Genomic DNA, 288,358 nt, shown 5'->3' on the forward strand with positions numbered 1-288,358 from the left:
GGTGTCACATAGGCTTTTCTTTTGAAAAAACTGAATTTTGAAAAACCCAAAAATATAGGAGCCTTGTCCCTGGATTGGCACCACTTGTCTTTTTCTCTCTCCTCCCATTTACCTGCCAAGTGTCAGCGTGGGGTTCACCTAGAGGTGGCACCACATGTCATTTCCTCTCTCCTTCCATCCTCCGACACGTGTCAGTGTGGGGCCACCTTAAGATGCCGCCACATGTCATTAGACATCCTCTTCATTCCATGCCACGTGTCAGTGTCCACCATCTTCACCTTGTGCCATGTGTCATTCCAAAGTCACCATGAGATGCCAAGTGTCATGTGTTGCCTTGTCCAGAAAAAGTAGAGTTGTCTCCTTCTGAGGTGGCGCCACCTGAGGTATTCTCTCCTGCAGCAAACATGTGTCATTCTCTGCTTTTCTCAGAAAAAGCAAATGACACATGTCATTATCTGCTTTTCTAAAAAAAAGCAAGTGACACGTGTCATTCTCTGCTCTTCTCAGAAAAAGCAAATGACACATGTCATTCTCTTCTTTTCTCAGAAAAAGCAAATGACATATGTCATTCTCTGCTCTTCTCAGAAAAAGCAAATGCCACATGTCATTTCCTGCTCTCTTCAGAAAAAGCTAGAATTCAAACATTTAAATCTTTTCAGAGGTGGCGCAAATCCTGAGCTTTACCTTTTCTAGTTGGTCTGAGATGGCGCCACGTGTACTTGTCTGTCCTTCTCTTCCCTCCGCCAGGTGTCAGCCTCTGCTCCCTCTAGAAAAAGCAGAAATTTGAATATTTGAACTCTTTAGAGGTGGCGTCACATGGCATTCTCCCCTCCTTCCAGCTTTAAATCCCAAACACCTTTTGAGGTTCCAAAACCCCACTTGGCTTTATTTTTTTGTTTTATTTTATTCAAAATAAAAATAGCCCACCATGAGGTGGCACCACATGAGGGCTCCCTACAAAAAGCAAACTTTGAATTTCAAACCCCAGGTAGCACCCTCTGAGGTGGCACCATTTGGGAGACTCCTACAGAGAAAATCAAGCTACATTTTGAAAATTTCCAAAAAATCCCCTGCTAAGGTGTCTCACCCACAAAATTCTCATTTTTATTTTCTCAAAAATCAAAATGGCATACCCTGAGATGGCGCCACATGAAAGGTCCTGATTCACTGTGTTTGAATTTTAAAAATCTCCAAAATTTCTACAAATACCCTAGCCCACGCCCAGCTCAGGGGGAGCTCTGGTTTTTTAGAACTGAACTTCATAATTCCATTTCTTTTTCTTTCTTGGTTTCCTCTGGATTCACGCCCCTCTAGAGCCCATTATCAAGGTAGTCACTCATTTTGGGAGTTCCAAAACTGCAGGAGAACACAAGGTAAGCCCCTATTCCAATCAATTTTATCATGATTTGATTCCTGTTGTCGTTTGAAGAAAGAGCTCATCCGAGGGATGGATCGAGCTATTCTCATAAAATGACATATATCAAAAATGTTTTTAATGCTTTCTTGATTAGATTTCATGCATTCATCATGTTCATGCATTAAAAATAGGTTAGATTTATGTTTTATTTTATTTAAATATCATGTTCCATGAATTTATTTAATATCTTATGCATTCAGCTTCATTTATGTAACTCTCTGTTTTTGTCAGTCAGTCCACACGTCATTTTAAGCATTTATTTTTCGTTAAAAATGCTAAAAAAATCATGGTATGCGCCCTTAGCTGTCCCTAACAATGTGCCAAAAAGTCGGAATGATTTGAAATTGTTTACTGCGTTAAAAGTGCAAGATGGTAGGTCGGGTTTTGTTACCCGAGATACGTTTTAAAAAGTTATCTCCGATGTGTAAAATCGATCTCTCTCTCATATGAGGTCCGATGTTCGATCTGAAAAATGTCCTGAACTTGGGATGATGTCTAGTATTTAATATGTGTTTCTCGGATTTTTCTGAATTTTTGTGATATCTGACAAAAATCTGAGAGTTTGGGACACGTGTCAGAGCATGATTTGGGACTCTGAGACTTTGGATCGACTTAAGTCGATGGGTTCTCTTTGGGTGTTAATCCAAATCCGAATCTATAAAAAATGAATGTTATTTTAGGGATGTCCTCTATTTGCATATGAAATTTTATGATTTTTAGAACAGTCTTATTATCAGTTTCGGATTTTTCTTGTCAGTCTCCTGTTTTGTGATATTTATCTACTTTGTTGATTTAGGCATGAAAAGTCGTATTTTTATCTCTGTTCCTGTTGATCAAATGCTGAAATTATAAAAATAAAAGTTGTTCCTGTGTATGTCGTTAGTTCCTTAGTTAAATATCAGAAATTTTTATAGTAGGATGATATTTTTTATGCAATTTTACATTGGATTGAGTTGATTTTGCCTTCATCAGAACCAAATTCTCGTTACCGAACTCACCGTAGTTCGAATCCCGGGTCTGTAAAAGCCAAAATTGTTTATTTTCATGTCATTTAGCAGTTTGCAAAATCTTAGATGTTTCTATGGTGGAATTCTTGTATTACTGCATTAAGTGTTACATTTGGTTCGGGTCCGTAGGCGAAATCCGCCCATTTTAGGGTTTTCTATAAATTTTCGCACCCAAACCATGTCATTTCGTGCGTTTTAGCATTCTAGGCTGTTTATCAGAATAGGTAGATGCTCCATACCGAATTTGACAACATTTAGAATTCGTTTGATGTTTGGTTTAACCGTATCATCAAAACAGGGCCCCGCGAGACCCTGATCCAAGCTAAAAAACAAGTGAAATTCGTTATTTTGGATGAGTTGCAAAATGTCAAATTCTGATTTTACAGTCCTAAGGTGTTAAGCAACATGTCATCATATCTCATACTACATTTCATCATCATTTGTTTCAATTCGAATTTCAAAATCTCAATTTTACCAAAATTTCCTTCAAAAAACCCTGATTTTAAAGATGTAACCTTAATATTAGGGGTATTTTGGTCATTTTGACCACAATTTCGAATTTCAAACTATTTCTTACTGAATTTCTTGCATTTACATCATTTCAAATATCAAGAAAGCATGAAAATAGGGTTTATATCCAATTAAGTCCAATAATTTCAGAATATTATTGGAAAATGTTGGAAAAACCCACATATTTGAGCTAACCCCATTTCCAGTTTGGCAGGGACATTCAAAGGAAGGAACTAAAGTCTGCAATTTCCCTTTCTTTCATTTATTTAGTGATATAATAATGTAAATTTTGGAATAAGAGATTTGATTTTCTGCTTAGACTAGGATGCATATCATATAGTTTAAATTCCTGCAATAGCTTGTTTATGTGATTCATGCATTTTATTTCAAAAGCACTATGGATGTACATGAATGGCACATGCACCAACTCTTAGGGAGTTAATGAACTCGGTGGAGTCCATATTTACAGCCCTAGTCGAAATATGGACGAGACCCAGATCCATCATCTCTCTACCAGTCACATTGAGCCTACACTCTTAGGCTACCTTAAAATGCACATCATATTTCCAATTTTGCAAAGTATTGTGCATTAAATCAATTAAGCTCTAAACATATTCATGGCCACAGTCAGAATATGTGAAGAATTTACTTTGGTTTAATACACATTTTTCCAACAAATTTCTTAGAAAATCTTTCCAGATATCTTTTCCAAAGTGCATTCATACATTCATATCATTTGCATCATGAAATCATTGGTTTTCTCATGATTTTCTTAAGAAAATTTCATTCTCAAGAAATTGATTTCTCAAGAAACTCTAAGAATTTTTCAAAATCAGTTTTCCCAAGTCAAGTTTTTCCACAGTTTTCCATGGAAAAGGTTATTTTCTCAAGATTTTCAATAGAAGTCTCTCACCTTTCTCAAGAATCAAAACCAATTTTCAAGGGTTTCAAGTCTAAGATTCCCAGGATTTCAATTTCCCAAGTTTTGATTTTCCTTCTCCATAGGGGTTTTCTGATGATTTTCAATCGTTTTCAAAGAAAATTTTCAAAAGTTGGGAGTTTCCCTGACAAGCATTTCCCTTCAAATGTTCATCCTTTTCCTAAGAATTACTTACATTTTCTCCGGATTTTCAAACTATTCATGATTTTCCCACATCTTTATGAACTTTTTCAAGATTTCAAATCTTCTTCATTTGAGTTTTCTGAGAAATTGACTTTCACCTTCTCCCTGAGAAATATCTTTCAACTCCAAAGATTTTCTAAGCATACATCAGGTTTTCCCAAGCCGCATTTTCCAAAATCTCATAGCACATGCCTGAATTCTCTGTGCATTTTATGATAGAACACGATTTCGATGATTTAACTAAGTCAAGCACAATTTTGGTCCTTGCTTCGATTACCTCTGTTAAAGGCAGTAGGAACGGTCGAACCTCGTACCGACAGGTCGAGCCCCATCCCATGGATTTTCCCGCAATTTTCAAAATGGAGGCGAGTATTTCTAAACAATTTCCAAAATCCGGTCAAGTTTGAATCGCGAAAGCATTTTCCTCTCTCTTCTGCAAGGAAGGGAAGACGGGAAAAATTTTTGTGACGATAACAGTTGCGAAAAATTGTTGAGGATTAGTGATAAAGCATGTCTTTCTGATATGGGATCCCTCATTTTATTGCAAGCTAACCTCCATCTATGAATGAAATCCCGTGCTTTTTCATTCTCATTCTGCCTTAGATTGCAGAGATAGATTAATGTCGGGAGCGCCTCTGTGTTGAACAAGAAGCGTTCAATAAACAAGTTCACCAGTTTATCAAACTCTTTGAGCTCGATAGGGTTGATACGCTCAGCATACCATTTAGCGGCAACTCCTTCCAAGCTGCGGGGGAAACACAGAAATAGTGCTCTGTTGTCTCTCTTGAACCTTAAGCACTCTGCGAAAAATGTGGCAAGATGAGCTTTTGGGTCGCCAGAATCGTCGAACTTGATGAATTTTCGGGGAAGGTTCTCCAGATCATTGTCCCCTTCTAGGCCATCATAGAAGTCCTCACTGGTGAAGACTTTCTTGCCCTTGTCGCGGGCTTGAAGATCTTTAATCACTCTGGCCATTTCTCGGAATTGTGAATGCAGGGGGTCTTCTGTGGCTTGACTCTTTGGTTTGCGATTTCTCCTTTGTTCTCGACCATGTTTCTGAACTGTCGGAGGTACCTCATATTCTTCCTCAGTGTCTTCCGCTGATTCTGATTCATCTAAAATTTCTTTTGGCTGAACCTGCTTCTTGGAAGTCTTCTTATTCATATGCTTGTGGAACTTCTCTCTGAATGAATTCTTCTCTTCACTGGTCCCAGCCTGTTCACTCATCATTTTGTTCATCATCTTTTGGAACATGACATACATTTGCGGGTCTATGTCATCATCCTCTTGTTGCTGATCTTGATTCACGGGAAGATCTATTTCTCCTTCTGAGGCTGAGGAGTTTTGTGGTGATGCGGTTCTTCTTCCTGATCTTGTTCGAACCATTAAATGCTGCAGATGCTCTTTGCAGGGCAAAAACCTGATTAGATTCTGAAGGAATTGGCTTTTGGAAGAAATATTTGCTGGAACTATGGTAGACAATTTGAAAAAGTTATCCCATTACTAGGGAGTGAGTCATCGCAGGAATCACGACAATTGTGTTGTCATTCTTTTGCAAGCGAAATGAACAACGGAAAATGTGCCTTGTTACCTAGGCGAGGTCGTCAAACCATAATAGAAAAAGAGAAGATTTTATTGAAGTAAGAAAATTTGAACTTTTTATTGATCTCGACAGAGAGGTGTAGGACAGACAATTTGCCACCATTCACGATAGTCAGCAGACACTCTAGGACCACGAAAGATTTTAAGAGAGACAAGGAATCTCAGCCGTAGCAGGCAGAATGATATGCCTCGGACCATTGTGTGGAAGTGAGATCAAATTCTGCCATAGCTCCTGATAACAGTCGGGCTTCGACGTACTGCTGCCTCTGGGAGAACTGTCGAACACATCACTCCGGTTTGTTGTAAGTGCAGAAGAAAGGTCCCAACAACTTGAACTACTTGCCATAAGCGTATGTATATCTGGGAGGAGATAATTGTCGATCAAAATAGTCCCAGACTATATCATATTCTTGAATACTGTCAATCATGGATCGGTACTATGCCACTGGAAGAAGCTCTTGGCCATTGTATCTGAAAGAGTTTGCTCGGGATGGAACATGCTGGAAGAACCAGGATTGATGCCCGTAGATGCAACCTTCGACGAGAATAGACTCTCCAAGTGAGAAACGGGTCAGACCCTGATACAGGAAAGCAAGCACTGCCATGGCTATGGAGAGACGATTGGTCTGTCGACTTCCCCATCTTCTCATAAGCTGGATTATTCTGATGTCCATGTAGTTTTGTCCGTTTGAGAAGATGGCTAATCCTACAGTGCATAAAACCATTGCATTCTGAATCCTTTCTCTAACTGTCCTTGATAGTGAGCTGACTTTAACGAAGGTCCCGTACTAGCGGTACAACTCGAGCAGGTTGACATATTCATTTCTGTCCAACTGAATCATGGGCCAAGATCGATGGCCTATCATGCGAGCTAAGGAGTCTCGGGGGTCCAAACCCTTGACATTGATCAAGAATTGATGCTCTAATGGATCTCCTAGCTGACCTGGTTCTGATAATCCCATAATTTCTGAAAATTCATCCATTAAAATGGTCATCTCTCCCCACGAGAACCAGAAAGTGCATGTCTGTGGATTCCATCACTTTGCCATTGCGTGGATCAGGTTGCCATTGATGGTCTGTTTTCCGACCGCTGATGCCAATTCTAATCCACACTCGCTTAAATGGTCCGGAAACATTCGAGAAAAGCTTTTGAGCCATGAATAATACCACCAGGGAATGAAAGTCTCGGTGCTAAGGGCTCGATGTTCAGGACGACCTTGTCGCACCTCGTAGGAGATATGACCTTCTGGAAAGATAGGATCGAATTGACTGGATGCCATCGGACTGAAAAAAAAGAAAAACTCGGAATCAGACTTAGGAAAATTTTGAAAATTTTTCAGGCAGGATATACAATGCAGCTGAAAATTTGAGATCCAGTGGAACGGGAGAATGGAAAATCACCTGGAGTTTTGAAAGAAATTGGATACTTGAGAAAATTATCCAGGGTTTTGAGAAAATATCTCGTAGAAAATAAGGATATTTTGAAAAAGGCCTAATAAGTTGGAAAAAAATTAAGAAATATGAAGAACTGAGGAAATAAGATACATACAATCACATCCTGCATAAACATTCATGCGCATACAACACTCCCTAGAAGGCTGACTCTAGATGCATCATTTTAAAAACAGCTTTAGGACCCTAATCCTAACTCTAGGTTCAGATCATCTTTGTCCAATCTAGTTATGTCGATATACCCGAACCGAAATCCGAGGTACGTGGCATATAATTTCAACTTCGGTTCTAAGGTAAGGTTTTCCAACATCCTTGAGCACCTACCGATATACTTCGAACTGTGGCCCGCAGTACGTGGTAGGGGGGTGTTAACCCAAATAAGTGGCCCAGTTGTGAGGCTCTGTCCCGAACTAAGGTTCTAGAAGAGAGCCCAGCAACGTGAAGACCGGGTAATGATAGGTACGGGAGGTTTGAAAAAAAAATGATCACATGCAAGAAATAGAGGGCTCTAAATCCTAGAGAGATAGATTTTAAAAACTTTGAAGAAGCATACATTGTTTGCATTCAGATCCTAAATTGAGGAGGGTTGTGTTTAGACCTAAGTCTATGTGAGCATGAAAATATCTCCTCAATTTGGTCCTACCAAACCATGCCTAAGCTATATGCAGTCTATGTCAGCTAGGTCAGAATCTAGGCTCCTAGGTTCAAATGATATTAAAAAGTAAAGAGGGCTGACAATTTGTGAACACAATTTTGATAATTAAACTAAGTCAAGCACAATTTAGGTTAGATAAGGACAGTCCCATCACGGTCGCCAAACCTATTATCGTCGCAAAATTTTTCCCTCTTCCCTTCCCTTGCGGGAGAGAAAGAGGAAAAATGCTTTCGCGATTCAAACTTGACCGGATTTTAGAAATTGTTTTGAAATACTCGCCTCCGTTTTGAAAATCGCGGGAAAATCCATGGGATGGGGCTCGACCTATCGGTACGAGGTTCGACCGTTCCTGCCACCTTTAACAGGGGTAATCGAACCAAGGACCAAAATTGTGCTTGACTTAGTGAAATCATCGAAATTGTGTTCTATCCTAAATGCACAGAGAATTCAGGCGTGTGCTATGAGATTTTGTAAAACATAAGTTGGAAAAACACGATGTATGCTTAGAAACATTTGAAGTAAAAAACATTTCTCAGGAAAAAGATGGAAATCAATCCCTCAAGAAACTCAGATGACAGTATTTGGAAATCACCAGAAAGTTTATGAAGATGTGAGAAAATCATGAGAAAAATGAGAGAATTCTCGAGAAAAGAGGAACATTTAAATATATATATATATATATATATATATATTTGTCAAGAAAACTCTGACTTTGAAAAATTTCTTTGGAAAACGATTGGAATTCATTGGAAAATTCTTTGGAGATGGAAAATCAAAACTTAGGAAATTGAAATCTTGAGAATCTTGTCTTTGAAATATCTGAAAATCGATTTTAGTTCCAGAGAAAGATGAGAAATTCCTTTTGAAAATGAATCTTAAGAAAATAGCATTTTCAGGAAAAATCATGGGAAAACTTTGGTTTGGGAAATCCAACCTCGAAAATCTTCATAGTTTCTTGAGAAATCGATTTCTAGAGAATGAAATTTTCTTGAAAAAATCATGAGAAAAGCAGATGATGTTATGATGCAGATGATTTGAATGACAGAATGCACTTTGAAAAGATTTTCTGAGAAATTTGTTGGAAAAATGTGTATTAAGTCAAAATAAATCCTTCACATATTCTGATTGTGGCCATGAACATGTTCAGAGTTTAATTGATTTAATTCACAATATTTTGCAAAATTGAAAATATGATGTGCATTTTTAAGATAGCCTAAGAGTGTAGGCTCAATGTGACTGATAGAAAGATGATGGATCTGGGTCTCATCCATATTTCGACTAGGGCCATAAATATGGACTCCACCGAGTTTATCAACTCTCTAAGAGTTGGTGCACGTGCCATTCGTGTACATCCATGGTGATTTTGCAAAATGAGATAGATGAATCATAGAATCAAGATATTGCAGGAATCAGACTATATGAGATGCATCCTAATCTAAGCAGTAAAAGTAAATATTATTCCAAGTTTGATTATTACATCTCTGACATAAAAAAATAAAAAAATACATAGTGTAAAAGAATCAGCATCCTCCAGATTTTTCTGCAAAATGAGAATTAGTACAAGATACCCAAGGAAATGGGTATATATATAATATATACAACGAAGATATACATGTGTATATCTAAATGCTTGAATTTGTGTTAAGTGGCATGTGATAAAGAAGATGTATTTACAAAAAGAAAAAAAAATCTACATAAATACTTGTTTGTGAAAACAGGTGCACATGAAGATATACATATATATTTATGTATATATATATATATATATATATATATATATATATATATATATATATATATATATATATATATATATATATATATATATGTGTGTGTGTGTGTGTGTGTGTGTGTGTAAATATACATAGATATATATATATAGATATATATACGTATAACGAGAAAATACACATAGTAATTGGAATTCTATATGTAATGGGTAAAATCAGAGAATACAGGGTATATACAGTTTCTGTATATGACTTTGCCAAGTCATAATTCCTAAATTATAACATAATTTTCAGTAAAATTTGGTATGGAGCTTCCTTGTATATCAATAACAAAGCATGCCAAAGATGGTCCAGAGATCATGAATGGATATGGATATATCCGTTCATGAATATGGCTACTTATCAAGACTGGGTACCTGCAGAAAAAATGAATGGGTATAGTGGAATACGTAGATAGCTAAAGGGTAGGACTCAAGTGAATTGCCAGCTACTGTTGGGTTCATATGAAACAGATTACTTTCAGCTCTTATGATTCATACCTACAGACAATATATAAATTCCATTAAATCCAGCTGAATTTTTGATTTCTAGTAGTTCAGTGATCATGACATCAACAAAACCTATATGATAAAACTCAGAATTAATGAAATGAAACAAATTTACTGTTTAGTAACTAATGTTTCATCATTTGAGATGAAATGAAAAACAACATCTGTTATATCCTGGCTGCCAAAGGGGGTAGTGCCAAATAATGGCACAGTACTCCTATAACAAAATAAAAAGGTTAGTAATATATATAGGATAATGGATATATTACAGGGAGTAGGACATTCTAAAAAAAAAAATAGATGGATGGGTCATGCATGATAATTTGTAAAGAGGTTCAACTGCTAATCCTTGGGTCATAGCTGTTTGAATGAAGAATCTTATGTAATTTTCTGTATTGATATGTACTCAAAGTCTGGTGATATGCAAAGTGCATCTCTTCTGTTTTCAATGGACTTCTCAGATGGTTAATGTTATTTCCTGCAATTCACTGATCGATGGGTTTGCTGAAAATGATGAAATTGAGAAAGTTGTGGATATTTACCTTGACTTGCGGAGGCGCGTTATTGCTCCTAATGAATTTAGCTTCTCTAGCTTGCTAAAAGCTTGTGCTAGCTAAGCTGCACTTGAAGATTCCCTGCAGGTGATGATCTCCTGCAGCTGATGGATTCCCTGCAGCTGATAGATTCCCTGCAGCTTGTGGATTCCCTGCAGCTTGTGAATTCCCTTCACACGACCTGCTATATCCCCTGCGCTGGGCTGAAGGAAATGTGGAATGGGCCTTGCTGAGCTGAAGAAAATGCAGCAACCTGCTGATGGGCTGAAGATAGATGGGGAAAAATGCTGGGTTCTCTGCACCAAATGCCCTTTGCATCCAACAAGCAGGGATCGATTCCCTGTTGAGGCTGAAGGAAAGAGGGAGCAGCTGAATCCCCTACACTGTGTGGCTTGTTGCTAGGCTGAAGAAGGGGCAGCAACCTTCTGCTAGTGGGCTGAAGAAGATGCAGCCTCTTGGACCTTCGGCTGGTGGGCTGAAGAAGGATGGGCAGCAGCCCCTTATGGATGCTCAAGACCAAATCCCCAATGAGGATACCCTCCACGGCAGAGTTGTTCCTACAATAAGAAGGCAAATCCAGAAAATCAATCGGTTTTCCTCCTCCTTTTCGATCAATAGCCCCCTCTTTTAAAGAAATTTTCAGCCTCCTTTAAAAAAAAATCGCAGTTTCCTTTCAGAGATTCCGTTACATCTCTTTGAAATTTTTTGAAACTGAAACTTCAATGTAGCCGTTTTCAAGAGGGGCGCATCTTGTGTTTTTCAAAATTTTGTTTCATTTACCTAAGTTTTAGGTAAGATGAAATTTTTTTTGGAAAGTATGGTTGTGGCGCCATTTTGAGGCCGTTTCTTAAAAAAAAGGAATAGTGAATAAAAAAATAAAAATAAAAAATAAAATTAAATGGGAGATACCACCTCAGCCAACTTTTTTTTTCTTAAATTCTTTTTGAAAATACAGTTTTATTTTGGTTTGGTTTCTTCTGTAGGGAGCTTAGTGGGGCGTCACATGTGTGTGGGCCCACTAACATATTTTATAAGATGACTATAAAAAGAAAAATACAAATATGTTTTTGCACAATTGGTGCCATGTCCGGGTGGGTCCCGCTTGAAAATAAGAAACTTATCTGGGAATCTCAGTATGATGCTAGTTCAAAGGCAGGTCCCGCTCCATTTTATTGAAAATAAAAACAGAAGAAATAAATTCTTTTTTTTTGGAATTTTTATAATACGAGATAAAACTTTGTTTGTTTTCAAGAATTTGGAAAAAAATTAGTTTTTCAGGGCAAAAATATGGATAAAGAAAATACAATAATTTTGTAAAGATATTTAAAATCTTTTTGCAAAAAGTTTTGAGATAAAATCTTTAAAATCAATATCCAAATATCCATATTATTTTCCTAAGAAAAGCTTTTGTAATTAAAAAGTCCTGGGGGTAAAATGAGAAAGATTGGCAATTTTGAAGACTTAGGGTTTTGAAATCAATTTTGAAAAGAGTTAAAACTCGAATCTGGATTGAAAATTTTTGAAATCGAGAGTTTCTGGACCTCAAAATGACATGATATGAAATGTTCATGCAATGCTTTGGAAAGACATGTTCTATGAAATGTCATTCTGAATCTAGAATTGGAAATTCTAACTTCTTGTCAGGAATAGGATTTTGAAAATTTGCAGTTTGAAGATGTCTCTGAACTTAAATATAGAAATTTTGAGGCTCAAGAATGAAATTTTAGACTTTCTGCAAGGTTCAATCTCAGAAAATGACCATTTTTCCCTTTATTGATTCCAAAGAACTGAAATGTGCCGATTGAGGGAGATGTCAGGGAGGTGAGTGAAAAACAAAGAGTTAAAAACTGAAAATTTAACTCTTGACTCTAAAAAAAAAGTGTTACTTCAAGAGATAGAAGATCTCAAGAAGAAAAACTCTTGTCAAGCATTTGAGATAAAAGAAATTGGAACAAGAACCAATCTCTTACAAAAAGAAATAACTAGTCTAAAAGAAAAATCAAATGATCTTCTTTCTATAGTGACCAAATTCACAAATGGTCAAGAGAATCTAGAAAGACTTCTTGGTTCTCAAATATGCTCGGTTAATAAAACTGGATTGGGATATAACTTCTTTGATACTCAAAATAGACCAAACTATGTTATGAAAAATCAAAGACAATATTCTCAACCATTTGTTCATAGAACTAAATTTTTCAGTTCTAATAGAAATGCATCTAATCATGGAACTTATAATGCTTATAAGCTTAGACATGATTACTCTAGAAATGCTAAATATTTTTATAGAAAGAATATTTATTATCAAAGGAAACCAAAATCCAAATGGATATGGGTTCCTAAGACTAACTCTCATGGACCCAAAAATAGAAAGGAGTCAAATGCTTTGTCTTCTAATTTTGTTGTAGGTACACAAATTAAGAAGCAAATGGATATTGGACAGCAGTTGTTCCAAACATATGACTGGAAGGCCGGAGTTATTTTCCACCCTTCAAAATAAGGGTGGAGGAACCGTCACCTTTGGTGACAATAACAAGGGAAAAGTAATAGGTATTGGTAATATTGGTAATCCAAAATTTCTCTTGATAGAAAATGTTCTTTTAGTAGATGGTTTAATGCATAATTTATTATCTATTAGTCAATTATGTGATAAAGGTTTTCATGTTTCTTTTGAAAATGATTTATGTTTAATTTCTGATTTTTAATCTAAAAATATCATTTTTAAAGGTAAAAGAAGGAACAATGTGTATGAACTATATCTAGATGAGTTACCCACTTTTAATGAAAAATGTCTTATTGTTTCAAATGAAATTCAATGGTTATGGCACAAGAGACTTGGACATGTTAACTTTAAAATTATTTCCAAGTTATCCAAGAATGATCTTGTTAGAGGCCTACCTAAAATACCATATAAGAAAGATCACTTATGTGATACTTGCCAAAGGGGTAAACAAATCAAGAGTTCTTTTAAAGCAAAAGATATAGTTTCAACAAAACGTCCTCTTGAACTTTTACATTTAGATCTATTTGGATCATCTAGAATTCAAAGTTTGAATGGTAGCAAGTATGCTTTGGTTATAGTAGATGATTATTTTCGATTTACATGGGTGATTTTTCTAAAAAGCAAAAATGATGCTTTTTCAGAATTTTCCAAACTTTGTAGAAGAATTACAAATGAAAAATCTACATCTATAACTAAAATTCGTAGTGATCATGGTGGTGAATTTGAAAATGAATATTTTCTAAAGTATTGTGATTTACATGGTATATCTCATAACTTTGCTTTTCCTAGAGCGGCTCCACAAAATGGAGTTGTTGAAAGAAAGAATTAAACTACTTCCTTGGACTTCAAATAAAGCAAACTGAAGAAGGAATCTTCATCAATCAGGTTGAGTATACAAAAGAACTTCTCAAGAGATTTGGGATGGACTCATCGAAATCAAGAAGGAATCCTATGAGTACAACTATTTCTCTTGATAAAGATGAAAATGGTAAAAATGTAGATACTAAGCTCTACAGAGGTATGATCGGATCTCTATTATACTTAACTACTAGTCGACCTAATATAATGTTTAGTGTTTGTATGTGTGCAAGATTTCAAGCTAATCCAAAGGAATCTCATTTAACTGCAGTAAAACAAATTCTTCGATATTTGAAAGATACTTCAGATTTTGGTTTGTTTTACCCAAAATCATCTTCCTTTGATTTAGTTTCATATAGTGATGCAGATTTTGCAGGAAGTAAATCTGATCGTAAGAGTACTAGCAGAACTTGTCATTTCTTAGGAAATTCCTTAGTCTCTTGGTTTAGTAAATAGCAAAATTCAGTGTCACTCTCAATAACTAAAGCAGAATATATAATAGCTAGTTTAGCGTGTTCACAAGTACTATAGATGAAGCAGACCTTAAAAGATTTTGGTTTGAATTACTCCACAACAACTATTTATTGTGATAACACTAGTGCTATAAATCTTTCGAAAAATCGTGTTCAGCACTCAAGAACTAAGCATATTGAAGTTAGACATCAGTTCTTAAGAGGTCATGTGTTAAAAGGAGACATTTTGTTAAATTTTATTTCCACTAATGAACAACATGCTGATATCTTCACTAAACCACTTAAAAATGAAGATTTTATGAGAATTAGGAGAGAACTAGGCATTTGCTCATTTTTGGATTTATAAAAATGTTGTTTTTTGAACAAAATCTCAAAATCACACATTATTAGTCGATCGATAAAATTTTAGTCGACTGATGCTTTTTAAAAAATTTAGAATGAATCGCACCATATTAGTCGACCGATAAATTTCTAGTCGACTGATGCTTTAAAATTTTTTTTTTTGAAAATTTTAACTGAAGGGACCCGATACCCCTTGGATTTTTTAACACCCGTTTTTTTTTTTGGCATCGTTTCATTTTTTGTACCTTTTCATTTTTTTTTTAAGAAATGAAACCCTCTCTCTATCTCTTTCCTCTCTCTCTCTTCCGAAAAACCCTCGGAGTACCGTTCGAACCTATCCTCGCCGGAATTTTCTGGCCGTGACAGGGAAACGCCGAAATCCTCTTGCAGTAACCGGCACATCTTCAAATCTCGCTGGAATCCTCTTGCCGTGACGGTGTATCTTCAGTCCTCGCCGGAATCCCCTTGTGGCAGCCTCCTCGCATCTGTCGTCATCCACTGCGGACTCCTCCTCGTCTATTCACTGTTTCTGTTGCATTGGTTCTCCCTCACAACACCGGACAACATCTTCCTTCTGCCAGAAGTCATTTGGAAGTCAACATCATTCTCTGCAACTATTTTTTTGAGGTGAATCTATTTTTTTAACCATGCCTCGTTCGAAGACTGCATCTGCAAAAGGTTTAGGTTCTCCTCCTCCTACACCTTCTTCAAGACATGGATTTTCTCTCAGATTACTCTGAAATCCTCTTTTATATGATACTTTTGGATCGATTTCTGCACTACCTATTTTACCAGGCCAAAATGTACTGTTTCACCTATTTTTTTGTTACAAAATAAGAGAATTATTTCCAGGAATTTCACATCTTTTTTATGCATGTGCAGACACCCTTCACTATCCTTTTCTGATTCACTTGTTTTATACGAATTTACATTTTGATCATGAAACTGGAGTTCTTTCCTCTCTTGTTTGTGATGTTGAAATTGAGTTTGATTCTAAACTACTTGGAGAAATCCTAGAAATTCCATCTTCAGACACTCTTTTCAATACTGTTGAACTAAATGATGAAAGAATTTTTGAACAAATTCTTCTTTCTGGTGCACCTCATTGCCCTCCTTTCAAAAATACTAATCTTCAAACTTGTGCACGCATTGCTGGACGAATCCTTGCCCACAATGTTCTACCTAAAACCGATTCTTTTGATTATTATTCCACAGATCTTTCTACGGCTCTTTATGTTTTATTTGAAAATATTTCTGTAAATTGAGCCAATGTGTATTTTACTAATTTGTGGAAACAAAAACCATTTCTTCCTTATGAATGTCTTCTAACTCGTATTTTTAGACATTTCAAAGTTCCCTTAACTAATGAAAAATATATTGAGCAAAAGGAGTTCTTTGATCAAACTATTTTTAAAAGGATGAAAATCAAATATCTGCCTCCTTTAAATGTTGATCAAACTGGACCATCTGATCCTACTAAACCATCAATTTCTAAACCCTCACCATCTTCTGCGACACCTTCATCTCAAGCAAAAAGAAAAAAAAATTCTACAAGTCAAGACAATGATGAAGTTTTGCAGCGACTGGAAGCTTTGGAGCTGCATCAATGCACTTTTCGTGAAGATGTGACTCAACAACTTTCTTCGATTCAGAAAGATGTGACTGCAATCAAGGACTTGCTCAACTCACTTTTCTGATCTTTATGTTCTGTCTTTACTAAACTTTGATACTTTATGGGTTGTAATATTTTAAACTTGTATTTACATTTTGCTTATGCTATTTCTACCCTTACTCTTTTTTATTATGACAAAGGGGGAGAAAAAGATAGCATTTAGCATGAGAAATTTGAAATTAAGAGAAAAAGATAGAAATTACATATTGCATTATGACATGGAAATTACATCATGTGAAAACACTGAAAATTTCATTAAACACTGAAAATTTCATTTATGAAAAAGATATAAAATGCATGAAGTAATGATGGAAATGCAAACCAATCAATATGTGATATATGTGCTTTGAATGTTTTGCAGCATATTGATAGGGGGAGTAAAATCTCCATCTATGCATCTAAATGCTTCATCTTTGATTAAGTTTGTCATCATCAAAAAGAGGGAGATTGTTACGACAATGAAGCCATATATGATACTTCAAGTACAAGGTTTTGATGATAAGCAAGTGAAATCAACTGCATTTCAGCTAAGGCAATGAAGACATTGAAGAATTCGATGAAGAATCTTTGAAGACTAGTGTGCAAATGTTAAATTTATTTAAAGTCTTAGATTCTTGTAAGAGCCTTACTTAGAGTGCATATTTAGATTGCATTATACCTAAAAAGTCTTTAGAAAAACTTTTCTAAAAGAACCCTTCATGAAAATCTTTTTAGAAAACTCTTTTCTTAAATTTTCGTGTTTAATAGTCGACTAATAGACTCACCAGTCGACTAATCCTTTCGTGCCATATTTTCTAAAAAGTCATTTTTGTCAAATTAGTCGACCGAAGGTTTTATCAGTCAACTGGACAGAATGTCTGTTTTCTGGAAAATTTAGCAACAGTCGACTAATGACTTTATCAGTCGACTGGACAGAATATGTGTTTTCTGAAATTTAGCAGCAGTCGACTAATGCTTTTATCAGTCGACCGGACAGAATGTATGTTTTTCAGAATATTTTAGCAGCAGTCGACTGAAAGGTTTTTCAGTCTACTGATGATATTATCAGTCGACTAATTTTATCTCTAGTCGACTAAGTTTCAAAAGTTCAGATTTTTAAACGGCTCGATAAACAGATCAGTCGACCGACGATAACTGTCAGTCTACTAATAACTAACTATTAGACAACTAACTACTGTTCCAGTCGACTAATTTTGTTGTTTTTCCTGAAACTTCAAAAAGGTGTGTGTTTTCATTTTTCAAATGTTTTGATCGTTCAAAATGGACTGTTTTGACACCCTTTCATACCCTCAACGTATGGAATCTTTTAACTATAAATATGAGTGCATTTTACACTCAAAAGCACTTCAATTCAATCAATTTGAATCAATTACTCTTTGCTTTTCACTCATATTCATTTTCTCACTCACGTGATATTTTTCACTTCAGTTTTTTACTCAAATTCCTTTGAGAGATAGTGAATTCATTAGTAGAGTATTTCAACAACCTCAAAATTCAATTGCATCTCATTTGCATTCATAAGAAGGGCTCATAGGTTGTTTTGTAAGTTGTTACTTATTTCAATTTTTCTGTAAAAGGAAGGACTCCTTGGTTTAAAGGAGTTGTTTGCTTTCAGTAGGTGTGTTACTGAAAGTGGGACCGGATTTGGTTTGTATGATCTTGTAGTTACACAAGGTTGATAGTGGAAATCTCAAGCGGGTTCTGCTTGGGGACTGGATGTAGGTCGGGAAAGACCGAACCAAGATAAATTTTGTGTTCTTTGTGTGTTTGATTTTCAAATTGCAAAATCCGTCAATATTCCGCAAACAATTTTTTTTAAAAACACTATTCACCCCCCCTCTAGTGCTCGTTGCCTCGATCCTACTGCACTTTCAGTAATTCTTTGTCCATGCGAAAGGTTTCTCCTAGTTGTGTGCTGCCCGCAGGTGGTTTGTCTCAATCTGTAGCATCCTCGGTTATCATATTAGAAATTGAATAACAGACGTCGGGCGCATGTCTCACAGAATGCGAGGTTCCTTCGCGTACCCGAATGAGTAATCAGAAGAACATAAATACTAACCAAACAGACTAACGTTGTAGTTGTTTATTTGCTTTAGCACTGCTTGTACTTTTGTTTAGTTGATGTACTTGGCTGCTTAGTTCTCGTTATGTTACTGTAGTTGTTGCACTTGTTACTTACTTCGTAGTTTTACAATCTTGTAACACGTGCACCTACTTGACATGCACTGGTACTTTTATTTAAATGTTTCTAATTGTTCCATCATGCTAGTTGTAGTCTGTTGCTTAGCATATCTGTAGCATGTTGTTTACCCTATGCTTTCTATAAAAGTGACAATGTATGGATGGTTTGTCTCACCAACTCGCAAGAGTACTGACCCCGTTTGATGGGGATACAGGTGACGAGTAGTCACAATGCGATACGACGGCGCATAATAGAAGGCTTGAGACCCACACTTAGCAGCGGATCCTGGCTTCTTCTGGTTTTGGGGTTTGAGGGATTTTCCCTCTATTTTGAGAGACTGCTTCTTTTGTTGTATTCAGTCTCATTTTGTAATATTGTAAACATTGTGGAAATGAAATATACGTTGTTTTGATTCGTGGTTTGGTTTTACTTACTGTGGCTCGCTCAGACTTGCGGCCTTTGTTTTTTCCTATGTACTTTCGTTGTTTGTTTTCAAACTGTATATCCTTCAAAAAAAAAATTTGCTAAAAAACCAAAGGTTTTTATAAGGTCAGGGTTTGGGGCATCACAGGTGCGCTTTAAGGTCGCCAAAACCGTCGAACTTGATAAATTTTTTGGAGAGAATTTTGAGGTTGTTATCCCCTTCCAAGCCATCATAGAAGTCCTCATTTGTGTAGACCTTCTTGCCCTTATCGCGGGCCTACAAGTCTTTGACCATCCTGGTCATTTCCTTGAGCTGCACTTGAACTGGGTCATCCTCAGACTGATCTTTGGGCTTATTCACTGACTTCTGAAATACCTGCTGAGTTGAGATGAAAGCTTCTTGTTTTTCATCGATGTCACCCACTGACTCGGTTTTATCAGAGGTATCCTCGTACTAAACTTGTTTCTTTAAGATTTTTAGGTGCTTTTTCATGGTACAACCTTTGACCTTTTTCTTAGCGGGGATTTTGCCTAAACTGGCCCCTGCCTACTCAGTCATCATCTTACTCATCATTTTCTAGAACAATGAGTACATATGAAGATCAATGTCATCGTTAGCTTGCTAACTTTGGTCCCTAGCTGATCGCGGGGAACCCATTGCTTGCTCGGATGCAGAAGAGTAGCTGATGTGCTCGATGGGTGTGGTTTTCTTGTCGGACCTTGTCTGAACCATACGGAATCGCTAGTGCTCTCTGCAGAATAAGACGGATGATTAGATTTGGAGGATGACAATTTAGAAATGAATATGAGAGAAATATTCGATGAGAATAAGGTCGACAATTTGAAGGATATCCCATTACCAGGAATTAGGTCATCGCTGGAATTGCGACAATTGCGTTGCTATTCTTGTAAAAGAAATAAACAACTAAGATATGCCTTGTTACCTAGGCAAGGTCGTCAAACCATGATAAAATGAGAATTTTTGAAGGAAAATGATTTTATTAATAATAAACTTGACTAAAGGGAGGTGGACAAACAATCTTCTATCATTCAAGATAATCAGGGGACATTCAAGGACCAGGAAAAACAGTAAGGACGACAAAAGAACCTCAGCTATATTTAGGAGAGTGGTATGTTTCGGACCACTGAGCAGACTTTAGATCAAATTCTGTCACAATGCCTGATAATAATTGAATGTCAATATGCTTCTGCCTCTATGAGAACTGCCTGATGCATCACTCTGGCTAGTAATAGATGGAGAAGAATGGTCCTAGTAACTTGAGTCGCTTGCCATGAGTATAAGTGTATCGAGGCGGCGACTCTCGTCGGTCGAAGTAGTCCCATACGATTTGTTTTTCATGGAGGTTCTCAATTAAGAATCTGTATCGAAGAATAGATAGTGGTCCCTTGCTGTTATATCTGAATGAACTTGCTCAAGTTGGCACGTGCCGGAAGAACCAAGACTGCAATGCGCATATACACCCTTCTACTAAGATCAAATCTTTAAATGTGAAGCATGTCAATCTGTGGTACAAGAAGGCAAGTGCGGCCATGGCAATCGAGAGATGGTTGGTCTGGAAGAAGGCTAGTCCTACTGTGCACAGAATCATGGCGTGTTGAATCCTTTCTCGTGCTGCTTGGGATAAGGAATTGACTTCTTCAAATGCCCCATACTGTCGGTATAGCTCAAACAAGTCTACACACTGGCTCTCATATGCTTCTATCAGTGACCAGGATCTGTGTCTCGTCATCCAAGCTAAAGCATCTCGGGGGTCGAGTACCTTGACGTTGATCAGAAATTGCTGCTCTAATGGATCTTCTGGCTGACCAACTGGCTCAGGTAAACCCATAATCTCTGAAAATTCGTCCAGTAGTAGAGTCATCTCTCCCCACGAGAACCAGAAGGTACAGGTGCATGGATTTCACCTCTCTGTCAGTGCTTGAATTAAATTGCCATTGATGATCTGCTTGTCAACTGTCGTTGTCAGCTCTAATCTGCAGTCGCTTAGATGATCCGAGAACATACGAGAGAAGTTTTTAAGCCAGAAATAATACCATCGAAGAAGGAAAGATCAAGTGTTTAGAGTCCGATGTTCAGAGAGACATTGCCGCACCTCGTAAGAGATATGGCCCTCAAAAAAGTCAGAATCAAGGTGACTGGATGACATCAAAATAGACTGAAAAATAAAGAGAAAATCAAGACAAGACTTGAGGAATATACATGATTTTTAAAAAAAAAAATCGTAGGCAGGATCAAAACAAGGCTGAAAATTTGAGATTCAGAGGAATGGAAGAAAAAGAAAAATCGCCTGGAGTTTTGAAGGAAAATAGAGGATTCTTGAAAAATCGTCTAGGGTTTTATAAAATCATTGAAAAAAAATATAAGAAAATAAAGGGAAGATAATTAAAAATGGCTAAGATAATTCACTTCACATCCTGCACAAACAAGTATGCACATACAGCATTCCCTAAAAGGTTGACTCTAAATGCACAAGTTTTGAAATAGTTGTAGGACCCTAATCCTAACTCTAAGGCTTAGATCATCTATGTCCATTCATGCTATGCCAATATACTCAAGCCAAAGCCCAATGTATGTGGCATAAAAACAATTTTCTCTGGTTCTAGGCTCATGTTTTCCAACATCCTTGAGCGCCTGCCAATATGCTTTGGAGTATGGCCCTCGGTACATGGCAGGGGGGTTCGACCCAAATAGGTGGCCCAGTTGTGAGGGTTTGTCCCAAACTATAGTTCTAGAAGAAAGCCCAGCAACGTGGTGGCTAGGTAAAAATAGGTGGGGTTGTTTTTGAAAAATGATCAACATGTAAGAAACACAAGGCTCTAATGACCTAAAGAAGTAGATTTTTAAAAATTTATGAGAAGCAAACAATGTTTTCGATCAGATCGTAGATTGAGGAGAATTATATGAGACCTAAGTCTATATGAGCATGAATAATGCCTCCTCAATCGGTCCTACTAAACCATGCCTAAGTCTACATGCAATCCATGTCAGCTGGGTTTGATTCTAGGCTGCTAGGTAAACATGAAATAGAGTTGACATTGTCGAACACGATTTTGACAAGTTAAATAGAGCATCAGGCAAAAACGGGTTCCATCACGGTCGCCAAACCTGATATCATTGCAAAATTTTACTTTTGCAAGTCAAACTGACCTTTTGAAAAGGTTTTAAAAATAACTCGCCTCCATTTTGAAAAATATGAGAAAATTAAGAGATTGGGACTCGTCTGTTGGTACGAGGTTCAACCATTCCTGGCGCCATATCCAGGGGTAATCGAACCAAGGATCAATCGTGTGTTTTGCTTTGCTCAATTGTCTAAATCGATATTCTATTCCTAAATGCACAAAGAATCAAGCATGTGCTATGAACTTTGGAAAATTTTGACTGAAAACATGATGTATGCTTGGAATATTTTGGAAATACTTGAAAAAGGATATGCTTTGAAAATCCTGTGCCAGACCTAGAAAACACTTTGAAAATGGGAAGCTATTATGAGAAAATTGATTTTTGAAAAAAGAGAAATCCTAATGCTTTTGAGAAAATTGACTTTTGAAGAAAGGAAATTCTAGTGCTTTTAAGAAAATCGATATCTGAAGAAAGGAAATTCTGGTGCTTTTAAGAAAATCAATTTCTAAAGAAAGGAAATCCTGGAAATCGATTTATGAAGAAAGGACTCTGAAATAAATCAAAAGGGATGGGCGTGTGACCCTGTGAACTTTTTCATGATGCAATCTAAACCTAGATGATGCATGAATGCAATTTATGAAAATATTTTCTGAAGAATTTGAGAAAATCATTGGTAAAAGGATTTTTGTGCCTTATAGAATTTATATAAAATAAATTCGCTATATATCCCTGACTATGGCCACGAATATGTATTGAATATATCTCATTTGATTCTAAAAGGAAAAATACTTGGAAAATCTTTTAAAAATATGCAATGCTCTATGAAGATAGCCTAAGAGTGTAGGTTGTTTGTAACTTAAAAGAAGATGATAAATTTGAACATCGTTCGTATTCTGACTATGGTCATAAATACGAACTCCACTGAGTTTATTAACTCCTTAAAAGCTGGTGCATGTGTCATTCATGTTGACCATTGTGGGTTTGAAATATACATGTGAATGATCAAACAATAGCAGTGATATATCAAAATCAAACTATATGCCAATGCAGCCTAAGCTAGGCAGGAAAGAAAATTTTCTTATTCCAATATTACAGTTTCAATTTACATCCACAATTGAAAAGTAAATTAAAGAAAGGAAAAGAGGAAATAAAAAAAAATCTAATCTTGAGCCTCCCTGCAAAATTAGCAAACTTGTTTGTGAAAATATGTAGGCTTTTCTGGAGTTATCCAACAATATCTGGAAATTGAGGGATTTATCCGGATATAAGCCATTTTTTGTGCTTCCCTGAAATAAAACTAATTAAATAACATAATAGATGATGCATAACTAAATGAATAATAAAAATAAACAAATTGAAAATTCAGAATTGAGGGGAAAATGACCAAAATACCCTTAAAAATTAAAGTTAATTACAAAATAGGGTTAAAAATAGAATTTTTTAGAAAAAATCATTATAATACGCTTAATCCAAGGACCAAACAGATTCAAAAAAATGCCAAATCAGATAGAGAGCACCGTGATATTATTATAAAGATGATCAAATCCTAAAATCACAAAAATAATGTATGGAAATAATAAAATATACAAAAAAGATGAATTTTGCCCATAATCTGTTTGAATCGAAACTTCGTGGGCATCCTGTTTTTATGATTGTAAACACCCCAAATTTTCCTCATCCATTCTCAAACAACCCTTCTCATGCAGTGCCAACCTTGTTAGGTCAGTGTAGGAGTCAAACCCCGAGTCAGTTTCAAAAAATCACCAATTTACCCATTTTTATTAGAAAAAATACCATTTTACCCCTAGGTCATCCTAAACCCCAGTCAGTCGGAATCAACCAAACTCATTGGTTAGTTCAAAACATTTAGAATATTTGTCATTTCAAATTCATTTGAGCTCACAGTGAGAAGGCCATTTTCATTTCTGACCATTCTTGCCAAAATGGGATCATTTCCTCAGAAATGAGCTCATTTCTCACTCAAATCCAAGTCAATTGTCTCTGAGTCAGTCATTCATAGTCAGTCATACTCCCCAAAGTTTAACTTGATCTCACCAGAAGTTCAAGCACTCCGGTTTTAGTTCAAAACCATTTCTAAGTGTCTAGGAGCCCATTTTAGTCTATTTCAATTCTTTCAACTGAAATTAAGCTAAGTTCAGTCAGTTGAGCTAGTGTTCAAGCTTCAATTTTAGTTCATCTCAGTATTACTGACCTTTGTTTCAGCTCAAACCCAGTTCAGGTTCGTAATTCACTTCATTCCAGTGATCATTCCATACCATTTCTCTAAAAATGGTAACTTTTCTTGAAAATTCAGTCGGAAAGGTCAGTTGAGTCAGTATCATTGTCAGCTCATTGGAGTTCTGAAACTCTAAAACCCAGCTCAATTTAGCTCATCTCAATTTAATCCAGCTTGAACCCTAATTTCCAGTGTCATTCTAACTCAGTAGAGTCCAAAAACCATTTCTTCAACCATTTTGCAAATTTTGTCAATTTTAACACTTTTTGAGTTACTACAACTGCCAATTGGAGTTTAAAATCCAAAATTCTTCATTCAGGGTTAGCATTTCGCATGTCATTTCATGTCATTTCTCATTATTTCATATCATTTCTCAGCATTTCATTTCATTTTTGAAGTCCAGAACTCCAGTTTTATAAATTTCAATCCAGATTGAGTTTTAAAAGTTTTCAGAAATCAATTTCAAACCCCGAGTTTTCAAAAATTGACATTTTTACCCATAGGAATCTAAATTTGGAAATATTTTCTCAAGAAAAATAATCTGGATTTATTTCAAACTCAAATTTTTAAATTCTACACTCGATTTGCTTCGCAATGGGGTATTGAACTTTAAAATCCGAGCTCGTTTCAAAAACTGCCAAAAATAGCTCGTTTCGTCTGGAAATAAATTTGGAAGTATTTTCTCAAGAAAAAACAATCTGGATTTCTTTTAAAATTAAATTTTCAAATTCTATACTGGATTTGCTTCGCAACAAGGTATTGAACTTCAAAATCCGAGCTCGTTTCGTATAGAAATTTTCTGAAAAGACTATTTTGCCCCTCCAATCGTCAAAATGAGTTTCAAAAGTGGAATTTAGACCCGCTCTGAGATGGTCCATCCATTTGCATTTTTTTGTTTTAATTTATAAAAAAAAATTACCTTTTTCTTTATTTTTTTGTTTGTTTTATTTTTTTTTATTATTATTTTATTTTTCCTAAGGTGGGACCCACAAGGGGGTCGACCACCCTAGCCCTCAATCCAACCCATTTCCTTTCTTTCTTCCTCCATTTTCTTTTTCCATTTTTTTTTCTTTTCCTTCTTTCTTTCTTTTCTTCCTTTTTCCTTCCTTTTTCTTTTCTTTCTTTCTTTCTTTCTTTCTTTCTTTCCTCCTTTCTTTCTTCTCCAGCCCACTCACGTACAACCTTTCCTCTTCTTCTTCTTCTCTTCCTTTCCCTCTCCTTTCCCTCCTTTTCTTTCCTTTTCTTTCTTCCCCTCTTCTTTCCTTTTCCTTCCCTTCCTTCTTTCCCCTTTCTTCCTTACCTCTTTTCCATCTTTTTCAAAGGGAGAAGGCTACAACCATTTACGTGGGGCTCTACCCATGGCATATTAGAGGAAACTTAGGTTTTGATTTTATCAAAACCTAAGTTAGCATAAAAGAAAAAAAAAAGGAACATACGTTGGCTATCTCTTCTCTCCATTTAACGCCTCTCTTTCTCTCTCTCTCCCTTGGTTCTCATTCCAGCAACATAGCACTCCAACCCCATCGTCTTCAACCTCCATTATTGCTCCAGCCACCATCATTGGCTGCAGCCACAACATCCAGCAGCTGCACCATAGCCCACCTTGCAGCATCTTCAGCCAACAGCTGCACCACAGCCCACCTTGCTGCATCTTCAGCCAGCACCTGCCAGCACCTACCACCACAACCCACCTTCAACGCAGCTTCAGCCACTTCCTTCACGCCAGCCACCCTTCTTGGCAACAAGGCAGCACCACTTCTCCTCTCTCCCAAACGTTTGAGTATTTGGTAGCAGCAACATCCTCCAAGCCACAACACCTCCATTCACGACAGCAAAACCTCCATCTTCTTCAAGTTAGCAGCAACACCATTGCCATAGCTTACCTTCAGCCAACCCAAGGTAAGATCTTCATTTTTTTTTTTACTCTTTTATTTCCTTTATTTTCATGCTTAAGGCTACATGGAGTAGGGAATCCGTCCAATGAATGGACTGGATCTTCCCTTTTCACAGCAACATCAAACATAAGAGTTCGTGTACCCCCTCATGATGGTTTTGATTTTCATATTTTATATAATTTCATATTTAAAAATTGCATTTTCATTATGCATTTTATTCATTTTATATAGATTTATTAGTAGTTGATGTAGAATCCATAGAATTTCAGTTTTATGCAAAGTCTATACGTTATGTCATGTGAGTTATTGCACCAGTAAATTTTGTAAATTTTAGAGTAATTGGGTTTACCTGTTTTTGTTTTTCTGCCAAAAACTCAGGTTCGTTCGGGTTTTGGAACCCTTCTAAACTGATCAAATCCCAAACTGAGATTTCCCATTTCCAGAACTTCCAGTTTCAGCTTTAGCAAACTTTAACCTCCGGAATCACCCCTGTGGGAGATCCAGATTTTCCCCTAAAAATTACAGTGGATTCAAAATTGAATCTACTAATGATCTGGAAATTTTAAAATTTTTCCAATTAGTTTTGATCTCTATCAAAAATCGGATTTCTCAGACTTATGGGAAAATCTTGATTTTCCTTTGTCAGGGTATAGACAGACCCTAATGCATCACGTTCGCCCAATATGTATCTTGTCTGCAAAAACTTTCAACACAAAAGTTATTCCTAACATGTTTTCCTGTCATTTCCCAAAATTTGGGGATTTTCGAAACTGTTTCAGTATTTTTCCTGAATTTTTTTTTTTTTGTCTGACAGATTTCAATATCCCAAAATTTCAGAGATTCGGGTCTCTGATAACAGTGTGTCATTTTCCAAACCGTAACCCAAATACCAATGGTGTCAAAATATAAAATTTTCCCCTATTTGTCAGAGACACTTTCCCACAATTTCAGCCTTTTTCCCATCTGTTTATTATTTTTCCCACATTTTCTACCTAAACCTGTCTGCTTCCCCCAAATCCTAGAGTCGCCGGATTTCGATCCGACTTGCCGGAGTGGTACAGCTCCGACCATAGGTCAAAACCAGAAAGTGTAAAAGAAAAATTCTTTTCTTACTGTCCTCTGTCATCCCATAAAATTAGGGAATTTTTTATGGAAGTTTGATATCCGAAATCACCTTTAGAATCAGCATTTTAGGCAAAATTTTGATTTTCTTAGGATTTTAACTATTTTTCATATTAAGAAAATACAAAAAAATAGATTTTTGAGCTTGATTCTGTTTTCAGGGTTATTTTAGGTGTCCATGCCAAATTTGGCTTAATTACAAGTTCATTTGCTCCATGTGTTAGTTTATCTTTAAATTCAGAAGCGAAAATCAAGTTAAATTTGACATTTTATGATATTTTTGCCATTTTAGGGTTTTTATCATGCACATATGCATGTAGAATCATATTAGGGTTAATTTAAATATCATTTGTATTTCATATTTTTCAATTTTGCAAAATTTATTTCAGAAAACCCTGGTTTCAAGGCCATAGTCTTGTTATCGGGGGTATTTTGGTCATTTTGACCATAATTTCGAAATTTCAATTTCTAATTCCATAAATTTTCATGCATATCATCATATTTTATCATATTGTGTTTGATTTATTTCATTTGATTTTCAAATTTCCAAAATTTATAAAAATTCTTTCAGAAAACCCTGATTTCAAGGTCATCAGGGGTATTTTGGTCATTTTGACCCCAATTTCGAATTTTGAAGTTTATTTTAAAAATTTATTCATTATTTATCATGTTTATATCAAAGGGGGTATGAATTTGTGTTTATATCTGAATAATATCCGATAATTTCCCATATTTTTGGATAAATTCAGAAAAACCTACATTTTTGTGCTAACATTGTTTTCTAGTTTTGCAGAAACATTCAAGAAGAAGACTTAGTCACTTTATTTCTTTATTTTATTCAATTTAATATAAAAATCCATGTAATATTTAGAATAAGAGTTACTTTTCTGCTTAGAATAGGGTTGCATTGCATATAGTTTAATTTCTGCAAATTTCAATATGTGATGTATGATTCATGCACATTTATTTCAAATTCACTATGGTTTACATGAATGACACATGCACAAGCTCTTATGGAGTTTATAAACTCGGTGGGATTCGTATTTATGGCCATAGTCAGAATACGAAGAAAATCAAGATTTATAATCTTCGTATTAGCCACATTCAGCCTACACACTTAGGCTAACTTCAAAATACACTGCATTTCTCAAAGTTTTAAAAGGATTTCCCAATTCCTCAATTGAATCTCCCTTTCAAATTCATATTCATTCATTCATATTATTCAAATTGCAAATTCATTTTTTTCAATTTCAATTTCAAAAAATTCAGTTTTCTCAAGAATTTTCAAGTCTTTCTCAGGATCTGATTTTCTCAAAATCCAGAGTTTTCAAAAGAGATTTCAAAGCATTTCCTAAGTTCAAACCAAGATTTTCCAATGTTTTAAAATTCTCAAATTTCAAAATCTCAAGTTTTCAAAAAAATCAATTTTTTCAGATTTCCCATTTTCCTGAGAACCCAGTTTCCTGAAGATCCATTTTTCATTTCAAAAGTCATTTTCCAATGAATTTCAGAGATTTTCTCAGAATTCTCAAATCCTTTTTCTCAAAAAAGCAATTCCAAATTTCAAAATCGATTTTCTAAAGTTCAAATTTTCCTAAGAAATCACTTTCCAATGCAAATTTCTGATTTCCAAGGAAATTCAATGATTTTCCCGAGAATTCAATTTTCAAGTACTTTTCCAATCAATTTTCAAGCATATTTCAATTTTTCAAAGCAAACATCATATTTTCTCAAACATTGCATTATTTTCAAAATTTCATAGCACAAGCCTGATTCTCTGTGCATTCTAGGAAAAATAGAGCATAATTTAGATATTTGAGTCAAGTTAAAGCACGTAATTGATCCTTGGTTCAATTACCCCTGGTAAAGGCGTCAGGAACGGTTGAACCTCGTACCGACAGGCGGATCCCATTCCACGGAATTTTCCCGCAAATTTTCAAAACAATTTTCAAAACTTTGGTCGAGTTTGACTCGCAGAATCGTTTCTCTCTCGCAAGAGAGGGGAAAAATTTTGCGATGATAACAATGATATAACTAAATAACACATCAAATGAATTGCAAAAATCATGAAAATAGACATAGGTAATAACTCTAAAAATAACATGCAATTGAAAAATATATTTTTGTAATTTTTGTATATCAATATTAAATAAAAAAAGGAAAATATGCTATTTTACATGCTATTTCATACCTATCATGGTGTCAGACCAGAACCACATATCAAATAATAATGAAAATTTATAAAATTTAACAAGAAAAAACTAGACAGATCAATGAAAATAACTCTTTTTACAAATTGGGAATACGATCTTTGGTTAGGGATAAATCATTTCGGCAAGTTGCACTTGATTGTGGCCAACATATAACAATTCAAGAAAAGCAAGTTCTGATTTTGAGTTAAAGAAAAATAATAAATACTTCAAAAATCACCAAAATCATACTGAAAAACCTAGACATGTAGACAAATATGACCTATTTTATGGATTAGAGATATGATCTCCAGTTAGAGAGAAATAACTCTGACAAGATGACCTAGGGTTTTAACAATAACTAACAGTTCCAGAGAAATAGGTTTTGATTTTGGATAAAGTAAAAATAGTAAGCAACCAAGAAAAATTTTCAAAATTTCACATAATAAACTAGACACACTTATGAGCACGCCGCTTTTTACGAATTTGAAATACAATCTCCGGTTAGAGAGATACGACCCTGACAAACTGCTCTTGATTTTGCACATTGTTTTAACGGTGCAGAAATCAGGTTTCGGTTCTTGAAGTTATGAACAGAGTTATAAAACTAATAAAAATCCAATTTTTTTATTGGAAACCGTAGACATATGCATGATTCTACCATAAAAAAATCAGATTTAAACTACGAATATAAACTAGTAAAATAATGGCATTAACAAGCGCTAGAATTGAAACTAAAACCCTAGAACATGAACAATCTAATTAAGCATGATAAAAGCTAATAAAATGTGTAACCAATGCCATGGATGATGATTAAACATATGAAAATATGCATGAGCATGGTGAAAAAAAAAAAAAACACAGGGAAGCATGATCAAGAATTTGATTTAGCTATTAAAAGAGGGATTCGACCTATAGAGAGATTGAATCTCGATCTTTTTCTTGGCATCAATGAAATAAATGAAAGATGAACATTGTTAATGGATCAAAAATGTGTAAAGCACATTAGGCATTCGGCTGATCGTATTCTTGAAGCTCTCACACAGTTTCTTGAATGAAAAGAAAAAGAAAATCTACACTATAAGGGGCGGCAATGGTAGTTTTAATGAAAAATAAATAACAATTAAAAAAGAGAAGAAGACCTTACCTTGGAGCTTCAATGAAGGAGGCTGATGGAGGAGAAGGAGGGTCTAGGAGAGAGAGAGTTCAATGAGAGGTAGAGAACCAGATGGGTCAACCCTTAGGGGTGGGCTCTATTTATAATTTTTTGCAACTCTTAATTAAGAGAGTTAGATTAGCTTTAAAGAGTTTTGAAAAATTAGAACTAAGGGGGGACAATTTTTCTTGGAGAGTTCTAACCTAACAAAACTCTAACCAATTAGTCCTAATTGACTCCTAAATTAACTCTGAAAATTCTCAAATGTGGCGCCACCTATGTGAGCCCACATTTGATTTTTTTAAAACCCTAAATAAAAGTTAAAAACAAGGTTAAAATGCTAAAGCAAAAATGGAGTTTTAAAATGAACTAGATTTTGACTTTTCAAACTTCAATTTTATTAAAACTCTAACTAAACCTAAACTAACTAAAATACCTTTAAATGTGGCACCACCTAATGTGGGCCCCATTTGATTTTTCGAAAATGATTTTAAAAGAGTGAAAATAAAGGGGTTAAAATAAGATTTTCAAGAAGCTTTAAAAAAACACCTAGAATCACTAAAAATTTTGTATTTTTGAAATAAGCAAAACATGGAATAAAATGAAATTGAATAGGGATGGAAAAATTAGGGTTTGGAGCACCCTGCAGGGTGGGCCCCACTTGAAGAAAGTTGGCAAAAATTGGAAATTGGTTTAGGAATCAAGTTTAAAATGAATCGAGATCATTTTTCTAAGGAAAGTGCTTTGAAATAAGGGGATATAAAGCCCTGGGGGTTGGCCAAATGGAAAAAATATAGATTTAAAACCCAGGTTTTTTAAATTGATTTCAAAAGAAAGGTTTTAAAATCAAGTCTGGATTCGATATTTTGAAATCAAGAGTGATGAATCTCGAAAATAATATGCAATGACATGAAATGTGATAAAATGATATGAAATGATATGAAATGGTATGAAATGCAAACCCTGGATGAGGGATTTGAAGTCCCAAACTCCTGGCAGAGACAAAGAATTGGAAATTTCCGTTTGAGGATAAGAATTAGGTATTGGATATCAGTTTCGATATTGGATCTGATCCAAATGTCAATTGGGTCTCAGATATAGCTAAAATTTCAGGAAAGGAATTGATCTGAGCCTAGATTGATATGTATACTAGCTTAGAAAAATGATAGAATGATGTTCTAGATGAAATGATCTGAGAAATGATTTTGCCTCTGCAAGGCAAAGAGTGACACTAAAAAATGAGGTTTGAACTAGTTTAAACTGAATCCTAGGCTTTCTAAACTCAAAGTAACTAAAAAGACACTTACTTGACTAAGGTCCTAGACTAGATTATCGAGAAATAGCCCAATTCTCAAAGAAACGGTGAAAAATGAACACTGGGATGAAGTAGGTAACAGGAATGTTCTAGATTTGAGCTGAAGTGAAGGTCAGTTACACTAAGATGAACTAAATTTGAAGCTCATACACTAGCTAGACTAACTGGATGTAGCTCAATTTCAGCCAAAACGAGCTAAAATAGACTCCAAGACTATGAAAATGGAATTTGAACTGGAATTGGATCACTTGAACTCTTGGTGAGCTCAAGCTAGACTCAAGGAAACATGATTGACTGAAATTAACTGACTTAGGAATAATTGATTGGGATTCGAGCTAGAATTGAGCTCATTTCTCAAGAAATAGATCAATTTTAGCTAAAATGGTCAGAAATGAACAAGATTCACTCATTGTGAGCTCAGGGGAGCTAGAAATGACATACATTCTAACTGCTCTAAAATTAAAATGAGCTTGACTGGGTCTAAGGTGACCTAAGGGTAAAATAGTAATTTTACTTGACAAAAGGGGCGAAATGACACCTAAACTAGACTTAGGGGTTAGACTCCTAAGGGGATTGGCATCTGCTGAAAGAGGGTGTTTGAAAATGAATGAGAAAAATTTAGAGTGTTTACATCATGATATTCAAACATTGTGATGTTTCGCATTATGCTTAATGAAGCACACTACTTGGCACAATTACGAATTTTACATTATAAGCATGATGATTCAAGTTTTGTAAATTTTCACATGTTTTATGAATTACACTATGACACATGCACATCTCGCACAAGTGTGATACAGATGCGCATTGGCCATAGAGCCATGCGTAAAATGGACATGACTTGCTCAAAAAATATAGTGCATGCATTTGAATCATGGAAATATAAGATGCGCATTGGCCATAGAGCCATGCGTAAAATGGACATGACTTGCTCAAAAAATATAGTGCATGCATTTGAATCATGGAAATATATATAACTGCATGCTTGAGGATAGTTTCACATGCACATTGGCACATCATGTCACTGAACTAAAATGTGTTGAATTGAGCAGGTTTATAAATCAAGTGTCTTATATTTAACGATGTTTCTTAGCGTGCAATGAATTCTTAAATGAACTTGTGTGCATTCATGCTTGACACATAATGCACACTTGATACTTGATTTGTCCCAAAAATGCAAAGGGGACTTGGGGCACATTGTAAGGGTATGATTGTCTTTTGAGACTTGTCGAATGTTGAAAACTCCATGGCGAGTTATGTGTGGGCAATAAACCCACCTTGTGAGTCGAGCTCACTTGTGAAGAATGTCATACACCCCTAAAATAATGATTGATTGATGTCACCTTCACTGACGAAGTACTCCTCTTAGCTTGCTGTTCTAGAGCACGTGAATGGGCAGGCTAGACCTTGTTGTGTTGCTCGTGTTGCCCTGCGGGGAACACAAGGCCACTTGGGCCTAAGTACCTCGACAGGAGGGAAAGTCACTAACTGAAGCCCTAAAAAGATAAACCACCCAGTTGCTCATTCACAAAACGGTTCACCTTGGAGAGGGTGGATGGTACAACCCTGAGTGACCGGTCGATTTTATGACATGTTTTAAGGAACAATGGCATCCTTTGGCCTTCAGTCACTCAGAGTTAGGAAGGTCGAGGTTACCTATTGAGGTACCTCAACTATTGCAGTAGTATGAGTTGCAATTCGTTTCCTATGTGAGGTTTTCTCTCAGCCACGGGTCGCTTGCATGAGGTTTACTCGGTCGGTAGGTATCCCAGTTATCACATAAAATAGAATAACAAACACCGACGATATTTCTCACAGAATGTAATGTTCCTTCGCGTACCCAAAGGAGTAATCAAGACAAAACAATTAAGCAAACATGTTAACTACTAACTTATGAGTTTGATGTTTATGTTATAGTTTGTTTCTTAGTTGTTTAATTTCTTGTTTAATTTCTTAAATGCATTGTCTAAATCATGCTAAATACTTGATGTGACACTGTTTAGATAAGATGTTTATCTTCCTTTGATGTTTCACACTTTTAGTTATAAACATGCTTAACCATGCTCATAGATTAAATACATTACATGCAAATGTTTCTAACTGTTATGTCATGTTAGATTTACTTATGCTTTATTTATGGTTAGCTATGCTGATAGTTGTACGTCATGCTATTACTTCTTATATCTTTCATAAAATGGTAAGTTATGGATATTATCTTACCAACTTGCAAGAGTACTGACCCCATTTTATAAGGATGTAGGTGATAATTGTTAGAGGTGAAATGGCGACGGATGCACGGCTGAGACTTTGTGTAAGGTCCATGATTTATTTTGTAATAATATTATGTAAAGTGTGTTGAGACCGATGGAATTTCGTTGTTCTGGCGATTTCTGTAATTTTAACCTACGTTGAGATACGGGTAAAATCGCGTAATTTTACGTAAAAAGGCAATTGAGGGAAATCTAGAGCAAATTAACCTCTAAAATTTTTAAGGTAAGTTTATAATAGGTATATTGTGATTTACCCCAAATTTGAGGTCCGAACAACACAAAAACCCTGTCAGTGCATGTGAATTACGGAAGATCGCTTAGAAATTTAGCGAGGGCCTAAACAAGACCTAATTAGTTCCAAACGAAGATTTCTTTGCTTGAGTAGCCTTGTAATGTCATTTACATTGATAATATAAAATAAAATTATTGTACATCATGGAAAAATAATTGAAATTCAATTAAAATGAAAAATCGATAAGATAAATTACCTTTTCTTTCATTGGTCAAGGTCGACCAAGGCCATATCCCTCCATTCTGGATGGCCTTGGGACAACCATGGCCATGGAACCAGCTGGTCACGTTGATCATCTGGGTTAGTGGCAACCTTGTAAAGAGACTTTAGTAAGTCATAAAGGGAGGGCCACGATTGGCCCTACCCAAATCATTAAAAAGAAAATTTTAAATTCTAAATAATAATGTCTTGTCATTAAAGAAGTTGATTAGGAGATCTTGCATGGCATTAAGGGGCGTCATTCCTGGTTGATCTTTTTGCAGTGGTATTTCTAAACAATATTTTTCAATAAAACAATTGAAAAATCGTCAACCAAAAGTAATAAAAACCGACTTTCCACGAATATGGCAAGTACGGGTCGAATCCACAGGGAACGAAAACTATCCAAATTACTTCTAAAAATTTTAATTTATTAATATCAAACTCTTAAGCTAAGTTAATAGATACAACTCTAAAGAAATTGCAACTAAAATTATAATTAACTAGAAACAAAATTCTAAATTCTTCTTCAGATCGCCAAGGGCAATTTCATCCTTTTACCAAGTATAACTTTTTCGCACTTGACAAGATTAACCTTGTAATATGTAGTAAGCTTATCAACTTAACACAAAGAAAAGAACAAGTCAGTACACAATTATGGTAAATAAATCTAGAAATGATGCTAAACCTAATTCTACAAAGAATTAATACAATGAAACTTCAAAATTAACTAAATATCAAGTCTAATTATTTCAACTAGTTATTCTAGGTTTAACTAAGTTAATTATTGCAATTACACTAACTATTCTGCAGAAAAACACTAAAACTACCGAAAATCACAAAACTAAGAAAATGATTGTTTTACCCTCGACTAGTGCAAAAGTGGATTCTAACAGCTTTTTGCAAACAGAGAGTTTGAAGGGGCAAACAAAGTCCGATTTTCACAAAATTTCTTTTGTCCTGTTTCTGACAGATTCAAGAATCCGTCAAACTTTACGGATTTGAAAATTTTCTCCTGAAGCTCCATATATAAGCGTTTCAAATTCATGAAAATTCTGGAAATCGTATGTCCCGAAACTGAAAAACCAAAAAACCTGATTTTGAAAAACGCTTAAAAATCAGACCAAATCAACTTGAAATGAGCTGATTTTTGGTCTGCTGATAGTGAACACACAGATGAAGAGAATAGAAGAAAAATTATAAGAAAACTTTAAAAATTTTCACATAAAATGACGAGTGCAAGATGCAATAAAAATCGGGTTTTTGAATCAATGCACTATTCACGTGGAAAAACCATCTAATTGCACTATGGCCTTGAATGATCTGTAAAAACAGTCCTAAACACTGCTAATCGACTGTTAAACTACCGAAAATAAAAGCACTTAAATTAATTACACAAGCATATAAATGAACTACTTACGCAAAGGATAAATCTAATCTACACAAAGCATTAAGCTTGAACTATCATAAACGAATATGCAACACTATTTGGAAAATCTATATTAATGAATGTAATTAGTTCTAATGGACTCTCTCTAATGCAAAATAACTAATTAACTAAAGACCCAACAATTAACTACAAAACCAATTTGAAACAAGAGTATCAATCTAATGTTAATATTTTAACTTATCTAAAGTTAATTCGCTAACTAGAATTAATTAGGGGAGACGATTTATAATTGACCTTGACTAGACTCACGTCCCACCTCAATGGACCCACTAGGTTGACTCTATTTGAGACTTAACTAAATTAGACACCTAATAAATAGAGACTATCTATTAAACCCAAAAATGAAGAAAAGGAATTAAATGAGTCTATCTAAGTTACCCTCCTAAATGGAATTTGAATAACACTAATAAAAACCTACCTAAATTGCTACTCACGATTTCTAAAATCTAAGTCTAAGTGAATACCTGCTAAAATTAATGAGATTCTATCTATGCTATGTCAAGATAGGAAGTTAGTAAATGAGCTTATGAATGATAAGCACGCTTTTGGAAAGGACTTTATTCACCATAATTGCCTCAATAACCCAATTGGAAAGATTGTAATTGCAACAAAAACGTCCAGCTTAGGGGACCCACACGTTTTTAGGTTTTCATTAAAAGAAAATAACCCCTTTTTAAAGTCTTTCCCAAAGTTTGACAACAAATTTTAGAAAGGGATTTAAAACTCAAATTTGTTTCCAAACTTTGAAAGGATAAATATTTCTATGTTGACTGGACTAAAAGGGGGTTACAAATTCTCCAATTGGATTCCACGAAATTGGGTGAGCTTTTCAACCTACCAAAATCATTTTTCAACCAAAATTACCCAATTGCCTTTCTTCTGAAATTCAAAATTACCTAATTAATTAACCTATGCTATTACTAACCTAACTAAACTAACAGCTACACCAATAAATTAAGGGTTACGAATGGTATATAAAATACTAATTACAAAAGAGCTAATTTAGCTAACACATATTCAAATCAAATTTACTGACTTAGACAAAACATTACTAAAACAGAATAGAATGAAGACACACTTTCCTAAAATCTAAGCTACAGCCATGGCTACCTTCTCCATGAAGGAAATGGCAGCCATTAACACCCAAAAATCAAGTTTTGCCTAAACTTTAGAAAACGAGAAAACAAAAATTCTTTTTCTGCAGGACAATTTCTCTATTAGCTAAAACACAAAGACAAACCAACTCTTATGCAAACGAAATTTAAACTAACTGAATGAAATTCTAATAAATCTGAAATGTTGAACTAAACTAAATACTGTAAAAAAAATCTTTTATTAAAACTACAAAACAGACTACACGTCCCAATCGAATTTACCCTAAAATATAGAAAACGATAATTTTTTTTTTCTTTTTCTTTTGAAACAGATTGCAAACTCAAAAATCAAACTTCAACCTACTTGCTGCTACACCAGTTTAGACAATACACAGCCGACTGAATTAAATAACTAAACTAAACTGAAATCTAAAATCTCGCTAGACTTGAACCAGACACACACTAGCCGATGGACTCAATGTGACACAAATATAAGACACGAACAGAAACCCAACATGAAATTAAACTAAATTAAACTTTAAATTACTTGAACCAATATCTGGTTAACACACTATGCTGCCAAAAAAAATCAGAAACCAGAAAATGAGAAAACGCTAAAATCAGCTAGAATAGATCTAGCCGATTTTAGCTTTTGGCTAAAACGATTTTTCAGAACAAGGATTAACGACAACCCTAAGACCAGACCCAACTTTCAAACACAACCAAAACTCAATTAATGACAGTGGTTTTGCTGTCAAAGAAAGAGAAATCAGAAAGGGGTGGAGGTTAGAGAGGCACGCAATGGGTAGACACGATTTTATCTAAAAGAAAAAGAAGGGAAAGACCTACCTCAAGGGTGATCCGACGAATGTGGAGGTGGAAAGAGCGGCTGATGCTCGGGATTCACACTGTTGAACTTGTTTATGGGCTGCTTTCAAGACCATGTGACTGCTCCAAATGCAAGATTTACACCCAATAGAGGTGCCGAAGGATGGAAGGTAAACTGAGTCACGCTCGGGTGGAAAAGAAGATCGGAGAGGTAGAGCCGATTGATGTCTTATTTTAAATCGTTGTAATTTTGAAAAGATTTTTATATGAAAAACATGTGAAAACCAGACATCAAATAATAAAAACCGGTTCTCACTAGTGGATGAGACCGGGTCGAACTCAGGGAACGGGAATATGTTGTATTCAAACACACAATTCTAAACTATTCTTTATTGCCGAATTATTGAAATGTAAAGTGTTCAAGAAAAGTAAAAACAACTAACTATTACAACAAATGAATACCCTTCACAGAGGGCGTAAAGTACAATATTTACAAACCCAATTTCAAATTTCTAATTCTAAACTAAAAAGTAAAACGAAGCTTTATTCTTCGTACTTCGTGTCATGTAATCAATTCCGCTCCAATCCTATGCTATCCTGCACAATTCAACTGAACACGAGCAGTACCAGAGATAGAAGTAGAATTATACTAAAAAAATACTAATTACATGCTAGAAATATGAAAGAAATCTAACTAACTGATTACAAGCACTTAACTAACAGTTTACTTAACAAGAATAGGAAAATGAAGGAAAAATTAAAAGCAGGAAATCAAGGTAAATGAAATCAAAATAAAAACCAGAACTAATGAATGACAAAACAAAATATGCAGACTACGAAGAGAAGTAACAAATAGAAATGCAGTTATCAGGAAAAAAATGTAATGAATGAAAAAACAAGAATTCAAATTAAATGAGACATCAAACAGAAATTCAGAAGAAAAACATGATGAAAACAGCAAAAACTATATTCTTAGACAACTATGAAAACATTATAAAAACATTATGAAAACATTAAAACTCAACATTATGAAAACATTAAAACATTATGAACACATCATTATAAAAACAGTAAAAACAGGAAACTATACTAAAACATTATGAAAACAGTAAAAACAGGAAACTATACTAACAACTAATGTACGAATTACAAATTAAGAACAAAATATGAATCAAAAACAAATTTAACTACAAATGAAATACAAAATAGAAGATCGGATGATGAAAAAAAACATAAACTGAAACAACATCCATCGATTTCTTTTTTTTTCTTTTTGTTTTTTCGTTTTTTTTTTTCTTTTCTACAGAACTAACACAGCACAACCAATCAGAAGAAGATTTGAAGAATAAGAAAGGAGAAGAAAAATAGGATTTATTGAAGAAGAAGAAGAAGTAAAAAAACAAAAACAGATCCGAAGAAGAAAGCGGAAGAAGAAATCAGATGAAGAACAAGAAGAGATGAAGGAGAAGAGTCAGAACTTACCGTGATGAAGAAGAAGCTGAAGAAGAGGTGGCGGCCTCCACCACCTGTCGCCGGAATAAGGATCTTCCACCAATGCCGCCGGCTGGAGTGTAGATAGAGAAAGAGGAAGAAGGAGAAATTAAGGAAAAGGAGAGCCACCGGCAATGGTGGAGGGAGGAGAGAAGAGAGGGAATAGAGGGAAATAGGGGAAAGAAGGGCTTCAGGCGTGAATGGAAGGAGGCGCCCGATTATTTTCAAGCTTTTGGGTTTTAAAAACCCCAAACCGGCTGGAACCGGTTTGAAACAAATACAAACCGGTTCAAGCCGGTTACTTATTTTTTTTTTTGGTTTTCTTTTTAAAATTGCAAACCGGTTTGATTTATTATATTTTTTTTATTTTAGTTTAAAAACCAAATGCAAACCGGTTTGAACCGGTTTGGTTTATTATTATTATTATTTTTTTTTAAAAATCTAAAAACAACAAACTATTTAAAAGAGTATAAAAAAACATACTATTTACTAAAAACCTCAAACGAACTAACTATTCTAAAAAAATTATTTACACTAACCTTATTTCACAATATATCTAACTCTATTTTTTATTTTATTTTTATTTTATTTTTATTTTTATTTTTATTATTATTTTTATTGAAAACTAAAACTAAAACTACTATGACTATAACAAAAACTAAAATATGCATAAAAATGTAAAATAAAACTATTTTTCATGCATTTTCTATTTTTAAATCATTTTAGCATATTTACTCGAAAACTATCATAAAATTGGGTTTTTGAAACATTATTTTATAAAATCATGCATATTTAAATGTTAATAAACCCTGAATTATATGCATGATCAAATACCCCCATGCTTATGTTTTGCTAGTCCTCGAGCAAACTAGAAAAATGCAAGAAATGAGACTATCATCTAACTCACTTTCGTAGGAATCACGGTTGCATTTAGCTTATGCAACAAGCCCTTTCAACCCCTGGGTTACCCCAGTGGACGAGTAAGGTCTCGTGAGGGTTTGCAGTGATGCTACCCACAAACATCTCTGTCATGTATACATAATATTACACATCCTCACAATCAGTAGGTAATTAAAGACTTTATTTTCACAAATATTTCCTGTTATTTCAAAATCATAATATAATTAGAATCTTTTATGTACCACCACAGAAAAAGAATTTCTTTCACTTTTCTAAATATCACAGTTATTTATGTTTTATTCTTAGAAAATCCAATAAAAACATATTATTATTTACTTATCCTCACTCATATGTTTTCTACACAGGTTTTCTCAATCACACTTCTAAGCATTGAACTTTTCTTTCTTTTTAAGCTCTTTTCTCTCTTTTTTTTTTCTTTTCACGCTTTTTCTTTTTGCGCACTTATTTTTCTCTTATAGCTTGCGTGTGGTCTGCTTTTATGCCTTGTGCAATGTCAATATCTTCTATACATACAAAAAGATATCAACTAAGACATAAAAGTGACTTTCTTCATTCACCTTTATAACATGAGAGTCAAATATTTCAACTTGTATCTGTTCTCAGTTACTTATGATCACAAAGTTTTCCACTCTCCTTTTCGAAATGGAATTAAAAGTTTCAACTTACATCTAAGTTCCATCTACTAAGGATTGTGGAATTATCCAAACAACCTAACACATGCTATATTTTTTCTTTTGAGCTCATTTTTACGCTTTTGTTCATTTGCTTAGTTTTTAAAAATAGAACTGTGCATATTCATATTTATGATTCAAAATAAATTCTAACATGTATTTATCCTCATTTCTTTGAAATCCGCATAAACAACTATAATTTTTAGATCTATGTCAGAAAAAAATTTCGTGGGGGCTTAAAAAAAATCCTCTAAAAACATCAGATTTGAAATAACATTCATATAAGTTCAAACTCTTTCTTTAAAAATCTACTTTTCATGAAATATGTGTAAACATGTGCAAGAACGTAAACAGAAATATCAAGGTGTGCAAACTACACCCTCCCCCATGCTTGAATGACACTGTCCTAGTGGCACTCCCCCATGCTTATATGAAACTATGTGAATGCACATGAGAGAAAATAATTGAGGGAAAAGAGTAGAATGACCTGACATGAAAAAATACACGTTCTATGAATGTAATAAATGCAATGTATACATGACAAAACACAAAACTCATGAAAGAAACAAAAAGAACATGAAAAACTCATGAAAAAGTAAAAACAAAATAAAATCTATAAATTCTAAACAAATATACAAGATATGGGTTGCCTCCCATAAAGCGCTAAGTTTCACGTCCCCAGCCAGACGGATCCCTGGAAAAACCTTCATCATCCATGAGATCAATGGACATGAAGTCAGACTCAACCGGGCTCTATGAAGAAAAGAGTGTCATCTGTGACACTACGCACTGTGTTTCCATCCCGTCTACCTCTAACTGTAGTATCAAAACTCTCTCGACGTGAAGAACAGAGATTAGTCTCATCTGAGAGACTGGTCAAGAATCGAGAGTCTAGGACCGACCGACTATCAATGAATGCAACTTCAGACAAGTGGTGAATATAATCAGGCTTGACTTGGTCAAGCACCTTCTGCATCTGCACCTCTTGCTTAGTAAAAATTGGTGATCCTAAAGGTTGAGAAAATGGGGATTTATATGAAAATGCATGCTGTAGATCAGGCCCCTTCTGCTGAGGTGTCATGGAGATTGACTCGACAGTGGAAATGATATGGGGCTCATGAGTCGATTCCTGAGTGGAGTGACACGCCTTCCCATACTGAAGGGGTGTAATAGATTTGACTTGATCATGATGTGAAGCAGTGGGTTGCAAGTCAAATGACATGGAATCCTCTCTCTTGGATGTGACAACAGAATGACTATGAAGGTTCCCCTGACTTTGTCTACTCAATGTCTGAGCTAACTGTCTCATTTGAGTCTCTAGCTTGGCTATTGACTGCGTATGGGAACAAAGAGTGGCCTTGATATCAGAAAAGGCTTCTAACATCTTCTCTTGAAATGATGAACTTGGAATGGGCTCCTAAGGATGGGGTTGACAATACTGGGGATGAACCTGTGGAAATATAGGATGCGAGTAACCTTGTGAAGGGTTACTGGGTCTATACTGTATCTGGGAGGGCTGATGGGATAGGGGGATGGATTGGTTTCGCCAACCTGGGGTATATGATGATGTAAACGAATCAGGCATGGGTCTAGCGAAACCTTGGGCAGCATTCACCTGCTCCTGAACGAATTCAGGATATAATGGCGCTGCCGGACAATCTGAAACACAGTGTGCAGGGCTAGCACATAGCTCGCACACTCTTTCTACTTGATTTCTCAAAGAATTGGCTAGGAATTGATCTAACTTCCTAGTCAACTGGTCAACCTTGGTACGCAATTCTAATTCGGACCCAACTTCGGAAATCCCAACCTTCCTAGGACCACTAGACAGAGATGTAGTCCTATCGAGCCGTGAAAACAAGTTATGATGCATCGTGTTTTCACTCAAGGTCTCGAATAGAGACCACGCCTCGTCCTCACTTTTGAGCATAAAAGTGCCCCCACAAGACGAATCAACCATTTGACGATGCTTTTCAGTAAGCCCGTCATAAAAATACTGCACCAACTGCCAATGAGGCACCTGGTGATGGGGACACTTGTGGAGAAGATCTTTCAATCTCACCCAAGACTCGTGAAACTGTTCTCCCTCAAGTTGAGAAAAACTGGTTATAGCTTTACGAAACTGGTTCGTCTTACCACTTGGGAAATATTTTTTTAAAAATTATCTTTGCATTCCTTCCCAAGTAGTAATACGAACCGTCTCAAGAGATTTTAACCAGTGCTTGGCTTTATCTTTGAGAGAGAACGGAAACAAAGTTAACCGCATAGCATCTTCTTGTAAACACCCCAAATTTTCACTCACCTCCCCGACATCTCCACCAAACATCATCATTCAGCCTCTGAAATCGCTGGAGGGCAAAATGGTCATTTTCTGAGCTCGGACCTTGCAAAAGTCCAAATTTCATCTGCAACTCTCAAATTTTCTCTATTTTTATCTCAGATGTTCAAGATTTTACTCCTGACAAAAGACAGGAATCCTCAAGTCTTGGTTCAAGATTCCATTTCATAAGACATGACATTGCATATCATTGCATGAACATTTCAAATCACTGCACTGCACAGCATGTCATTTCGAGGTCCAGAACTCTTGATTTCAAAATTTTCAATCCAGATTCGAATTTTAACTATTTTCAAAATTGATTTCAAAACCTCAGGTCTTCAAAATTATCAATTCTTCCCATTTTACCCCTAGGGCTCTGAATTTCAAAATATTTTCTCAGAAAAACGATCTGGATAGTTTTCAATATGGATTTCAGTCACTTCACCTCAGATTTTGCCCTTTTTGACAATTTCAAATATCTTTCTTTTACAAAATCGCCCTACAAGGGCCAACTCTTTCCAAAATTCCTGTTTTGCCCATTAGTCCAGATTGTATGAAAATTCCAAAAAGAAGTTGTGGTTTTATCCTTATTTCAATAAAGAAGCAATGTGGGACCCACACTGAGGTGGTGTCACACAAGCTTTCCTTTTGAAAATTTGAATTTTGAAAAACCCAAAAATATAGGAGCCTTGTCCCCTGGATTGGTGCCACTTGTCTTTTCTCTCTCCTCCCATTTCCATGCCACGTGTCAGTGTGGGGCTACCTTCAGAAGCCGCCACATGTCATCCCATTTTATCTGTCATATGTCACCCTATCCATCCTGCGCCATGTGTCATTTCAAAGACTACCAGGAGATGCCCAGTGTCATAGGTTGTCCTCTCTAGAAAAAGTGGAGTTTGTCTCCTCTGAGGTGGCGCCACTTGAAGTGTGTCTCCTGCAGGGGACACGTGTCAACCCCTCCTTCCTTCTAGAAAAGTAGCCTGACACATGTCCTCTCCCTATTTTTTTTCAGAAAAGTAGGAGACATGTGTCACTCCTAAATTCCTACAGAAAAGGTAGGCTTATCTCCTCTGAGGTGGCGCCATCTGGAGTGTCTCCTGCAGAGGACACATGGCAAGCTCTCATTTCCTCAGAAAAAGTAGACGCCATGTGTCATTTTCTGTTTTCTTCAGAAAAACTAGAATTCAAAAGTTCAAAACTCCTCATAGGTGGCGCAAATCCTGAACTCCTACCTTTTTCATCCTGTCTGAGATGGCGCCACATGGCCTGGCCCACCTTCTCTCCCCTCTGCCACGTGTCATCTTCTGCTTCTTTCAGAAAAAGCAGGTGACACATGTCTCCTTCTCACTCCTTCAGAAAAAGTAGAGGACACATGTCTTCTCCCTACTTTTCTCAGAAAAGTAGGAGACACATGTCACTCCTGGCTTTCTTCAGAAAAAGCAAACCATTCAAAATTCAAACAAAGCCTAGGTGGCGCAAATCCGGAGCTCTGATTTTTCCAGATGGCCTATGAGGGCGCCACATGTCCCTTCCCTCCTTTTCCTCCCTCTTGCCACATGGCATTGTAGGAGCCACCCTGAGGTGGCGCCACATGTCCATCCTCCATTCCTCCAGGGCCAACCTCCATTTGAATTTCAAACTTCCCCTTGAGGTGGCGCCATTTGAGAAAGCCTCTCCAGACAGCTGACACTTGTTCGCCACATGTCCAGATCTCCTTTCTCCAGAAAAGGTAGAATTCAAATTCCTCTGAGGTGGCGCCTTCTGAGCCCACTGCTCTGACCTTCTGATATGTGTCAAACACCTTTTGAGGTGGCACCATTCCAGGACTCCACTTGGCTCCATTTTCATTTTTTATTTTATTTTTAATAAAGGTAGCCCACCATGAGGTGGCGCCACCTGAGGACTCCCTACAAAAAGTGAATTTGAAATTCAAACTCCAAGAGAGTACCCTCTGAGGTGGCGCCTTCTGGGAGTTCCCTGCAGAGAAAATCAAGCAAACTTTTGAAAAATTCCAAATTCCCCCTGCTGAGGTGTCTCACCCACAAAATTTCCATTTTTTATTTTTCTCAAAAAATCAAAATAGCCTTTTGAGGTGGCACCACCTGAGGGCTCCCTGCAGAAGACAAATTCGAATTTCAAACCCCTCAGATGGCACCCCCTGAGATGGCGCCACATGGAGGGCTCAGATCCAGCCTGTTTGAATTTCAAAAATTTTCAGAAAATTTATAAAAACAAGGGTTCACGCCCAGCCTAAGAGGAGATCATTTTTTAGCTCTGGTGAACTTGGAAAATTCGACCTAGCCTTCCTAGAATCAGATTTTGAACTTTGGAAATCGTGCCCCCTTTGGCGCATTGAAGAAGGTGGAGTAGAGCTCGTGCTGTGGCCAATTCAATTCCAACAGAGGTCGATTTTGGTGGACCATCCGAAGCTCGGAGCGAAGGACGAAGGAAGCTCGTGATAGCTGCCCCTTTCAAGAGCTCCTACTCTGCGTAACGAAGCAAGGTGCACTTCTTTTCCCCTTGATGTGATTCTATAATTCGAATCGGGAGTCGTTTGAAGAAAGAGCTCATCCGAGGGATGGATTGAGCTATTCTCATAAAACGACATACATAAAAATGTTTCATTATGCTTCCTTGATGATTTTTAACATTCATATAGTTAGCTAGGTTTAATTTGCATTTTATTTCATTCATTTAGCATATTTCATGAATTAATTAGGATTAATTTAGCCTTTTTTTCAATTCTGCTTATTTTCAGTAGGTCTCTGTTTTTGTCAGTCAGTCCATACGTCATTTCATGCATTTATTTTTTATTAAAAATCCCAAAAAAATCACGGAATGCGCCATTAGGTGTCCCTGAAATTTTGCCAAAAATTCGGAGGCATTTGAATTTGTTTACTGCGGTAAACATTCAAAATTGCAAGTCGGGTTTTGTTACCCGGGATACGTTTTGAAAATCATTTTCCGATTTGTAAAATCGAGATATCCCTTATAAGAGATCCGATTTTCGATCCGAAAGATGTTTTGAACTCGGGCGAATGTCTAGTTTTTAATATGATTTTATCAGATTTTTTTGATTTTTTTTAATGTCTGACAAAAATCCGAGATGTCGGTACACGTGTCAGAGCCTAATTTGGGCCTCTGAGATCTTGGATCGACTTAGGGCTATGGTTTCTCTTTGTGTGTTGCTCCAAATCCGAAACTGTAAAATGTGAAAGTGGTGTCCGAGATGTCCTCTGTTTGAATCTAAAAGCCTGTAATTTTTAGAACAGTGTTGACCTCTGCTTCGGATTTTTCTTGTCAGCTCCCTGTTTTGCTACATTTGTCTGTTCTGTTAGTTTAGGCAGGAATAGTTATATTTTTATCGGTGTTTATGTTGATCAAATGCCGAAGTCATAAACATGAAAGTTGTTCATGTAAGTGTCGTTCATAGCTCTGATTAATTTCATAAATTTCCATGGCAGTTTTGTATTGTTTTAGCATTTTACATCAGATTAGTGTGATTTTTACCTCTATCTGAATTAAATCCCTGTTATTGAACTCACCATGGCTCAAATCCCGAGGCTGTAAAAACCAAAAATGTTCCATTTTGGGTCTTTTAGCAGTCTGCAAAATATCAGAAGTTTCCATGGTGTAAATCTTGCATTATCATATTAGGCATTGCATTTGGTTCGGATCCATAGGCAAAATCCATCATTTTTAGGACTTTCTTTGAATTTTGGCATTTAAATCATATCATTTCATGATTTTTAGCATTCTAGGTTGTTTATCAAAGTAAGTAGATGCTTCATACCGAATTTGGTGCAATTTGGAATCCATTTGAGGTTCGTATCATCCATAATACCAAAACAGGGTCCCGCAGGACCCGGATCCAAGCGAAAAACAAGCGAAAATCGTTATTTTTGATAAATTGCAAAATACCAAATTCTGATTTTACAGTCCTAATGTATTTAGAAGCATGTCATATTGCATTTCATCATCATTGAATTCAATTTGAATTTCGAAATCCCAATTTTACTAAGTTTTCCTTCAAAAAAACCCTGATTTTAAAGGTGTAACTTTAATTTTAGGGGTATTTTGGTCATTTTGACCCCAATTCCGAATTTCAAACTGTTTTTCACTGAATTCTCTGCATTTACATCATTTCAAATATCAAGGAAGCATGATCATAGGGTTTATATCCAATTAAATCCAATAATTTTATAATATTATTGGAAAATCTTGGGAAAACCCACATATTTGAGCTAACTTTATTTCAAGCTTGGCAGAGACATTCCAAAGAAGGAGCTGAAGTCTGCAAATTTCTTTTATTTTTTTTATTTAGTGATGTAATAATGTAAATCTTGGAATAAGAGAGTTAATTTCCTGCTTAGACTAGGATGCATATCATATAGTTTGAATTTATGCAAATATCCTGATTATATGATTCATGCATTTTATTTCAAAAGCACTATGGATGTTCACGAATGGCACGTGCACCAACTCTTAGGGAGTTGATGGACTCGGTGGGATCCATATTTACGGCCCTAGTCGGAATATGGACGAGACCCAGATCCATCATCTTTCTACTAGTCACATTGAGCCTACACTCTTAGGCTATCTTAAAAATGCACATCATATTTCCAAAGTTTTCAAAATCATGTGCATCAAATCAACTAAGTTCTGAACATATTCATGGCCACAGTCAGGATATGTGAAGGATTTATCTTGACTTAATGCACATTTTCCAACCAATTCCTCAGAAAATCTTCTCAAAGTGCATTCATTCACTCATGTCATTTGCATCATGAAATCATTGATTTTCTCAAGATTTTCTCAAGAAAACTTCATTCTCAAGAAATCGATTTCTCAAGAAATTCTAAGGATTTTTCAAAATCGGTTTTTCCAAGACAAGTTTTTCCACAGTTTTCCAAAGAAAAGGATATTTTCTTAAGATATTCAAAAGAGTTTTCCAATCTTTCTTCAAGATCCAAAATCGATTTCCAAGTATTTAAAAAGGTAAAATTCCCAGGATTTCGATTCCCCAAGTTTTGAATTTCCTTCTCCAATGAGCTTTCCTATGAATTTCCATCATTTTCCTAAGAAAACTCTCAAAGTCCAAGTTTTCCTAAGAAGTGTTTCCCTTTTCAAAAGGTTCATCTTTTCTCAAGAATCACTTCCATTTTCCCAGGATTTTCAACCATTCTTAATTTTCCCAAGTCTTTATGAACTTTCCTGAGATTTCAAATCTTTCCCATCTGAGTTTCCTGAGAAATTGCCTTTTTCCTGAGAAATTCTTTCCAACTCCAAATGTTTTTCTAAGCATACATCATGTTTTCCAACTGGCATTTTCCAAAATCTCATAGCACATGCCTGAATTCTCTGTGCATTTAGGATAGAACATAACTTCGATAATTTAACCAAGTCAAGCATAGTTTTGGTCCTTGGTTCGATTACCCCTGTTAAAGGCGGCAGGAACGGTCGAACCTCGTACCGACAGGTCGAGCCCCATCCCATGGATTTTCCCGCAATTTTCAAAACGGAGGCGAGTATTTCAAAACAATTTCCAAAATCCGGTCAAAGTTTGAATCGCGAAAGCGTTTCTCTCTTTTTCTCTTCCGCAAGGAAGGGAAGGCGGGGGAAAAATTTCGCGATGAGAACAGGTTTGGCGACCGTGATGGGACCTGTCCTTGTCTGATTAAAATTATGCTTGACTTAGTTCAATTATCGAAATTATGTTCACAAAATGTCAGCTCTTTTACTTTCAATATCATGTGAGCCTAGGAGCCTAGATTCTGACCTAGCTGACATTGATTGCATATAGCTTAGGCATGGTTTGGTAGGACCAGATTGAGGAGAAATTTTCATGCTCACATAGACTTAGGTCTAAACACAACCCTCCTCAATTTAGGATCTGAATGCAAACAATGTATGCTTCTTCAAAGATTTTCAAAAGTCTATCTCTCTAGGATTTAGAGCCCTCTATTTCTTGCATGTGATCATTTTTTCAAAACCTCAATTACCTATCATTACCCGGTCTTCACGTTGCTGGGCTCTCTTCCAGAACCATAGTTCGGGACAGAGCCTCACAACTGGGCCAACTATTTGGGTTAACACCCCCCTACCACGTACCGCGGGCCACAGTCCGAAGTATATCGGTAGGCGCTCAAGGATGTTGGAAAACCTTACCTTAGAACCGGAGTTGAAACTCTATGCCACGTACCTTGGATTTCGATTCAGGTATATCGGCATAACTGGATTGGACAAAGATGATCTGAACCTAGAGTTAGGATTAAGGTCCTACAGCTGTTTTCAAATGGATGCATCTAGAGTCAGCCTTTTAGGGAGTGCTGAATGTGCATGAATGTTTGTGCAGGATGTGATTGTATGTGTATGATTTCCTTAATTTCTTATATTTCCCAATGTTTTCCAACTTCTTAGGCCTTTTTCAAAACATCTTTATTTTCCACAAGATGTTTTCTCAAACCCTGGATGATTTTTTCAAATATCCCATTTCTTTCAAAACTCCAGGCGATTTTACATTCTACCATTCTACTGGATCTCGAATTTCTAGCTGCATTTTTATCCTGCCTGCAAAATTTTTCAAAATTTCTCACATTTTCCTAAGTCTCATTCTGAGTCTTTCTCTGTTTTCAGTTCGATGGCATCCAGTCAAGTCGATCCTATCTTTCCTGAAGGTCACATCTCCTTCGAGGTGCGACAAGGTCGTCCTGAACATCGAGCTCTTAGCACCGGAACTTTCATTCCCCGGTGGTATTATTCCTGGCTAAAGAGCTTTTCTCGAATGTTCCCGAACCATTTGAGCGAGTGCGGATTAGAGCTAGCATCAGCAGTCGGAAAGCAGACCATCAATGGCAACCTGATCCATGCAATGGCGGAGCGATGGAATCCTCGGACGTGTACCTTCTGGTTCCCATGGGGAGAGATGACTGTTTTAATGGATGAATTTTCAGAAATCATGGGGTTGCCAGAACCAGCCGGTCAACCAGGAGACCCCTTAGAGCATCAATTCCTTATCAATGTCAAGGGTTTGGACCCCCGAGACTCCTTAGCTCGTATGACAGGCCGCCGATCTTGGCCTCTGATCCAGTTAGAAGGAAATGAATATGTTGACCTACTTGAGTTGTACCGTCAGTACGGGACCTTCGTCGAAGTCAGCTCGCTTTCAAGAACAGCCAAAGGAAAGATTCAGAATGCAATGGTTCTATGCACTGTAGGACTGTCCCTTTTCCCAGATGGACAGAATTACATGGACATCAGGATAATCCAGCTTATGAGGAGATGGGGAAGTCGGCAAACCAATCGCCTCTCCATAGCCATGGCAGCGCTCGCCTTCCTTTATCGAGGTCTGACTCGATTCTCACTCGGAGAGTCCATTTTAGTTGAAGGATGCATCTACGCACTTCAGTCCTGGTTTTTCCAGCACGTTCCATCCCGAGCAAGCTCTTTCAGATACAATGGTCAAGAACTCCTTCCAGTGGCGCAGTACCGGTTTATGATCAACAACATTCAAGAGGATGACGTTGTTTGGGACTATTTTGATCGGCAAATATCTCCTCCCAGATATACCTACGCTTATGGCAAGCGGTTCAAGTTGCTAGGACCATTCTTCTGCACTTACTACCAACCAGAGAGATGTGTTCGGCAATTTTCTCAAAGGCAGCAGTACGTCGAAGCCCGCTTGTTATCAGGAGCTATGGCAGAGTTCGATCTCACCTCCGCACAATGGTCCGGGGCATATCATTCTGCCCGCTACGGCTGGGATTCCTTTGTCTCTCTTAAAATCTTTCCAGGTCCTAGAGTGTCTGCCGACTATCGTGAATGGTGGCAAATTGTTTGTCCCCCACCTCTTTGTCAAGATCAATAAAATCTTATTCTTCTCATTTTAATAAAATTCTATTTCCTTCCATTGTGGTTTGACGACCTCGCCTAGGTAACAAGGCACATTTTCGTTGTTTATTTTTTTTGCAGAAGGAATGGCAACACAATTGTCGTGATTCCCATGACGACTCAGTCCCTAGTAATGGGACATCTTTTCCAAATTGTCTACCATATTTTCAGCAAATATTTCCTCCAAAAGCTAATTCCCTCAAAATCTAATCAGGTCTTTTGCCCTGCAGAGAGCATTCATACCATTTGATGGTTGAGACAAGGTCAGGCAAAAGAACCATGGCATCCCAGTACTCATCAGCCTCGGAAGAAGAAATGGGTTCCCCTCGATCCGAGAAGAGTCAAGAACAACAGCAAGAAGACGATGGCATAGACCCTCAAATGTATGCCATGTTCAGAAAAATGATGAACAAAATGATGAATGAGCAGCCCGGGACCAGCTCAGAAAGGAACCCATTCAGAGAAAAGTTCCATGGTCACAGGGGTAAGAAGGCTCCCAAGAAGTAGATCCAGCCAGAAGAGATTTCAGATGAATCAGATTCAACTGAAAACACAGATGAAGAATATGAGGTGCCTCCGGCATTTCAGAAGCGTGGCCAAAGTAAGAGCCGCAGGTCAAAAAGCAGAGATAAAGAAGAGCCTTTGCAAGCGCAGTTTAAAGAAATGGCCCGAGTTGTCAAAGATCTGCAAGCCCGCGACAAGGGCAAGAAAGTCTTCACCAGTGAGGACTTTTATGACGGCTTAGAAGGGGATGATGATCTGGAAAATCTCCCCCGAAAATTCATCAAATTTGATGGTTCCGGCGACCCAAAAGCTCATCTCGCCACTTTCTTTGCTGAATGCTCTCGGTTTAAGAGGGATAACCGAGCATTATTTCTATGCTTCCCCCGCAGCTTGGAAGGAGTTGCAGCTAAGTGGTATGCTGAGCATATCAACCCCATCGAGCTCAAGGAGTTCGATAAAGTTGTAAATCTCTTTATTGAACGCTTCTTGTTTAACACAGAAGCGCTGCCTACATTAAGTCATCTCTGCAATTTAAGGCAGAATGAGAATGAAAAAGCACGGGACTTCATTCACAGGTGGAGATCAGCTTGTAATAAGATGAGAGATCCTATCTCGGAAAGGCATGCATTGTCCTTAATCCTCAACAATTTCTCGCAGCCGTTAAGAGGATTAATCTCCACAGCGCCGTCCAGGACCTTCATTGAGCTGACTGAACGAGCCGAATGGCTCGAGCTGAGTGTGGAAAATGGAGTCTATGAAGGCTTCACCTTTTCCAAGAACAACTCCCATGGTGAGCAGAAGAAGAAAACTCACTTCACTTATTCTACCAACAACAACAGCAAAGGCCGTAATCAGCACAAAGGGCAGAAGAAAGATTACTGCTACAGCTCAGGCAGTTCGAACAACAAGGATCAGAAAGCAAAGCCTGCTCCTCAATACAGCAAGCCTCCTCAGCAGGATCAAGGGCCGAAACTGCGTGAGAAGACCAAACATGAAGGATGGAGTTACGACAGAAAGTTTACTCCTCTTGACCAATCACTCGAAGACGTGCTCGAATACATGCTATCAAAAGAGATGGTCAAATTGCCCAGATTGGCCGATCCCCCTGTGCCCATGGGGAAATGGAAAGATCAGTTCTGCAAGTTCCACAGGACAGTGGGACACAACACCGAGAACTGCTTTGTTCTCAAAAACATCGTGCAAGATCTCATTGAAAAAAATCTATTGGTAGAAGGAGAAGAAGAAGAGAAAATGGACATTCTCAACCACCCCTTCCCTTCGCACACCACAGCAGTAGTGTCTGCACAACCCTTTCTACCGCATGAACATATCAAGCCATGTTCTGCGCAAGATCTCCAAGTTCAACATCAGGTGACGGTGCTACGACAAGCAGCTCCAGATTCTAAGAAGATGGACTTAATTTCAGCATTCAGTAAAATGAGAGTTGCGGAAGCACCTGTGAAGTCAATTCCCAAATCAAAAGGAACTCCTGACTTCTTCAAGCAAATCGTTAGACCCAGGCTGGAGAATTCAAGTCAGAAGCCTCTGACCGCTTTATCCAATGTCTCCATCCTTGACTTGGCCAAGAATTCCAGCAAGCACCGACAAGTACTGGATGATCTGCTCAGGAAAATCAAAGTTAAGCCCAGTACCACTCCTGAAGACATGGCACAGATTGTGAACTCTGCCATGACCAATGCACCAATCACCTTCTCAGATGAGGACCTTCCAAAGCCTCATTCCTTCCATAATAATGCCTTGTACATTGTCGTTCGAGTCAGAGGAATGACGGTTCCCCATGTGCTGGTCGATGGAGGCAGTAGCCTCAACATATGTCCTGAAATGACCGCAAAGGCATTAGGGATCAAGGATGAAGAATATATTCCAGACCCCATCACTATCTATGGGTTTGACAATCATGGTCAAACGGCCAAGGGCAAGATATTCCTGGAGGTGTTCATTAACTATTCGGTGCACTCCGTCCTTTTCCATGTGGTTAATGTACCACCAACCTACAACTTGCTGCTCGGTAGGACGTGGATTCACAATGCTAATGCAGTGCCTTCTACCCTCCATCAATGTGTAAAGTGGTCAAAAGGTGGAATGATTACCACAATACTGGGAGAAGACCCAGAAGAAAGGCTCCCGCAGCCCATGATTCCCCGGCCATCATTCAATGCAGATATTCCCAGCATCAGGGAAAGTGAAGAGATCAACCTCGGGGAGAATCGAGAAATAATTCAGGCACCATCAGAGCCATCTCTGCACACAGTAGCCACGACACGATGGAAAGGTCCTCAATTCTTCAAGGTTGGAAGTCGAATCGATTACAGCACCATTAAGGATCATCCCTTGTTTCCTCAATTCATGAAGTCAAGAAAAGTCAAGTTTTTCCACAGTTTTCCATGAAAAGGTTATTTTCTTAAGATTTTCAAAAGAAGTCTCTCACTTTTCTCAAAGATCAAAATCGATTTCCAAGTGTTTCAAAGCTAAGATTCTCAGGATTTCAGTTTCCCAAGTTCAGTTTTTCTTCTCCAAGGAGTTTTCCTATAAATTTTCCATCATTTTCTTAAGAAAATTCTCAAAGTCCGAGTTTTCCAGAGAAGTTTTCCCTTTTCAAATGTTCACCTTTTTCTCAAGAATTACTTCTATTTTCCTAGGATTTTCAACCATTTATGATTTTCCGAAAACTTCATAAGTTTTCTCGTGATTTCAAAACCCTTTTCATCTGAGTTTCCTGAGAAATTGACTTTCACCTTTTTCCTGAGAAATGTTTTTCAACTCCAAATGTTTTCTAAGCATACATCATATTTTCCAACTGGCATTTTACAAAATTTCATAGCACATGCCTGAATTCTTTGTGCATATAGGATAAAAACATAACTTCGATAATTTCGCTAAGTCAAGCATAGTTTTGGTCCTTGGTTCGATTACCCCTGTTGAAGGCGGCAGGAACGATCGAACCTCGTACCGACAGGTCGAGCCTCATCCCATGGATTTTCCCACAATTTTCAAAACGGAGGCGAGTATTTCAAAACAATTTCCAAAATCCGGTCAAGTTTGAATCACGAAAGCGTTTTCTTTTTCTCTTCCTTAAGGAAGGGAAGACGGGAAAAATTTTGCGACGATAACAGGTTTGGCGACCGTGATGGGACCTATCCTTGTCTGATCAAAATTGTGCTTGACTTAGTTCAATTATCGAAATTATGTTCTCAAAATGTCAGCTCTTTTTTGATATCATGCGAACCTAGGAGCCTAGATTCTGACCTAGCTGACATTGATTGCATATAGCTTAGTCATGGTTTGGTAGGACCAGATTGAGGAGATATTTTCATGTTCACATAGACTTAGATCTAAATACAACTCTCCTCAATTTAGGATCTGAATGCAAACAATGTATGTTTCTTCAAAGTTTTCAAAATCTATCTCTCTAGGATTTAGAGCCCTCTATTTTCTTGCATGTGATCATTTTGTCAAAACCTCCATTACCTATCATTACCCGGTCTTCACGTTGCTGGGCTCTCTTCCAGAACCCTAGTTCAGGACAGAGCCTCACAACTGGGCCAATGATTTGGGTTAACGCCCCCCTACCACGTACCGCAGGCCACAGTCCAAAGTATATCGGTAGGCGCTCAAGGATGTTGGAAAACCTTTCCTTAGAACCGGAGTTGAAATTATATGCCACGTACCTCGGATTTTGATTCGGGTATATCGGCATAACTGGATTGGACAAAGATGATCTGAGCCTAGAGTTAGGATTAAGGTCCTACAACTGTTTTCAAAATAATGTATCTAGAGTCAGCCTTTTAGGGAGTGTTGTATGTGCATAAATGTTTCTGCAGGATGTGATTGTATGTTACCTTTATTTCCCTCATATTTTCCCAAAAATATTTTCAAATTTCCATATTCTCATCCTTCCCCTTAACTTTCTCAAACTCTGGATGACTTCTCAAAATATCCAATTTCTTTCAAAACTCCAGGTGATTTTCCATTCTCCCGTTCTACTGGATCTCGAATTTCCAGCTGCATTTTAATCCTGCCTGCAATTTTAAAAATCATATGTTTTCTCTCATTGGATTTTCAATCCTTTTGTCTATTCGCAAAATTCTTTACCTTATTGTCCTCATGCATACCTTGATTATTGCGGAGGAAATTGTTTACCCACTTGCCTTCTCCTTATTCTAAATCCGTTTGTGAATTGTTTTCCAAGAGATATCTTTTTCCTTTAAAAAAATGGTATTTTCCTCGTGGTTGATGACCTCGCCTAGGTAACAAGGCACATTCTCCGTTGTTATTTCTCTTACAAAGAATAACAACACAATTGTCGTGATTTCAGTGGTGACTCCATCCCTAGTAATGGGATAATCTTCCAACGATCTACCATATTTTCTTCAATATTTCCTTCCAAAAATTCAAAAAAAAAAAAATCTCAAAGTCTGATCCTGTCTTTGTCCTGCAGAGTCTTGCATAGAAAGAGAGAGAATACAAGAAAGTCTTCACAGCATTTGATGGTTCAGACAAGGTCCAGAAGGAAAACATCATCGCAGCGCATCAGCTACTCATCAACATCAGAAGGAGAGATGAATTCGCCAAGGTCAGACAAAGACCAAGAGCAGCCAGAAGATGACGGTATCGACCCTCAGATGTACGCGATGTTTCAGAAAATGATGAAGAGGATGATGAGTGAGCAGGCTGGCACCAGCTCAGATAAAAATCCTTTCAGTCAGAGAATTAGAGATCATGTGGCCAAGAGATCAACCAAGTCCTCTGAGAAGAATGTTCAAGACACTTCAGACGAAGATGATACCGAGGAAGAATGCGAGATCATTCCATAGATCACTCGCAAGACAAAAGTTCAAGCAGTGACAGATCATTTGCAAGCGCAGTTTAAAGAAATGGCTAGAGTGGTAAAAGATCTACAAGCCCGTGACAAGGGCAAGAAAGTATTTACCAGTGAGGATTTTTATGACGGTTTGGAAGGGGATGAAAATCTGGAGAATTTGCCCCGCAAGTTCATTAAATTCGATGGTTCTGGTGATCCCAAAGCCCACCTTGCCATGTTCTTCGCCGAATGCTCCAAATTCAAGAGAGACAATAGAGCCCTATTTCTCTATTTTCCTCGTAGCCTAGAAGGCACTGCCGCCAAGTGGTACTCTGAGCATATCAATCCAATCGAGCTGCGAGAATTCGATAAGGTGGTCAACCTATTCATTAAGCGGTTTCTGTTCAATACTGAAGCGCTCCCAACATTGAGCCATCTCTGCAATCTAAGGCAGAATGAAAATGAAAACGTAAGGGACTTCATTCGCAGATGGAGAGAGACCTGCAACAAAATGAGGGATCCTATATCAAAAAGGCATGCTCTATCGCTGATCCTCAACAATTTTTCGCAACCTCTGAGAGGATTAATCTCTACCTCACCCTCTAAATCTTTCATTGAACTCATTGAGCGAGCAGAATGGCTCGAGCTTAGCATGGAGAATGGAGTCTATGAAGGCTTCACATTTTCCAAGAATAACCCTCAAGGTGAACAAAAGAAGAAGGCTCACTTCACTTTTGCAGCCAAATCTTTCAATAATAGCAAAGGCAATAAGAATAATCATGACAACAGTTCGGAGAAATTCAAAAGGCAAAAAGGGAAGGACTTCAATAGTGATAAACCTCTCCAATCCAGCCCTCAGCATCAAAAGAAAGATCAGGAAAAATCAAAGCACAAGGACTGGAGAACTGATCGAGAATTCACTCCTCTGGATCAGACACTCGAGAGTATCCTCGAGTATATGCTTGCGAAAGACATTGTCTGGTTGCCTAAAGCCACCGATCCTCCAGCAATTATGGGCAGATTAAAAGAACAGTTTTACAAGTTTCATCGAGCAGTAGGGCACGATACAGAAAACTGCTTCATCCTTAAGAAAATTGTTCAAGACTGCATTGATAAGAAGCTCCTTGTTGAAGATGAAAAGGAGGACTAGTCATCTTGACTAAGATTTTCTCACAATCATTCAAGAAGATGACAATGCCAACAATTTCCCATTTCTCATCTTGCTTTTTCAAAAGAATAATGTAATCTCATTCTCTTTTCTTGATTTTAAAGCATCAATAAAGTCATTAAACTTTTCAATAGTTTGGTGCCATCTTATTTGTTTCTCCTTCCTTTTCACAATGTCTTTCTTGTGAGGAATGATCTTGAGGACATCTATCAGTCAAGAAGTTTGTCGCCTTATTCATCAATTATCCTTCTTTTATTCAAAATTTTCCTCCCTAGTCACACTGGGGCATTTTTTTGAAAATTTATCTCTACCTCAAAACATCCTGTATGCAGGCAGGATAAACCAATCTCTCATTTTGCATATATATGCACTCATTTGCATTAATTTTGCATTCATTTGCATCAATTTACATTCAATCATATTCATTTGCATCTCATGTGCATATACATTGCATTTGCATTAACTATGCACCCAATTCCATTTCCCTTTCAGGTTAAGGGATAAACCTGAGATTTCCCCTTCAGGTTAAGGGATAAACCTGAATCATTTTCCATAATTCTTCAATTTTGACACTCGGGTCATTCAATTCTTCAATTTCGACCTCTGGGTCAGCCAATTTTCAATTTTCAAATTTCAAATTACAAAAATTTTGACCGCCAGGTCATCCAATTTTCATTCCCCTTCAGGTTAAGGGATAAACCTGAATCATTTTCCATGATTTCTCCAAAATTCGTCTATTCATATTCCTCGTTCAGGATAAGGGGATAATCCTGAAGCCATTCACAGAAGCGATCCAACTCTCTATAATGGTCCTCGTTCTTCATTGAACTGATATTGTTCCCAAGTGAACTGATAGTCGTTCTTCATCGAACTGATAATGTTCCAAGCGAACTGATAATGGTTCTTCATCGAACTAATATTGTTCCCAAGTGAACTGATAGTCGTTCTTCATTGAACTGATAGTGTTCCAAGTGAACTGATAGTTGTTCTTCATTGAACTGATAGTGTTCCCAAGTGAACTGATAGTCGTTCTTCATCGGACTGATATTGTTCCCGAGTGAACTGATGGTCGTTCTTAATTGAACTGATATTGTTCCTAGTGAACTGATAGTCGTTCTTCATTGAACTGATATAGTTTCTAGCGAACCGATGATCGTTCTTAATTGAACTGATATTATTCCCAGCAATGATCGTTCTTAATTGAACTGATATTTTTTCCACCGATGGTTGTTCTTAATTGAACTGATATTGTTCCCAGCGAACCGATGGGTGTTCTTAATTGAACTGATATTGTTTCCAACGAACCGATGGTTGTTCTTAATTGAACTGATATTGTTCCTAGTGAACTGATAGTCTCCTCTTTTGAGGAAAAAGAGAGGAGAATTTTCGTCACGGATGTGTTGAGCCGGACTTCAAATACTCTCCTTCACCAAGGATTTCGAGAAAATTTTGTCAATCTATCAATTAATTATTGATTTCAGAATCTTTATTATACGAATCTTTACCTCAGTTTACCTTCAGCATTATTTCCAAAAGAGTGAAGCTTTTGCGAAAAGAGATTCAGAATTCAAATTCTTTTTATTGGCCAACCAAAAGGATGAAGGATAAATCCTCGATATGGCCAGAAAAGAAGATTCAATGTTATTGAAAAGCCGTAGATGATCGATATTGATCGCAGTCAATGGCACATCTTTAAGGACTATTCTTGTAAAAAAGAGGCAGTGAAAATATCCTGAGTGCTAGAAAAGAGAGCACTTATCCAAGCCATGCCTCCTCCAAATCACCTAAGCTGCAGTTAAGTATCCGCAAAAGGGATTTTTCACTTGTCGTCAAGATGAAGGCGAATTAAGCGAATAAACCCCCTGGGCCAAAGAAGATTTGAAACATCTTCAAGATGACGGAGTTTGTGACGGATCCTTCCAGGGAAAGTCCAAAGCACTGTCGAGATGAAGGCAGATGTGATGAACCTCCCGACAATCCCTAAAAGATATTTAACTTCAGCTATCATCCAAAAGATCTCTAACCCATAAACCAACATCGTCCAAGAAGGATCGAAACATCTCCAAGTTGAAGGAGTTTGTGGCGTACCCTTCCCAAAAGAGAGCAAGAGAGGAAAAAGAGAGAGAGAGAAAAAGTCAGAACAACTCCAAAATGAAGGAGAATGTAGCCAAAAGAGTGCAGAAAGATTATCATGAGAGAAGCTCTCAAGATATCAAACTGCCAAATCTATCAAGAATCCTCTTTAAATTTGTGAAATTCTATTATCAATACTCTTTCATCAATTGCTTTCATAATATCAAATTCTCTTTCCTGTTCATATCAAGGAAATTGATAGCTTCCTTGAAGAAGGTCAATTGAAAGCGATTTGGATTTCAAGTCTCGATTCTACGAAGTGAACCTTGTTTGGAGGTAATGCTTTGGGTAGAAAAGAAAGAATATCTTTGCAATAATGTTCAAAAACTTTGAATCAACAACAGAATTCTTAATATTTTGACAATATTTTCTAGGTATCTTGACGTGAAGTGAGAGCTTCATGTCCGTTTTTGATACATCCTGACACCAATTTTAAATCCCTCCTAAGGACTTGATTCCTTCCCTTCTTTGAGAGCGTGAGCTCTCAGATCCGCACACTTCCCTGTGTCCCCACTGTCCCACCATAGACAGTCCCATTTCGGTTCGAGGTCGAACCACCAATCATTTCTCGCAAAAGGCAATTTCAAATGCTATTTAGTCTCAGCAATGAGACGCCCAAAATCAACCCCTTTTCAAGCTTTAGGGACCTCATTTTCCTTCCTTTTGCAAAACCCCTGTCGGATTTACTGTGCAAAATCCGAAAGTTCCATCATGGTCTCTTCCAAAGAGGTATTCCATTTTCCGCCCGATCAGGATAAGGGTATAAACCTGAGCCTCAATCAAAGAGGTATTTCATTTTTTGCCCGATCAGGATAAGGGTATAAACCTGAGCCTCAATCAAAGAGGTGTTTCATCTTCCGCCCGATCAGGATAAGGGTACAAACCTGAGCCTCAATCAAAGAGGTATTCCATTTTCCGCCCGATCAGGATAAGGGTATAAACCTAAGCCTCAATCAAAGAGGTATTTCATTTTTCGCCCGATCAGGATAAGGGTATAAACTTGAGCCTCAATCAAAGAGGTGTTTCATCTTCCACCCGATCAGGATAAGGGTACAAACCTGAGCCTCAATCAAAGAGGTATTTCATTTTCCGCCCAATCAGGATAAGGGTATAAACCTGAGCCTCAATCAAAGAGGTATTCCATTTTCCGCCTGATCAGGTTAAGGGTATAAACCTGAGCCTCAATCAAAGAGGTATTTCATTTTTTGCCCGATCAGGATAAGGGTATAAACCTGAGCCTCAATCAAAGAGGTGTTTCATCTTCCGCCCGATCAGGATAAGGGTACAAACCTGAGCCTCAATCAAAGAGGTATTCCATTTTCCGCCTGATCAAGTTAAGGGTACAAACCTGAATCTCATTTTATGAGATATTTGATTCCCCAATCAGGTTAAGAGTCAAACTTGAGCTTCGTTCAAAGCGAGGTATTTCTGTCCCATCCAGGATAAGGGCAAAAACCTGAATTTCACTCTCGTAAAACAAATCTTTCCTCTTCATTCTCCATTTCATATCTACCATGATCACCGGGCTAATTTCTCCACACTCAGCTAGATCCTTTTAACTGCGGCATTTTTTTTATATATAGCCCAAATTTGGTGTGTTTTTCTTTGCCACTAAGCTCGGCCAAAAGCCGGCTTAGTAGCAAAGAGGGGTATCTGTAAACACCCCAAATTTTCATTCACCTCTCCAGCATTTCCACCAAACATCATCATCCAGCCATTGAAATTGCCGAAGGGTAAAATGGTCATTTTCTGAGCCCATACCTTGCAAAAGTCTAAATTTCATCTGCAACTCTCAAAATTTCTCTATTTTAGCTCAGATGTTCAAAATTTTATTCCTGACAGAAGACAGGAATCTCCAAGTCTTGGTTCAAGATTATATTGCATAAGACATGGCATTGCATATCATTGCATGAGCATTTCATATCACTGCACTGCACAGCATGTCATTTCGAGGTCCATAACTCTTGATTTCAAAATTTTCAATCCAGATTCGAGTTTCAACTCTCTTCAAAATTGATTTCAAAATCCTGGGTCTTCAAAATTATCAATTCTTCCCATTTTACCCCCAGGACTCTGAATTTTAAAATATTTCCACAGGAAAACGATCTGGATAGTTTTCAATATGGATTTCAGCCACTTCATCTCAGATTTTGCCCTTTTGTCAGCAATTTCAACTATCATTCTTTTACAAAATCGCCCTACAAGGGCCAACTCTTTTCAAAAAAAATTTGTTTTACCAATTAGTCCAGATTTTATGAAAATTCCAAAAAGAGGTTGTTGTCTTGTCCTTATTTCAATAAAGAAGCAATGTGGGACCCACACTGAGGTGGTGTTACACAGGCTTTTCTTTTGAAAAACCTGAACTTTGAAAAACCCAAAAATATAGGAGCCTTGTCCCCTGGATTGGCGCCACTTTTCTTTTCTCTTTCCTCCCATTTATCTACCAAGTGTCAGTGTGGGGCTACCTTAAGAAGCTGCCACATGTCATTCCATGCCATGTGTCAGTATCTACCATCTTCACCCTGCGCCATGTGTCATTCCAAGGTCACCCTGAGATGCCAAGTGTCATATGTTGTCCTGTCCAGAAAAAGTAAAACTTGTCTCCTCTGAGGTGGCACCATTTGAAGTGTGTCTCCTGCAGAGGACACGTGTCAACCTCTCCCTCCTTTAGAAAAGTAGACTGACACATGTCTCTCCCTACTTTTCTCAGAAAAGTAGGAGACACGTGTCGCTCCTAGCTTCCTCCAGAAAAGTAGAGTTGTCTCCTTCTGAGGTGGCGCCATCTGAGGTATTCTCTTATGTAGCAGGTGACACATGTCACTCTTTGCTCTTCTCAGAAAAAGCAAATGACACATGTCATTCTCTGATCTTCTTAGAAAAAGCAAATGACACATGTCATTCTCTGCTCTTCTCAGAAAAAGCAAATGACACATGTCATTCTCTGCTCTTCTCAGAAAAAGCAAGTGACACATGTCACTTCCTGCTCTCTTCAGAAAAAGCTAGAATTCAAATATTCAAATCCTCCCAGAGGTGGCACAAATCATGAACTTCACCTTTTCTATTTTGTCTGAGATGGCGCCACATGGCTTGGACCTCCTTCTCTTCCCTCTGCCACGTGTCAATCTCTGCTTCTTTCAGAAAAAGCAGGATGACACATGTCTCCTTCTACTTTTCTCAGAAAAGTAGATGACACATGTCATCTCCAGCTTTCTTCAGAAAAAGTAGATGACACATGTCACTCTTGGCCTTCTTCAGAAAAAGCAAACCATTCAAAAAATTTCAGACAAGTCCTAGATGGCGAAACTCCTGAGTTTTGCCTTTTCCAAATGGTCTATGAGGGCGCCACATGTTCTTTGCTCCTCCCAACTGCCACATGGCATTGTAGGAGCCACCCTGAGGTGGCGCCACATGTCCACCCTCCATTCCTCCAGGGCCAACCTCCATTTGAAATTCAAATCCCCCTCTGAGGTGGAGCCATTTGAGAAGGCTCCTCCAGACAACTGACACTTGTCAAAACCAAGGAACATCCTGAACTGCCACATGTCAGCCTTTCCTTTCCTGTAGAAAAGTAGAAATTTGAACTCCTCTGAGGTGGCACAGTCTGCTTCTTCCATTCCTGTACTTCTGACATGTGTCAAGAGCTTCCAAAGGTGGCTCCACATGGCATGCTCCTACTGTTTCCAACTTTACTCCTCAGAACCTCTTTGAGGTGGCGTCATTCCAGAACCCCACTTGGCTCTATTTTGATATTTATTTTATATTTTTTTAATAAAAGTAGCCCCTGAGGTGGCGCCATTTGAGATGCTTTAGAAAAGCAAAGTTTGAATTTCAAACTCCAAAAGAGCACCCCCTGAGGTGGCGCAATTTGGGAGCCTCCTGCAGAGAAAATCAAGCAAACCTCAATTTTGAAAATTTTTAAATTCTGCTGAGGTGTCTCACCCACAAATTTCCAATTTTATTTTCTCAAAAAAATCAAAATAGCACCCCTTGAGATGGTGCCACATGGAGGGCTCAGATTAAGCCTCTTTGAATTTCAAAATTTTCCAAAAATTCTATAAAAACAAGGCTCCACGCCCAGCCTAGGGGGGCTCCTTTTGGACTTTGAAATTCAACCTAGCTGAACTTTGAATTCACGCCCCCCTTGGGCTCAGTGGAGAAGGTGCAGTGAAGTACCTACATTGCTCGTGCAGTGGCCAATTCGATTCAAGCGTGGGTCGATCTTGGTGAATCATCCGAAGCCCGGATCAAAGGATGAACGAAGCCATTGGAAGCCGTCCCTTTCAAGAGTTTCAAAGTTGCATAACGAAGCAAGGTTCACCCCTTTTCCTCTTGATTTCATAATATCATGATTTGATTCATGTGTCGGTTGAAGAAACAGCTCATCCAAGGAATGGATTGAGCTATTCTCATAAAACGACAAATATAAAAATATATAATTATACTTCCTTGATGATTTTTAGCATTAATGCATTTAGTTAAATTTAATTTGCATTTTATTTCATTAATTTAGCATGTTTCATGAGTTAATTAGGTTTAATTTAGCATTTATTTCAATTCTGCTCAGTTTCAGTAACTCTCTGTTTTTGTCAGTCAGTCCACACGTCATTTCATGCGTTTAATTTTTGTTAAAAAATCCAAAAAAATCATGGAATGCGTCTTTAGGTGTACCTAGAAACGTGCCAAAAATTCGGAAGGATTTTAATTTGTTTACTATGGTAAAAATTCGAAATGGCAAGTCGGGTTTTGTTACCCGGGATGCGTTTTAAAAACTCATTTCCGACTTATGAAATCAAGATCTCCCTCATGGAAGATCCGATTTTCGATCCGAAAGATGTTTTGAGCTCGAGAGGATGTCTAATTTTAAACCTAATTTGCTCATATTTTTCTGATTTTTTTTTATGTCCGACAAAAATCAGAGAGTGTGGGACACATGTCAGAGCCTGATTTGGGCCTATGAGACTTTGGATCGACTTAAGTTGATGGGATCTCTTTGGTTATTGCTCTAAATCCGAATCTGTAAAAAGTAAATATTATTTCCGATATGTCTTATGTTTGCATATGAAATCTGGTGATTTTTAAAACAGTTGTGATATCTGTTTCGGATTTTTCTTGACAGTTCTCTGTTTTGTTATATTTGTCTGTTCTGTTGATTTAAGCATGAAAAGTTATATTTTTATCTGTGTTTATGTCGATCAAATGCCGAAGTCATAAACATGAAAGTTGTCCCTGAATGTGTCTTGAGTATCTCAGTTAAATATCAGAAATTTCCATGGCCTTTTTCTATTTTTTTTAGCATTATTTATTAGATTAGGTCGATTTTGCCTCCATCAGAACCGAATCCCCGTTACCGAACTCATCATAATTCAAATCTCAAGGCTGTAAAAACCAAAAGTGTTCCATTTTGAGTCCTTTAGCAGTCTGCAAAATATCAGAAGTTTTTATGGTGTAAATTTTGCATTATCATATTAAGCATTGCATTTGGTTCGGGTCCGTAGGTGAAATTCATCCATTTTAGAATTTTCTTTAAATTTTAGCATTTAAATCATATCATTTCATGAGTTTTAGCATTCTAGGCTGTTTATCAGAGTAAGAAAATGATTCATACCGAATTTGGTGTAATTTGGAATTCATTTGAGGCTCGATTTAGCCATATCATCAAAACAGGGCCCCGTGGGACCCGGATCCAAGCGAAAAACAAGCGAAATTCGTTATTTTGGATAAATTGCAAAATGTCAAATTCTGATTTTACAGTCCTAATGTGTTTAGCAGCATGTCATCATGCCTCATACTGCATTTCATCATCATTTGATTCAATTTGAATTTCGAAATATCAATTTTACCAAATTTTCCTTCAAAAAACCCTGATTTTAAAGGTATAACTTTATAATTAGGGGTATTTTGGTCATTTTGACCACCAATTTGAATTTCAAACTATTTTATACTGAATTTATTGCATTTTCATCATTTCAAATATCAAGGAAGCATGAGAATAGAGTTTATATCCAATTAAGTCCAATAATTTTGTAATATTATTGAAAAATCTTGAAAAAACTCACATATTTGAGCTAACCTTATTTCAAGTTTGGCAAGGACATTCAAAAGAAGGAGCTGAAATCTGCAATTTCCATTTATTTCATTTATTTAATGATGTAATAATGTAGATTTTGGAATAAGAGATTTAATTTTCTGCTTAGACTAGGATGCATATCATATAGTTTGAATTTATGCAATATCCTGTTTATGTGATTCATGCACATTATTTCAAAAGCACTATGGATGTACACGAATGGCACGTGCACCAACTCTTACGGAGTTGATGAACTCGGTGGAATCTATATTTACGGCCCTAGGCGGAATATGGACGAGGCCCAGATCCATCATCTTCTTACTAGTCACATTGAGCCTACACTCTTTGGCTATCTTAAAATGCACCTCATATTTCCAATTTTGCAAAGTATTGTGCATTAAATCGATTAAACTCTGAACATATTCATGGCCACAGTCAGAATATGTGAAGGATTTATTTTGACTTAATACACATTTTCCAATAAATTTCTTAGAAAATCTTTCAAAGTGCATTCATTCACTCATATCACTTGCATCATGAAATCATTGTTTTTCTCATGATTTTCTCAAGAAAATTTCATTCTCAAGAAATCGATTTCTCAAGAAACTCTGAGAATTTTTCAAAACCGGTTTTCCCAAGTCAAGTTTTTCCACAGTTTTCCATGGAAAAGGTTATTTTCTTAAGATTTTCAAAAGAAGTCTTTCACTTTTCTCAAAGATCAAAATCGATTTCCAAGTGTTTCAAAGCTAAGATTCTCAGGACTTCAGTTTCCCAAGTTCAGTTTTTCTTCTCCAAGGAGTTTTCCTATAAATTTTCCATCATTTTCCTAAGAAAATTCTCAAAGTCCGAGTTTTCCAGAGAAGTTTTCCCTTTTCAAATGTTCACCTTTTTCTCAAGAATCACTTCTATTTTCCCAGGATTTTCAACCATTTATGATTTTCCGAAAACTTCATAAGTTTTCTCGTGATTTCAAAACCCTTTTCATCTGAGTTTCCTGAGAAATTGACTTTCACCTTTTTCCTGAGAAATGTTTTTCAACTCCAAATGTTTTCTAAGCATACATCATATTTTCCAACTGGCATTTTACAAAATTTCATAGCACATGCCTGAATTCTCTGTGCATATAGGATAAAAACATAACTTCGATAATTTCGCTAAGTCAAGCATAGTTTTGGTCCTTGGTTCGATTACCTCTGTTGAAGGCGGCAGGAACGGTCGAACCTCGTACCGATAGGTCGAGCCCCATCCCATGGATTTTCCCGCAATTTTCAAAACGGAGGTGAGTATTTCAAAACAATTTCCAAAATCCGGTCAAGTTTGAATTGCGAAAGTGTTTCCTTTTTCTCTTCCGCAAGGAAGGGAAGACGGGAAAAATTTTGCGACGATAACAAGGGCACCCAGGCCATGTGTGGCCGCCCTCTTTTTGGTCCAGGTCTGAACCAAAATGTTCAGACTTGTGTATGTGTTTGACAGCGTGGTCCGGTCCCATGGACCAGACCCCTGTCCAATGTTCCTTCGGCACCTAGTTTTGCAGAGTTACCCGCGGCTGCCCTTTTGGCAGCTTGTTTTAGCCCCAATCGAGCCACATCTGTGGTCTGGTCCCAACTGAGAATCGGACCAGATTCTCGTGGTGGATTCAACAGTCTGGTCCAGAGGACCAGACCTGCATATGCACATAGGCCCCTTTGACAGCGGGTGCGTGATTCCTTTTCCGGAAACCCACGCAGCCTAATTACCCCACCTAATCGGTTGTCGCTAGAAAAGACCTTTTTTTTTATGTCCAGCACGAAGCCTTACGTCTAGTCGAACCTCAATGGGTCCAAATTTGTGTTTTGTCGTACCCCACACCCTTTTACAGTTCGGTTAGGGTGTTTAGCATGCGTGCACATGCCTCGTGATGCACATGTTTTAGATAACCTATATATAGGTATATACATATATAAATATGTGCATATACATATATGTATATAGATGTCGGGGGGTAGGCATTGTTGAGTATATATATATATATATATATATATATATATATATATATATATATATATATATATATATATATATATATATATAGCAGTGAATCTCGTAATATATATATATATATATAGGTTAATGCACATAGTTGAGGGTTTCAGTGCGACCGAATGGACATGCGACACTCTTGTGTCCCGTCCAAGTGTTTCCTCAGATAATTTTACACTCCAAACTGGGTATGAGTTACTTAGTGTTATTTTACGTTCATCTTGCCAAATGGCTCATTTCGGGTCTGCGGGCGCGGCACCCCGAACAGTGGTAAGACCAATGTAATCCCCATTAGATGGGTTATTTCCAGTTTTCATTTTTGACACGTATGTGTGTGTCATACTGCGTAAGGAAATATTCACACCGTGGAAATGCTAATGTTATTCCCATAAGTTGGGAATATTCCAAAATTCCTCAATAATACGTAAGTGTGTTAAATCAAGTATGATGGTCCTTCGTGTCGCAATTGCATCTTTTCTCTGCAAGAGCGACAATCCACCTTAGAATGCGAATGTAAGTCTCATACGTATGGGAATATTGTTAAATTCAATCTCAACACTTAAGTACGCAGAATCATGAATTTACCCTACAAGAATGATTTCATGTTATGCAACGTGCCAATGTTAATGATTTAGAGACAACTACTTAAGTGATGAAAATTGATGAAATTTCATATGCATGAAACTGTAGACTTGCTTACATGTTTCCTTGTTTCTCAGAAATGAAATCATATAATGCCTCTGTTACTTATGTTTGTGCAAAAGATAGAAAGCATGTGGTATTCTTACACTTTGCACGTGGCACATCCTGACACTTGTACTGAGTAGTGCGTACCTCGACTAGTACATTGTTTGAGGCATTGGTGAGTGCACAGGGTGCACTTACTTCATGAAATGAAAAGACTGAAACTTGAACACTATAGGGTATAAATGAGTATGATGTGTTTTGGACTCAGTTGGAGTCTTGGGGCAATGGCCCTTTTGTTGTGAGTGGACTCACATGTTACTATACCCTGAAATAGAAAAGAAATAATATGGTGTTGTGATCGCTTTCACAAGCGAGGTGCTCTTGTTGGCCGCGTGAGGCTGAGCACGTGGATGGGCAGGCCAAGTCCTCGTTTGCATACTCTGCGGGGACCACAAGGCAAAATCCTCGTTGAGAGGTATGACTAAACAATGAGCCTAAGAAAGATAAACCTACTTCGCCCTATTCACAAAACGGTTCACCTTGGAGAGGGTGGATGGTACAGCTCTAAGTGACTTCTCATTACTACGACACGTGTTTTGACATGAGCCCTAGCGCCCTTTGGCCTCCAGTCACTCAGAGTCAGGGAGGTTGAGGTTACCTTTTTAGGACCTCACTACTGCAGTAGTATGGATTGCAATCCTTGTCTATGCGAGAGTTTCTCTCAGTTGTGTGTTGCTCGCATGAGGTTTACTCGGTCTGTAGCATCCCCGGTTACCACATTAGAAATTGAATAACAGATGTCGGGCGCATGTCTCACAGAATGCGAGGTTCCTTCACCTACCCGATGGAGTAACAAGAAGAACTTAAAGACTAACCAATCACAACTGACTTAGTATAGTTGCTACTTTAATTGTTCAGTAGTTTTCCCTTCAGTTACTTACTTGTTCAGTACTTGTTACAGTTCTGTTACTGCTCTTAGTTACTTGCTTTACAGTTACTTCAGTTACGTTACTCGTTTCGTTTGTCACGTACGCACTTACCTGACACAGACACCTACACTTGTTAGTTCTTGTCTCTGCTTCATGTTAGATTGATATATATAATTGTGATTGTTTCTTCACCACCTCGCAAGAGGACTGACCCCGTTTTATGGGGATGTAGGTGACGAACAAGTGCAGTGTTGATGCGACGAAACACGGTGGAGGCTTGGAGACCCACACTTAGCTGCAGATCCTGTCCCAGTGGTTTTGGGTGTTAGTTGGGATATATTCCCTATTTTTGGACATTTTGTACTATTACATCTTGTAAACCTTAAACTGTTGGGTTGTATACCCTCTTTTTATTTGTGGTTGTACTTTTATTTACACTGTTAGTTACTTTTGTTGTACTCTCCTGTGGCCGTCCAGACTCGCAACTTTGCCACTTTCCTTACACTTTGTTTTCCACTGTTTTTCAGTAAAACCTTTAAAAAAAATCATAGAAAACCTTTAAAACCTTTTCTAAGTTTTTCCACTGTTTTTCAGTAATGTTTTGGAATTCTGGGGTGTTACAGATACCACAATGGATTTTGTCACAGGATTTCCAAAGACTAAGGAGGGATTGAATGCGATCTAGGTGATCATTGACATGTTAACAAAATCTGCACATTTTCTTGCATATAAGACAATATGTTCTTTTGAACAGTTGACTTGTCTCTTTATCGGAGAAATAGTAAGATTGCACAGAGTGCCAGATTCTATCATTTTCAAAAGAAATTTAAAATTTAGATGATAAAGACAGTTGAAAATGAGTACAGCATTTCATCCTTCAATAAACGGACAGTTAGAGAAGACCATCAAAACGCTGAAAGTCATGTTGTGAGCTTGTATATTAGAATATCATGACTCATGGCACGAAATTCTACCACAAATGGAGTTCGCATATAATAACAATTTTCAAGCTAGTATTGGTATGGATCCCTATGAGGCTCTATACGGAAGATGTTGTAGAATGCCACTATGTTGGGATGAGGTAGGTGAGAGAAAGCTCTTTGAGCCAGATTTAGTGCAGTAGTTGGAAGAACAAGTCAAATTCATTCGTAAAAAACTTTTAACGACTCAGAGTCGTCAGAAGAGTTATGCGGATCAAAGGCAACAAGAGTTCGAGTTTGAATAAGGTGATCATGTTTTCTTGAAAATATCACATTTCAAAGGAGTAATGAGGTTTGAAAAGAAAGAAATTGAGTCCAAGGTACATTGGACCGTTTGAGATTTTACAGAGGATAGGCCCTATAGCCTACAAATTAGCATTATCTTCATCGTTGTCCAGGATGCACAATGTATTTCATGTATCTATGTTGTGAAAATATGTGTCAGATCCCTCACACATATTAGGTACGGTAGGCTTGAAGGCCACACATTACGAAAATATTTAAAATTTAACAAATAATCAACCATGCATAAAATAACTCAATTAACGACACATGTCCAAAATTAACTACATTTATCATTGAATTAAAACTTAAAGATTAATTAGAGTCCAAAATGTCTTGAAGGCAAAGGAAAGGTAGGCTCAGTCCCCGTCACAACTTTTTGTCTTCGCATGTAAGTTGCTACTCACTTCCTGAAAAACATAAAGTCAAAGGGGTCAAACGCAACTTGTCTCAGTAGAGTAAAATATACTAAACTTGTAAAACAGAACACAAAGTAGGAATTTTATCAGATTTTTATATATATGAATTAAAATTAATTAAAATACTTGTACAACTGACATATGTATTTAATTCGCTAAATTAAAAGGTGTGCATCAATTAATTCATTCGAAGCAAATGAAATGCATGAGCAGTTAATATGCATGAACTTACCATATGCAGAAACTATTGAATGTATGTGCAATTTTTTATCTTCTGATTAAATGTTCTCTCTTTAATGATGCATGCAAACCACTGAAATGCATGAGCTGTTAATATGCATGAACTTACCATATTCAGATCCTTCTGTGAGAAAAGGTATTTGAGGCTCTTATGATCCTAGAAGACCTCAAATTGCTCACCGTATAGATAATGTCGTAAAACTTTAAGTACAAAGACTACGGCAGCAAGCTCCAAGTCGCGAGTGAGGTAATTATGCTCATACACCTTTAGTTGGCATGATGTGTAGGCGATAGCTTTATCGTTCTATATCAACATGTATCCCAATCCAGTACCTGATGCATCGCTGTAAACCACAAAACCTCATTTTTGCTAGCCTTGTACTCAAGTACATGTTGGTCGGTGTGAGTAAACTGGATGTGTCGCTCATGACAGATCAAGCATAGTACTCATACATCCAATCTATGTTGAGTATAACATCGTAACCCACCATATCCAACGGGATAAGGTTGGTAGGGAGGTTTTGCCCAGAAATTATGACCTCTACCTTCGGTAGGTAGGTACGAGCGATCGAGCTACCACTCGATGGTGTGATTACTTCAAGAATATATCCAAGTGGAATTGGTGTAACATCACTCAAGTTGGCAAATTGTGCAGACACAAAAGAATGTGTAGCTCTACTATAAAAAAGAACTTTAGCATCAAACTTTGCAATAAGGATTGTACCTTTGATAATGTTTGCATCCTTCTACAACTCATCTGCCAAAGTTGTATAGACGTGTCCTATGGCTCTCTTCTGTCCCTGTGCCTGGGACTGCTGGGGTTGTTGTTGTTGGGGCTCCTGAGCTCGCTGCATCCCTCGAGGTGTAGAAGTGGCTCCCTCTTAAGTTGGCTTCTTCGGGCAGTCCTTGATGAAGTGCCTCATCTTGCCACATCTAATGCACGCTTCTGATGCTCTGTAGCAGACTCCCGAGTGAATCTTCTTACAATGCTGACATACTGTAGGTGTCTGCTGGTGTTGGACACCGCCCTGTTGCACCTTGGCCTTCTTAGCAAGCGGTGCTCTGTTGGTCTAAGCGGCTGGTCGAGGGGCCTTGTTCCCACTACCCTTCGACTTGTCGATCTTAGAAGACTCCCACTTGTCCTGTGACACAAAAAAACATCGTTACTACCTATAGGGGGGTGTCTTTGGGAACTAAAGGATAAAGTTTTAGTTTTTTCACCTAAAGTATTGTGGCCATCTCAATGGCTTGATTGAGATTTTAAGGACGGCTAGTCAACACTCGCATCCTCAGTCCTGTGTATGTACTTCTTGGCTTGTGCTTTATTAGTGGTGTATGTATGCAGGCAATACTTCTTCAGGTGTCAGAAATGAGTGGTGTATTCTGCCACCTTCATCGAGCCCTGACAAAGATCCAGAAACTCTTGCATCTTGCGATCACGTGCGTACTGAGGAAAATAGTTGTCCAAGAACATCTCTGTGAACTCCTCCCAGGTGAGGGTGTGTCGCTCGTTCAGGGTGTAGCGCACCTCGCGTGTCATCTTCCACCAACTCTTGGCATCGCCCTGGAGCCAGTAGGTAGAAAAAAAAAACCCACCTCTCAGCAGGAACTTCAAGATACTCAAAGATCTCACCGATGGTGTGTACCCACTCCTCTGCTGCGTCAAGATCCTCCTTTCCAGGAAAGCATAAGGGCTCAACTCCATGAAGTGTTTATAAGATGCTCCATGGATCATGACAACAGGTGGTGTTGCAAGTGCGTCTGGCTGATAGCCAACGTCATTGCCATTACCCGCATTGCCAGCAAGGTTCTGGCAAGTGGCGGTCAGGGTCGAGAGAGCTTTCAAGATACAGTCCCTCTATGCAGTCCAACCAGGGGGTTGTCGGTCGGCCATCTACAAACACATACATGGATTCAAATTACTTATATGTTTGACATAAATAAAACTTCTTATTCATGTGACCCTATGAAACATCTATGTTCTGATTTTGGTAACAATCAATCAAGTAAATAATTTTTAAGCATAACATAACATTGAACTAAAATAAATGAAACATACTTACAGCGATGGAGGTCGGTTGGACGAGCTTTAAGTCATTCTTTTCTTATGCTCTAATACCAAGTTGTAACACCCTAATTTTTATAACCCGAAAAATGGTAGATTTTTTTTAAATGTTTTTAAATATTTTAACAAATAACAACGAAAAAACTCATCGGGTTTAAAATTTGGCGTGCTACTACACATGCATCACTTATAATCATACAATTGTAGAATTTAAAATTTAACAAATAATCAACCATGCATAAAATAACTCAATTAACCACACATGTCCAAAAATAACTACATTTATCATTTTATTAAAACTTAGAGATTAATCAGAGTCCAAAACGTCTTGAAGGCAAAAGAAAGGTAGGCTCGATCCCAGTCGCAACCTTCCGCCTTCACATGTAAGCTGCTACTCACTTCCTGAAAAGTATAAAATCAGAGGGATCAGACACAACTTATTTCAGTAGAGTGAAATATACTAAACTTGTAAAACAGAACATGAAGTAGGAATTTCATCAAATTTTTCATATATATGAATTAAAATTAACTGAAATACTTATACAACTGACATGTGTATTTAATTCGCTAAATTAAATAGGTGTGAACCAATTCATTCATCTGAAGCAAATGAAATGCATGAGCAGTTAATATGCATGAACTTACTATATGCAGAAACCATTGAATGCATATGTAAATTTTTATCTTTTGATTAAATGTTCTTTCTTAAATGATGCATGCAATACCTAACTAATGCACATACATCGTAAGTTATCACTTATTAATCTTGTGGGTACAACACAAGCAGAAAACTAGTTCAGGGCCACAGCCCAGGCAGTGTTGTACATACATGGGTGGCTTTGGCCTGGCCGATCACCTTTCACTAGACCGAGTGCAGGACGACAAGAGCGAGAGAGACTCCTAACACCACCAACCCGATGCATCAGACTTCCAGTCATGAGTTTCTTACCCTCTACGCTGCAGTCTATTGCAGAGGTTTCTCCTATCTTCGTGGGTGGGGAGGTGCAACCTTCCATGCTCAAACAAAGTTCAACGAAGCTGGATGTACCGCTCGCCCTCTCTTTGCAAACTCTAACTTTAATGTCATATGTTTTACTTAATTGCTTTAATGGCTTACATGCTACATCGTGATTGAATCCGTTACAAGGATTCAACCACTTTTTGGGCAATAGATGCATTCTTTGATGCATTGCATTCGATTACACATTCGTTCTCATGCTTTGGTTAACATATATGCATGTACATGGGCAATGCGGTAAAGAAACATAATTTTCATGCATCTACATAACTACAACTTCACATCATCATGATTATCATCATCATCATCATCATCATCATCAAATAATAAGATTAGATATGCAGACAAAAGACTACATTCAAGATTTACATTGTGCATTACATGTTAGACCATTTGGTCCCTTAATTATGATTAGCCCCTTTTTGGGCAATATGTTTAGTCTTTTCCAATATTCATTCATGCCTTAGGGTAGACATATCATGCCTTAGGGTAGGCGTATCATACGCTGCACAAAATCAGGCCTAAAAATATACTTACACATTCTTCATGCTATTTATAACAAAAAAATTACACAAAACACATGTAAATAATGCAAATGTCGGGTTTCAGTCATTAGATCAGCTCAAATTTGTGAAACTTCTAACTCTGTTCGACTGTTACAGGGTTAATAGAAAATTTTATTAGTAAATAGAGCTAAAACTTTCACAGACTAAAGAAAATTTCGTCAGCTTTTCGTATCCATGAACTGTTCATAAAAATTCTTCTGTATGAGAAAGTTGTGAATGTTTTACCACAGACATATCATATTTTGTTCTAACTATCACAGAATTGTGCTCAGTCCATGAATAGATCCTAAAATTTTATAAAAGGTAGAAAAAAAAATTAACTTTCCAACACAATAAACCACTCATCAAAACTCCTCTGGACGAAAAAGTTATGAGTATTTTACTGGCCGGATGTCTAGCCGAAAAACTATAATTTTGGGTCTATGCATTCGGGTGAGCCCAAGCTGGGTCACCCAAATCCGTACACCTATATTTATTTGACATAAATTTAATTAAAAACTAAAATAAAAATACACATCTAAGTCTGATATACTCTAATTGAGACAAATAATATTTTTCCTCATCCGTTTGGCCGAAAAAATCGACCAGTCTCTCACATGCATTATTTTCTCAGAAATTAATTTGGGGAAATACACAATTAATGAACTAAATCATGAAATTTACATACAAATAAAATTTTAAAAAATCTACAAAAATCATAGAGTATCTATACAAACATAATCTACAAACTATGATTAAAAATTACATGGATCTAACTACGATATTCATGATTTTCCTAAATTTACCAATTTCTTTTCTGAAAAAACCGATATGACTAAAATTGTGATATCTCAAAATTTTGATCATAAAAAATCACCATTTTTTTACAGAATGTCTACAAAAACTTAATCTACTAATCCAAATAAATACTTTCAGGAAAATCATGGCATAATTTACATATTTTTAAAATTTATAGATTTATTTTCTGAAAAAACTAGTTTTTAAGAAAAACACGTTTTTAAAAGAGGTTTTCTCTCGCAAAAACATTTTTTTCATAGTTTGATAGACCTAATCCAAACCCATGTAGGTGAGGGTTTTTTTAGGGTCTATGTTCATGAAAAACCTATGGAATTCGTACCATGAATTCCATTTCGCAAGAGGAGTATAAATCACCTACCTTTTTGTCGAAAAAATTGCTTCTATGTATGCCGATGAATCTTTTTGCACGTTCTGACCGATCCATGAACACTATGACCTCAATAAGATGCTCTTAAAGCTATCCTCAATCACTTGGATCCCTCTCTTGTTGGCTCAAGAGAGAAAATACTAAGGAAAGGGTGTGAAAGAAAGAGAGAAAAAGGGGGAAAGGAAAGAAATTTGGGAAAACAAGGAAAAAGCTCAAAAAAATCAAAGGGGGTCCAAATGGTGGGGGGGGGGGGGGAGGGGGGGAGCCCCTCCTCTACCTTTATAGATTTTTTTATAGGGGGTGGTCAAGGGCTGGATTGATTTCTAGCCCTTGATCAAGATCAAAATAAATTTCCAAATCCCATTGCCCCTTACTTTCCTTTTTTGTTTTTTTCTCTTCTTCTTCTTTTTTTTTTGTTAGCATAAGCTACATGATTTATATTATATACATAACACAATATATAATATATAATTTATATGCTATAAGGTTGGTCGACCCCTCTATGGGAGCCAACTTACAATATTTCAAGGATTAGGAACTTGCTTGCTTGGCAAGCAAGTTGACTAATTCAATTTTTTTTTATTCTCTTTTTTTTTCTATTCCACACTTTCTAAATCCCTCAAGGAGAGGGGAGGGGGGTCCAGCTCTTGATGGACCCTTCTAGGGTCTTCCAAACTTGACGCCTCCCCTATGGGGATCATTTTAAGAAGTTTGGAAACTTTTGACTTTTCAAACCTTCACTTTGTTTTTTGGAAACTTTTGATTTTAACTTCAATTTCTAGTTTATTTTTGTTTTAAATCAATTTAAAACTTTAAATAGGATGCCACATAGGATGGTAGGGCCCACCTATGGACTCCTACCGTTTTATAAACTTCAGTTAATTTTTGAAATACATTCCCTGAAATTCAAGTCAAATTCATTCTAAATTAATTAAAATGCTTCATAAATTAATTCAAAATTCCCATAAAATACTAATGCATTTAATTTAAGTAAATTCATGCCTAATTGAATTTTATTAATATATTTTCAAAGTTTTAAACTTCTTAATTATATATTTTTAATTAATTCAACTAAGATTAAAAATCTGAATTTTACCAAAATATGCCTAAATGTCCAAAAACTCTAGCCATGTGGGGTTTTATTCATTTTTTCCATTTTTAAATTTTTTCAACTAACCTCACAAACCTCTTTAGTGCATTTCTAGCTAAAAAATTTAAATTTAAAATTTTGCACATAATACAAAAATTGAAAATTTTATGAAAAGGTTTAAAAAAAACTCGGATATTACATATACAGTGTTTTTAATTAATTGCTTTTTTATATGAATATCTAGTGTTTTTTAATTAATTGTTTCTTTATGTTTATATCTAGGTAGTTCAAGATGTATGGTCATATACGTTCTTACAAAAGAAAGGGATTAAAAAAGCCTCGAGTTTTGAAGAGCAAGGAATAGCTGGTTGTACATGAGGTACAACAATGTCCTAAATCATGTGTGTATATTTGATCTTAATTTTATACAATTTATTTTATTGTTAAGAACAAGTTAATGAAAAAGGAAAAGCTATAAAAGAGATCACTCTAGAGCCAAAGGAGTATGTGTTTAACAAAGAAACTCTCTTAGTAATTGATATAAGTGTTAGTTTTGTACGTTAATTTGTTTATTTTTTGTTACCTTTGCACATATTTTTGTTTATTTGTTTGTTACCGCACTGAATTTACTATGTAGCATCTAGCAAGATTCATAGAAAGACTCCAAGTGGCTCACAGCGAGGATAGGGAAAGAGATAACTTGTCGAAGACTCTTTTCCTTACCCAGTATTTCTCTGTGAGTTATAAAAGTGATCTTTACATTGTTTTACGAGCGATTAATAAAAATTAATGGTAAACTTTGTCTGTTCACAACAAATGGTCGCAACTAAAGGGCATCAAGGTAGGGCAACTAACTGCTTTGAGAGCAATGACTTGCTGTATCATTTTCTTGATGTTGACAAGGTATGTTTTTACACAACTTTACATACTTATAAATTAATTTTTACATGCACATCAACCTTACACTAGATTTATGTTGCAGCTCTTAATTCATTTAAACTGGGCAACAAACACTAGGTTCTTTGGGAAATGGACATGAAGGAAAAAAACTTCAAGTTATACAATTTCATGCCAAACACATATTTAGCAGATAAAGACCTCCAATAAATAGTACGATAACATAACTTACTCAATAATATACTTGTTTTTTTGTGTATGTTTGTTATCTTTTTTTTTGTGTATGCTTGTAATCTCCTATTCATGCATATGTGTTGTAGGTTCATTTTTTTTAGCGCAATTTGGGTTCAACTGTTACAAAGATTGGATGGCGCAGAGGATGGAGGGTATTCCTCAACAAGAGAACGAGTAATTACTTTGTATTCATTTGTTAACTCATTTCTTACATGTACATATTTTTCACTTGGAATTTTCTCATTTTATAGGTATGATTGTGGTATATTTGTTATATAGTATATCAAGTATTTGGGCAAAAACTGAAGATTGAAATTCACATAGGTAGGAGTTTATACGTCAGTTGTTCACCAGTTTAAGATGTTCGTTGTAGTTAGTTGTTTGCTAATAAAGGGTTATTTTTAGCAAGATGTCACAGATATAATGAATTGTATGTTTAAATTCTACAAGCACATAAAGGAAAGGGCTTCCAAGGGTGCAAAAGACAATGAAAATGTGAAGACATCGGTTAGCGAAGTATCAAAAGAGTCTGTCCAGCTGGCTGAGTTGTGGACAATTATACACCTTTGTAATAGATCAAGTTAAACTTATATTTAATTGGATATATCAAGTTAAACTTTGTAATTGAATAGATCAAATATAACTTTCAAATTGTTAAACTTTAAGTTATCTGATTTTGTGCAAACCAACTGTACTTAGTTCTATGTTAATCATATTGATTTATCTATACATCGAAAAACAATTTTGTAAAACTATCCAATTTTTGCCGATCAATAGGATTCTGGCAAATATACTTCATGCGATTTCAGAACATATATGTGAACAAGTATGATATACGCAAATGAGTTGGAAATAATTGTTGAAAGGAAAGCAAGTTGGGGACCACTAGTTGAGAAGAAAAGACAAAAAAAAACCTAGACTATGAAAAAATAAGTAGGTTGGGGACCACATCTGGTTTATATATGATTCGAGAAATTCGTAAAAAATAAGAAATATCGCATATTTTTTATATTTTTGCAAATATAATAAGTATGATATTTGCGATATCCGGAGATTCGCAAATAACTTCATGCGAGAGCGTGCAATATATGTGAAAATGTAAGCTATTTGTGAAATTCTTGTAACTGTTTCACATATAAATTTATGTGATTTCGCAATATATGTGAAACATTATGTTATTTGCGAGAGGTGTTTCACAAAAATTTTATGCAAAATTTTTTATTATATACAAAAGAGTCGAATATTTGTGATTTTGGTGGTTTCAATTTCACCAAAAAATTATTAATAAATTTATGCGAGTTCATGAGGTCTAAATTCACATAAAAAAACTTGTGATTCTGTATTTAAGTGAGAGTTAGACCTAGCCGACAGACGATATAATTTTATCACAAAAAGGCCTCGATTCACACTTACGAAGGGTAAAAGGGTCCTAATGATGTCAAATATTTATGATTTTGGACATCAAGAGAATATAAAAATTTTTAAGGTTTTTAAGGAATTGGGTCAAATTACCCATATAGTATGTTCATTTTCCGTTAAAACATACTACATTTATATTTTTATTTTAAAATATACAACTAAAAGGACAAAAGAAAACAAATACTGTTTACAGGACTCGCTATATATCTATTTAAAAATATGAAACTAAAAGAAAGCAAATAAATATCATTGCAAAAAAGATTGTGTTATCTTGCAATTGGAAAGACGTATGGTGGAAGGAAAGGACAAAATATTTTGAAACAAAATTGAGCCAATGTAGGCAAACATATAGGAGGCTCTGGATCATTCTATTTGATAAGGCAGTAATTAATTTTGACAAAAAATAACTGTTACTAATTAAGTTAATTAACAAGGAGAGCGTAGGGGTGAAGAATCCCATGTTTTGGACGGTAGATGTTATATTGAGAGAGAGAAGGGGGGAGGGGAGGGGAGGTGAGGGGCGGGTTTCACCCTTATTGTGGTTTTATTATAACAATTAAGAAAGAGAGGTAGTTGGTTACATTATTGTGGTTTAAGAAAAAATACAATATTTTCATGTAAAATAATGTTTTTTTTTTTTTCTGAAAAGCTCTATAACATCGAATTTTTGGCACATACTCCTGCTTTTTCCTTAAAAATATTTAGGATAACGGTTGGAGGGATCAGGTGCGATCACATTGCATGACTCAACAAGACTTGTCTGATTCAGTCTGTGGGACCACACAATAACCGGCTCGCTAACAACACCGATCGCTCAGTGAGGCAGGACGCCACCATTTTCCGTGCAATGTGATATTGCAATGAGCACAGATATCATTTGGCATGTGATGGGATTCATCCTACATCTAATCCTAGCCATCCAACCAATGGCTACGATTAGTTCACATTCTTACCTAGATGTGGACTGATCCTAGCCGTCCAAATGCATCAGCTGGACGGCTAGTATCAACATAAGATCCCATATATCACATATCAAAAGATAGGATATAATCTCAACACCTGTCTGGTTAAGACAGCTCTCACGGGCTGTGCGGATGGTATTTGTTTGGCTTGGTTATGGGCTCGTCCAGCTTGTAAAATCAGTTGGCTTATGCATCCTATGAGTTTGATATTTCAAGCTTGTTATGATTGATTAGCCGATAATGAACACCAGGAATTCAGTTTGGCTCGGTTCTCAAGTCAATTATACCTGAACAAATGAAGCGCTCTCTCTCTCTTGGTTCCTTCAACTGATAATCTGCAACTCATAATGATGCTTAAAAAAAGTTTATGGAGCAAACTTGAAGAAGCAGGCACATCCATGATGGCCAAAAGTTACAGAAAGACTGAAGCACAATACCCTTTTCATAAATAAATTTGCAAAGTTTTGCTGCAATGTCTTGTCTCTTTTTTGGATTCTATGCAGTACAAAGCAGCTGTACACAAGCGTAAAAACTTTAATCATTTTCCAGTGTGAAATGCGAGCAATTCTGAGTCATATTCATTCTGGAATAGCTGCATCTTATACCACAAAAAATCCGTAGGATTGAGGTATCTAACTGAAGCAATTCTTCCAGAATTTCTCATAACAAAAACTAAATGCCAAGCGCAACCTAAATGCCCCCTGCAGTGTGTCTAATCAGACGTAAGAAAATTCATATTCCAGGAGTTCAATCAGGAGCAGGAGGAAGACAGAATGAATGAAAAGGGACTTCAACATTCTTTAATGCTGCATTTACCCAATTCTCCAAGCTTGTATAACAAAACAAGTGCAGCTGAATCCATTGAACTCTTTTTATCAGTTTTCTCCTCCCCTTCCACTTCAATATCATCAGAATCAGGCAGATGCAAGATAACCTTTGAAATAAATCTACAAGTGGCAAATCAAAGATAAATGGCAATCAATGTCGATTCATTACCACAGTTCAGATGAACAATGAACGGACATTGAATTTCTACAAACCTCGATCCAGAAGCTCCAGGTTTAAAGGTGGGCCTGACCCAGTGCATAGCTTTACAGAGCTGGAAAAGGCTAGCTCTTGGTCCACCCTTTTTCATATTTAGGCACACATTTGCTGCAATTAGCAAACGCAAACTTATCAGGCACAAAAGAAAAAAATTCAGCAGTTTTATTATTTTAACATATAGTGCAGATTAATAATTTCTTGTCCTTGGATCTCATGCAAAATTTATAGAATCCATCATTCGCCAATCTGTCTACCTCGAATCATTGTACAATAAAGCACATAACAAAAGTCACAATTACTAGAAACACGCATTTACATCAGTTGGGCATTCAAAAACATAAGAAAGTTGCAGCACTCTTTAACAAACTCGAACATGACAACCACAACGATGAAAATCATTTGGTTGAGGGGTTTTCTCAAAGATATGGGCCTAATCATCTCTAGTCCTTCGTAGTCCAATATCTAGTTGGGCTGCCACTTTCACTCCCTCTTGTATTATAAATAGGGGTTGAAACCCCTTTTTAATATCAATGCTTTTCTAAGCATTTCTTAGTGGATTTTATTTTTTTTACATTCTGTTATGTGTGCCCTTAGTGGTTATTGTGTATGCCCTTAATGGCTAATTGTGTTTGTGTTAGTTTCTTGAGATTGTTCTCACTTTGTATCATCTTTAGATGAATTAGTGGTTGTGCACTTCATTTGTATTTGTGTTGATCCTTGTTTCATTACATATTGAATGTTGAGATGGGCTTAGCAAGCTATTATCATGCCAAAATGTTGCATAGAGCCAATGAATGAAGAGGAAGTTAGAGGAAAAGTTGTTAGACCTTCTATGAGGTCTTGACAACAAATAAAAAAATGTCAAGTATCATGGGCCATGAGGAATTACCCTTGTTTGGAACAGCATTCACCCTTTGCCACAGAGAGCAAGGGAAAAAAATGGTGGCATCTAGTGGCCCAGGTGTAAGATCGGTCCTTATAATAAGTGACAACAACCACTATAACACTAATATTCAAAGGGAAATCAAAAGAGGAGTTCAACATTTGTGGACATGGAAGAAAATTTGATGATAGTGATGAAAGGAGAAATCGAAGGGCACACTACTGTGAAAAATATCAGCACGATAAAGAACAAAATGGGATTTAATGGGATGGCTTAACGTGAGAAAAGATTTGCTTATCCTGCTTCACTTAATAAGCCTACCAAAAAAATATAGAGAAATAGATGGAGATAACATAGTCTAGCTAAAGAAGAGGATTCAATAATTGAAGCTTCAAGGAACCACAAACTAGCTCCTCCCAATTTCTATGCTGAAGAGGGTATTGATGCCTTTACACACATGGTTTCTATATTGGGTCATAAACATAGGAGCTATTGATCAATATGGGTATGAAATCTTTGATCAATGACTACTACGATTTCTGTGCCACTGGTAACTTGAAGATTGTCATATAGATCCTTGTCTACTATTCTTGAAAAGGGAATCATCAATCTACATTTGTTTCTATTATACTCAGACCTTCCCTACATTTGTTTCTATTGTACTAACTATATTACATATTTATTGGTAGGAATAGGTATAGTAAGGAGCATCTTGATCAATCATGTTAGAAGGAAAATTATAATGGCTGTTTAATTCATTAGAGGGGCATTTATGTAATTCTTCATAAGATCAGTTTAGGGATGTCCTAGGCCTCTTTAAAAAGCCTGGGTGTCCTTTTTTATTGCAATCGTCTTCTTCCTTTTGTTTTCTCTCTTTTACAGGTCATGTATTACAAGGCTACGGTAAAATCAATCACTCTAATCAGATCATGTTCCAATGGTTCAACCCATGGTTACCGGAAGCACCGTAAGGCATGGGGAAGCGCATTTCAAAAGCGTGAAACATGGCGCTTCCGACACGTGCTGTGAAGTGTCAAAAAATTAGGAAGCACTCTTCCCAATTTAGGGGAAGCTCACTTTCCCCTCTCTTCCCCTTCTTTTTCATTCTTTTTGTGTTTTTATTTTAATTTTTATTTCTTTCTCTTTTTTCACTTTCCCTCGCTTCCTAGGTCGCTTCCGAGACGATTCCTAGTTCGCTTCTAAGTCGTATCACTTTTTTTTTTCTAAAATTTTGAAAGTGCCTTGCTTCCTTCTTCCGCTTCCTGAATCGCTTCCCGCTCCCGCTCCCGCTTCCCTGACTGGCAACTCCGGTTCAACCTTATTTTTTTTCCCTTGTCTTAGGCTTTCTTTCTTACCGATATCGTAAAATAGCTGATTTCCTTTGCTTTCTTCCATATTTGCGAAGAAAAAAAATCCAATTTCTCCCATTCATTTAACTACAAAGTGCTTTTTTTTCCCTCAATGTTCATCATGTTACTATCTCAGAAAAACAAAAAAAGAGCTCGTGCAGATCTCAATGATAATGTTGACCAGAGCACATTCATACACACATAAATACATACATACATATATATATATATATATATAGTGATTTAGGTGTCATCTTTGATGACATCAGGTGAAAACAAAAATAATGTTTTCCGCTATCTTGGATGGACCATAACTAATCATATGTATTGGGCCTACCATGATTTCTCTGCTTGCATGACCAAGGTTGCCAGACTAGGAAGCGGAAGCGGGAAACAATATGGGAAGTGGAAGCGAGAAGCGGGACATTTTAAAATTTATGGGAAGTGAGAAGCGAGGTTTAAAAAAGAAAGCCACAATAGTGGAATCGAAATAGAACACAAATAAAAATGACTTCTTAAATTTCATGACTTTTTTGGTTTAAGAATTAATTTGTTGTCAAAAACTAAAAAAGATGACTGCCAATTTAGAGAAAGCACATGAGAAGTGTGAGAGAAAGCACATAACAAATACGAAAAGAAGCACGAAAGAACATAAAAGAAGCATGGAAAAAACATATGGAAAGCATAAAAGAAGCATCAGAAAATTGAGATTCCCATCAAGTTTCAGAAGGGAGAAGTATCGTGCTTCCAAGCGAGTTTCCAGGAAGCGCGCTTTTCACCTATCTAAGAAGCTTCCGGTAACTCTGTGCATGACCCATGCCTATTGCCCTAAATGAATGATTTCTTACTGAAAACAGAAATCTCCTTGGTATAGAGGTCAATCACAACAGTTCAGCTTTGCAAAATCTCACTTATTATCAGATATTATAATTAATGTGAACAAAGTTCTCCATTTATGACCACCCAGAATAGGTCAAACAGGTGAACTAAACACATTTTTGTGCATATTGAAGGCAGGACCACCAATATTCTTATTGATTAGGCCTCACATAACGCTTTTCTTCCGAGCATGGACTACATTATATCATCAGAACTTGCAGTTCTACATCTGATAATAGTATCCAACATATTGACAAACTTATTTCCTGGAATGGGTGAAAGTAAGACTATCCGTCAGTGGAAGACACCACTACATTCTCCATACCTATACTTGCCGATGGAAGAACCAACTAAAGTTACCCATCTTCTCAGAAACTGCAGACGTAGATGCTCTCTCTCTCTCTCATAGCATAGCTGAGAAACATGGATGAAGACCTGGTAATGGTGAAAAACATATGCATGATTTCACCTTCAACAATCTTAACAAATGAACCAGATAGCTATGGACTTGAAGAGTACAAATGGAAATTTTTTCGAATTATCGACCATGAAGATTTCCCACAAAATACAAGTTCATGTTAAATTCTCTCAAACAAATCAAAGAATGTAACTCTATTTCAAAATGTGGGAATAAATGCCATATGGTAGTACAGAACAAAGTGTGCCCGAGATAGCTTTAGAAGATTCAATTTGCAGTATAAAGCATGCTGCAGACAATTGCAAAAAAATAGTTCTATCAATGCTTACAGAGGGATGGATTAGGTAATGCAGTAGAGCTGTCTTTCAAATGATGCTTTTCAACAGGCGAAGGAGCTAGTGTCTGTTCTGATAAAGATGGTGAGCTGTCTGGAACCCTTTCCGATTTCTCCCTCCAAACGCTTCTTTTATGTGAGATGCCCTTTTTCTGACATCAAATATCACCCCCAAGGAATGTCAACAAGAAAAACACTGATAATCTATGGACCCAAAACATTGACATTGCAAGTTAATATACCAAAAGTAATGAAAAAAAAGCAGCATAAAACAACGAAAAAAAAACCTCCATTGCAGCTAACAAAAGGAGGGCAGCCTGTTCCAATGCAGCATTCTTAGTTTTCCCACATCCCACTGCGGTCAATTGGCCATCCTTCAGTTGTACCATGAGCTTTGCAGTAATCCGCTCACCCTCCTTTCTATACTCAGTACTTAGTGGAGATCCTGTCTCACTGCATATTTCACTTAACTCACGCAGAGGATGCAACTGTAATTCTTCAGGCATTGTGAAGGGGGAAAGGATTGGTTTAAAAACCCTCCAGACTTCTCCAATATCAAGTTTGCTGTCAATTAAGATCGCTCCAGCGATACTTTCAACCAAATCTCCAAGAACCTAAAATTAAATGAAAAGATTATTCTCAGTATAGGTGTTAACATAAAATATACAGAGAAAAGCAAAGAAATACACATCATTTAACCATTGAAGGTATGCATATCAACGAGAGCAATTGAGCATCGAAGTAAGATGGAAAAACATATTATGTATGTGTATGTCTGTTTATTATATACATACACACATGGGATAGCATGATCCAAAGATCAGTTTCTACTGAGCTTAATATGTAGGCCGTTGATTTTGAGGTTTGAAAATTTGGTACAATGTAGGCTGTTAATTTTTCACTCCTCGTAAAATCTGACATAGATGTAGAACAACATGATCCAAAGATCAGTTTCTACTGAACTTAATATGTAGATCACATCTGAAGGGTCAAATGTGCCAAAAAACTAAAAAAATAAAGAAATTACATTTTCCCACTAGGGGGTTCCATACGCACGAGAGTAGCAAACATTGCCCTTATATATATATATATATATATATATATATATATATATATATATATATATATATAGAGAGAGAGAGAGAGAGAGAGAGAGGGTGGCAGTTGCAAACCGCTTTTCTAGCTCACCAGGCTTTCGAAGGGTTTTTCCCATGTATTACTTAAATCTGACCGTACAGATGTGTTCGGCACTGTTGATTTACCAGGAAACAATACTTGGATCATGTTTTTTCGATGAAAAACATGATTTTTTAAGCCTGGAATATTTAGGAAAATCTTAGACCATCGATTTTTTAAACCTTATAAAAACCTACCTGCATATCTGAATCGGATGATCCAAGAGTTGATTCCTATAGAATCAAGCATGTAGAATAAATTTGTATGGTCAGATTTAAGGAAAACATGGAAAACCCCTTCAAAAGCCCGATTAGCACCACAGTTAGCAGCTACCACCTTCTCTCTCTCTCTCTCTCTCTCTCTCTCTCTCTCTCTCTATATATATATATATATATATATATATATATATATATATATATATATATATGTTCAAAACATGATTACCTTTGGTCCTTTCAATTTATTATAGGCTGGTATGCACTTGTTTTCAGGGAAGCTTTTTACAAATTTCACATATTCTGTCATCTGCACCAGAAGCAACTCGGAACCATGTTGTAAATGCTGCTGAAGATTATGCTTAACTGCAGCTTGAGCAAATTTTTCGTTGTTTACTGAAGCTGAACGTAAATCAGTCAACTCTCCTTGATCGATGTTTTTGTGGCTCTCAAATAGATGCCATGTGATGAGAAGATCCAACACAGAATCACCTAGAAACTCAAGACGCTGAAATTTTCCAAGAAGGTAAGTTTATAAGCTAAAGTTCCAAACCAAAAGTAATATATAGTGAATGGTATACTGATTTTCTACTGACAAAGTACAGAAAGATAAGTATGAGGCAAAGAAGCCTCTCAGAGTGATGGCAAACAAAGTGTTTCGTTTATATAACAAACCTAACTAGGGTTGACAACATATTACAAGAGATAGTAATGTGTTTATCACAAAAGTACACAATAATATTATAAAACATATCAAAATTACAAACATGCTACTGCCGGTTACATCATAAAATATTTCAATCATGCCAACAATTAACTAGCATGGTGACAATTATTTGAAGAGTACCTGATAGCAACAACCTAGGCTGGCATCCTGCTTAGAAGCATGAGTAATGGCTTCCAATAAAAGACCTCTGTTCAAAAATTTGTATCCAAGTTTTGACTCCAAAGACTCAATATCTTTGTCGTGTATGACATAACTTAGTCTTGATGCATTCCTAGTGGCTTCTGCAACCAAGGCTTGTTCATGTTCAGAATCAATACCAACCCACGTCATAAAAAAACGTGCAGCTTCCAGACCACCACTAACATAGTATGCTCCTATCAATGCCTCCAGACAATCAGCAATTGTTTTGGAACACAACCACCTATGTCCCCGATCACAAGTAGCACCAATTTTTATAGCATTATTTTCAATATCAGTAGGATGCGTGAGAGGAACTTCACGAGTATCAACACCACATTTACAAGGAACAGGGTGCAAGGTACATTGACCAGGAGCAAGCCAACGAAGAGGATCAAATGGAGCATCTCTAATATAATTCTGCACATAAAGAGACACATGCACAAGGAAAAAAGTTCAAAAGAAAGGAGGAAATAACTGAAAACACTTTAGATTTGTAAAGTTCAGGTCAGAAAATATAATTGATCGATGGACTTCTTTTATATCTATTTCAGTGTTTTCCTCCTGAAGATGCCCGTCCTACATGTCAGCAAAATGACATCTACACTGATTTTGACAATCCGAATTAAATTAATCAACATTTTTTGCCATAAGCTGATCATACTTAATGAAAAGATTTTTTTTCTTTTCTTGAAACAAATGAAATTATTTTTATTGGAATAAGTCTTCAAAGGATCAGTATTGAAGCCCACATATATAAGGTATGATGGTGTTGAGGCTCAAAAACTTTTTCAGATTTGAGAGACAAAAGGAGAATAATACATACAAAAACAAGCATGAAACATGAAATGAGTAAATGAACTAATCTATGCATATTTACAAAATAATACGTGACAAATATAACAAGTAACCTAGCAACCTACTATTTCACTCCCTTTCAAACTTGAAATGGAAAAATCGGAATAATCATGAGTTTGAAAATGGAAGTGAAAAATTGATTGGTTGGCCAAGTGTTACCAAATACATCAGCAATCTGATATGCAAAATGAACATATAGCAAGGAATAATGTCATCAAAATACTCCAAGTGTACAAAGTAGCAATCCATGACTATATATCTGGTACGCTCATGAAACTTAGGATTCATGGCAATATGGATAGCACTCTGATTGTCACAATGTAGAGCTATAAATGATGACAATCTGACACCCATATCTCTAAGTAGCCATCACAACCAAATAATTTTCGCTATAGTATGTGCCATAGCTTGATATTGTGCCTCTGCGATAGATAGTGTGATTTCTTGCTTCTTGCTTTTCCAAGACATCAAAGAGTCTCCAAGAAAATACAAAAGCTAGAAGTTGATTGTTGATTACTACTGAAACCACCAAAATCAGAATCACAATATGTCTGAAGCTCAAGTGAGGAAGCTGAAGAGAAAAACAACACGTAATCCATAGTATCTTCAGCATAATGAATAATCCTGAATGTGGGCCGTAAGATGAACTGTACATGGTGCACTTATAAACTGGCTAACCAAATATTCTACATGAGCAATACCAGGCCATGAAATGGTCGAATAAATAAAACTCCTCTAACTGCCGATATGTAGGATCACTGAGAGGCACTCCATCCATCGATCTAAGCTTGGCATTAGCTTTAATAAGTGTGTCCACATGCTTACTATCATCAAAACACTCTGGCTTGTGTCACTAAGTCTACCGCATACTTATGTCATGACAACAAAATACCCTATCCTAGAGTAAACAACCTCAACTCCTAAGAAGCAGCTAGTAATATCTAAATCCTTTGTCTCAAGATTTTGCTTCACACTAACCGCCATATGGGTATCATCACTTATAATGATCACATCATCAACGAACAAAAGCAAACACTGTCCCTGTGGTGATAAAGGAACAAATATGGTTGTGAATTGTATGAACCCAAGTCTCTTCACTGTAGTACTAACTTCGCAAACCAGGCAATAGGTACTTGTTTGAGTGCTTGCAAAGTTGATATATTCTCCTTTTGGACTCTGTCATACTAGGTGATTACTACATACAAACTTCGCTCTCCAAATCTCTATTGAAGAATGCATTCTTTACAGCCAACTATCACATGTCTCATTATCTAGCAACAACAATTGCAAGTAATTTATGAACCCTAGTCATGTGAGCCACTAGAGTAAACATCTTTATATAATCAATGCTAAATTATTTGTGATATCCCTTAGCCAAAAATCTCCCCCTATATCATTTAGTGATTCCATTTGACTTGTCATTATCTTGTATACTCGCATCCAATTGCCTTCTTCCTTTCAGGTAGCTTAGTCAAGTACCAAGCATGCATCCTTTTACTTTAGTCAACTCTTCGGTCATAGACTGTTTCCACCTAGGTTGAAGAGCATTTTCATGATGCTCAGCCAGTGTATGATGAAGGGAAGAGAGAGAGAGAGAGAGAGAGAGAACTCAATGGGTCGTTCCTTTGTTTTTCATACACTAGAGGACAGCCTTATGTATCTATTTATAGAAGAGATGCATTCAGACTTTGAGTTACAATAGAATTAATATACAAAGTTTGTGTTTCAGTAAAACTGATTCAGCATTATGACTGTTGAGAAAAGGTGGTGTTTAGTTTAAGTTCTTTTATATTAGAGTTTTTTTTGAAATTTTGTTCTCATAAGGACTTAGATGTAATTTCTCTTTTTAGCCTCTCTCTATTTAATATAGAGAGAAGCCCTAATCTAAGGGTTAACGAGTTTTCTATTGTGCAACCATCTCTCTCTCTCTCTCTCTCTCTCTCTCTCTCTCTCTCTCTCTCTCTCTCTACACACAGGTGGCTGTGCATCGCATCTTCTTCTATATGGTATCAGAGCCCTCGATCTCGGGAGCGTGATCAACAGGGACTGATCTTCATCAACAGGGAGCGTGATCTACGACTTCTTAAAATCAGGTTTGGTGTTGTTTGATTGTGGAAGATCTGATAACAGATCTGGGATGTTACCCAGATTTGTCGTCAGATCTAAGGAGAAGATGTGGAGCCGTAACCCTTGAGCTCCTCATCTGGATCTCCTGCCGTGACCTTTTGTTGCCGAGTCCTATTCCTGCCATGACGTGAGATCTTTCCTGTGTTCGTGAGTTGTCGAGTTGTGTTCCTGCTGTTTGGGAGCAGCAGAAATCTTCATTTCCTGTGTTGTCGTGATTACTGAGTTCTCTCCTGTGCTGATTGCGTGTGATCAAAATTTTGCTGAGTTCTTTCCTGAGCAGATTGTGTGTGATCAGAATTCTGCCGTGATTACAGATTTCTTTTCTGTGCTGATTGCTTGTGATCGAAATAAAATTGATCTGTCTAACTGTCCCCTGAAGACTTATTGGATGTCGTGTCTTATATGTTGGGAGAATAGCAGGTGTAGTGAATATTTGTTTTGCGACTGCATACTATCATTGGTCGTGATGTGTTTGGGCGCAGCAATGTTCGTGTTTCCTGAACTTTAGTTGGTTTTTTGTTGGTTGGTTTACTTCAGAATGTGGATTTCAACAGTCGTGATTCCCTGCTGTGTCGAGTTTTTTTTTTGGAAAGAAGCATGGTAGTTTAAGTTATCCTTCTGTCGTGGAAAACAGCAGGTGTGATTTCCTGCTGTGTTGAATTTTTTTTGTTTGTGGGCTGCTGTTTTTGTGGAAACAGCAGGTGTGATTTCCTGCTGAGTTGAAAATTCCTCTTGAACACTTGTTGTTCAAGTGAGGTAATCTGGGTTTTTTTTAATCACATCTTCAGTATGGCTGAAACTTCGAAATGTGATTCCAAAATGGAACATATTGGGGAGTATAAGGCTTTTGCCAACCCCTTCTCATATGGCTCTTCCGTAAGGTTGAATGAAACCAACTATGCCAGGTGGTCCAGAACTTTTATGATGTCGGTATCTGGACATCGTCGAAAACATATTTTGTTGGAAGGCGAACCCTCTGAGAAATTGGGAAAATATGTTACTTGGGATGAAGATAATGACATAGTTATGTCATGGATCATGAATAGTGTCGAACCCCATATTGCAGATGGATTGATCTACTATAATACAGCCAAACTGATGTGGGACAATCTTCGTGATACATACTCACAAGAAACGAATGTGAGTCGTATCCTGCAAGTCGAACAGGAAATATATAATTTGTAACAGGGAGATCAGACCTTGGCCCAGTACTATGCCTCTGTTAAAGCTGCGTTTGAAAGACTTAATGCTCACAGGCCTCTTTGTTGCTCGAAGCAAAAGGATCATCAAGAACAAACCATGGTTGCTCGTTTTCTTACAGGTCTTTCTTCAGATTTTTCTGTTGCAAAAGTTCAAATGTTGACTGGATCAGATGTTCCCACTCTTGCTGATGCTTACAATCGTCTGAGTAGACTTGCGATCTCTCTGCCACAATCTCAACCTGTGACTCAGTCATCTGCTCTTGTTGTCTCATCTGGTTATGGGCGTGGAAATATTCAGAATATCAGAGGACGAAGTCGTGGACGTGGTATAGGAGGCAGAGGAAAGCTTCAATGTATATTCTGTGGAAAATCTGGACATTTAGAAGATCGTTGCTGGGATAAGCATGGTCGGCCAACCTCTTCTTCATCAAAGTCATATACTCCTAAAGCAAATATTACTACTATCGAGGCAACAAATGTACAAGAGAATATCTCTGCAAATGAAAGTAGTATCACCCTTAGTCGTGCGGAATATGATGAGTTGATAGCTCTTCGACCTTTGAGTTTCACCCCTCATGTAGCTGGTGTTGCCTATTCAACCGGAAATCATCTTCATCCGACTGATAGTAAGTGGGTCATTGACTCTGGTGCATCCAGACATTTGTGTGGAAATTCACGTATTTTTTCAGATCTAAAGGATATTAAGGCTCAGCTTGGAGTCTCATTAGCCGATGGGAGCTCCTCCCCGGTTGTTGGTCAGGGAAATATTTATATATCCTCCTCATTACAGTTGAAAAATGCTCTTCATGCTCCAAACTTTCCTCAAAGTTTACTCTTTGTTAGTTGCCTTATAAAAGAACAAAACTGTAGAGTAATATTTGATCCAATGGGTTGTCATTTTCAGGATTTGCTGACGGGGAAGAAGATTGGTGGAGGCTATAAAGAAAATGGAATTTACTACCTACATCATCCAATGGGTATTGTTCATGTTGCAGTGGAACATTCATTCAGTCCTGTTCAGTGGCATCGTCGTCTTGGTCATCCTTCATTGTCAAAGCTTCGGTCGGTCTTTCCTCAGATTCCTTCCACCACATCATTTCAGTGTGAAGCATGTCAGTTGGGCAAGCATCATCGAAGTTCGTTCCCCTTCGAGTCAGAGTCAGTCTAGTAATAAAGTTTTTGAACTTCTTCATGCAGATGTATGGGGTCCTAGTATTGTTGATGATTTCTCTAAGTTGTCATGGGCTTTTTTAATAAAAGAACGATCTGAAGTTTCAAGTATTATCAAATCTCTAATTCTTGAAATAAAAACTCAGTTTGAATCTATTGTCAAGATTGTTCGCACTGATAATGCTCTCGAGTTTAAATCAAAAAGTCTGTTACAATTTTACCAAGATCATGGCATCCAACCCCAAACTTCCTGTGCCTATTCATCTCAACAAAATGGGGTGGCTGAGCGAAAACATCGGCACCTGCTTGATGTTGTCAGGACCATTATGATTTAATCCAATGTTCCTGCGTTATACTGGGGTGATGCGATTACCACTGCTTGCTATCTGATCAACCGCATGCATTCGTCTTTTGTGGATGATCAAATTCCATTACATATCCTAAAACCTAATGCCCCACTTTTTTCTTTCTCACCAAAAATATTTGGATGTGTTTGTTTTGTACACAAACTTGGCCCTGACCGTGATAAATTAGCCGCTCAAGCTACAAAATGCATATTTATAGGTTATCCAAAAAATCAAAAGGGCTATCGATGTTATGATCCTATTTCTCGCCGAGAGTATGTCAGTGTGGATGTATCTTTCTTGGAATCCTCTCCATATTACTCTATTTTTGGTTCCCCGCTGCAGGTTGATCCAGCTGAGTCTTTTCCATTACCTATACCTCCTTTTCCTTTGGAATTTGTGCCCTCTTTACCGAACCAAACTTCATCCTCTTCCAGATTTAATAATCCTCCATTGGTATATATAGAGCTCCACTTCCGCAAGAGCCTTCATCTTCTTCTTCTCCTGAGGTAAGTTCTACTGACAATAGTGATCTTCAGGATGATGATAACTGGCCTATTGCTCTACGAAAGGGGACACGACAATGTACCTTATATCCCATAACTCATTTTGTCTCCCATGCCAGAATTGGACATCAGATGAAGTCTTTTATTTCAGCCTTATCTGCTGAAACTATTCCTCTGAACTATCGACAGGCAGAACTTGATAATTGCTGGAAGCTGGCTATGCAAGAAGAAATGAATGCTTTAGTATCTCAGTATACCTGGGATCTAGTTGATTCCCCAGCAGATGCTGACATTGTTGGATGTAAATGGGTATATACAATAAAGTACAAATTTGATGGTTCTATTGAAAGGTACAAGGCCATATTAGTAGCGAAAGGGTATACTCAGACATATGGTATTGACTTCTTTGAAACTGGAATGTTGGGAGCTAAACCAACAAATATTCTCATGGATCATAAAGTTCAGTTGTTCGAAGAAGGGTCAAAACCGGTTGATAGCAAAAGATATCGCTCACTAGTAGGGAAGATACTTTATGTAACTGTGACCAGGCCGGATATTGCTTTAGCAGTACGCAAAGTTAGCCAATTTATGGACAAACCAACTGAGGTACACTGGAATTAGGGGTGGCAATTTCTGACCCGACCCGCCAACCCGCCTCTTAGGCGGGTTCGGGTTGGGCTTAAGCCAACCCGTTTAATAAACGGGTCGACCCATGTAACCCGTTTATTAAACAGGTCGGGTTCGGGTTGGGGGTATGCCAACCCGCCAACCCGGCTGACCCGTTTAATAAACGGGTCAGGCGGGTGGGTCAACCCGCCAACCCGTCTGCCCGACCCGCCAACCCGACCCGCCAACCTGCCTACCTGCCAACCCGATCCGTCAACCCGCCAACCCGACCCGCGAACCTGAAAACCCGTTTACCCGACCCAACCCATTTATTAAATGGGTTGACGGGTCGTGTCGGGTTACCCGTTTATTAAACGGGTCGGGTTCGTGTTTGCCACAGCCGACCCGTTTAATAAACGAGTCGGGTTCGGGTTGAGGTATGCTGACCCGCCAACCCGCCAACCCGACCCGATTGCCACCCCTAACTGGAATGCAGCTATAATGATTCTTAGGTATTTAAAATCTTCTCCTGGAAAGGGTTATTATTCAGGAAAGGTGAAACTCTAGAGATAGTGGCCTACTCTGATGCTGACTATGCAGGATCTGTAGTTGATAGAAAATCTACCACAGGATTCTGTGTGTTTTGGGGAGACAACTTAATTTCATGGAGAAGTAAGAAGAAAAATGTGGTTTCTAGGTCGAGTGCAGAATCAGAATATAGGGCTCTGGCCCAAACAGCTGCTGAATTAATGTGGGTTCGTATTGTTCTTCATGATCTTCAGGTGAAGGTTTCCTCTCCTATGACCATGATGTGTGATAACAAGGCTGTCACATATATAACGAACAATCTTGTCTTTCATGAGAGAACAAAACACATTGAGGTTGATTGCCAATATGTAAGAGATATGGTTCAAGCTGGTCATATCACTACCAAATATCTAAAGTCGGAGGACCAAGTTGCAGATATGTTTACAAAGTCTCTTGCTAGACCAAATTTCTCAAAATGTTGTGACAAGTTAAGCATGATTGATATCTATGCTCCAGCTTGAGGAGGAGTTTTGAGATTAAGAAGTTTTAAGTTTAAGTTTTCTTAAACTAGAGGTTATTTGATATTTAGTGTTTAAAGAGAGGCTTGTGTGTAAAATTTTACATTGGCCTCTCTCTATTTAAACATAGAGATTAGCCCTAATCAGATTAACGAGTTCTCTCAACGGATCTCTCTCTCTCTCTCTCTCTCTCTCTCTCTCTCTCTCTCTCTCTCTCTCTCTCTCTCTCTCTCGGGTGCTCCTTATTCAAGTCGCGACAGAGAAGAATTTGAATACCTCAGATTTGTATTTCATAAAATAAATCCAAGTGTATCTGGTATAACTATCAATGAATGTGACATAGTAATGACTACCAGACAAAGAGGATTGTGGAGCAGGTCCCCAAACATCAGAATGAACAAGTTCAAAAGGAAAAGAAGCTCTTTCATTTATTGAATTAAAAGAAAGCACATGACTCTTACACGACTGACAACTAAAACAAAGGAAACTATCAACCTTATTACACTGACTTGACTTTCAAATAAGATCACTCAACACTAATTTCTCAAGAGAAGAATTATTACAATGACCCAAACGACGATGTCAAATATTTGACTTATTATACGAGGACAGACTTAAATAATCTTTAGATGAATCCAACTTGAATGGTTGACCAATGGACGATTTTGGTCCAGCTCTACTAACAGAAGAAGGAGCTTCTTTTAGGATATACATGTTTCCCTTTCGTTCTCCCTCAACGAGCGTCTTCTTCGTGAGTGGATCCTTGACACAAACAGAAGAAAGAGTAAATTCGATGCAAGAATGAATGTCATCAACTAGTTTAGAAACAGAAATGATGTTTTTGACAATATTAGGAAAATGAAAAACATTGGACAATTTTAGGGAACCATCGGAAAGAGGAATATTCACATTTTCAGTGTAAGTTATTGGATGAAGAGCTCCATCTCCAGTTTTAATACTTGCATTTCCATGATAAGGGATGGGTTTCAAAATCTTACCAATATCGCCTGTCACATGTGCTGCAGCTCCAGAATCAATGTACCAAGTTCCTTGATCACCCTGTTTAAAATTTAATCCTGACTCATTTTACCTTTGTTTTGCAGGTTGTGCCAACAATTTGCCTTGATATGTCCCTTTTTGTTGCACAAATAACATGTTGGAACATTTTTAAAATTGTGATTTCGAGAAAAGCTCGGTGTGCTAGGCGTGGGTAACAATCCACGCCCCCCTTGATTATTCCTTATTTGTCCATGTCCTCAGAAGTAACCACGTCCTCTCCCTGAATTTGTCACTGCAAACAGTACTTCTTGGTTTCTTGAATTGTTGCCTACATCTTCACCTTTGATGGAAATTTCATATTGTAGTAATTTCGCCCAAAGATCCTCAAAGTTAGGAAGTGAAGGAAGACACAAGAGAGATGTAACCAGCATGTGATAATATGACCTAAGCCTGTTTAGCACTTGTTGAACTTTATCCTTATCAGAAATCATACAACCCACCATAGCCAATTGGTCTGTGATGATTTTCACCTTGTTCATATACTCTGTAACAGTCATGCTCCCCTTTCTTAGGAGTTGAAACTCCCTCTTCAAATGCATAATTCTTGCTTCTGAAATTTGTGAATATGTTTTTGCAAGTTGTTCCCACAGCTCCACCGCTGAACACTCATCTGGAATACCTACAAGAACCTCTTGTGAAAGAGTAGAGGTAATGTAGGCTACAACAGCCTGATCTCGTTTTCTCCAAACAGTAAATTCAGGGTTTTGAATCAGCCTGTTAGAAGCCTCTCCTTTATCATCCATAACTTCCTGCACAATAAATTCTGGTGGTGCAGAAATCATTCCATCTAGGTGTCCATAGAGGTCGAGCCTCTTAATAAAAGGCATTATCTGCCTTTTCAAGGTCAAGTAGTTGTTATTCAATTTTTCAGAGATAAGTTGACCTAGAAAACTAGATGGCAGGGTAGGAGAATCCATGAAAACTGAAATTGAAACAAGGAAAATATGGCAAACGAACCTGTCTGACTGATGCCAAATACTCAAGGATTAACGTCAGATCTAAGATAGATTCTGACGGATGGAATATGAATGCAGGAGAATTCAAGCTGGATTGTAGGAGAAGTTTGGAAGGAAAACTCAAGGTGGATTGTAACAAAGGTAGAAGGAATAAAACTAGAAGAAAGAATTAAGATCTGAATTTGGGTTCAGATCTAAACAAAACGAGAATATTTAAACTGGTGAAAGAAATCACGCCTTGACAAATTTAGGCGGGAATCTTCAGATCCAAGACTGATAAAAGAAATCACACACGATCTGATCTAACGATCAGACCTAGAGTCAGATCTGCAGTCACGCAAGATTTGGGTTCAAATCTAAACAAACGAGAATGTTCAAAACTGATAAAAGAAATCACGCCTGGATAGATTCAGGCCTCGGGAGTCTTCAGATCCAAAACTAATAAAGGTAATCATGCATGATCCGATCTAATTGATCAGATCTAGAGTCAGATATGCAGTCACGCAAGATCTGATTCTAGGATCAGATCTGGAATTGAACGCTCAGAACTATGAACAGACCTGCAGTCACACAGGGTATGATCCAATGATCAGATCTGGGATCAGATCTATCACGATCGAGGGTACAAAAATCTATATTGAGATAAGAGAATAACAAGACCTTAAACAGAAAAATATTGGTGAGAAATAGAAGGACTGGGGAAGGATTCAGATAGTAGAAGAGAGAGGAAGACAAAAACTGGAAGGCACTACTCACCTGGAACGTCGGTCTCACTCGACACCTTCTTTGGAGACGATTCAATGCACAGAGGCCTGTTGCTCTGATACCATGTTAGAATGGACCACCGTACACGTGAAGTGCAAGAAGGAAGGAGGCAGGATGAAAAGAAGGGTTGTGGCAGCAAAGGGAGACTCCTTTCTCTTAGGAGTCGTGCCCTATTCCATGTATGTATTTATATACAAAAAACAGAAAGTGGGTTGGATCAATTATGATTTGGATCCATACCCGAATACATTAAAATTACATACGTCAGAAACAGAAAACCCGATCCATATTAGAGACCCAACTTCAGTTTTATGATACAGTCTTAATAGATCATACACGCCCTCGCAGATAATCCTTTGGAGATCAGGTCCTCAATAGACACCCTACTCAGTGATACATGCATCAATACAATCGACTGCTCCGAACAATTGACCACTCTTGGGGTCAGTAGCCACCAATATGGGCACAAGCATGTATACCTGTAATATGCATCGTATCACGCCACATGGTAAAACAAAACACAAGATCACCCATTCCTCCAATAAGGTTCCATGAACCATGAACATATTATCGCATACTTCTAACATTTCTTATCACGTGGCATATCAATCACATCACACAAAAGCATATAATACTACGCATCATATTATTGCCACAAGGAACATTACAATCCTCAAATAAGACCTCAAAGCATACGTAAACGACACATGAGAACACGCAGATATGGCAATCCAGTTGATTCTATAGGCGAAGAGTAACTAACTCTATCCGACAGCCAAACAAAACAACTGAATAAGACAAGCACTCATAACAATGCTCGAGAAACATACAATTATCATCAAATGGCTCAGTCCATCAGCAAGTAATTAAATTAATGGTAAGGCATAAACCATTTCATCGCAAGTCATTAATAAGTTATACATAAGCAATCATACAGCAGCAGTTATATCACAATATGTAAGCAGCTTATAAGACAAACGGCCACATCAATCCTAGTTGCCACCAGTTTGTACATTACAAGTTGTATGCAATCATATCAATCATAAGAGATGCAAGCCAACGTCTTACATTACAATAAGCACCAAACAGTTCGACCAAGGGGTAAAGCAAGTCACATGCTAATATGTAGCAAATGGCATAATGCTATTATTATAAGCATTTAACTAGTATGAGAAGCTAGATGTTACTTAGCAAAGAACTGCATAAGCAGTTTAACAAACTAGAGTAACGCCTCGACAGACGGGTACAGCTCAACGAGTAGCATACTGAACTACCTAGCAAGCAAGCAATCGACCAGTGTGAACAGACTTTATATTTCGATATTACTGGCCTGCGGGTACGCGTAGGCAAAACATAGAAACAACTGAGACTAGTTCGGGCGTCTATTATTCTTTGTATTTTCAATAACTCGAATAGCTAGTTGATTCCGCTCCCAAAGGGACGGCTTTAGCCGAGAGAGGATTCCCCAAAAACTGATAAGCAGTGTCACGGATGCATCCAACTTCTGCAGAAGTGTTGAGCTAACTATCGTAGCCCCTTTCCCTTAACTCCAATGACTGGAGAGGCCGGATCATTGCCCGTGGGGTGGTTGTTAACAACCTGTCCATTGGAGTTTTGTACCGCTTTGTCCTCTCTCTTGACAGACAACAAGAAGCGAATGGGTGTGTTAGGGGTTGCTTAACTAACGACCCATTCTATGTTGTGGTCTTTAAATCACTCGAGCATCTTGCCTGTGAAGGCGAATGTGAGGCATTTTATGTGATTACAGCATTGTGCATTTAGTACTATTCGAGGTCGCACGACCGTCTCATTCGATCATCGCAGTACTAGCGTATAGTGCACGACTACAAGTACTCTAGGATGAAAGGGGTATACTTCCTCAATAGGAACCTCAACAGAAGTGTTTCACAAAGACGTAATGTTTCTCAAGCTTTACTTTTGACATTCTTTATCTTTTGAAAGAGCCAACAGCTTTTGCCAACATTTGGCATGTGATTATCTCGAATCTCATCCGCTATCGGGGTATCCACATGCCTCGCATGACTCGATACCGACCTCGATAGACGGGATACGGGTTTCTCAATAGAACCAGTCAATCACCTCCTTCCAAATGCTTTGATTTGGGTAGTCTTTAATGCTTTTGCGCAGCTCCCTAAAATCTCAAGTCGACTCTGCAGGAATGCGTACACGAAGAGCCAGGATCCTTGCGAGGTATCCCTCTCCTTAGACGAAGATGTATCACTAGCTCCCGACTCAACTCTTGTCGCAAGAGGGAGAGTGGTAGATGCCTCTTGCATCCTCCACGAGGATGCCTCAAACGCATATGCAATGAGCGAAAACCTGAGCATCATCTACAATAGCAAGGCAGTAACACATATGCAAAAGCAAAAGCATGGGCACAAAGCGCGACGGCAAAGTAAAGGACTGTAAGCAGGAGTACAACACAAAACCTTTGCGTGATGCGCGACGAAAAAGTAAAGGCTGTAAGCAGGAGTACAACGCAAAACCTTTGAGCAATACGTAACGGCAAAGTAAAGGACAGGGATCGCGAAACCGCATCCTTGAGTTAAATGCGTACTCGTATAAATATATATGATATATACATGCATATATATTTATTTAATTATCCTTTTTAGTTAATTGAACTCAATTCAATTGTCCAAGTCTTCTGTGCAATCTTCACCTACCTTGAGGGGTTGCGGTCCTCGTATGTCAGCGGTGTAGGTAAGCACGAGCTCAAGCCACGAAGGGCGAGCAGGATCCACCGTTCAACCTGTGATGCTAAAAAGGTTAGCATGCCAAAATACAAATGAGAAGTAGGTCCGGTAAGACCTGCAGCAGTACCGGACCCCGATACGAGGGTAGGTAGGGAGCTCAACTCCCTGCAGAATGCAGAAGAGCAACAGAGGCAGCAAGGCTTCCTGCCTGCAGGCTGCAGAGGCAAGAACTCTGCACTCTGCTGACCAGGGTGCCAGAGGCAGGGAGGCCTGCTCCCAGACGCCAGAGATGCAGAGGCACTGCACCCTGCCTGCAAAGGTGCAGGAGGCAGGGGCCTCACCCTTGCCGACAAAAAGCCACAGAGGCAGGGGGCTCATGCTCCCTGCCTGCCAGGACAGAAAAGGCAGGGGAGGGAGCAGAGGCTCCCTGTCGAACCTGCCTCAACAGGAAACAGGACAAGGGGGCGCAGCCCCTTGCTGAAAATGAGAAAGGCAGGGGCTCTGCCCCTGCCAGCAACAACCAGAAAACAAATGAGGTGCAGGGGGCTTCGCCCCCTACCCAGAAACATCAAGAGCCTTAAGTATATTTTCACGCAGTGTGATTTGAATTTTAGGCAAGTTAGGTGGTTGGAGTTCCTTAAGGACTATGAGTTCTCCATCGCCTAATACCCTGGTAAGGCGAATGTAGTGGCAGACGCACTCAGTACAAAGACTTCAGTCACGACAACCTGTTTGATCGGGCGTAGTTGGGATGTGATCGAGAAGTTTGCCAGATGGCAGCCGTTTGCAGATGATTCTGAAAGCATGCTTTGTGTTGGGATGCAGGCGCAACCTGAGATTATAGATTGTATCGATGAGCTTCAGTCAGCCGATTCGGAGTTCGAGAGGTTGTGCGTGAGTGCCCAGAAGCCTAACACGTAGTTTCGTCATGTGGAGGACGGGACCATCATGTTCAGAGACAGATGGTAGGTTCCGAAGGCACTACGGGAGGAGCTGATGGAAGCCCACAAGTCGAGGTATTCTGTTTACCCTGGTTCCACCAAGATGTTCAGGGATCAACAACGGACTTATTGGCGGAACAGGATGAAGCAGGATATTGCAGAATTCGTGTCTTGGTGTCTCTCACCTGCCAACAGGTGAAGATCGAGCATCAAAGGCCTGGTAGACTTCTTCAGCCACTAGACATTCAAGAGTGGAAGTGGGACGACATCTCGATGGACTTTATCGTAGGGTTGCCGAGGATCCATCGTCAACACGATGCCATTTGGGTGATAGTGGACAAGTTGACGATGAGTGCCCACTTTCGACCGATCAAGATCAGTAAGAGCTTGGAGAGTCTAGCATATCTTTATGTGGATGAGATAGTCCAACTTCACGAGGTGCCATGTTCGATAGTGTCTGATCGAGACCCTCGCTTCACGTCTCGGTTCAGCACGACTTTCCACCCACAGATTAAGAGGCAGACAAAGCGCACGATTCAAAAACTTGAGGATATGCTTAGAGCGTGCGCGTTGGACTGAGCAGGAGAGTGGAATAGGCATGTGAAGCTTGCAAAGTTCTTGTACAACAACAGTTATCATGCTAGTATTGGTATGGCCTCGTACGAAGTTCTATAAGGCAGACCATGCAGATCTCCGGTATACTGGGATGAGGTTGGAGTGAGAGCAGTGGAGCCTCCAGAAGCCATTCAGCACTACTCGGACCAAGTGTGGTTGATTCGATAGAGGTTGATCGCAGCGCAGAGCAGGCAAAAGAGTTATGCCTATCAGCGGCGTAGGGAGCTCAGCTTTGTCGTGGGTGATGACGTGTTTGTATGGATCTCGCCCACGAAGAGTGTGTTTCAATTCGAGAAGAAGGGGAAGTTGAGTCTTTAGTATGTAGGACCCTTCGAGATTCTTGAGCATGTTGGGGAGACCGCGTAATTTGTGGTGCTTCCTCAATTTTCTCAGATTCACGTCTTCCACGTCACGATGTTGAGAAAGTATGTATCTGACTCCTCATATGTGATCCACTACGAGGCGGTTGAGGTGCAGCCGAACTTGACGACAGAGGAGAGACCGGTGGAGATTGTGGATCGCCAGGAGAGAACACTACGCAGTAGGATGATCTCGTTCGTGAAAGTGCGTTGGCAGCATCACGGATTGGATGAGTGCACCTGGGAGCCTAAGACTGATATGTGTGAACACTACCCACACCTTTTTTGTATGTTCTAATTTCGTGGACGAAATTCTTTTAAGAGGGTAGGAATGTAATACTGTATATTTTTACACTTAATTAAGTGTTATAGAAAAATCGATAAATACTCGATATTAGGTGGCGTCAATTGAATCTAAGCTTGGCCTAGGTCTCATTGACAACACCTAAACGAGCCCAATAAGATATGATAAAAACTTTTATTTTTTAACCTTTAAAATCAAGCGAAATTCAAGCAAAATTCGAAGGTAAGTTATACATCATTAGATGCGCCTCGAAATGCTGAATTCAACGATATTTTATTTTCCTGAATTCGGGCTACGGTTGGCCTGAAAATCACAATTTTTCAAAAAAGGCCCATCTCGTTGGGACCGGTCTGGGTTGGATCAAACCGGATTCGATCTGTATGATCCAAACTAATATGGATCTCGATTCAATCCAAGACCCATATTAATTTGGAGTTGATCCAATTCAAGATCCATATGGATATTGGATATAGATTTGGATCCGGATCCAAATCCAAAATCCAGTTCCAATAAAATTAAAGCTTTAAATTCAAAATACAGGTTTAAGTTAAGAAAATTTGAAGTTAAGAACTTAAGAAGACTCTCAGAGAGATAAGACACCCTCTAGAACTTTCTGGATATTTATTATGTAATAAATAATTAATTAAATATTAAAAATAATTAATTCTAAAATTTTATTTCTGATATGGCAGAGTTCTACATTTGTGGAACTCTACCAAGAATTAGGGATTCTAGAAGAGCCCACATGTAGTAAAAAGTAAAAACAATAAAGTAATAAATTTGTTAAAAAGTAGAAAAGAGGTTAGAGATAGAGTTCTACACTGGTAGAACTCTATCTCCAAGCCAAATGGGTAAGAATCTCGAGAAGGACGTCACCCTCTCTCTAGAAGACCAAAAATAAAAAATAAAAAAAAAAATTATAAAAGAGTTTAACTCGCCCCTCTCTCTAGATTTCATTTTCTATATATATATATATATATAGAGAGAGAGAGAGAGAAGGAAGAAGGGAAAAGAAAGAGAAGAGAAGAGAAGGAGAAGGAGAGGGATCTCCTTCCATTCCGGGCATCCGAAGTATACAGTGTTATTAAAAACGCGCCTCAAGGTGCAAAAAGCGTGCCTCGCCTCAAGGCAAGGGGCTTTACGCCTTGAGGCGCAAGGATAAGGCATAAAAGCCCTGAGGCGTGCACCTCATAGGCCTTGAGGCGCATGCCTCGAGGCGAGGCGCGCCTCAAGATCAGGCGCATATGCCTCATTGCTTTTGGTAAAATAAGGGTCAAAACCCTTATTTGACCAAAATTTAGGGCTTAAACCCTTTTATTTTGTTGGTAGATCTCTCACACAGCCTCTCTCTCTCTCTCTCTCTCTCTCTCTCTCTCTCTCTCTCTCTCTCGTCTCTCTCTCTCTCTCTCGTCTCTCACGCAACCTCTCTCTCGTTTCTCACCGAAAACTGGTACTCTCTCTCTCTCTCTCATCTCTTTTTTTTTCACACGCAGTCTTCTCTCACGCAGTCTTAGCGTAAGTTGATTATTTCAGAAACTTTGGAGAGAAGGTTTTTTTACAATTTTCAATGTTTAGAGTCTACGTGTGAAAAAAAACATGTGAACTTCTCTCAATTTTTTTTTTACACACATGTTGATGATTGTGCTTTGCAATTTTGTTCTGAATCTGGTGCTCTTTAAATTTACCCTGCTTTTCCTTAAATATGAAATGATGCAACAAAAGCTTAAAGTTTCTACGGTTACACACTTGCAATTTAGTCAATATCATAAGAAAAATATGTATTAGACTGGTCATAGCCTGTTCCATTCAAGAAAGTCAGATTATGTGAACTGTATTGTGTGTGCTTGTGCACGTAAGTCTCAAGCTACCCTTATCACTCATTCTTTTCCCTTTCTATTCCTCCAAATTTTGAACTTTTTTTTGTTGGCAATGCCAAATGAGAACTTGTCATTTGTCTGCCTTCATGCTGCTTAAGCAGTAAAAATGAGTCAGATGATTGATGAAATACAAACTAGTATGCAATATTGAATATTTACTTTGCAGATTATTACAATTTATGTAGTATGGATTTAATTATTGATGAATATTATTGTGTTGTATGACTGACTATTTGTTTATTTTTTCTGAAACCATTATCACAGTTTAACCTTTTCTTTTTTGGGGGGGAGGGGGGGGGGGGGGGGGCGTAACTTTCAGTCATAGTCATGTCTTGGTTGTAGGTAAAATCTTTGTTCTTGGGATATTATAAGCTTTTAGATAAATCTTGACAAAAATCTTTGTACTAAAAAATACAATATAACAATAATAGTAAAATAGGTAGGTTTCAGTAATTTTCTTTTCAATAATGTAAAGAGAACACGAAAAATCTCTTAAAAATAAAAATAGAAACTAAGAGTACTTGTATTTAAGATATAGGAAGCATAAGCAAGGAAAAGTTTTTTAAATGTAGTGATAAAGATCAGGGTATTGTAGAAATATTTTCAACTTCTAAAAGTTTTAAGCTTTTAGAAGTGATAATTTTTTTATTTATTTATAATTTTAGAAATTTTTTATAGTTTTTTTAAGTTTAAAAAAAAAATGAGGCTTACGCTTTACGCCTCGCCTCAAATTTTGGTGGAGCGCCTCGCTACGCCTCAACGCTTTTCACAACACTGGACGTATATTTTCGGTCTTTTTCCATCTCCGATCGAAGGTACAGATTCCTCTCTTAATTCGAACGGGGAAATAGCCTAAATTAAGTTTATGTAATGTTTTTGGTGGAAAAGAAAAAGAAAGAAAGAGGACAATTTTGATTTAGAATATAAGAATATGTATATATATACGTAACATTACGATGATTATGGATATATATCTATATACATATGTATGAAATGATTTTCTTCCTTTTTAGTCGATATATATATATATATATATATATATATATATATATATATATATATAATGCTAAATCAGCCATTTATTTTCTATCATGGCATGTATTCGATTTTCTAACTTTGTGCGTATAGCTAAACATGTCCTACTGTCCATATGGATAGATTTGTCCCACCGTGCATATAGATATATTTGGCTAGATCTGTCCCATCACGCGTGTGGACAGATCTGGTTAGATATGTCCCACTATGCATATGAATAGATCTTGACAGATCTGTCCCACCATACCAGTGGACAGATCTGCAGATTTCTTCCGGTACGTAGATTTGGTCCAGATCTACCGATTTTTTTTTGGGTGCACGTGAATCTGACCAGGCCTGCTGCATGTATATATATATATATATATATATATATATATTGACCGTGCATCGTCTGGCATGTCATACTCTGATTTGGACCAAATCTGGTCCAAACCAGACCTGACGCCGATTTTCAGCATAACTGAATACATTCTTTATTTTTCTTTATTGTTGTCATATAGATGTGTTTTAAGCTGACATATTGAATATGTTTTTTTTTAAGATTATTATATTGGTTGTCTTTTTTTTAAAACAGGGATGATTTAGGGTGACTGGTCAGACCCGAATACGCGTTGTATCGGGTGCTGACAAGACCCAAAAATATAGCTATTTCGGGTGACTGGTCAGACCCGAATATGTGTTGTATCGGGTGCTGACCAGACCAGAGTTACCGGAAACGCCTATAGAATAGGGGAAGCGCGCTTCGGAAGCGCGAAACGCAGCGCTTCCGAAACGCGAGGGGAAGCGCAGGTTCAATTGAGGAAGTGTGTCCCCCTTTAAAGGGAAGTGTGTCCCCCTTTAAAGGGAAGTGCATACCTCTTTAAAGGGGTACACGTACCCCTTTAAAGGGGGATGCGTACCCCGATAAAGGGAGACGCGTACCCTGATAATAAGAGACGCGTACCTCTTTAAAGGGGTACGCGTACCCCTTTAAAGGGGGACGCTATTGTGGAAAGGCCGAATTTGCCCTTAAATTTTTTTTTTACACATGAATATATTTTTTACTGAGGATAAAATTGGTATTTTACAAAACCCGTGAAAAAATAAAATCGAAAGGGGCTTAGGGTTTTGTGCTCTCTCTCTCTCTCTCTCTCTCTCTCTCTCTCTCTCTCTCTCTCTCTCTCTCGAGTTTTCGGCGAGCTCCGAGTTCCGGCGAGCTCCAAAAATTCTGGAGGCCTCCACCGACTTCCGACGATAAAGATGTTCAGGACCTTCAGGTACGCTATCTTCTCTTACCCCCTCTCTCTCACACTCTGTCACTCTCTCTATCTCGAATCTGGATTTGTCGAGTCCTTGGTGAAAAGGGGACGGCAAGAAGCAAGGGTTTGTAACTTCGGTTGGAGGGGTTGATGGCGGTTGGGTTCTGCCAGCTGCGAGCCCTAGGGAGAGGAGGACCTCTGTCTGACCACCTGTGCATGGCAAGTGGCTTGGGCATGGGGGAGGTGGCTCGACAGAGACACACAAAGAGGGAGAAGGTTGGGGGAGGAGGCTCCAACAGGGAGCACCACCAGCAGTGGCGTAGCTAGGATTCATGTGAGGGGGGGGGGTGCAAATAGGGGTGTAGCAAGAAAAAAAATGGTGTGATAGGGGTTCGGGGGCAGCGTCCCCGTTTTTTTTTTTTTTAGATAAAATAAAAATGGCTACAATTATTAATAAAAATCTATTTCATATGGACAAATCAAACTATTTGTTGCAGTCAGGGCTGGGCTACAAAAATGGATAAAAATCTATTTCATATGGAATCGGAGCTGGGCTAGGACTGAGCTTTTAAAATTTTTTTTTTTTAACTGGATCGGGAGGCCCATATTTTGCTTTGATGAAGAGTTTTTGAGTGATATAGGGCTGGTGTCTGACTTGTGTGGTGTGAGGTTCAGCTCGTGAGTAGAGGTTTGATTCCTTCATTCTCTCTAGAAAGTACATTTAGGGAACAGGGGATTGTTAGAGACTATTTGTTTCATTTTCCTGTTGCAATAACATGATGGTCTTTATCTTTTGTGTTATCAATATGATGATCATTTATATTCTTATTTGAGTCCCATGAATGAATAGTATATTGGTTGAGAAACATTTCACATTTTGTGGTTTAACTGAGTTTATTTGGTCGTCTTTTTTAGAAATAAGGGTTAATGAAGTATTTTTTTATCATTCTTGTAGGTTTTAACTTTAAAGTCATTTTGACGATTGCTTGAATCCTGATTCCTGATCAGATTGACTGGATCACTTTTATTATTCCTTTACTGTTGGATATATATGGATTATTGATTTATTGTTTTCAATTTCAAAGTCAATGAAAAACATGTTCTGCCTCCACAAGTTGTCTTATGGTTTCATTATGGTGTTTGATCTTGGAGACTTCTATTCTCTCCTTGATCTCTTGAAGTGACTTTGCTTTATGTGAATTATGAACTTACATGTTGATCAAGTGAACCAAGCATGATAAAAGAAACAAAACAAAAGAGATACTTATAAGTGTCCTATAATATATAAAAAATATATTATAGGAAATTTCTTGAATTCATATTATAAAAACATATTATACAAAATGTATACCAAGCATGATTGAGCTTATCATCCCTATTAAGTATGAATTCCTTGATATACCGAGCGTGGGCACACCCAGGCTCGGCTCTTTACTCTATCAGAAGAGTGGGGCAACTAGTATGCTGCAGCTAGTTGTTTAAAATTTTAAATAAATATCATTATTGCTAGTAACAGTCGGCCAATATGAATTTTGTTTTTCTTCATTGTTATGTTATCTTTCTTTAGCATTTTTTCATAAATGCAAACTTTTGAAAGAACTTTTTTTTTTTAAATTTTGCCTGCTTTATCATAGTATATTATAGAATCATAGATCTTTCACCTCCTTAAATGATGTTTATTTATTTGTTTTAGTAATTGGTAAATTATGAGTAATGATTTGTGTTCTTCACTCTCCATCATTTACTGTTAATAATAGCTTTTTTAAAGTGTTTTAGGTTGATTCTTACACTTTTATGATGCAGACATATTTGTATGCTCTTTGCTTCATTAATGACCATCTCAAGCTATGATCACGATAATTATGATGACGATGACGATTCTTTGTATAATTTGGAGCATGAATCATCTAGCGGTGTTGGGAAGGGCAAGAAGAGGTCTTCTGCTTGTCCATATCAGTTTGAGGACAGAAAGGAAAATTGTTTTGATGAGAAAGATGAAGAATAATATGACTTGGATGACTACTATTCTGAAGATGACCAAGATGATGAACCACCTAGCATGCATAAAACAAGAGTGCTATGGCGCCATGTATTGAAACAAAAGAAGAGTGGGCAAGGAAAACAAGGTGGAACCCAAGTTTTTATGTGCAGGCACTGCAAAAATATTTATCATGGGTCATATACTCGAGTTTTTGCACATCTCATGGGATCTCCAAAGGGACAAAGTGTTGGGATTGCCTTTTGCCCTGTAGTTGCAAAATATGCAGAATTGGCAAAAAAAATTAAGAGACAAGTTCGTCGAGTGGAGGTTTCATCAAGTGCATTTGAGTTGAGGAGATCAAGAATTGATACTCCGAAAAAGCCTATTAGTATGACTACATCATCTAGTGGAAGCCGAAAAACAATTGGTATTCGTGATACCTTTAAAAAGGTAAAAAGAGATGATGTAGATCACAAAATTATCAGATTTTTGTGTGCAAATGGCATACCTTTCAATATGCTTCGATCACCATATTGGGAAGAGATGATATCTGCAATTAATAAAGTGCCCGGATATAAACCCCCATCATATGAAAAAGCGCGAACAACGTTGCTTGACAGTGAGAAAGAGTGTGTTCACAGGGAGTTAAATGAATTTCAAGAAAAGTTTGAGGAGTTTGGAGTTTCCATTGTCTCAGACAGTTGGACAAATATCCAGAACAAACACTTGATAAATATACTTGTCTCAAATTGTTTTGGCTCGATGTTCTTATATGCAAGCAATTTTTTTAATATGCAACAGTCAGCTGCAAACATTGACGAGTTTTTGAAGACGGTATTTAAACTTGTGGAGCCTTCTAATGTAGTGCAAGTGATTACAGACAATGCGGCAAATTGCAAGTTAGCAGGTGAAGAATTAAAACAAACGTACAAGTATATTTTTTGGTCACCTTGTGTTGTGCACACACTTAATTTGATTTTCAAGGATTTGGCACATGAGTTTCATTGGTTGGGAGAAACATATTTGCAGAGTAAAGAAATTGTGAAGTATATCACAAATCATTCAAAAGCACTAGCAATCTTTAGAAGAATGAAAAATTAGAATTAATAAAGATTGCAAAAACAAGGTTTGCTTCACATTATACTACTTTGAAACGCTTGATTGATGTGAGGGAGAGCTTAAGGCTCACAGTAATTTCAGATAGATGGAGCGATTGGAAGCAATCATGCACGGATGAAACTATGGAAAAAAGGGTTGTTAAAACAGAAACAACTGTTCTTGATGAAGAATATTGGGATTCTGTACGTTTAGCATTATTGATTACAAAACTCATCTATAAGATGATTAAATTTTGTGATCAGGAAGGCCCTATAATTGGTGAAGTGTACGAAGGCATGGACAACATATTGGGGGAAATCAAAGACAATATAAAAGGACAACCAGATTTATATGAAAAGATTCATAAGATTGTCTCAAATAGATGGGATAGAATGAATGTGTCTCTCCATAGTCTAGCCCACATGCTTACTCCAAAATATTACGAGTCGGAGTATCTCAAAATCCCAGCAGCAGGAGGGGTCAAACGAGTTTCTCCTGGTAAAAATTTAATTCTATCTATTTAATAAAGTTTAAAGTTAAATGATTTAATTATTTTATTATTTCATTTGCATTTTCTTGTTATAGTTACTAAACATTTTTTTTTGCAGAAAAGGATAATGATATCTTAGACGGTGCAATGCTCGCGCTTGAAGTCATATCTTCTATAAATGAAGAGTTATCTACACTTTATAGGTCACAACTTTGGCTTTTGCATCAATAAGTGGAAGATTTAGCCGAAATGCAGCAAGAATAGATGCACTGAATCCGAAAATGCCAGTGCTTAATTGGTGGCGTTTTTATGGTGGTGATACACCTGAGTTGAGAGCATTAGCCATTAAGGTTTTATCTCAACCTATTAGCATATCTTCTGCAGAAAGAGTGTGGAGCACCTATAGTTACATTCACAATGTTAAAAGAAATAGGCTCAATGAAGATTGTTCTGATACCTTAGTGTATATTCATTCCAATCTTCGATTGATTGACAGGTATAATTAAACTCTGTTGTACTTTTGTTTTGGTATTTTTTTTTCTTTTTTTCTATCATTGATTGTTTATTAGCATTCATATTTTATATTCTTGTTATAAAAGGTGCAACAATCGCTATAAAGAAGGGCCTAGTCGAAAATGGGATATCAATCCAGAACTTCCTATTGTAGAAGAAAATACGTTGAGATTAGAGGATATGCGATGGAGAGATTTGGATGATAGTGCACAACAATGAAGCACTATTTCCAAATCCAAACATAAACATGCACAACCAAGAGCTCCATTACCTCCAATAATTATACGTACAAATGAAGTTGAAGAGGATACAAATCAATCCATCAGAGCTAGTAGAACTGCAAATATACAAGAGCGACCATCAGTTCCTCATAGTCGGATTGATCGTTTCTTTAGCCGGAGACCTAGGCAAGGTACGTTGATATTGTGTTTTTTATATTTTAAATTATGGTTTTTGAACATTTTAATTTTTTAACGTATTCATTATAGGAAATGAAAGGAGCAGAAGACATGGTCGTGGAGGACAAGAAGCACGTGATGATGCAGAAAGTTCGTGATCTATTGCTGACTTGAAGGGGAAGAGAAAGATGACAGATTAATGAACTCTTGAATTATTAATTTTTTTTATGATATAGTTGGGGAAGAGAAAGAAGACATGGTCGTGGAGGACAAGAAGCGGGTGGTTGGTCAGACCCAGCTACGAGTTGTATCGAGTGCTGACCAAACCCGATAAATTATTGTTTTCGAGTGACTGGTCAGACCCGAATACTTGTTGTATTGGGTGCGAACCAGACCCGAATATATGTTAATCAGATTGATCACACAATGATGTTGACATTAGTAACTATGCATACATGTTATTTCCTTGCTTAAATATGCCTCAGTAAAGTAATTCTAGCATGTTATGCTTTTGCATATGTAGATGTATTAAACATGTGATCGGTTCGGCTCTTGGTGGGTTGTTATAGGGCAGAACAAGGTTACACATTTATGTGCAACATTGTTCGTTGTCCACTGCTTTGTCAGCATGCTTATGCATGAGAAACATGTTGTCAATAGCTCGTCTCGTAGCAAAGGGATTCAATCAAGAGTTTGGACAGGACTATGATAAAACCTTTAGTCCAGTTGTGAAAATGGGCACAATTCGCATTGTTCTTTCATTGGATGTGGATTATGGTTGGAGAATAAGTCAGCTAGATGTGAAGAATGTCTTTCTTCATGGGGATTTGAAGGAAGAAGTATACATGGAACAACCGCCAGGATATACAGAGAGAGATTCAAAGGAGTATGTATGCAGATTAAATCGAGCACTCTATGGACTGAAACAAGCATCTCGATCATGGCTTGAGAGTTTCTCCCTAGAAATTCAAAGACATGGTTTTTATCGATCGCAATTGGATCACTCCCTATTTATTCTTCGAAGTAAGTTGTTTACTACCTTCTTGTTGATATATGTTGATGATATAATTATTACAGGTAGTGAGAATCATGTTCAAGAAACTAAAGATCTTCTGAGTCAAAGGTTCAAAATGAAAGACCTTGGGAACCTTCGGTACTTTCTTGGAGTAGAGGTGGATAATCAAGGAAATAAACTTACTTTGACCCAGCATAAATACACCCTAGATCTATTAGAAAAGGGTGAAATGAAAGATTGCAAGCCTCTTGCTACTCCTAGTGTGCTTAACCAGAAACTAAGTGTGCAAGACAGAGACTTGTAGCATGATCCCACCAAATATCAGAGTCTTCAATATCTTACCTTTACCGGGCCCAATATTACATACTCAGTCAATCAAGTTTCCCAATTCATGCATGAGCCAAGGACGGGATACATGGATGCAGTAAAAAGGATATTGAGGTACTTGAAGAGTACTGTTGGAGATGGACTTTTGTACACCAAAAGCAGATCCATGAATATTGCTCATGACATCATTGTTTATTCAGATGTTGACTGGGTCGGGGATCCTGATGATCGAAAGTCAGTTTCAGGGTATGGCGTTTTCATTGGTGTCAATCTTGTTTCTTGAAGTAGTAGAAAACATAAAGCAGTGGCTAGATCTAGCACAGAAGCAGAATACAGGGTGATGGTTGCTGCTACAGCAGAAGTAACATGGACTAGACATTTGTTGATAGAGATAAAAGAGCCGATTGTTAGTTCTCTCTTTTGTGACAACCAAAGTGTTATTCAAATATCTCTCAATCCCATTCATCACAGCAAGACCAAGCACATTGAGATTGATCAACATTTTATCAAGCAGAAGATTGAAGAAAAAGAGATTGAGCCTCATTATATTAGAACAGAAGACCAAGTGGATGATTTGTTTACTAAAGGACTCACAAAGTGTCATTTTTGGTTCCTAAAGAGCAAGTTGTCCATGATCCAAAATCATGCACAACTTGAGGGAGACTATTAGACAGTGTATTGTTTTCTATTTAAGTTTGGATCTGGATCCAAACTACTTGTATGTACCATGTCCACAACATAATGGCATACTTGTAAATACCCTCAACCTGTATTAGGAATTTTGCCTATATATTAATGAAAGAGGTCAAGATTTCTCTTTATGAAAACTGTGACTCATTATAGCCTCTTTCTCTCTTTCTTCTCTTAAATCTCTTGTTCGCAGATTCTGGAGAAAGCTAATAGTCTCTTCCACAATGTGGGAATCCTGGATGGCGATTTTGGGGAACTGTGAGTATACTAAAACTTCGTGTGCGACCTGAACCCGATATGGTGGTTCGTATTCCGACTATAGTTTTAGAGAGTTTTCAACTACTTTGCCTGGGGGTGGTGTTGTAGATACAGTTGTTGTTATTGGTATACCAAAAAAGTGGAATCAATAGATGTTGATTTTTCTTGTGTCCTGACATTAGATTATGATTTCTAATGTTCCGATGGATGGTGTTGATTCCTGATATCGATCGAGGGCCAAGTAAGGAACCTAGTAATAAAATACAAATTGTGTGATAAGCTACAACTTGAAACTTATCTTGAACTTCGGGAATTGTTGTGCCTGTTTTGAGTATCTGCGGGTTTTAATGAAAAGTGAAACTAAATTTGTGTGCATTTAATAGGGACATGCATACAAAAGAAAACTCTGATAATAACTTAAAAAGTTATTCATGCATGTGTATTGAAATCATGCATATTTACTGTTCTGCATTAGTTCATGTAATTTTACTTGTTTTATTCTATGCTAACTGTTGTTAATGTATGATATTTGATCCTAAATGCTTGAATGGTAAGAAAATTATGAAGTTGTAGTTATGTTCCTTTAAAGATATTATATGAATTTGATTTATGATTTTCTTGCCTATTTGGATATTTAGAGAAATTCGTACGCAGGATCTTTGATTCTGACCCTATGCTCCTTATGTTTTTTACAGGACCTGAAGCCCAGTGATGAGGATGTCTGCTTTATGGGGCTTACCAGAGTGTGTGACTACTTTCTGATATTTCCTTTGGGATAGTGTGGCTCCATAATTTTGGATATTTATTTGATTATATTCTTAAACATATGTCACACGGACTCGGCTAGGGAGGCACTGCACCCGAATCGACACGCCCCGACACGGGTGCAGCTTCGGACACGGCCCGGACTCTGTCAACGCCGAGTCGGACTCAGTCAACGAGTCGATGCCGAGTCCATCCTTGTTTTGGACTCAGTCAACGTTGACTGAGTCCAAAAATGTTCATTTTTAGGGCAAAAGAAATGATCTTTTTATATATTTTTTTAAAAAATATATATATAGCATGAGTCTCAAACATAAGCCCCCGAACCCCCCTTTCTGCAAGGGCAAAAGTACAATTTGCAAAGTTTGTAAAAACACTCACGTTGGTATATGCACACACTGGATATATTATTATATATATTAAAAAATATCTATAGATATATAGTCGAGTCCCTGTGTCCAAAATTTTTAAAATTGCGCCCCACCCGTGTCGCACCCGCACCCATGTGACATAGTCTTAAACTTTAATTATTGATGAATAAAGTTAATTAGTTGATTGTTGGGTTAATGTAAGATCCTTTGTGGTTTGGTCCCGAATATCTGGGTTTAGTTTTTGCAATTGTTAAAAAAAAATCCACTTTTCAACGAGGATGAGTTGGGGTCGTTACAATTATGTTTCTCAACTGAAACTGCACACTCACCTTCATTGAATATAACATGTCTGAAAATAACGAGACGATTAGTCTCCAAATTATAACACAAGTAACCTTTAACCTCATCGTCATATCCAACAACGGGCAAACTTGAGCTTTCAAGGCAAACTTGTTCCAAAGGGAATCATCAATGTGAATGTAACACTTGCAACCAAAGGCACAAAGTATAAAATAATTAGGATGCTTTCCAAACAAGCTGAAGAAAGGCGAGTCACCATTTAACCATCCAAAGGCATCCAATTAATAAGGAACACGGTCCACAAGCCTGCTCTCAATTTAGAATCATTCATCACAGTGAGATTTGTTTTTGTCACATGGCGATGTTTTCTTTCAGCGGTTCCATTTTGAGCTGCAGTTCTTGGGCAGGACATTTCATGCATAATGCCATTATCGCGTAGATATCCAATGAATAAATTTGAGGTGAATTCACCTTCCCAATCACTATGAAAGGCAAGAATCTTTCTAGAAAATTGAGTTTCAACATAGGCTTTGAATTGTTTAAAAATAAGGAAAACTTGATCCTTAAACTTTAGAAAGAAGATCCAAGTGTATCTAATAAAATTGTGTAAAAAAATAACATAGTATTTGGATTTACAATGAGACATAACAAGTGTTGGGCCCAAAACACCATAATGGACAAGTTCAAAGGGGAATGAAGTTCTTTTATTAGAATATCCAAACGTAATTCATGACTCTTACAAACGCGACAACTATCACTTAAAAATAAGACTCTTTGACTTTCTCTCAATAGAATGAAAATTTTATTACACAAAAGACTCAAGAAACCAGAATGACAATGACCTAACCTACGATGTCGCAACTCAACATCACTAATAGGATGAGTTACTCCATGTACAAGTTTATCTGTTTGCTTGTCATCGGGAACAGTTAGAGTCTCATCGAGATGCTCAATCAAACCATGGCTGCAGATAAAGAAAACGATTTGTTTCTGCCAAGTGACAAAGTTGGAAGAGTCTAACTTGTCAAAGACAAGTTGACTAAGAGTTGATGGGAGAGCTAGAACTTAGGGTAGCTATGATGAAAAGGCTATTAGGTTTTTGAGAAAGAAAGAAGAGGAAGTAGGAAGTAGAAAACCAGCACCGGCCTTTCTTTTTTGTTGGTCGATTACAACAGCTGAAGGCTAATGAGATTATGCAAACTCTATGCTGGTGATGTATGCTAAAACAGAAAAAAGAATATATATATATATATATATATATATATATATATATATATATATATATATTCTTCCCTCTTTTTTTTGTATAATGAAAGAAAGAAAGACTCCAGAAGGAATGAAAGAAAGGACTTGAGAAAGGAAACAGTCCAATACATCCAGATCTGGAATAAGGTTGATTCAGATTTGAGTCTTTTAAGATTTGTTTCCCCTCTCTTTTTTTTAACGATAGTTTGGTTTTTTTTTTGGAGTAACGATAAAAGAAAGCAGGGCAGTAATAAAAGAAGAAAAGAAAATAAATGGACGATTCAGATCTGAAATAGAACAAATCAGATCTGAATCGTTTAGAGTTCAAGGTTTTGTATTTGGAAGCGATAACAGAAATTTTGTTTTTATAAAGGAACAAGAATGAAAAACAAAATTTGAGGAGAAAGAAGATGAAGAAAGCAGATCACGTTACCAACAACCTTTGATTTGATTAGGTGCTTATTCTCGCACCTATTCTCGTACCTGCTCTGATACCATGTCAGATTCGGCGGAGGCTCAGCCTGTGTATGATGAGAGAGAGAGAACTCAATGGGGCGTTGCTCTTATTTTCATACTGTAAAACCCACTTAAAAAAACGTATCGGACACGTGTCGGATCCAACATAGCATGTTGGACTCGGGTCGGATCTGGGTCTGATATATCGGACTTGGATCAGACCCAGGCCCGACCCGAACCCGATTAGGGTTCGAGAAGGTTTGAGTCTGCGTCTTTAAAAAGACGCAAGCCCAGTGGACGAGGGGCAAAACCCCTCGCCGCACTCTCTCTCCTCCCCGTCTCCGATTCACTTCCCTGTAGCCGTCGGCGACCACCGACCGTCGGTGACCACCGACCGTCGGTGACCACCGACCGTCGGTGACCCTTCCACCGACAAGAGCACCACCGGCCCTTTCCGCCACCCACTCTGCCTTCTCACGAGGTTTTTCCGACCGACCCCCGCAACCACCAAGCTCCTTCTCGATTCTTTTTCCAGCAGCCCTCGCCACCGACGACAGAGCTGCCAATCCTATTTCCATACTACCCCTTTCCTCTGATCGGCGACCATCGCGGACGACCGTGAATCGCCTTCTCATCTCCCTCTTTTCTTTTTTCGTCTAACATCGGAGTTGTCGATGTCGGCGTCCATCACCCTTTGTCGGCCGTAGGTATCGATCTTCTTCTTCTTCTTCGTTTCCTTTTTCTTTTCTTTTTTCTTTCTTCTTTTTGTTTTTCCTTCGGTCTTCCTCTTCGTCTCGCTCTTTTCTATTTTGGTCAAGCGGCAGGATCGTTGTCTGCCTTCCTCGGCAATGGCAACACCTCTGCCGCTTGTCTGTCTTCTCCGACAGATCGGCAGGGGCGACGCCCCTGCCGCCTGTCTTGGTTGTCAGCATGATGGCAAGGGCGATGACGCTGCCACCCATGCCTCTCGGTAAGGTAGGGGATCGACCCCTGCCTGCCTTCGTCTCGGTCTGGCAGGAGCTAGCCCATGTCGACCGGTTTTTCGGCAGGGGCCGAGCCCCTGCCTCAACATGCTTTTAGGAGGTGGCAAAGCCCCCCGTCGGTTGTTTTTCGACAAGGGGGTCGCCTAGACGACTGCTCTTCGAGTAAGCAGGGGCAAAAGCCCCTGCCTGTGTGTACTTTTTCCGACTGGGGCTGGCCCCTGCCGACTCTTCTTGAAAAGAAGTCGTCATTATGTATATGCAGGATCCGACCCGATTTATATACTGGATCGGGTCCAGACCCAATCAATGTATAATGTAAATTAGCATGTTATTAAGGGGTATTTCTGTACCCTAGAATTTTATACTCAACATATTAATAGAATGAAAGGCGCAGCCACAAGGCTCTGACGCTCTCTCTCTCTCTCTCTCTCTCTCTCTCTCTCTCTCTCTCTCTCTCTCTCTCTCTCTCTCTCTCGGTGACAGGAATGTGTAGAGATCAAGGACTCCTTTCTCACATGGTATCAGAGCAGTGTGACGTCTGGGAGTGAAGAGCTACCTTATTTTCATCCTATCAACGTGAAAGTCGATAGGCGTGTGGATCTAATCAAGTCTGGGTGTGAAAAGTTTGATCTCGGTTTCACGGTGACAGACCTCGTTTTGGTTTCACGATGACAGGCACGTAAATCTATGAAAAACTCGACCTCCTGTGTTTCTCGGTCACAGATTCCACTCTCTTTGTCAATTTATTCACCTTTAATCTGAAATCATACCTTTGTTTTTATTTCAGATCACTGTGGTTCTTCTGTTTTTCTACAATCTGTCATTTTCTACAATATGTTTACCAGAACTTCCAAAGTTTAAAGATCTTCGTGCGAAATTATTGCAATATGAAATGACTCTGAAAGGATCTTCTGAAGATTCTCATGGACATTCAGGAACCCAAGATGTGCTAGCTACGAGAATGAGTTATGGTCGAGGACGAGGAAGTTCTTTTCGAGGAAAGAGAGGCCAAGGGAGAAATACCTATGGAGGTCGTAGTATACTTCCAACACCCAATATACAAGGACAAAGACCCATTCCCACCTGTTTTCTATGCAACAAGAAAGGGCACATTAAAGCAAATTGTTGGTTTAATCCTCAAAACAAAGGGATAGCTCAACAAGCAGAGGCTAGGAAGGATGGAGAAGTAAAGGAGTTGTTGTTGGCAGCCTTGGCAGGATTGAATATGAAGCAAAATGACAAAGGCATTTGGTATGTCGACTCCGGAGCTGCTACTCGTGTCACAGGTGATGTAGGTAAACTCTTGACTCTTACTCTTTATGTTGGTAAGAATAGCATAGTCACAGGAGATGGATCTCATCACTCAATCTCACATATTGGAAATGCCATTATACCCATGTCAAAGTCCTCTCTTAAACTTCCAAGTGTCATCTATGCACCTAATATTCAAAAGAACATTGTTTTTGTCTCAAAACTCGTTGATGATGATAATGCTTCAGTTGAATTTACTCCCTCTTCTGTTTATGTCAAGGATTTTCGCACGAGGAAGACATTCGCTGAAGGAAAACAATGGGGCAACATGTACATCTTTCAAGAAGATCCTTCCTCCATTCATTCTGACTATTCATCCTTGAAGCCTCACCAACGTCAATTTTTTTATCCTGATTTTATATTTACTATTTCTGAATGTAATAAGTCAAGACTTTGGCATAGTCGTCTTGGCCATTGTGCTCGCCATTTTATTGAAAAATTTGTCTTGAATAATCTCATTCCTAAGTCCAGTCTGAGTTCAGAGGTCGTTGATACAAAGTGTTCTAGTTGTCATTTATGAAAGAGCTTCAAGGCCATTTGAGGTCATTTGCTCAGATGTCTGGGGTCCTACCCCAATTACTTCTCTTTCTGGCAGTAAATACTATCTGATTTTCATGGATAGTTACTCGCGTTATACTTGGATATTTTTTATGAAGCACAAATTAGAAGTATTTGGATTGTTCCAGAGATTTCATTCTTTTGTTCAAAAACATTTCTCTACCAACATTCTCAATTTCCAGTGTGATGGAGGAGGTGAATTCTCCTCGAGTGACTTTGTTAGTTTCCTTCAACATAATGGGATAAAGAGAAGAGTGTATTGCCCGCATACACCTCAACAAAATGGGATTGCTGAGAGGAAGCATCGACATATTGCTGAGACTGCAATGAGCATGATGCACGCGAGCAATCTCCCTGTATCATTATGGACTGAGGCTTTTCACTCCACAGTTCTGTAATGAAGTGCCAAATGAAAAGAGCAATGTCTCCAAGCGAAAGCACGGAAGCACGCACATACACAAGATGCCACTAAAGGGCAGAATAAACCACAAAAGTGGTCAAGCACAAAAAGAAGATAAAAAAATATATCTCACTTCATAGAATGCTTCAAAAGAAGCTTAAGGAATACATGGGGCTGAGCCCCTTATTTATACACAGCAAGGGACCCAAAGAGGGGCTCCCATAGAGTCGTTGGAGCCCCTCCAACGGTCATATTTATGACCGTTGGAGGGGTCCAACGACTCTATGTGGACCCCTCTCAAATGTAAAAAAAGAAAAAGTAAAAAATACAAAAAAGGAAAAAGAATAAAGGAAAAAGAAAGAAAAGAAAAAGCATATCAAGGATATGCATGTATGGGTGAAATGACAGAAATACCCCTGTGGGGTTTTACAAAAAAATATATATATATATATATATATATATATATATATATATTTATATATATAGATAGACACGTAGACATATATATATCATATATATGTATATGTGTCGTAATCGATATATATAGATATATATATATAAATATACATCATATTTTAACACACCCCCTCAAACACACGGTGAAATCACCGAGAGTTTGCTAAGGAGGAAATAGAAACGAGGCGAAGGCAAGGCTTTGGTGAAGAAGTCCGCCAACTGATATTCGGTAGGAACATATGGGAGTTGAATGGTGCCATGTAGGAACTCATCTCGAACATAATGACAGTCCATCTTAATATGCTTCGTTCGTTCGTGAAAAGTGTGATTGTTAGCGATATAAATGGAGCTCTTGTTGTCACAGCATAGCTTTGAGGGAGTTGAGAATGAGACACCCATATCTTTAAGTAAGCTTCTTAACTATATAATCTCAGTTGTGGTAGTAGCCATCGCACGATATTCAGCTTCAGTAGATGAGAGAGAAACTTTACGCTGTTTTTTACACCTCCAGGAGATAAGTGACTCCCCAAGAAACACACAATAACCTGTGGTAGAAATACGATCATCGGGGTTACCCCCCCAATCAGAGTCAGTATACGCAAGTAAAGTAAGAGGTGAAGAAGAGGATAAGAATACTCCCTTAGTTATGGAATCTTTTAGATATCTGATAATCCTCGTTACTGCTGCCATATGAGTGGTGGTAGGAGCAGTCTGAAATTGGCTTGCACTATGAACTGCATGGGAAATGTCAGGCCTGGTAATAGATAAATATGTTAATGATCCAATCAATTGACGCTAAGGCGTGGGATCTGCTAAAGGAGTGCCATCATTGGCTCTCATCTTGGCATTGATCACTTCTGGAGTCTCCACCCTTTTGTCATCTGTTAGCCCAGACCAAGCAATAATATCAGAGGCAAGCTTCATCTGAGATAGGACATACCCCTTGGGGGAGTATGCAACTTCAATTCCTAAGAAATACCTCAAAAAACACAGATCAGACATATCAAAATTTTTCTTAAGAATATTTTTAATAAGATCAATACCTTTCTTATCATTACCTGTGATAATCATATCATCAACATATAATAACAAAATGGTTATGTATTCATTAGAGGATTTAACAAACAAAGCAGTATCAGTGTAACATGAGGAGAAACCATTATCAAGAACTACTTTGCTAAAAAGATCATACCACGCTTTTGGCGCTTGTTTTAACCCATAAAGAGCTTTATTTAATTTTAGAATATTGTCTTTCCCAATTTCAAGACCCGGCGGAGGATCCATAAGAACTTCTTCACATAAAGTTCCATTTAAGAAAGCATTTTTAACATCAAGTTGGTATATAGGCCATTGTTTGATAGATGCTAAAGCAATTAAGGTTCGTACACTAGTCATTCTGGCCACGGGAGCAAAAGTTTCTTTATAATCAATCTCATATTCTTGGGCATAGCCTTTTGCTACCAAACGAGCTTTGTATCTTTCAAGAGACCCATCACATTTAGTTTTGACTTTATATACCCATCTACACCCAATTGCCTTCTTCCCTAAAGGTTGAGGAATAATGCTCCAGGTTTGGGCCTTGTTAAGGGCTTCTAGTTCGACTTTCATGGCTTCAATCCAATGTGGGTGATCTTTAGCTTCCTTAAAAGATGTAGGTTCGTGATACGGATGTATTAACATAAGACAGGCCCTATAATTCGGAGAAAAAGATTCATAGGACACAAAATTTTGTGGTGGCCTACTGGTACGAGAAGATCTCCTAGGTAGATTGTTGTCAGTAGATTCTTCTAAAGAGAAGTCTTGAGAGTATCTGTCAATAGCAGGTTGATGTTCATTTCCTATCCGTCGGGTATAAACATTTATATCATTAAGGTTTTCATTTTGGGAGGTATTGTCATGTTGTTGTATATCATTATAATTTGAAATTCCATCACAACTAGTATCACAAGAAATAGCCTCAGGAGACTCAATTCTAGGAGCTAAGTCAAATAGAAAAGAATAATCGATGTCTTCCTTAGATGTGTGGATATCGAAACCATTTTGTTCTTCAATAAAGTTTACATTTCTCGACACATATAATTTATTGTTTCGAATATCAAAACATCTATAGCCTTTTTTATTCTCACCATAGCCAATGAACACACATTCAATAGCTTTAGGTGACAACTTATCTTGTCCTAAACTAAGTACAAAACATTTGCATCCAAAGATTCTTAATCTATTAAAATAGGGAGTAATTTTAAATAATTTTTCAAAGGGCGAAACATTTTTCAAAGAGGAAGAGGGCATACGATTCACAAGATATGTTGCGGTAAGAAGAGCTTCGGCCCAAAAGTTTTTAGGAACACATTTAGACACAAGAAGAGTTCTTGTGGTTTCAATTAAATGCCTATGTTTCCTTTCCGCAAGACCATTTTGTTGCGGAGTTTTAGGACAAGATCTTTGGTACAAAATTCCATTTGTTTTAAAATAATTTTGGAAGTCTTTAGACATGTATTCTCCTCCTGAGTCGGATCTAAAAATGGCTATATTGTGTTGGAATTGATTTTGAACAAGAGCGTGAAACTCTTTAAAATTAGTGAAGACATCAGATTTATTCTTGATAATATAAACCCATGTGTATCTAGTAAAATCATCAATAAAAGAAACATAGTAAGAGAAGCCTCCTTTGGACATAACGGGTGCCGGTCCCCATACATCGGAATGCACAAGTTCAAAAGGCCTTTTTGACACAAAATTGCTATGAGAATATGGAAGAGAGTGAATTTTCCCAAGAATACAATCATTGCATGTAAATGTATTTGTATTACAAAATTTTTCCAAAAATGGAAAAAGGTACAATTTGGAAATACTAGGGTGCCCAAGTCTCTTATGCCAAGTCTCAATATCTTTGGATTGAACATGATTACAAAATGATTTGGATGGCAAAGACAAAAAATCCATATAGTAAAGGTCCCCTCTTCTATGGCCTTGCCCAATCCGCTTCCCGGACCGGAGATCCTGCACATAGCAATGGGTTGGTGAAAAAGAGACATTACACTCAAAATCGGTGATTTGAGAGACGGAGAAAAGATTTAGATTAAGTTTTGGGATGATTCGGAATTTGGGAACAAAAAATTCTTTGTTTTGGTCATAAATTTTCTCAAGGTTTCCAATACCCTCAACATTTAAAGAAGTTCCATCGGCGGTGGATACATATGATTTAAACTTATTGAGACTTGGTTTTGACAAAAGTGATGCATTTGGAGTCATATGGAAAGAGGCACCCGAATCAAGAATCCAAGAAGACATACCTGGGAATGAAGAAATGGCGGCACCGGAAGTGGAAGGTGAGGATGATGATGTAGAGGCGTTCATCTTCATAAATTGTTGGAGAGTTTCGGTTAGATGAGCGATGGAATCCTTTATGTCACCATCCTTCTTTGAATCTTCATTGATGATTGAAGGAGTTTCTCTCACGGAAGCTACCTTCTTCTTGAATTTAGGACAATCGGGACGAATATGTCCCGGGTTCATTACAATTATGACAAATGATTTTCCTTCCTCCACCATTATTCTTCCAAAAATGTGGTGGTTTATATGATCTTACATTGTTGCCGGGTCTAGACACGGCATGTACTTCATCAACATCCCTTTTTAAGGTCAAACGGGTTTCTTCTTGACATAAATCGGCCAAAATATCGCTTAGAGGAGTAGAGGCTCTATGAAGTAGAGATCCTCTAAGTTGTTCAAATTCGGGACGAAGCCCATGAATAAATTGAAAGAACCTCTCTTTTTCCATTTGCTCTTGTCTCATAGCAATAGCACTTCCTTCCCATTGCGGTTCGAGAAGGACAAGTTCATCCCATAAAGAGGATAGGGCACTATAGTAGTCCCTAATGCTCATATCACCTTGCTTGGTAGCTCTTACCTTTTCTTGAAGAAAAAAAATGCCTAGCAAGGTCTCTTTGAGTGTACATACCTTTCATGAAAAACCATGCTTCATTAGCCTTCTTGAATTTAGCAAGATTTGCACAAATCTTCAATTCGACGTTATTCATGAACCATGCTAAGATTTTAGCATGTTCACTTTCCCAATCTTCCATTTTAGAAGAGTAATCAAGAATAGCCTTTTCTTTTTCTTCTTCATTCAAGGCCTTTTCTTCACCTCCTTCAAATTTAGTTAACTTAAGTTGTGGTTCCGGAATGGTTCCACATACATAACCCCAAAGCCTTTTACCTTTGAGATTATTAACCATAGTGGCCGCCCACATGCGATAATTGGTCCCATCCAATTTGAATGAGAGATCGATTTTTGCATCTTTGTTGGCCATTAGAAGAAAAATTTATAAGACAAGAGAGAGGAGAGGAATTACTTGTCAATGGAGGATCCAATGAAGCCTTCTTAGCCAAGGCTCTGATACCATGTAATGAAATGCCAAATGAAAAGAGCAACGTCTCCAAGCGAAAGCACGGAAGCACGCACATACACAAGATGCCACTAAAGGGCAGAATAAACCACAAAATTGGTCAAGCACAAAAAAAAGATAAAAAAATATATCTCACTTCATAGAATGCTTCAAAAGAAGCTTAAGGAATACATGGGGCTGAGCCCCTTATTTATACACAGCAAGGGACCCAAGGAGGGGCTCCCATAGAGTCGTTGGAGCCCCTCCAACGGTCATATTTATGACCGTTGGAGGGGTCCAACGACTCTATGTGGACCCCTCTCAAATGTAAAAAAAGAAAAAGTAAAAAATACAAAAAAGGAAAAAGAATAAAGGAAAAAGAAAGAAAAGAAAAAGCATATCAAGGATATGCGTGTACAGGTGAAATGACAGAAATACCCCTGTGGGGTTTTACAAAAATATATATATATATATATATATATATATATATGTATTTATATATATATAGATAGACACGTAGACATATATATATCATATATATGTATATGTGTCGTAATCGATATATATAGATATATATATATATAAATATACATCATATTTTAACAAGTTCATGTGATAAATCGACTGCGCATGAGTATCTTAGAAAATAAGTCACCATATTTCTCTTTATTTGGCATACAACCTGATTATCATGAATTACGTGTGTTTGGGTCTGTTTGCTATGTTCACATTGACAGCTCACTAAGGCACAAGTTCCAAGATAAAGCCTTAAAATGCAGGTTTATAGGATATGCGGAAGACTACAAAGGGTACAGGTGCTATGATCCCCTGAGTAAGCATGTCAAAATATCAAGGAATGTACTTTTCGATGAAATGAACTTTGATGATTAGACTGCTAATTCAACCCTTCATGCTGATAACTCAAGCCCCAGCATTGAGGTATACTACCCATGGTTAAATTCAGAACTCTTTTCCAATGGTAGAGTAGACTCTCCAGCAAATTGCAGTAAAAAAGAGACACATGAGGAATCAGTCAATGAAACTCAAACGGAAACCGAACCGCCCCAAGGTAGGAAAAAGTTTGCGCAAAGGACAATGGACGAACTAAAATAAAGCAGTTAAAAATGAAAATGAAAAAGAAAAGACAGTGGACGAACTAAACTAAAAGTAATTAAAATAAAAAAGAAAGGACAATAGACGAACTAAACTAAAGAGATTAAAAAGAAAAGACCAAGGACAATATATATGTATACGTATATCTATATATGCATGTTTTTAACTCAAGGACGTTGTTTCGCGATCTTTGTCCTTTTTACTTTTCTGTCTTTATTACTTTCTGTTGCTGCCACGCTTTATATGCCCAGGCTTTTACTTTTGCATTTACTTTTTGTCTTTACTTTCCTGTCTTTACTTTGCCGTTGTGCTTGATGTGCACAGGCTTTTACTTTATGTCTTTATTTTCCTGTCTTTACTTTGCCCCCGCGCATGATGTGGCCAGGCTTTTCTTTTCACATTTACTTTCCCGTATTTAGTACTTTTCGTTCTAACTGTTCTTGTTTTCACTTTGCCACCGCGCTTGATGTGCACAGGCTCTTTTCATATTTACTTTCCTCTCTTTACTTTCTTGTCTTTACCATTTTCTGTTGTCGATTTTGCTTTTGTACTTTTATTTTATGTTTCTTGTGACTCCTCCAATGCATGCCCCCGCAAGGACACCTACCAACTTCCCTCTTTTCAAGAAAGACGTGAAGTTGCATATAGGTGCTTTAGTCTCGAGAAGAGAGTTCCCCATACGGGGCTTTGAATTTTCGAGCGCAGTTGTGCAGGGCCATTCTAGCATATGGCCCCTCTCCGAGTCGATGTACTCAGGAGAGATATTTTGGATCCATGGCGATCCTAGAACATGTATGATGTTATCAGTTTCGTAAAGTTTTAGCATGTCAGACTTGCTTGTTATACCTCATGTTGTGAAACTCTGTGCTGGGTTGTTCTTGAGAAACCCATACCCCTATCATCATAACTATTGAAACTTTAATGGAGCACACAGGAACCGAGGCAGAGAGAGAGAGAGAGAGAGAGAGGTCGGCAGAGAGAGAGAGAGAGGGAAAGTTGTTAATTTATTAGGGCTAATCTCCTCTAGTTTAAATAGAGGTTAGTCTAAAAAGAAAATTACATATGGGTCACTGATTATATATAAAATACTAAAAAACAACTTTAAGAATAAAAGAAGCTTCAGATGGTCGACTAATCTTAACACTCCCCCTCAAGCTGGAGCATAGATATCAATCATGCTCAGTTTGTCACAGCAATGAGAGAAACTAGGCCTCGCTAGAGCCTTGGTGAAGACATCAGCTACTTGATTTTCGGAGGATACATGATTTGTGCAAATATAACCAGCCTGAACCAGGTCACGTACGTAGTGACAGTCAACTTCAATATATTTGGTCCATTCATGAAAAACTGGGTTGTTGGCAATATATGTAGCAGCCCTATTGTCACACACCATCGACATAGGTAGGGATACTTTCACCCACATAATTTCAGCTGTTGTCTGAGCCATGGCTTGGTATTCCGATTCAGCACTCGACCTGGCTACAACAGTTTGTTTCTTACTCTTCCAGGTAACAAAATTTTCTCCCACAAAAACACAAAATCCCGTTGTTGACTTTCTATCTTCAATAGACCCCGCATAATTTGCGTCAGTGTAAGCAACAACGTCTAAGGAAGAATTTTGTTTAAACAACAGTCCTTTACCAGAAGATGACTTTAAGTACCTGAGAACCATCATAGTTGCATCTCAGTGAACTTTGATAGGTTTATCCATGAATTGACTGATTTTACTCACGGCTAATGAAATGTCAAGTCTAGTAACAGTCACATATAACAACTTACCCACCAAGGATCTGAAACTGGTACTATCCACATATTCAGACTTTTCCTCGAACATATGAGTTTTGGGATCCATCGGAATACTAGCTGGCTTCGCTCCTAGCATTCAAGTCTCTTTTAATAAATCCAAAACATACTTTCTTTGCGACAAAACTAAGCCCTCTTTGTTTCTTGCCACCTCGATCCCAAGAAAATAACGGAAGGAACCAAGATCTTTAGTAACAAAATGTTTCAGAAGATGATCTTTTGTTGCAGAAATATCTTGGGCACTGCTCCCTATCAATATAATGTCATCGACATATACCACCATAACAACAATTTCAGCACTAGTTTTCTTGATAAACAAAGAGTGGTCTGAAGCTGACCTGACAAATCCAAAATCCGACATTACCTCAAATAATTTGTGAAACCATGCCCGAGGGCTATGCTTCAAACCATAAATAGCCTTCTTCAACTTGCACACCTTCTGACACTCACCATGAACCTCAAAACCTGGGGGTTGTTGCATGTAGACTGTTTCATGCAAATCCCCATACAAAAAGGCATTCTTGACATCCAACTGAGACAAGGGCCAACCATAGTGCACAGCAACAGAAAGCACGAGACGATTAGTGCCAAGGCGAGCAACTGGGGAAAAGGTTTCAAAAAAGTCAACACCATAAGTCTGAGTATAGCCTTTTGCAACCAACCGGGCTTTATACCATTCAAGTGACCCATCTAAGTTATACTTAATGGTATATACCCATTTGCAACCAAGAATATTTGCATCAGCAGGAGGGTCAACCAAGTCCCACGTGTCCCGAGAGCATAGGGCATCCATCTCATCCCGCATAGCATGCATCCATTTCGGGTCGAGTAGAGCTTGACTGTGATGAAGTGGAACGGAGGAGGGAGATAGAGCCAAAATAAACTTCTTCATAGATGTCCCAAGATTAACTTCTGAAACAAACTGAGCAATTAGATGAAGAGTGCATTGTCTCTTTCCCTTGCGCAGAGGGATAAGAAGGTCATCATCAAGAGCAGAAACTTTAGTATGCTCAGAGATACTTACCTCAGGAGAAGGAGAGTTTAGGGAGGTAGGTGGTATCCTGTGAGTGTATACTATGGGAGGGTTTCAGTAGCGAGACACACCAGAGGATGGAGCCAAGGACTGTGGAGGAAACGACTCTAACGGAAAAGGAGGAATTGGTATGAAATGAAATGAAATGCGGATCTTCGAAACACGAGCTTAGATTCACAAGGGCAAGTGTCAAGAATGACACTAAAGCATAACCCTTAAAAAGGGTATAACTGGAAACAAAATAAAAATAAAAATGTATTCTTTATTGACATGAAAAACCAATTGCTTAAGAAGCATTGGGATAAAATACAAGAAGGGTCGCAACCCTTTATATACACAGCTGAAAGAGGGCTCAATAGAGTTGTTGGACTGTGTCAGTCTGTTGGACTGTCAGTCCAACAACTCTATTGCTAGTCAAGTCTGGACAGGACTTGACTAGCAATGAACTAGATGACATAAAGAAAAAATAAAAATAAAGGAAAAAAATTATAGAAAAGAAAGAAATGAAAATATATTTATATATATAATAATATATATATGTATGTATAATTTTACATTTTAACACTCCCCCTCAAACCTACGGTACAATGAGCGAAAGTTTGTCTAAGAGAAAGTGAAATCGAGGAGCAGCGAGAGGCTTTATAAAGAAGTCTGCTAACTGATATTCTGAAGTGACATATGGCAGATCAATTATCCCATCTAGATATTCCCCTCTGACGTAGTGACAATCCATTTCGATGTGTTTGGTGTGTTCATGGAATGTTCTGTTACTGGCAATGTAGATCGCACTTTTGTTGTCATAACACATTTATGAAGCCTTTGTTGCTTCAGCTCCCATGTCAGCAAGCAGTCGTCGGAGCCAAACTACTTCCATGGTCGTGGTTGTCATGGCTCTGTATTCAGCTTCGGTGGATGAGAGAGATACCTTCTGCTGCTTTTTACACCTCTACGAGATCAATAATTCCCCTAAAAAGACACAAAAGCCAGTGATTGAGTGTCTGTTATTAGGATCACCTTCCCAATCAGCATCGGTATATGCAATTAAATCAAGAGAAGAGGAGGAAGATAAGAAAAGTCCTCGTGAAAGAGAGGACTTGATGCATCTGATAATACGCATGACTGCTCTCATATGAACAAAAGTAGGAGCATGTTGAAATTGACTTGATGTGTGAACAGCATATGCTATATCTAGTCTGGTAATGGATAGATAGGAAAGTGCCCTGACAAGCTGTATGTAAGGAGTAGGGTCTGCAAGAAGTTCTCCATCATCAATCTTCATTTTAACATTAACAACTTCTAGAGTGTCAACTTTCTTATCATCAGTAATACCAGACCTGAAAACAATATCAAAAGCAAATTTAGTCTGACATAATAAATATCCTCTAGAAGAATAAGCAACTTCACTGCCTAAAAAATATCTCAACAAGCCCAAATCAGTCATTTCAAAATGAGATTTAAGAAGTGTTTTGATTGTTTCAACTCCCTGTTTATCGCTTTTGGTGATGATCATATCATCCACATAGAGAAGAAGCACAATGATCCCTGCATCAGAATTCTTAATAAACAAAGCAGTGTCAGTTAAACAGAATTGAAAACTAATATCAATCATAACACGACTAAACCTATCATACCAAGCTTTTGGTGCATGTTTAAATCCATAAAGAGCTTTTTCTAAGCGAAGTACTTTACCCTTAAGAATACTTAGACCAGGAGGGGGGTCCATATATACTTCTTCAACTAGCTTTCCATTTAAAAAAGCATTTTTGACATCCATTTGAAAAATAGACCATTTTTTGATAGAAGCTAAGGCAATTAAGGTTCGGACAGTTGTCATACGAGCCACCGGAGCAAAGGTTTTTTCATAATCAATCTCATATTCTTGGGCATAACCTTTGACTACTAAACGGGCTTTATATCTTTCTAGAGTACCATCACTCTTGGTTTTAATTTTATAAACCCATCGACATCCTATAGTTTTCTTCCCTAGAGGAAGATCTTGAATATTCAATGTAGAAGCTTTTTCAAGTACATCTAATTCAGCTTTCATGACTTTTATCCATTTGATATCATTTTTTGCTTGAAAATATGTGGATGGTTCTTCATATGAGTGAATTAATGCAATAACTGCCCTATATGTGGGTGAGAAAGACTCGTATGATACAAACTTTCCTAGAGGCCTCGAAACTCGAGATGATTGTCTAGTTGGAATGTTAGAATATTTTTCAAGTGCACATGAAGGATTAGACTCTTGTCGCTTGGAATATTAAATATTAGTATCTCTATGAACTTCTTCATTTTCAACATTAAGATCAATAATTCTTTGATCATCATCAAAGTTACAGTTAAGGTCATATTTATCAGATGTTGATGTTAGATCTAGAAAAAATGAATACTCAGTGACGTCTTTTAATTTTCTAAAATCAAATAAGCTCTCATTTTCAAGAAAGGAAACATTTCTAGACACATATAGTCTATTATTTTTGAAGTCAAAACATTTATAACCTTCCTGTTTTTCAGCATATCCTAAAAAGGCACAAGGAATCGCACGAGGGGAAAGTTTATCATTTTTGTCAGTAAATATGAAACATTTGCACCCAAATATTCTTAGTTTAGAGTAGTCCGAAGAAATGTTCATAAGTTTTTCAATGGGAGTGATATTTTGTAACGAAGAAGATGACATCCTATTAATGAAATAGGTGGCAGTTAAGGCAGCTTCTGCCCAAAAGTCTTTCGGGACTTGATTTGCTATTAATAAAGTCCTAGTGGTTTCTATAATATGGCGATGTTTTCGTTCTGCCAGTCCATTTTGTTGAGGTATATAAGGACAAGATCTTTGATGTGTGATGCCATGTAATTTAAGATAATTTTGAAAATCTATGGATAAATACTCTCCCCCTGAATCTATGCAAAAAATAGTGATATCATTTTGAAACTTGTTTTTAACCATATTATGAAAAGTATGAAAGTATGAAAATACTTCAGACTTATGTTTGAGAAAGTAAATCCACGTATGTTGGGCGAAATCATCGACAAAAATAACATAGTAAACAAATCCTCATTTAGAAATTACTGGTGCAGGACCCCAAACATCCGAGTGTATTAATTCAAGTGGTCTTGAAGAGAAAAAGGTTTTGTTCTGAAATGGTAATCTTTTCATTTTGCCGAGAATACAATCTTTACAATCAAATGATTCAAAGTTACAAAATTTTCCTAGATTTGGAAAATGTTGGATTTTGGTTATGTGTGGGTGACCAAGTCTCTTATGCCACAGTTTCAACTCTATTTTTTGAATATTATAACAAAAAGCTTTATTCGGCATTTCCAAAAAATCCATGTAATAGAGTTCACCTTCTCTATGGCTTTCCCCAATCAGCTTGTCTGACTGGCGATCATGTACCCAACAACCATGAGAAGAAAAGGAAATATTACACCCATAATCAGAAATTTGAGATATAGATAAAAGATTTAAATTTAATTTGAGAACATGTCTAATTTCTATAATAGAAAATTTCTTTATTTTATAAATTTTTTCAAAATTTCATATTCCTTCTATTTCAAGAGAAGTCCCATCAGCAGTAAAGACCTTTGACACACTTGTTTTATTTTTAACACATTTGAATAGACTTTGATTATTTAGGGTCATATGAAAAGATGCACTAGAGTCAAGGAGCCAAGAAATTTTACCTGGATCAGAAAAAGAGGAGGTTGTTGCACCGGTTGAAGCTTCAGATGAGAAAGAGGCACCTTTGATGAGAGGCTGAAGAATCTCCATTAGTTGAGCTAGGGAAACTGGTGCATCCTGATCTTTAGGCTCCGATCCAACAATTGCAGCTCTTTTTTCTCTCAGCTCCTTAAGTTTGGGACATTGTGCCCTGTAGTATCCCGGTTTATGATAGTGATGACAAATAACTTCCTGCTTATCATAGTCACCATTTTGTCGGTTAAAGTGAGGAGACCTATATGATCGAACATGATTCCCTGGTCTAGACACAGCTAAAACGGAATCATCTTCAATTTTTTAAGAACCTTTCCGGAGACGATTTTCTTCTATTGTTAACTCTTCAATAGTTTCAACAATAAAAGGAATTTTTCCCCGGTGAAGTAGGGTCGATTTAGTGGTTTCAAATTCCGGCCTTAATCCAGTGATAAACTGGTAAAAATGTTCAGCATCGAGTTGTTTCTGACGAAGCTCGATGTCTTCGGCACAATGCCACTTTGGTTCTAAAAGGGAATGTTCTTCCCAAAGTTCGGACAACCCATTGTAATATTCATGAATAGTTTTGTCTCCTTGTGTCATCATTCGAACTTTTTTTTGGAGGTTGCACACGTGTGCAATATCTTTAAGGGAATATATATTCTTAAGGTATTCCCATGCCTTATCAGCATGATCAAATTTGGCAAGACTTGAGCATTTTTTAATGTCAACGCTATTAATAAGCCATGACATTATCTTCGCATGAGATATTCTTCATTCTTTCCATTTCTTCTTGTATAAGGCAATAGCCTTGATTTTCTCTTCTTCCGATAGAGGGACCTCTTTATCTCCCTCCTTTTTAGTAAGAGATAGCTTAGGTTCCAAATCAGAACCATCCACAATCCCCCATAGGCCTTTTCCCTATATACGATGCTTCATGATTGAAGCCCATGTTACATAATTCGTATCGCTTAGTTTCATAGGCATGATGGTGACTTTATCATTGTCATCCATCGATTACAAGGAGAGAAAGAATAGGGATAAAAAAGAAATAAGAAGGAAAATGAAAAAGAAAAGAAAAAAAACAATACAACAAGATGTGAAATCTTTCCCAATGAAGTGATAAAACACTTCTCTTCAAGTAGCGAACACTTTTGCAAACGGGCATGAAAACCGAGGCAGCTTTTCCTCGAGATTTAGTACTTCCGCGGCTCTGATACCATGAAATGAAATGGGGATCTTCGAAACACGAGCTTAGATTCACAAGGGCAAGTGTCAAGAATGACACTAAAGCATAACCCTTATAAAGGGTATAACTGAAAACAAAATAAAAATAAAAATGTATTCTTTATTGACATGAAAAACCAATTGCTTAAGAAGCATTGGGATAAAATACAAGAAGGGCTGCAACCCTTTATATACACAGCTGAAAGAGGGCTCAATAGAGTTGTTGGACTGGGTCAGTCTGTTGGACTGTCAGTCCAACAGCTCTATTGCTAGTAAAGTCTGGACAAGACTTGACTAGGAATAGTCATTCTAGTTCAAACTGAACTAGGTAACATAAAGACAAAAAATAAAAATAAAGGAAAAAAATTACAGAAAAGAAAGAAATGAAAAATATATTTATATATATATAATAATAATATATATATGTACAGTTTTACATTTTAAAATGGTAGAAGGATATCTCCATGGCTCTCCTATAGCCTTGGAGTAGTACTCAAAAAATATGGAATAGACTCAAAGAAAGTAACATCTGCACTGACATACTCTTTATGGAAAGTGGGGTCATAGCAACGATATCCTTTTTTATTCTTAGGATACCCAAGGAAAACACATTTAATGGACTGTGAATCACGTTTATCTCGATTAGGACCCAGCTTATGTACAAAACACACACATCCAAAAACTTTAGGGGGAGATAGGAAAAAGAGAAACCTCTAGATGGAGAATTTGAATTGAGATCTGGTCTTCTACAAAACTTGAAGGCATGCGATTTATGAGAAAGTCGGCAGTCAAAACCGCATCACCCCAGTATGACGCAGGCATATTGGATTGAATCATTAGGCACCGAGCGACATTGAGGATTTGTCTATGCTTCATCTCCGCCACACCATTTTGCTGGGAGGTATGGGGACATATAAATTGAGGTTGAATCTCATTAGCAGAATAGAATTGAAGTAAGTCTTTGGATTTGAATTCAAGAGCATTATCAGTGCTAACAATCTTAACACACAAGTCAAATTGAGTCTTTATTTCAGTGATTAAAGATTTAAGAATGATAGAGCCTTGAGATCGATCTTTTAACAGGAACACCCACGATAACCTTGAGAAATCATCAACAATAACCAAATAATAACGACACTGAGTCCTACTAGGAATCCTACTCTGACCCCATACATCGACATGAAGGAGATCAAACAATCTTTGACTTGACGGACTCTGACTAGAGGGAAAGGAGTTTCGGCAATGTTTTCCCAATTGACATGTTTCACACTGAAAAGAAACAGAAGGAGGTATATGAGGAATGACACGATGAAGTTTTAGCACTGGAAGGTGACCTAGACGACGATGCCACAATAGAGGACTTGAGGATGATGTAACAGCAGAATAGACCGAACCCACTGGTTGATGTAGATAATACACACCACCTTCCTCCTAGCCGCCACCAATCCTCTTCCCCGTCAGCAAGTCCTTAAAAGTACAACCCATAGGATAAAAAATCACCCTATAATTAAGCTCTTTTGTCATTCGACTGACAGATAATAAATTCTGTGAAAAGGAGGGAGCATGAAGAACATTCGACTATTGAAGAGTAGGGGAAATAGACATGTTTCCCTGCCATACGATTGGGGAAGAGCTGCCATCAGCAAGAACTACCCCTTTTTTATCAGACATAGGTTTTAAACTTAAAAAGTTACACGAATTTTCGCACAAGTGGATGAGCCTAAATCAATGATCCACCTACCACCTTGGTCAGATAGGCCATCATCTGCTGAGCACGCAACCTCCGCAACAGAAGATTTCGAAATGGATGAGCGTAAAGCAAGGAGCTCGTCATATTTAGCCCTGCTAAGAGTTACATAATCATTCGAGTAATCTGCATCTGATTTAATCACTTGAGCCATAAGATAAAATAATGGGCTTGATTCAAAAACGCAAGTACAACCACACGTGCACACCAACAACGAACTATGAAACCGACTCTAGCAAGTTTTGATTTCACCAATGAAATCTGAGATGCACGACCGTCGACTGTTCAGATCCAAACTTCAAATATAATTTTAAAGAAACTTGACCAAAACCTTCCACCTCAACAAATGATGGCTATAGGTTGCATATCAAGACCACACATCCAACACGATAAAGATGTGTCTGGTTCATGCCCGAAACTGTAGAATTATTCAACCTCCACTCTACCACTATTAACACGCTTTGAGGACAGATTCAACTCTGTTGATTCAGTAGCAGTTACCTGGCTTTCAGACTATTATACTCTCCGACTTCAATCTCGAAAATTCTAACTGACGAACTCATGGCTGATTGAATCACCATATGGAGGACGCGATCCAACACTGTCACAACTTAAAAAATCGATTATCCAAAAAAAAAACTCTCCACTCCACAAAAAAAAAAACTTCACGTACTAAAGATCTGCTCCACACTACGCAGATCAACGACTTTTATAGGCCTTCACCATAATACCCAGATCTGTATCAGATCAACTTCAAAAAAAAACTCCACAATACGCAGATAGTGGTCTGTAATAGGCCTTCACCATAACACCTTGTTGTTTCTGCGCAACTTCCTTCTAGATCTTTCTTCCTTTTGCGACAACCGGACCTGACGTCAAATCTGATTCCATATCAGCATCTGACAAAAGAAAATACCTTCAACAGTCCAGATCTCCATTTGATATGGTTCCACAATCATTGGGTCTTTCTCTCCACCTTCACACGATTTCCACCTTCGCGCCCGATCTTCTACACACGATCTGTCTTCATGCGATCCACCTTCACACGATTTTCATGTTGGGTCTTTATACAGCTTCCAGATCTTGGCTTCAGATCTGAGTCATGATCTCTAGTCAGATCTTCATAGTCGTGACTAGGTCTGACTGCAGATTTATCGCCAGGTCTGATCTTCACAAAGAAGGACAGAACGCTGATCAGTAGAGAAAGATGTTGATCTTCTCTGACTATCCGATGAGATGTTGCTCGAGGAAAGATGATGTTGGAACTCAGGCACCCAAGATCGCACGTTGCTCTGATACCATGTTGAAACTTTAATGGAGCACACAGGAACCGAGGCAGAGATAGAGAGAGAGAGGGAAAGTTGTTAATTTATTAGGGCTAATCTCCTCTAGTTTAAATAGAGGTTAGTCTAAAAAGAGAATTACATATGGGTCCCTCATTATATATAAAATACTAAAAAACAACTTTAAGAATAAAAGGACCTTCAGATGGTCGACTAATCTTAACAATAACCATACCTTTGGACAAGTATGATTCTACGATGAGTGGGATGAGAGGTCGTTGGTAAGCTCGAAGCGTGCAATGTGCACTTGTTGAAACACATAAGAACAGTGATGATTCGCCTTCACAGGCAAGATGCTCGAGTGGGTCTAAAGGACCAGAGCATGTGGAATGAGGCGGCAGTTAAGTAACCCCTGTCGCGCCCATTCGCCTCTTTCGGTTCATCAAGAGAGATGATGCATGGTACAAAACTCTGATGGATAGGTTGTTAACAACTATTCCACGAGCGAATGACTCAGTTTCCACAGTCATCGGAGTTAGGGAAGAGGGACTACCAAAAATTATTTTAGGTAGTAGCTGTCATAGACTTCTGCAGAAGTTGGATGTATCCTTTGTACGAGTAGCCTTTGGAGAATCCTCTCTTGGTCATTGACCGTCCCCTTAGGAGCAGACTCAGCTAGCTATCCAAAGTATCATAAAATATATAGCATAACAAACCCCCGATTCAGTCTCGGTTGTTTCTACGTTTCGCGTTTGTGCGTACTCACAAGCCAACTAATATCGAAACAATAAATATCATGTTCACAACACTTGTTGGCTCAAGTCTCTTATGATTAATAGAATTGTTTTTTATGCAATTGTTTACAGCTCGTAATCTATGAACTGTTTACAACTTATGACTAATGTAACGGCTTGTATCTTGTGATTAAATTAATTGCTTATTGTGCAATTGCTTTATAGCTTGTGATTTACAAACTGCTTACACATTGTGATTAATAGAACTGCTTGATGTGCAATTGCTTGCATCTTATGATTAATACATCTACTTGTCGTGAAATTGCTTATGCTTATATTCTGTCAATTATCGTAGTTTGTGGAATCAATTTTTCATGCTAGTATAACTTAATTACTGATTTAAACTGCTAGCATAATTCAGATTGCCTTAATTTTTGTTTCATATTGTCTCACTTGCGTACCTATCAATTTCTCGCGAAACTGACCCATTTTATAGTTGCAGGTGACGAGTAGTTTTTTCAGACAGCCGATGGCGAGGTGCGAGATGGCCTGAGACTTCACTACTCTGTTCACAGTCTTGTCTTCGGGATACCTGATCGGGTTTAAATTTGGTATAAGGGGAAACCTAAAATTTTGTATAACTGGAAGTTTTCATTAATGCATTCTTGACTCACTTGTTGTTTTGCTAAACTGGTTTTGATAATGATGGTTTTCGATGATGGATTTCTACGCTAACGTACCCAAAGTTGTCAACTTGTTTGTCTTACTTTTCAAAATCGTTTCTGCTGATTCTTTAAAATAAAAACTCTGAAAAATAAAAGGTTTTCTAAGTATTTTTCAAAGGTTTACAAGTTTAAAATTTTGGGGCGTTAAGGGGGAGCACTAGTTTGCCATGATAAATACGAAAAAGAAAATTGAGAATACGAAAGAGACATAAAATGGAAAAGTACCTATATGAAGAGTAGTATTTACATGTCACGCTAAGAATAATAAAAAACAAGAATTGTTGCCGGGATAAAAAATATTACTTGACCACATCACCACTGGGGGACTTTGTCCAACAAATACAAAGAAGCTATCACAATTTGTGTACCGGTATGGATGCTACCTGCAACTTGCGATCAGTTGCCAGTCTATGAAGTGTTGCATTACATACAGCCCATGATCTACGAGCAGACAATTGTCCTTCATGCTTCTCTGGATATTTCAGAAAAAGATTGCAGCTGACAACATATTTTAAAACAGAATCTCCAAGGAATTCCAAACGCTCCAGGGAGAAATCTTCTGAACACCTTTTAGTTGTAAGAGCCTCCAAAATCTGAACACAATTCGCATGAATCATCAGAAACCAGAATTCATGCTCTTGATATATACTGAAGAGGTATATAAAAGAAGCAGATTGACAGTGGTACAGGTAATTACCAAACTAGATGGAATCTGACAACCACTTGAATGACTGCAAACTTCCCTTCGAAGCTGAGTGGCTAACATCATTGATTCCAACCGATGGATCAAAGAAGGCAGCAAATACAATGACCTTAATATATCTCTTGACATATCAAGACTAACTAATAGTTCAGGAGGCATGTGAATGTGGCCTTGATGCGCTTTGGCTGAAGGGGCTGAAACTGATTTTCCATTCCCATTGACTGAACCATCAGCTTGTAAACAATATAATGCAATTAAAACACCATATCTTATGAAAAAAACAATAATCTTTTGTAATTAATCAAGAACCTATTTTCAAAGAACTGAAGCTATGAAAGAAATAAACTGGGTGGTCCATGATTTCTAAGGACCAGCAGGGAAAAGATTGTACGCGAAGCAGTCCCATTATAAACACTCAGCAAAGTTTAATTGATCATCTTGAAATACTTCCTCATTGTGATTCACTCGTTGAAAATCATGTAAGAGGAAATGGTAGATGTTTTGAAGCATTAAAGCACAATGGTTTACTAATACAACAATCTGCTAAGTATTTCTTTGTCATCTTTTAACAGCCCTGTGAAAAAAATTGAATTTATTTCTCCCAAGCTATTATTGATTTCAAACAATTGATCATCTTGAAGTGCTGCGTCATATTGTGATTCACTGGTTGAAAAATCATGTAAGAGGAAATGGTAGATGTTTTGAAGCATTAAACCACAATGGTTTACTAATATAAAAGGCTGCTAAGTATTTCTTTGAAATCATTTAACAGCCTTGTGAAAAAAAAAACCATTAACAGAATTTATTTCTCCCACTTAGCTTTATCTTGCTATTGACAGAAAATTTTGTAATGTATGTTCTCTCGTGCAACTAGATCAACCGTGCATTCGGGCATACACTCATACATATTGGCATGACATGCACATTTATGTTGGGAACTCCAGTAAGTGGCATAGTTTAGGTTGTCAGCAAAAGAATCATTAGTATAGATCAAAGAATCAAGCAGAAAGCAAACAATAATGTACATAAGCACAAAAACAAGCCCTACAAGGGACAATACAAATGCCAAAGGCAATACAAAAGCACCTAAGTGCATACAATGGCTACAAAGAGCCTAAATGTACACAAGCACAAGTCCACAAAGGGAAAATACACAAGTCAATCAATGACAAATATATGAGATCATAAGAAGCACCAAAGAGCATACACAAAAGAACATAAAAAGCATAAAAAAATAATAATCTTTATTCAGACAATGCTTAGGAAAACATTACATCTAATGGGACAAGAGGTCTCTATTTATATATAAACAAGAGGGCCAAGAGGACCCATATAGCTGTTGGGAAAGGCTAACAGCTAGAAATATAGCTGTTGGAGATTTCCAACAGCTATATTCAATAAAAGACAAAACTGAATATAGTTGTTGGAGATTCCCAACAGCTATATTGACTAAAACACAAAACTGCCCTTTACAAAAGTACAAAGGACAGAATAAAAAAGAGGTCAGTTCTGCCATTAAAGGGCAGAGCCTATTACATGTACAGAATTACCATTCTGCCCCTAATGGGCAGAGCCTATTACATAAAAAATTACTACAATACCCCTAAAGGGTATTACCTATTACAAAGGAAAGAAAAAGAATTTACAACAAACAAAAACAACAACAACTACGCCTTCATCCCAAAACAATGGGGGTCGGCGATATGAACCAACAAAGAAAATCATTCTGGGTCTTCCACATGAATCCTTCTCCTCCATTCATTTCTATCCAATGCCATGTCCTCGGTGAGGTTCAAAGCATTCATATCCTTTCCTATCACCTCCATCCATGTCTAACTAGGCCTACCCCGACCTCTTTTAACTAATATATTCTCCCATTTCTCCATCCTTCTAACTGGAGCATCATTAGGCCTTCGTCGAATATGTCCAAACCACCGTAAACGATTCTCTCTCATCTTATTTTCAATGGTTGCAACGCCTACCTTCTTACGTATCTCCTCGTTCCGAATCTTATCTTTTATTGTATTTCCACACATCCATCTCAGCATACGCATCTCAGCTACACTCATTTTTTGAATATAATGTCTCTTGGCAGCCCAACATTCCATACCATATAGTAAAGCGGGCCTAATAGTCGTCCTATAAAACTTTCCCTTCAACCGCAATGGCATTCTACGATCGCACAACACTCCAGTTGCACTCTTCCATTTCATCCACCCAACCTTTATCCTATGATTTACATCTCCATCAATTTCTCCATACTTTTGAATGATAGATCCCAAATATTTGAAAGAATCATCCACCGGTATTTCTTGCTCACCAAGCTTCACTACACTCCCATCACTATTTTGTTGCTTACTAAATCGACATTCCATGTATTCTGTCTTACTCTTACTCAACTTAAAACCTCTTGCTTCCAATGTCTGTCTCCATAATTCTAACTTAGCATTAACCCCAGCTCTAGACTCATCAATCAAAACAATATCATCAGCAAACAACATACACCACGGCACATTTTCTTGAATTGATCTCGTAAGCTCATCCATCACTATAGCAAATAGGAAAGGGCTTAAAGCAGATCCTTGATGTAACCCAACCGTTATAGGAAAATTGGTTGTCACCCCTCCACAAGTGCGGACATTGGTTACTACTCCTTCATACATATTTTTAATTATACTAATGTACTTGAGAGAAACACCTTTCTTCATCATTGTCCACCAGACAACGTCCCTAGGTACTCTATCGTAAGCCTTCTCCAAATCAATAAAAACCATATGCAAATCTTTGTTCCTCTCTCTATTTCTCTCAATAAGTTGTCTAAGAAGATGTATAGCTTCCATAGTAGATCTTCCAGGCATAAAACCAAATTGATTCTCCGATATCATGACAACCTTCCTCAACCTAGACTCAATCACCCTCTCCCAAAGTTTCATAGTATGACTCATGAGTTTTATACCACGATAGTTTGTGCAATCTTGTATATCACCCTTATTCTTATATAGAGGCACCAAAGTACTCTTCCTCCACTCATTAGGCATCTTATTTGTCCGCCAAATCTTGTTAAAAAGATTTGTCAACCATTCTAAACCTTTCTCTCCTAAGCATTTCCAAGCATCGATAGGTATACCATCTGGGCCAACTGCCTTCTTGATTTCATTTTCTTCAAAGCCTCTGCAATTTCTTTCTTTTGAATCTTGCGCACGCATGAAGTCACGATTCATCTCATGAAAAGGAATGGAAAAGTCTCCAAGATCCTGAGCATGACTTTCATTAAATAGCTCATCAAAATAATCTTTCCATCTCTCCTTAATCTCCTCATCTTTGACTAAAACCCTTTGCGTGTCATCTTTGATACATCTAACCATACCCAGATCCCTCGATTTCCTATCTCTCATTTTTGAGATCCTATAAATATCCTTCTCACCCTCTTTGGTATCCAACTTGTCATAAACCTCCTTATATACCTTATCCCTCGCGTTCCGAACTACTTTTTTAGCTTCCTTCTTTGCTATCGTATACTTCTCCAAATTCTCATTATCACGACTTTTACTTAGATTTTTATAACTCTCTTTTAACCTTAATAGCTAATTTGACATCCTCGTTCCACCACGATGTATCCTTACCTAGCGGTGCACCGCCTTTAGACTCACCCAATACCTCCTTAGCCACCTTTCTCATGCCACCCGCTATCTTATTCCACATAGATTCTGAATCCTCCTCGAGACACCAATCAACTTCCTTAACTACCCGCTCTACAAACATTCCTTGTTTAGCTCCTTTTAGTGCCCACCACTTAATTCTAGGATCTATCCTATGTCTATCCCTTTTGCGGCATTGTCTAATTCTAAGATCTAAAATTAAGACTCTATGTTGTGTAGCTACACTTTCTCCCGGTATAACCTTACAATCGATGCAACAACCCCTATCTCTCTTTCTAAGTAGGAAAAAATCTATCTGACTCGTATTAACCCCACTTTTAAATGTTACTAGGTGAGACTCCCTCTTCCTAAACCAAGTGTTTGCTAAGATCATATCATAGGACAAACCAAAATCTAAAATCCTTTCTCTACTATCGTTTCTTTCGCCTATACCATAGCCTCCATAGATACTCTCAAATCCATCCCTACTAATGCCTACATGCCCATTAAGGTAACCGCCGATGAAAAGTCTTTCTCCATAAGATATCCCTTGTACTACTCCATCTAAATCTTCCCAAAATTGACGCTTAGTGGAATCATCTAAACCTACTTGAGGTGCATAAACACTAATAATATTAATAATATCCGTACCTAATACTAATTTAATAAGTAAAATCCTATCACCCTTCCTACGGACCTCAACTACATTATCTATAAACTCACGACTCATAACAATCCCTACTCCATTCCTATTTCTATTTATTCCTGTATACCAAATCTTATATCCCTAAGGTTCTATCACTTTTGCTTTCTCACCTACCCATTTGGTCTCTTGTAGACATAAAATATCAATCTTTCTCCTACACATAACATCTACTAACTCTACCAACTTACCAGTTAAAGACCCTATGTTCCAAGTGGCTAACCTAATTTTCTGGTCTTGGACTAACTTTTTTACCCCCACCCGTCCAACAAAGTGAGGGAACCCTTGCCTATTTGACACCACACCCGGGCGCCGGTGTGACGCGTCGCTTCTGGGGGACGACCTAGCATCCCTTGCCCATTTATCACTGCCTCCGGGCCTATAGAGTACAGCGCGTCACTCAGTAGGGAACGCCCCAACGAAATTCTCATATTGGTTCATATTCATAGGGTATGACAAAGTTTTTATGCAGGCTGTCACAGGCCTACCGCAACCCTCCTCCTTGATCCGGGCTTGGGACCGGCAGTGTATAACTTAAAATAATAATACATACATATACACTCATATGAATATAATATATATATATATATGAAAAAACAGAATTTTTATCACTTAAAAAAGGCATTTTTGTTACAACAGTCATATTTCATAGAAGGGGTATTTGTGTCATTTCTTACATTGGAATAATGTTGTATTATTTGTTTGTTTGAAAGGGTATTTTGGTACCACAAAGAAATATACTTTAATATAGAAGGACGTGACCCAAGGGATGAGGCACGATCCATTGAGTTCTTCTCTGTCCTTTCTACTTTCTTATTTCTCTCTCATTCATATAGTGAGAATTGCATGGCACACATCCCGAGGCAATTCATGTCATGGTATCATAGCAGGGTAAGGATAAGACCTTGTCAAGTAAAGGTTGCTGAATCTTCAAAATATCTCCTTCTGGTCTCTCATCTGGTTGGTATTTTCCCCTCTTTGATAAAACCCTAGTCTTCCTTTCTTCTCTTTATTCTCTATTTTTACGCTTTTATTCTCATCGTCATTCCTTCCCTTCTCTTAGTCATTCAGCTTCATTTTCATGTGTCAATTTCTTTATCTACTTATTCTTCTCTTGGTCACAGCTAAGCAATATTGATCTGCATATACATATATCTTTAGGGTGTGCCTCCTTGAAAAAAAAAAAGAGGCCAAAAAAAAGGAAAATCAGATCTGATCAGACCTATCGGCAGTGATATAGATCTGATTCAAAAAAAAAAAGGAAAATCAGATATCTCGACCATAGTGACAAAAGTTTAAAAAGGCAATTTTTCGGTTGTGAATTTCTCCGGAGATTTTCAACTTTATAATATATCTCCAGTTTTTCAGCAAATTCTCAGGAAAATATTAAAAAATCAAATAAAATCTCAAAAATCTAAACAAATCAAAAAATTCAAATAAAAGCAAACTAATTACACAATTAATTTTACATGCAATATATGTAATCTACTTTCAATCCCACTAACCATATCTATTGTATGTCGTGCACGGATTGCTATCACAGGTTTAACTATTCTATTATATACCAACAATCCTTAACAGAAATTGTTTTCATTTTTAACATTCTTCATATAAAAACTTCTCCTTGTTCCTCTTGCAGAAGCCATAAAACTATGCTTTCATATTCCTAATATTTCTTGATGTAATATCTCGCAAATTGAGTCTAGTTTTAAATTCAATAAATATGATTTTTTATTTAATAAATAAGATTTTTTTATTTAAAAAAAATATTTTTTTTTACTATTTGAAGTGATGTAATATATATATAGTGGTCGCCGCACTATATATATATATATAGTGGTCGATATTGAGATCGTGGGCCTATTAGCGAAAACCCATAATCCATTCACGATAGGATAAACCAGCTTCAAAACTAATAATTATTATAATAATAATAATAGAAATATAAGATATATATTATACTAGAGTCTAGTTAGAAAGAATCTCTATTTCCTTAAGGAAATAGAGTTCTGTCTATTTTGATAAGGATGTCCCCTCAAAGGGAGGAGTCCTATTTTGGGTATAAGAAGGTTGTGACCCCCTCTCTCTCAATATCGACCTAGAGAGAAAGGGAGAGAGTTGAACCGTGAGAAAGAAAGGAAGAGAGAGAGCAGCAAGTGGGGGGAAGCAGCGTGAGCATCTCCAATGCCTTCTTCAGCGTCTCCTTTCATTTCTTCATTGAGTAGCAAATCAAGGTATGGGTGTAAACACCCCAAATTTTCCTCATCCATTGTCAGACACCCCCTCGTGCAGAGATGCCAACCCTGGTAGGTTAGTATAGGAGTCCAACCCCGAGTCTGTTTTAGAAAATTAACATTTTACCCACTTTAGTTAGGAAAATTACCATTTTACCCTTATGTTATCCTACACCCATATCAGTCAGAGTCAATCAAGCTCATTCTTAAGCTCAGAACAATAAGAATGACAGTCATTTCTAGCTCACCTGAGCTCACAGTGAGCTGGTCATATTCATTTCTAGTCATTCCTGCCAAAATGGGATCATTTCTTCAAAAAAGAGCTCATTTCTAGTTCAAATCCAAGCCAATTGTCTCTGAGTCAATCATTCTCAGTCAGTCATATTCCATTTAGTCTAGCTTGATCTCACCAGAAGTTCAAGTGCTTCAGTTTCAGTTCAAATCTATTTTCCAGTGTCTAGGAGCCCACTATAACCCATTTCAGCTCATTTTAGCTGGAATTGAACTAAATTTTGTCAGTTGAGCTAGTGTTTGAGCTTCAATTTTAGTTCATCTCAGTATTACTAACCTTTGTTCCAGCTCAAACTCAGTTCTTGTCCACAACTCACTTCACTCTAGTGACCATTTCTTACCATTTCTCTGAAAATGACACCAATTCTCGAGCATTCAGTCCAGAAGTTTAGTTGAGCCAGTGTTTTGTCCATGGTTGCCAGTTGAGGAAGCGGGAAGCGATACGGGAAGCGGGAGCGGAAAGCGAGGCACTTTCAAAATTTTAGGAAGCGGGGAAGCGTGGGACCACTTAGGACCAATTCGGGAAGTGTCTCGGAAGCGACCTAGGAAGCGTCTCGGAAGCGAGGGGGAAGCGAAAAAAATAAAAATAAAAAATAAAAAATACAAAAAAATCGAAAAAAAAACAGGGGAAGCCAGGGGGAAGCGTGATGGGAAGTGCGCTTCTCAAAAAAGGGGGACGCTTCCCCCACGCTTCGGAAGCGCGACGTTTCGCGCTTCCGAAGCGCGCTTCCCATTTTAGCTAGGCGCTTCCGGTAACCCTGGTTCTGTCAATCCATTTGAGTTCTGAAACCCTAGAACTCAGTTCATTTCAATTCCAATCAGCTCAAACCTCAATTTTTAGAGACACTCTGGCCCGGTAGAGACCAAAAACCATTTCTTGAATCATTTTGCTCATTTTTGTCAAAATTATCACTTTTAAACTGGTACAACTGTCAATCGGGGTCCAATACTTAAAATTTTTCGTCCAGGGTTAGCATTTCATATCATTTCACATCATTTCAAGTCATTTCATTACATTTCATTTCATTTTCGAGATCCAGAACTCCAGTTTTTAAAATTCCAATCCAGATTTGAGTTTCAAAAGCTTTTTGAAATCAATTTCAAACCTGGGTTTTCAAATTTACATTTTTACCCCAGGACTCTAAATTTGGAAATATTTTCCCAAGAAAACAATTTGCATTTTTTTCAAACTCGATTTTCAAATTTTTATATTGGATCCACTCTGCAAAGGGGTATAGAATTTCAAATTTCGAGTTTTATTTCAAAACTACCAAAAATAGCTCATTTCATCCAAAAAAAATTCTGAAAAACCATTCCACCCCTTTGGTTTCCAAAATTGGTTTTCAAAATAATAAGTGGGACCCACTCTAAGTGGTGTCACATTGAAGCTTTTTGGGTTTCAGTTATTTCCTTTTTTAGAAATCGCGTGGGCCCACTCCCATGTGGCGCCCACTTTGAAAACCCTTTTTGAAAAACCGCGTGGGCCCACACCAAGGTGGCACCACATCTAAAAAAAAGAAAAAAAAAATTAAGATTTCTTCTTTTCCCTCCTCTTTTTCTTTCCTTTCTTCTTTTCTTCTTCTTTCTTCTTTTTCCTTCTTCTTTCTTTCCTTTTCTTTCTTTCTTCTCTTTCCTTTCTTCCTTCTCCTTGCTCCCTCTTCCTCCTTGGTCGACCCCCTCTTCCCCTTTTTTTTCTTCTCTTTCTTCCTTCTTCCCTTTCTTCTTTCTTTCCTTTTCCCTTTTCTCCTTTCTATTCTTTCTTCTTCCTCCTCTTCTTTCCTTCTTTCTTTCCCTCCCTTTCTTCCTTCCTTCTTATGGCCTTCCTCTCTTTCCAAAAGCCATAAGCATCATACGGCAGGTTATCTTCCCCATTCATTGATACTCTCTCTCTTCTCTAACCTATCTCTCTCTCCCTCTAAGATCTATCACACGGCTGGGGCAAAAAACCCTCTCTCCTTTTCACGCCTCTCTCTCTCTCTCATTTTTGTTCCCTCTGAGCCCTAACACTCTCAAGAACTTTCTCCTCCCTCTCCCCCCCGCTCTCTTGGTTCCCCTTTGGCTCCAACCACCGGATCCCCCCCCCTTTGGTCAATAGCCCCAACCACTTCTTATTTCAACTTCATCATTGCAGTACATCCAGCCTGGTTGCAGCCTTCTCTACAATCGGTCCAGCCATTGCCCAGCCTCCATCAAAAGCAGCAAGACCAAGCACTTCTAGCCATTACTGCTACTTCGAACCAACTCCACCACAGCTACCACCTCCTTGGTGACGCCCAGCAATATCAAGCCTCAGCCACCTCCAACGCCCTCTTGCTTCAGTCTTGAAGCAACATCAAGCCTGCGCCACCTCTTCCAAGAGCATCTCCAGACGCAGCCACCCTCCACTAGTAGTGGCTTCACTACTCAAACTGTGCAGCTCTGTTTCAACCTCCAGCTTGTAGCAGCAAACTGTGTCCAACACCTTCCATTGGCGGCATCCTCACCCTTGGCGACAGCAACTCTAGCTTTCCACCACCGCTCCAAGCTCAACCATACCTAGTTGCAAACCCAAGGTAAAAATCTTTCCTTGTGTTTTTCTAACATAGCCGGTGAATCCAACTTAAAACAGGATTCATATGTCTGGGAAAATCATATTCTTTAATGGCCATGATGTAAAATTTAGATTTCTAGTGAAAATGCTATGAAAGAGGGGTGATCCATCCGACAAGTGGATCGGATCCCTCCTTTCAATAGCAAATATCAATAAAATGTCGTGCCTCCCTTTTTTATTTTTTATTTATCATCATATTTTATAAAGTTTGCATATTACCATATTGCATTTAGGATATTTTCATCCTTTCATAATAGCATTATTCATATAGTACAGTCTTTGTTAGCATTTAGTTTAGGGTTTATAGATTTCATTTTATGCGCATAATCCAGTTGTTATTTCGTGGGAATGTTTTCGTTTATAAATCGTGAACCTCTGTTTGTTCGTGATCTCCTGCAAAAAAAATTGAATCTATTTGATGTGTGCAACCCCGTTTTAAAAATCCAAAGTCGAATCGGGTTTTAAACCCTATGGAAACAATAAATCCCCTGTAGCAGACTTGCGGACTCGAGATCTCCCCCATGGGAGATCCTATTCACTCTCTAAAAAATGCAGTAGATCCGTGGAAGAATCTACTATTTTACTGTATTTTAGGAGATTTTTCTAAAAGAGTTTGTTATCTGATAAAATTTGAATTTTGCAGACCCCTGCGAAAAGCCTGCTACAGGCTTGTCTGGCTCCAAACCGACCTTAATCTGTTGTGGCACTCCAATCCGTAAGTCGGATGCTTTAACTGTCAAATAAGGAATTGTTCCTTAGAACATCCTCTATCATTTCCCAAAAATTCAAGATTTTAAGACTTAGGTTTCTGTTATTTTTAGATTTTACAAGTTCACCCGTCAATTCCCTATTAGTTTAATTTTGTCAAAATTAGGGGCCTCATAATTCAATGTGTCTTTTGTAACCATAGGTTCAATGCCAAAACAGTAAAAAGAAGAATTGTTTCTCTGTTTGTCAGAGAGATCCTCCTAAAAATTCAGAGGTTTTGGCCACGGTTTGCTATTTTTCCCTTAATTTTTACCAAACCTGTCAATTTGCCTTCAATCCCAAACTCACCTGATTGTGATCCAACTTGCCGGAGTTGTAATTCTCCGACCATAGATCGAATCCTAAATCTGTAAAAGGCAAAAATCCTTGCCTATCACGCCATAAAATTTTGTGCATTTCCATGGTAAGTTAATATTCGAAATTAGGTTGTCATTACGGCAAATGTAGGCTAAAAGGCAAAAATCATGCATTTTAGGGTTTTTTTATTGAATTTTCATATTCGAAAAATATCAAAAAAAGTTGATTTTCGTATTATATTCTGTTATTGGGTTTAATCTAGGTGTCCATGCCAAATTTGATGCAATTTCAAGTTCATTTGCCATGTGTGTTAGTTAAACTGGCGAAATTCAGTGTTTTGTGATATTTTTGCATTTTTAGGGTTTTATCATTCATATAATCATTTCATATCATACTGTGTTTGATTTCAATTTCAATTTCATTTGCAATCATTTGAATTTCAAAATCCCCATTTTTACAAAATTACTTTCTGAAAACCCTGATTTCAAGGCCATAGTTTTGCTATCAAGGGCATTTTCATCATTTTCACCTCAATTTTGAATTTCCAACTTTCATTTTTCATATTTTCATGCATACAATCATGTCATATCATATTATGTTTGATTTTGTCTTCATTTGAATTTCAAAGTTATTATTTTACAAAATATCTTTCTGAAAACCCTGATTTCAAGGCCATAGTCTTGCTATCAGGGCAATTTGGTCATTTTCATCCCAAATTCGAATTTCCAAATCTTATTTTGATATTTTCAAATCAATTTATTTCTTATGTTTATATCAGGGAGGTATGAATCAGGGTTTACATCTGGATAAAATCCGATAATTTTCCGATATAGTTTTGCTCAGGGGGAGAGAGAGGAGAGATTACGGCAAAAAAAATTTTTTGCCCTAATCCTCCTCCTTTTCATCGGGGGGGGGGGGGGAATTTCGCCCAAAAATTTGGACAAAAATGACCCAGGGTCGTGTTGACCGCACCCGGTGCCGCACCCGCACGCGATCCCGCGTCGCGTCGACGCGGGTGCGGCACCTGTTTTGCCGAGTCCCTGTGACATAGTCCACCGCACTGTCAAGGACTTTCGTCGAACTGACGGAACGAGCCGAATGGCTCGAGCTAAGCATGGAAAATGAAGTTTATGAGGGCTTCATCTTTACCAAGAGCAACAATCAGAATGAGCAGAAGAAGGCTCACTTCACTCTTTCTGTCAATGATAACAAAGGCAACAAGAAAAATCGTGATAACAATTCAGAGGGATCCAAGAGCCAAAAAGGAAAGTTCTCCAACAAAAATAAGCCTCTTCAATCTAGTCCTCAGCATAAAGAGAAAGATCAAGAAAAATCAAAGCGCAAGGATTGGAGTACTGATCGAAAGTTCACCCCTCTAGACCAGGCACTGGAGAGTATTCTGGAATACATGCTCACAAGAGATATGATTTGTTTGCCTAAAGCAGCTGATCTCCCAGCAATCATGGGCAGATTCAAAGAAAAGTTCTACAAATTTCATCGAGTAGTAGGGCATGACATCGAGAATTGTTTTGTCCTAAAGAACATCATCCAAGATTACATCGACAAGAATCTCCTTATTGAAGATGAGAAAGACATCAGTCGATCATCCTAATCAAGTTTTTCTAAGAAATTGACAATATCAAGGCTGTCACTTTTATCATTTTGTCATAATTGTCATTTTGAAGGGACAATGCAGTCTGAGTTCTCTTATCAATCTGTTATTTCCCTCTTTAATGCATTAATAAATTTATCAATTTTCCTCATGGCTTGGCGCTATCTTTTATATTCCTCCTTTGCAAAAGGCTTCCCGAATCAATCAATCAAGAAGCAGACTGAATTGGAGAGATAATAGCGACTGAATTGGTTAGCAAGAGGAATCCAGTTTAAACTGAACGGGGTTTGGTTCGAGCACCCTAACAGGTGGACAAAATCGGGTTTGGTCAAAATTGAACTGGGGTTTGTTGAGCTAGGTTTGGACTGGGTGCAGTCCGGGCAAGGTTTAATAGGGGAGACTTGGTAAGTGGGTTAGGCTAGCTGGGAGCAGTTGGCTTGGTTGAGTGCAGCTGAGGTGAAGGTGCAGGTTGGCTGAGTTAGGTAGCAGTGCTGAAAAAGGTGGCTAGAATAGCCACCAATTAATGGTGGTTAGAGGAGGGGAGAGAGACTGAAATGGGAGAGGGAGGAAATGAGGAGGAGAGAAGTGGGTCGAAGGAGGGGGGACTGGTCCTATTTATAGGACAAAGAGTGAGCCTTGGTGTTGCCAAATGGCAACACCAAGAGGGTCACATTTTGGGTTGGCCATATACAAGTGTTGAACAAGTTCAATACTTGTATACTTTACCAATACCATGGGATCCAAAACAATGGGCGCCCCATGCTCTAGTATAAATGGGTCTATGGGTTGGATCTTCGTGATCCAACCCTAGGTCCAGCTGGCCCAATCAATTGAGTTGGCTGAACTGGTTGGTCAGCCACTTAGTTACACTAACTAAGTGAGCACTTAGTTAGTGTAACTAAGCCTAGTTAGGCTTAAGTACTACATATATATTGTATATATATTAAGGCACATGAATGCCCCCGCCCCTTAATTCATAAAACCTGGTTGACTGACTCAGTCAACTAGGGAATGGACAAAAATGATGTCATAAATGTCCTGCGATAATTACAAAAATGACTGTTTTACCCTTGACACATTCTGAGCATGTTTCGAATGAGTTTTAACTCCGATTTCGAAGAAATCAAAACTATTCTTCTTGGTTTTTCAATACGAATGCAACCAAGTGTCCAAAACTCATAGAGGGGCCAACCCAAGGTTACCAGAAGCGCCATAGGACCTGGAGAAGTGCGCTTCCCCAAAGCGCATTTCGGTAGCACGCGCTTCCCATTTAGAGGAAGCGCAATTTCCCTTTATTTTTTCCTTTTTTTGGTTTTTTTCTTCTTGTTTTTCTTTCTTTTTTCCCTTTTTGTGCTTCCCCGCACTTTTGCCTCACTTCCACCTCACTCCCTAGGTCGCTTTTTGTTCGCTTCCTAGGTCACTTCCGTTCACTTCTCTTCTCACTTCCGAGACGATTCCTGGTTTGTTTCTAAGTCGTTCAGCGCTTCTCGTTTCCTAAAATTTTGGAAGTGCTTCGCTTCCCGCTTCCCGCTTCCCGAATTGTGCCCCGCTCTCGCTTCCCTGACTAGCAACTTTGGGCCAACCTCCTTTGTTGTTGTAACTATGTTCTTTAAAATGGATGAAGCATATTGGTTTCTTATTTCTTTGTTCTTGCCTCTTGTTTCTTCTTCTTTCCTAACCATGGATTCCCAAGCATGAATATATACCTATCTATAATGTCTTGTGTATTTTAGGTTTGATATATTCTAGGTACACCCATTAACATTAGTTTAAGCCCACCTAGTGTATACTTAGGTTTTTCCTTTTATTTATGTTACTTTTATTATTATATTTTTTGGTCATCACTAAGATGACCAATTATCTTTTTGGCCAGCTAGCCATGGGATATAGCCTGACGCCTAGTTGGAGGAGGTCCGACTAGCGGTTGGATCTTCCTCCAACTAGCCGTTAGGCTAGTCCCTTTAAGTTGGTGTGTGTGTGTCCTATGTAAATTATGAGGGACCGATAGGGTATGTGAGCATAATGTGTGCAAGTATACTATGTGTAATGAGTATATGATGTATGAGTGTGTGGTGTGCATGATGTATGTATGAGTGTTAACTGTAGCGAGAATGGGTTTTGTATATATATGTGTGCTTTGCAGAATTAAAAAAGTAAATTTTCTTCTTTTTTGCTTTGTATTTTATATGTAATTGTTATTTTGTCTTTGGCGAAATGCATTATTATCTATCTTGTCTTGTGCCTCGAATTCCATGCCATTTCATGACAGTTACAGCATTTTCAACTGTTAAAATCAGTCGTCTGAAGTCTCTTTTATTCTTAAAGTTCCTTTTTTGATATTTCATATATAATGAGGGACCCATATGTAATTTCCTCTTTAGGCTAACCTCTATTTAAACTAGAGGAGAGTAGCCCTAAGTGTGAGAATAAGTCTCTCTCTCTCTCTCTCTCTCTCTCTCTCTCTCTCTCTCTGTGTGTGTGTGCTCCATTCAAGTTTCAACATGGTATCAGAGCAGTAGGTCTTGGGGAGCGTGAGCACTTCTTCTGTCTGCACAAAAGCTCAAAAAAAAAAGTGTGCGTGTATTTTGTTTTTTTACGAGTATACAGATCTGATGTCTTGACACAGATCTGTAATCAGATCTAAAGACCTTAGTGGATATTTTGTTTTTGTCATCTGGATCGAGTAGCGGCTGGTATGGGTGATGTGTAAAAGTCGTGGAAATTTTTTTTTGATAACGGATCTAAGTGGGGTGAAGAAAATCTATTTTGTTCATGGATCTGGATGTCAAAAATATTTTGTTTCAACTGATCTAGTGCTGCCGTGAAACATGTATCGTGGGGAGCAAAAAATGATCCGAGGATTGCCGTGAGACATCTATCTTGTCTCGTGGAGGATTATTTTTTTTAAGATTCTTTTGGATTTATGAAGAATAGTTCAGATCTGATCTCAGATCAGGGGTCGTGTTTCATCACCGCCTCTAGTGCCGTCTCTGGTGGTGTCGTGGTTTCTGCATTGTGATTGAGCAGATCGGGTGGTCGTGCAGTATTCAAAATTGAACCCTTAATGTATAGAATCTGATCTGACGTTCCTTCTCCAGCAAAAACACAGATCAGATGGTGATCGTTGACAGCATCTACAACGACTGGTGTTCGTGTGTAATCTGGATCGCATTCTCCTTATTGTGATCCGATTGTCCGACTGTGTTGGATCTGACTTCAAAGTGCGTCAATGGTGGTAGAGTGGATGTTGAATAAGTCATCAGTTTCGGGCATGAACCTGACGCATCTCTATCGTGTTGGATGTGGTGTCGTGGTATGCAGCCTGTCGTAGTTGTGGTATGCAGTCTGTCGTGGTTGTGGTATGCAGCCTATCGCAGTACCTTGTTAAGGTGGATGCTTAGTCAGTGGTTGTGGATCTCAGATTTTATCTGTGAAATTAAATCTTGATATTCTCGGTTTTATAGCTGGTTGTTGGTGTGCATCAGATCTGGACTTTCAGCAGGTCGTGTAAGTGTGTGGTTGTACCTGCGTTTTGAATCAAGCTCATTATTTTATCTTATGGCTCAAGTGGTTAAATCAGATGCAAATTACTCCAATGACTTTGTAACTCTTAGCAGGGCTGAATATGACGAGCTCCTTGCCTTACGGCCATCCACTTCGAAGTCTCTTGTTGCAGAGGTTGCGGGCTCGGCAGGTGATGGCCTTTCTGGCCAAGGTGGTAGGTGGATCATTGATTCAAGAGCATCTAGACACTTGTGTGGAAATTCGTGTAATTTTTTAAATTTAAAACCTGTGTCTGATCAAAAAAAGGTAGTTCTTGCTGATGGCAGTTCTTACCCAATTGTAGGGCAGGGAAACATGTTTATTTCCCCTACTCTTCAATTGTCAAATGTTCTTCATGCTCCTTTTCCACAGAATCTATTATCTGTTAGTCGAATGACAAAAGAGCTTAATTGTAGGGTGATTTTTTATCCTATGGGTTGCACTTTTCAGGACTTGCTGACGGGGAAGAGGATCAGTGGCGGCTATGAGGAAGGTGGTGTATTATCTACATCAACCAGTGGATTCGGTCTATTCTACTATTACATCATCCTCAAGTCCTCTATTGTGGCATCGTCGTCTGAGTCACCTTCCAGTGCCAAAACTTCATCGTGTCATTCCTCATATACCTTCTTCTGATTCTTTTCAGTGTGAAACATGTCAATTGGGAAAACATTGTCGAAGCTCCTTTCCCTCGAGTCAGAGTCTGTCGAGTCAAAGATTGTTTGATCTTCTTCGTGTCGATGTATGGGGTCCGAGTAGGATTCCTAGTAGGACTCAGTGTCATTATTTGGTTATTGTTCATGACTTCTTAAGGTTATCGTGAGTGTTTCTGTTAAAAGATCGGTCTCAAGGCCCTATCATTCTTAAATCTTTAATTGCTGAAATAAAAACTCAATTTAACGTGTGTGTTAAAAGTGTTCTCACTGATAATGCCCTTGAGTTCAAATCCAAAGACTTGCTTTAATTCTATTCTGCTAATTGGATTCAACCTCAATTTACATGTCCCCATACATCCCAGCAAAATGGTGTGGCTGAGAGAAAACATAAACAAATCCTCAATGTCGCTCGATGCCTAATGATTCAATCCAATATGCTTGCGTCATACTGAGGCGATGCGATTTTGACTGTTGGCTTTCTTATAAATCGCATGCCTTCAAGTTCTGTAGAAGACCAGATCCCAATTCAAATTCTCCATCCAGAGGTTCCTCTCTTTCCTATCCCCCCTAAAGTTTTTGGTAGTGTGTGTTTTGTGCATAAGCTAGGTCCTGATCGAGATAAACTTGCTTCGCAGTCTATTAAATGTGTTTTTCTTGGGTATCCTAAGAATCAAAAAGGATATCGTTGCTATGACCCTATATCCCATAAAGAGTATGTCAGTGCAAACGTTACCTTCTTTGAGTCTATTCCATATTTTTCGAGTACTACTCCAAGGTTACAGGAGAGTCATGGCGATGTCCTTCCTCTGCCAATTCCTCATTTTCCTTTAGAGTTGTTTCCTCCACAGTCTTTGGCTCCATCCTCCGAGGAGTCTCACTACCAAAACCCTCCTATAGTATACACTCACAGGTTACCCCCTACCTCCATGCCCAAATTATCTCCTTCTCCCGAGGTAAGTATCTTTGAGCATACTGAAGTGTCTGCTCTTGATGATGATCTTCCTATTGCTGTGAGCAAGGGAAAAAGATAGTGCACCTTCATCCCATTTCTCACTTTGTTTGAGAAATTAATCTTGGGGCATCTATGAAGAATTTTATTTTGGCTATGTCTGCCTCCTCTATTCCGCTTCATCACAGTCAAGCTTTATTCGACCCCAAATGGATGCAGGCTATGCGGGATGAGATGGATGCCCTATACTCTAAGGGCACTTGGGACTTGATTGATCCTCCTACTGATGCAAATATTGTTGGCTGCAAATGGGTATATACCATTAAATATAACTCGGATGGGTCAATTGAACGGTACAAAGCCCGGTTGATTGCAAAAGGCTATACTCGGACTTATGGTGTTGACTTTTTTGAAACCTTTTCCCCAGTTGCTCGCCTTGGCACTAATCGTCTCGTGCTTTCTGTTGTTGTGCACTATGGTTGGCCCTTGTCTCAGTTGGATGTCAAGAATGCCTTTTTGAGGTTCATGGTGATTTGCATGAAACACTCTACATGCAACAACCCCTAGGTTTTGAGGTTCAGGGTGAGTGTCAGAAGGTGTGCAAGTTGAAGAAGGCTATTTATGGCCTGAAGCAGAGCCCTCGGGCATGGTTTCACAAATTATTTGAGGTAATGTCGGATTTTGGATTTGTCAGGTCAGCTTCAGACCACTCTTTGTTTATCAAAAAAACTAGTGCCGGAATTGTTGTTATGGTGATATATGTCGATGACATCATATTGTTAGGGGGCAATGCCCAAGATATTTCTGCAACAAAAGATCATCTTCTGAAACATTTTGTTACTAAAGATCTTGGTTCCCTCTGATATTTTCTGGGGATCGAGGTGGCAAGAAACAAAGAGGGCTTAGTTTTGTCACAAAGAAAGTATGTTTTGGATTTATTAAAAGAGACTGGTGTTAAATATGTATATGTAAATGAATATATTTTTGTACTGTATTGTACTACTGTACTGTATTGTACTGTATTGTACAGCATATTGTACTGTATTGTACTGTATTGTACAGCATACTGTACTGTATTGTACTATTGTACTGTATTGTACCACTCGTACAACATATAAATATCAATGGAAAGGGGAGAAGACATCATTGCCGCCCAACATTTTTTTTTCTCTCTTCCCTCTTACCTCTCTCTCTATCTCTTGCTACGATAGTAAGGTGACTCCCACATCTGATTTCTCACATGGTATCAGAGCCAAGGGCGTGGTAATCACGATCATCTGGAAGGCCCCTAAGGACCTTGACGTGCGTTTTTGGGCGTTCTCAAGGAAAGTGTTTTTTTTTCATCTTTTCTCTGTTGTTTCTCCGTTGAATCACTATATTTCGACGTCGTTTCTTCATTTCCTCATATCGTGCATCTTTTCCTTCTTACATATTCTGTTATCCCCAATTTTATCAACCCTAATTTCTGTTTTCCCCAAATTTGGGAACCCTCATTTCTCAAAAGTGCCTCTTTTCTCAAACTTCTTGTGATTTCTTATCTATTTCTTACAATATAGTTGATAAATCGTACATTCTGCACGATTAACTAAAAAATCGTGATTTCCAAAACTCAAAAATTTCTGTTCGTACGGTTCTGTCCGTACAACCTACGAATTTCTGTCGTGCTATTTGATTCATCTTTGATCTTCTTCCTTATGGATTCTAAAATCAGCCCCGGATTTCTTTCTCAACTTGTTTCTCACAAATTAACTCATGATAACTACTTACTTTGGAAACGCCAAATTCTGCCGTTTATCCGAAGTCATGGTCTTTCCGGGCATCTGGATGGGGGATCACCCGCCCCACCTATGACTATTACGCAAGAGGTAACTGGTAATGATGGGAAGGTGAGTTGCATTGCTATTCCAAATCCTGCGTATGATGTTTGGTTTCAGAAGGACCAATCTGTGGTTGCCTATTTGACTGCCACGTTATCTGATCGTATATTACAAACTATCTCTGACCATTTTACTGCTGCAGAACTATGGAGACATCTTGCTCACTCTTATTCACAGGTTTCTGAATCACGTGCACTTCAACTGAAATGGCAGTTCCAATCTATGCGAAAGGGAACTAAGACCATTACTGAATTTCTAGGGGATATCAAAATTATCATTGATTAGTTGGCTAGGAATGAAGCCAACTAACATTCTGATGGATCCCAAAACTCATATGTTCGAAGACAAGTCTTAATATGTGGATAGTGCCAGCTTTAGATCCTTGGTGGGTAAGTTGTTATATGTGACTGTTACTAGACCTGACATTTCATTAGCAGTGAGTAAAATCAGTCAATTCATGGATAAACCTACCAAAGTTCACTGGGATGCCGCTATGATGGTTCTCAGGTACTTAAAGTCATCTCCTGGTAAAGGATTGTTGTTTAAACAAAATTCTTCCTTGGACGTTGCTGCTTACACTGACGCAGATTATGCGGGGTCTATTGAAGATAGAGAGTCAACAACTGGATTCAGTGTTTTTGTGGGAGCAAATCTCGTTACCTGAAGGAGTAAGAAACAAACTGTTGTAGCCAGGTGGAGCGCTGAATCGGAATACCGAGCTATGGCTCAGACCGCAACTGAGATTATGTGGGTAAAATCAGTTTTGACCGACCTTCAGGTGAAAGTATCCCTACCTATGTTGATGGTGTGTGACAATAGGGTTGCTACATATGTTTACCTAGGGTTCGATGCATCTCATTGATCCTTCAACATGGTATCAGAGCTTTCGAACTTGGGAATCTGATTTCTGTGTGTTGTGCCAGACACTCTCTACCTAAGTCGTTGTTCAAGGGTGCTGGTGCTAACATCCTGCGTGTTGTAGCTGGTGCTGGTGTGCTTGCTGGCTACGACAAGCTGCAGCTGATCGTCTTTGGTAAGAAGTACGGATCTGGTGGCGGTGGCTAATGGGTGTTCTTGGTATGACCCATTTCACAGATACTGATGAAATACAAGAGCTCCTTGGAGTGCTTCTCGATTATCTTGAAGAACGAGGGTGCTAAGTCGTTGTTCAAGGGTGCCGAAAAATGGTCGTTGATCTGCATATTGTGGTGCATACCCAAATAGGAAATCAGGTCTGATCGTAAGTGCCTGTGTCGTTTGTGGGTGCCGAAAAAAAAAAAGGAAGGCAGTTGCTGATCTGTGTGTCGTGGGGAAGATCAAACACAGTTGTTGATCTACATATTGTGGTGCAGTCCCAACAGGAAATCAGGTCTGATTGTAATTTCCTGTGTCGTTTGTGGGTGCCGGAAAAAAAAAAAAAGGCAGTTGCTGATCTGTGTGTCGTGGTGAAGATCAAACATAGTTGTTGATCTACATATTGTGGTGCAGTCCCAAACAGGAAATCAAGTCTGATTGTAATTTCCTGTGTCGTTTGTGGGTGCCGAAAAAAAAAAGGCAGTTGAGGAAGAATCAGATCTGACTGAGTTTAGATCTGATTATTTAGTGGATCGTGGGAGTAGACTTGAACAATGCTATTGTTGTTGTACATTCTTTGGAATGTGTGAAGGCAGAGCTCGTGAAGGTTGATCGCGTGAAGGTGATTTCTGGATTTCTTTTTGGACAGATCGTCTGTAAAAGATCGGATCTACAAGTCGTGATGAATCCATGGGTTCCTGATCTGGTGAGTGGTATGGATGTTGCGCAGACGTCGTGAAGCAGAGTAACAGTTTTTTTTGTGTGTGGACCTGCATAGTGTGGAGTTTTTTTTTGTCGTAGTGGAGACAAATTAGTGTCATCAATCTGAGTCCTGTTCGTTTTTAACCCATTCTTTTCCTTATGGCTCAAGTGGTTAAATCAGATGCGGATTGCTCCAATGATTATATAACTCTTAGCCGGGCTGAATATAACATGCTTCTTGCTTTACGCTCATCCTCTTCGAAGTCTTTTGTTGCTAAGGTTGCCTGCTTGGCAGGTGATGGCCTATCTGGCCAAGGTGGTAAGTGGATCATTGATTCTGGAGCATCCAGACACTTGTGCGGAAATTCAAGTAACTTTTTAAGTTTAAATCCTGTAACCGATCAAAAAGGGGTAGTCATTGCTGATGGCAGTTCTTCCCCAATTGTAGGGCAGGGAAACATGTTTATTTCCCCTACCCTTCAACTGTCAAATGTTCTTCATGCTCCTTCTTTTCCACAGAATTTATTATCTGTCAGTAGAATGACAAAAGAGCTGAATTGTAGGGTAATTTTTTATCCTATGGGTTGCACTTTTCAGGACTTTCTTACGGGGAAGAGGATCGGTGGCAGCTATGAGGAAGGTGGTGTGTATTATCTACATCAACCAGTGGGTTCTGTCTATTCTGATGTTACGTCTTCCTCGAGTCCTTTGTTATGTCTATTCTGAAGTGTTCGCACTGATAATACTCTTGAGTTCAAATCCAAAGACTTGCTTCAATTCTATTCTGATAAAGGGATTCAACCTCAATTTACATGTCCTCATACATCCCAACAAAATGTTGTGGCTGAGAGGAAACATAGACAAATTCTCAATGTCGCTTGGTGCCTAATGATTCAATCCAATAAGAGAACTTCTTAATCTCAACAACATATATTGCCAACAACCCAGATTTTCATGAAAGGACTAAACATATTGAAGTTAACTATCACTATGTACGTGACTTGGTTCAGAGTGGTTATATTTGAAAGATCATGTATCTTCCGAAAATCAAGTAGCTTATGTCTTTACCAAGGCTCTCACGAGGCCTAGTTTCTCTCATTGTTGTGACAAGCTGAGCATGATTGATATCTATGCTCCAGCTTGAGGGGGAGTATTAAGATCAGTCGTCTGAAGTCTCTTTTATTCTTAAAGTTCCTTTTTTGATATTTCATATATAATGAGGGACCCATATGTAATTTCCTCTTTAGGCTAACCTCTATTTAAACTAGAGGAGATTAGCCCTAAGTGTGAGAATAAGACTTTCCTCTCTCTACCGACCTCTCTCTCTCTCTCTCTCTCTCTCTCTCTCTCTCTCTCTCTCTCTCTCTCTCTCTCTCCATTCAAGTTTCAACATTAACCATACTTCTGGTTATGACCTGAAAAAAAAAGAGCAGCAGAAGTAATAAATACATATCAATCTTTAGCCTACATATTGATGTACCTTCACGGCTTTCCTTCGAAGAAAGCAGATTATGTGGATTATGACTTTGTTTCAATAGAAACAAGGGCTGTTCGCTATAATGAAGTTCAATTCCATACCTGGGCAACAATGTAGTTATGATCAGCAAACTTAATGGATTTACAAAAGCAGATATTGCAGTAGAAACTTACTTTTTCTTGAAATAATCTGTGTAGGAACCATAAATTGATTGCTTTGAATCACATGAACCTTCAAACGGACTATCAGCAGTTGCATCATGCACCACATCAGTAACATAATAAATTCTTCCAGTATGGATGGCTAAAACAACCATATCCTTAAGGTCAAGAAAGCCACAAAAAGTATTGGCCAAATGAATATTTTCTGATTTCTTGGCATCCTGCCTTTGTATGGTTTCTACGTGGAAATTACTCATAGTCGGCAAATGATTAGCCTTCAGAATTTCAGATACTGAGAAACAGGTGTCAATAGTGTTCCAATCAATGGTTGGGTTTTCTTGGGATTGTACAGTTTGCTGAGCCATGGGTAACACCATGTACATATTTGTAGAAGGCCACAATGCTGTGTTGTCCATTGCCAATATCTTTTGTCTTTCGCCAGAAGCTTTTGATACATGAATCAACTTTCCAAAGAGTCCATTAAAGAAAAGTTCATGAAATATTTTTGACCTCTTCAACTGATGACAAGTAGGAATCAAGTCAAACAATATTAGTAAATAATGCAATAAAAACAGAAAGAAGGTGAAGAAGATAATACAGAGTTAAAACCAATGGCAAATTTTTGCAAGAAGACTTGACATGTACCTGATTCATGTCCAGGTGGACCTGACCACATGGAGAAGCATGCGTCTTAACCACTTTGTTATTTTGTAAATACAGATATATCTCGGCATGTGAAACATCATCATCTAATTCCTCTTTGACTAAGAAAATGAATCCTGGATATTTCTCCTCACTGTTGCAAACGAAAAATAAACTATATGCATATAAGGTGATGGAATCAAGCACATTTTCCCATGTGCCAGATAAAACATCTGCAGTGGCTGAACCATGTAACTCCTTCCTCTTTGTAGTGCCTTCAACAACAGGAAAAAGAAAAAAGGGTAACGTCAACAAATTGGGGGGAGAAAGGCAAAAAAGCCAAACACATAAATGGCCATTACTGAGTTAAATGCATTCAGCTAGCATATACAACATAAACATTCAGGCAAATATATTTGTTAAGTTATGTGTAACCAGTTTGTGGAATCTTGATGTGCATATTATGATATTAAAGAAACAAATGTTTAGCCAACCTATTTTCAAATCACATACACATGGATGCAACATGAATTGCTACATAAGACATAAAAACCAATAAATGCAATAGATGTGAAAGCACAGAAATCAATAACCTAGGAAACATGTGAAAGGCAATCCAGCCATGAGAATGCAAACTACAAGAACCAAAAAACAAGCATAAAGAGTGCCATATCTGGCAACCACATGCATGTTCCATTGAGCAGGATCATCATCCTGATCACTATTTGAACAAATTAATGCAAACGCAAGCTTAATCAAATAACAAAAAGATATTGTGAGCATGCACAGGGCATGCAGCATTACTTCACTCAAATGGTGAAAGTTGACAAATAAAAGCATATCTTACTTGTAAAGGGCCATCTAGCAAGTAGAGTTAACAAGTCATGCTTATCACAAGATACCATGCTTTACTTGAAATCAGCCATTGAGTAAACCAGCTAAGCGGCAGCCAGGTTTAAAGCTCATTTAGTAAACAGATTCATGCTGAAATATGAGACTGGGTTCATTAAGAACTTGACATGCAATGCAAATTCGATGCCACTTGTATATAGGATCTCACATGCCCAAATACTATCTCACCTTTTAACTGCCATGGGTTTTTCCTTTTTCCTCTTTTACATAATTAACCAATTAAAACTCAACCAGGACAAAAAAGGTAACATGAGCTTGGTTCAAGCTCGAGCGTGCTAGAACTAGGCCAGCTTAACAGCACTGCCTTTAGGCTAGCTCTATTAATTACAAACCTACTTGTTTTAGAAAGTGGTGTCAAGGATATCTAAAAAAACATACATATGTGATATGTCTTAATGTGTTGCAAATTCTAAATCTTGTAACTGTATTTTGGTAAGCATATACAAAAAATCATGTGAATCTAGTATAAAAAAGACCAATGCAGCATTCAACTCCATATTTAACAGATTTTACACTTGGACCATGTTTTGCTTATACAAACACAAATTCGCACAATGAGAAAAGTATACAAACAGCACTAAATCTGATCAGTAATGAGATATTTTAGTTAAGAACCTACAAAGAAGTCATATTTTCCATTAACTAAGTGAAAGCACAGTAGGTTACTTAGTCTAACACATACAAGTCCAAAACATTATTTGGTGTAACATTATTTACATTTGTAACATTCAATCTTTTTGGTGAAGACTTAAATTACGGAGTAAGATAATATGTCTTCATTCCTGGCATGAATGGCCCAGGCAAATTCTGTTTACTTGATTAATTTGCTCGCCTACTAAAGTTTTGGGGTTCAAGTCTCCTATTGAGGTATTGTTCATTATGAAACCGATGCTCCTATTATCCATGATTGCGAGAATATAGACATTATAAAGTGGAATATAAAACATTATTTGGAATATTATCCATGATTACGAGAATCAAGGCTGCTAACATTTCCTCTTGATCTGGTTATTCTTCTCCTTTCAATCGCTTTGATCTTCCTTTATTTGTTCTTATTACTTCTCCTTTAAATTTTTTAATTCTTTCTTCTATATTTCCCTATTCCTATAAATCTTGGCTCTTCGCGCATCATATGGCCAGATCAACCACCATTTGTGTTGCCATGGTGGGCCTCACAGAAACGCAAGGGAGTGAGTGTGTTTTCAGGGAAAGCCCACGTTTTATGGGGCACGCAAGCATGCCCATAATGCCTTTGTCAAGTCCTATAAACTCGTCCTTCTTGAGTCAATTGGTCACAGTCAAACTCAATGCCCTGGATCCTTGGGAGTGTTTTCTGCAATTGATTTAAAAAAAAAATCCACTATATTTTAGGGTCAGTTGGGGTCGTTACAAGAAGCATATGTGCAAGAAAAGATACAACAGTAGGCAAGAAAATTTATGGTTTATCAAAGGAGAGAATAGTAGTAGAGGCTAAATGCATTCCTTCATAGATTAAAAGTTTTATGACTATTGGTTTTAGGATGCATAAATCTATGACATTTTGTGATAAAAATAGAGTTATTGTGTCTTGTGTTGCATAATCATTAAGAGCATTTTCAAATTGACAACTTCAGAGAGGAGAAAATAGAAGTAGGAGAAGTAGAGGCCAAATTCATTTATTCAGATCAGGTGGCTAATGTATCCACCAAAGGTCTTTTGCCAGCCTTAAGTGACCATTCAACCCACTTTCAAACGAGAGTTCACTTTCTCCTTTCCATAAAAGCATCATTTCATTTTACAGTTCCGACTGACCCCCAAATCATTTCACTAGTATCTCAATTCTATCTCTTCTATTAATATAATTGGATAATCAATAGTCTCACCCCTTCTTCAGTGCATGTGAAGGACCTTCTTATCAAAGAGATACGCTGAAGGGGCAAGAATGAAACCATTTACATGCCCAAAGAAACGTAGAAAAGTGAGTTGAAGTCGGATTGTTTGAAGATAAAAATGATGGAGACTACCATTTGCTTGATAGGACTTCTAAGAAGAGGGCAACAATTTTTCAGAGGCATGAAACCCCATATCAAAACAATTCATGCAAGGATACAGTGGCAATTACGAATTTGCATTCAGGAGAAATGGCCAGCAACTGATAGTGCATGGATCATCTCCAATAGACAAGGAAACTCAAAAGACGTTGTCACTAGTGTGTCTTGACCAGATTGTTTTTCTTGCCCTGCTTTAACTTTTTCTTGATTCCTGACTTAGTTCAAAATCCTTCATGACCTCCCATCACTAGGATTTTTCCTTTTTGAATGTAAGTAATCTTCACCTAATAACAAAATATAAAAATAAAAAAATCACAATTTTTGTTTCATAAATTGTCTTAAATAAAGCATCTATGTGTTGTTAATTGCTTTCACAAAGGATCTTTTGCCAAAGTCATGAAGTGAAGGTCAATAAAATGAATATTGTGTTCAAGTCATCAAACATGTAATAGTCATGAACTCCCTTTTCAAGTTCATAACAAAAAGGCTTATTTTACTTTTGAAGTTGTGTACAAGTGTAGACCGTTAGGGTTGCGCAATAATAATCTGCACACCACAGTTCACATTATAAACATGCTACCCATTGAGAATTTTAAATGATACATCCCACTATATGTTGTATGATAAACATCTTTGTTATAAAGACTTGAGGACCAGGTGGTATTACATGCATGTCAGTAAATCATTAAGGAATAATTTTTTCCAAGGGCATAAGTGTGTTTATTCGTAGGACTTGAAGATGTTTACAAGGTACATCATTGCTGGGATTCCACAAAGCAACAGATCATCAGTTCACAACCTGTTACATTTATGAAAATAATTTTAATGAGGAAACTAAGGTACGAGTGGTTTTAGAAGAGAGATGTGGATGCCTCATAGTAAGGCAGGCGATGATCATGAAAGTCATCATCAAAGGATTAACATATTGCTACTTTAGGACAACAAGCCAGCACATTGGGATATACCTATAAGTGGAGGTGTGAAGCAGCATAAAGTGCATACATAACATAGTGGAGAAAGAGCAACAACTGAAGTAGGATACATTGTAGCATGTAGATTCAAAAAAAAAAAGGTAGTGCACACATGGATTATTTGAACAGGTTCATCAAACAAAAAAATTAGTGGAAGCACAACAAAATGATAGTCCAAAACAAATGCAATAGGTTCAGAATAAATAAGGTAAAATGTTCTGGAAGAATGAATAGTTAATGATAGATTATTTAAGGTGGCCAAGAAGGGTTATATCCTATCAACAGAGAGGTTAGTTATGAAACATTTAGCACAAAAAAGTTGATGGAACAAAGGAAACTCATCTTCAAGCCAATGAGGATTATAAGTGTTTGAAGCCATGATTGAAGAAAGAAGTGCATTAATATATGTGATACTTGAGATATGCAGTCGACACAACCATCAGTCAACATTCTATGCATTTTAGTTGTGATCACTTCCAGCAATAAATGACTCATATAAAAGATGCAACATGGCTTAATGCAAGTCATTACATAATTACAAGTCTGAAAGTGGATTTTTGGGTACAATGAATTCCAACCTTGATATCACACTCCCAAGCGTTTATTTTACAAAATTTTGGTTTTTTGGATACCAACCTACTTGGATGTGAGCTTAAAACCTGGAACATGAGCATTTCTGGGAATTTTGCTGGAAACCAATTTACAGGTTACGGAATTTCAATTTCAAAATTGGAATTCCAGGCAACCCAAATGCATCCTTAATGTTGGGCTTAAACTTGGACATTTGATTCTATAAGATCAAAATAGTTAATCATGAGTTTATTTTAATGAAAGAGAATAAAAAGGGAATTGTTTCCAGTAGTCATTATCTCCCACCTGCCCCGGATGCTGATTTTACTTCTATTTTTGTCAAACTATTATCTGACAACTCTACATTGAGTGGAAGCAAATGATCATCCAGTTCTCCCATTTGATGCAACCTTTTACATGCTTCTAGACATGCAAGTTGCTTTGCATAATGGATCTTTTTAGCAGGCGGCCCTTTTAGAAGTTGAAATGCAGCATTTGGGGGCAAAGTTATTGTACACTCATAAAGACCCCCACATAAATCATAGAAAAAATTTGGCCTAGGACTGAAATACCTGCAGCCAGCATTAGTCAGAAGAAAATCATTTTTTGTGGTCAATCCTAGTTACAACAAATAGTAAATGACACAAAATTTGCAATCAAAATAGCAGATCGAAAGTAAGATATGGAAAAATAAAATCTCACACGTCTCCGGGAAGCTTATGGCAATAATTATAAAGGAGACCAACACTGGCATCAGGAGTTATGGTTGCGCTTGTGGAAGACACAGTATATACGGGTGTGTCATCTTTGGAACATAATTTTGGAATGCAAGCATTGGAGTCTCTATTTGAGGTTGCATCCCACATCGACCTTTCAGTCCTAAAAATATCATATAATGAATCCCTGTGCTGTTCATTTCCCCTGACAATTTCCAGATGTTAGAATTATGTCCACCATCAGTGAAACAGAATACTTGATACATGAAGCATATCAACAAATCAATCTAGGGAAACTGTCATTCATAAGCTTGAATAGGCATCTAAAGCCTGCAATGAATGTGAGTGAGATATCAACTGTGCCACCATCCAAAGGAAAAGAGTTTTATGCTCATAATGCCAAAGTCCTGGCAGCTATGACATATTGACTGGTGTATAAAATGCCATACAGGAAGAACTCAGATGTGCTAGATGTTAGAATGTAGATTTTCCATAATTTATTAGGTTAGCATGTAATGCTATGCCATAATCTCTATAGACTCTAGACCAAGATAGCTTATGAAAATCTTTTTGCTATGTTATAAGGTAAGAACACTGTAGTCTAGGATGGTTTAGTATCCCGCTTTGCTATGTTCACATTATAGACTAGGATAGTTCAGATATTTCTTTTTGCTGTCATAAATTATGTCCTAACAGCTAGAATATGCTAGCTATTATAAACTCCTTAATGACTAGGTGCTTTATTGTGTATATACAGGGGGCTAAACCCCCTTTTGAAAAAGATGAATCTTGTATGCATTTCAAGCATTGCCTTATAAATAAATTTCTTTATTTTTTTAGTATGTTGTTTGTGAGCTTTGCTTAAATTTATGAGTTGTGAGATATTGATTGAGAATACTTAATCTTTGTATGACATTCTTTGGAATTTCATAAAACTACATGGTATCAAAGCTTTTGTCTCTTGCGGTAATATCGTGTGTTTTTCTACTATGTTAAATTCTAAGATTTCAGAAAATTTGGCTAAGTGTTTTGGTAAAGTTGATAAAATCCGTGATTTTAGGTGGCGTCAACCGAGTCTGGGCGTAGCCCAGGACTCATTGACAAGACCTAAACGAGCCAATTAAGATTTGGTAAAACTTTTTATTTTTGACCTTTAAAATCAAGTGAAATTCAGGTTAAATTCAAGCAAAATTCAGAAGCGTAATTCAGATAATATATCATTAGATGCGTTTCGAAATTCTGAAAACATTGATATTTTGTTTTCCTGAATTCGAGCTACGGTTGGCCCAAAAATTGCATTTTTTCAAAAATGACCCACCTCGATATGACCGATTCTGGATTGGATCTGATCCAATCCATTTGATACAAGTTTATATGGATCTGGACCCCATATAAGACTCATATTAATTAGGATCTGGTCTAGATTGAGATCCATACGGATATTGGATATGGATTTGGATATTGAATATGGATCCAGATCCGAGATCCAATTCCAACCAATTTAAAGTTTTAAATTCAATATAAAGGTTAAATTGAGATAAAATCCATGTTATGAAGACTCACTGAAAATTCTGATATAGCAGAGTTCTACATTTGTGGAACTCTACCTATTACCTAGGGATTCTAGAGGGGGGTGTCACCCTCTAGAAGAGCACAAATGTGATTAAAGTAAAATAGTAAAATAAATAAAATAAAATAAGAGAATAAATAGGAGTAGTTAGAGGGAGATAGAATTCTACATTTTGTAGAACTCTATCCTCTATAGAAGGACTCTAGAAGGGATGTCACCCTCTCTCTAGAAGACAAAAAAAAAAAGAATTTATAAAAGTGTCTAACTCGCCCCTCTCTCTAGATTTTGTTTTCTAGAAAGAGGGAAAGAGGGAGAGAGAGAGAAGGAAGAAGGGAAAAGAAAGAAAGAAAAAAAAAAGAGAAGAGAAAAAGGAAAGGAAAGAAGAAGAAGTAAAGGAAGATCATTTTTTATCGCCAACATAGTCTTTTTTCGATTTCTTCCGTCTCCAATCAAAGGTACAGGTTCCTCTCTTGATTCGAACGGGGAGAAATAGTTTAAATCCAGTTTATGTGAGTTTTTAGTGAGAAAAAGGGGGAAATCTGAACTGGAATACAAATATATATATATATAGATTGATTTTCCCTTTTTTCCTTTTTTTCAGCTTGTGTATATATACATATACATATATATGTATGTATATATATATATGTTGTTAAATAAACCATTTGTTTCCTTTTGGCATGTACACAATTTTTTATTTCGTAATTATAGTTTTCATGTTTTAAAGCTGAATCTGACTTGCGAGTTATTTTTCTGCATAGTTCTTTGTTGTAAATATGTTCTGCATATTTAAAAAAAAAAACTCTTAAATCTGATCTGCCACTGTCCATGTGGACAGATCTGAACAGATTTGTCCGACTGTGCAAGTGGACAGATTTGCAAATTTTCAAAGGTGCGCAAATCTAGTCCAAATCTGTTGATTTTTTTTTTGCACGCAAGCAAACTGGGCCTGCTGTAGGGCCCAGTATACATATATATATATATATATATATGGGAAACCAGACAGGGATATATTTAGGCCTTCGAGGTCTGATTTGGGATCAAATCTTATCCAAATCAGACTTGTCGCAGTTCCATACTGTTGTTTATAACTATTGAAACGTTATGTTTTAAAACTTTCGTTAAGCCATGTTTACATGTGCTGGAACTCATTGGTTGTTAATAGAACTTTTGAAGACCTGAATTTCTAGTATGATGTATAGCAAATTCACTTTTTTTCCAGCATGATCATAGGTTCCATAATATTGTGATGTGCGACCATCATAACTGTTTTATAAAAAACTGTTACAAAAGCACATGTACATGTGTTAAAAATCGTTGGTCGTAAAAAGGAAAGAAGTGAAACCGATTTTCTGTTATGAGATATAACAGCGTATATTACATTCTTCTTTCCATCACTTTTAATGTTTTGTGACTGTCATGGTTGTGTTATATTAAAGCTATATTGGACCGTGTTAGGCTGTTTGAAACTGGCTTGGACATCGATACGTGATCCGTTAAACCAAACTGTCAGAACTGTGCAAAGTTGTGTATTCCCATCATGATGTATTCTGCATTTAGTGGTTGGTATGATTGTGCACAGCCATGTATCTTCTGGCATGTGAGTTCTTTGCATAAACATGCCCAACTATGTATTTTTCCAGCATGTAATTTCTTTGCGTAAGCAAGCATCAACAGAGTATATTTTCAGCATGTTATTCTCTTACATATATGTATGCTAAACATGTGAATTATCCGGGTTTCGTTGGGCTGTTATAGGGCAGACAAATGTTGCACATTTAGGTGCAGCATTATTTGTTGTCCACTGCCTTTGGCTACATGTGTATGTTGTCCACTGCCTTTGGTTGCATGTTTCTGCATAAGAAACATGTTGCCAACAGTATGCTATTGTTGTCTTGCGCTTTGCGGCAGCATAGCTATGACTCAGTAGTTATATTCAGTATCCCGAGGATGCCCAGTTTTGGGTGCATGTTAATAGCAAAAGTGTTTATTGATTATGTATGATCATGCAAATGATTATTATGTTGGCATAGATGTGCATATCATGAACACGAAATTTCTGAAGTTATTTTGATGTTGCACTAAAATAATCATATGCATGTTGGGATGTTATGCATACAATGAATCATGAAATAATGCATATTGTAAGCATTTGTTAGTATGCATATGCAATTTGTGTTGTATGTACATTCTTGTTATGTATGAATGAATGTGCGTTGTGGACATGTTTCAATAGTTGTGTGTGCATATTCACTGAGGATTTTGCTTAAGATGCATTGGTGGTCAGATGTGAACCGTTGTAGGCCATGTGGGCCAAGATCATGTGTTGCTCCAAGATTAGTGTTTATGCATTGCAAAATTTACTCTTGATATTTTTTGCTTTCTAAATTAATTGTACTGTTAAAATTGTAGGGGATCAGGTCTAGTGTTGTGTTTGCATGTTGATTTGAAAAACGATTCTCATGTAGAGAATTTGACTTTTGTTAAAAAGATAAAAGATATAAAGTGTAATTAATTTCTTTTCTTCCTGGATGTCCCTTACACAATGTGGGAATCCTAGATGGCGATTTTAGGGAAACCATGAGGATACTAAAACTCTGTGCGCGTTTGTGCCCCTGAACCCGATAGGGTGGTTCACCTCTCGGCCACGGTTTTAGAGAGCTCAACAACTTTGCTTCGAGGTGGTGGTGTAGACACAGCTGTTGTTATTGATATAGCAATAAAGTGACATCAGTGGATATTGATTTTCCTGGTGTCCCGACATTATATATTGATTTCTAATGTTCTGGTGGATGGTATTGATTCCTGATATTGGTCGAGGAACAAGTGAAACTCAGTAATAAAATACAAATTGTGTGTAAGCTACCACTAGAACCTAACTTGGACTTCAGCAACTGTTGTGCCCGTTTTGAGTATCCGCGAGTTTAATGAAAAGTAAAACTAAACTTGTGTACATTTAATAGAGACATGCATGCAAAAGAGAACTTTGATAATAATTTAATAAATTATTCATGCATGTGTATGGGAATGATGCATATCTACAATTCTACATTTGTTCGTGCATTCTTACTTGTTCTGTTTCATGTGAGATATTGTTATTGCATGATAATTGTTTTTAAATGCTTGCATGGTAATTGAATTATGATATTGTTATAGTGATGTAATTTGATTTATGTTTTTTCTTGCCTATTTAGATTTTTAGAGGAATTCGTACAAAAAAATTTATTCTTACTAAGTACTTCGTAGGTTTTTCTCAAGACCTAGAGCTCTGTGATGGGGATGACTGACACAAGGAGCCTACGAGATCGCATGACTTGCTTCTATTATTCTGGACAGTGTGGCTCAATGATTTTACACTTCATTTTAATTATGTTCTCAGACATTGATTTATTGATTAATAAAGTTAGTTGTTTTGATTGGTTGGTTCAATGTAAAGATCACTTGTGGTTTGGAATGTTGTTAAGTCTGTGAGGGCCCAGATCCTTGGATTTTGGTTTCCGCAATTGTAAAAAAAAAAAATCACTTTTCACGGAGATGAGTTGGGGTCGTTACACTTGCCCTTTTGATTACATATTTCTTGAAAGGGTGCTCATGTTGACAAATCCATGTAAACTAACCTCTCTTTTGGAGCTTGTGTCATCCTTCTTCCTTCTTCACTACGGTCGATAAGGAAGCAATCTTCGTTCTCCCCTTCAAACTAAATTCTTGCAACTATTTGGTGTAGGCTTTTGCCTTGAATCACATGGCTGGTAAAGGACTTTGGAGGAACATAGATGGATCCATTCCCAAGCCCCAATTAAGGATTACCAAGTTTGAGAATGGAGAAATTAAGCTGACTAGCAATGAAGAAAGGAAAAGGTGGTCCAAGAGTATGAGAAGAGCCTTAAAGAATGGAGAGTAGATAATGCAAGATTCTATATTGGTTGATGAATAGCGTTGATGTATCCATTTGCTCTAACCAGAAGAAATTCAAGAAGGCCAAGGAGGCACGGGAATTTCCCAAAGGAATATACACACAAAGGGACCTTGTGCATAGGTTCCATCTTCGAGAGAAAGATGGAGCAAACAAGCAAAGGAGATAAGAACATCCAATAGTATTATGGCATACTATCCCAATCGGAGGAGGAGTTGATAATGCTTGGCCCTAAGTGGGAGGGTGCCAAAGACCTTAAATTAAGACAAAATCAAATTAGAAAAGAACATTTCCTGCAAATTCTAATAGCCTATAGCTTGATTTTGAACATGTCAGTCATCCTTTACATTGTTTTGTGTTCCACTTATTCACGACATTACTACATTGTTTTGTGTTCCACTTATTCAGGACACTAACTGAATTGAATCTTTAGGAGACCTGATTGGGTATGCTTGACAATAAGAAGGGTGGAGACAGTGTCTTAGCAGTCTCAAGACCAGGAGCCACCGTTAAGACTTCCAAGCCTCCTTGCTTTGCAAAACAGAACAATGGAGAATAAAAAAAGGTTACTTTCATCACTATGGAAAAGTTGGGCATATTAGGCTTGAATGCATAAAACTACAGAAGAAGAAAGCTAAAGGCAACTACCTTGAATATAGTTATGAACTCAACTTAGTGGAAGCTCTTTAGCATTTTTTAAAGAATTCATCTTCTATGACAGGAGCAGCTGCATCTAACACTTCAACTCCTAGTATGCCAACTTGAAGCTTCTTTTCATGTGTAATATCGTGTATTTTCATATTTAGTCAAAGTTGAGATTTTCGAAAATTTGGTTAAGTATAGGAGAAAAATCGGTAAAACCTTGTGATAGAAGTATGTCCTTTGAGTCTGGGTTTGGCCCAAGTCTCAGCGATAAGGCCTAAATGAAACAACGAAAAGATGAGAAAAGTTTTACTTTTGACATTTAAATTTGTGCGAAATTTGGGTTAAATTCGGGCGAATTTCGGAGGCGAAATTCGAAGTAAATATCGTTGGGTGCGTCTCGGAATCTTGAGTCCAATGGCAGAGGACTTGGGGGTCTCATTGAAAAAAGTGATCCTCAATCTCAACTCATTCTCACCAAGACTAAAGATCGAGCAAAAAAGGATTTGGTGATTAAAGAAACAAAGTTATTTTTTAGTATGATAAGAAAATGAAGGCATGGATTCAAGGACACTGCAAAATTATGATGTGGACCATGAGTAGTGTGGAGGTTCGTATTTGTGCCAATTTAGCTAAGTTTAAAAAAGCCAATGAAGCATTGGAGTACATTAAGGGTACGTTTACTCGAAAAAATCTTGCTTAGAAATGGCATCTTTGAGAGAAAATTGGACTCACCAAGCAAGGGGAGATGAGTATTCGTGATTACTTCTCCACTTTATCCTAATTATGGGATGAGTTAGCACTCCTTAAACCCACATGGGACACTCTTGGACACATGCAAAAAAGGAAAAAACAAATTGAGGAACAATTATTCTAATTCTTGCATGGATTGAGACGTGAATTTGAACAAGTTTGATCAAGTATATTGCATAGGACCAATGTCCCATCATTACATGAAACTTTGGCCGAATTGAGCATGGAAAAGACTTGGTGGAAGGATGTGATTGACTCCAAGGAAGATTTTGTTCTTGTCATGGCCAAAATCAAGGAAACTATTAAAAACTATAGACCTCCTCACTTCAAAAAACCTAATCAAGGAGGAGCAAAGCAAGTTTTTTTTTGTTTGCCACTATTGCAAAGAGCCCAATGTCCTAAGCTAAAAAATAATAATAAAGTAACAACAATGAACAATGAGACTCTTAAAGACTTTGGAGGATTGTCAATGGCACAACTCTCGAAGAATTTGCAACCTTTTCTTAAAGGAACACCTTCAATATCAGGTGCCCACATGGTTAGTTCTTCGATTCTAGGTATGTCTACTTTGCTTATAGATTCCAGAGCATCGTTTCATGTGAACCCAAAGCTATTTCTCATATCGGGTTGTGGCACTAAATCAAGTTAAAATTGCATTTCTACCGCAGATGGCACTTTCCTTGATGTCAAGAGAATCTAAAATTTTGTTAAAATTTTTGAAAGCTCAAAAGATTTTAGTGTTCCTCAAGTTAATTATCTTCCGAAACTAAAGCTAAATCGTTTTTTAGTTTCACAAATTTCTAATCATGGTTGTAATGTCTTATTCTCATTAACTCGATGTTAGAAGCAGGATCGCCTGACAGGGAAGCAGATTCGAGTAAGCAATACATGGATTTTTTACATTTGTTTATTGGTAAATCTTATGCTAATTTTATACACCAAATTATGGGATATCTTTTTGGCAGAAAAGATTAGGCCATCCTAATGTATTTAAGTTGAGCCTTTTTCCACATTTAAAAAAATTTTGTGATGTAAAAGAATAAACTTGTGAAGATTGTACCTTGAGACAATAAAAACTTTCATTTAGGTCTCAAAATTTTGTCTTCTAAACTATTTGAATTAGTGCATTCAGACACTCCTGTTCCCTCTAAAGGAGGATTTGTTTACTATGTTATATTTGTGAATGGTTATTCTAGGTATACAAGGATCTATTTTCTTAAGCATAAGGATGAGGTACTCTATGTTTTAAAAAGTTTGCAAATGTTCGAACACACTTCCAAACCAGTATTATTAGTCTTTGCTCAGATTTACGAGGAGAATATTTATCCAATGTTTTTTAAATGTTTCTTGACTCTAATGGAATTACAAGTCAAAGGTCATGTCTAAATACCCCTCAACAAAATGGTTTGGCCGAAAAATAACACAAGCATATTATTGAAACCACAAGAACTCTTTTGATTTCAAACTATATACCTAAAATTTTTGGGGTTGAAACCGCCCTTAATGCAGTTTATCTTATAAAGAGAATGCCTTTTATATCATTTAAAAATATAGCGGCTGTTCAAAAACTTTTTGAAGTGGCACCTGACTATTCTGGTAAAATGAAATGAGAGAAGAAGAAATAAGGAGAAATAACGACAGATGACAAAACTATAGAGGGAAGTAAGGATATGGAGTCACAAAGTTGATGGGTTCTCACCTTAGGTAATGCTATGTTATCAAGTAAAATCCTGGAATATAATACATTTTGCTTGAAGATTGAGCCAAAAGCATAAGAACAAGCATATAAAATAAGGAGATAGAAGAGGAAGAGCGAAGAACTCTTTTAGAACAGCCACACTCCGAATTAGGGTTGGACTTCAGCAAAATACCCTATATACTACCAATGTACAAAGAACCTTTTGAATAACCACTATGCCCCTTCACTACCAATTACTTGACAAACTAAAAAAGAAGGCATTACAACCTATATACAGTGAATAAAATACAGCGTATAACACATGCAAAACATGAAATAACATCAATAACGCATGGACATGAAATCAGGTCTATTCTTAACACAAGTAGCATTGACGAATGGTCTAACAGACTGGGTTTGGCTGGGCAAGCATTTTTTAAACCCATGGCAGTAATTTAAGAGCTTGAAGGCCAGAAGTCATAACTATACTGCACAGATCCAAACCTGGAACAAACTTTATCTTGCCTGGGAAAAGTTAAGAACAAAAAAAAAAAGATTCCCGACTTAACACGGTAGCCCTAGGCAAGGAAGAGGACAAAAACATAATGGACCAAGTCTTCAAGCATAAAATATTAGGCTTAAATCTCACCCCTAATGTGCCTATCCTGCTAACTAGACCAGCCTAGGCCATAGAAGAGATGAAAAAGGGGGAGGAGGATGTTATCCCTTCCAAGCCATAATTGGTTTGAATTTAGCATTTTTTCAATGGACAATAAAATTTAACAGAAATCTCTAGTTTCCATTTGCCTCTTTTCTCTACAATGAGATGTAATTCAAAATGTTCGCAGAAGTTTCAATAGTGCCCAGATTTTTATAGCTTTTGCTTTTGCCTTTTTCCCATATTCTAAAGACGTTTAGTAGCAAACTATCTTGTGCTTCAATGTAATAAGGGCAATTTTTTAGTGCTCTTGGTGCAACATTACCTCAGCACAATTAGTAGCATGATGACCTCCAATATTGATATCAAAAGGAACAATGATATTTACAAGTACAGCTTCTACGAGATTATTGGTGTAACTAATCCTATCATGAAATAGACATGTTTTACATGAAATCTCAAATTTGAAGGTTAGATTTGCATCTATGTCACACGGACTCGGCTCCAAGGTCGACGCACCAGCGTCGACACGGGTGCGGCTCAGACTCGGCCAATCCGACCCTGGGTGCGGTCAACGCACCCAGGGTCATTTTGGTCCATTTTTCGGAAATTTTTTTTTTAAAAAAAAAAATCTGGGCTACAGAATTTTAAAAAAAAAATCTTGAGGGGGGTGCTGCCCCCCTATAACCCCCCGCCAGGGGCGGCCCCCCCCTGGACCCCCTCCCGCTGACCGCGCCGGGGAACCCCCCCCCCCTCCTGTAAGGAAAAAAACCCAGAATCAGGCTTCACAACTCATCACTTGTCCCCTAATGGGCACAACTTTGACCGAGTCTTTTATATATATATATATATATATATATAGAGAGAGAGAGAGAGAGAGATAGATAGATAGATAGAGCCGAGTCCCCGTGTCCAAAATTTTTGAAATTGCACTGCACCCGTGTCGCACCCGCACCCATGTGACATAGATTTCCATAAAGATATGCCATGCCTTCTTGTCAGTTTCTATCTTCATATAATGACCAATTGTAACCTTAATACTGATCTTGGGTTCTCACAAGTGCAAGGTTTTATCTGGTGATTCTCATTTTTGGAACTTACGCCAGAAGAAGTCAAACTGCAATCATGCTCTAGGGATAACCAAGTCAAGAAATATAACACTTTACTCTTCCCCTTAACCATCAGATAGTCTAATAACCATCTAAAACACAAGAAAACAAGTTACAAGCTGAAACTTCAGCTTGGGAGACATGATATGCAAATGACAAAATTTATGCCGTGTTGCTCAAACAGATAACTTCCGCCCAGAATTTTCAATAATTCAAAGAGACGAACTTGGGAACATCAAAACTCAGTTGACAGATTACCATCTATTGGAGTTCCAGATTGCTAAAAAAATAGCAGTGGGAAAACAAGGGGAAAACCTTTCAAGCATGAGGATATATCGAGAATCAGCTTGACGAGCACGACCACGTGACTGGATGTAGCTTCGAACAGATTTTGGTAAGTCAAACCTTATAACACAGGAACAGTTATGCACATCGATGCCTTCTTCGGCCACATCAGTGGTGAGCAACAGGTTCACCTACATTAGAATCCAACATTTTTATCTTTTTGGAAAACAAAATATAAGACTTTAAAATAATGAAAAACTAGTGACACCTTACCTTCCCTTCACGAAAAGAATCCATAAGAAGTTTTTGTTTCTTAGCTGTCAGTCCATCAACAGCAGAGGTATTTCCAGTCAAGTATTCACAAGATAGATGGGACAAGAACTTGAGCCTTTTTATCAACCACCAGATAACTTTAGCTGTAACAATTCTCTCAACAAAAATCATGCATAGAACCTGCTCTTGGTTCCTATATTCCACAAAACAATAACAGATGCTCATTACAAAAATCATAGAATCAAAATTGTTCCTAAAATGCACATTCCAACAAACTCAATCTTACCCAAGTGCACAAATTGTGCTCACAAGTTCACATAGCTTAGGAGAAATGTAATCCTTATATACAGGATCTAAATAGGCTTCTGTCTCCACTAAATTCCAGATTTCTGAGAGGAATCGAATAAACTTTCATCAAGAATCATTTCACCATACAACAGCACAATATGGTGAAGAGTATCAGTTCAAAAGAAATATTTCATTATAAGTTCAAAGCAACACTTGTTCTCATTCCAACATAGTTTCTTGGTATATCTTTAATCTTATAAAAGCAGAAACAGAGATAGTGGAGACAAACAAATCCATCATTTGTTACTTTTTCTTAAAAGACACACATGTCAAGTAGTTTTAAAAATGTTAATATTATTCATTTTTTTGGAGTTGTAATCCTTTTTTCCCCAAGAATTATGTGTTACATGGCACTATAATAAATTTTACCAAAATAGATAAAGAGTTACAACAGCTCATTGCAATTAATGTCTCTCTCTCTCAAACTCTTTCCATAAAGCTCTTCTCTATCTAAGATGTCCCTCCCTTTGTGTGCACATAAGCAATTTGGCAAAGAAATAGGCTTCGCAGTGCAAGCAAGTCATATCAATCAATCACTTGTTCAGTATGAATAGTATTTCATGCGTTTTATATATTTATGTGTTAAACTAAAGAAACAGTAGGTGCTACCTTGACAATAGTTTTCATTTTCATGTTATAGCAAATTGTCTGGTTGTTCCCTGGCATGTAGTTATTTTAGTTTTTCAGAAACAAAATATGAGAAACTGATAACACCACCATCAATTTTTCTTTCTTTTTTCTTGTGTGCTATAGTACCTAAATGACCCAAACTAAATTTTGCACCCACTATCAGATGATCAACAGAAGGGGCTGATATAATGCCATTGATGAGTCATGACAGGGCTGCTTTGCAAAGTCCATTAGTTAAAAGAAATAAAACAAAAATGTTCATATATGATCTATGACTCATGGATATGGATACAGGTACGTGGCACAACATGTGCATTTTCAAAAAAGAGGCACGTGCATAGCTCTCTCTCTCTCTCTCTCTCTCTCTCTCTCTCTCTCTCTCTCTCTCTCACATGGTGTGAACAAGTGAACTGAGTGTTTCCAACACTTTTTCACAAATCTAATCTTCCAGATGTGTTTAGTAGGAATCAATTGTTGGATCATGTTGTTTCGATGAAAAAACATGACTTTTAGATGCCCGAATATTTATGAAAGTTCTAGGCCATTGATTTTCAATGGCTAAAAATGCTTACATGTTGTAATCAAATGATCCAAGTGTCACAAAGTAGCACTCTAACACCTAAGATTTTTTCATAATTTTCTGAGAAATAATGATGAAATTTATGTCTCAAATTTGGTTTGAATTTCAATTTGGGTTTGAATTCCAATTTTTGTTTGAATTTCAATTTGGTTTGAATTTCAATTTCGATATGGACCCTAGATATGGAAATTTGATCCATAGGGTGGGATGCCCATTGGGTGTGGGGCCAGAGTTACCGGAAGCGCCTAGGTAAAAGGGAAAGCGCGCTTCCGAAGCGTGCGGGGAAGCACCACTTTTAAATGGGAAGTGTGCTTCCCTTTTATGGGAACCGTGCTAGCTTCCCCCGCGCTTCCCCAATTTTTTCAATTTTCTTGTATTTTTTTATTTATTTATTTTCAATTCCCCATCGCTTCCTAGGTCGCTTCCGAGATGATTCCCGACTCGCTCCTAAGTGGTCCCACGCTTCACGCTTCCTAAAATTTTGAAAGTGCCTCACTTCCCGCTCTCGTTCCCGCTCCTGCTTCCTCAACTGGCAACCATGTGTGAGGCCCTCTTGGAATGAGACTCCAAGATGGGAAGGACCCAAATCTAATCAACAAGGTGGGAGATCCCCACTTCCCTTTTCAGCCTATCTTGATCTTTCTTAATAGTTTCCTTATTTCATTAAGAGACCTAGTTAACTAAATTGGTAAATTGTTTTCTTATTGCATTAGGAATCCTAATTAGCTAGGATTCATACAACAACAACAACAACTACGCCTTCATCTCAAAACAATTGGGGTCGGCGATATGAACCAAAAAAGAAAATCATTCTGGGTCTTCCACATGAATCCTTCTCCTCCAATCATTTCTATCCAATGCCATGTCCTCGGTGAGGTTCAAAGCATTTATATCCTTTCCTATCATATCCATCCATGTCTTCCTAGGCCTACCCCGACCTCTTTTAACTAATATATTTTCATATTTTTCTATCCTTCTAACTGGAGCAACATTAGGCCTTCGCTGAATATGTCCAAACCACCGTAAACGATTCTCTCTCATCTTATTTTCAATGGGTGCAACACCTACCTTCTTACGTATCCCCTCGTTCTGAATCTTATCTTTTATTGTATTTCCACACATCCATCTAAGCATACGCATCTCAGCTACACTCATTTTTTGAATATGATGTCTCTTGGCAACCCAACATTCCGTACCATATAGTAAAGCGGGCCTAAGTGTTGGTGAAGTTATATCCTGGTCGTACAGGCATCTTTTGCGGGCGGCACCACGGAATGCTCGAAAAGTATGAAAGACCCTTCATCATCACAAAGAAGGTGGGCAAGCTGGCATACAGGTTGGAGTTGCCCCCAGACTTCAAGGTGCACCCGGTGTTTCACGTGTGCAACCTCAAGTAGTTCCATCCGGATGATGGAGACCCGAAACGCAGTGTGCCACAGCGCGCTTCCATCATGCAGAGGGCCCCGGCAGTACAACGAGCCGAAAAGCACCTTAATCGCATCATTCGCCACAAGGTCAACTACTTGGAGGAGGCAAAGAAATACTTGGTACAGCGCAACGAACTAGAACTGCTCTAATAACACTTGTCACGGGCCTATTTCCTTTAATGGGCCAGCATGGCGCGACGGTCCCTCCTCACCGCCGCAAGCCTACTTGTCAGCTCGCTTGCCGATCGCGGAATCTTGTAATGAGAGAGCAAGAGATAATAGTGGGAGAGAAATTACAATCACAAGAAGCAATCACTACGAGGGTGAACAAAAGAAAGTTCAACGTATTTCATTCACAATTTCGCCCGCAGGCTATTACAATTGAAGTATACGGGTTGCCCCTTCGAGGTATTGATTCATCTGAACTGGGCAGCTTACATCAGACTCAACAAAAGCAAAACAGACTCTAAGCGCAACTGTACAATGTAAGTCGCAAGGAAACATGTTCCCTCCTTCAAATCATGCGCCGTCCTCAGCACTATCTATTTCGTGGTAAGCTCTGACTTCAGTCGGGTAGCGGTTGTTCATTCGGAATGCAGGCTCCCACGTTGGTTCTATTGGTTCCATTGTTTCCTCCCACTGTACCAAGTATTTCTTCGCCTCCCACAAGTAGTTGACATTATGGCGAATGATCTGACTGAGGTATTTTTCGGCCCGTTGTACTGTAGGGGGGCTCTGCATGATGGGAGCGCGATGTGGCATACTGCGTTCGGAGTTTCCATCATCCGGATGGAACTACTTGAGGTTGCACACGTGAAACACCGGGTGCACCTTGAAGTCTGGGGGCAACTACAGCTTGTATGCCAGCTTGCCCACCTTCTTTGTGATGGTGAAAGGTCCTTCATACTTTCTGAGCAGTCTGCGGTGCCGCCCGCGGAAGATGCCTGTACGACCAGGATATAGCTTCACAAACACTTGGTCCCCAACTTGGAACCCCTGCAGGCCGACGATGCTTGTCCGCCCACTTCTTCATTCTCTTTGCCGCCTTGTGTAAGAATCCCTTCGCCAACTCATTCTGCTCGTGTCAATCGCGGACAAACTGATAGGCGAAGGATGGCCTTCCCTTTTCTTGTACGGCAAGAGTGTGCGAGGTCAGTGGTTGTTGCCCCGTGGCTATCTTAAATGAGTTGTAGCATGAAGACTCGTTCTTCTGTAGATTGTAACAAAATTGTGCCACATCAAGAAGTTTCACCCAATTTTTTTTTATTGACACTAACAAAGTGTCTAAGGTACTGCTCAAGTATCCCGTTGATGCGCTCTGTCTGCCTATCTGTTTGCGGATGGAAGCTTGTTGAAAACAGCAAATCAAAGCCAAGTAGTCGAAATACTTCACGCCATAATTTTCCTGTGAAGCAAGCATCGCGATCACTCACAAAGCTCTTTAATATGCCCCAGTACTTCACCATATGCTTTACGAACAACTCTGCAGTCTTCTCTGCAGGGCACTCCTTGAAAGTTGGGATAAAGGTGGCATACTTTGAGAAACGATCTACCACAACCAAAATAGAACTGAGGCCCTCAGCCTTTGGCAGACTAACAATAAAGTCCATGAAGATGCTATCCCAAGGACGTTCTAGAATTGGTAGAGGCTCAAGAAGACCAGCAGCTTTCTGGTTTGTCCCCTTATCTTGTTTGCAGATGAGGCATGTCCGCACGTACCCCTCAACGTCGTCTCTCATCTGCGGCCAATAGTAGCCACGCTTAAGGAGTGCTAAGGTCCGCTCTTGGCCAGGATGGCCGGCTGATAGTGTATCATGGCACTCCTTAAGTAGTTCTCGACGGAGGCTTCCCCACCGCAGCACGAAGATGCGTCCCCTTTTTGTCACAAGGAGGCCATCCTGTAGCCAAAATCGCCAAGTCTTCCCTGCCTGCGCTAGACAAATAAGGTGTTGTGCAGTCGGATCCTACTGCGTACCTTCGCGGATGCGGCTCAGCAATGCGCCCTCCAAATGCACTTCAGAAGGTTCCGTGCGCGCAACTGCCAGTTCAGCCCTACGGCTCAGAGCATCCGCCACAACATTGGTCTTTTCAACCTTATACTCCAAGGCAAAGTCAAACTCAGCCAAAAACATCTGTCATCGAGCTTGTTTAGGCGTCAACTTCTTCTGTGTTTGAAAATAGCTCGTGGCAACATTGTCCGTCTTAACGACAAACTCAGCACCCAAGAGATAGTGTTGTCAGGTCCTGAAACAGTACACAATGGCGGTCATCTCACGTTCATGCACTGTGTAACGCCTTTCTGCATCTTTCAGCTTACGACTCTTATATGTGATCGGATTGCCATTTTGCATAATAACTTCGCCAATGGCAAAGTCTGAGGCATCTGTGTGGACTTCAAAGGGTCTTGAATGATCAGGCAGTTGCAGCACTGGCTCCCTCACTAAGGCTTTCTTCAAGCCATCAAAAGCATCTTGGCACGCTCCTGTCCAGAGTCATGCCAAATATTTCTTTAACAAATCGGTGAGGGGCGCAACAACGAGAGAATAACCTTCGATGAAACGCCGATAGTAGTTTGTCAAACCAAAGAATGACCGCAATTCTAGTGCTTTGCTTGGCGAAACTCATTCCTGGATGGACTTTATCTTTTGCCCATCCATACGCAGCGCACCATGCCCCACAACGTGGCCAAGGAAGCTGATCTCCTCCTGTCCGAAGAGACACTTCTCTTGTTTAACACAAAAGTCATTCTCCTTCAGCACCTGAAACACGGTTCGCAAGTGCCCGGCATGTTCCTCCATGTTGTTGTTATAGATCACGATATCATCCAAGTAGACTACCACGAACTTGTCTAAGGGTAGAAGATCTAGTTCATTAAAGTCGTGAACGTGGCAGGAGCATTTGTCAACCCAAATGGCATTACTAAGAATTCTTAAGCACCATAGTGAGTGACACAAGTTGTCTTCGGCTCATCACCTTCAGCAATCCTCATCTGTTAGTAACTCGATCGCAGATCTAACTTAGAAAAAATACGGACACTGCCTAGCTGATCAAACAAGACTGCTATCAATGCAATGGGTACTTATTTTTCACTGTGACTTTGTTCAAAGCACGGTAATCCACACATAACCGCTTGGAGTCGTCGTGTATCATCTGAAAAAGGACCGGGGCACCAAATGAGGCTTTCGATGGACAAACAATGACTACATCGAACATCTCATCTAGTTGTTTGCGCAGCTCCTTGAGCTCAGCGGACCCCATACGGTATGGAACCATTGCAGGAGGCTTCGCTCCCGAGGTGAACTCAATCTTGTGGTCGACCTCACATCTTGGCGAAAGACGCTTTGGCAATTCTGGAGCAATCACCCCCCGAAATTTATCTAATAGTGGGGCTAGGGTCGGCGACACTTCTGCTTCTACCTTCCCTTTTGCGCGCACTGCAACTAAGAATGTTTGTTCCCTATGCTTGGCACCCTTCTTTAGTTGCATTGCCGATAGCACTGAAAACTTGCTTTTCTGCGCAAGGCACTGCACTGTGTGGGACAGGTCTGACCCCATGATCGTCAACGTGTTAAGCTTTGGCAGCATCATAACATTCTGGCTTCACAGAAACTCCATACCCAAAATCGCCTTGAAATCGTCCAGGGGCACCACAGAGAAGTTGTTTTGCTGACCCAACTCCCCACCTAAATAGCCATGTCTCTTGCTTCACTAAGGATGGGCTTGGCCTCAGAGTTTACCGTTTTGATGGTCATCTGCTTTGGCCCAGGCTTCAAGCCCAACCACTCTGCCTCTTCTCGCGAGACAAAGTTGTGTGTGGCCCCTGAGTCTATCATTGCAGTGATTTCAGTGCAGTTGTGCGCCCTTCTTCAAGTTGTGCGAGAGAGAGAGAGGGTAAGAAGGAGAAAGTAAGGAGAGGGTTTTAAGAAATGTGAGAGGGAGAGAGTCGGTTGGAGAGAGGGAATGGGGGGAGGAGATCGTGGGGGAGAGGGGTCGGTTACCCATCCTCCCTGATCCACTTCTGGCTGTGTGAATGAGGTTTCACGCAGCCCCTCCCTTTTTCACCTTAAGAGTAACCCTTGGTTTTAGGGTTTACAATTTTTTTTCTCACCACTTAACAACAACAACAACTACGCCTTCATCCCAAAACAATTGGGGTCGGCGATATGAACCAAAAAAGAAAATCATTCTGGGTCGTCCACATGAATCCTTCGCCTCCAATCATTTTTATCCAATGCCATGTCCTCGGTGAGGTTCAAAGCATTCATATCCTTTCCTATCATCTCCATCCAAGTCTTCTTAGGCCTACCCCGACCTCTTTTAACTAATATATTTTCCCACTTCTCCATCCTTCTAACTGGAGCATCATTAGGCATTCGGCGAATATGTCCAAACCACCGTAAACGATTCTCACTCATCTTATTTTCAATGGGTGCAACGCCTACCTTCTTACGTATCTCCTCGTTCTGAATCTTATCTTTTATTGTATTTCCACACATCCATCTAAGCATACGCATCTCAGCTACACTCATTTTTTGAATATGATGTCTCTTGGCAGCCCAACATTTTCTCACCACTTAACGTGTTTTAGTTTTTAACGAGTATTTTTTTTAGTGATTTTATTTTAACGCACCATCGGGTGTGGGTTGGGTTCGACCGAACTCGTGACCCGCGACCTACTTATTGTTTGGGTCCTCCTTTTGGAACTTGTCTCGAATCCATCCGTGGTCTGGATTTTTTTTAAAGGTTTTATTAATAAAATTTCAAATAAGGATCCAACTTAATTTATATGGATTTCAAGTAACTTATTATGGATCCAAGATCTGCTGGATCCCTACCCTATTTACCTCTCCGATGTCCAGGATCCAAATAGAGTAATATGGATCCAACCATCGTATATACTATTACGGATCCCTCTAAAGTGTTATAGGTCCAATATATAATTTTTTCTTATTAAAAATCTGAAGTAAACTCCGCAGATCCACTCAATTCGACATGGATACAATATCAAATTTGACCATGATATTGTGGATCTAAAACCAGAGACCCGATCCATTTGACCAAAATCTATTATTAAATATTCAATTTAAGGTTCACGATCCGATATCTAAGATCTAAATGGAATATCGAAGTTCTGAATAGGATATTAGGGATCCAACATTGAAGATCCAAATAGGATATCTGAGATCCAAATACGAATAAACAAATACGACACTAAAAATATCCTTGTACCAGCTTAAGGATATAAATTTCAAGTTTATTTATCTGATAAAATTCTCGGGTATTACATTTTTTTTTGCTTCACACTCTTCCACAATCGCTTCCAAAAAGAATCTTGCATCCCACTTCGCAATACTTTTTAGCACTTGGTTCCTCGCTTTTGCTTAACGCATCGCTTCCCGTATCAATTTTGTTTCCTAGTAACTATGGGTAAATCTAACCATACTGATGTAGTTACCATGATTTAGTATTTACTATACTAGAAGGTTTTATCATGTTTAACATTGATGATGATGATGAGGATGAGGATGATTTTATTTTTGAGATGGTGAAAATCAATGGCTCACAATTGATGAAAAAATGGCAGTTTAGAAATGGTATAAAACATCATATTTGAATCAACTTTAATACATGAAAGTAATAAATAGAATATGCTAAATATGATCTAATGGTTACATGTTGCTTGTGGAGGTTGTATTTATATAAATCAAGTGTGTACCACCACACACACACACACACACATATATATATATATATGGGCCATTGGAATATGAAAAGTAGAGTGTAAACTAAGCATTTCAGATGCTTCTTTTTGCAAATCTGACCCTGCAGATGTGTTCAGAATGGTCCATTTGCAAGGAATCAAATGTTGGATCATGATTTTTTGACAAGAAAAATACGATTTTTGGGTGCTTGAATATTTACAAAAATTTTGAGTCGTTGGTTTTCAAGCCTTAAAAAATCCTGCTTATGCATCGCAATAGGATGATTCAAGAGCTGGTCTCTTTAAAACCAAGCATATATCCGTACGGTCAGATTTAAGAAAAAAAGAAAAGAACCCATGAAAATCTCGGCTCACACTCTAATTTTCATATTTCCAGTTCTCATATTCTAATGGCCCAACAAGCACATAAGATACATCATCCAGACTATCTTTGCATGTATCCAAACACATAAATCAGAAATATGTGTGTATGTATACATACACATACATATACTCTTCCACTCGCACAGATATATATATATATACTAAATGCGCGCCACTGATCATGCGCATTAAAAATTGCTTTTCGGGACCTTTAGAGGCGGTCAAGGACAGCAACTAACGTTCAAAAAAACAAAAAAGATACAATCGGATGCGCTGGGCGCGTCCGACCAAGTTCGACGCCCAACGCGTCCAATGCTATTCTGTATTATATATACGAGTAATGCTATGGTGCTCCCAGAGTACCTACTCCCACATACTAAAAATGATGGTTGTAGGTTGTATCTTCTCAATTAAACCTTATGGATGCATTCAACATAGTTTATTTGATAGGAATCATGCTTTGGATCATGTTTTTTGGACATAAAAGTAGGATTTTTTTAAGTCATAAAATTTTGATACATTGTGAGCCATTGATTTTTAAAGGTCTTAAAAAATAGACATATATGATATAATCACATGATCCAAAACTTGTTTTCTACTAAATAATGCCTATAGATCATATCTATATGGTCTGATTTTAAGAAATTGGGCAATCTAAAGCTTCTATTAGGTGGGAGTAGGTACTCCGGGAGCACCCTATCATTACCAATATATATATATATATATATATATATGAGTCACTAGAATATGAGAACTGAATTATGAGAAGTAGAAATTTGGGCATTTACAACACCTTTTTTGCAAATCCAACCGCGTAGATGTGCTTGGCATGGTGAATTTGCAAGGAATTAACCATTGGATCCTGTATTTTCGATGAAAAATGTGATTTTTGAATGCTTGAAAATTTATGAAGATTATGGGCCATTGATTTTAAAGCCTATTTATGCATCAAAATCGGATGATTCAAGAGTGGGTACTTATAAAACCAAACATGTAGATCACATCCGTACGGTTAGATTCAAGAGAAGAACAAAAAATCCATGAAAATCACTGTTCACACATTTGTTCTCATATTCTAGTATATATATATATATAGAGAGAGAGAGAGAGACATACATATACACACATATATATATATATATGTAATTATACGCATATTTATGTAAATACATACCGTAATATATGTGTGCATGAATGAATGCACAGGTGTGTATATATACTTATAAACATACCAGGTAGTAAATGCCTTTCAAAAATGTGCAATGCCTCCTTCAAGTAATCCTTCAAAAGAAAGCTCGAAGTAGGACAGACGCTTTCTTCAAAGTTATGCGCAACTCCATCCTTTTGCACGCACACTTTAACAGCCTTCATATATTTCCAGGCAGCACGCATTAGAACAAGGAACGTAGTAATTATGCAAACAGATAATGCAACTGAGATATTAGCTTCTATTGAAATTGCAAAGTCAAGGATTCACATTGAGAAACTCATAATTACAAATATGAAAACCAATCAAAAATGGCACAAAATATATCAAAAAAAAGACAGATCTAGCATCTTATTAAACATTTTCCACCATGTGTAGCAAATGGATCAGTGTTGTGGAAATACAAGGTGTATAACTGGAAGTCAAAGAATGTTAGGCAGGTATATATAGGGGTATTTTTTCTAAGGATAATTAGAGAACTTATTATGAATGCAATTTACAGTTTTGATCTCAGATTGTTGGCCATTTATAATGCGGGAGCACGTGCATATATATATATATATATAGGTGATTTCTATACTTCTTTTCTGTATTTTGTATTTTTTATTGTAATATGAAATGCCCATCAGGGGTATTTTAGTCATTGTTTTTCTAGCTGTTAGGCTAGCTAACATCTAGTCAATCTAGCCATTGGCTAATGGCTGATTGAGCGCTTTGCTCTCTCCTTCCTTCATGTATATATATGTATATGTGCTCCCTCCTATTATGCATGCTTCTCTTGACCATTATTTGATAATAAAATTATATTTTTTTAATTATGCTCTTGTGCCCTTTTGTGGCTTGCGATAGCATGCTCTTTTGAGGTCTTGTATTTGCCCAATAGTGGCTTATGTGTGTTGACCTTAGTGGCCTTGTACAAATGTATCTCTTTTCGTTTTATTACATGGTATCTGAGATATAGGCTCTGTTATCCTTTGTAATCTCCTTTTGTTGAGGGGATGACTTGCACTCTTTCTCGTGGTTCGTGGTTGTGAATTCGAAGCTCTTTTTTGTGTGAAGGTGCTCTTCTACTTGCTTGTGGTTCATTGCCCAAGCCTCTTCACATCAAGTCTCCTTCCACATCATGACCGAGAAAAAACCATGGCTGTGATCAACTTCAAGTTTAATGATTTCGGTTATGTAATGTGAGCGGCCAACATAGAGAATCTGTAATATCTCATAATTTTTAAGCTCAAAAATATAATTTGAATTTAAATATTTATATTTAATATGACAAAATTATAGAGAGTACTTAAATATGGGCTGACGTCAACCTGGGTCTAGACATGGTCCAGAGCCCACTGACAAGATCTATCCCACGAAGGATTGAAAATTGATCAAGAATCATCCATTAGGAACTTCCTATAGAAAAGCAAAATATCAATCCATGGCTCATGGATGTTGTGAAGGTCTTGACAAATCTCCTTATTCTTTAACATGTTGCAGATTAAGTTGTATTGGAATAACATAATAATCATCTCTATTGCAGCACATGCAGTTTATGACAACAGAATTAAACATAATGAAATAGATTGTCACTTGATAAGGGAAAGGATAGAAGACATTGTTTTCTACTTATGATTATTTTTATGTCCAACAGGTGGACATTCATACGAAGGGCATGGTAACTCACAAGCACATCTCAGCCACAACCCCATGCAGCAAATCCTTACAGTTGGAGAGCCTTTAGTGTGTGCACATGAATGCATGCACTAAAAGCGCACACACAAACATATAATGAATACTTGTTTGTTAAACATGAAGTTCCAAAGAACTACATATACCTCGTATGCACACAACAAGCCAAGATTTTCGAGGCAGTACAAAATCTTGTGGTGAAAACTAGAGAACCTAGCCCTCAATACATGATATCTCTCTGTTTTGTCCATAAACTGCTTCTGTGTTGTATCCTCAATTGGTTTTGCAGATGTGTCAAACTGTTTAAGAAAATAGTGAGCGATGAAGGAAACAAAACAAATCTGTTAAAGCTCAATGAAAATTAAGAGAACCTTCATCCACAAAGAAACTAGCTCTCCTTTGAGGCCCTCATTGACAGACCATGAACTATAATATCTTTTAATTTCTTTAGCCATAGGGACATGCACTTCTAGCTCGCTTCTATCTTCCAGAGCAAAGACCTAGTCAAAAAATATCTTAATGATACTAGCTGAGATTAACTCTTGGAGGCTGCACCAGAACCAACTTATCAAAGATGAAAACATTGAAACAGAGGAAACATAAAAGCTTCAAAAAAAACCTTCGAGTCCAAAATTCCTTCCAGCTCAGAAATTTGATACTCACAATCCACTGCTGATGAAACACCTATAAACAATAGCATATGGAGTATATGTTCAGACAAAGTAACCATAACTTTGTAGGTGTGAGAATATATATAAAGGAAGAAAATACAGAGGTGCCACACATATTGTTAGCTAGAAGTCAAGAGAGTGACATTTTTAGTCGTCCTCAAGTTTTCAATTTGGAGGATTAAATGAGCATAGTTCATCTAAATGAAAGTAGACAATAAAAATGTAACCAGTTAAGCAGTTCCAATCTGTCACGAGGCCAAAATAGCTGCACATGATTTGTTCTAGTAAACCATTTAAGGGCATCAGATAATAACTTTAATGAAACAACTATATAGCAAGAAACCATGTTATATAATTTTCATCATAAATGTGATGCTTTACTACATTCAAGACTTCAGTAGAGTACGCCTCTGACAGCTTTAGCTAATCATCTCTATGTTCCTCAAAGGTCTGAATCAGTCAGCAATGTCATGCCCAACTCAACTATGTCATTATGCTTGCTTTCAGCTATGCCATTTCATGCCACAATCCAGGGCAAGATATTTCATGCAGTATTCTATTATCATAGAGGTATTTTATAGTCATTGGAGAGGCATTTCCACCACCACCACAAAAAATGACTTACCGAGCAAATTTGGTTTCAACATAGGCCTTAAACCGCTTAAAAGTGGCAAAACCTTGACTCCTATTTTACAAGAAAAATATTTAGGTATATCAACTATAATAATAAACACAAAATAACAGAACACCTGAATTTAGACAGACATAATTGAGGCAGGACCTCAGATATCAAAATGAACTAAATCAAACGAAAAGATGCTCGTTTATTTGAATTGACAAATAGAAGATCATGATTTTTACAAATATGACAACTAAAACAAAATTAATTGAATTTTCTTGCTTATTCTTCAAAGAATAAGGCCCTTATTACATGAATCAGCCAAGAGGCTAAAGTTGCAATAGCCTAACATATGGTGCCAAAGGCCAACAACTTTATTAGTAACTTTTATTCCACACATGAAAGAGACAAAGATGAAGACACAGAAGGACCATTAGAAGATACACCATGAGCCTCATAAACAACATAAGGATCTCCACATCTTTCCCCTTCAATGCATGTCCCCTTCATGTGAAAATACTTCGCTGAACAAAAGGCGAAGAAAAGAAAATATGAGAATTGGTTTATTAATTAATTGAGATACATAAATAATTTTACTCTTTATGGTAGGAACAAGTAAGGTGTTAGGCATTTGTGCAAGTTCAGGGATACATGGTAGAAGCATGGAGGAAGAAAACAGAACCTTCATTTAGAAAAATGAATATGGTTACAACAATATCAATGTTGACCGCTCTTCACTAACTTCCGTTTACAAAAGGGACTAAAATAACTATCTATCTTGGATTGTTTCTGAATTATTGCATGAGTACAAAAATATCCTGGTAAATAAGAGGAATTACACATCACAGGAGTACTCTAATATTATATTTCTTACACTCCACTTCAAACTTAGGATGATGCAAAAAGAATCATGCCAAGTTTGGAAAGAAATGCTTTGAAGTGGGAATGAGCAAGGCTCTTAGTAAACATATGGGCAACTTGCTCTTCGAAACATATATGCTCAAGAGAGATAACTCCATATTTTCATATGTCCTCTTTGTGAAACGACAATCTATTTCAATATCCGTTGTCCTTTCATGAAATTTTGGATTCTTTGCTATATGAATTGCACTCATATTATCATAATATAAGGAGGTTCTCTCATGCACAGACTCCAAGCTCCCCTAAAAAACATCTTATCCATATGATCTCTACTCTGATTTGAGTTGTAGCTCTATATTCTGCCTCAGCTGTAGACAGTGGTAAATTTTGTTGTTGTTTTACTCTTCCAAAAGATAGAAAACTTTATCTGGTAGTAGAGAGTGTATCACGAGTGAATGCTCCAAGGCCAACATCATAATAGTCTCTAAGCTCTACGAAAATCAATGATAAAAAGAACAGATCAAAGTGCATAGTATCTCGCATATATCGAATGAACCTCAGCACTGCAACAAGATTAACTTATCAAGGTGAGCTCATAAACTGGCTCACTTCATGAGATGTGATGTTTGGCCTAATAATAACCAAATATATCAAACTTCCAACTTATTGTTTATAAACTGGACCAACCAATTCTTACTCATCAATAGACTTTAGATTCATATTAGGCTTGTTACTCTCTTAGTATCTTATGCCAATCTTTCCTTTACTACAAGCTCAATTGAATACTTGTGCTATGACAAACAAAGCACTCTTTTCAAGTATGCAACTGCAAGAACAAGAAAGTACCTTGAGTTCCCCAAGACCAAAGCATATTTTTGACAAGATCGCAACATTTACAACCTTACTGTCCATCAAGAAATCTTAAGAAGCAACGCCTTCACAACTTGAACAGAAATTTTGTCTTTATATGCTCAAGTAATAGGACAAAGCAATTACAACAAAAAGCATTCAACAAAATGTAGTTAGGAGCGACATCATACACAAAGGGACAGACACCTTTGAGGACTCTAGAAAGCTATGTGACATGGGTGCGGGTGCGGGTGCAGGGATTCGGCACTTCCAAAAAACCCGGGTGCAGGGGTGCGGCAGGGGCACAAATGTAAATATATATAAGAGGGTCTAGGGGTTCCCCCCGGCGCGGGTCCCGCTGTGCGGTCAGCGGGCAGGGGTCCGGGGGGGGGGGGGGGGGGCTGGCGGGGGGTTATAGGGGGGCAGCGCCCCCCCCCCAGAATTTTTTTTTAAATTCCGCAGCCCATTTCATTGGGCAAAATTTAAAAAAAAAACAAAAAAATGGACAAAAATGACCCTTGGTGCGGTCAACACACCCAGGGTCGGGTTGACAGCACCCGCGTCGAGTCGCGTCGACGCGGGTGCGGCACCCTGCTAGCCGAGTCCCTGTGACATAGCTAGAAAGCATATGATTAATTCGGTAGCTTGTAATATAAACAGCATCCGCAAAGTAACTCTTAGGTATAAATCCCAAAACAAAAGAGCCCCAACAGTTTCCAGAATATGTCCAATATTCCTTTACACAACTCCACTGTTTAGGTGTGTATGAACATGATTTCTTATGAACTATTTCTTCTCTTTCAAAAAACCTTTAAGCATATGGCTAAATACTCTTCCCCTAAATCTAAGCAAAAAAAAATAATCTTAGCAAAAAACTGAATCTCAATTATAGCACAAAACTTTTTAAAGATCTCAAGAAACTCATTTTTGTTCTTCATAAAGTAAATTCAAGTGTATCTTGTACAATTACTAATAAAGGCGACAACTAAGTAAATCTATGCATAGACAAAATTTATGAGGGACCCTACACAACTGAGCTATGTCACAGGGACTCGGCCAACTAGGTACCGCACCCGCGTCGATGCAAAGCGATGTGGGTGCGCATGCAAGTGCACCACCCGGTGCGGTCAACCTGACCCTGGGTGTGGTCAACGCACCCCGGGTCATTTATGTCCAACTTTTGGACTTTATATATATATATATATATATATATATATTTTTTTTTTGTCGTACCCCCGCACCCAAGCTTTTGAAAGTGATGCACCCCCGTACCTAGGGTCCCCATAGAAATGGGAAGAAAATTCTCTGCTTCCATAACACTGAAAATTGAGAATACGAAGCCCGAACTGGTTTTAAACATACATGTGAAACCGTTTGAATAGACCAAACACCTCCAAATTTTGTTTTATAAAAAATATCGAAGTATACCAATTGAAGTCATCAATAAACAGGACATAATAGTTGCTTGAAGAGAAGGAAGCAATGGGGGCAGGTCCCCAGACATCTGAATGAATAACTTCAAAAGGAAAGGAAGTTCTTTTATTTATGTAATTGAAGGGTTACTAGTGACTTTTGCAAATTTGACAACTCGAGTATAAAGACTTGATCACCAATTCCTTACATAGACTCTTTGACAAGAGAGCTTTATTAGACAATGATTTCAAGAAAAAAAGACTTCAATGGACCAAACGCCAATGTCACAAGTCATATGCTACTCGATCGATATCTGTTTCAGAAATCAACAATTGTGACTTGAGAATTTCAAGGACATCACAAGCTCCTCTCTCGGACTCAGACAACACACCACTAGGAGCTTCCTTGCTAATGTAGAGGCCTTCTCATCTTACCCCTTCAATGTACATTTTGTTCGTAAGAAGATCATTCACCAACAGAGGAGTAAAGACAACACAAGAATTAGATTGGTCACACAATTGAGAAACAAAGGTTAAATTTCTTTGATACCTGAAACAAGAAAAGTGTTGGGTAAGGATAATGAAAAGTTGACCTGGGCATTACCTATTTGTATGATGGAATGGGAAGTCTTGTCTGCAGTTATTATTCTACCATGGCAATTATGAATTTTAAGATTGGAAATCTTACCAGCATTACCCGTCACCTATGTCGCATGGGTGCGGGTGCGGATGCGGGTGCGGGGGTGCGGCACTTTCAAAAACCTTGGGTGCAGGGGTGCGGAAAATATATATATATATATATAGAAGGGGGGTCCAAAATTGAAACTTCTAAATAAAATCATTTAAAACTTCAAAATATGGGTTTAATTTACACGTTGGACTTTAGGAGACCTTTCCTATTCTCAATGAAAGCTTTTAATTTCCAAGATAGATTTTAGGAAACCGTTTTCTATTATCAACACTTTCCAAAGCTGCCTTGTTGAGAAACTCGTTTTATGTTTTTGGTGGATGAGAGGAAGTTTTATTACTATTAAATGAGAGAGAAAGAGAGAGAGAGAGAGTTTAATGAGAATTTATTCACTTGAAAATAATGTTCAATGCATTTTAAATGAATTTAAAGCAAGGGTCGCTTTTTTTTATTTTCCAAAGCAGATTTTTTTAATCCAAAAAATGGACCAAAATGACCCTGGGTGTGTTGACCGCACCCAGGGTCGGGTTGACCGCACCGAGTGCCGCACCCGCACACACACCTGTGTCGCATCGACGCGGGTGCAGCACCTGTCTAGGCGAATCCCTGTGACATAGCCCGTCACATGGGTTACTTGCTCCCGAACCAAAGAACCAAGCTTCTGAATTGGATTCCTGTTAATTTACCTTCAAGTTTTGGAAATCCACAACCAACACTTTGCTATTATCCGCTTGCTGCTCGCTGCCTTCTTTGTTTTGCATATAGTTGGCAGTATGTTGTCCATCTTTCTTAGCACTAGCAGCAGCCCCATAGGATGGGAGATCCCAACTATCTCCTCTCGTCTTACATAACTGGCACACTACTACATTCTTATACTGATTAGAATTTTAGCTGGTATTTTGGTTCAGATTCTAACCACAAACCAAAACCCCCTTTTACAAACCAGGGTAGAATTACAGAAAACCAGAAGTAAAGCAACTAAATCCCAACAAGGAGGCAGCGTTGCCAAGTAGGCGAGGTGGTTGCCGGCTGATGTGTCAAGGGCGCAAACTGCAAGTGCACGGCCGGGCACGCGGTGTGCGTCTGATGGGCTATGCGTGCATGCATCGAACTGCAAGGTTGTGAGCCGAGCTCCCATGCGTGCCTACACTGTGGTTTGTATCACATGTGGCTGTGGCACGAGTGTGTGCAGCTGTGTGATGCATCATGTCACAGGCCTTTTTTTTTTCTTAGGACCGTGTGGCATCTAGGATGCAGACTAGGCAAGCCTTTGGGGCGAAGCGGCACGCCGGAGCAAACTCGGGAGCAACGAGAGACGGTGCTTCGTGAGTGGGCACCGTAGAGCGGAACCGATGTGAGGAGGCAACTATCGAAGGCTCTGGTGGTTTTTCCATTGATGTAGACGTCGAGGTACATGAGGTCTTTGCTTACAGGAGGCCGAGGGGGAGGCACAGCTCCCCTAAGTGCATTGAGCATATGAAGGGCCCCCATCTTTGGTTCATCATCTTGAGTCCCTTCTTCGAGTTGAGCCGCATTGACATTGGGTAGACAGTCGATGCGCTTGGCGCATTTGTTCATCTAATGCATCACACCGCAAATTAGGCAAGGAGTGTTAGGGCATTGCAAACATCCTGTGTGGTTGGGCTTGCCCTTATGCTAATGGCTATCCTCACGTTTATGAGGAGGGTGGTAAGAGTCTTGCTTGGCATCCCATTTGGGTCCCCCATACTTCGCTTTGTCCCCCTTCTTGTGCTCATGGGGACGTTTATCCTGGTGCCGATGTTGGGGTGCACTAGACTTACTGCGGTTATCAGTCTGACATTCAATTTTGCGGTAGTCCATGAGTTGTTATGCGGCAGTAATGGCACTTGCCACAACTCGAATCTGGATTAAATATTTTGAAAACAGGAGTGCTGGATCTCAAAAATGAGATGCAATGACATGCAATGCTATGCAATGCAATGAGATGACATGTCAAATGGATGAAATGATATTGCGATGATATATGAAATGTAAACACTGGATGAGGATAAAAATTTGGGGTGTTTACAATGATGATTATAACATGTTCAAAGTCATGTATATGGGTCTCAGAAAAGAGGTAACTTTGATAAACTTAGATCCATGTTACTTGAGTTTGAATCCAACTTCGGCATCTCAACAAAGAAAGAGGATTCTCATCCTAATCATGAAGTGATGATGGTTGTCACCTCAAACCGTGGACACGGAAGAGGCCGAAATCAATATGATAATAGGGCTGCAGGGATTCTTCCTAATCCCAATGTTCCCAGTACAAATGAAATCGTCATAATGTGATAAGACAAATGTGTGGAAAACGGAGACATTTGTGTTGCAATTGCTATTGGAGATATGTTCCAACATATCGTCCTCCCACAGTTACTTATCCATCATGCTTTCGCCGGTTTGCACCACAGGCCAACGGAATGACTGGGGAAGATGTCCACGACCAGCAGCTTTTAATACAGTTGTTGAACCCGGATCTTATCTTTCGAGACAGAATCAGGATATGGATGCCTTGAGTGCATCGTTTTCTCAGATTGGCAGGAATGGCACCGGAAATTCTTATGGTTTACTGTGGATAGCAAAGCAATATCAGCAGCACATGACTCCTGTCAGATCACCATAGCCTGTCAGTTGATATCAGTCCACATGGACTGGCCCTATCACACCTCAGATCTCGCAGTCGAGGGCTTGGTTTCAAGATTCGGGTGCAGCGCATCATGTCACAGGCTATGTCACAGGGACTCGGCAAAACATATGCCGCACCCGCGTCGATGCGACGCGACGCAGGATCGCGTGCGGGTGCGACACCGGGTGCGGTCAACACGACCATGGGTGAGATCAACGCACCCAGGGTCATTTTTGTCCACATTTTCGGGCGAAAAAAAAAATTTCCCCCCGATGAAAAGGAGGATTAGGGCAAAAAAAAAATTTGCCCTAATCTCTCCTCTCTCTCCCCCTGAGCTCGAGCTCTCCCATCGCCGCCCCAGCTCCGCCGCCCCCAACTCCGCCTCCCAGACTCCTCCTCTCGGCTCCTCCTCTCCTTTCGCAGGTATGTCTCTCACTCTCTTCTTGGGTCGGCTGGGGAGGGGCCGAGCACCCCCCCCCCTCTCTCGGTCTCTTGTTGGGTCGGCAGGGGAGGGGCTGAGCCTCCCCTGCTCCCTCGTTTTTCGGCAATGGAGGGGTCGAGCCCCTCCCCCATCTACCTCTTTTTTTGGGTCGATTGGGTCGACAGGTGAGGGGCCGAGCCCCTCCCTTTTATGTTTTTCTTTTTTGGGTCGACAGGGGAGGGGCCGAGCCCCTCCCCTTTATGTTTTTCGTTTTTGGGTCGAGAGGGGAGGGGCCAAGCCCCTCCCCCATCTGTTTTTTTTTTCTTTGGGTCGACAGGGAAGGGGCAGAGCCCCTCCCCCATCTGTTTTTTTTTGGGGGGGGGGGTCAACAGGGGAGGGGGCGAGCCCCTCCCCCATCTGTTTTTTTTTTTTTTTGGGTCGACAGGGGAGGGGCTGAGCCCCTCCCCCATATGTTTTTTTATTTGGGTCGACAGGGGAGGGGCCGAGCCCCTCCCCCATCTGTTTGTTTTTTTATTTGGGTCGACAGGGGAGGGGCCGAGCCCCTCCCCCATCTGTTTTTTTTTTTTGGGGTCGACAGGGGAGGGGCCGAGCCCCATCTGTTTTTTTTTTCTTTGGGTCGACAGGGCGCCCCTCCCCCATATGTTTTTTTTTTTTTGGGTCGACATGGGAGGGGCCGAGCCCCCCTCGCTCTCGCTCTCTTGTTGGGTTGGCAGGGGAGGGGCTGAGCCCCCCCTTCTCCCTGTGTTTTCGAATTGATTTGAAAATTATAATGTATTTTTTTTTGTGTTTTCAGGATAAAAATGACGGATAAAGGGAAAGGACTTGCGTCATCCTCATCCCAACATGTGAGTTCTGCTGCTAGTTTTGCTGATAGTTGCAGTGGGATTGATGATGTGGGGCCACTATGGATACATGTAGATGAACTTGCAAAAACTTGAGAAGGAGGTGGTAAAAACAAAAGATTTCGATGCAAGCTCTGCGAAAAAGATTTTGTTGGGTCTTACACAAGAGTGAAGGCTCATTTGTTGAAGATACCAGGACATGGCATTTCAGCTTGCAGAAAAGTTGATGAGGCAATGCGAAGGCAATACAAGAAAATACAAGAAAAATATGAGAAGAGAAAGGCAATGGTCGATTCTTCTGCACTCAGTGTGCCATTTGCAAACCACCAAGAAGATGCTGAAAAAAAAAGAAAAGTCAATCTAGGAGGTAGAGGAACGATACAAGCAGCATTCAATACATATGGAAGAGAAGAATTGGATAGAAAAGTTGGGAGGTATTTTTATTCTGGTTCACTCCCATTTAATGCGGCTAGAAATCCTTATTGGAAGGATTTAGTAACATCCTTGGCAAATTGTAATTTGAGTGGTTATGTGCCTCCAAGTTCAGAAAAAATACGAACCACACTTCTTGCAGAAGAGAGGGCAAACGTGGAGAGGTTGCTAGAAATTAAAAAATATTCATGGGAGCAAAATGGAGTTTCCATTGTGTCTGATGGATGGACAGATATTCAAAGGCGTCCATTAATCAATTTCATTGCTTGTTCGCTTAGTGGCCCAATATTCTTGAAAGCAGTTGATGCATCTGGGGAATATAAAAATGCAGAGTATTTGAAGGGATTGTTTATAGAAGTGATAAAAGAAGTGGGTGATCAGAAAGTGGTACAAATCATTACAGACAACGCTCCGGTTTGTAAAAGTGCAGCGTTGAGTTTGGAGAGTGAGTACCCTCATATTTTTTGGACTCTCTGTGTAGCACACAGCTTAAATCTAGCCCTAAAGAGCATATGCAACCCCAAAGAAGAAGAAAATTCACAAGCATATGCTTTATGTTCATGGATTGAAGATTTAGAAAGAAATGTCAAAAGCATTAGGAATTTTGTTGTTAACCACCATCGTGCTAATGCTATATTTAATAGGCATTCTGATTTGAAATTGTTGAAGGTCGCTGAAACACGTTTTAAGTCCATCATTGTGATGATGAAGAGGATTAAAAGAGTGAAGAATGCTTTGATTAACATGGTGACTGATGAAAATTGGACATTCTATCGTGTTGATGATGATATGAAGACTCAAGAAAATAAGAAATTCATTCTTGATGATGAGTTTTGGGACAGAGTGGTATACTTCCTTCAATTTACGCAACCTATTTAGGAAATATTAAGAGAAGTTGATAAGGATGAGCCCATGCTTCACAGAGTTTATGAAATGTGGGATAATATGATTGAAAAAATAAAAACTATAGTTTTTATGTATGAAGAAAAAAATCCTGCATTGGATGATTCAGATTTTTTTAATCATATTCATTCAATTTTAGTCAAAAGATGGGATAAGAGCAACACTCCTTTGCATTGCATGACACATTCTCTTAATCCAAAATATTATGCAAATAAGTGGCGGGCTGGTGGTATTGGTCGTGTCCCTCCAAATTTAGACCCAAAGCTATCAAGACATAGAAATATGTGTATGACAAGACTTTTTCCAGAAGCATATCTTCTACATCAAGTCACACAAGAGTTTGGAAAATTTTCATCTTCGAGATTATATGCACCGGCATTATTCGCGAGAAAAGAAGATAATATAGATCCTATCACATGGTGGTCAACATTTGGATCAGAAACACCTCTTCTGCAACGTCTTGCATTAAGATTGCTATCGCAGCCTGCTAATTCATCTTGTTGTGAAAGAAATTGGAGCACATATTCTCAAATACACAACATGAAGAGAAATAAACTCACCAGCAAGCGTGCAGAGGATTTAGTATATGTTCATTCAAATCTTCGATTACTTTCGCGAAGCAATGATGAATACAGGTACTAATTTGCTCTCTTAGTTATTTGATTATTTCTTAGTTTTCATTTAAATATACTTTTAAAATCTGCTGACAGCTGCTACTTTTAAAACCATCCAGATCCTTCTTTTTCGTAAAGGATTTTCTCTCTCCATAATAAATGATAATGATGGTGGTAGCCTTGCTGGCTATTAGTATTCATTGTTCTCCTGACGAGATGTAGCTTTCGGTCCATGTTCGTAAGCCAAGTGGTGGGGACGGCCATGGGCTGCGTGATCGGGCCGAGCGTGTTCTGGCTCTTCTACAAGGCCTTCAAAGTGGGCAATCCCAATAGCGAGTACCAGACGCCCTACGCGACGCTCTACAGGAACATCTCTATACTGGGGGTGGAGGGCTTCTCGGCGCTGCCCAATCACGGCTTCTTCGCCCTGGCCGTCGTCATCGACCTGCTCAAGTACAGGATCCTCCCCGAGAGGTGGGCCAAGTTCGTGCCGATTCCAATGGCGATGGCCATCCCGTTCTACATCGGGGGTTACTTCACCATCAACATGTGGGTGGGGAGCTTGATATTGTACGTTTGGGAGAGGACGAACAAGGGGAAGGCGGAGGCGTTCGAGCCGACAGTGGCGTCGGGATTGATATGCGGGGACGGGATATGGATGTTGCCCACCTCCATACTCTCTCTTGCCAAGATCAACCCACCCATCTGCATGAAGTTCCTGTCCCGCGCCCTCAACAACCGGGTGGATTCCTGGTTGAGTGGTTGAGAAGGGTTGGTGATGGAAAGTTGCTCTCTCTCTCTCTCTCTCGCTCGCTCTGCTTTTATCTATTGATATTTGCTTGGACGGTCCAGTTAATTGTGTGGTGCTACCGTGTGCTACAACAACACTCAGCCTGCCTTTGATTTAAGTCTCTGGTTTTATTCGTATTTTATCAGCAGGCTCCATTCTTGAAATAGTAGTAGGGTATGATAATACAAGATTAACTTAATTAGTTCTATCATTCACTCAGTCGAGTTGGTTGAGTCTTTATCTAAATGTTTGTCTTTTTCCAATTTATATGTCAACTTTGGTTGCTCTCAGATTTGAGTTACGGATTTGCCAACCATTATTACCAATGATATGACCATGTAACTAGCATGGTTTCTTTTTCTTTTTTTGGTTATGGGCCAAAGCTACATGATAATGATGGTGGTAGCCTTGGTGGCTATTAGTATTCATTGTTCTCATGACGAGATGTAGCCTTGTGTAGAATAAAAACATTAGTATCTCGGTGCTCCAGCTGTAGCCTTGTGTAGACCTCTCTTTTTCACATGTCAAATCCAATAAATTTCTTTTAGCTGTCATCGTTGTGCAGCTGTATATAAAATGAAATTTGAAAAATCCTATGGCGTGGCAGTGGAGTGGTAGGCCTCATGAAGACTATCTCTCCAACAAACCACATCAAACCTTGCGTTTATATTTTTTTTCGTGAAGACCAGGGAGTTTCAGATATGATTGAATCATGACATTCAGCAGAACGCAGCAGGCTGGGATTGCCAATCCTTTCGTTTCATCAATTTTGTTTCGTTGCCTCAAAGTACACAACAAGCAGAACGTGGGTAACGAGCCTTCAAACAAACTCCCGACCCGCGTCGGGGGAACCCCCAGACCCCCTTTTATATATATATATATATATATATATATATATATATATATATATATATATATATATATATATATATATATATTTACATTTTTGCCCCTGCCGCACCCCCGCACCCAGGTTTTTTGGAAGTGCCGAATCCCCGCACCCGCACCCATGTAACATAGCCAAGAACATGGCTTGGAATTTGATGAGACATTTAGCATTGTTATGTGAATGGGTATCATTCGTGTTGTTTTATCCCTTGCTACTAATTATGGGTGGAGCCTTAGTCAAATGGATGTAAAAAATGCATTTCTCCATGGTACTTTACGTAAAGAAGTGTATATGGAACACCCACCTAGGTACCTAGAGGCAAATGTTAAGACCACGGTGCTTCGTTTAAAGAAGGCTATATATGGTTTGAAACAGGCATCTCGTGCGTAGTTTGAAACTTTTAGTGCTTTTGTTCGCTCTTTAGGATTCATTTGAAGCCAATGTGATTACTCGTTATTTGTTCCTTCGGATCACTTTCACATTATTATCATTCTTGTCTATGTAGATGAATTTGTTATTACAGTCAGTGATCGAAGAAGAATCACAAAGCTAAAATCAATGCTCAACAAGCGTTTCATATGAAGGACTTGGGTCTTTTGTGGTATTTTCTTGGCGTAGAAATTGATCAAACCAGCAACTTTCTTATTTTATCTCAAAGGAAATATGCCATGGATATTCTCTCTTGCTTCGGTATGGTGGACTGCAAACCAGTACAGACTTCCATTGCAGTCAGCATCAAGTTGACTAATGATAATCCTCAAGATCCTATGTTGCCGCACCCAGAGCAGTTCTGCAGCCTGGTTGGAGCTCTCCAGTGTCTTACCTTCACGAGGCCTGACTTAGTATATGCCACAAATCAGGTCTCACGGTTTATGCAGTCACCTAAACTTGGTCACATGGAGGCGGCTAAAAGAATTCTTCAACGATGGTCTTTTCTACAAGAAGCATACTTCTAACCACCATGATAGGTTGGAACTTGTTGTCCTTGCCTACTCTAATGAAGACTGGGCCAGTGATCCCTCCACCAGATGATCTGTCACAAGATATGCAGTTTTCTTGGGGCAGCATCTAGTCTCTTGGTCTAGCCGAAAATAAAAGAATGTTGCATGGTCTTGCAGAGAAGCGGAGTACCGAGCAATGGCAGTCGTAACAGCAGAGGTGTTATGTACTAGACACTTGCTTGTCAATCTGCGTCAAATGCTTTCCCGATTGCTTCTCTTCTGCGATAATCAAAGTGCAGTCGCTATTGCCACCAATTTGGTCCAACATGGGAAGATGAAACATGTAGAAATTGATCAACATTTTGTCCGCGAAAAGGTAGAGTCAAGAAATTCATTCGTTGTTCCTTCGAGGTGAGGATCAAGTGGCAGATCTTTTTGCCAAACGACTCTCTTCCTTAAGACATTGGTTTCTTAAGAGCAAACGGTCCATGGTTATTCACGACCCCTGCATAGTTTGAGGGGGTTGTTAGAACTCTCGTATGAAGGGTTATTTTGTCCTTTCACCCTTATTGTGATGTCGTGTAATTGTATTACATACTAAAGGGAAATTTTGTAACTCTACATATATTTCAGCATTCAATATAAAGAGATGGCGTCCCAGCTAGGGTATGACCTCCAAGTTATCTCCAATCTTTTCCCTCTTCTTTTTTGTGTAACAGGGCACGCAGACTGAGGCACGCAGCACGCAAACTTTGAAAAGAAGTGTTTTCTCTGGTTATGGGTCATGGATCTGAAGATCCAGACCCGTGACATCCACTTCTTTATTAATGGCATTATGTAATACTGATTATTGTAATGAGGGTATTTTAGTACCCTAATTAATTTTGTAATCACATGTTAATATAAAGGAATACACAGCAGCCGACCCTAAGACTGATGGGCATCGGTTTCTCCCAACTTCTCTCTCCCTTTCTCTATCTCTCTCTCTGTTTTTCAGCTCTCACGCGTGGAAGGACCTGGAGATTCAAAATCTAACATGGTATCAGAGCCACGCTTCAGTTGAAACTGGAATCGATCTCAAAGGTACGTCCGATAGATCTATCACTTATCGATTTTCTCTTCTAAGTCAAGAAAATATTCTTCATTCCCCTTATTTCATTTTTTTTTGGTTCACGTCTGACCCATCTTTGGTCTCCCCACATTCTTTTCTTCTCAATCAGATCTGATATCAATCAGATTTGAATGTCTCTTCTTCCCACAGTTTTCTTTTCGTCTCTTTTTATTTTTCTTTTACTTCGGTGGTGGCCGAACCTCGGTTTCCCCACAGTTTTCTTTCGGTTTCCTCATTCTATCACTCACATACCCAGTTTATCGCTCTTGATAGCAGCGTGAGCTAATCACGCAAGGCCCTATTTTGATTCAGTTGCATCCTTGATCAAGCCGATACATTCTCATTGTGTCAATACATAGTAGGAATTCATATTCACATTGATTTTTTTTTTGGATTTTCATATCCGATATTCCATTTCATATACAAATCAGAAATCTGATTGACATTCAATTTTCGTTTCATATCAGCAATCTGAATTAGTTTCTACAGTCTGATAGCCATCGATCGAATTAGTTCTTGCAAAAAAAAAAAACTACAGGTGTAAGCAGATTGTGCTGAATACATTCTTAATTCTGTGAAACATGAATTCACTTCCTAGCCAGTCAGTTCTTTCTTCAAGTTTCATCAGTCAGCTCGTGTCTGAAAAATTAAATAATGGTATCTTCTTGACTTGGAAGAGACAAATCATACCTTTCATTAGGAGTCAGGATCTTTTTGGACATCTGGATGGATCTTTTTCAGTTCCTCCTGAGTTCATATCACAAGAAGAAAGGGACAACAAAAGGGAATCTACTACCGTATATGTTAGAAATCCTGAATTTGTGGATTGGATGAAAAGAGACCAAGCGCTTGTTTATATTACATCAACACTGTCACAAGAGGTTCTAGTAGCCATTCCAGATGACTGCACTGCCATGCAACTTTGGAACAGACTTGTTCAGACATACTCACAGGTTTCTCAGGCCAGGATTATGTTTCTTAAAAGAGAATTTAAATGTTAAGAAAGGATTCCATGACCATCATGGAATATTTGAACAAAATGAAGATTATCACAGATCAGTTAGCAGTTGTTGGAAGTACAGTTTCTGATAAAGATTTGGTACAGTAAACCCTCAGTGGATTGGGACACGACTATCATATGATTGTCACTTCCCTGTTATGTTTACCTGAGCTGCCCAACTTTGAAGATCTGCACGCAAAATTGTTACAATATGAGATGAATCTAAAGGGCTTTTCTGAAGAATCATCTATGCATACTGGGGCACAAGAAGTGTTAAAAGGGGGGAGCCCTCGTTCTCCTGTGAACGAGCAAAAGAGAGAGAGAGGAGAGAGAGAGAGAGAGAAAAAAAGGGGGATTTCAGAGAAAGGTCGTGCGTCAATCGTGACTGCACCTTTCATTGTATTTAAAGTTTAAGTGAATATAACTAGGGTACAAAAATACCCCTTAACAACATGCTAATGTACATTAAAAAAACACTAATTGGATCTGGACCCGATCCATTATGTAAGTGGATCGGGTCAGCCATATACACGATGACTTCTTTTCACCCTCCCTCAAGTTGTGCATGGTGCTGAACCATGAACAACTTGTTTTTCAGAAACCAAAATCTATCCTTTGTCAGCCCTTTAGTGAGGATGTCAGCAACTTATTCTTCAGTTGGCACATATATGGGCTCAATCTCTTTGTCTTCAACCTTTTTTCTAATAAAATGTTGATCTATTTCAATGTGCTTTGCTCGACTATGGTGGATGGGATTGAAGGACATGTTGATGGCACTTTGATTGTCACACAACAACAGTGATCGAGCAATCGGTTCTCCCATTTCTGTCAGGAGATGTCTTATTCATGTAGCTTCGGTCGTGGCAGTGGCCATCGATCTATATTCAGCCTCAATGCTTGATCTAGCAACCGCCTTTTGTTTTCTACTGCTCCAGGATACCAAGTTTGGCCCAATGAAGTTGCAATAACCGGATATTGATCGTCGTTCGTCTGGATCACCCGCCCAATCAGCATCAGCATAAGTGACGATCTCATGGCCCTCACGGTCCCCGCCTGGATCTAAGTCTCTTTTCTTGTATACCAGCCCATCACCAACCGTACCCTTCAGGTAACGAAGTATACGTTTGACTGCCTCCATATGTGACATACGAGGTTCATGCATGAATTGGGATACCTGATTAACCGAATATACTATGTCAGGTCTAGTAAAAGTCAGGTATTGCAACATGCCAACTAAGCTGCGATACTTAGTGGGATCTCCATATATATCTCCTTCCTTTGAACTCAGTTTCTGATGAATGACACTTGGAGTTGTCAACGGCTTGCAATCTGTCATGCCTGCTCTACTGAGAATGTCCAACGTGTATTTGTGTTGAGTAAGGGTGAGTGTATCATTTCTTTTATCAACTTCTACCCCAAGAAAATATCGCAGCTCTCCCAAATCTTTCATCTTAAATCTCTGATTTAATAATTTCTTTACCTCCTCAATGTAACTTTTACAGTTCCCTGTGATGATGATGTCATCTACATATATTAATAGAAGAGTATGACTCCTTGTTCATTGTGAATAAATAATGAGTGATCCAGAAGGGACCGAGAGAAGCCATGCCGTTGTATTTTTAAAGAAAAACTGTCGAACCAGGAACGAGAAGCTTGTTTCAAACCATAGAGGGCTCTCTTTAACTTGCATACATATTTTTTGGCGTCTCGTTCGGCATATCCGGTGGGTTGTTCCATGTAGACTTCTTCTTTTAAATCTCCATGCAGAAACGCATTCTTTACATCCAGCTGGCTCAATGTCCATCCATGTTTAATGGCTAGACTCAACACAATGCGAATGGTCCCCATTTTAACTACTGGGCTGAAAGTTTCATCAAAGTCCAGGCCTTCCTCTTGTGTGAATCCCTTGGCTACAAGTCTAGCCTTATACCTTTCGATGCTCCCGTCTGGTTTATACTTTATCTTGTACACCCATTTTGACCCAACAACATTTCTGTTTAGTGGTCTAGGTACAATCTCCCACGTCCCACATTCATGTAAGGCCTCCATTTCTTCATTCATTGCTTCTACCCATCTTCTAGAGCTCGCAGCTTGGTAGAACATGAGGGGCTCATCCTCTTTACTTATGGATGTCAAGAACAATTGAAAATCCAGTGAAAAATTTTTATAACTTACCCACCTGTCAAGCGGATGTCGAATCCGTGAGGATCTTCTGACATCCATCGTCTGCGAAGCGGATGATCCAGATGGATCTGTACTCGTGCAAGAAATGAATGAGGGCTCTTTCTCTCGCCGGGTGTACACAATACCCTTATATCTTGTTGGCTCCAAGTCATGTGTAACAGTCTCCTCCGTTTGAGTTTCATTGGCTGATTCCTCATGTGTCTCCTTCTGACTGCAATTTTCTGGACAGTCTACCTTACCATTGGAAAAGAGTTCTGAATTTAACCATGGGTAGTAGACCTCAATGCTGGGGCTCGAGTTATCAGCATGAAAGGTGGAATTAGCATCCTGATCATCAAAGTTCATTTCATCGAAAATTATATTCCTTGATATTTTGACACGCCTACTCAAGGGATCATAGCACTTGTACCCTTTGTAGTCTTCTGCATATCCTATAAATCTGCATTTTAAGGCTTTATCTTGGAACTTGTGCCTGAGTGAGCTGTCAATGTGAACATAACAAACAGACCCAAACACACGTAATTCATGATAATCAGGTTGTATGCCAAAAAGAGAGAAATATGGTGACTTGTGTTCTAAGATACTCATGGGCAATCGATTTATCACATGAACTGTGGAGTGAAAAGCCTCAGTCCATAACGATACAGGGAGGTTGCTCCCATGCATCATGCTCATAGCAGTCTCAACAATGTGTCGATGTTTCCTCTCAGCAATCCCATTTTGTTGAGGTGTATGCGGGCAAGACACTCTTCTCTTTATCCCATTATGTTGAAGGAAACTAACAAAGTCACTCGAGGAGAATTCACCTCCTCCATCACACTGGAAATTGAGAATGTTGGTAGAGAAATGATTTTGAACAAAAGAATGAAATCTCTAGAACAATCCAAAGACTTCTGATTTGTGTTTCATAAAAAATATCCAAGTATAACGTGAGTAACTATCAATGAAGATAAGATAGTATTTACTGCCAGAAAGAGAAGTAAGTGGAGCAGGACCCCAGACATCTGAACAAATGACCTCAAATGGCCTTGAAGCTCTTTTATTAATGGAAGTAAATGGTAAAACATGACTCTTACATAAATGACAGCTAGAACACTTTGTATCAACGACTTCTGAACTCAGACTGGACTCAGGGATGAGATTATTCGAGACAAGTTTTTCAATAAAATGACGACCACAATGGCCAAGACGACTATGCCAAAGTCTTGGCTTGTTACATTCAGAAATAGTAAATATAAAATCAGGGTCAAAAGATTGACGTTGGTGAGGCTTCAAGGATGAATAGTTGGAATGAATGAAGGAAGGATCTTCTTGAAAGATGTACATATTGCCCCATCGTTTTCCTTCAGCGAATGTCTTCCTCGTGCGAAGATCCTTGACATAAACAGAAGAGGGAGTAAATTCAACTGAAGCATTAGCATCATCAACAAGTTTTGAGACAGAAGCAATGTTCTTTTGAATATTAGGTGCATGGACGACACTTGGAAGTTTAAGAGAGGACTTTGACATGTGTATAGTGGCATTTCCAGTATGTGAGATTGTGTGATGAGATCCATCTCCTGTGACTATGCTATTCTTACCAACATAAGGAGTGAGAGTCAAGAGTTTACCTACATCACCTGTGACATGAGTAGCTGCTCCGGAGTCGACATACCAAATTCCTTTGTCATTTTGCTTCATATTCAATCCTGCCAAGGCTGCCAGCAGCAACTCTTTTACTTCTCCATCCTTCCTAGCTTCTGCTTGTGGAGCTTTCCCTCTGTTTTGAGGGTTAAACCAACAATTCGCTTTAATGTGCCCTTTCTTGTTGCATAGGAAACATGTGGGAGTGGGTCTTTGTCCTTGTATATTGGGTGTTGGAAGTATGCCACGACCTCCATAGGTATTTCTCCCTTGGCCTCCTTTTCCTCGAAAAGAACTTCCTCTTCCTCGACCATAACTTATTCCCATAGCCAGTACATCCTGTGTTCCTGAATGCCCATGAGTATCTTCAGAAGATCCTTTCAGAGTCATTTCATATTGTAATAATTTCGCACGAAGATCTTCAAACTTTGGAAGTTCTGGTAAACATAGTAAGGTTGTCGTCATAACATGATAATCTGGCCCCAATCCACTCAAGGTTTGTTGAACTTTATCTTTTTCACTGACAAGACACCCAACAACAGCCAGTTGGTCTGTGATACTTTTCATTTTATTCAGGTATTCCATGATAGACATGGAATCTTTCTTCAGCATTTGAAACTCTCGCTTAAGAAACATAATTCTTGCCACAGAAATTTGAGAGTATGTTTGAACTAGCGTATCCCACAGTTCTTTGGCCGAACAATCATCAGGAAGGGCAATAAGGACCTCTTGTGAGAGAGTTGAAGTGATGTATGCCACTAGCGATTGATCCCTTTTCATCCAAGCAACATATTCTGGATTCTTGTGAAGAACAACAGATTGTTCTCCTTTATCATCCGCTTTTTCCTGCGAAAGGAATTCTGGAGGAGCGGGAACCGATCCATCCAGATGACCAGAGAGATCCTGACTCTTTATAAATGGGATGATCTGTCTTTTCCAGGTTAAGAAATTGAGGTTATTCAGTTTTTCAGAAACTAGTTGACCGAGAAAACTTGAGGACAAACATGATTGCCCATGAGTAAAATCCATTGGAGGGAAAAGCTGAACTCACACTTAAGTATATAAAGAGAAACAAAGCAAAACAGAAGGTTCGGCTAAGAGGACACTCGGTTGACAGGTGAACTAGAAAACAAGTTGACGTGATTTCTAGGTGCTGCAGAGAGTTCGGCTAAGAGGCTGATGTACCAGGTGATACTTTGCAGTCAGGACAGAGCAGAAGTTCAGAATGAAAACAGCAGACAGGTGCACTAGAAAACAAGTTCAGAATGAAAACAGCAGACAAGTGAACTAGAAAACAAGTTCAGAATGAAAACAACAGAATTTCAGAGACAATGAAATCAGCAAAGATTAACAGAGGAATCACAGATTAACAGATTGTAGGAAATCAAAGGAATCACAGTGATTCTGTAATAAAAAAAAAATTTACGTCACCACAGAGGTTGCGTTTCCATTGGAGAAGGAAGACTCGAAGACAAACTGCACTTTGCGTTTCTAGAAAAGTCGATCAGACTCAGAGGTTGCGTTTCCAGATGTACTCGGCTGAAGGATGGAGAAAACTCGATCGTTGGCAGGCGTGATTGCTCGATTGTGGCTGAAGCGTCAATCGTTTTAGAAGAAGACTCGATCAGACTGCGATCGTTGGCAGGCGTGATGAAGGGAACAGCAGATTGTGGCTGTAGGGATCAGCAGATCGTGATGAAGAGAACAGCAGAACGTGGCAGGCCTGTGATGGAGAAAACTCGATCGTTGGCAGGCGTGATTCGTCGATCGTGGCTGAAGCGTCGATCGTGGGTGAAGAAGACTCGATCAGACTCAGCAGATCGTGGTCTTCTAAATAAGCTCTGATACCATGTTAAAAGGGGGGAGCCCTCGTTCTCCTGTGAACGAGCGAAAGAGAGAGAGAGGAGAGAGAGAGAGAGAGAGAAAAAGGGGGATTTCAGAGAAAGGTCGTGCGTCAATCGTGACTGCACCTTTCATTGTATTTAAAGTTTAAGTGAATATAACTAGGGTACAAAAATACCCCTTAACAACATGCTAATGTACATTAAAAAAACACTAATTGGATCTGGACCCGATCCATTATGTAAGTGGATCGGGTCAGCCATATATACGATGACTTCTTTTCAAGAAGTTCTTGCTACAGGGGTTACTTATGCACGAGGACGAGGAAGCTATGATATCAAGGGAAAAGGAGCACAAGGGAGAAGTGGTCATGGAGGTCGTGGATTATTGCCTACACCCAACTCATATACCAACCCACAAAGACAGAGGCCAATTCCTACTTGCTTTCTGTGTAATAGAAGGGGGCATATCAAAGCTAACTGCTGGTTCAATCCCCTAAATAAAGAAAAATCAACACAAACTTAAGCAAAAAGAGGCACAGACAGTACAAGGACCAACGGAGAAGTAAAAGAGTTGTTGTTGTCAGCCTTAGCAGAATTGAATCTGAAACAAAATAAGCAAGGTACTTGGTATGTGGACTCTGGCGCAGCGACTTACGTTACTGGTGATGCAGGTAAGCTCCTAAAACTTGTTCCTTACATTGGTAGAAGTAGTATAGTTACTGGAGATGGATCACACCACTCTGTCTCGCATATTGGAAACTCCATCATACCCTTGCCCGAATCTCCCATCAATCTTTCAAATGTTCTTTATGCTCCTAATATCAAGAAAAACATTGTTTCAGTTTCTAAACTTGTTGATGATATCAAAGCCTCAGTTGAATTTACTCCTTCTTTTGTTCTTGTTAAAGATCTCTGCACGAAGGAGACGTTCGCTAGAGGAAAACGGCAAAGCAATATGTATGTTTTTCAAGAAGATCCTTCAGCACATATTCGCTCTGCAGAGCCAAACTTGAAGCTCCAATCATCGTTGTCTTCTGAAAATCCTACCTGCGTTTTTAGTGTCTCTGAAATCAATAAGTCAAATCGTTGGCATGGTCGTCTAGGTCACTGCACTAGTAGTTTCATTGAAAAGCTTGTTTCAAATAACCTCATTCCCAAGTCAAGTTTAGGAAGAAATGTCAATGACAACAAATGTTCTAGTTGTCTCTTATGTAAGAGTCATGTTTTACCATTTCATTCTATCAATAAAAGAGCTTCAAGACCTTTTGAGACTATCTGTTCTGATGTTTGGGGGCCTGCTTCAGTTGCTTCCATGTTTGGAACTAGATATTATCTTTTATTTGTTGACAGTTATTCTCGCTATTCCTGGATATTTTTCATGAAACATAAATCTGAGACTTTCAAGTTGTTCTGTAACTTCCATTCCTTTGTCAAAAACCAATTTTCTGAAAACATCCCAAGTTTCCAATGTGACGGAGGAGGTGAATTCTCTTCCATTGACTTTACTAACTTTCTTCAAAGCAATGGGATAAGGAAAAATGTGTTTTGCCCACACACACCTCAGCAGAATGGGATTGCTGAAAGGAAGCATCGCCATATTGTTGAGAGTGCGATGAGCATGATGCATGACAGTAATCTTCCGATCACTTTATGGACAGAGGCTTTTCATTCTGAAGTTCATGTGATAAATCGATTGCCCATGACTATTTTGGAAAACAAGTCTCCTTACTTGTCTCTTTTTGGTATACACCCCAACTACTACGATTTGCATGTGTTTGGATGTTTATGCTATGTTCATGTTGACAGTTCAAGGAGACATAAGTTTCAGGACAAGGCTTTGAAGTGCAGGTTTGTGGGTTATGTTGATGACTATAAATGGTACATGTGCTTTGATCCGGTGAGCAAGCGCATCAAAATATCAAGAAATGTCATCTTTGATGAATTGAATTTTGATTGTCGATGTACTAGTTCTTCAGAATCAAAACATAAAGTTGAGGCTTATTATCCTTGGTTGAATTATGAACTTCTCTAAGGAACTAGTGATGCTTGCTCAAATTGCACTCAAAAGGATGATGGAATGATTGATCATGAAAATACAGACTCAACTTTGAATCCAGGAAGGTATAAAGGCCTTGTCTACACTCGACGAGAAAGAGAGTCACCCACCATAGTTGATTCAGACATGGACACATCCTCAACATCCAACATTGTTGATACTAGAAAATCCACACGTTCTCGCCATCCAATTGAAAGGTGGGTCAGTTATGAAAATTTCTCATTAGATTTTCAACTCTTTCTAACAGCCTTGAATAAAGAAGATGAACCCACAACGTTCTCTCAAGCATCAAATTCCAGAAGATGGATTGAAGCAATGAATGAGGAGATGGAAGCTCTACATGAATGTAGTACGTGGGATGTCGTATCAAGACCACCTGACAGAAACGTTGTTGGTTCGAAATGGGTGTACAAAATAAAGTATAAATCAGATGAGACTATAGAGCGATACAAGGCGAGACTTGTAGCCAAAGGTTTTACACAGGAGCAAGGACAGGATTATGATGAAACTTTTAGTCCAGTGGTGAGAATGGGGACAATCCGAGTCATACTTTCTTTAGTTGTTGAACACCAATGGACCATTAGCCAACTTGATATGAAGAATGCTTTTCTTCATGGAGATTTGAGAGAAGAAGTTTACATGGAACAACCCACTGGTTACGCAGAAGGTAATCCTACAAAATATGTCTGCAGACTAAAAAGGGCGATATATGGATTGAAGCAGGCATCTCGATCTTGGTTTGACAGCTTTTCTCTTGAAATACAAAAATATGGTTTTAAGAAATCTCTTCTTGACCACTCCTTATTTATATTTAAGAACCAAGACACAATTACTCTGTTGTTGATATATGTGGATGATATCATCATCACTGGCAGTTCCAATGAGCACATTGAAGAAGTCAAACATCTCTTGAATCAGAGGTTCAAAATGAAGGACCTTGGCAAACTACGGTACTTTCTTGGAGTTGAAGTCGACAGTTCCTCTGAAGAAATGACTCTCACTCAACATAAGTATACCATTGATGTTCTCAATAAAGCGGGTATGAAAGACTGCAAGCCCTTGAGCACCCCTAGCGTTCTTCATCAAAGGCTTAGCTCTCAAGACGGAGATCCATTTGATAATCCCACACAGTACCGTAGCATAGTGGGTATGTTACAATACCTCACTTTTACTCGCCCTGATATAGTCTACTCGGTGAATCAAGTTTCTCAGTTTATGCATGCCCCATGTGAAGGGCATATGGAAGCCGTTAAACGGATACTACGATATCTGAAGGGAACGGTTGGGGATGGTCTCATATATAAGCGAAAGACAAATGGGCAAAGTGCACATGAGATCACTATTTATTCTGATGCGGATGCGGACTGGGCGGGAGATCCAGATGAACGCAGATCAATATCCGACTATTGTGTATTTGTTGGGATGAATTTGGTTTCTTGGAGTAGTAAGAAACAAAAGGTTGTTGCCAGATCCAGTACAAAGGTTGAATACAGGTCAATGGCAGCCGCCACTGCTGAGGCTACTTGGGTTAGACATCTACTGACAGAAGTCGGAGAATCGATATCTCGATCACTTCTTTTGTGTGACAACCAGAGTGCCATTAGTATGTCTTTTAATCCAATCCATCACAGTCGTGCCAAACATATTGAAATAGACCAGCATTTTGTGAGACAAAAGGTAGAAGAGAAAGAGATTGAGTCTGAATTTGTTCGAACTACAGATCAAGTGGCGGATATATTTACAAAAAGATTGACAAAAGACAGATTTTGGACGTTAAAAGGCAAGTTGTTCATGATTCAAGATCATGCACAACTTGAGGGAGGGTGAAAAGAAGTGTTTTCTCTGGTTACGATCCAGACCCGTGACATCCACTTCTTCATTAATGGCATTATGTAATACTGATTATTGTAATGAAGGTATTTTAGTAGCCTAATTAATTTTGTAATCACATGTTAATATAAAGGAATACACAGCAGCCGACCCTAAGACTTAAGACTGATGGGCATCGGTTTCTCCCAACTTCTCTCTCCCTTTATCTATCTCTCTCTCTGTTTTTCAGCTCTCACGCGTGGAAGGACCTGGAGATTCAAAATCTAACAGTCTTCACGCTTTTGAGGATTGGGAAGCTTTCTTGGGTGACCTTCTTGGCGGGCGACGACTCCACCTTGAGCGAGGCCGCCTTGCAAGAGGCATTCAAGAGCACCCGTTGTAGTAAAGAGTTGAATGGTGCTTCGTTAGCGGGTACAGTGGAGTGGAAGGGATGTGGGGAGGCAACTATCGAAGGCTACCGCGTGGGTGCAGATGCCCAATCGGCACTTGAGAGGCCCAACGAGACTAGAGACTCGTGGGCAAGCTACAATGAGCACTTGGCTCATTGTGGGCTATATATATATATATATATATATATATATATATATATATATATATAGAAGAAAAGCAAGGAACTAAACAAAGAAAAAGAAACCAATGAAAGTTCAAGAAAAGGTAACTCCTGAACTTTAGCAAATAAAAAAAGCAAACAGTAATCACTTTCTGCAGGGAACCGATCTACAATAGTGATGATGTCAGCCCTATTTCAATACCTTTTTTATAATAGCCTGGTTTTTCTTTTTTTTCTTAACCAGATCTGATCATGTCCCCTTTTTTATACCAAGCCTTTTTTTTTTAAATCAACAGGGCTGCTTTCCCCCCTTTTTTTAGGGGAATAGATGGATGACTTTAAGAATCAGATTTGATACGAAGGAAACAAGAATGAATAAAAACTATGATGAGTGAAATACAGAATAGGGACAAAGAAGAAGGGAATGGAGAATAGTGAAGAATAACAAAGGAGGAAGAAATAAGGAATAACGACTTATGTTGAAGAAAGGAGGAGAATATTCGTCAGCAGCCTTCGATGATTTGAGGTCTTATACTTAACCCTGATGTAATACCATAACACAATGCCTTGGAGTTCGTGCATGACGTGTGCAATTCATGCAATAGAGAAAAGAGAGATAGATTGGTAGCCAAGAAAAAAGAGGACGACCGATCTGAATAGGGTTCTCATCCTTATATATTAAAATATTTTAACTTGTAGAAAAATGCCCTCAGCTTATATAACATGTACAGACATATCCCGATATATCTTGAATGACTAAAATACCCTTAATAGATGCTGATGTGTGACTATTCTTAATAAAATGATTCTGTCAAAGAAATTCCAAAAAAAAGACTTGGTTTCATTGTGTACTTGGGCATTGAAGAAGATGAGATAATTGACCAATTCTATTCATCTTGAATATAGGATTGTGTACTTCATTCATAAAGCCAATAAAAAAACTTCATTCATAAAACAATACTGCATTCGTTTCGCCTGCCCCCTCTATGTATAACCGGATCAATCAGAATTGCTTGTCGCCTCCTCTATAGTTCTTGCTCAACACTGAAACCATAAATTGTTCCAAAACAGATGACATTTCATATAGCAGCCGTTGGATTTAAGGTGCCATTTTCACGCCTCTTACCCTAAGTAACATAGAGACGACTGATGGAGATGTGTCATGATAATCTTGTCTCTAATTTCCCATCAAGAATTGTAGACATGACACAGGAGTAAATTGGAGCATCCTTTTCATATAGTTAACACCATGGAAGAAATAGATTGTCAATTTGGAAGAAAGAAGAAAAAAATTGTCCCAAAGAACATCGTAAATAAACTGCAGTGTAAATACTTGGTAAGAAACCGATAACATCAAGAAAAGAGTAGAAATCAAAGTCTTTAAATTGCTTTAACTTCATACGCAATTCTATCTCTAACAAAAATGCACTCTGTTTGAAAGTGCTTGGTCCTGTCAGTAACAGAAGATCTAAAGCCTATGCTGATGCAATTTTGTCATCAGAATAAGTTGTGGATCGTGCATATCTTCTCACCTGAAATATTAAATTATCCTCCCAAACTATTTCAAAGATAGTCCTTGAAAGTGCTGCATATTCTACCCCAGCACTTCATCGCGCTATACATTCGCATATTATGCTTATCCAAGACACTTAAGCTTCTATTGAAAACAAAATTCCTTTTATCTGGATCACCAGCACCAATAATAATCTCAATGAGTAATAACAGATAGCTATACTTCTCCTGAAATCAATCTTGTATAAATAAGACCGTGAATAGTAGTAGACCCGATATACAACAGTATCCTTTTCAACGGTTCCATGTGAACTGATGTAAAGTCCATCTTCATCCCTCCCCCTACCCCTCCTCTGTGTGTGTGAGCAAGCGTGTGTGCACCTGTGTATGTTCCAGGCCCAAAAACTTCTCATCTTAAAAACAATAATGTATATTGTGAAAAAAATCATCAATCACAGAGTCAGACGATTATTCCCATTGCGAACAAAGATAGCTTTAAACACAGAAATATCATTATATTAAACCAAGAAAAATACTTGAAAAGAGATTTTACATGTAAGCATAAGTTCTAAGCACTTTTAGCTACATAAAAAAATACTGTCATTAGACACAAAATAATCTTGAACAATAACAATCACATAGACAAAGCACCTTTCCTACTGACAGGTGAGGCAGTCATTCCAAACACCTTTGGTTTGTGATTTGTCTTGTGGTAGTATTCCTATTTTAACATACGCAATTGAAAAGTAAGTCCGTTTTGCAATAATTGCCACTGAAAATAGCATAAATATTGTTATGAGGATAACGTAGTCATCTATTAGAGCTTACCACCATTATTTTTGTATAAGGATGGTTTCCAGTAGCACGGTGGCACTCATCAAGTATTAACAACCTCACCATGTCAAGTGCCAGAAAAGCATTTCTCAAAGCATCCAACAGGATTTGTGGGGTCATAACCATTACCTGATCAATTTATTACACAAAGATGTTCATAAATCATGGAGTTATAATCATTACCTTATCAAGTTATTTCACTAGACAAAAAGAAATGGAAATCGAAAGCATTTATCAAAGCATCCAACAAGATTTTTGAAGTAATAACCATAGCAGGTGATCAATGGATTCCTACTCCTTCCAACAAAGCACGCAGCAACTAGCAAGGTAAACCCTTTTTCAGAGCATATTCTTGGCATTTTGTCTCTTTTGGGTCTTGGGATTCTTTGGTTCGAGTTTGTATTTCATGAAGGATTCATGATCGTTGTGTGACTTGGATTCAATGGAAAACTAGACCCGGTACGTATCTTATATCTTTAAGTAGTTGTAGTGTTATCTTTTTCATGGATTATGCATGAGGAAGCACTTATTTTTTTTAATCTTTAAATATATATATATATATATGTTTGCCTTTGTTATTAAAACAAATAAACTTTGAATGGTTTTTTTATTATTGTTGGACTTGTTCTTATAAGATTTATTTGTTTAATCTTGTGAAATTAGATATATGTATGTTTTTTGAAATGATGTTTGAATCTTAATTTTTCAAAAAATTGTTTTATTTGATATATATGTATACAATTTTGTATGCTTGAGCATTTGTTGGCTTTTGTTCTATTATTGAACTTTGTTTTCTTCTTTCTTGAAAATTTGTGTGCACATCGGTTATGTCTGTATAGATCGTCAACTTATAGTTTGGCTCTAACTGACGGTTGTTTGATCTTTAGTTTTATGAGTGTTTTGTGTCACTTATTTGTTTATTTGGTTATTATTATATTGAATGCTCATAAAAATGTTTATTTATGAAGGGTATCTATTTTTAAAATCAGGGTGTTTCGAAAGATTGTACAATTTGATGGCATTAGTTTGTTTTCATTACAAGCTATCTTACCTTTTATGTTTCCTCCTATTATGCCTCTTATTTAAGTGTTATTACATGTTGACAAGAGATGTTTATTCACACCTTCGTGTCTGATTTTAGTCCATCGTTGGCATAGTGATTATGGTCTTATTATAGTCGTTGATACACTTGTTTTAAGTAGGTTTTAGTCCATCGTTGGCACATTAGATATACGTATATGTGCAGGTTTCAGTGCGAAAACAGAATAAACACCTGTGGTTATCAACTTTTTCAGGGCATTGATTAGTTTTCAAAAAAGAGAAAAAATCGCACAAATTTCACCAGTGTTTTTGAATATTTGATTTCTTTAATAGCTTTCTTTTGAAAATATTTTTTAGAAAAAGTAGTTTTAGGAATTTTATAAAATTAGGTAGAGTGTTTAGAAAACAGTTGTTTAACCTAATATTTGCTATAAATAGTATTAAATTAGGAGAGGCCAACGTATTCCCTTGAAAACAATGCCAGCCCCTCTATCTCCTCTCTCTTCTCTTTCCCTCTTCTCTCGCACTACTGCAGGTTCCTCCCTCGTATCTTCTCTTTTCCTTCTTAGATCTCATCCTTTCTTTGATCCTGCTTATCGTCGGTGTCCCTTCCTCGTCATCAGAGTGTGTGTTTGACTGCGGGAACGACCACTTCTTTTCTCAACCCTTCCATCGAAAGCGATTCTGAGGTTTACTTCTTCTCTCCCATCTCTTTATTTGATTCGCATTTAGTTTAGATTTATTGCACTTTATTTAATGCATAAAAACATACTTTAGCATTGCATACATTATATTTTTATCTTATGATGTCGTGTTGCATCCAAGATAGCTCCAAAATAGCCTTATCTCCTAAACGGTTTCAAAGGACAAAGTTTTGGATCTTTGCTTAAGCAAAACTCATAGACGTATTCTCTATAACAGTAGAAAACATGCATTAGATTAGGCACTTTTTTTGTTTAAATGTGTATTCAAAGCGATAAAAAATCGACGGCTCATATTGAACCAAAAGTTGCTGAAATAGAAAACAAGGTTTCTCATCGACTCTATTCAATCCAAAGCATGGTTTTTAGTGAAGAAGCAATTATGAATGCATCAACAAGTTAGGAGTTATGTGCAACTATGTTTTTTCAAAGCGTTTAGGATAGTTTAGGACATAAACTGTTTAGGAGCTACTCATCACTCTATACGGACATGCACATATATATATAGATGTGTGTGGTGTATGTTAGGTTTTTATGTGTTTTTATATTTTTATATTTTCTTCTGATGTATTTTTAATATGTCAAACAAGGGATTTTGGACATTAGCATTCTAGCAATTAGGGCAAAGCCCCTCTTTGTTCATATGCATATTCTGAAATTTTTTAATTTATTGTCTCAGTAAGAAAACCCCGAATTGAGAATTTTGACCTTACATTGAAATGATGGTTTATAGTGCCATATCTAAAGTGGCAGAGTTGAGGATTGAGTGTGGAGGAATACTACATCATGATCAGCAAGGTACTTGTCATTGGCAGGGAGCTTTGTCCTTATTAGGCATGCTTTCAACAACATACCATACTATTTCATATAAAGAGATTCCTAGGATAGCAAATAAGAGACTAGAAAGATCTCAAATTTTCTTTTTAAAGGTATTAGTTGCTCAGGTGTACGACATTTGGTATCTTGAAAGAAGGCACTTAGGAAGTTGGAAGGGACTTGAATGAGGGGAATCAGCATAATCAATGGAGTTCGCTTAATGAAGTGTTGGTAGTTGTCACTAAAAAGATGTGGTGGTCTAGATATATATGTGTTAAAAAGTAAATGTGTATATATATGAGTAATCTGCAAGTTTCAGACCATTTATCTTTCAGACTATCCCTGATTGCTTTAGAAAACATATTTCCATGAGTTTTTTACTTAAATAAAACTCGTAGTTGTGATCACTATGGTTTATTTAATGGAAAACATGTATTAGTTTAAACATTTTTCATGTTTTGATGTGTTTTGAGCTCAACAAAAAAATCAACTGTTCATATTACACCAAAAACTTGATTAACAAAAAAACAAGAATTATTGCTAAATTGATTTGATTCAAAGCAAGATTCTTAGTAAATAAGTAATGAAAAACACATTTACAGGTTTGGGTTAAGGAAAAAAAACACATGCAAGTGTATTATTTAAAGGGATCTGGGATGGTCTGGAACCTACACATTACTATATATATATATATATATATATATATATATATATATATATATATATATATGTGTGTGTGTGTGTGTGTGTGTGTGTGTGTGTGTGTGTAGGGGGAGAGAGAGAGAGAGAGGGAGAGTAATGAGTAGCTCCAAAATAGCCTTATCTCCTAAACGGTTTCAAAGGACAAAGTTTTGGATGTTTGCTTAAGCAAAACTCACAGACGTATTCCCTAAAACAGTAAAAAACATGCATTAGATTAGGCATTTTTCCTGTTTAAATGTGTATTAAGAGCAATCAAAAATTGACATATTGCACCAAAAGTTGGTGAAATAGAAAACAAGGTTTCTCATCGACTCGATTCAATCCAAAGCATGGTTTTCAGTGAATAAGCAATTATGAATGCATCAACAAGTTAGGAGTTACCAAAAAACATGTGCAACTATGTTTTTTCAAAGCGTTTAGGATAGTTTAGGACCTATGTCACAGGGGTGCGGGTGCGGGTGCGGGTGCGGGTGCGGGGATTCGGCACTTCCAAAAAACCCGGGTGCGGGGGTGCGGCAAGGGCAAAATTGTAAAATACATATATAAGGGGGTCCGAGGGTTCCCCCGACGCGGGTTTTTTCAAATTTCATTTTATATACAGCTGCACGATAGCGCACCCATCTCGTCAGGAGAAGAGTTCGTCAGTAGAACAGTGAATGCTAATAGTCAGCAAGGCTACCACCATCATATTATCATTTATTATGGAGAGAGAAAATCATTTACGAAAAAGAAGAATTAGCAAGGCTACCACCATCATTATCATTTATTATGGAGAGAGAAAATCCTTTACGAAAAAGAAGGATTTTGAAAAGGCTACCACCATCATTATCATTTATTATGGAGAGAGAGCAAGGCTACCACCATCATTATCATTTATTATGGAGAGAGAAAATCCTTTACGAAAAAGAAGGATTTTGAAAAGGCAGGAGCAGCAAAAATTTTTTTTTTTAAAATTTTGCAGCTCATTTCATAGGGCAAATTTTAAAAAAAAATCCAAAAAAAAAATGGACCTAAATGATCCTGGGTGCGGTCAACGCATCCAGGATCGGGTTGACCGCACCCGCTCCCGCGTCGAGTCGCGTCGACGCGGGTGCGGCACCCTGCTAGCCGAATCCCTGTGACATAGTTTAGGACATAAACTGTTTAGGAGCTACTCATCAATCTATACGTACATATATATAGAGAGAGATGTGTGTGTCTTATTTAGATTGTATGTTAGGTTTTTATGTGTTTTTATATTTTTATATTTTCTTCTATTTATTTTCTTCTGATGTATTTTTAATATGCCCAACAAGGGATTTTGGACATTAGCATTCTAGCAATTAGGGCAAAGCCCCTCTTTGTTCATATGCATATTCTTATGCATTTTAAGTGATTAACAAAATTTCCTTACTTTATTTGTGAGTGTTTCCTTTGTGAGATTTGTGTGTTGTGTTCATTTGCTCTTTGTGTTCCTTTCAGCACTTAACCCCTTTGGCATTTGATGTCATATGTGTTTGCGATTTTGGACCTTGACTACCATTTAATTACAATATGAAGCAACTGGAAATCTGTCTCTCTCAATGGAATGTTGGTTCGAGTATTGAAGAAACTGTGTTAACACAAGAAAACCTTGAAAATATAGGTTTCTCACTTGTCAATAGGTGTCCACTTACTTGGCCAAGGAACAAATAATGTTTCACCTCTTTTCAACTTGGCCTTTCTCAGATATGTCTACCATATGAACTGGTCAGATTGGAGGATACATCAATCAGGCAGATTATTAATCCATTATGATTTGAAAATAAAATTAAGAAACAGATCCGGATTTCAAGATAGTGGCATCCACCAGCATCGTGGTTTATACAGTTGGAGAACAGAAGGAAGGATTTTGTACAAGAGGCCAATAATCCCCTTTTGCAAAGATAAGGATGAAAGCTAGCTTCCTTTCAAAGAGCAAAAAGAAATGAGAAGTTCTCAAAGTGGCACCTAACTTTATAGCATAATTTAATATTGCACCTAACATTTGACAATTATCAACAAGGCAACAAAAGGCACCTAACATTCCAAAAATGTATGGATATTTAGATCATCTCCAGGCATAAGAGTAAGGATATTAGAGTTTGATGTTAGAAGAAGAGAGAGAAAAAGTGATTAATAAATTTTAATGGACATGTTTGAGATTTCTCTATAAATGTAATGCCAAAACTGTCCATGATTTTTTTAATTAACCATAACAAAATTTATATGTGCTTTGAAAAAATTCAATAAATAGGTGCAGCCTTTAGTTCTGTTGAAAACTTGAGGTTCAATTTGGAAATTGCTCAAAAGAAAAAAGAAATTGTTATTATAATTGTCAAAACTTATAGCAAATCTCTAGGCTAATGTTTTTCATTTAGTTGTACAAGCTACTGCATCTCCATGACTAGTTAAAACTTGTGTAGTCAAATTATCATAGAAGAGAAAAGGAAATGACAAACAGTGTTATCCAGCAGGATATGGATCAACATGTTCACGTTGAGGCGTACTGTGATACTGGCCAACAGGAACCGGTGGAACCAACAGATGAAATCCGCAGATCCACCAGAGAGAGGTATCCCATTGACCGGTGGGTGAGTTATAATGCTTTTAGTCATGATTATCAGGTTTATTTTCATACAATGATGGAGGTCCAAGAACCCAAACACTACTAGGCAACAAAAGATTATTGTTGGATTGAGGCTATGAACGAAGAAATGTGTACGCTAAACTAATGGCCAGCAATAAAGCATGTAAAACAGCCACTGAATTCATCTAATATGAACACTGCAAAGAACAAGCAAAAAGATAATCAGGATAACTACATCCTCAGGGAGTCACCTCCTTCTCAGATATTTCCTTTTGCCAGGACTGCAGATTCCAGTCATCAATTCCCTTTGCACCAAAGTACTCCTCCACTCGTAAATCAGTGTGCTCATTAATAACATTAAATTGCTGCATTGCAAAACCAAAAGCCGATGTGAAAGTTGTTTCCAAATGGACTCGCAAAAGCCGATGTGAACCCTTTACCTGGTTTACAAGTTGCACGGTAGGTGCCATGAAAATTATGAGACGTTTGTTGGCTTCATCTCTTAGCTGCCGCGCTACTTCCTTGATGAGCATCACAGCTATCATCGTCTTACCTGCTCCAGTATCCAAAAAAATAATCGTGTTCCTCCGCAATGCGGCCTCATATGCCTTCTGCTGGTAGCTGGGGCCCGACAACAACCAAACAAATAAGAGAAGAGAATAATCACGAAACAGGGAATGCATGAGCCATCAAGAAATAGAAACATGCAAGGTTTCATTGGCAACAAACAACGGCACAGGAATCCAGAAACACAGACGTGCAATAAAAGAAAGAAGAAGGTTGCTTAAGAAGATGAAGGGAAGGCCTGTGAAAAAAATAAGCGTTGAAACGCGCGGACGTTTGGCGGAATAGAATCAGAACCGACAATACCTTCTGATGTCGACCTTCGGCGGGCTACTCTCATGGCCACCCCTCTGATACCCGGAACCCTCCTTCCGAGCGATCTTCGTCTCCGGCTCTTCTTTCCCATCCAAACGCCTCTTGAGAGGATCCATCTGCGCTGCTGCTTCAAGGAGCAAAAGAGAACCCCCAACACGATTCCTCCTTCAAGTCTCAACACAAGCGATCGCTCGAGTTGAGAGCGTCGCAGAGAATAAGAGGAGCACAACCTCTGCAAGTAAAAGTCGGGAAGCTCCAGTAGGGAGGAAACCAACACTCTGACGTTCACCGAGGGAGACGAAGAGGAACGCAGTGAAGCGTTTCCCTTTCTCTCTTAGGAAAAGACCGCCTCCTCTTTTGTCACGCTTCCCGTAGAGGGTGTTGTGTGTTTTCCGGGGAACCGAAATTAGCGTGCTCCGGTGTGTACGGAGGAATATCTTGGGATCTACGATAATACATAAGCCAGTTCACGATAATAAAATAATATATAAAAACAGTAGATATGTTTTTAGACGAAAGTGCTATTCTTAGCTTGTTTTATAAAACACGGTCGTCTTATCTTTCCTGCCTTCTTCTGTTGGATAGAAAACATTTTTAGGTTCGTTCCTACCTCGTCGAGATAATTATAAATTGAATAGCTGGTTAGATCATTGGTGAACATCGTAAAGGAATTTACCGTCATCTTTTCTTCTTTGTTTTTCTTAAACAGTATGGAAAAAAGCAATGACGCACAAATATTCCAACAAGTGTCATTAAAGCGTGGTGAGTACATTTTCATGTCATCATGCTATTGTTGAAGAACGTACGTCATCGTGAGTGTCATTAAGACGTAGTTTTGTTATTGCAGGTAGATTTTATCGTTCCGATGATTAGAAACTTAAAGATATTTGTAAGACGCTGGGGCCTCTTGACAATAATGCTTGGTTACAAATGCGAGCAAGGGCCTCTACCCTATTCGGTATCGTCCATTCACTCATGTAACACAAATCGCGATTATAGTGTCGATTTGGTGATATTGTTTTGTTTTTTAATATCGATTTATGAGTTATCAAGCCAAAGAGAAGTGAAAATTCTTACCAGCTTTCTTAGAAATGGGAACTTCAGGGTCATTAATTGATGAAATAGGAAAATGTTCATCAGCGTGTTCAATCTTTGGCTTCTTAATGTCAGTCTGATTACTGCTTTTTGAAGTACACCCTCTCTTTTATCAAGCAAATGAATAAGGAAAAATCACCTCCGCAACACTCCTTTTTTAGAATGAAGTTTCCTGATATAGTGTCGATTTCGTGATATTGTTTTGTTTGTTAATATCGACTTGTAATATATTATGTTGAATTATTGTATATCGATCTGTAAGATATTATGTGTGTTCTAGTGTTGATTTGTGAGATATTGTTTTGTTTGTTAATATCGATATTATGTTGAGTTGTCGTATATCGATGTGTAAGATATTATGTGTTTTCTAGTGTTGATTTATGAGATATTGTTTTGTTTGTTAATATCAATTTGTAACATACAACAACAACAACTACGTCTTCATCCCAAAACAATTGGGGTCGACGATATGAACCAAAAAAGAATGAAGAAGTCTCCAAGATCCTGAGCATGACTTTCATTAAATAGCTTAACAAAATAATCTTTTCATCTCTCTTTAATCTCCTCATCTTTGACTAAAACCCTTTGCGTTTCATCTTTGATACATCTAACCATACTCAGATCCCTCGATTTCCTATCTTTCATCTTTGCAAGCCTATAAATATCCTTCTCGCCCTCTTTGGTATCCAATTTGTCATAAACCTCCTTATATACCTTATCCATCACATTCCGAACTACTTTTTTAGCTTCCTTCTTTGCTATCATATATTTCTCCAAATTCTCATTATCACGACTCTTACTTAGATTTTTATAACACTTTCTTTTAACCTTAATAGTTAATTTGACATCCTCGTTCCACCACGATGTATCCTTACCTAGCGGTGCACCGCCTTTAGACTCACGCAATACCTCCTTAGCCACCTTTCTCATGCCACTCGTTATCTTATTTCACATTGATTCTGAATCCTCCTGGAGACACCAATCAATTTCCTTATCTACCTCCTCTACAAACATTCATTGTTTAGCTCCTTTCAATGCCCACCACTTAATTCTAGGATTTATCCTATGTCTATCCCTTTTGCGGCATTGTCTAATTCTAAGATCTAAAATTAAAACTTTATGTTGTGTAGCTACACTTTCTCCCGGTATAACCTTACAATCGATGCAACAACCCCTATCTCTCTTTCTAAGTAGGAAAAAATCTATCTGACTCGTATTAACCCCACTTTTAAATGTTACTAGGTGAGACTCCATGTTCCTAAACCAAGTGTTTGCTAAGATCATATCATAGGACAAACCAAAATCTAAAATCCTTTCTCCACTTTTGTTTCTTTCTCTTATACCATAGCCTCCATGGATACTCTCAAATCCATCCATATTAATGCTTACATGCCCATTAAGGTCACCGCCGATGAAAAACCTTTCTCCATAAGATATCCCTTGTACTACTCCATCTAAATCTTCCCAAAATTGACACTTAATGGAATCATTTAAACCTACTTGAGGTGCATAAACACTAATAATATTAATTATATTTATACGTAATACTAATTTAATAAGTAAAATCCTATCACCCTTCCTACGGACCTTAACTATATTATCTATAAACTCATGACTTATCGATTTGTAACATATTATGCTGAATTGTCGTATAGCGATTTGTAAGATATTATGTATTTTCTAGTGTCCATTTATGAGATATTATTTTATTTGTTAATCTCGATTTGTAATTTATTATGTTGAATTTTTTTATATCGATTTGTAAGATGTTATGTGTTTTCTAGTGTCAATTTGTAAGCTATTGTTTTGTTTGTTAATATCGATTTATAATATATTATGTTGAATTGCCGTATATCGATTCGTAAGATATTATGTGTTTTCTAGTGTCGATTTGTGAGATATGGTAAACGATTGTTAATATCGATTTGTAATATATTATGTTGAATTATCGTATATCGATTTATAGGATATTATGCTGAATTGTCGTATACCAATTTGTAATATATTATTTTGAATTATCCTATATCGATTTGTAAGATATTATGTATTTTCTAATGTCGATTTGTGAGATATGGTTTTGTTTGTTATTGTCGAATTGTAAGCTATTATGTTGTTGCTTTGATACTGTGATTCATTCAATCGTTTCTTTGCCTTGCTTAACTAATCGGTAGCCGTTGTTATATGCATCTTGAATAAATCATAGTAAATGTATGTGCTCGCTAATGGAAATTGATATTTTGCTCATGACAGTGTTGAGCATATCAACTAGTTGCAGTGAAGATGATGTGTCTCATTCACTGGAAAGTCATGGAGCAATGGACATCCGTACTATCGACGCATGTGAAGAAGTGAATATGCACTAATGATGCACATGATAAGAAGGGTGCAGGCATTAGATTCACTCTAGACTTGAATATTCCAGCAGACGAGATGCAATTCGATAATGATATTCCAGCAGACGAAATGCAATTCGATAATGAGGTAGACAATCATGACAGTGCACTTGACAAAGGTGCATGCACCTCAAGTCTACATGATAGTACACTTGACTCTTTTCTCGTAGAGGGAATGCAGTTTAATAATGAGGATGCTGCATAAAAATTTTACAATGATTATGCCTTAAAACTTGGCTTTAGTGTTAGAAGGTAATCCTGGACAAAAAATCCATAGGGTGTTGTGGTGAGAAAGCATATGTTTGTTCTAAGCAAGGTTGGAAGAAGTCAAGTAGAAATCCAACAAGGATCAAGCTAGATTCAAGATGTGGTTGTCCAATGAGAATGGTGTTAAGAAGACTTTTGAAGGGAAATATGTAGTTCGTACTTTAATCAATGATCATAATCATGAATTAGCCACTTCATTTACGACTCCTATGTTAAGGTCACATCGTAAAGTAACTGAACCGCATGCTGAAATTGCCGAAATGGTTGATAATGTCGGCATTGCACCAAGGAAGACATACAATTTGTGCCTGCACGTAGATGGCGGTCGCGAGAATGTATCATTCATACCTATGGATCTAAGAAACTACTTGAGAAGGAAGAGGTCAGAAAACATGAAGAATGGAGGAATATGTTCTTTGGTTAATTACCTACATAAGTATTCAATCAATGACCCTAGTTTCTTTTGTGACGCCCCAAACCCCGACCTTGGAAAAACTTTTGGGTTTTGAGATTTTTTTTTTGATAAATATGTTTTTAAATCAAACAACGAAAGTACAAAAGGAAAGGGGTAAGCAAAGGCCACAAGTTTGAGCGGGCCACAACAGTGATACATAGCATAAGTCAAGTCCAAATATATATACAATGTCATAATGTTTCAAAATTACAAAATGAGACTTTATACATCAATTCAAACAATCTCTCAAAATGAGAGAAAAAATCCCCTCAACCCCAAAACAAGAAGCCAATCTCTGCAGACTAAGTGTGGGTCTCAAGCCTCCAACCATACACGTCACATCACCCATGAACCTATTCATCACCTGTATCCTCATAAAACGAGGTCAACACTCTTGCGAGTTGGTGAGATAAAGCATCCATACAATATCATTTTAAAGGAAAAACATACAACATGATAACATGTACATTAACGAGTATATGTGCATGTGTCAGGTAAGTGCACGTGCTACAAGTCTAAGGAACAAAGAAAGTAACAAGTGCAACAGACTACAACGAACAGAACAAGGAAACCAAGTAATGTAACTACTGAACAACCGATATCTAAGGAACACGAGCAGAATAAGTATGAGAACAATACTAACACAAACAAGTAAAGTAACTAAAGTATGTCAGTATGTTTGGTTAGTAATTTATGTTCTTCTGATTACTCCTTCGGATACATGAAGAAACCTCACATTCTGTGAGACATGTATCTGACGTCTGTTATTCAAAATCTAGTGTGGTAACTAAGGATGCTACAGACTGAGTAACCACCTGCGGGCAATGCATAAATGGGAGAAACCTTTCACAGGGGCAAATGATTGCAATTCATACTATTGCAGTAGTAGAGGTCCTAAAAAGATAACCTCGACCTCCCTAACTCTGAGTGATTGGTGGTCAAAGAACGCTACAACTAAAAAAAATTTATCGTAGTAATGACGTGTCACTCAAGGTTGTACCAACCACCCTCTCTCTGGGTGAACCATTTTTGTGAATGGGGCGTGGCGGTTTATCTTTCTTATGTTGGTTTGACAATCACACCTTCTTTCGAGGTGTATATGCCTCGTGGTCCCTACGGAGTATGCAAACGAGGACTTAGTGAAAGTGCACTAGGATCTAGACAATGAGCACTAGAGGGGGGGGTGAATAGTGCTTTTAAAAAATTGTCTACGGAATATTTAATGATTTTGCAAATCTCAAAGCAAACACACAAAGAACACAAGATTTTATCCTGGTTCGGTCTAACCCGACCTACATTCAGTCCCCAAGCAAAACTCGCTTGAGATATCCACTATCAACCTTGTAAACTACAAGATCACACAGAACATAACTGGTCCCACTTTCAGTAACAACTCTACTGAAAGCAAACAACTCCTTTACACCAAGGAGTCCTTCTTTTTACAGAAAATAAGTAACAACTTACAAAACAACCTATGAGCCTTCCTTTTGAATGCAAATGGGATGCAATTGGCTTTTGAGGTTGTTGAAATACTCTTACTCACGAATTCACTATCTCTCAAAGTGATTTAAGTGAAAAACTGAAGTGAAAATATCACGTGAGTGAGAAAACAAATACTTGAATGAATAGGAGTGAAAAGCAATAAGTAAATGATTCAAATTGATTGAATTCTTCTTGTTTTTTAGTGTACAATGCACTCATATTTATAGTTAAAGTTTTCCATACGTTGAGGGTATGAAAGGGTATCAAAACTGTCCATTTCGAACAATCAAAACGTTTGAAAAATGAAAAGACACGCCTTTTTGAAGTTTCAGGAAAACGGCAAAATTAGTCGACTGAAACATCAGTTAGTTGACTAATAGTTAGTTATTAGTAGACTGACAGTTATCGTCGGTCGACTGATCTGTTAATCGAGCCGTTTGAAAATCTGAACTTTTGAAACTTAGTCGACTGATAATATCATCAGTAGACTGAAAAACCTTTTAGTCGACTGCTGCTAAAATCTTCTGAAAAACAAACATTCTGTTCGGTCGACTGATAAAAAACATTAGTCGACTGCTGCTAAATTTTCAGAAAACACATGTTCTGTTTAGTCGACTGATAAAACCATTAGTTGACTGTTGCTAATTTTTCAGAAAACAGACATTCTGTCCAGTCAACTGATAAAACCTTCGGTCGACTAATTTGACAAAAATGACTTTTTAGAAAATATGGCGCGAAAGGATTAGTCGACTGGTAAGTCTATTGGTCGACTAATAAACATGAAAATTTAAGAAAAGAGTTTTCTAAAAAGATTTTCATGAGGGTTCTTTTTAGAAAAGTTTTTCTAAAGACTTTTAAGGTGAAATGCAACCTAAATATGCACTCTAAGTAAGGCTCTTACAAGAATCTAAGACTTTTAATGAATTAAACATTTGCACACTAGTCTTCAAAGATTTTTCATCAAATTCTTCAATTTCTTTATAGCCTTAGCTGAAATGCAGTTGATTCCACTTGCTCATCATCAAAACCTTGTACTTGAAGTATCATGTATGGCTTCATTGTCGTAACAATCTCTTCCTTTTTGATGATGACAAACTTAATCAAAGATGAAGCATTTAGATGCATAGATGGAGATTTTACTCCCCCTATCAATATGCTGCAAAACATTAAAAGTTAGCACATTTAAAGCATATATATCACATATTGATTGGTTTGCATTTCCATTCATCATTTCTTCATGCATTTAGAAATACATTCATTCAAAGCTTTCTTTTTCTCTTAATTTTGCATTTCTCATGCAAGATCTTCTGCAATTTCAATGTAATTGCTATTATCTTTTTCTCCCCCTTTGTCAGAATCAAAAAGAGTAAGGGCAGAAATAGCATAAGCAAAATAGAGATACAAGTTTAAAATATTACAACCCATAAAGTATGAAAGTTCAGACAACAAAGATTAGAAAAGTGAGTTGAGCAAATCCTTGATTGAAGTAATCTCTTTCTGAATCGAAGATAGTTGTTGAGTCACATCTTCACGAAAAGTATGTTGATGCAGCTCTAAAGCTTCCAGTCTCTGCATAACTTCATCATGGTCTTGACTTGTCAAAAATTTCTTTCTTTTTGCATGAGATGAAGGTGTCGCAGAAGGTGAAGGTTCAGAAATTGATGGTTCATTAGGATTAGATGGTTCAGTTTGATCAACATTTAAAGGAGACAGATATTTAATTTTTATTCTTTTTAAAAATTGTTTGATCAATGAACTCTTTTTGCTCAATGTATTTTTCATTTGTTAAAGGAACTTTGAAATGTCTAAAAATACGGGTTAAAAGACAACCATAAGGAAGAAATGGTTTTTGTTTCCACAAGTTTGTAAAATACACATTGGCCCAATTGACAGAAATATTTCCAAATAAAACATAAAGAGCCGTAGATAGATCTGTGGAATAATAATCAAAAGAACCAGTTTTGGGTAGAACATTGTGGGCAAGGATTCGTCCAGCAATGCGTGCACGAGTTTGAAGATTAGTATTTTTGAAAGGAGGGCAGTGAGGTGCTTCTGGAAGAAGAATTTGTTCAAAAACTCTTTCATCATTCAATTCAATAGTGTTGAAAAGAGTGTCTGAAGGTGGAATTTTAAGAATTTCTCCAAGTAATTTCGAATCAAACTCGATTTCAACATCACGAACAAGAGAGGGCAAAACTCCAGTTTCATGATCCATTTGTAAATTCGTGTAAAACAAGTGAATAAGAAACGGATAGTGAAGGGTATCTGCACAAGCATAAAAAAAATGTGAAATTCCAGGAAATAATTCTCTTATATTGTAACGAGAAAATAAGTGAAATAGAACATTTCGGCTTGGTAAAATAAGTAGTGCAGAAATTGATCCAAAAGTATCATACAAAAGAGGATTGCGAAGTAATCTTAGTGAAAAACCATGTCTTGAAGAAGGTGTAGAAGGAGGAGAACCTAAACCTTTTGCAGATGCAGACTTCGTACGAGGCATGGTTAAAAAAATAGAGTTACCAAAAACAATGACGACTTCCAAATGATTTCCGGCAGAAGTAGAACGCTGTCCGGCGATGTGAAACAGAACCAGAGGAGGATACAATGGCTGACGGCGACTGAGAAGTCGGCCACAAGGGGATTCCGGCAATGCACTGTCACACAAGAGGGTTCCGGCGTGTTTTGAAGATGCGCTAGTTACTGCAGGAGGATTTCGGCGTTTCAAGATCACAACCAGAAGACTCCGGTGTCTCCTTGTTACGGTAAGAAAATCCCAGCGAAAATGGGATCAAACGACACTCCGAGGGTTTTTCGGAAGAAAGAGAGGCAAAAGAGAAAGAGGGTTTTCATTTTTTAAGGTTTTTGTTTTTAAGAAAAACAAAAAGATACGAAAACGAAGTGAAACGATGCTTATTTTAAAAAGAACGGGTGTTTCAAAAATCCAAGGAGTATCGAGTCCCTTCATTTAAAAATTTTAAAAAAATTTAGTTGACTAAATCTTTATCGGTCGACTAAGAATGTGCGACTCATTCTAAAAAATATCATCAGTCGACTAGAAATATATCAGTCGACTAATATGGTGCGATACATTCCAAAATTTAAAACACCAGTCGACTAGAATTTTATCGGTCAACTAATATAGTGCGATTTTGAGATTTTGTTCAAAAATCAGCATTTTTACAAATCCAAAAATGAGCAAATACCTAGTTCTCTCCTAATTCTCATAAAATCTTCATTTTTAAGAGGTTTAGTGAAGATATCAGCATGTTGTTCTTTAGTTGAAATAAAATTTAACGAAATATCTCCCTTTAACACATGATCTCTTAAAAAATGATGTCTAACTTCAATATGCTTAGTTCTTGAGTTCTGAATAGGATTTTTCAAAAGATTTATAGCACTAGTGTTATCACAATAAATAGTTGTTGTGGAGTAATTCAAACCGAAATCTTTTAAGGTTTGTTTCATCCATAGTACTTGTGAACATGCTAAACTAGCCGCTATATATTCTGCTTCAGTTGTTGAGAGTGATACTGAATTTTGCTTTTTACTAAACCAAGAGACTAAGGAATTTCCTAAGAAATGACAAGTTCCACTAGTACTTTTGCGATCAGATTTACTTCCTGCAAAATCTGCATCACTATATGAAACTAAATCAAAGGAAGATGATTTTGGGTAAAACAAACCGAAATCTGAAGTACCTTTCAAATAACGAAGAATTTGTTTTACTGCAGTTAAATGAGATTCCTTTGGATTAGCTTGAAATCTTGCACACATACAAACACTAAACATATTATCAGGTCGACTAACAGTTAAGTATAATAGAGATTCGATCATACCTCTGTAGAGCTTAGTATCTACACTTTTACCATTTTCATCTTTATCAAGAGAAGTAGTTGTACTCATAGGATTCCTTCTTGATTTCGATGAGTCCATCCCAAATCTCTTGAGAAGTTCTTTTGTATACTTAGCCTGATTGATGAAGATTCCTTCTTCAGTTTGCTTTATTTGAAGTCCAAGGAAGTAGTTTAATTCGCCCATCAAGCTCATTTCAAACTCTTCCTGCATAGCTTTAGCAAATTCTTTACAGAGAGAATCATTAGTAGAACCAAATATTATGTCATCAACATAAATTTGCACAATAAGAATATCTGAATTAAGATTTTTAATAAATAAAGTGGAGTCTACCCGACCAATGGAAAAACCAGATTATTCTAGAAAATTTCGTAGTCTTTCATACCACGCTCTTGGTGCTTGTTTGAGTCCATACAAAGCTCTTTTCAATTTGTAGACTTTTTCTGGATATTTCTCATTTTCAAAGCCTGGAGGTTGCTCTACATAAACTTCTTCATTGATGTGTCCATTTAAGAATGCACTCTTAACATCAATTTGATATAACTTGAAGTTCATGTAACTAGCAAAAGCAAGCATCATTCGAATTGACTCTAATCGAGCCACTGGTGCATAGGTTTCATCAAAATCTATGCCTTCTTCTTGATTATAAACTTGTGTCACTAGCCTTGCTTTGTTACGAATGACTTCACCATTTTCATCCAGCTTATTTCGGAAGACCCATCTTGTTCCAATTACCGGATGATCCTTTGGTCTATCAACTAGATCCCAAACATCATTCCTAGTAAATTGGTTAAGTTCTTCAGACATGGCCAAAAGCCAAAATTCATCAACACAAGCCTCATTGATATTCTTTGGTTCTAATTTAGATATGAAAGCAACATTTGCAATATATTTTTCTAACTGCCTTCTAGTTTGGACACCACTCTTTATTTCACCAATAACTTGTTCATGTGGATGATTAGGAACTTCTTTCCAAACCGGTTGAAGAGGAATATTTTCTTGAGAAGTACTCTCTATCAAGGGTTCTTCTTGAAGTATTACTTATTCTCCTTCGCTTAGAGGTATAACCTGCTCACAATTCTCATCAAATGCAACATGTAAAGATTCTTCAATACAAGATGTTCTTTTATTGAAAATACGATATGCTTTACTTCTAGAAGAATATCCAAGAAATATTGATTCATCTGATTTTGAATCAGACTTATCAAGATTATCTTTGGTATTTAACAAGAAACATTTACTACCAAAATTTTTGAAATATGAGATCTTTAGTATACGATCATAATACAATTCAAAACATGTTTTATGTAAAATTGGTCGAATAAGAACACGATTTAAGACATAAATGCTGTATTAATTGCTTCAGCCCAAAAGTATTTTGGTAAGTTTTTATCTTAAAGCATGGTTCTAGCACATTCTTGCAAAGTTTTATTCTTTCTTTCAACAACTCCATTTTGTGGAGCCGCTCTAGGAAAAACAAAGTTGTGAGATATACCATGTAAATCACAAAACTTTAGAAAAGATTCATTTTCAAATTCACCACCATGATCACTACGAATTTTAATAATAGATGTAGATTTTTCATTTGTAATTCTTCTACAAAGTTTAGAAAATTCTGACATCATTTTTGCTTTTTAGAAAAATCACCCATGTAAACCGAGAATAATCATCTACTATGACAAAAGCATACTTGCTACCATTCAAACTTTGAATTCTAGATGGTCCAAATAGATCTAAATGTAAAAGTTCAAGAGGACGTTTTGTTGAAACTATATCTTTTGCTTTAAAAGAACTCTTGATTTGTTTACCCCTTTGACAAGCATCACATAAGTGATCCTTTTTATATGGTATTCTAGGTAGGCCTCTTACAAGATCATTCTTGGATAACTTTGAAATAATTTTAAAGTTAACATGTCCAAGTCTCTTGTGCCATAACCATTGAATTTCATTTGAAACAATAAGACATTTTTCATTAAAAGAGGGTAATTCATCTAGATATAGTTCATACACATTGTTTCTTCTTTTACCTTTAAAAATGATCTTTTTTAGATTGAAAATCAGAAATTAAGCATAAATCATTTTCAAAAGAAACATGAAAACCTTTATCACATAATTGACTGATAGATATTAAATTATGCATTAAATCATCTACTAAAAGAACATTTTCTATCAAGGGAAATTTTGGATTACCAATATTATCAATACCAATCACTTTTCCCTTGTTATTGTCACCAAAGGTGACGGTTCCTCCATCCTTATTTTGGAGGGTGGAAAATAACTCCGGCCTTCCAGTCATATGTTTGGAACAACCGCTGTCCAATATCCATTTGCTCCTTATGTTGTGTACCTACAACAAAATCAGAAAACAGAGCATTTGACCCCTTTCTATTTTCGGGTCCATGAGAGTTAGTCTTAGGAACACATATCCATTTGGATTTTGGTTTTCTTTGATAATAAATATTCTTTCTATAAAAGGATTTAGAATAAACATGTCTAGAATAATCATATCTAGATGCATTTCTATTAGAACTAGAAAGTTTAGTTCTATGAACAAAAGGTTGAGAATAATGTCTTTGATTTTTCACCACATAGTTTGGTCTATTTTGAGTATCAAAGAAGCTATATCCCAATCCGGTTTTATTAACCGAGCATCTTTGAGAACCAAGAAGTTTTTCTAGATTCTCTTGACCATTTGTGAATTTGGTCACTATAGAAAGAAGATCATTTGACTTTTCTTTAATACTAGATATTTCTTTTTGTAAGAGATTGGTTCTAACTCCAATTTCTTTTATCTCAAGTGCTTGGCAAGAATTTTCCTTCTTGAGATCTTATATTTCTTAAAGTAACACTTTATTTTGAGAGTCAAGAGTTAAATTTTCAGTTTTTAACTCTTTATTTTTAGAACTAAGACTCTTAAATTTAGCATATAAATCATTAAATGCTTCAAATAACTCATAATAGTCAAATTGACTTACAAAATCTTCTTGTGCTACAAAACACATGTTGGCGACTTCTTCATTTGATTCTTCATCGGAAGAGGAGTCACTATCATCCCAACATGCTTGAAATGCCTTTTTCTTCTTGAATTGGTCCTTGGGCTTGAATTTGAGAAGAGGACAATCTTTCTTGATATGTCCTGCCTTTTTGCAGTTAAAGCACTTTACTTCATTGGGAATGGAAGAATCTGCTTTCTTTGCCTTTCTTTGAAATCTTCCTTTTTGATGAATCTTCTGAATTGCCTTGTGATGAGGGCAATATCTTTATCTTCATCTTCTTCTGAATTTTCCGAGTCAGAAGTAGCCTTAAAAGCAAGAGATTTCTTATTAGGCTCTTCTTCTTGTCTGTCTTGAAGTTGGACCTCATATGCCATTAGGTTACCAACTAAGTCTTCAAGAGTGAGAGTATTGAGATCATTTGCTTCTTCAATAGCAGTGGTTTTTCTCTCTCATTCGGGAGTTAAACACCTTAGAATCTTTCTGACTAAATCCACTTGTGAATATTCTTTTCTAAGGGATTTCAAAGTGTTAGTTATATCGGTCATTCTAGTTACCATGTCCGATATAGATTCATTTTGCTTCATTTTAAACAATTCAAATTTATGAACTAAAGAAGCAATTTTAGATTCCTTTACCTTTGACGTACCTTCGTGAGTTACTAGAAGAGTATGCCAAATTTCATTTGCTGTAGAGCATTGAGAGATGCGATTGAATTCTACCTTGTCAACGCCACAATATAATGCATTCATGGCTTTGGCATTTAGTGAAGCAGTCTTCTTTTCATCATCGGTCCATCGGCTGAAATCAGTTGATGGAGTTTGGTACTTTTCTGAAACAACTCTCCAGATATCGAGATCCATGGATTGCAAGAATATTGTCATTCTTACTTTCTAGTATCCATAGTTTGTTCCGTCGAAGAGAGGAGGACGAACAAAGGAGCTTTCTTCTTTGTGCTGAGATGTTGTAGTTGCCATGCTAGATGATGGTCAAATCAAAGTAATAGCAAACCTGTGCTCTGATACCAAATGAAAGTGCATTAGGATCTAGGCAACGAGCACTAGAGGGGGGGTGAATAGTGCTTTTAAAAAATTGTCTACGGAATATTTAATGATTTTGCAAATCTCAAAGCAAACACATAAAGAACACAAGATTTTATCCTGGTTCGGTCTAACCCGACCTACATCCAGTCCCCAAGCAAAACTCGCTTGAGATATCCACTATCAACCTTGTAAACTACAAGATCACACAGACCATAACTGGTCCCACTTTATGTAACAACTCTACTGAAAGCAAACAACTCCTTTACACCAAGGAGTCCTTCTTTTTACAGAAAATAAGTAACAACTTACAAAACAACCTATGAGCCTTCCTTTTGAATGCAAATGAGATGCAATTGGCTTTTGAGGTTGTTGAAATACTCTTACTCATGAATTCACTATCTCTCAAAGTGATTTGAGTGAAAAATTGAAGTGAAAATATCACGTGAGTGAGAAAACAAATACTTGAATAAATAGGAGTGAAAAACAATAAGTAAATGATTCAAATCGATTGAATTCTTCTTGTTTTTGAGTGTACAATGCACTCATATTTATAGTTAAAGTTTTCCATACGTTGAGGGTATGAAAGGGTATCAAAACTGTCCATTTCGAACGATCAAAATGTTTGAAAAATGAAAGACACGCCTTTTTAAAGTTTCAGGAAAATGAAAAAATTAGTCGACTGAAACATCAGTTAGTCGACTAATAGTTAGTTATTAGTAGACTGACAGTTATCGTCGGTCGACTGATCTGTTAATCGAGCCGTTTGAAAATCTGAACTTTTGAAACTTAGTCGACTTGAGAAAAGTTAGTCGACTGATAATATCATCAGTAGACTGAAAAACCTTTTAGTCGACTGCTGCTAAAATCTTCTAAAAAACAAACATTCTGTTCGGTCGACTGATAAAAAGTATTAGTCGACTGCTGCTAAATTTTCAGAAAACACATGTTCTGTTCAGTCGACTGATAAAACCATTAGTCGACTGCTGCTAATTTTCCAGAAAACAGACATTCTATTCAGTCGACTGATAAAACCTCCGGTCGACTAATTTGACAAAAATGACTTTTTAAAAAATATGGCGCGAAAGGATTAGTCGACTGGTAAGTCTATTGGTCGACTAATAAACATGAAAATTTAAGAAAAGAGTTTTCTAAAAAAAATTTCATGAGGGTTCTTTTTAGAAAAGTTTTTCTAAAGACTTTTAAGGTGAAATGCAACCTAAATATGCACTCTAAGTAAGGCTTTTACAAGAATCTAAGACTTTTAATGAATTAAACATTTGCACACTAGTCTTCAAAGATTCTTCATCGAATTCTTCAATTTCTTCATAGCCTTAGCTGAAATGCAGTTGATTCCACTTGCTCATCATCAAAACCTTGTACTTGAAGTATCATGTATGGCTTCATTGTCGTAACACTTAGCCTACCCATTCACGTGCTCGGTCTCACACGGCCAATAAAAGACCACTTCGCCGGTGAAGGCAATCACAACACCATTTTCATTTTTATTTTCATTTCTAGGGTATCACAATATGTGAGCTCTCTCACGAACATGGGGCCATCTCCCAAAAGACTCCAGCTGAGTTGAAAAATCTCAACAGGTGTTTTGTGCTAATACCCTCATGGTGTTCAACACTCAATCATATGTCACATCTAGTGTGTAGCATGCACTTGATGCATTTTTTTTAATATCTCGAGCACGAGACTAAGGTGTACCACTCGAGGTACATACTAAATAGTACAAGTGTCAAAATATGCCAATGTCTATGCATATTTATGTAATACATGAAAATGTGTGAGTGAGTGTATCATTCAACATTCATATGCGATACACTATTCAAGAATGCATAAATTAATCATTATTGCACACACACACACACACACACACACACACACACACACACACACACACACACACACACATATATATATATATATATATATGACAAGACAGTTGTTGAACATTCCCTGCATGAGCCATGATCGTAAAAATTCCAAGTATCGCATTCATAACGTCATACATAGGCAACTTTTGCATTGTGCATCCATTTGCATAGAGAATTTGTGATGACACTATATACAAGTGTTGAGGTATAAAACTCGACATGAAAAACTAGACAAAAATTGGAGGAGAACCCTTTTTACAGATCTGAAAAATGATCTCCCGTTGGGGAGATATGTCTCTGACAAAATGAACCAAAAATTGTGCAACTTAAATAATGCAGAATGACAGGGGTCTGGTTTTTAATCAAACTGGGGCATTAAATGACCATATAAATCACTAAAAATTGAGAGAAACAAACTAGATTCAATTATGAAGACACCATTTTTTACGAATTGGAAATACGATATTCTGTTAGGGAGATATGCCCTTGGCAAGTTGGTCCTGATTCGAGTAGCAATTTACGCAAATCACACAACGATTTGCTGAATAACACCATAAATTGCAATGAAAATTTGCTGAAGACATTGTACATTGTCAATAGCGATTTATTGAAGAAAGTTGTAAATCACACCACGATTTACCGAAAGACACCATAAATCGCAATAGAGATTTGCTGAAGACACTATCAATAACGATTTATTGAAGAAAGTTGTAAATCGCACCGCGATTTACTGAAAGATAACATAAATCACAATAGAGATTTGTTGAAGACACTGTCAATAGAGATTTATTGAAGAAGTTGTAAATCACACCATGATTTACTGAAAGACACCATAAATTGAAATAGAGATTTGCTGAAGAACACTACAAATCGAACCCAACCGAAAGACTGACAAACTTGAGAGGTTTGCAAACTGTTTCAGCCATGACGTTGAACATAAAAGGTGTGGAGATACGCGTTAGCTTTCCTCAGAAATAAGAATATCAGGTTTTCATTGAGAGAGCCGAGAAATGTTACAGAAATACTGGACATCATTCAGGATGTTTTGGACTGCTGACAAAATTCCAGTTGTCTGCCTATGACAGAGATTTTTGATGGCTCTGTGGATTGAACCAAAGAAAGTCCTCAACTGCAAAGTTGAAGGACTATTTCTAAGTATTCCAGAATGTCCAAGAACAACTTTATCTGATCTGTATCCAGAAAGATATAGTCATTTTATCAGAGGTGTCTCTCTTGGTAATTCAGAAAAACAAAAGAGAGCCATTTCGTGCAAAAACACATAGTGCGTGTGTGGGAAAGCTAGTGTGCATAACATCAGCTCATAACAACCATCCAACTAACTAAATCCGCCGATAAACCCCTTGCATACTATGGATGCGAGGTGGCCTCGGGCTTCATGCTCCCCGAAATGCAAAAATTCGGGCAACATCCAACCAACCAATAAGAAAGAATAACAAACGAAAAGGAATTTACAAGAAGAATTTTTAAATGGAATGAAAGTACATTGATGATTTCTAAACCACAACAAAAGCACTTGCATACATCAAATGCAAGTCGGTTTTGTGCTTCATAGCATGAACCAAATGCTATACCTTTGATATAGTGCAAGGATGGAAAACTCACCTTCGGGGTTTCGGTTGAGGTAGGAGAAAATGCGCTTGAGTTGGAACTTCACCGCACACTCTCACACACTTGCTCTCACTTAGGGAAAATCAGTGGAAGGAAAGAAGAGAAAGAGTGGGAGAAAGGAGAGAAGAGAAGGGCTTTCTCTCTCCTCCCCCTTTCTCAACCTTAAATAGGGTTAATGAGAGATGGAGGGTTGAGAATTGGAGTGGGAGATGAAGGGTCTTCTCATCTCAGGCCCCTCCCTAATCCTCTAAGGTCGACCCTCTAGGTTAGACCTTGAAAGGCCTCCATTAATTGCTTACCCACTCTCTACCAACTCCCCCTTAAATTCTCCTTGATTTAGGGGTTGGATGTCTTTGCTTTATGACTTTTTTTCAAAATCATATTTAATGCCTTTTTGAATTCGTTTTTTTTTTTGAAGTAGCATGGGCTGGACCCATGCTCATGTGGGCCCCCATGCCAACTACTTCTTTTAAATGCCTAAAAACAACTTACTTTTTGAATTTTTTTGAAAAACCTCCACTTGGTTTCAAAAAATTCCAATCTGGCTATTTTCAAAAACCTCATTAATTTTCATTTTAAAGTTAGGCTTTTAAATCTTTAAAAGCATCATTTCTAACTCATGTTTTATGGAATTAATTTAAGCTTTTAAATCCCTTTTCTTAAGATTCTATTATTATTAAAACGTTTTAAACAAAAGAAAGCTCTTTTATTAAATACATTGTTAAAAGATTTCAATTGTTTGTTATTAATTGAATATATATATGTATTTAAGGCTAACACATATGTATACATATATTTTTACGTTCTCATTCATATACGTATACAAACACAAAGGCTCGTACATGAAATTTGAGATTTTCATTATAATTCAAATATTTTTCTCAGAAACGCGGATCTTACAGCTTTAGTGCAATGCAACTGGATGAAGATGGGTATGTTGTGAATACGTTTTGGGCAGATTCAAAGTCAATAGTAGATTATGAATGCTTCAATGATGTGTTTGTTTTTTATACGACAATGAAGATTAATATGGAACAATGCCCATTTGTGCAATTTGTCGGAGTGAACCATCAATCACGAAGTTGCATATTAGGCAACACTTTTTTGTATGACCAGACCTAGGAAACCTTTGAGTAGTTGTTCAGAGTATTTACACAAACAATGAATAGGAAGTACCCTGGAGCTATACTTACAGATGGTGATCAAGTAATTGTGGTTGCAGTATCTCATGTATGGCCATATGCATATCATCGCCTATGTTTGTGGCATATCTTTCAAAATGCAGCAAAGAACATATGACACATTTTTAATCAGAAGACAAAGTTTGATAAAAAGTTTAGACAATGTGTACTTGAGAGCATAGACGAGGTCACCTTTATGTTTGATTGAGAGCAAATGATTCAGATGTACGACCTTGTAGACTGTTTGTGGTTACAACATTTATATGCAGACAAAGAGAAGTGGGCATTGGCATATCGAAGATAATACTTTTGTGCATGTATGATAAGTACACAAAGAGCTAAATCTATGCATACCACACTAAAAAAAATATTGTATTAATGTTTAACAATATTTCACTTCATGGAACAATATGAATTATTTGTAAAAGGTCTTAGGCAAAATGAGCTTCAACAAGATGTGAAATGCTTTAACACCTGTCCTGTAACTTTGGGCATGGAAATATTGATGCGACCTGCAGATCTGTATATACTAACTGTATTTCAATGGACTAAGAAGGAGGTTATACATGTCATGAATTGCAACATTGAAGAATGTATGCAAATTTGTAAAATGCCCAAATACCATGTTGTATAGGAGGGCGAAGAGCATCCAAAAAGGCAATAAGCACGTGTTATGTACAATGTTGACAATAAAATAGTTGAATGTATGTGCAAAATGTTTGAATTCAAAGGTATTTTATGTCATCATGCATTAAAGGCACTTAATCAAGAGAAGATTCAAGAAATACCTAAGTCATATATAAAGCGAAAATGGATGAGACAAGCAAAGATTGAACTGATGGATACAAATAATGTCAGTCCAACTAGTGTTGATGAGAAGTGCCACATAGACTCCCGTTACCAACAACTATGTAGGTCACTCATGCAAGTTGCAGATTTGACATCAAAAAGCGAAGAAGCCGATGTATGTATGAGAAAAGTGTCAAGGGAATTACTTGAAAAAGTACAGTTAATTCACCATGAGTCTGTTGCAGCTCGTGAAGACTAATCTAAGAAAACAGGATCAAACAACGTAGGTGAAAATCATGCTTCCCCTGACCCTTGTGAGAAGTTGCGCCGAAGCGTAAACATCATCTTTGACAAGTCAGGCGTAAACGTTGTAGATTATGATGAAAATATTCACCTAGCGAAGGGTATCAAAAGGAAACCTGTCTCTGATCGCAGTCGTCGGAGGACAAAGGGTGCACTGGAATTGATTGACAAGAAAATGTCTAAGAAACAATCAACCCCTAAGCAACCAAGCCTTTCGCATGAACAAGTATATAATATAGTATATTGCTTCCCATGTAAATTGTATTACGTGCAACCTATCAATATCTAACTTATATAATTTCCAATATGTAGCAATACCATATATACGTGCACTATAACGTTGGAACCTGCAATCCACCCAACCTGTTTGAGTGAAACGATGGCATGAGTTTGACAAGTCTTTTGGTGTGTAACAATTTTGGGAGGATGTTTGTATTTCTTGTTTAACTTCATATAGTGTCTGATATTGTTCTTTTTCATGACAGACTCAGTTTAATTCAAAAGTGAGCAACACAACACAGGAATCACGTGTGGATTCTTCAGCTACAAAATAGTTATAGCATTTTACTTTCACTAGTGTAAATCGCTGTAATGTTTAGCATTCTATAATTCTTTGGTGTAAATCGATAATTCTTTGTTGTAATTCTACAATAGAAATTATACTACAAATATCATCAAAACTGACACTAGCAAACACATAATATCTTACAAATCGATATACAACAATTGAGCATAATATATTATAAATCGATATACAATTCAACATAATAGCTTACAAATCGCTATTAACAAACAAAACCATATCTCACAAATAGACACTAGAAACACATATTATCTTACAAATCGATATACAACAATTCAACATAATATAATACAAATCGATAGTAAGCAATTCAACATAATATCTTACAAATCGATATACGACAATTCAACATAATATATTACAAATCGGTATTAACAACCAAAACAATATCTCACAAATCGATACTAGAAAACACATATTATCTTACAAATCGATATACGACAATTCAACATAATATATTACAAATCAGTATATGTGAATTCAGCATAATATCCTACAAATCAATATACGACAATTCAACATAATATATTACAAATCAATACTAACTACCAAAACAATATCTCACAAATTGACACTAGAAAACACATAATATCTTATAAATCGATATACGATAATGCAACAATATATATTACAAATCGATATTAACAAATAATACAATATCTCACAATTCGATACTGAAAAATACATAACATCTTACAAATTGATATACGGTAATTCAACATAATATATTATAAATTAATATTAACAAACAAAACAATATCTCACAAATCGACACTAGAAAACACATAATATCTTATATATCGATATATGATAATTCAACATAATATATTACAAATCGATGTTAACAAACAAAACAATATCACCAAATCAACACTATATCGAGAAGCTTCATTCTAAAAAAGGTGGGTTGCGAGGCGGTTTTGCCTCATTCATTTGCTCGAGAAAAGAGAGGGTGTGCTGAAAAAAACAGTAATCAGGCTGACATTAAGAAGCCAAAGATTTAACCTAACCTTTCCCTATTTCATCAAAATTTGTATACACAGTCTTCAAAATTTGTTACAAATGTCCAACCTGTGTCACACATTTGACTGATGTTTAAGAGATTGTGTTTTAAACCTTTAACAAGGAGAACATCTTTGATAAGAGGTTTATCGATATTACCAATATTGCCAATACCAATTATCAAACCTTTGTTGTTGTCTCCAAAGGTGATGGTTCCTCCTTCTTTATGATGAAGAACAACAAAAAAATCTGGATGTCTTATCATATGTTTTGAACATCCACTGTCTAATATCCATCTGTTCTTCTTCTTTAGAGCCTGCAAAAGATCAAGTAAAAAAAAAACTCTTTTTGGTACCCGATCGGGTCCCTTTTTGTTAGATTTTGGAACTCATATCCATTTTGATTTGGGTTTATCTATAATCTTAGAGGAGTACATAGAATTAAAATTGAAATTATAATACTCCTGTTTAGGTTCAATAGAACCTTTGACAAAAGTGGTCTTTTGATTCAGACAAGAAGGTTTATTGTAATGAGAATAACCAATACCATTCTTGTAAAAAGAGATTTTTTGAGAGGATAGGAGTTTGTCCAGATTCTCTTTTCCTTTGGTAAACTTGAAAACCGTTTTCATAAGGTTTTCAGTTTTACCTTTTAATTCAGAAATTTCTATTTGAAGATTTTTGGTCTTGGAGCTAGTAGACGAGATTTCAGAAGTAAGCATGAAATTTTTCTTTTTCAACTCAGAATTTTCAATATTGAGTTTTTCATTTTTCTGAGAAAGCTCTAAATTCTCAATTTTTAAAACTTTATTTTTAAGACTCATTTTTCTAGACTCTTCAAATAGTTCTTGAAAGGCATCTAGAAGTTCTTCAAAGGAAAAGTCCGAAGTTTCACTTACAGAGCTTTCGTCTGCCATGAAGCACATGTTTGCAGTTTCAACTTCATTATCACTTGACTCTTCACAGGTGGATGGTTCTGAATCATCCCAGTGAGCATGCAGAGCCTTTTTTTTGAAGAACTTTTTCTTTGGTTCCTCAACTTTAGATCTTCTCTTTAGTAGCGGGCAGTCACATTTTACGTGATCTGGTTTATTGCATTGATAGCACATGTTGTCTTCTTTAGAATCTTTCTTTTTTTTGTACTTTTTGGACAGCCTGTTCTTTCTCATGAAGCGCTGGACTCTTCGAGTAAGTAGCACAATTTAAGACTCTTTTTATGAGTCCTCATTCTCAAAGATGGCTGAGAATGCTAGATTTTTCTTTGGAGATTGTTCTTCTTCCCTTCTTTCCTTCATATGGACTTCATAGGCCATAAGATTGCCTATTAAGTCATCTAGAGTAAGCTTGGAAAGATCTTGGGCTTCTTCAATAGCTGTAGTCTTTTTCTCTCAGTCAGTTGTGAGAGATTTCAAGATCTTTTTCACCTTATCAGTCTGGGAATAAGTTTCTCCTAGAGATTTAAGATCATTGGTGATATTGGCGAATCTAGTGAACATTTCTGTAATGGTTTCATCTTTGATCATCTTGAAAAGTTTATATTTTCGAACCAATGATGAGATCTTAGCTTCTTTTACTCTGTTTGTTCCCCCATGAATAATTTCCAAAGAATGCCAAATATCATGAGCAGAATCACAAATAGATATTCTGTTAAATTCATTTTGGTCTATGGCACAGTATAAAGCATTCATGGCTTTTGCATTTAAGTTTGCCATTTTTCTTTCTTCATCAGTCTATGAAGAATAGTCTGATGTAGGAGAAGAATATGGACATTCTACGATTTTCCATACAGCAAAATCTACAAACTTGAGAAATATGGTCATTCTACATTTCCAGTAGCCATAGTTAGTGCCATTAAAAAAAAGAGGGCGAGATGAGTGTTGACCTTCGATGTCACGAGCATAAGAAGTTGATGCCATTTTTTTTTTGTGCTAGAAGACTTGTTATGTCCAAACCGACAAAACTTGCTCTGATACCAAATGAAATTCCACTAGAGGGAGGATGAATAGTAAAATACAATGCAAATCGATAATATAAAAATTAAAGACAATCAGATATAACATAAAAAATACATAATTTATACTGGTTCGATCGAGTTACTGACCTACATCCAGTCCCCAAGTAAAACACTTGAGACTTTCACTATAAAATCCGAGTTACCGGATAAATAGTACAACACCATCTTTCCTAGAGGTCTACTTCTCTCAACAGAAAAGGGAAACACCCTCTTTCCCAGAGGTCTACTTCTCTCAACAGAGAAGGGAAACACCCTCTTTCCCAGAGGTCTAACCCTCTTTCTCAGAGGTCTACTTCTCTCAACAGAGAAGGGAAACACCCTCTTTCCCATAAGTCTACTTCTCTCAACAGAGAAGGGAAACACCCTCTTTCACAGAGGTCTACTTCTCTCAACAGAGAAGGGATACAGTAGAAAATAGAAAGTTACAATACTTTCCTATAAAACCTTTAAAATGATATGAATGCACGAATAAAGATTCTCAGAATGTTCTTTTCTTTTCACACACAGTTGATTCTTTTGTCAAAGAGCTTTTCTTGACTTTTTTTCTTTCTTTTTCTAAGCTCTCTTTTTCAAATATTGAATAGGAATTTTTCTCTTTGTAAGCTCACATCTTTGTGTAATATTATTTTGTTTGTGTATATATAGCCTCAAGAAAATAGTCGTTGCCTTTTTGAAATGATTGTCTTTTTGAGATATGAGGTGTCAGGTCATTTCAAAAACAACTTTGTGTAAAAAGATATTTGTACTATATTGCTTTTTCAAAACATCTTCTTTCCATAAGTGTAGCATTTGGGGTACACTATTTGTTGTTGTATTTTAAATGAGATATAATTTATAATAGGTCTTTTCTCATAATAAATGATTTGTAGTACATTGAACGTTGGAGTATAATCTATCATGTAGTTTTGTCTTTACTCAATTTAATGATTTATAGTATATTAATATTTTTCTTACAAATCGTCACTTCTTTAGTTAAATGCATGTAAGTACAATAAGTGCTTTGTTAAGTACTTTATTTATAAATGATCATTTCTCGAATGCTTTTTGAGATAACATTTAATGTTTACAGAAAGAATGATGACTTTAAGTAAGTCGACATTCTTAAGTATGAATTTTATTATTAAATAAATAGTCATTTCTCAAATAAATGCTTGTGTATTATGAACCAATACATCTTTTCACAATTTGTCTTTTCTTATATAAATGTTTATGTATTATGAACCAAAATTTCGTACGTAAATGTTTGTGTATTATGAATCAATGCATTTTGTCTTTTCTTATATAAGTGCTTATGTATTATGAACCAATACATTTTTTCACAATTTGTCTTTTCTAACATAAATGCTTATGTATTATGAACCAATACATCTTTTCTCAATTTGTCTTTTCTTACATAAATGCTTATTTATTATGAACCAAAATTTCTTATGTAAATGTTTGTGTGTTATGAACAAATGCATTTTGTTTTTTTTTACATAAATGCTTTTGAAATCATGAGCTTTTATATATTGTCAAATTATCTTTTTCATAAATGCTTATAGAAAGTACAATTAATGCTTTTGAAATCACGAGCTTTTTATATCTTTTCAAGTTGTCTTTTTCATAAATGCTTGTTAGAAGGTACAATTAATGCTTTTGAAATCATGAGCTATTATATCTTGTCAAAATGTCTTTTTCATAAATGCTTGTAGGAAGTACAATGATTTGTTTGAAAAAGGTGTTTTTGAAAAAATGTATCCTTTTATGAAAGCTTAGTTTTTTGTAAATAGATGGCTTGTATGATATTAAATGAGATATGAAATATGCATGCTTTTGAAGGTTCTGTTACATATGACTCTAAAGAAGAAAAAAGTCTTCATCTTGAAGTAGTCGATCTTCTTGGATAAACTTTATGAATGTATGACCCATCAAGCTTTTTCTTCAGAGAGTATGATTGCATCAAATAGTTGTACTTGATCAGGTCGTCTCCATTCTTCTTAGGTGAAATAACCTTGCATCAAATACTCGTTAAATGCATGACAAATCATATCCAATCATAATATAACATATTCATGAAGGCATATCATATTTATCATACCATATTAAATCATATCATGTATTTATCATGTATGACAACATATCATATTATGTATCATCAAAACATAGTTTCTCAACAAAAAACACTTGCATACATCAAATGCAAGTCGGTTTTGTACTTCATAGCATGAACCAAATGCTATATCTTTGATATAGTGCAAGGATGGAAAACTCACCTTTGGGGTTTCGGTTGAGATAGGAGGAAATGCGCTGGGGTTGGAACTTTACCACACATTCTCACATACTTGCTCTCACTTAGGGAAAAATAAGTGAAGGGAAAGAAGAGACAAAGTGGGAGAAAGGAGAGAAGAGAAGGGCTTTCTCTCTCCTCCCCCTTTCTCAACCTTAAATAGGGTTAATGAGCGATGGAGGGCTGAGAATTGGAGAGGGAGATGGAGGGTCCTCCCATCTCACGCCCCTCCCTAATCCTCTAAGGTTGACCCTCTAGGTTAGACCTTGAAAGGCCTCCATTAATTGCCTACCCACTCTCTACCAACTCCCCCTTAAATCCTCCTTGATTTAGGGGCTGGATGTCTTTGTTTTTTGACTTTTTTTCAAAATCATATTTAATGCCTTTTTGAATTCATTTTTTTTTGAAGTAGCATGGGCTGGACCCATGCTCATGTGGGCCCCCATGCCAACTACTTCTTTCAAATGCCTAAAAACAACATACTTTTTGATTTTTTTTGAAAAACCTCCATTTGGTTTCGAAAAATTCTAATTTGGCTATTTTCAAAAACCTCATTAATTTTCATTTTAAAGTTAGGCTTTTAAATCTTTAAAAGCATCATTTCTAACTTATGTTTTATGAAATTAATTTAAGCTTTTAAATCCCTTTTCTTAAGACTCTATTATTGTTAAAACATTTTAAACAAAAGAAAGCTCTTTTATTAAATACATTATTAAATGATTTCAAGTGTTTGATATTAATTGAATATATATATATATATATATATATATATATATATACATATATATATGTATGTATTTTAGGCTTACACATACGTATACATATATTTTTACATTCGCATTCATATACGTATATAGACACAAAGGCTCGTACATGAAATTTGAGATTTTCATTATAATTCAAATATTTTTCTCTGAAAATTTGTGGATCTTACATCTTTAGTGCAATGCAACTGGATGAAGATGGATATGCTCTGAATATGTTTTGGGCAGATTCAAAGTCAAGAGTAGATTATGAATGCTTTAATGATGCGCTTGTTTTTTATACGATAGTGAAGATTAATACAGGATAATGCCCATTTGCGCCATTTGTCGGAGAGAACCATCACTCACGAAGTTGCATATTAGGCAACACTTTTTTTGTATGACCAGACCAAGAAAACCTTTGAGTAGTTGTTCATAGTATTTACATAAGCAATGAATGGGTAGCACCTTGGAGCTGTACTTACAGATGGTGATCATGCAATTGTGGTTGTAGTATCTCATGTATGGCCATATGCACATCATTGCCTATGTTTGTGGCATATCTTTCAAAATATAGTAAAGAACATATGACACATTTTTAATCAGAAGACAAGGTTTGATAAAAAGTTTAGACAATGTGTACTTGAGAGCATAAACGAGGTGACCTTTATGTCTGATTTGGAGCAAATGATTCAGATGTACGACCTTGAAGACTGTGTGTAGTTACAACATTTATATGCAGACAAAGAGAAGTGGGCATTGGTATATTGAAGACAATACTTTTGTGCAGGTATGATAAGCACACAAAGAGCTGAATCTATGCATGCCACACTGAAAAAAACCTTGTATTCATGTTTAACAATATTTTACTTCATGGAACAATATGAATTATTTGTAGAAGGTCTTAGAAAAAATGAGCTTCAACAAGATGTGAAATGCCTCAACACCTGTCCTGTAACTTTGGGCATGAAAATATTGATGCGACCTGCAAATCTATATACACTAACTGTATTTCAATGGACTAAGAAGGAGGTTATACCGGTCATGAATTGCAACATAGAAGAATGTATGCAATATGGAAATATGCCCAAATACCATGTTGTATGGGAGGGCGAAGAGCATCCAAAAATGCAAGAAGCACATGTTACGTACAATGTTGACAACGGAATAGCTGAATGTACGTGCAAAATGTTTGAATTCAAAGGTATTTTATGTCATCATGCATTAAAGACACTTAATCAAGAGAAGATATAAGAAATACCTAAGTCATATATAATGCGAAGATGGACGAGACAAGTAAAGATTGAGCTGCTTTATACAAATAATGCCAATCCAACTAGTGTTGATGAGAAGTGCCACACAACCTCCCGTTACCAACAACTATATAGGTCACTTATGCAAGTTGCAGATTTGACATCAAAAAGCGAAGAAACCTATGTATGTATGAGAGAAGTGTCAAGGGAATTACTTGAAAAAGTGCAGTTAATTCACCATGAGTCCGTTGCAGCTCGTGAAGACTAATTTAAGAAAACAGGATCGAACAACGTAGGTGAAAATCATGCTTCCTCTAACCCTTGTGAGAAGTTGCGCCGAAGCATAAACATCATCTTCGACAAGTCAGACGTAAATGTTGCAGATTACGATAAAAATATTCACCTAGCGAAGGCTATTAAAAGGAAACCTGCAGCTGATCGCAGTAGTCGGAGGACAAAGGGTGCAATGGAATTGGTTGGCAAGAAAATGTCTAAGAAACAACCAATCCCTAAGCAACCAATCCGTTCGCATGAATAGTTATAGAATATAGTATATTGCTTCCCATGAAAATTATATTACGTGCAACCTATCAATAACTAACTTGTGTAATTTTCAATATGTAGCAATACCATACAGACGTGCACTACAACATTGGAACCTGCAATCCACCCAACATGTTTGAGTGAAATGATGGCATGAGTTTGACAAGTCTTTTCTTATGTAACAATTTTGGGAGGATGTTTGCATTTCTTGTTAAACTTAATGTAGTGTATGATATTGTTCTATTTCATAACAGACTTAGTTAAATTCAAAAGTGAGCAACACAACACAGAATTCACGTGTGGATTCTTCAACTACAAAATAGTTGTAGCATTTAACTTTCATTAGTGTAAATTGTTGTAATGTTTAGCATTCTATAATTCTTTGGTGTAAATCGATAATTCTTTGTTGTAATTCTATATATCTTTGTTGTAAATCGATAATTCTTTGTTATAATGTTATAATTCTTTGTTGTAATTCTACAATAGAAATTATACTACAAATATCATAAAAATTAACACTAGAAAATACATAATATCTTACAAATCGATATACAACAATTGAGCATAATATATTATAAATTGATATGCAATTCAACATAATGACTTACAAATCGATATTAACAAACAAAACCATATCTCACAAATAGACACTAGAAACACATATTATCTTACAAATCTATATATGACAATTCAACATAATATATTACAAATCAATATTAAGCAATTCAGCATAATATCTTACAAATCGATAGACGACAATTCAGCATAATATATTACAAATCGATATTAACAACCAAAACAATATCTCACAAATCAATACTAGAAAACACATTATCTTACAAATCGATATACGACAATTCAACATAATATATTACAAATCGGTGTATGTCAATTCAGCATAATATCCTATAATCGATATACGACAATTCAACATAATATATTATAAATCAATACTAACTACCAAAACAATATCTCACAAATCGATACTAGAAAACACATAATATCTTACAAATTGATATACGATAATTCAGCACAATATGTTACAAATCAATATTATCAAATAATACAATATCTCATAAATCGACACAGGAAAACACATAACATCTTATAAATTGATATACAGTAATTCAACATAATATATTACAAATCGATATTAACAAACAAAACAATACCTCACAAATCGACACTAGAAAACACATAATATCTTACATATCAGTATACGATAATTCAGTATAATATATTACAAATCAATATTAACAAACAAAACAATATCACCAAATCGACACTGTATCGAGAAGCTTCATTCTAAAAAAGGCGGGTTGTGGAGGCGGTTTCACCTCATTCATTTGCTTGAGAAAAGAGAGGGTGTGCTGAAAAAAGCAGTAATGAGACTGACATTAAGAAGCCAAAGATTGAACCTGTTGATGAAACTTTCCCTATTTCATCAAAATTTGTATACACAACCTTCAAAATCCATTACAAATGTCTGTAAACAAAAATTTTGGAAATTGAAAGTTGAACAAAAAATTGCTATCTCTCTCTCAGCAGTAGAACGTAACCCTCTTCACGTTATTCTTGAGAACATGTAGATGTTTAAAAGAACTTCTTCTTATTCCTGAGGGTCTCGCGTCCTTCATAGCTTTCTAGGTAATCTTGCAGTCTGGGTTTTTGTATCTTTTTTAACTAGAAAATTCATCAATTTTTTGCATAGTTCTTTGCAGAATCCAGATATATCATCATGACCCCCCCCGAAAGTGAGACCAATATAGAAATATAGTCACCAAAAAATATGAAAGTTAGACCAATTTGAACTTTACTAAGTCTAAACATCGTGTCGATTTGGGTACACATGCATAAAACATTGTAACATATAAAACCCTAATATAGATATTTATAAAACTCGACCCGTTGTCCAAGTGTAAAACCCTAATCTATTTAACCTCTCTTCCTCTTTTCTGCGTCAGCGCAACTTCTTCTTCTTCTTTCTTTTTATCCTCCGCCTTTGTCTTCTTCTTCTTCTCCATCTTCGACATTTCGATCAAATACATATCTATCTTTTAGAGACTCATTTTTACAAAAGAGATCACCAAAACATCTATATCGTTCATCGTCGAGTTCATTTTCTGCTGCAAAGCAATTTTATGTGTAGCTGCAGATACATCCTTTCCAAGAAAATGAGCTTATTAGGAATGACAACCCACTGTACCATTTTTCTTGGACTGAGGCTAATTCGTAGAGACTCTTGCACTGGTGCACTCTTGACAATATGCTTCACAAACTTCAGCTCAGGCACTGTCCCTTTCAAGGAGCCGATGAGCTACATCATAAATCGCTTTTATGTATTTATCTTCGATATACTTCATGACAAATACGTAAAAGCGATTTATGATGCAGCCCATCGGCTCTTCAAGGGGACAGTGCCTTAGCTGAAGTTTGTGAAGCATATTCTCAAGGTGCACCATTGTTAGAGTCTCTATCAGTCTCAGTCCGAGGAAAATGGTGCAGTGGGCTGCCATTACTAATGAGCTCATTTTCTTATAGAGGATGTATCCACAATGGTACATAGAATCACTTTGCAACAGAAAATAAACTCGATGATGAACGATATGGATGTTTTGTTGATCTCTGCTGTAAAAATGAAAGTCTCTAAAAGATAAATATGCGTTTGACTAAAATGTCCTCTCATAAATAGCTTTTCGCATTCCCGCACCTAGATTGCATTAGAAGCACATCACTATTTTGGACGTGGGTTTCAATCTGGTGATGATATCTATTTTCTTTCTTTATGATGGTCATGTATTGTATCTAAGCCACACCATTGGTCATGATGTATTGTAACTAAATATTAATATTTTTTTGTATATGAATGTGGTTGTAAATCATGTGGATTTATACTTATGAAGTTATGGAGAGAACGATATGTCTTTGTGAACAAAATTGATTTGTATTTAAGAAGTTAAATCAATTTGTATCATTGAAGTAAAACCCAAAACCCAAAACCCAAAATCCTTAAACCTAAAACCTAAACCCTGAACCGCAATCGCCCGTAAAAGCGATTAGGAAATATTATTGACATAGACATAGCCCGTAAAAGCTAATCGCGATAGCACGTAGCCTTCATACGTCATTGCGTAAATCATAATGGTACGTGTCATGCACTTAAACAAAGCTCATTGTCTAAAAGACAGATGTCATTGTGTAAATCACGATAGTATAACGATTTACAGAATGACATCTATGTCAGCCACATTTGGATAAAAATTGCACTGTGTATGAGTATAAATCACGGTAAAAGTGCACGGTCAATGTTTGTGCAAATTGTTTCAGACGTTTATCAATCATTGTGCAAATCACGATATGAACACAACTCGTAAAAACAAATCAGTGACATTTTCACTGTACACAACGCTAAACGCTTGTTTGATTTTTATTTACGAACGCTTATCATTACAATGATTTGTTTAGTGGCATTTGTGTGCTACACTTATACATAAATCGATATTAACAAAAAAATCATATCTCACAAATCGACACTAGAAAACACATATAATCTTACAAATCAATATACAATAATTCAACATACTATATTATAAATCGGTATACAACAATTCAGAATAACATCTTACAAATCGATATACGAAAATTCAACACAATATATTACAAATTGATATTAACAACCAAAACAATATCTTACAAATCGACACTAGAAAACACATAATATCTTACAAATTGATATACGACAATTCAGCATACTATATTATAAATCGATATTAACAACCAAAACAATATCTCACAAATCTATACTAGAAAACACATATTATCTTACAAATCGATATACAATAATTCAACATAATATATTACAAATCTGTATACATCAATTCAACATAATATCTTACAAATCGATATATGACAATTCAACATAATATATTATAAATCAATATTAACAAACAAAACAATATCTCACAAATCGACACTAGAAAACACATAATATCTTATAAATCGATATATGGCAATTCAGCATAATATATTACAAAATCGGTATACATGTGCCAGGTTCATAATTTTGGTTTATGGATTAATGTGAATTCCTATTGATATCTTAAAAATTGATATTTAGAATCAAAACAATATCTTAAAACGATATTAAGAATCAAAACAATATCTTAAATCGATATTAAGAATCAACATAGAAATCAATATTAAGATTCAGAACAATATCTTAAATGGATTTAGAAATTCATACTGATATCTTTAAAACCGATATTTAGAATCAGAACAATATCTTAAATCAATATTAAGAATCAGTATAGAAATCAATATTAAGATTCAGAACAATATCTTAAATCGATTTGAAAATTCGTATTGATATATTAAAAATCGATATTTAGAATCAAAACAATATCTTAAATCGATATTAAGAATCAAAACAACATCTTAAATCAATATAAAAATTCCTATTGATATCTTAAAAATCGATATTTAGAATCAAAACAACATCTTAAATATGGGGCTTAGTAAGATATTAAAGGTTTAGGGTTTAGAGTATAGGGTTAGGTATAGTAATATATTATGGGATATATGTACCGATTTGTAAAGTATTAAGTGCTTTCTAGTATCAATTTTTAAAATATTAAGTGCTTTTTAGTGTCGCTTTTACGTATCTCACAAATCGATACTATAAAACACATAATATCTTACAAATCGATATACGATAATTCAACATAATATATTATAAATCGATATTAACAAATAAAATAATATCTCACAAAAATCGATATAATATCCTATAAATTATAAGATATGTCGATTTGCAAGATATTTGTATTAGGATTTTGAAACGTGTGCTTGGGAAATTTACATTATTGCGATTTGGGTGCTTGAGGTGGCGATTTGCATATTCAATACACATGTTCCAGGTTCATAATTTTGGTTTATGGATCAATGTGAATTTTGTACACAGTCTTACAAAATTTGTATTCTATAAAATCTGTTTCAAATGTCTGTACACAAAAAATTTGGAAATTGAAAGTTGAACAAAAAATTGCTCTCTCTCTCTCTCTCAGCAGTAGAACGTAACCATGTTCATGTTATCCTTGAGAACAGGTAGACATTTAAAAGGGCTTCCTCTTACTCCTGGGGGCCTCACATCTTTTATTGCTTTCTAGGTAATCTTGCAGTATGGGTTTTTGTATCTTCCGCAACTAGAAAATCCTTTAATTTTTCGCATAGTTCTGTGCGAAATCTAGGTATATCATCCTGAAAAAAACCCCGAAAGTCAGACCAATATAAAAATGTAGTCACTAATAATAAAAGGTAATAAAACATGTTTAAGTGTACAACATACAATGGTGAATTCTGGTGCTCGTCCATAGTATATTGCTTCAATATACTTCATTACAAAGATGCCACAATTGACACCATTATTTTGTAAAGGAGCATCCTCTACTACGTGAAACTTCCACGGTCCAATGTCGACACCCAACATGTCTTTAAAAAATCCAACCTGTGGTTTATGCAAAAGCAAGTAAATTCCAAGCCACGGTACAAGATACAATAATCTTAAAGATAGAAACTTACCAAATGCACAATGTCACAGTCTACACCAATGTTATAGTTCAAAGAGTTGTATAACCATATTTTTTGTTCTCGTACATCCAACATGTATAAGACCCAATGCTTTTCTGATTGCCATAATGTAGGAATCAATATTTGCAAATCGATTATAAAATATCTTAAAAAATGAATATGAAAATGCTTACTGATACCATAAAAATTGATGTTAAGAATCAATATATAAATCAACATTGAGAATCAAACCAATATCTTAAATCGATATTAGTAATTAGCATAGAAATCGATATTAAGAATCAAAACAACATCTTAAATCGATATAAAAATTCTTATTGATAGCTTAAAAATAGATATTAAGAATCAATATAGAAATCGATATTAAGAATCAAACAATATCTTAAATCGATATTAAGAATCAACATAGAAATCAATATTAAGATTCAAAGCAATATCTTAAATCAATTTAGAAATTCGTATTGATATCTTAAAAATCAATATTAAGAATCAAAACAATATCCTAAATCGATATTAAGAATCAAAACAACATCTTAAATCAATATGAAAATTCATATCGATATCTTAAAAATTGAATAGGCTTGTTGCATGTATATATATAGATCTCCAACGGCAAGTTTCAAATTATCATAAACAACGATTGTTAGCTTGTTGCATGTAATGGAATAGGCTTGATTTTAATCGTGGCATAAAGAAAGGTGAAATAGATGATAGGTTTGGACATCATTTCATGTGAAATGATAAATGTGAGAATACATTCGCAAAGTTAGCTACAATTACTATCTTCAAGAGAATGCATTATGTAACACCCCAAATATTTAACTTGAAAATTTTGGAATAAATTTTTGTTTTCTAAAGAACAACGGAAAAGCTTTATTAAATCCTTAGTCAAATTATTTGGGTGGGTTACAAGTAATAACACAAACTCAAGACATTTAAGTAAAATAAATTCTTGCATTGAGATACTACAAGTTATCATTTACAACTTAAAGATTTATTACAAATAAAAAATCCTCAGGAGATCCGAAGAAGATATGGTCACATGGCTCTGTCCGTAATTGCTCGCCATTCAGTTTCCTGAAAAATATTAATTCAGAAGAGGTCAGACTACCCCGTATGAGTAAGAAGCATAATATCCATATGAATGTGCACAATGTCATGTGTACAAGTATATGTGCAACATGTTTAGATAGAATTAATAACCATTTAATAAGTGACAAATGTACATGTCACTAAAGTTAAGTATTTCATGTTTAATTTTCATCAACATCAAAACAAGATACATCATATGCATGAACCATATGTATATAAGTAATAATAATAACTTTGGAACTTATGTGGATGTACACTTGACTTAAGTACATTATTCCATGTAAAATTTGCATAAAGCACAAACACCAATGTTCAATATATCATTAATAAGTTATTACATTTTTCGTGTCAAGGAAAAACCAATTTAAGGCATGCACCATAGGAATCACAACTCACTCAATAATTGCAACATCAAGCTGTATGCAACTACTTGAAGATTTTTCTTAATGCACTAACTTTTTGTTTCATCTTGTTAATTACCCTGTGGGTACGCACAAACATTTGATATTGTAACGGACCGAGACCACACGAGAGTTTATTATTTTATAACCCGCATGACTAGCCGTACAGATATCCAAAGGGGACGGTTCACGACCAAGCGAGTACTCCCCAATGGCTAGAACTAGAATTAGGATGCACCCTGTACTTCTACAGAAGACTTGGATCTACCACCTAGGACGAATTGGTAGTCCTGGTCCCCTAACACTGTGGACTGGGGACCGGGTGAGACGCCTAGCTCTCACAAAAACAAGAATGTCCACGAAGCTTGTACCACCTACCCTCTCTAAGGTAGACCATGAGTCTAGTAACATACACCGTCTTTCAGGTGTACCCAGAGCCCTGGGAAACCAGTAACATCTACTATTTTCAGGTATACCCAGAATCTCGGGAAACCAGTAACATATACCGTCTTTCAGGTATACCCAGAATCCCACATTTAAGTTGTGTGTGCATATTTTCCATTTTATTTATTCTTATGTGCAAGTCATTGCACTACAGGGAATTTCCCAAAATTCCAACCCACACCCGGGGTGATCTCACTGTATGCACATACCAAATCAATGCCCAATAGGCACCAACAATAATTCTTCTGAGTCAAGTACTTATATTTGTAATATATTTAAACTTCATTTCTATATTTGTAATATATTTAAACTTCATTTCTGAGATGGGGTGTATGCTTCATATCCCACTAATCATGCACTCACATGGCATGTCTCAAGTACAACTTTTCATAAGTGCTCGTATGACACTGCAAAGGTTCTGCGGAACCACATGCTCATTTCTGAGCTCTTAGCAAGACTCTAAAAATTTTCATCAGAGTATAAGTTATTTAGAATAAGCAGTTAGCGAAACTATGGTCTATGAATGAGACACAGTCATATCCTCTCTTTGTGAGACATACATCATTTATATGAGAACTTACAAGTACATTTATCATTTCATGTATTCCACAGAGTTCAGTAAGGCCACTTTATTTATTTAGTGCACACATGACAAGATATGCAGCATTTTGCAAAAATATGCCGGTGCACACTTATTCCCATAAATGATGGCAAAACCAATGTAATTCTTGCATTTCATGGATTCACTGAATAAAATGACTCATTTCAAATAATTTTACCCATTAAAGGTGTGAATTTAAAATCTTCGACATGCTATCAATATTATAAGCATTTGTGTTTAATGTGGGTACTCTTAACATGAGAAGCAAATAACGAGTTCATTCAATATATATATATATATATATATATATATATATATATATATATATATATATTTGTGTGTGTAAAGAGCACATATATATAGATTTACATATTATATGTGGATCGGGTTGTGACAGAGAAAAACCAACAAATCAATCTAACAAGAATAAGTTTTAGAAAGCAAGCTAACAAAATATGAAACTTATTTCATGCAAAGAGAGAAACTGACATTATTACCATGAACAACTAAAGACATTCTCAACCCTCACTGGTGTGTAATGGGAGAAACATAACTTTCTAATAGGATGACCCTTGACTGATGCGCCTTTGCCCAACAAAAACTGTTAAATGACGAATCCATCAGATCCTAAGTAACAACCACTAATCATAAATCTACCATGGATTGTGTCTTTAATACATAAAAAAATATGATATTTTGACTCTTGAAGTTTTTGTACATTGTGGGTCATCGATCTTTATGTCATTTGGAAAACCAGTTTGCATGTAGCAAAGACTTTATCCAAGACCAGTTCTCTATTTAACCAACTACGTAAATCACATCCATAGGGTCCGGTCTACAAAAAAAAGATCAACAGGTATAAAAAAAATTGCAATTCCAGCTCAATGGCATGGTACCTTCAATAGTAGTAAACATTTTCTCTATAGTGTGTATGTATTGTTTTTAACAGTTTCTATATCACCAGTACATGTGTCATATCCAATACCCACACCTGCACCTATATTACAATAGGTTACATTACAACACCATTTTTTTTTCAGTGAGACAGTTAGAGTATGTAATTTACTACATTGATTCAAATATGATAAGTTGAACTGCTAAATTTTGAGAACAGGATTCTTGCAATACTTCCATAGATCAGTTGTCATGTTGCAATCATAAGATAGGCTAAAATTCTAGATTTTCTGGTTATCAAGTCCTCAAGCATGGAAATAAGAGGATTTTGATGGCTCCAATGCCAAGTCATAAATGCCCCCTATATCAATCCTCTAATAAGAAACATTAAGCTCTTCCAAAATAATGTGAGTCAGAAGAGATCAATCAAATAAGTGTTTCAGTGTCGAGCATATCTGCAAAAAAAAAAGAACAAGATTCATGGATTATGGGCCTCCACATTGCATGCCAGCTCTCTCTAGTTCTACTGATTGGTTTAGAAAGTCCACATGTAATCTAAAACAAGCACATCAAAATGGTTCGAACGGATGGCTGAAGCTACTATCTGGGATGCCTTGTTATTTGACTACTAGGATTTTAATTTAGGTCTTCCAAGCAATCTTGTCCTTGTATGTTGATGGCAATTGACATGACTAATATGACAAGGTGTCCACATGATACATAGATATTTTCATAGTGGCTTGAGATCAAAGACCAATAACCTCTGATATTTCTTGGGGGTAGAGGATGCTATTCGCCCTGTAATTTTTTTTGTTCTATACAGATAAAGCTTGCACAAAACTTGGTTTATGGACTTCACACCTTAAGAAAACTCGTGTCACATATCAACATCTGTTCATCGTTACAAATATTTTAGATATTAGCTTTTTCTATGCATAACTAGTGTAATGAGATTGCAAGTTTCTCCCTTTATGTTCTAGTCCAAAAGACCAGAAATGAGTTGCAACTAATGAGAACATGGAGCATGATTTTGTATTTCACACAAACAGTACAAAGATATACTAATCCTTGAAATGAAGGAAAGAAACCCATGTCACAAGGACTCTTTAAAAGAGCCATCACACATAACTTGGCACAAAGAACACAAACAAGGTCATAGTGAGCTTACATAATCTCATATGTTGTGCAAAACTCTTTATATATATATAAACAAGGAAGACACATTGTCCTATCAGAGTTATGCCTGCCATCTCCTTATCAAGGGCAGTACGACATCCCCTAACATGAGATTCAACCGTCGCAAATAAAAGAATATTATTCATGGTATTAAGAACCGATTCGATCTCACATCCGCCATGAATCTTTAAAAAGGGTTGTATGATGTTGCATACATTCGAAGGATGATGCAATATACTTGTATTTCATGGCATAGGCACACACATAAAGATGTAATGCCCTTACCTCTTGATGAATTAGAAACCCAAAAACTGGAATTGTCCGGTCAGATGGTGGATCGATTTTGTGGCCACCTTAATCAAAACTGTTGCTGCTACACCTTGAGCGGTCCCCTCGTGAAAATGTGACTCCGAAGGCAAGATGTTTGTCTTCTTTGTGAACGTCCGACAGCCTCACATCACTTCTTTGCTGGAATCAATGGTGGAGTGCTCGACCAAGGTGGATCATACGGCTGGCTTAAGAGGGTAGGCAAGAGAGAGAAAAAATGGTGGAACCAAACAGGTAGGTCTCAGGGCTGGGCTGAGAGAGGGTGGGCGTGAGAGAGAGAAGGGGCGAATTCCAAGGGTTCCACATTGTAAAACCCCCTTCCAAGACTTCCATTTTTTTTCTTTGTTTTCATTATAGTCTGCCCAAAATGGAAGGCCATCTTCCCTTCTTGATGCAGCCTCTTCACCTTCCTCATTAAAGGATTTTCCAAATGTTCCTTCCCTCTCTCAAGTTCAATATTGATTATTTTTTTTTATTATTATTATATTTGGTTGGGGACTTTTCCATTCCTTTTCATGAGATGAATCGTGACTTCATGCGCAAGATTCAAAAGAAAGAAATTGCAGAGGCTTTGAAGAAAATGAAATCAAGAAGGGCAGTTGGCCCAGATGGTATACCTATTGAGGCTTGGAAATGCTTGAGAAAGAAAGGTTTAGAATGGTTGACAAATCTTTTTAACAAGATTTGGCGGACAAATAAGATGCCTAATGAGTGGAGGAAGAGTACTCTGGTGCCCCTATATAAGAATAAGGGTGATATACAAGATTGCACAAACTATCATGGTATAAAACTCATGAGTCATACTATGAAACTTTGGGAGAGGGTGATTGAGTCTAGGTTGAGGAAGGTTGTCATGATATCGGAGAATCAATTTAGTTTTATGCCTGGAAGATCAACTATGGAAGCTATACATCTTCTTAGACAACTTATTGAGAGAAATAAAGAGAGGAACAAAGATTTGCATATGGTTTTTATTGATTTGGAGAAGGCTTACGATAGAGTACCTAGGGACGTTCTCTGGTGGACAATGATGAAGAAATGTGTTTCTCTCAAGTACATTAGTATAATTAAAGATATGTATGAAGGAGTAGTAACCAATGTCCGCACTTGTGGAGGGGTGACAACCAATTTTCCTATAACGGTTGGGTTACATCAAGGATTTGCTTAAAGCCCTTTCCTATTTGCTATAGTGATGGATGAGCTTACGAGATCAATTTAAGAAAATGTGCTGTGGTGTATGTTGTTTGCTGATGATATTGTTTTGATTGATGAGTCTAGAGCTGGGGTTAATGCTAAGTTAGAATTATGGAGACAAACATTAGAAGCAAGAGGTTTTAAGTTGAGTAAGAGTAAGGCAGAATACATGGAATGTCGATTTAGTAAGCAACGAAGTAGTGATCGGAGTTTAGTGAAGCTTGGTGAGCAAGAAATACCGGTGGATGATTCTTTCAAATATTTGGGATCTATCATTCAAAAGTATGGAGAAATTGATGGAGATGTAAATCATAGGATAAAGGTTGGGTGGATGAAATGGAAGAGTGCAACTGGAGTGTTATGCGATCATAGAATGCCATTGCGGTTGAAGCGAAAGTTTTATAGGACGACTATTAGGCCCGCTTTACTATATAGTACAGAATGATGGGCTGCCAAGAGACATCATATTCAAAAAATGAGTGTAGCTGAGATGCGTATGCTGAGATGGATGTGTGGAAATACAATAAAAGATAAGATTCAGAACAAGGAGATACGTAAGAAGGTAGGCGTTGCACCCATTGAAAATAAGATAAGAGAGAATCGTTTACGGTGGTTTGGACATATTTGACGAAGGCCTAATGATGCTCCAGTTTAAAGGATGGAGAAATGGAAAAATATATTAGTTAAAAGAGGTCAGAGTAGGCCTAGGAAGACATGGATGGAGGTGATAGGAAAGTATATGAATGTTTTGAACCTCATTGAGAACATGGCATTGGATAGAAATGAATGGAGGAGAAGGATTCATGTGGAAGACCCAGAATAATTTTCTTTGTTGGTTCATATCGCCGACCCCAATTGTTTTGGGATGAAGGCGTAGTTGTTGTTGTATATTTGGTTGGGGCTTTCCCCTTTAAGAAAAATGCCCAGTTCACTTCGTGTGCGACCACATTCCACATTTAAAACCATCTTAAATGGGAATGGGTAACGTCCTCTCTAAATTCAAATTCCAAAAATATAAAAATATATTTTATTTTTATAAAAATAACCCTCTTTGTTGGAGCACAGGGAGAATCACACTCAGGTCTCCACCATAAGGGGAAACGTTTCCCACCAGTGCACCATGATGTGTTTCATTGCAATACCTTGCAACATTAATGTATTTAATCTCATTGTGGCTTAACAATATTACCAACCAAAAACGTTTTCTACATAAATAGTATTATGTTACCTGGGGGATTTGAACCTATGACCTCCACTCTGTAAGTCCATTGTCTTGACCAATGTGCCAACTCCTCTTTAGTGGCTCTTTCTTGCAACTTAATTTCTCTTATCCACTTATGACCTTTTGTCTAAATCATAAACGTTTTTCTTAGGCTTTTACCGCGGATAGGGGTCTCAAACCTAAGATGTCCTTTTATGTCTTGCCTCTTGACTCATTAACCTTTAAGTATGGTTTTTTTTTCATGGTCCTCTCGTTCGATTACGACATCGTTCTCCTGAGAGTTCCAAATTCGTACTTACTGCATTTTTGGAAATGATTGCGATTTAACCATTTTTGGATCTTGATTGCAATTTGACCAAATTTGGATCCATTAAGATTCAATTGGTTTCTGATTGAGTTTCAGATCCATCCAAGATCCGAATCCATACGTCGTATCAAAATCCAAATACTGGGTTCATTTGATCCAGTTTGGATTTTAAGATCCATTTGGATCGACTCTATATCATTTTATCGTATTTATTTCAAAGGAATTTATCCTTTACTTAGTTTGATAATTATCGAAATTTTATGGGTTTTACACATTATTTCTTGGAATGTTTTGTTTTTCAAATCATGTAATATAAAGAACTACCAGGTTAGTTCCGTTGCATTTACTTTGAAAATCCCCAAGCATGATCGGGTCTCACAGACTATTGTTCATCGCACACATGAGATTATGTATCCTTAACATGTGAGTGTCTTAACCATGGTTCTAATTATAAAATGCTCATTTCATATATGAATTGGATTCTCAAAAGGGTTTTCATGTACTCAACCGAGTAGTTGTTATGTTTGAAAACCCGTTAAATTGATAGAGGGATGCATACTTTATTATCCGGGCCATTAGGTTATTGGAATGAGTGTGCTTGCATGTTCTCACAAAAATATAATTTTTATCGCATATATATAAAAATAATGTTATGCTACCATTGTGCTTTACCAGAAAATGAAATATCCATGTTGGAAATTGTTTTGATAGTAAACTAAGTATGTGATTCACATATGAATTCTAGGACTATGTCTAGTACGTGGACCGCGCATGATATGGATATTTGCACCATTATGATCATTATTATACAAAACTTCAAATCTGAACATGTGGTTTCGCAGAATGCTGATTGTACCACATGAGCACTTAAGAAATGTTAAAGTTGGATAATGCCATTTGGAAGCATAACCAGTAGGGTATGATACGTATACCCTAGCACAAAAAACAAAAGCTAAATAAATACATGATCACATAAATGAAAACTCTAGATTTTGGGTATACCTGAAAGACGTTATATGTTACTAGTTTCTCTTGAGATTCTGGGTATATCTGAAAAACAATATATGTTACTGGTTTCTCATGACTCTGAGTACACCTGAAAGATGGTGTATGTTACTGGACTCAAACAAACAAGAATGAAAAATATGCACATATAAAATAAATAAGGGATTCTGGGTATACCTGAAAGATGGTATATGTTACTGTTTTTCCGGGATACTAGGTATACCTGAAAACAATATATGTTACTGGTTTCCTAGTGCTCTGGGTACACCTGAAAGACAATGTATGTTACTGGACCCAAGGTCTACCTTGGAGAGGGTAGATGGTACAAACTCCATGGGACATTTAGTTTTTGTGAGAGCGAGGCGTCTCACCCGGTCCCCAGTCCTTGGAGTAAGGAGGCCAGGACTACCAATGCATCCTAGGTGGTAGATCCAAGTTTTCTACAGAAGCTATAGGGTGCATCCTAATTCTACTTCTAGCCATTGGGAAGTACTCTCTCGGTCGTGAATCGTCTCCTTTGGATATCCGTACGGCTAGTCATACGGGGTATTAATTTGAAAAGCATAATAGACCCCCGTATGGTCTCGGTCCGCTACGATGTCGAATGCCTGTGCATACCCACAAGGTAATTAACAAGAGGAACATAAAGTCAGTACACTTTTGAAAGTTTTCAAGTATACACACAATGCTTGTTGTTGCATCTTCTAAAGTATGATTGTGATTCACTCGTGTGATGCATAGCTTAATAATATATTTTTTTTTACATTCAAAATGTGATAACCTAAATGTGATTCATTCATATGATATATCATTCATTGATGTCTTTCTTTTACGTAATAATTCATGAAATGCTAGAATTTAGTGAACTATACTTTCAGAACTTGTTTAAAAGTTTTTCGTTTCTTATATAAATGTTGCACATATACTCATACACATGACACTGAGCACATTCATATAAATAGTAAGCTTTTTACTCAGACGGGGTAGTCTGACCCCTTCTGAATGATTACTTTTCAGGAAACAGATAAAGACACAAGGACAATTGCGGTCATCGCTGTGGACAGTGCCATGAAACCATATCTTTTGCGGATGTTCTGAGGAACTCTGACTTTAATAAATTCATTAAGTTTGTAATATATGACTTATAAGATTTCAATACAAGAGTTTAATTCGCTTAATGTTATTGAGTCTGTGCTATTACTTGTAACCCGCCCAAATAAATTGACTAAGGATTTAATAAAACATTTCCGCTGTGGTTTTAGAAAAAAAAAATTTATTCCAAAAATTTTCAGTTAAAAATTTGGGGCGTTACAATGTACGTGCAAAATTTATGAATTCAAAGGTATTTTATGTCGTCATGCATTAAAGACACTTAATCAAAAGTAGATATAAGAAATACTTGAGTCATATTTAATGCAAAGATGGACGAGATAAGCAAAGATTGAACTTCTAGATACAAATAATGTCAGTCAATCTGGTGTTGATGAGAAGTGTCACGTAACCTCTCGTTACCAACAACTATATAGGTCACTTATGCATGTTGCAGATTTAGTATCAAAAAGTGAAGAAGCCTATGTATGCATGAGAAAAGTGTCAAGGGAGTTACTTGAAAATGTGTTGTTAATTCACCATCAGTCCATTGCAGCTAATAAAGACCAATCCAAGAAAATGGGAGTGAACAGTGAAGCTGAAAATCATGCTTCCCTTGACCCGCATGAGAAGTTGCACCAAAGCGTAAACATCATCTTCAACAAGTCAGGAGTCAATGTTGTAGATTATGATAAAAAAATTCACCTAGCGAAGGGTATCAAAAGGAAACCTGCCTCTAATTGTAGTCGTCGGAGGATAAATGGTGCACTAGAATTGGTTGACAAGAAAATGTCTAAGAAACAACCAACCTCTAAGCAAAAGCAACAAAGCCCTTTGTATGAACATGTATATAATACATTATATTGCTTTCCATATAAATTGCATTACATGCAGCTTATCGATATCTAACCTATGTAATCTCCAATATGCAACAATACCCTACATACATGCACTACAATGTTGGAACCTTCAGTCCTTCCGACCAGTTGTTCTAGAATGATAGCTTCAGTTTTACAAGTCTTTTGGTATATAATCAATGTTGAGAGGATGTTTGCATTTCTTGTAAAACTTAATGTAGTGTCTTATATTGTTCTGTTTCATGACAGGCTCAGTTGAATTCGAAAGTGAGATATGGAACACATAAATTGCGTGTGAATTCTGTTTAATAATATATTCACATGTATAAATCATTGTAATATGTATTCTTCACATGTATAAATTGTTGTGTCATCTAGCCTACACAGCTACAATTTTGATACCGTAGGTAAATCACTGATGTTCAAAGCTTATATCATTAGTAAAAATCATTGTCTCATTTAGCCTTCACATATACAAATCGTTATACATATATTATAGTTGAATCGTTATGTAAAAAGTTGTTCTGTAAATAAACTGTTTTAAAAGTAAAAAGTTGTTACATTTACTACTTGTGCATGATAGTTGTTAAAGCGTTGTAGCTTAATTTTTACACCATTAGTAAATCGCCTCTATGGTGATTTATTTGGTATATAAATTGTTATACCATGTAGTGACTTATCGCGATTTACACAATGACGTCTATGTCGGCCACAACTCAATTTGTTTATTATTTTGGTTTTATGCCTTTTATGAATAAGTAATTATGTATTACACTTATTAAAAAAGGATTTATATACTTATAGAATGTCACGTTATAAAAAGGTAAATCGATTTCTATCTATGAAGTTACCTCGATTTGTAGTTTACTAAGTCTAAAAAATGTGTTGATTTGTTTATTATTTTTCTTTGCCACCTTTTATGAATCAGTCATTGTGTAAATCGCTTTAGGACATATCATTCACATAGACAAAGCTCATAAAGTAAAATTGCATATCATTTTTGCTTTATGTCTGTGGCTTTAGGGTTTAGTGTTTAGGGTTTTAGGGTTTAGGGATACATATCTACATATATATTTTTTAATTAATTTTATTTGGTTATCAAATAAAAACAAATTCTATTTATTTAAGAGGAAATCAAAACGAAGCGACACCCTCCTGAACTTGTGCAATGTGTCATTCATTTATGAATTAGAATTATGTAAATCGCGATAGGACATATCGTTCATATAGATAATGCTCATAAAAGCAAATCGCGATAGGACAAAGATTGTTATTCTATAAAACTTAAAGAATAGTGGTTGTAAGTCGATTTGTATTTATCAAGTTACTTAGATTTATACTTTACCAATAAACATCATGTTGTTATACTAGACAGTGTCCCATAGCGATTTACACAATGACGTCTGTATCGTTGAAGTTAACTCAATTTGTACTTTACTAAGTCTAAACATCATATCGATTTGTTTATTATTTTTCTTTTTCGCTTTTTATGAATCAATCATTGTGTAAATCGTGATGGTACGCATCGTTCACTTAGACAAAGCTCATAAAGGCAAATCACAATAGGATATTCCAACAGACTTGGTTCGATTGTTGGATGGGTTTATGTGGGATGGCTGTACAGATCGTGATAGAACACCTTCTATAAAAAATAAATCGCGATCTCTAATAGTATTGGTTGCAAGCTAATCGGTATCAAGCAAATCACGATAGCCCGTAGTCCTTATACATACAAATCATTTCAGCGTTTTATTAATGTTTATGCAAATCGTTTTAGCCGTTTATCAATCATTATGTAAATCACGATAGAAAGACAACTCGTAAAATCAAATCATAATTTTCATAGTACACAACGCTAAATGCTTGTTCAATTTTTATTTACGAAGGCTGATCATTACAATGATTTGTTCAGTGGCATTTGTATACTGCACTTATTAAAATAGATTTATACACTTATAGAATGTCATGTTAAAAAAAGAATTATAGAATTACAACAAAAAATTATAGAATCCCAATAAATAATTATCAGGACGTCGATTTGTATTTATGAAGTTACCGTGACAACGACATCAATATGTTTGTAAAACCCTAATATAGATATGTGTAAAACCTTATTCTATATAAAACCCTACCCGACCCGTTGTCCAGGTCAAAACCCTAATCTATTTAACCTCTGCAGCAGTGCAACTTCTTATTCTTCTTCTTCTTTTTTCACCTCTGCCTTCATCTTCTTCTTCTCCTTCTTCTTTTTCCTTGTATTTTTCTTTCTTTTGTGTTTCTTCTACATGTGCTTGATAGATGGGGTTCAAAGTTTACGCAAAATATAACGACCATAATCATCCTCAATTGTTGCCGCATACCAGAGAAAACACATATATTCTGCATGATAGACAAGGGGTGATGTTGATGAGCATCTATTTGATCTATTCCTACTGCCTAATCTTCGATATACTTTAAGACAAGTATGCTACAATGGTGAGGGCTCCACACTTTTCTCTTAAGTAGTGCACAACAATATTTGATATACTCCATCGTTCACATATCATTGTTCGCAGTGGAAAAAATATCTGCCAAATGGTGCAGTGGGCTGCCATTACTAATGAGCTCATTTGCTTGGAGAGAATGTATCTTCAGCTGCACATAGAATCACTTTGCAGCAGGAAATGAACTCGACGATGAACGATATAGATGTTTTGGTGATCTCTTATGTAAAAAAGAGTCTCTAAAAGATAGATATGCATTTGATGGAAATGTCTTCCCATAAATAGCTTTCCACACTATGAACACCTCAAATTTTTCAAAAGTTTGTAAATATTCCATTTTTGCCCCTGACCTCATTTTTCTGAGAAAACCAAAGCTAACTTTCAATCATTCTTCAGATTTTCTGGATTGAATTCCCTATTGATATATTCAAATCCAATTCCGAATCCGAACCCAGTGTCTTAAATCCAAAACCTGAGTCTCATTGTCTGACTTCCAAATTAAGATTACAAAAATGCCAAAAAATGGTTTTTGAAAGGCTCGGGCAGTTCATCCAGCATCCTCTTGGATTCACAACCCCATATTTCTCAATTCAAAGTTTAAAACCTCGAATATTTCCTAAAAATCCGGATAAAAACCCATTTTCTGAAGAAATTTCCCCAAAATGGCCTTGAAAACCTTCTTTTGTAAATATTTCTCAAAAACACAAAAAATTAGTTTAAATCCTTGTTTTTCGTAAATTTTAGGGTTTTATTCCAAAAATATAAAAAAAATATAGAAAATGAAGAAAAGAACAAAAAAATATAGAAAAGAAACAAAATTCGGATTTTGAAAAAAAAAAAAACTCTTTTTGAAAACAATCTTTTAACTAAAACCAGTTTTTTGCAAAAAAACTTTTAGAAAACAACCAACCTTTTGAAAATTTTTAAAACGGGTGGGTTTTAACGAAAAAATAAAAAAATAAAAAATAAAATGTGTGTTTTCTTTAGGGTTACAAAGCCCCTCCTTCTCGGCCTTCTGGAAGCACCCATGGCCTCCACCCTCCGATCCCCTCATCTGCCTTTCATCCGCAACAACCGTGCCCATCTTCCTTCCTCAATCCTTCAATCGCCAATCGATTCCTTCTCACCATCCATCCTTAATGGCCACCCCTCGTCCAGATCCTTCCTGCCCTTCCATAAAAAGGGGGGTAAGGGGGAAGCGAGGGCATTAGGATTTTTTTTGGAGGATCATCGACCATTCGGGTATCACCTCATCACCAAGCTCAATCCGCCCCCTTTCCATCAAGGCTACAGAAGAAGCTTCACCTCTTTTCAGAATCTCTACAAGCAAGGTAAGAGTCCCTTTTCTCCCTTTTTTCTTTTTTTTCCCCTTTTGTTTTGATTGTCTCCTGATCTTCTCGATTTTCTACATTTCGGGTTTCTTTCCTCTTGCTCCATTGAAGCATACAAGGTAGTATCGATTTGTTCATGACAAATCGATCCGCCTCCATGCGACATTAACGGGAATAATTTGATCCCGACATTTCTCTTACCTAGTTATTTTCTTTTATTTCAGTGTTTACTTACATTAAATGTTGTTGGTTTCTGAATTTCAATCCAGACCCCTGTTTTATTTTGATTATAGTTCTATTCTCATATCATTTCGGATTCTGTCTCTATTTTGATTTCTATCTTTTTTTTTTTAGATTACATCTTTGTTGTCTTGCATTTCCTGTGCTCATCGAGTTATTTCTCTCGTTGTATATGATTTCTGGTTTCATTATAGCTACTTGTTTATATTTAATAGCACACAATCACATATTTTGTTTAACACCTTTTACTCATTTTTAACTATCATTTTGATGTTCGATGGTCCATGATGTCTAGGGATCCTCCTCGTTTCAGTTAGATTTGGTTTACCATGCTACCCGATATATATCATCTGCATCTTATCTAATCTCATTTATGCGCAAGACCTCCAGGGTTTCACCACTGCGTCAATGTCATCTATATTTCCTACAGCCTGTTGTCGCTGCAGTGGCCATGTTATTAGTTTAGCATCATTTCTCGTTCATTGACATTTGCAATAGCATGGGCATTCTAGCATTTTCTGCATTATTGATATCATTATGCTTCTTATATTTCCACTGTATTATTCTTACTCAAATATCTGATCGTAAGTGTCTTATGTTTGATTGATCGCCTGGTTGCCTTCAATGTCCGAGTCTGATGGTATTGGATCATCCTTACGATTGTATTTTTCTTTTATTTTATCGCCTCACTGGGATCGGGTCGTTGTGCGTTACATTTAACTGTCCATAATCATTTCACCTCAGGCCACAACACTTGTTTTTTTTTTTTGTTTTTTTAGTGGGCTCTTATCACAAAGATAAGATTCAATGTTAGTTTGGACTAATGTTTCTGTGTCATTACAGGTCTCTGCTTTCAGAAGCAGAGAAGGATTTAAGAATGTTCATCTTTATGCCTGAATTATCTTGTTTAGCGAAACCCAATCACTGTTCCTTCGGATTGTTTGTAATTTTCTCCTGTATCATGTTATAAATCTAGTTTTTATCTAGATACATGTTTCTCCCCTTTTGTGAGTTTCAGTACATTCCCTCTCATTTTAATGATATTTTAGCCTGCATCCATTCGCTAGCTACCCTACAAAATCATTCCTCTTCAAAATTAGTTATAACATTTGCCCATTTGCATAGGATAATCCACTATAGTTTAGCATCGACATTCATGTGCATAGGCTTGCTTCATAGAATCATCCAGTAGCTATTGTCTCGGCCTTTCGTTTTGGTTGCATTGGAGGGATAAAGGTTTTGTAGGGATGGCGTTCGCATTAGACCAGGTCAGAGTCAAATTAAATGGAAGCCTATATCATATCTTTCTATACGAGAGAAACTGGTGGAGTACTATGAAGATAGGGATCTGGTAGGTCAGCAAGTGTCAAGCTTAGCATGCCTAAGGATGTTTTACCCTTCGAAAGATGGAAGGACCTGTGAGTCCTGCGTCAGTGGAAATATATGTCTCAGTGGTCCCTTAAGGCCCAATGTTTGAATAATATATACTCCCCTGTCATGACCTTACCTCTTGCATCTTAATCACAAATCAGTACTCTCGTTGACCCTAGGTACTTAAAGCTTTTCTTTCCTTTCTTTAGATAACATGATTTCTACATCTAATATTACTTTTTTTTTGTTTTGTTGTTTCGTTCTTTTCCTGTTTCAGTTATACTTACAAAATTAATTATGTATCAAGTAAGTTCCTTTGAGCACCTGTTTCACTCATTACGAAATTCACTCTATAACATCAATGGCATCTCTATGTTTTCGTTGTCATGAATGGTACCCATTCATTCCATTTCAAGCATTCTACTGTGTTATTTATTTATTTTTCTTCTTTTCTTCATATCGCCACAGCCTGCTACGCCATGGTTACACCCACCGGTATTTTCCAGTGATTACACAACACAACAGAACCAACGGTTGTTGGTTGTTGTGGCCACCTGCATTTTTTACTCTATGGCATCTGTGGCATCACTCTCCCGTCTACTGCATATTCCCCATATTTTCTGTTTTCTTGCCAAGTCATTCCCAATTCTTGTGGTTTCTTCTCCATGTTAATTCCTACAATTTGTTTTCTTTGCTTAATTGCTAGATGATTGGTTAATTAATAGAATATTTTTTTTCTCCCTTTCCTGTAAGTTCCAACCATGGATGATGTGCGCTTTATCATCTTTTTTTTTACTGATAATGCTTGATGTGTTCAGAAGATTGCTGTATGATTTTTTTTCGACAGCCCTAAAGTATACAAGTAATAATTGAATATTTTGCAGGAAAGACGAAACTGGGCCTAGATTTTGTTTGGGTCTTATTCCAGTAGCCTGTCATTTTTTTAGCTAGTGTAAATCACACACACAAAAAAAACAGAACATTCATGAACTGAGCATGTTGAAAATCTTTTTTTTAGGGTAAAAAATCACCCTCTTTTTGTGTCTAGAGTAGTCAATTTCGTTAATTTTAGAGATCGCTTTACTATCAATAACAAATGTGTCACAATTTCTACAAGCACCAGTCAGTGCTACCCATAGGGTTACATATGATTGACCGACATGATCTTGATCATGTCTTTTACCATAGCAGACTTGGCATGGCTTAGAGATTCACTTGCATACCATTAATCAAGCCTCCCCCCCTGCATCTTGGCCTGTCTGTTGACTATGGCTATGAGCATTTGCTGCAACAACTCGATGCACATACTAAGAGTGGCAGAATCTGCTCTTCAGATATAACCCACTGCAGTGGATTGTTCAAAACAAGCTTGGGTTTTGGTTAAAGGTGTATTATTAGTTCAATCTTTGACCTACATCTTAGTCATTTACATAGTGTTATCATATAGGCCTCCTAATTAGCCTAAGATATCATTCCTATATTTTAACATTCATTAGTCTAGATATCTCATGTCTACTTTAACACTTGTTTCTCATCAGTTCGATGCACCATTCCAAGATAGGTTTTGTAACTTGCATTGCTTAGCCGTTAGTATATGCCTATTACTTCATTAGCCACACCTGAGGGATCAAGGTGATATTCCTTATTCATATGTGTTCCTTATCTTATGCTAAAATTGAAATTTTGCAAGAAATATTACTTTTCTCTTTGATATTGGAATTTTTTTAATTTTGATTCCATCAAATGATGTAATAACTAGATATGATGAGAAATTTCCCTTTCTTGCTATAGATTAGAATGTATGTGCATATACACCTCATAACTGCTTGTTTCATGTTATTTTCCTTCATTTTCTCAAAATCTCAATGGTGAAACATAAATGGCACGTGCACCATTTCGTAAGAGGTAATTAATCCTAAGTTGATGATTTACATCAATGGCCATAGTCAGGATGTAAACGAAACTTAGTATTTTTATCTTTTATAAAATAACACTAGGATCCACACTGGATCCTTTTTCAAAATTCATTATATTTTCTTTAAACATTTTTTTTCTTTTATCAGAGTTTAATTTAAAATTAATTCAATACATATATCAATAGCCATAGTCAGGATATATTGAGAATTAATTTCATTTTAAACTCTATAAAAGCACCAAAATATATTTTATTCTTTACTTGAATTGAAATACGATGATTATATGATACATTCAATGACTATAGTCAAGGATGTATTATATTTTCAATCTTACTTTAATTCATTTAAAGAATGATATATGCTTTTAAAAAATCCAATTTTAAATTCTTTAAATTCATTCATCATTCATGATAGAGTTACATCATATTTTCAAAAAAAAAATTGTTTTTCAGAAATCCAAGTGATTTCCTTCAGATATCTTCTTCACTTCTCAAATCAATTTTCAACTCTTGTAAATTCAAATATCATTTTCAGATTCTAAGTTTAAAATTCGAAGTCCAATTTGACTTTGAAATTCATTCATATATCCAAAATTCAAATTCCAATTCAATTTCATTTTCAAAGTTCAATTTAACTTTGAAACCTCTGATTCATTTTCAAAATTCAAAATCAAAAGCTTGAGATTGATTCCGAATCCCAAAACTTGACCCTTCTTATAATTTAAATTCAACTCTGGGTCTTCGAAACCCAGATCCATCTTCAAAGGTCCCATTTGGACTTTCAAAATCCAAACCCAAAAGTTAAGACTCAATATCATCTTGGATTCCAGATACCGGATCCAAATCCATTTTAGGATGCAGAACCCAATTCCACTTTGGATCTCAGACTCCAGATCCAATTCCATTTTTAGGATTCAGAATCCAACTTCACCTTGGATCTCAGACTTTAAGATCCAAACCCATTTTAAGATCCAAAATCCAGAACCCAATTCCACTTTGGATCTTAGACTCCAGATCTAATTCCATTTTTAGGATCCAGAATCCAATGCCACTTTGGATCTCAGACTTCAGATCCAATTCCATTTTAGGATCCAGAATCCAACTTCACCTTGGATCTCAGACTTCAAGATCCAAACCTATTTTAAGATCCAAAATCCATTTTAGGATTCAGAATCCAATTCCATCTTGGATTCCAGATCTTGGATCCAATTCTATTTAGGATCCAGAATCCAATTCCATTCCCAATTCTAGATTTCAAATCCAATTCCATTTTTCAGGTCTCATCTGCACTTTCTAAATCCATTTCTATCTTTAAATACCATTTGAATTCAAATTCCACCCTGATTTCAACTTTTAAATTCAATTCCATTTCAAATTTTATCTCTTCTCCTAAATCTAAGTTCAAAAGTCTATCTTCTGACTTTAAAATTTCTTTTCACTCATCCATTGCACATGCATGATTCTTTGTGCATTTAGATCTTTAGGATAAATCCTTAGATAATATTTAGGCAAAGCAAAAAGGCATAAATTCAATCCTTGGTTCGATTACCTCTGGTAAAGGCATCAGGAACAGTTGAACCTCGTACCGACGAGTGAATCTCGTCTCTCCATTTTCCCGCAATATATTTCAAAATAGAGGCGAGTAATTTTCTAAATATTTTCAAATCAAGGTCAAGTGAGACCCCACAAAAGAGTTCCTTCCTCTTCTTTCTTTCTTATTTTCTCTTCTCCTCTCTCTTCTTTTCTGTCTTTTATCTTCTCCCTTCAAAAAGGAGGAAATAAAGGATAGAAAGGAAAAAGAAAAGGAAGAGAGAGAAAGACTACAAGAGAGGAAAAATTTTGCGATGATCACAGTTATGGCGACCGTGATGAGACCCGTCTTTGTCTGGTCGAATCTATCCTTTTGCTTTGCTTTAATATTATCTAAATCTTTATTCTATAAATGTCAGTTTCATTTCCATGCAAACCTTAGGAGCCTAGACTCTGTCCTAAAGTTGACATCATTGCATATAGGATCTAAGTATGGTTTGATTGGACCATATTGAGGAGATTATTCCATGTTCACATTAGATTTAGGTCTGAAATACAACTCTTCTTAATTCTAGGGATTGAATGTAAAACAATGTATGCAAGTGTATGCTTCTTTTCATTTAAATCTATCTCTTTAGGACTTGTATTAGAGCTTTCTGGTTTTATTTTGCATGCTGATCATGTTTTTTTTGAAAACATCCCTACCTATATTATCCCGGTCTTCAAGTTGCTGGGCTGTCTCATTGAACCATAGTTCGGGAGAGAGTCCCAAAACTAGACTACTTATTTGGGTTCGCGCCCCCTACCACGTACCTAAGGGCCATAATCCGAGGTATATCGGTAGGCGCTCAAGGATGTTGGGAAGCCATTACCTTAGAACCGGAGAATTATTTCTATACCACATACTTCGAGCTTCAGCTTGAGTATATCAACATATCTTGATTGGAATCAGATGATCTGAACCATAGAGTTAGGATTAAGGACCTACAAGCCATTTCAAATATTGCATTTAGAGTCAGCCTTTAGGGAATGATGTATGCGCATCTTTGTTTATGCAGCTCTGATTGTGCGATGTTTCCTTGTATTCTTTTGTATATATCAAACCTTCTTCAAAATCCTGGGTGTATTATTCAAAATTTCCCTTTATTTTCAAAAACCTCAGGTGTATATTCTTCTTTCACTTACATTCTTTCTCTTTTGTGTCAAATCTTTCTTTAAAAACCCTGAAAATCCCTTTTTCCTAAATTACCTTGATCTTTTTACAAATTTTCAGGATTCATGTCTATCTTCTCCTTTCATCAAAGGTCTGTCCGTAAGTCCTGCAGTATATTTATTTCTCTTTCTCTTTTGCCTCAGTATCATTCCGATGGCATCCGAATCTCTCAATGCTATCTTTCCCAGGGATCATGTCTTCTGTCAAATAAGGGATGAAACCCCGGATCATCGGGCTGTCCAGTCTCATTCCTTTTTCCCTCGATGGTATTATTATTGGTTCGCCACCTTCTCGCGTATGTTCCCAGACCACTTGGATGATTGTGGATTGGAGATGGCAGCGGCAGTGGGCAAGCGAACCATCAACGACAGTTTGTTTTAGGCTATGGCAGAACGGTGGAACCCACATACCTGCACTTTCTGGTTTCCTTGGGGAGAGATGATTCTACTAATGGATGAGTTCAACAACATCATGGGATTTCCAGAGCCAGCTGGTCAGCCAGATGATCCGGTCGAGCAATAACTCCTGATCAATGTCAAGGGGATAGACGTTCGAGAAGCATTGGCTAGAGCTATAGGGAGCAGATCTTGGCCTCTCACGGAGATCAACGAGAGTCAGTTCATCGATCTGTTCGGACTCTATCGCAAGTATGAAACTTACAAGGAATTTGACACCTTGTCCCGAGCAGCGAAGGAAAGAATCCAGCATGCCATGGTCCTATGCATAGTAGGATTAACATTCTTTCAAGACGGTCAGAATTTCATCGATGTCAGAGTTGCTCAACTCTTTTGAAGATGGTGAAGCAAGCAGACCCGTCAGCTTTCAGTATCCATGGCAGCTCTAGCCTTTCTCTACAGAGGCTTAGCTCGTTTTGCCCTCGAAGAGACCATCTTTGTAGAAGGATGCACGTATGCCTTGCAGTCGTGGTTCCTGCGACATGTTCCATCAAAGGCCAGTTCCTTCAGATTCAGCAACAAGAAGTCAAAGTCTGTGGTTCAGTACCGAACTTTAATCGAGAGTCTGCACCAAGAAGAGATCCTCTGAGATTACTTTGACAGACGAGAATCAGTTCCTCGCTACACTTATGCTCGTGGCAAGCGTTACAGATTGCTCGACCCTTTTTTCTGTATCGACTATCAGCCAGAGAGGTGTCTTAGAGAGTTCTCGCAGCGGCATATTCGTGTCAACACTCGCTTCCTGACGAGCCACATGCCAGAGTTCGATCTGCAATCGGATCAATGGTCGGGGGCATACCATGTAACCAAATACACTTGGGACTCCTTCATTCCTTTGTCTATATTTCCTGGCCCTAATGTATCTTCGAAATATCGAGAATGGTGGCAAACTGTCTGCCCACCTTCTCTTTGTATTTAAATTTTGTCATGAATAAAAATGCAACTTTTTGTTCTGATAAAAAGCTCTTTATGGCCAAATTTTATTCTTCTATTTTGTTTTATATGGTCGCGATCCCCGTGATGACCTCATCCCTATTGATGAGACTTCTTTCTTATATTCTTCTTCGATTATCTCTCATCATGATGGAGAACCTCGCCTAGGTCATAAAGCGCATTTTTGTTGCCGTAAAATGGTGACACAATTATCAAAAAAATTTGTGATGACCCGATCCCTGGTGATGGGATAACTTATTTAATTGTCTGTCAATTCCTCCTTTCTTGTCCTTTTCTCAAAAAAGTCACATTTTCAAAAAAAAAAAAATTCTTCTGAGCTCTAACCATTCCTTTATTTGTACAGATATCATTGGCATTGGCAAGATGGTTCAGACCCGAGCTGGAAAAGAGACTGCTCCTCAGCACAGCAACAATGATGCCGAGACAACAAACTCTCCTAAGTCAGTCAGAGTGCAGAATCATAACCAAACCGATGATATAGATCCTGCCATGTACAACCTGTTTCAGAGAATGATGACCAGAATGATGTCAGAGCAGGTTGAGTCCAGTCAGAAGAAGGTCGTTCCGAAGAGCAAACCGAAAAAGAAAGCTGTGAAAAAACCGGTCAGGATCGTCAGAAAGAAAGTATAGCCTGACACCACTTCTGAAGAATCAGAATCAGCTGAGGAAGAATCAGAAGAGGAAGAACAATTTGTTTACCATCAGAATCCTCCGTCGCAGTTTGTAAAAACCGCTGCAGAATCCGAATCAATAAACAAGCCTATTCCGGTTAATGATCCGATGCAAGAGCAGATGAAAGAAATGAATCGGGCCATCAAGGATATTCAGGCCAAAAGCAAAGGTAAACAGACTTACTCTGGTGAGGATTTTTACCATGGCCTAGATGGGGATGACAATCTGGAAAATCTCCCTCGCAAGTTCCTCAAGTTTGACGGAACAGGCAACCTTAAGGCTCATTTGGCCACTTTCTATGCTGAGTGCGGCCGTTTTAGGAAAGACAACCATGCATAATTCATTTGCTTTCCTCGCAGTCTAGAGGGTGTAGCGGCCAGGTGGTATGCAAACCACATTAATCCTATTGAACTACGAGAGTTCGATAAAGTTGTTAATTTGTTTATCGAGCGCTTCATGTTCAATGTCGAAGCATCACCAACCCTCAACCATCTGTATAATTTAAAACAGAATGAGAAAGCCAGCGAATTCATCCACAGGTGGAGAAGCACCTGTAACAGAATGAAGGTTCCCGTCCCAGAAGAATACGCCCTGCAGATTATTTTGAACAACTTTGCTCAGCCTCTGACTAGCCTCATTTCTACACCCCCTGCCAAATCATTCATCAAGTTGATTGAGAGAGCCGAGTAGCTCGAGATTGGCTTGGACAATGGCCTGTATGAAGGATATCCTTTTGTTAGAGGGAATCCTGATCAAAAGAAGAAGGCACACGTCACCTATTCTACAGAGTCTTCAGATCATGACGGTAGCTCTAACAGCAAAAAAAGCAAGAGAAACCGCCGAAAAGACTCCGCCCCCCCTAAGGCTGAAAGGACCAATTCAGCAGCTCAAAAAGAAAAATTTGTAAAGCCGCAACCTGTCCAAGCAGCACCACAGTTAGAAACAAAGCAACAAGAAAAACCAAAACATGAAGGCTGGAGTTATGATCAGGAATTTATGGCCCTAGAGCAGTTCCGCGAAGACATCTTGGAATACATGTTGTCCAAAGGGATGATCAAACTCCCCAAGGTTGCAGAGCCTCCGGTTGCTATGGGCAAATGGACTGACAAATTCTGCAAATTTCACCGGACTGTGGGGTATGACACAAAGCACTGTTTTGTCCTGAAGAACATCATCCAAGATTGCATCAACAAAAACTTGCTAATCGAGGATGAAGAAGAATAACCAGAAATCTTGTCCAAACCATTTCCCAAGCATTCAACTTTAGTCATCACAAAACATACATTTTCTCTGCAAGGTAGCATTCAACCATGTTCCAATCAGGACATACAGGATCAACATCAGGTCCTGGTCCTTCGTCAAGCGCAGTCTTCCGCCAAGAGGGTGTATATTACTGCATTTTCCAGCAACAAGAAAACAACCAAGGAACCAGCCAAAGTAGCGGCAGACATTGCCAAGCTAGTGCCCAGAATTCCGAAGCGCTTCGTCAAGGCAGCTTCAAAGAAAGAAGAGGCTTCAGGGTCAGTTCAGAAGCCAATTACTGCTTTATCCAACATTTCTATCCTGGATCTGACCCATGCTTCCCCAGAGCATCGGCAAGTGCTAAAAGACCTGCTCAGAAAGATCAAGGTCAAGCCTAGCACGACACCACAGGACATGGCTCAAATCGTCAATCAGGCTATGACAAATGCACCAATCACTTTTTCTGATGAGGATTTGCCGAAGCCTCATTCATTTTACAACAACGCCTTATACATAGTAGTGCGAACCAGGGGCATGACAATCCCTCATGTGCTAGTTGACGGGGGCAACAGCCTAAATATCTGTCCAGAAATGACGGCTAAGGCATTGGGTTTGAAAGAAGAGGAATATACCCCAAATCCGATAACGATCTACGGTTTTGATAACCATGGGCAGACATCCATGGGGAAGGTTTTTCTCGAAATTTTCATCAACTACTCGGTGCATACTGTGCTCTTCCACGTGGTCAATGTGCCGCCCACCTACAATCTTTTGCTCAGGCGCACTTTGATCCACAATGCCAATGTTGTTCCTTCAACACTTCACCAGTGTATCAAATGGTCGAAGGGAGGCATGATCACCACGGTCCTAGGAGAGGATCCGAAAGAGAGACTCCCGCAGCTGATGATTCCCCGCCCTACTTTCACTACCGACATCCCAAGCATCAGGGAAGTCGATGAAATCAATCTGAGTGAAAGTCTGGACTTGTTAAAGTTAAAAGAGGTCAAACCAACAGAAAATGTGGCAGCAGTAATCCAGTGGCAGGGACCTCGCTTCTTCAAGTTAGGCGGGCGCCTTGATTGCAATTCTCTCAAAGATCACCCTCTTTTCCCTCAGTTCTCAAAAACTAAGAGAGGGTTTGATCTTCTGATGAAACACGGTTACCAGCCCTTCAGGGGCCTGGGCAGAAATAAAGACGGCATTCTGGAGCTGATCATCCTCGCTCGGCATATTGATAATACATGCTTAGGATTCACTGGTCAATCATCCGGCAGAAAGACCACCTTTGTCAAGGGAGCCCAATAAAGAAGACAATGCCAGTGTTTTCTACTTTTCTCTTTTAATATCATCTTGTAAGAGGCAAAGATCCACCCCGTTTTCTTTCTTTCCTCCAAAAACTCATCTTTAAATATCAAAATTACTTAATCAATGAAAATTTTTGTTTACTCTACTCATCTTGGTGTACACAAATTCTTTGTTTATATCCTTTGCTATGATTGTCATTCTTTGTTTATGTACAAAAGGCTATTTTCAAACCTTTTATCCTTTTCTCAAAAACCTTCTCTGCGCTTTCAGGATTGCTGAAATCATGGCTCCTAAATCGCTAAAAAAACTCGTTATCAATACCAACTTTTCTCAAAATAAATTCAAACCGACTAGAATCTGCAAGGCAAAAGCAGGGGCAGAAGTCAACAAGATAACAGGGCAGCTCAAAGATTTAGCAGAGTTTGACTCAACGATTCAGGATTTGCCAGTATTCAGAAGCAGGATGAACCATCGCCGTTGGTTCAAGATCCAACAGAGGATGTCAACATCGGTTCAGAAGACGATCCGAAAATCCTCAAAATTGGCTCCAGCTTAAGTTCAGATGAGAAGGAGAAACTCATCCATTTCCTCAAACAACACCAAGAAGTCTTTGCTTGGACTTATGAGGATATGTCAGGCTTAGATCTCAAGCTGGTCGAGCATCGTCTTATGCTTAAACCTGATTGCAAGCCAATCAAGCAGAAATTAAGAAAAATGGATCCCCAAGTAGCACCGCAAGTCAAAGGACTTGAAGAGTTGTTAAAAGCAGAATTCATTCGGACTATTGAATACTCAGACTGGTTGGTGAACATCGTGGCAGTTCCCAAAAAGAATGGCAAAGTACGATTTTGCATTGATTTCAGGGATCTGAACAAGGCAACCCCAAAAGATAATTATCCACTCCCCAACATCGATCTTTTGATCGATAGCATGGCAGACCATGCCTTGGTTTCCTTTATGGATGGATACTCAGGCTACAATCAAATTAAATTGGCATCTCGTGACCAATCCAAAACTTCTTTTACCACACCTTGGGGTACATTTTGCTATACGGTCATGCCGTTCGGGCTCAAGAATGCTAGGGCAACCTATCAGAGAGCAATGACAGTCATTTTTCATGACCAGATGCATAAGAACATGGATGTCTATGTGGATGACATCTTGGTCAAGTCAAAAGAGAGGGAGGATCATCTTGATGCTCTTGGCCAAATCTTTGAAAGACTTATCCTCTACAAGTTGAGACTCAATCCGTAGAAATGTGTCTTCGGGGTAGAGTCAGGCTAACTACTTGGCTACATGATCAGCAAAAAAGGCATAGAGGTGGATCCTGCCAAGGCAAACACAATCATTGATATGCCGCCTCCCACCAATCTCAAAGAACTGCGAAGCCTTTAGGGTCGCATTTAGTCTATTCGACGCTTCATCTCCAATTTGGCCATGAGATGCGAACCCTTCAATCACTTGTTGAGAAAAGAGGTAAAATTTGAGTGGGGACCAGAATGTCAGCTCTCATTTGAGCGCATCAAGCAGTATCTCCTCAATCCGCCTATTCTGAAGCCACCAGAACTGGGAAAGCCGCTTCTCTTATATATTTCCGTCAACCATAATGCTTGTGGCGGATTTCTTGCGCAGTATGAGGAAGGCAGCCGGATAGAGCATGCCATCTACTACATAAGCAAGACTTTTGTTGATTATGAGAAAAGATACTCTCAGATGGAGAAGACATGTCTGGCATTAGTATGAATGTGTCAAAAGCTGAGACATTATCTATTAGCACCAGAAATCAAAATTTTATCAAGACTTAATCCTCTCAAGTACATCCTTGAGCAACCTTTCCTCACTGGATGAATTACGAAATGGCAAGTCCTCCTGATGCAATACGACTTGGAATATGTATCTCAGAAGTTAGTCAAGGGGCAGTCCATCGCAGATCAGTTGACAGATTTTCTGTTGACAGAAGAGATCAAAGCGAAAGATGATTTTCCTGATGATCACATCTGCAGTGTTCAGAAGTCCCCAGTTTGGACTCTATTCTTTGATGGAGCCAAAAATATGTTCGGTATAGGGATTGGGATCCTGTTGATCACTCCAAAAAAGGAGATGATCCCTTATTCCCTTAAACTCAACTTTCAATGTACTCACATGGCCGAGTATGAAACTCTAATACAAGGTCTCAAGATTTTGCAAGACTTTGATGTCAAGAGAGTACACGCCTTTGGCGACTCATTGCTTGTTGTCAGTCAAGTTAATGCCGAATGGCAAGTCAAGGATTCAAAATTAATTCCCTATTAGAAGATTGCCTTAGCTCTCATAGGCAATTTTAAAGAATTTCAGCTCAACCATGTCAAGAGGGAATACAACTATATAGCCGATGGTTTGGCCTGTCTTGGCTCTATCTTGTCGTTCAAAGACAGTGAATTCTGTCGTTCCTTTGAAATCGGCAGACTTGATCAACCTGCCTACATTCTAGCTGAACAAGTGAACCAAGCCGCTCAAAAAGAGAAGCCTTGGTACGAAGACATCAAAAGCTTTATTGAAACTGGTGAATTTCCATCTAAAATGCCAAGAAAGGAGCAACACGCGATCCAACGCATGTCAGCCGTTATTTCATCCTCACCAATAATCTCTACCGTCGTGGGTTCAATTGAGAGTACGCTAGATGCTTAGATAAGGATGAAGCCATGGAAGTTGTCCGAGAGGCACACAAGGGAATTTGTGGTGGTCATATCGACTACCAAACACTCGTCAAACAAATTATCTGGGCAGGGTATTACTGGAAAACCATGCAGCAGGATTGCCATCAATTTGTAAGGAAGTGCGTCAAATGTCAAATGCACGCACCTTCCATTCATGCGCCAGCCGCATACTTGCTGTCCGTGGTCTCTCCTTGGCCCTTTTCGATGTGGGCCCGATCACTCCTTCGGCTTCTAATGGCCACAGATACTTCCTCACGGTTACAAAATACTTCACCAAATGGGTCAAAGTTGTAACCCTACGAACGGTAGAAGGCCGGCATGTGGTTTCATTTATTCATAAGAATCTTCTTTATCGCTTTGGCATCCCACATGATATTGTCTCAGACAATGACAACCACTTCAAGAATGAGAGGATGAAGACCTTCTGCTCGAAGTTCAGGATTCATCACCACTTCTCAACTTCTTATTATCCTCAAGAGAATGGCCAAGCAGAGACCACCAACAAAATTTTGATCTGTATTCTAGAAAGAACTGTGGAAATGGGCCGCGATTGGCACGAGAAGATGCATGATGCGCTCTGGGCGTACCGAACCACCATTCGGACCCCAACCAATGCTACTCCTTTAGAGCTTGTCTACGGAATAGAGGTAGTATTACATCTTCACATTCAGAAGCCCGCTCTCAA

At 37.5% G+C, this 288,358-nt stretch overlaps 1 protein-coding gene across 4 annotated transcripts; it reads right to left on the bottom strand.

Annotated features, from left to right (window-relative positions):
- Positions 1-81,618: 81,618 nt before the first annotated feature.
- Positions 81,619-226,679, bottom strand: DCL3 (dicer-like 3). 4 transcript variants are annotated; one of them, XM_090017660.1, is made up of 25 exons: positions 226,296-226,679; positions 225,866-226,046; positions 225,677-225,790; positions 219,573-219,707; positions 219,396-219,465; positions 192,051-192,115; positions 191,803-191,931; positions 191,578-191,730; positions 189,780-189,912; positions 179,764-179,866; positions 179,478-179,670; positions 179,235-179,395; positions 168,583-168,801; positions 168,187-168,452; positions 163,401-163,672; positions 162,768-163,273; positions 162,598-162,695; positions 140,178-140,383; positions 139,864-140,073; positions 88,340-88,816; positions 87,722-88,000; positions 86,389-86,715; positions 86,097-86,253; positions 82,235-82,346; positions 81,619-82,141 (listed from the first exon to the last, which is right to left on the bottom strand). In XM_090017660.1, the coding sequence occupies exons 1-25, from the start codon at positions 226,418-226,420 to the stop codon at positions 81,985-81,987; spliced, it is 4,848 nt and encodes a 1,615-aa protein (XP_089873786.1). In that variant the 5' UTR covers positions 226,421-226,679; the 3' UTR covers positions 81,619-81,984. The 4 variants fall into 4 exon arrangements, with proteins under 4 accessions (XP_089873786.1, XP_089873785.1, XP_089873784.1 ...); XM_090017659.1 differs by having other exon boundaries at positions 140,178-140,404; XM_090017658.1 differs by having other exon boundaries at positions 140,178-140,416.
- Positions 226,680-288,358: the final 61,679 nt, after the last annotated feature.

Source organism: Nuphar pumila, chromosome 9 (assembly GCF_984573655.1).
Source record: "Nuphar pumila chromosome 9, dmNupPumi1.hap1.1, whole genome shotgun sequence".
Lineage (NCBI taxonomy): Eukaryota > Viridiplantae > Streptophyta > Magnoliopsida > Nymphaeales > Nymphaeaceae > Nuphar > Nuphar pumila.

What these genes read in the sequence shown, in the direction of transcription:
- DCL3 (XM_090017658.1), bottom strand. Translation starts at nt 226,420, where the DNA reads ATGGATCCTCTCAAGAGGCGTTTGGATGGGAAAGAAGAGCCGGAGACG. An exon ending in AGCACAATTTGTGCACTTGG is followed by an intron (nt 179,671 to 179,763) that starts GTAAGATTGAGT and finishes TGTGGAATATAG; the next exon opens with GAACCAAGAGCAGGTTCTAT. An exon ending in CATAAGCTTCCCGGAGACGT is followed by an intron (nt 168,453 to 168,582) that starts GTGAGATTTTAT and finishes TGCTGGCTGCAG; the next exon opens with GTATTTCAGTCCTAGGCCAA.